This window comes from Microcaecilia unicolor, chromosome 4 (assembly GCF_901765095.1).
Source record: "Microcaecilia unicolor chromosome 4, aMicUni1.1, whole genome shotgun sequence".
Classification (NCBI taxonomy): Eukaryota; Metazoa; Chordata; class Amphibia; order Gymnophiona; family Siphonopidae; genus Microcaecilia; species Microcaecilia unicolor.
Window position 1 is genome coordinate 162,037,382 of NC_044034.1, and position 288,358 is coordinate 162,325,739.

Here is a 288,358-nt window from a genome sequence, read left to right on the forward strand (position 1 = left end):
AGCCTTGACAGGATAAATCTTGGATACCTGTGTTATGCTGTGGACTGAGATGGGAAGAGATGTGAATTCTTTTCAGAAGTCATAAAAAGGTGTTAGAAAGCTGATAAAATGACACCAAGTATTTAAGAAATTATTCCATCACACATATTGATAGATGAATCATAAAGGAAACAAATGAATTGGCTAGTCCTACCTCACAGCCGCCTTATTAACTTTCAATAATATGTCTACTTGAGGTTGGACTTTGTAAAACTATTTCTCAGAACTTAACAGCTTATGTTAGACAGTTATGGGAGAAAACAAAAGTTGGTTTAAAGGAATGGTTCACAAAAACATGAATTCTATAATAATCCTTAAGGGAGTTGACTGAATTAACAAATTGGAGGCTACCTACATCACCAAAAGGCATGATATAGTCTTTAAATGCAGTATTCCTCTGTGAATCTAGAATTTTTATTTTCATCAAATACTAAGAAGTGAGGATAAAGGATAAATGGGTGCAAAGGGGTTGGGATGAACATTTGAAGGGAAAGGGATTGCGATGGACATGGACCAAAACTCTAGGATGATACTTGGATCAGATGGGACCAGGTTTATGGTTCTGCAATTGACAAACTTCATGACTAGGATGAGACTTAGGCCAGAAGAGGCTGGGATTGCATCAGAAGGGATTGTTTGGGCTGAAAGGGTCATTTTCTACTTTTTTTTTTTGTTTGTTTGTTTGTTACATTTGTACCCCGCGCTTTCCCACTCATAGCAGGTTCAATGCGGCTTACATATATACAGGTACTTATTTGTACCTGGGGCAATAGAGGGTTAAGTGACTTGCCCAGAGTCACAAGGAGTTGCCTGTGCCTGCAGTGGGAATTGAACGCAGTTCCCCAGGACCAAAGTCCACCACGCTAACCACTAGGCCACTCATCCACTTGTAAGTACAGTATAACATTCACTTTCAGATTGAATGAGAATGCCCTGCTTGTTCTTTAAATATATTTCTGTACCTTTCCTCCTGATTTAGATGTAAAATTACATTTTAGCTGGGAAAATAATAGAAAGAAACAAACTGTTGCACAGCCTAGGGCATTATTATTTTACCATATAGAAATCAATGTAGCGATGCAACAGTTTGCTTTATTATGACAGTGCAAGAGTTCACCCAAAAGCACAGATTGACACAGTCAAACATGTTATAAAAACAGTTGGAACACAGTATATAATTTTATAAAAATTAATTATTTTTTTTCTTGTGTATTGAGGTCTGAAAAGTGAATGACTTTAGAAATACATATCCACTTATTATAAAACACCCCCTCACAAGCTGTAGCAGTCATGGGTAAAATGCACCTAAATACATTTACAACTACTCAGGAGTTGGTGTAAATGTAAATGCTGCTGTGTTGTAATATATGTGCATCCTTTGTGACTTCACCCATGCTGTCCAAACTGCTCCCTTAAACACGCCTTCACTTTAGACATGTACATTCTCCATGTCTACTTTATACTCACCTAACCCCTGGTGTAATTTTAGAAAAGCCCCTTTTCTGTGGGTAAACAGGGATAACCCATGAACAAAAGTTTTAAAATTACCCCCATACTTTGTTGTAGCTGTTGCCCAGCAACTATGAGGGACTGTAGACTTGTGTGATAGGTTGATGGAGCTGTACATTAACGATGTACTCCACAATAATGGGAAATGAGTGAATGACAGAATGCAGGAGCCCTCAACCTCTCAATTAGGATGGAGGTGATCTGACTCTGGGTCCCCACAAATAAGCACCTAATTCATTGGACTTTCCCATAGCTACAGAATAGAAGAAAAGCCTTAATGAGTCAGGTCCTAAGTATGATTTTATTCCCAAAGCATGCTGTTTTGAACATAGCATTGAATCTTAGCCTGAGACCTACTACTGAGAAAATATTGTTTTTAGATATAATCTTTTTAACCACTGGACTCAGGATCTAGGATGTTTAGGGAATAAAGAAACCGGGTCAGGAGTATCAGAGAAGCAGTTATAGTTAGATCTCCAATGGTCTCCATCAGATTTCCAGCTAAAATGTAGAGCCAGGACAAGTTCTCCTGAAAGGAAACAGCAAAAGGGGAATTTCATGTGGGCCTTGGTGCCTTCCATATACTGAAGGGGGACTCGTTCAACCTCAGTCTTTAGCATCTGAAAGCACAGGTTGTGCAATGGTATTTAATTGGTTAATGAGGTGGTTGACAAAGCTTAAATCGTATGTCTGCAAAAATGCCAGTCATCAGCAAACAGGACACGAGAGAAAACTCCAATTTTGAAAAAAAAAAAAGATATTTAAGAATACAAACAAAAATGAAAATGTACTGTCTATATGAAATATGTGAGATCTTTCTAATCCCTTTTGCCATTGCAAATTGATAATTGATCTCTAAATGCTGATAGCAGAGCACTCCAACTGGTATAAGTGAAGCATTTCACTTATGGTAATACGTAACCCTATATAGCTAGTCAATTTCATCCTAGTTTTTCTAAAAGTGCGGCACACGAATCCCGAGAATACAGTTGATAGTTTAAGTTCAACAGAATGGCTTGAATTGACTTGGGTCTTTTCCTTCATCAGTGTTTTGGTACTAACTATCTGTGCTCTGTCATGTGGCCCATGATATGGCTGCACTGTGCTCCTTGGCTTTCATTCTGAGGGCTGCAATGCTGGAGGTCTTGCGGTCTGGTTCAGCATTCAGGTCATAGCCATTGATGCCAGCGCTGATGCCAGCAGTGCCAAATAGGCTGCCCATGTGCGTCTGTGCCACGTGACTCCCAGGGCCTGGCACACTCAGAAATTCAGAAACGCCTCCAGTGGCGTGTGGATGGGCATGGGGGGACATGCAGGATGGCACGGTGTCACAGGGGACCACGCAGGCAGGCACTGGGGAGCCACCACCATTATTTCCAATCCAAGATGGATTCTGGATCTGGGAAAGAGAGAAGATCAAAGACAGTCAATGATATCCAGAGGAATATATTGCTCAAATGAAAGAGAACGAAAAACAATTATCCAAATCAAAACATCCCAGAAAAGAGCACATTATCATCCTAGACAGGGAAATTTTCATAGCTTTTTAACTGGGTAAACTGGCTAACTGAAAACAGCATTAATCAATGTAAAAGATACACAAGGATTTTCATAGTGTGCGCACTGGTAGCCAGAATGAAGGGAGGTGAACCTGGAGGAATGTTTTCAATGACTCATAAAATGCATGCACATTTTATTTTCAGACCTATTCATAATATTTTGCATCAAGTTTTTACCCTCAGCAAATGCTGGTGCAAAGTGCACAGATCTTTTGTACCTGTGGACAGATTTCAAAGGGAAAGTCTGTGAGCACGTTCCCCATTCATGGAGATGTCTTTAGCTCGGGGGGGGGGGGGGGGGGGGGGATGAGTAGACATGTTAATTATGGGTCCGATATCCAGCCAGTGGTGATCAGTGTTTTGCTGACCGCTGCCGGCATTAAACCTGGAAATTCAATGTCACGGAATGTCTGGCTCCGGCATTGAATTTCCGGCTCCGGCATTGAATTTCCAGGTACAGGGAGCTGGCTAAAACGTATCTGGTTAAGAGCGATATTCAGCACTTAAATGGCTAGGAAGAACTGCATAAAGATAGGACTGCATTGATGTGGTCCTATTCATGAAGTTAAGTGCTAAATATTGGTACTTAACCGGCTTTGGCTTGAGTGCTAGCTGGACATTTTCATTGGAACTATCCAGTTAAGTGCCACTGAAAATGCCTGGTTAGCCCTGGACTGGTAACTAGACTCAGTAGAGGGCTTTCTCATTGTGGTGCCTGTCTATAGAATTAAATCTTTGGAGGAGTGGCCTAGTGGTTAGAGCACCAGTCTTGACATCTAGAAGTGGCTGGTTCAAATCCCACTGCTGCTCCTTGTGATCTTAGGCAAGTCACTTAACCCTCCATTGCCTCAGGTACTAACTTGGGCTCTGCTTACTAAGCTGCACTATTGTTTTTAGCGCGTTCTAACACTAGAGACATCCATAGGTATATTGTGTGTCTCTAGCATTAGCACGCACTAAAAACGCTAGCGTGGCTTAGTAAACAGGACCCTTAGATTGTGAGCCTTCCAGGAACAGAGAAATACCCAGTGTACCTAAATGTAACTCACCTTGAGCTACTACTGAAAAGTGTGAGCAAAATCCAAAATTAAAAAAAAAAAAATAGCCTGTTTTCTGTTGTGCTGTGAAATCTTCATAGAATAAGCCCACCAGTAGTTATTCCAGATGATGTATGAAACAGAATAACAGTGGAGAATCTTTATCTGATTACTTTAGCACTTGGGAAAAAGGTCCATAAAGAGAATTCTATTACTAAAGCACCTTGTAGGAACCTATTCTCTAAAGGAATGTAGATGCCTGCTTCAGGGCCAAAGCAACAAGGGCCCCCCCCTCCTCTCCCCACCCTACCCTGCCCCACAAATTATATTGGTTGCTTAAAGCAACTAATATAATTTTGGTAAGGGGATGTCTGTGAATTTAAAGCAACTTGCTTAAAATTCAGAGATCTCCCCATCCAAATTGCAATTATTTGCTTGCTTTAAATTCAGAGATCTGCTTCTTACTGAATTGAGCAATAAAGATGAAATCTGTTAAGAAGGGCACAGCCCTCCCTCCCCTTGGTACAGTGATAATGGCAGCTGCTCTCTGCTGCACGAGGTTGTTCACTGCCAAATAACTCAGGCTAGATAGTGCTACCAACACAGAGCAGGAGCATGCAGAGTACTGTCTGTGTGCGTCTGCTCCCCTAGCCTCTGCAGCAGTCTGTCTTCTTTGTCTGTCCTGACTTCTGCTCATGTGTGCTGGCCGGGGCCTGAGTTAGTGACTCATTAACTCCTTAGCTCTTCTCTGCTCCCACAGGTCCGCCACAGGTCCTTCCTGCTGCATCACCTCCCTCTGCGGAAATAGGAAGTACGTCACATAGAAGGAGGCGGGATGAGGCAGGAAGAAGGATCTGCGGGCTGCAGCAATAGAGAACACTTAAGCGTTAACACGATTTGCATAACCCAGATCCCAGTTGACACAAATGAACAGGAGAGAAATGCAGCATTATGTGCACCTGCCCCGATGTGGTGCCACTACTGGGCCCAGGGAAACTTGTCCCCTTTCTCGGTGACCCTGGCCTGCTTTCCTTTATAGAATACCAGCATAACCACTTAAGTTCGAGTATGTGCTTAAAAGTTAGGTGCCAGCCATAGAACTGGTGTAGCATCTAAATGCCACAGATACATGCATGATATGTAGTGGTCTCTAAAGTTACACATGTGTGAGTCCCACCCATACTCCACACCTGTTTACTTCCCCTTGCAAATATACACTATGGCGCATAGGAGCCAACTTTTCAAAATGATTGGGGGTGCTAAACCTAATGGAAATTACCCTTCCCTGGACACAGTCAAGGAGTTTGTTCAATATCGGGGGTGCTCACGCACCCACAGAGCTGGCTCCTATGCTATGGTGCTCATTTTCAAAGCAGATGGACATCACAAAATCCCCCCCTCCCAAAAAAAAAAACCCCTTCTGCCCAAAACATCCAAATTGCAATTTTGGAACAGCAGAATTCAACTGTCCAAATACAAGGGGGCATGTTGTGGGTGTGGTTTGGACGGGACTAGGGAGGGCGCCAAATTAGGACATCCAACAGCGATAATCGAATGGAAAGAAATGTTCAACTCTAAAAAGAAGGACTTTTTTTTTAAAAAGACCTGTTTCATTCACATCCAGGGTACAAAAAAGTGCTCTGATTGAGCAGCTGACCACTGGAGGGATTAAGGCATGGCCTCTCATGACCCCCCCCCCCCCCCAGTGGTTACTGACCCCCTCCATCACCCCTGAATGTGACACCAGAAAGAGAAAACAAGGCTCCCTGACAAGATCAGGCATTATGGGCATTCTGAACAAAGCAGCAAGCAGGTCTGAAGTGTAGCCTAGAGGTCAGTCTGCAGTGGATGTTAAGCCAGGGGACCCAGGTTCAAATCTCACTTCAACTCTTTTTTATAACCTTTAACTTGTGAGCCCTCGGAACCAGAGATATACTTATTGTATCTAAATATTTATGACACCTGCAAGCCTGAAGGCTATTGAGGTGGTGCACACTCAGGTACAGTAGGCATTTCCTTGTTTCTGGAGGTTCAGTCTTTAAAATAACAGAGTTGGAGTGGAATATGAACCTGGATGCCCTGGATTAAAGTCCACTGCACTGACCATTAGACTGCTCGCTCCTCTGCTCTGCAGGGACGTCTGTGTGGCCATTTTTGTATAAATGCTGCAAGACAGATGTCCTTGTCACTGGTATTTTGGTGTTCATAATTTGGATGTTTTATTTTGGAAAATGGCTGTTCATTTTGGATGTTCTCACGTATGTTCAAACAGGAAAAACTTACGTTTTTTTGTTTGAAAATTGCTGTGAGATGGATGGGGTTTTTTGGAGTTTATAAGCAGGACGTTCCAATTCTGACTTGGACGTTCTTTTGAAAATGCTCCTCCACATAAGTTAAGCAGGTATTTACAGAAGCGCTTAGGAAGAATTTTGGCAGTTGTGTGTATATGTGAAGCTATATGTGTATATACACCACTATTCTAAACATTTATGGTTTATTTAAGTTTGATATTCTGCATTCAGTAAATATACAACAAAATGGTTTACAAAATAAAGGCTGAGCTCAATAAAAAAAGAAACACAAAGAGGCATATTTTCAAAGCACTTAGACTTATAAAGTTACATAGTAACCTGTGGAGTTTAATTCTTTAAAAATGAACCCCAAAGTAAAATAACATATAAACACATGACATAGGAACTTCATTATTTATATAGGATAGAATAGACAAGAGAGTAACAACCACACAAGACACAGGCGCCAACCGTGCTCCACCGGAAACTCATCTAGAAGGTGCCCTGCCTAAAAGATTAATCTGTAGAAGTCATATTTAAAAAAGTGAGATTTAAGAGCAGATTTAAATTTAATCCAGGATCGCCAAAGATATAGCGCAATCAGAAAAGGTTCAAAGATGAACAACCAAAATGATAAAGGTGATGGAACTCCTCTTGTATGAGGAAAGGCTAAAGAAGTTAGGGCTCTTCAGCTTGGAAAAGGATTGCTGAGGGGGGATAGAATTGAGGTCTACAGAATCCTGAGTGGTGTGGTAGAAATGAATCGATTTGTTTACTCTTTCAAAAAATACAAAGACCAGGGGACACTCAATGAAGTTACACTTTAAAAACAAATAGGAGGAAATATTTTTTCACTCAATGAATAGTTAAGCTCTGGAACTCTTTACCAGAGGATGTAGTAACAGCAGTTAGAATATCTAGGTTTTAAAAAGGTTTGGACAAGTTCCTGGAGGAAAAGGGGAAGCCACTGCTTGTCCTGGGATTGGTAGCATGGGTTTCTGCCAGGTATTGTGACCTAGCTTGGCCACTGTTGGAAATAGGATACAGGGCTAGATGGACCATTGGTTTGACCCAGTATAGCTATTCTTATGTTATTATCGTCCTGCTTGTAGTTTGCAAGGCACTGAATTCCAGAGTAGTAGTAGAAGAAAATGGATTAAGGAAGATGAAGAAGAGCAAACCTTATTAAAATAGCCCAGTGTGGCCACATTTTGACTATAGCAGGCTGCTTCAGGGGCACTGACTAAAGGGGGTTCTAAAAACATACATCCCCTTAATGGAGGTAAGGACTGCTGGCAATTACCACAGCACTCCTTCTCAGTAACAGCTTCTTCATCTTCATCTTCCATGATCCATTGTCTTCTTCTACTTCTGTGGTTTGTGGATCACCATCCTCTTTTGTGCCAATACCATTGAATTCCAGAGGAAAGGAGACAGATAAAAGAAGGCAGAGAATCAAGGTGTGCTTGTGATAATGATGAGAGAGAGAGAGAAGATGCTCATTAACACAGCAAAAATGGCCTGTCCGGGATCAGTAGGGATGATAGATAACACAGAGTATCCTGAAAAAGGGCATTATGAGCCAACAAAAGATCCTTAAATTGGATATGGTAGCTAACTGGTAACCCATGAAAATGGTGTAAGAGTGGGAAGACACAATCACGCAAGCAAATTCAACATAGGACATTTTGAGGACAATCAGTGCCCAAATGTTATTGCCTGTGTTAAAGGTTATTCATTTTCACTTTCACAATATTTTCTGTGGATTTTTCCCTTTTCCAAAGTCAGAGGAAATTTAATTCTTGGGCAAAAGAGGAATTATTTCAAAAACTGAGGAATTGAACTGATTTGATATGCAAGCATTTTTTTCTTTCTTTTTTTTTTTTGATCTGCTTTTGCCCAAGACATAAAGCTAGCCCTAACTTTTTAGTGAAAGAGTGAGGAAAAATATTTTGATTTTGTATCCGGCAGCCTGGAGCTCTTTCCATCTCTGGAAAACAAACCTACCATACATTATAAAACGTTCAATTCAGCAGCACATCCATCGCAAGCCTACATGTGGGCTCCCAGATAGAAAAAAAGAAAACAAGGCTGGTATACTGCAGAACAGGCTGGCGGCAGGAGGCCTTTCCATGGGGAATAGGTGTAAGAGAGTGTGAGATGAAAGAATGCAACAGGAGAGGATCCAGATGTGCAGACTGTGTGAAGCGCTCTGCATTCCACAGTCCCCCAGCACTACTCACCCATCTTCTAAATCCTGACCTCTTACCTCTTTCAAATTCATTTGTTTTTGCATTGGTGATGAAATGTAAGAAAATAGAAGCAAGAAAAAACTGTGTCAGGAACTGCAAGAACTTCATTTGCCATGAGTGGACCTTTGTCTTTCTTGACCATGTGCTTGTGCAGCAAACCATGTCCCCTCTCTTGTATGAGAGACCTAGACCCTCAGCTCTGGCACTCAGGACAGGAGTGTTCACTGCTCACTTGCCTTTCTCTCTGCCAAAGGTCAGGCATGTCCCTGACAGCTGAGTTTACAGGATTCAGAGCAGATCAAGAGACAGGCTTTGGAGACACTTAGATGAGAGGAAGGGGGTTATAGCAAACTTAGAGGTTCAAATAGTAAGCTCTAGGAAAAAAGAAAGAAAAACTTTGGAGGGAGGGAGCTTCAGGCCCAAAAAAGAAAGGGGTAGTAAAAGACAGAGGGACCACTCTTCCAATTCACATGCCAAGCTTAACACCTAGCTCTAAATATCCTAACAAAAAGGGGAGAATAAACTTAATAGATGATGCTATAGTTCATTTAACTAATATTTTTCTAAAATGTATTATAACAGAATGATCTTTAAAGTTATGGATGCCAGAAAACAAACAAAAAAATTATATTATATATTGCTTCCCTGTCCTATCTGATTTTACCTTTCTTACAAGAAACCTACTGGATCCCAGGTGATCATCTACTATATCATAGACACTTTCTCCATTTGTAAGTACCAGGTCAACTATCGCCCGCTTATGGGTTTTGTTACCAGTGCATGGACAATCTCCCCTGCAGAGAATTTATGATCACTCTTTTACTAGTTGATAACTGCAGCTGGAATATCCCAGTGAGCATCTAGTAGATTAAAATCACTGAGTAATGGCACATTCCATTTCCATGCAGTTATGTGAATATGATAACTATGATATTCAGAGTGCATGGTTTATCTCCAAAATGCTGTCATTTTATAACACATTTTGGTGGGTGCAGTGATTGGTATCAGTAGTGACACAATTGTGGCTTTGGGTGCATTTGACTCAGCATCTGACCAGGCTGAATTTGAATTGTGAACACCTATAAGCTACAGGGGGAAAGGTCCCCCCCCCCCCCCCCCCCCGCAATATCATTCCTGCCCAGATCCTACCTTCATTCAGTGTGCCCCACCATCTCAGTGGCGAGTACTATTTTTGGGATTTCCTGCCACACCAGCAATTCCAGTAATCAGCATGGGATCTACAAACTGTCCTGCACTGGTAGGCTCTACAGCATCATTTTGCCCTCCTCTATAAGACTTTATATTACCATGGAAACCCATACAAGAGACATGGCACCACAAGGCCTGTCAGTATGTGAGGGCTTGCAGGCCTGGTACTAAATTTTCTTATGTTCCTGTCAGACTTGCTGCTGCAAGGTGACACCCCTTTATAGGAGAAGTGATACTTTGACAGCATGCCCAGATGGAGATGGCAGTAGTAGCAGTGCTTTGGCACCTATCAAAATCTGGTGCTAGACCCAGTTGCCTATGTTAAGTATTCCTAAGTCCAGACTGTCATCGGATCATGGTTTAAGGCATTTATGAAACAGCTGCTGGTGCATCGACTGGGATCAGTGAATCTTGTTCTTAAGGCATTTCAGGCTCATGGCTGCAAAGATGATTAATCTGATGGTATAATCCATTACGCACATCTGTAGTATATATGATGGGTCCAGTTGCCTTGATGGTCATCCTTGCCTCTCGGCTGACCCAGTGGCTCAGATGGTAAATGCCATATATTACCATATGAAAGTCCTGGTTTGAGTCCCAGGCTGGGAAATATGCTCCAAGTTGACCAGTGCTCATATACACTGCAGTGGAAGAGTTGTGGTCATTGTATGGAAGTGGCATCTAAACAGTAAGAGTCAGAGCCCATTGTTGTGAGATTTCTAAAGGAGCCAGGATGGCTACTACAGTGATTTAACTCAGGTGGGTAGGGGTTAGGAGGAAACAAGGCTGGTATACTACAGAAGAGGCTTTCAGGGTAAAATCATTGGGTAGTGCAATCTCAAGGCACCAGAGCCCAGTCTGGTTCTGAATGAGCTAAAAGAAGCAGGAGACAACTGCTAGAACTAAAAGTGCATAAGCTTGCATCTCTTTAAGATCTGTAGTCCATTCTTCAATGTACAGTCTAAGCAACTTTTCAAAAGACAGTTCACAATATTTTTTGTTGGACTCTTGTCATGTTGCAATTTATTATATAACCAGTTGTGCCATAATAAATAAGCAAGTGTGATGGGATAATATCCTCCTTCTTCAACAAATCTTTGGACATTTGTACTGTTTGGTTAGCTTGACCATTTGATGAGGAGTAAAATACTGAAGTGTTTGTGTCATGAATCCGTTGTCTTTTCACAAAATCTTGAAGTCTTAATCATGAATATGGCTCCATTTTCTAAAATGAGTTATCCTGACCAGAGCTGCTTCTGATCACTTAAGAGTTGATAGTGATTAGATGCATTAAGGTAGTCTAGAGGGGAAGAAAAATCAATGCATATCTTCTTCACAAACTTCACAGAGCAGTTGATCTTGATCTTTAATTTCTAAATGCTTACAAAACTGAAGGATTCTACCAGACTGTGAAGTTCAGTAATGTGATACCCCTTGTTGAATTGAAATCTGTTGATGATTTCAGGCAACCCAAGGGCTTCTTTTAATAAGCCGTGCCAGGAATCACTAGCGTTGCTTAGTAAAAGAGGCCCTAAGTGAGAAAAGTGCTTTCAATACAAGACTAAATTTTCTCATAGGATATACATACAGTAAGCATGTTATTATGCATATGGCTGAGCCTACAACACACTGCAGAGCAACTTTCTGTCACATTTTATCCCTGATGCTACTCACTTGACCATATAGTTACATACTTGATTAGGCTTGAAAAAAGACTAGAAGTTCATCAAATCCAACCTTCCAATTGTTTAACTCCTTCTACATGGTAATCCAAAGAAAGTCAAAATACACTGTACATCTCTTTAAGCAAGTTAAGGTACTTCCCACGTAAAGCCCATTTGAATTCTGGAATTAATTCATCTAGTTGAATTTATTTGCTATTTTCAGTTCTTCTACCTCCTGCTGCTCACATGAAATTCAAAGGGACATATCCCTGGTTAAGTAAGGAAAGGCACAAGGTTAGCATGTAGAAAACCAGAGAGACTGTAGCCTTTCTACAGGAAGCAGCTGTGTTTGCTCATCTGATATGTACTTGGCTTCCACCTAGTGGCTGGTGCCAATATTTACATTTTAGACTGAAAACAGATTGCAAACTGAAAGGGGAAAAAAGGAAATGTTTAGGGAGGAACCACAGATGCCACAGGTCACTATAAGGGGCTTTTTTGGGGTTGTAATCCAAATTCTTAACTATATCTTCACAAGATACTCCACTGAATGTATGAGGCCAAAGATAAGAAGTATTACTAGATACTATAATTATATGATAAATCTGAGGTCTAGCCCAGATCTCTGGGTCACCCAGCTGTTTGCTCACCTGTGCATAGTTCTCTGCTCGAGTTAAGAGGGGCAGTTCGTAAGCAGTGGAGAAATGGGTGCGCACCTGCTGCATCTGTCCAAACCTCTCTCTCTTCCTCCACTTTGCCCTTCGGTTCTGGAACCAGACCTGAGGAGACAAGCAGATGGCAATGTCTGAGGGCTAGTGTTCAAAGTGATAGGCTTTGCAAAGGTCATTCTGTAGGATAACCAAGCATTACAGACCACAAGATAGTCAGAACAGCCACTATGGCTCTCATGTTTGTCTAAAAACTCTAGCCTTCCATTTCCTTTGTAATCTCTTCATTTGGGGGGGGGGGGGGGACAGATGGCTGCAACCTGACCCAATAAACAACCCAAGACATTTGCAGCAAAAAATGTTAAGAAAGCAAGAAAATTGAGGGAATGACTATTATTATTACTTCTTTCTTAGTGTATAGTTATCCAAACTCCTTCATTCACAATCAGTCTTGTCCAGGCCTCTCCACCTGCTAAGTAACTGGAAATCAAAATAAATCCAAGAGCAGGAGCAGTCATTTGCAAATCCTGCAATTTTCCAGCTTCTAAGAACATAAGTGTAGCCATACTGGGTCAGGCCAATGGTCTTGTGTACCTGACAGAATCCCAAAAAATGGCAACACTCCATACTACAAATCGCAGGGCAAGCAGTTGCTTCCGATGTCTGCCTCAATAGCAGACTATGGACTTTTCCTCCAGGAATTTGTCCAAACCTTTTTTAAACCCAGATACGCTAACCGCTGTTACCACCTCCTCCAGCAAAGAGTTCCAGAGCTTAACTATTCTTTGAGTGAAAAAATATTTCCTCCTATTTGGTTTAAATTATTTCCATGTAACTTCCTCGAGTGTCCCCTAGTCTTTATACTTTTGGAATGAGTAAAAAATTGATTTACTTCTACTCATTCTACACCATTCAGGATTTTGTAAATCTCAGTCATATCTCCCCTCATCTGTCTCTTTTCCAAGCTGAAGAGCCCTAACCTCTTTAACCTTTCCTCATACGACATGAGTTCCATCCCCTTTATCATTTTGGTTGCTCTTCTGTGAACCTTTTCTAATTCCGCTGTATCTTTTTTGAGATACGGCGACCAGAACTGAACCCAATACTAAAGGTGTGGACGCACCATGGAGCGATACAAAGGCATTATATAATTTTCAGTCAAGCTTATTGTATTTTTGCATTTCATTTTCCTTCAAATCTTTCTTTGTTAACCTTTACCTTACAGTTTTTAGAAGCTTCAGGCTATGGGGCAGATGTATCAAAATTTTGCTTAGTGCAATAATTGCTCCAGATTTAGCGGTGTAAATATTTTTAAAGGGGAAAAACACAGGAATTGAGGTAAGTGGAGCAATTTGTGCTGGAGCTTAACTTTGCTATATTTGTACTCTGTGCACTAGGCCTTTAGTCTTTGAAACTGAATCAACAACTGAAGTGACTTATACCTTCATCTAGCCCTGATGCAAATAAAGTCCAGAAAAATTCAGCTAGAAAGGATTTAAATAAACCCTGCAGTATTCCCCCATGATTATGATAACTGTCCACAGTTTGCTACCGGACCTGCCAGTGAGGGTCGGTTTGCAGCTTCTGATTATTATAGAAATACAGAATAGGTATCCTGGTGCTATCTTGCCTACAGGATCATGGATTTCATACACTATCATACAACCAAAGCATTTTTACATTTATTATATACAGGTACTTTCTCTGTCCTGAGTGGGCTCACAATCTTAAGTTTTTGTACCTGGGGCAATGGAGAGTTAGGTGATTTGTCCAGAGTCACAAGCAGCTACAGTGGGAATTGAATCCAGTTTCCCAGGTTCTCAACCCACTGTACTAACCATTAAGACAGTTCTCCAAGGGCAAGTGTAAATGCAGACAGGACCATTTCAGTTTCTCATTTCATCATCCAACAATTCCCCAACAGTAAAAATGACACCTATATACTCCAGTACTTTCCTTTCCTTTGTCTGATGATGTACAGCACACAAAGAGATTAAAAAACAACAAATAATTTTAAATAAATATATTAGCATTTAGTGATGCACTTCTGCCCATAGCTTTTCAAACACTTTTCAAGTCATATCTCCACTTGCTGCTGTTGTATATCTCAACAAACATATCTGTGAATGGGCATCAAATCTTGATGTTTGCTGAAATGAAACACAAACTCTTTGAATGAATTCCTTCAAAGAGGTGGTAAATAAAGCCAAATCTATCAATCAATCAGATTCAAGGATCAGGTGAAAAAGAGTAAAATATCAGCACACTAGTTTGCTTCTATTCTTTTCTACTTTCTGACATCTCTTTTGTAAAAGCTGAAAAACATCACTCAGAAGATCACCATGCTCAAATTGAAGAATCCTTGTAGTATTGGACATAATCCTGAATTTAGCTGTTTGGACATGGTCTGTGCAGAGATCTTTTATTTGAAACCAAATTTTATGTTGGATCCAGCTTGGAGCGGGAACCAGTTAGTAGTCAAAAAGAGACCATCTCTGTGTTTCACTCAAACTTAACAATTGATAATAACCCTGGAAGGGTTAAGTCTAAGGATTCCAGAAGCGGTAAAACCTGTGTTCCTACCGTGCTTACCTGGGATGGTGGAGAAAATCCTAGACTACTGAGGGTCTAGTTCAGCTATAACCATTTATTGCAATTGTATGACTGGATTGACTGAAAAGTCCTCCTTCAACCTGGATCAGAGATACATCTGATGTGGACATGGAGACAAATGTTATTTTTAAGTTTAAAGTTGTTACATCCTTTTGGCTTTTCAACTGAATGGAACCAAAGTTTTGCTCTCTTAGTTTATTACATTGAATTTGGAAACAAAGTTTCTACTACTACTACTACTATTTAGCATTTCTATAGCGCTACAAGGCATACGCAGTGCTGCACAAACATGGAAGAAAGATAGTCCCTGCTCAAAGAGCTTACAATCTAATAGACAAAAAATAAAGTAAGCAAATTAAATCAATTAATGTGTACGGGAAGGAAGAGAGGAGGGTAGGTGGAGGCGAGTGGTTACAAGTGGTTACGAGTCAAAAGCAATGTTAAAGAGGTGGGCTTTCAGTCTAGATTTAAAGGTGGCCAAGGATGGGGCAAGATGTAGGGGCTCAGGAAGTTAATTCCAGGCGTAGGGTGCAGCGAGACAGAAGGCTCGAAGTCTGGAGTTGGTAGTAGTGGAGAAGGGAACAGATAAGAAGGATTTATCCATGGAGCAGAGTGCATGGGAAGGGGTGTAGGGAAGGACGAGTGGGGAGAGTGTGGAGTTTCTGACCTATTATCACTGCTGTACTGCAGAAAATAGAATTGTGTTTTGTTTTCCTGTTTGTGCACTATCTACTTCAAAAAAAAGGAAACAAAAAAAATCAAGCACCTGGGAATCAACCAATCATCATGTGGAAATCAAATTACTTTAGTTAGTCTTCCCCACCAGAGGTCTTGTTTGTTAGTCTCTGGAAAGCGTATCATTTACATCAGCCTGGAAGAAACAGGGCTACACTTGTAGTTTTAATTAAAATAGTGCATCTTCTATATGAAACTTGTAGAAATCTATGCAGAGGGCTAAATTTAAGAACAAAATAAAGGCCTGAGAGTGGAACAGAAGCTTGCCATTTGGTTAAATGGTATTACAGTGAACACTTTCATTGAGGCATTGGTTACTGGGTCCCTCCATCTATTACAGTTTAGTGCATAAGTCTATTAAAATTACATGAGGAGACGCCGCTTTGATCCCCTCTCCTCCCACACCCCAGGATTCTCCTGCCCCTCTGACCCTGGGAGCAGGAGGAAGACGGCCAGACTCTGAAAGGCACTTCATAAAAACCAATGTTGTCATCACAGTCCCTCTTGCTGAAGTGGGGAGCTTTAGCATGTCAGAAAGCACACATGCACAAACTCACCGTGCCAAACTTAAACCAGAGAGATGGTACAGAGTAAGCCGGACCCCACATTGGGCTGGTGTTTGAGAGGAGCAGTCTGCTCATCCCATTAAATGCAGCTGGCAGCTGTGCAGCTGGCTGAGTGCTTTAATGTCATTCCTGATTTACGCAGCTAACACCTCCTCTCTGGCTGATGGGGAAGCTGTGGGCTGCTGCATTTCATGAATTAAAACAACTGAAATTCATTTAGGGCAGAGGGCAAGGACTGTCTCACTTCATATTCTGAAAAGACAGAGCAAGGGAGGACTGTCTCTTCAAAACATAATTTTGTTTCGAGTTCCTGCTGAACTAGCTGGATGTTGCATTGGGTAAACTTGGCACTGCCATTCTCTTATCACACATTTATTATTATTATTACTATGACTATAAATTATTATTAATTCTGTGGCATCCTTACATTGTTTTCTCTCTCTGCTGTCATTTACTATGTAACTATCTGACCAAGTCAGTGCTTCCAGTTATTGTGTCTACACTGCTTAAGATACATCCTAGCTGTCAGTCACAGTATGGACACTACAAGATTTCTCCTAATTGAGGACCGTCCTTATCTTCCTTAGGGCTTAATTTCTGGGGAATGGCCTGGAACATAGTTCCACCACCTCTTTTCAGACTCCAGAACAACAGGGATGTTCTGCTCCTGGCTTCCCTCCCCCCCCCCTCCCCCTTGGGCAGGGCAAAGGAGGGGAAGTAGTGAGTCTGCAGCAGCAAAGAATAGACAACCTCTCCAGTTCCTTTTTGCCCACAAATTCAGCCTTAGTCTTCTTGATTTATAAAGTACTGGTTCTAACCAAACTGGTTCCGATGATCAGACCATTTCTGACCAGTTCTGACTGGTGCAAACCGGTTCCGACTGGTGTTGACCAAACCGGTTCCAATCAGTTCTGACCAGTTCTGACAGGTTGAGACCAGTTTTGGCCAGTTCAAACTGGTTCCAATAGATTCCGACCAGTTGAAATCTTGTGGAATGCTGGAGGCCTCCTGTTCAACTTGATGGCATCCAGAGCCAATGAGATGGCAGAGCCCTTTTCAGTCGCCAGAGGGATCCAGCCTCTCACAGGATAGATGCCCTGGTACAGCCTTAGCTGGTAGTGGACACCCCCCCCCCCCCAATGTTTTCTTCCATGGCTTTTCATTGGTCATTTGTTGTGCAGGGTTGCATGTTATCCTCATTTGGTCTTGTTGGTGGTGTCAGATTGGCCTCACAGACTTTGGTATGCAGACCTCTGGTGTCTGCAACCCAGGGGCCAGTTTGGAAAGAGGATCCGAGCCTCATTTGACTTACAGTATAGCCATTGAGAGGTGACAGTTAGAGAAATGTGGGTTCCCATCGTATTGTTTTCTACCCTGCTTCACTCCAGGAAGTCCTCTATGTCCCTGGCTTATGTCAAGGTCTGGTGAGTTTTTGAATCCTGGTACAGGGTACGGTCCCTATTTCACTGGAGGGCTTACGTTCCCGATGTTTTGGGTTTTCTGCAGCAAGGCTTGGAACAGGGGCTGGCCTTGAGCTCCGTGAGGGGCCAGATGGCTGCATTGTCCAGCTTTATGGAGAAAGGGAAAAATATCTCTCTGGCTTTGCTCAGAGAGGTAACTCAGTTTTTGAAGGTGGTGGCATATCTGCACCCCTCCCCTCTTTGTCCTTCCTTTCCTTCTTGGGACCGCAATGTGGGTTCTGTCTGAGGCTCCATTTTAGCCCCTAAGCTTGGCTTCCAGAAAGGAACTAACCCTCAAGACAGTATTTTTGGTGGTCATCACTTCTGTTAAGAGGGTTTCTGAATTGCAGGCCCTGTCGTGTTGGGATCCCTATCTCTCCTCAGAGGATTCTGTGTCCTTGTGTATGGTACCATCCTTTCTTCCAAAGGTGGTGTCTCCATTCCATGGTGAATCAGGAAGTTTGCTTGCCCTCCACAGGGATCGTCTCCAGAGGGTCGAAGGTTTCACAAACTGTATGTCTGGAAGACACTGCAAGTACTTTGAGGAGATGAACGAGTTTCATCTCTCAGACCACCTCTTTGAAACCAGGTGTAATTCCTGGCACCTAATTTGGGCGCACATCCCCATAATTCTGTAACACTAAGCGCATATTTTGGGAATGCCCCTAACTCACCCATGCATATCTCATGGCCATGCCCCCTTTTGGGTTGCATGCTATGGGATTTGGTATAGAATAGCACAGAGCACCCAATTATTGGCACTAATTGTGGCTCATTAGCCAATTTAACTGGGCATGCCTCTTGGATTGGCGTGCAATTTGGGTTGCTGTACATAGGTTTTAGGGTTTAGTACACAAATAGAATTTGCATTTAGGTGCTAAAAGTTATAGAATGAGGGGGATCATGTCCATGTGAGGAAGACAGTTACTGTTTTAGAAGAGGGTGTTGCACTCATTCAAATTTGAAGGTCTAACATAAGATACTTCTTTCTAGCCTGACGACTGATTATTACACTCTCACCCTCAGCTGCATTCCAGCCTGCCACCTCCACTTCATAGAAAACAACCTTGGTCTTTGTATTGTCAGAGGCCCAGTTCTTTGTAGGAGGAATTATTTCACCATCACCTCTGGTGGCTCTGGCCTGTCCTTCATTTTATGGCCCACCAGGGTGAGAACAGAACTAGAATTCATCCCAAATGATGAAACTAGATCCTGCTGTATTGTGGGCTGGAATGGGGAACTGGCACATGGGATGAGAGAGCTGAATAGCTTGAGCTTGTTTTCATTTCATGTTTAATTTCCTGCAGGCTTAGCTCAGGCTTTCTGCTCCTTCCACCAGACTCTCAGAGTTTTATGAAGGGAAAGGGATCAAGATATATGACTACTTTCTGTTCAAAATGAGAGAAAGGAGGAGGGAGAAAGCCTGTTATTGATGTCAGGGGGCTGACATTTCCCTCGGCTTTCATACTCACATTGGATTACAGGGTTGCAATTTTAAAATATTTTCATTAACGTATCATGCATGGGAGGTGGAGGGCAGCAGGGGTCTGAGGCAGCCTGCACTGTTCTATGAATATTTAGTTTACATTCTCTGGTACTGAACTGGTGGGAACTCTGATGTGTTTCATAGCTTCCAAACACTATTTTGTAGACCATTTTGGAACATGTGTGTTGAGAATGAAGGACACATCAGAAAATGCCACTGGACACATTTCTTTTGCAGGACAGAGCAGAAAACTGGGCAGTGTCTATTTGGAATGAAGGTCTGGCCTATGGCTATGGTGGGAAGTTGAGAACCAGAGAAGCACTGCTTATATCTTTGGGAAAATCACTACCCTCTTACCCTAGATATCACTTTTGATTGTAAGACCTCCTTGAGACAGGACCCACCTAATGCACCTGATTATAACTCAGGCTTTGAAAAAGTCAAGTGGAGCTGTAGCCTAGTGGTTAGAGCACTGGGCTTGACATCTAGGGGTTCACAGTTCAAATGCCACTGCTGTTCCTTGTGATCCTTCAGGTACTTGTGATCTGGATTGGCCACTGTTGGAAACAGGATACTGGGCTAGATGGACATTGGTCTGACCCAGTATGACTATTCTTATGCTTTTATCCTGGGCAAGTCACTTAACCCTCCATTCTCATATACAAAAACTAGATTGTAAGTCCTTCAGGGACAGAAAAATACCCAGTGTACCTGAACATAACTCACCTTGGCCTACTACTGAAAAAGGTGTGACCACATCCAAATAAATAATTAAGTCCAACTGAGAATGTAGGACATGGCAGTACTGTCATGATATATTTTGGTTATGTCCTAACTGTTTAACATTTAGGATACTCCTGCTGCCTTACCTGCACTCGAGCCTCAGTGAGGTCTGTCCGCATTGCCAGCTGCTCTCTGGCATAGACATCAGGATAGTGTGTCTTCTGGAAGACCTTCTCCAGCTCTTCCAACTGGTAGCTGGTAAAGGTGGTTCTGTTTCTCCTCTTTTTGCCCTTGTTGCTTTCAGAGTCAGCCTTCTCCATAGGGCTGGGTAGGTTAGTGCTTGCCCTGTCCTGGGATCCTTTCACTCCTTCCTTCACTGTAAGGTAGCCACTATCCATCCCCACAGAGTCACTGTTTGGGGTTAACTCAGGATCTGCCAAGGATCTTTCTTTAACTGAAGAATCAAAATAAAAATGTTGGACATAATTAGGAGCAGGGAAATTATTGATGCAAGCAATTTTCACAGAAAACAATACTGAAGATCCTGGTTATTGGGGTTTTTTTTTCTCAGCTGTATATCTGTTGTACAGTTTTATTTTCCATATCTGTGAAATTTTCTTCATTTATGTCCATAGTAGGTGGTGCATAATGGGGCACGCAGAGATGCCAAGTTACCTAATGTCAGGCTGGAGATTTTGGAACAGTCCTGGGTTTCTGACCACCATCCTGGCGTATTATGGTACTTGCAGCACAAATTCAATGGGCAGGATCAGGCACTACAGATCCCACACTGCTTTGGGATGCAAGTTCAAAACCAGGACTGTCCCAAAATCATCAACATGGAACTGGGTAAATTGGCATCTCTGGGCATGGTACAGAGCATTGGCTAGCCAACTGATAATTCAGAATATAATAAGATATATTTACTTTAGTATAAATTTATATATGTGGTAGCAATAGGTAGTAGCATTGAGATAAAGAGCTTATTTAACCCCTGGGTACTACTGACATAAAACAGAGACCCCCCCCCCCCCTGAAATTCAGAACAATTTAACTGCCTAAACGGCACTTAACCAGCTATCTGGTGATATAGGGATAGCCGGCTATCCCTGGCTGAATATCGCCGGTTAGCGCCTAGAAGATAGCTGGTTATATTGTGTAATATAACCGGCTATCCGCCGTTTTTCAGTGTGAAGCCAGCTACGTTTGGCAGCCATTCTTGTTCGCATCAATAGGTGGAATAACTTTGACTGGTCCCAACTTAACCGGCCAGCGCTGAATATTGGCTTGGCCAGTTCAGTTGAAACTGGACAAATTTAAACCGGATATTCAATGCCGGCTACCTCCCATGGTCTGAGAGAACTCTTGTGGAAACCTCAGTGAACAATGGCAGGGCATAGAGACATAGTGAAATGTACCCAGGATATGATATTCAGTTATGTCACTGTCGGTAAACTTAAAGCATCCCAATAAGCTTAAAGCATTCCAATAAGGGCAGAGCAGAAGGTGGGAGATGGCACAGAGAGTTGCAAGATTTATAGAGCAGCATTGGCACATTGGTTTACCATTAGACCTGATCAGGACAGAGCCAGTGCAAGGGTTGTGGGCACCCTAGGCGAGCCTTACAGCCCCCCTCAATTAACAATCATGATCATCAATATCCTGTAAAAATGCAGGTTAAAGTATGTGATTATGGTTCTTTGAGATTAGTGGTATTAGGATCTCTGTTATACCTTGACTGAATCTGCTGTTTACCTCCCACATGATGCTGCCACCCGAGGGGACTGTCTAGTTTTGCCTAATGGTTGTGCCAGCCCTGGATCAGGTGTGCCACAGAAAAGTCACCACTACCTGATTGCCAGATCCAGATCAGCACACAGGCTCTGTTCTTAGCACCTTGTGGCAACAAGGGACACCAGCGGCGACTCTTGAATGTGCAGGAGCTCCGTTCTGAGCACATGTGTAATCTTGTAATCATACATTCCTTTCCTTCTTGGCTATAGCATGAACACTAGAGTATGGGAATTAATAGAGAGCATGTAGAGCACAGAAATCTGAGTCGTGCTTTGTGAAGCACACACATTGCCCACAGACTGCTTCCTTCTCCTTCAAACCCTTCCATTATCTCATTCCCAAGCCAGCTGAGATGGTGATGGTGTGCACCATGCATCAGATGCAATTTTAGTGTTGGGAGCAGCAACAATGGTGGAGCTCTGGTAGCCATACATGACATCTCAAACAATAGCCAGAGTAATTAATTGGGAAGGCTACCCAAATTGCATGCAAATGAGTCAAAATTTGCAGGAATCTTGTAAGGTAAAAATATGTTTCCATGGCACTGGAAGAGAATGGGCTCATTGCATGGTATGGAAAGTTTGTTCAGGGCTAGCCTGATGACTTAGTGCTGTATCCCAAGATGTTTAGTGCTCAGCTGTATATATAGTAACATAGTAGATGATGGCAGATAAGGCCTGTATGGTCTGTCCAGTCTGCCCAACAAGATAAACTCATTACATATGGTATGTCATACTTCATATGTGTACCTCCATATTGATTTGTCCTTGCCATTTTCAGGGCATAGACCATAGAAGTCTGCCCGACACTGTCCTAACATTTCTGACATTATCATCAAAGCCCTTGAAAAGCTCCACTCCAGCCCATCCAAGTCTATTCAGGCATGATTAGGGCACAGACAGTAGAAGTCTGCCCAGCACTGGCCTTGTTCTCCAACTTCTGAAGCTAAACATAAAGGAATCCTGTTCAGAAGGAATGGATCGGAGGTGGGGCTGGTGGTTGGAAGGCGGGGCTAGTGCTGGCCAGACTTCTACGGTCTGTGCCCTGAAAATGGCAGATACAAATCAAGGTAAGGTATACACAAAAAGTAGCACATATGAGTTTATCTTGTTGGGCAGACTGGATGGACCATGCAGGTCTTTTTCTGCAGTCATCTACTATGTTACTATGTATATATACAGGGCTTTTTTTGAGGGGGTACGTGGGGGTACTGAGTACCGGCACCTTTTCCATTGTCTGCTAAAATTGACCCATGGTGCCCAAGTTTTAATGAAAGAGCTTAGGCTCTACACACCAATTCTACCTTGTCATAGATTTTGTGACTGGTTGCAGGGGGGCCTAGCTATTATGGGGTGGGTCCCTCAGTGATCACCCCACCCCTGAAGGGTGGCCTGGCATTTGAGTACCGGCACCTTTTTCGCTAGAAAAACTGCACTGTATATACATATGATTAATATCTCAGGATCCTCCCTCAAACTGGGTCTCAGGAAGTTGCAGAGGTAGTGCTTACAGTGCCTGGGGGAGGGAGTCTCAGGAGGCAGAGCTGGTAATTAGTCATCATCATTTATCGTTTATTAATTTGATATACAGCCTCTTTCAAACACAAGTCAAAGTGGTTTACATAGGATTGTAGTCCATGTTAGATGGGTTCCAGGACAAGCCCCGGTTTATGGTCCCTGGCTGGTTGCTGGGCTGAGTGGGAAGAAGAAAATACCAGGCAGATGTGAATGAAGGCTGATCGAGGTTGACTGCAATTGAGCATGAAGCTTAACTTTTGGGCAAAAAAGGAAGCAAGTTTGTTCTAGTGGCAGCAGGTTCAGCTCATTTATTCAGAATCTTAGGCTGAATCTGTTTTATACGGTTTGGTCTGTACTGCAGCGTGACACTTGGGATCTCGGGGGAAACTGCACACATCCAACACTATGTACACAGTATCCAAAATACATAGAGATTTCCTTTTATGAGAAGACTCTTAGCACAAAATAAACATATTCTTTATAACAATTAACTGCCTCCAGAACATAGGAGAGATGAGAAAAGATCTCACGTAATCTAATCTAATCTCGAGCTTTCTAGACTGCCGACCTCTAATAAGGTCCGAAGAAGTTTACATATGTAAACAGTACATACCTCAATTTACAGAAATAATTGCTACATAGTCTTAATTCATATTGCATAAATATTTCTGGAATAAGTACATTATCAAGTTTTTTTTCTAAAAAAAAGAAAACATGTAACGAGATTTGTTTTACTGCAGAAGAGAGGATGTTCCAGACCAGTATTGATTGGTATAGGAAGGAGCTTTCTAAAATCTTTTTATACTGGACACCCTTAAATGAAAGGAAATGTGGAGGGGCATAATCGAACGCGAACGCCTATCTCCATGGGCGTCTATGTCCGAAAACGGGTACGTGAAGAGGAGGGACAGACTGTATTTTCAGAAAAAATGGACGTCTTTTTTTTGTTTCGAAAATACGGTTTGTACGGACCAAATGCCATGGATTTGTTCCTTTCTGAGCTGGGCGTTTTGTTTTTTTAGTGATAATGGAAACTAAAACCGGCCAGCTCAAAAACGTCCCAATCCGAGCCATTTGGTCATGGGAGGTGCCAGGATTCGTAGTACACTGGCCCCCCTGACATGCCAGGACACCAACTGGGCACCCTAGAGTTCAGTGCAGTGGACTTCAGAAACAGCTCCCACATGCATAGCTCCCTTACCACGGGTACTGAGCCCCCAACCTCCTCCCCCAAAACCCACTGCCCACAAATGTACAACACTACCATAGCTCTTAGGGGTGAAGGGGGCACCTACATGTGGGTACAGTGGGTTTTGGAGGCCTCCCATTTACCAACACAAGTGTTACAGGTAGGGGGGATGGGCCTGGATCCGCCTGCCTGAAGTGCACTGCGGTACCCACTAAAAGTGCTCCAGGGACCTGCATACACGCAGGCCTCTAGGACTTGTTGCTGCTGTAGAACCTTGGCACACCAGTTGACACCTGAAGACTAATGTCTCCGAAAACATCCTTTATTGGAATAAGCACGTTTACTCACAGTTAACTGCAAATCAGAGGTTGTGCCCCACTGGCAAAGAGTCTCCCTGGTACTGAGATTAGCAGTAGGTCAGAGCTGGCAGAATGCTGTACAATGCCATCTTTCAGCAACATTCAAGGTAAGAACTAAGTTCTGTAACGTGGCTAACACATGAAAGGGATCTAAAACTGGCTTACAAAAATGGCACTACCTCATGGACTACCGGAAAGAAAACAGGGCACACTCTGACCCAGTAAGCAGAGAGAAAAGCACCATGGGAGTAGAGCCTACCAACTACCAACATCGTGAGCATTTAACACAAGCTAGTGGAATCACGGAGCCAAATACCCTACACCCACCACAATGCATTGCTGATGTGACTCTGCAGTGCACATAACAGAAAAGGTGTCACACTCATCCGAGAGCCACATCAGAACCAGGGAAAGGCTGTCAGAGGATAGAACACATTCTGCTGTCATGGAGGTGGATACGGCATTTGAGACTGGCATACAGGCTTGGAAAAAAGTTTGTAAAGTGGGGTTTTGTTTGGTGGGAGGGGGTTAGTGACCACTGGGGGAGTCAGGGGAGGTAATCCCCGATTCCCTCCGGTGGTCATCTGGTCAGTTGGACCACGTTTTTGGGACTTGGACCTGAAAAAAAAGGGTCCAAAGAAAGCGGACCAAATTCTTGTCAAAAACGCCCTTCTTGTTTCGATTATCAGCTAAAGACGCCCATCTCTCCTTGGCCGATAACAACGCCCCAGTCCTGCCTTCACCACGCCTCCGACACGCCCCATCCACTTTGTTCATTCCTGCGACAGAGTGCAGTTGAAGACGACCAAAATCGGCTTTCGATTATACCGATTTGTTCTCCCACGGGAGAAAGACGCCCATCTCCCGATTTGGGTCGAAATATGGGCGTCTTTCTCGAAAATAAGCTGGATAGTGTTTCGCAATCAAATGTATGATTTCTACAAGAAGATAAAGAAATGGTGATTAAGCAAATCAGGAGATCAGCAATTTGGCCATGCAGAATCTTTAAAATGATGCAGCAGTATTTAAATTCGATACACCCTCGAGGTAAATAGTTTGTTTATTCTTTCCAAAAATATTAGGGCTAGGGGCTACATAATGAAGCTACTAAGTAGTAAATTTAAAACAAACTGGAGAAAATATTTCTTCACTCAACATGTAATTAAGCTCTGGAATTAATTGCCAGAGAGTTGCCAGAGAATGTAGTAAGAGCAGTTAGCTTAGTAGGGTTTAAAAAAGGTTTGGATAATTTCCTAAAAGAAAAGTCCATAAACCATTATTAGGAAGGACTTGGGAAAATCCACTGCTTATCTATATAATAATTGGTCAGTCTGCTTCCCTGGATGGCTGGCTGGCTGGGTTCATAACAGCATGCAAATGAGCTGACGTCAGTTCGCCTTCAGCGTTCCCTTCCCTCTCAGTGCCCTGCCCTCGTGAAAATACGAAATGATGTCATAGGAGGGCGGGACATTGAGAGGGAAGGCTGGAGGCAACGCGAGCCGAGCCTGCCGCTGCTGCGACCTGAGGTAACATGAACAGTTTATAGGCAGGGTGGCAGGAAAGAGAAGTGGGCAGGGGAGAGGAGGGGAGAATCGCTGGACATGGATGGGAGGAGAGGGGAGAGTCACTGGCTATGGAGGAGAGGGGAGGGGAGACTCGCTGGACATGGATGGGAGGGGAGGGCATGGCAGAGGAGAATTGCTGGACATGAATTGGATGGGATGGGAGCGGAGAATCACGGGACACAGATGGGAGGGCAGGGCAGAGGAGAATCGCTGGACATGAATTGGAGGGGAGGGCAGAGGAGAATCGCTGGACATGGAGGGGAGGGCAGGGGAGAGAGGAGAAATCTCTTACATGAGAGCCTTCCTAGGGCCCGTTTCATTTTTCACAAAATGGGCTTTGTTCCTTGTTTCTAGGATAAGCAGCATAAATCTGTTTTACTGTTCTGAGCTCTTGCCAGGTACTTATGACCTGGATTGGCCACTATTGGAAACAGGATTCTGGGCTTGATGGACCTTTGGTCCATCCAGTCTGCCCAATAAGGTGCCAAGAGTTGAATCTGACACTCTGCACAGGTTCCACTTCTTCATGAATAAACACTGGTATGCTTAATCTCTATCAATCCCAGCCAATTTTGGGGCACAGATTGTAGATGTCTGCCTGGCACTGGTCTTAAACTCCCAACTACTGGATTTGTTGATGAAGACCACTCCAGCCTTGATCCTGATCTGTCTTTCTTTACCTTTTACGGTACCCAGACCATAGAAGTCTGCTCAGCATTGTTCTTACTTCCCAACCTCTAAAGCTGCCGTCAAATTTCAATCCAGCTATGAGTTCATTTACTCAAGTTATGGTGTTACCGTGGACCTACACAGAGGTATAATGATATTCTCAGTTATGTTCTCAATCCCTTTTCAGATAACCTCTATTATTAGATATCCAGCTCCAAGATTCAAAATATCTTTATGCAAGTCCTCACAATCCTAAGCCATTTTAATGACTTTGAAAAATTTGTGTCATAAGCAAATTTGATCCCCATACCATTTTTGGATATATTAAAAAAACACAGGTCCAATTATTCATTTTTACAAGATTGTTTTGGGAGGGGTGGTGTTGGAGTGATCATGATTGTTGAGTTTATCAAAATCTCAGAGGGGAGGATCCAACAGTTATGCAGGTACCAGAGATATTCTGTGTTGTTGCCCACATAGCTAAGTAGGCAGGTAGGACAAAAGGCAGTCCTAACTTGGCCTGCTTAGCTATATGGGTGCCATTACTGAATATTGGCCTGCACCCACATACCATCTGGGTGCTGGCTGATATGTCATGTGCTGTCTTCTCCCTCCCCCCAAATATGAGCAACCCCCTTTTAAGAACTCTCTATGAGTAGTCCCCCTTCTGGATCCACCCCTTGAAATGTTTTCCTCCTCCTAAATGAAACCCACCCTCCACCTGTAGACTCCCCTGGGCCTACCTTTCTATTCCTGGTGGTCTAGGGAGGGTCATCAGGGCTGGAGTGATCCTCAGCAACTTCTGCTCATGCCAGCTTCACTCTCAATGTGGCTGCTGTGATCTCTTGTGGCAGTCTATTTCTAGAGGTCTCAGCAACCATACTGAGAGTAGAGCTGGCATGGGAGGAGTAAATGTGTAAATATCAGCTTTCTGAAATCAGCATTTACATATGTAGCCAAGTTACACACATAAATGCAACTATTTACACATGTAGAAGCCTCGCAAAGCTTCTAAAACAATCTGCTATGGCAACCCCCCTAGACCACCAGGGATAGGGAGGTAGGCCCAAAGGGCCCTACGGGTGGGTAGGCACGGTTTATTCAGGAGGGGGGAATTCGATCCAGGAGCGGGAGCTACTCATTTATTTATTTATTGCACTTGTATCCCACATTTCCCCACCTCTTTGCAGGCTCAATGTGGCTTACAATACATCATGAATAGTGGAAATATATTAGAAAATAGACATTTAGTGTTACAGAAGGATCATTGGGCAACATGATAATGAAGAAAACATGATAGTAATATAACAAGCAGATATTATAAGACAGTGCTGAATATATGTGTAGGAACTCATGTTTGGGGGAGTCCAGAAGGGAGGTACTCAAGTTTGGGAGGTTTGAGAGAGGAGTTGGCTATTGGTAGACGAAGCTGCATATCTTGGGGGGGGGGGGGCTGGAAAGGGCGGCCTGACATATAGAGACCTAGCATATCCCCTTATGTGGGTCCCAGCATAAGTGCTGGCGGCTAGGACATGTCTGATTATACCCGGATATTCAATGCCAGTGATTGGCCATGGCCAAGCATTGAATATCTGGATTTAATTTAGCCAGTCACGGTCAACATTTAAAATACTGCTGACCACTACTGACAGACTAATTTTTTTTTTTTTACCTGCCCTAACCATGCGCAGGACAGGCCCCTTTGAATCTGTGTATTTCAGCCCTCTAAAAGTGTAAATTTTACCAGCTTTCTGAAATCACCATGTACATATGTAGCCAATTTACACACATAAATGCAACTATTTACACATGTAGAAGCCTCACAAAGCTTTTAAAACAATCTGTTAAGTGTATTTAAGTTGTTGCTTATTTCTGTCTACACTGTGTCTAGAAAAAAATGAGCCCCCTAAACATTTTGCAATAACAACCACAAACCTGCACTGAATTAACTAAAAGTTTACATGGCACAAAGTGACATCTATTTCAAACAATGTTGTGTGGTTTCATAGAAATCCACCTTATCGTTACTGAGATGTCAAATTTTAAATAACACTACCCAAAAGTTTGAGTTTCTAACACAGTTGATGTCAACCTCAACAATCCGAATGTTTAAATCTGATCTTTTAGTGCCATATCCTTTTCAACTCTGAGTATTTTAATTAAAACTCGATCTTCTTTTGACATTTTGTTTATCAACATGCAATGACATCACAGATGATGTCAGTGAGTAAGTAAGTAAGTAAGGAACCCTTTTACAAAGGTGTGATAGGCTCTATGAGCATGCAGTGCACACCACACAGCAAAGAGAGGGTACAAATTACAGAACAAAGCCCAAATGGCAAAAGAAAGCACCAAGAGCCTTAAGTATTAAGGAACTTTTTCCCAATTCTTAAGGCTCTTGGTGCTTTCTTTTGCCATTTGGACATTGTTTTGTACTTTGTAACCCTCTCTTTGCTGTGCAGTGCCATGTTTCGGTGCACAGTGCATGCCAAAATGAAACTACTGCCAGACTAGCACACCCTCCTGGTGGTAATTTTGGATTTGGGGCACACCCATACCGCTGGGACAAATTATTTTTTTATTTCCTACCACGTGCGGCTTCTCTGGCCTTAATTGGCTGTTGGCACATGCCGGCTGGTCACCGCATGCATAATGTGTGAGCCCTTACTGCTAGATCAATGGGTGATGTTAAAGGCTCAGGCCGTAAATAGGCATGCACTGGTTTCAATTTTAACACAGGCCCTTTTCTCGGCCCACTGAAAAAAAAGCCCTATTTCCCAGATGCAGTAATAACTGGCCCAGCATATGTCAAAAACACACGCCCACACTTCCAAAGGCCACCTTTTGCTGTGGCTTACTAAAAGGACCCCTTAGTAATTAAGTCGTATTGGAAACTGAGATTTGTGACAGTAGTTTGTAAAAATTAAAAAATCTCTTAAATAGGATGAGGGATTCCTATGTAATTTGGTGTCAGTGACACAAATAGATGTCACTTTGTGCACATAAAATTTGAATTAATTTGTTGCAGGTTCGAGGTTGATATTGCAAAATGTTTAAGGGGGCTCACTTTTTTCCGGACACAGAGTAGGTGGATTAACACTATTTCATTAAGAAAACACTCTGAGACTAGCAGTCCCAAAATTCCACAAGAAAGTAGAGGTGCTTCTCAGTCATCACCCACATTCCATCATTGTCACTTCAGCTATTGCTCTCCTTCTCAGCTATTTCCTCTTGGATGCAGGCTTGGATTCTGAGGCTTAATCCAGCTAAGATGAATGTTCTCTTTTTCCTGCCTTGCTTCAGATCCACATTTACTTCCTAGTTTCTGTTGACTGATCCTCCCTCATTTTTGTTTTTTTGAATTTGCAAAAAAGAAAAAAACAATTAAGGGTCATTATTGACTTGCTCGTGCTGGGCAAACTGGATGGATCAGTTTCATCTTTATTTACTCTACTACTGTGTATTCTCCCTTTAGGTTGACTGCCTCAGAACTCTCTCTTTCCCATTTCAAACTGAATATTCTTCTGCTGGAGATGGCTGTTAGGAATATCACAGACAGCCAAGAAATCGAACAGATGGGTCCTTGTCCAAATAAAACCTGAATTCTCACCAGAAGCTCAGATGAATAGACTAAAACTATCATATTTCGGACATATTATTCGAAAGCCAGAGACCCTGGAAAAGGCAATTATGCTAGGAAAGGTTGAAGGAAAAACCATGCAAGACCATCAATAAGATGGATTAACACAATCACAACAACAAAGAATGCTCCATTAAAAAGCCTCCACCCATAAATAGAAGACAGGACGGTCTGGAGAAAATCAGTCTTTATGGTTGCCAGGAGTTGACTTTGACTTGATGGCAATTAATCAATTAATTCTCATGCACTCTGCTTCTGTCCTCTCCTCATAAGGTATCTGTCAAGGAATGTATTATATTCCAGTTCCTATACCTGTCAGTGTGCACACATTCTACCTCTCCGTTCTCTCTTTCTGTTCTTATTCTCCTCTGCTCCTGCTTTTCCCTTTTTTGATCTGTCTTCTGATTGCTGCCACACTCTCAACACTAAACAGACCCCCCTCTCACTACTGTACCTTCTCCTTTCTTTCAGAAACCTTCCTCCCCCCAACCAGAACAAATTCCTTCCTAATGTTCAAGACACTTCATCCATCATTATCTTTCTTCTGGTACAGCCTTAAAACCCACCTCTTCAAATTGCCTATCCTGAAACATAAATCCTTGGATTTCCATTTCTCATTCCATGTCTCACCTCTGCACTGTTAGAATCCTAATATACAGTATTTCTCTGTTCTTTCTATGATGTACTGAATAAAGTTTTATAGAAAATAAAAAAAGAAATAACCAAGTGTAACCAAAAAATAGCATTGTTTAAGATGTTCTGCTAGTGGCCTAGAGCAGCAGGCTGAAACCTAGGGAAGCTAGGGTTCAAATCCCACTGTGACTGCTTGTGACTCTGGGCAAGTAACTTATCCCTCAATTGCCTCAGGACAAACTTATGGGCCCCTTTACTAAAATGTATTAAAACATGGGCTTAGGCTTTCCCATTTGCTAAGTCCATAATTAATGCAGCAGTAAAATAAGTCTTTTTCTTTTTTTTTTTTTTAATTTGCAAGTCATGCGCTAATGTTATCATTAGCGTGCGGCAACTGCAAATAATGAACGCAGGAGTGGTTACTGACTCCAATTTAGGAGGTGCTAAGTGCTCCCACATTGAGTCTGCATTATCCAGTTACCATTCGCTAATCAGACTGCACTAACTGGATAATTCTGCAATGCCCATTCCCCACCCATGACATGCCTCCTCCAAATGGTAAACGTTTTTTCTCTCCTTAAGCCCTCATTAGGGCATAACATTCTTTAGAATGTAAGGAGCATGGTTATCTACATGGGCAACAATTAAGATGTGATATTTTTTCACTAACTCGTGCTATTTTATCACGTGTCCCATTTTATGCAGTGAGACCTATTAATGTTATCTCACCATTGCATAACACTACTTTATATAGTAATGATAATACTTCTATTGCAGGGTACCTGGCTGTTAGGTTTTTCATTTTCACTGTTATTGAAATGCTATACACAAAGGAAAGAGTGGAAGAGATAGTTCCAAGAACCACCAGAAGTCCAATATCTGCCTGTTGGACAGACGCATTGCATTACAGTTCACTGACTATGTTGTTTAATGCTGACATTGCAGTTATTCTCCATATTGCTTTTGTCTGTCAGTTGTGACTCCTGAAGAAGGCACATTGCCGAAACACAGCCCGTGTAGGGTCTGGATGGTGTCTGTTATTTTTATTGGAGATTAAACTTTTATTTGAAGATATTGGACTTCTGGCAGTTCTTGGAACTATCTCTTCCACTCTTTGCTTCACTTTGGATTATTGTGGAAGCATTTTCCTGCTTTGATTGAAATGCTATATTCATTTTTCATTGTTATTGTGCTATAAAATTTAATAAAATTTCAGGAAAAAAATAGCTGGGGTTAACAGTAAAATAACACAGGGGGATTGGAATGCAGAGGAGATTGGATAAGGGAGATTGTTTTGAGGAGCCAAGGGAAGGATTGGAACTGGGGAATGGGAATGGGAGAGCCAAATGAGAGAATCAGGGGAAAAATAACTGGGGTTAACAGTAAAATAACACATCCTAACAGTAGCCCATATTAATAACTTTCCCCCTTAATTAAAGAGAAAAGAAATGTCTCTAGAAATCAAAATCATTGCTATATGAATAAAAGTGAGCCAAATATAGGATAATCGAGCCATTGTGAGATCACTGATAACTTCACAACGTGGGTGTTATTTTACTACTAACCTGTGGCAGGACTTGAATGTGGGGGAGGGACTGATTGCAAGGATTTGAATCCAAGAGGGGGTTGGGGATTGGAAAGAGGATTAATAAAGGGATTGGGGAGGGATCAGATTAGGAGCAGAGGATTGGAATGCAGGGGTGGGGGGATCGGAAAGGGCATCAGAGAGATTGGAAAGGGAGAGATTGTTTTGAGGAGCCAAGGAAAGGATTGGAAATGGGGGGTAGGGATGGGGAAGTCGAATGAGAGGATCAATGAAATTGGGGGGGGGGGGGGGCTCAGATCAGCGACCCGGAATTTATGTGGGTGCTGGCCAATATTCAGTGCCAGCAACCACATAATTAAGTGGCAAAAGACAGGACAGCCTTACTTGGTTTAATTATGTACAACTACCAGGTGTGCACAGGACTTTAGAAACACCTAACAGACCACTGCTGCTTCTAGGGTTGCACTCTAATAAAGGCAAATAGACATCCTGTTGGAGTTGTGTTTTGAAGTAAAGCAGTGGAGACAGTTACAAGGGGTGAAACCTCTTGAGATCCTCAGAGTTAGAGTAGTGGGCAGAGCCAAATAGATGTCCCTCAGGATCTCAGACACTTTCTCACCTAACAGGTTAAGAGCCTGTCCAAGGTTTTAGCTACAAAATGCACATTTTGGCACTTATCCAGTTTACACGTGCTGCTAATCAGATAGGTGCCAATGAAAGGGCTATTTAGCAGAAGACTTTAAGTGCACTAAACAGATACCCTTGGATTCTATAAGAAAGCAAGTGCAAATTGTTGCTTAGTGCCCAAATTTGGGCGCTGTTATAGAATAAGGTCAATTATGAACACAAATTAATATAATAAGTGACGGTTAATTGGACTTCACAACCAATTAGTGGCTATAATTGGCGTTAACTGGTGCTAATTGGCTCCAATAAGCAGTTGTGCACTCAACTGCCCTTAGTCTCTATTCTATAACTTGAAAACTACATACGACCGAAAAACACTTAAGACCCACCGGCATACCCTACCGACCCAATGTAAATGCCTGATCTCTGCGACACAACAACACTAAAGTTCGTAATGGTCATCACACAACTCTCCCGTTGTACGATTCCTTTATGTGGTCCTACCACATGAACCTTATCCTACCACAACATCACCTTGTATTTGTTTACTCCGGAGACTACAAACAGCTCTCCGACACTATGTAAGCCACATTGAGCCTACAAATAGGTGGGAAAATGTGGGATACAAATGTAACAAAAGAGAGGGAACAAAGTGGTGCTGTTTTTTTGTTTGGATACAAATGTAACAAATAAATAAATAACCTGGGCGCGTAAATTCAAGGGCATTTGTCTTCAAAGGGAGCAATGACATGGGCAGGTCAAGGGGCGTGCCCAGAATATGCACACGTAGGTTACAGAATACCTGCATTTACACACACATTTGGTACATTTAGATGCCACATTTACACCAGCCTTTGAGCTGGCATAAGTGGGGGGAGAGGTGCCTCGATGGGCATGTGGGAATGCAGACTTAGTCGCTATTTTTATAATGGAAAGTAGCCGTGTACTTTTCATTATAGAATAGTCACTTAGGGCCAGATTCTGTATAAGGCACCTAAGAAATATGCGTGGTAAACATTTCCGCCTAAGCTTATTCTATAAGCAGCACCTAGATTTAGGCACAGTATATAGAATATGCTTAGTTGATATCCCTGCACACTGGGTCGTATTCTATAACTACGCGTATAAATTTGGGAATGCACCCTAGCCATGCCCTTTTTGAACTGCATGCATTAGAATTTAGGTGCAGTTCATTACAGACTATGCTTAGAGAGTTGTGCACATAAATTCTAACTATCACCAATTAGTGTTCATTATTGCTTGTTATTGTGGAGGAGCAGCCTAGTGGTTAGTGCAGTGGACTTTGATCCTGGGGAACTGAGTTCGATTCCCACTGCAGCTCCTTGTGACTCTGGGCAAGTCACTTAACCCTCCATTGCCCCTGGTACAAAATAAGTACTTGAATATATGTAAACCGCTTTGAATGTAGTTGCAAAAACCTCAGAAAGGCGGTATATCAAGCCCCCATTTCCCCTTAAGTGCTTTAAAAACACTGATTAGCTTGTTAAGCCAATTAAGTTACACATGTTGTTATAGAATACACCTGGATTTTGGCACGGATCTCTGTAAGTGTGCTATATAGAATCCGGCTGTTAGTGCTCACTTTCCCAGCACTTTAATGTAGGTGGCTTATACAGAATCTACTGGTGGTTCCCAAACCTGGTCCTGGAGGCGCCCTAGCCAGTCAGGTTTTCAGGAGGCAGTGCATGCAAATCTCTCTCATGAATATTCATTGTGGATATCCTGAAAACCTGACTGGCTGGGGTGCCTCCAGCACCAGGTTTAGGAACCATCTATTCCATAGTACTACTGAATATTTTTTCTGACTACTAGAGGCAGTACATTGGTGGAGCTTGGGTGGAGCCAGAGGTTATCCAGTTGGTGGTCATAGTCGCACCTGTAACCAGATAGGACATTGAAGGGGCTGGTTAGCAGTCTGGGCCAGAGAATCATTCAGTTACTAGTGGTATCATTGATGATAATTTTTCTACATAATAGAGAGGGAAAAAGCATTGAAAATATTTTGTTATTCTGAATATTTATGACTTCTTGTCTGGACATCTCTGTTAGAGATTTATGATTCATGGGAACCGACTTGACCCAGACATTTACTGGAAAGCTAAGGGGATAATTTACAAACTTGGCCTCAAAAATGACTGAATGCAAGGCTCTTTAGTACTTCTGCGTGCCTCAGAGCTAAATTTAGGACCAGGTCAATTTACTAAATAAGTGATCATTAATGATATTTAGTGCTATTTAACTACTCATTCCAATGTGCTGGTTCTGATGATGGCAGTGGTATGTGCTCAGGGAATAAGTACATAAACACATAAGCATCACCATACTGGGACAGATTGAAGGTCTGTCAAGCCCAGCAGTGGCCAATCCAGGCTGCAAATACCTGGTAGGATCCCAAAAGAAATTTCATGCTGCTTATCCCAGGAATAAGCAGTGGATTTTCCTAAGTCCACTGTTTTTTTTAAGAACTTGCCCAAACCTTTTTTAAACTCTGCTACACTAACTACTTTTACCACATTCTCTGGCAATTAATTCCAGCCCTTAATTATACATTGAGGACTAGATTATATAAATGGTGCTGCAAAACATAAATACTGAGCACTATTCTATAAAGGATCCACACCCTTTATAGAATAGCACTAAGCGCATAAATGGCACCTAATTTAAGGTACCAGCAATTACGCCTCCTGAAAGCAGGTGTAAATGCTGATGCCTAAATTAGGTGCCGATGGGGTCTATTCTGTAATAATGTGTGTAAACTCTGAGAATGCCCTGGAATGCCCTCTTGAATTTATGCACTATAGGATTTACAAATGGAGCATTATAGAATACGATCTGCATGTAAATCCTAGTTTAAGCCAATTAATACCAATACCTGGATGTTAGTCACCATATATAGAATCCCCCAGTTAGCGAAGAAATATTTTCTCCTGTTTATTTTAAATGTATTATTTGACCAACACAATTTATATATTGCAGAATCAAATTTTGACCCCTGAGGCAGGCATTTTTTAACGCCGAAAAACGGCCCGTGTCTGGTCCTTTTGTCAATAAAGAAATCCTGTTGTCCTAGTCTTGAAGGCCCAGTGTTGCTTTTTTGGTTTGGAGGAAGATTTTTTATTTTTATTATTATATTTGTACCCCACGCTTTCCCACTCATGGCAGGCTCAATGCAGCAGGCAATGGAGGGTTAAGTGACTTGCCCAGAGTCACAAGGAGCTGCCTGTGCCGGGAATCGAACTCAGTTCCTCAGGACCAAAGTCCACCACCCTAACCACTAGGCCACTCCTCCACTGCTTACAGGCAACATAATGTGCCTATCAGGCTTATTTTCGAAAGTGATCGCCGGCCATCTTCCGACATAAATCGGGAGATGGCCGGCGATCTCGCAAAAGTGGCAAAATTGGTATAATCGAAAGCGGCGTTTTTGACACCATTGTCGCTTTCCCGTCGCTGCACCGGCGAACGTTCAAGGGGACGTGTCGGTGTCGAAGCGAAGGCGGGACATGGGCGTGGCTACCAGATGGCCGGCTTTTGCGGATAATGGAAAAACAAAAAGCGGCGTTAATCAGTATTTCGCCGGGTTTACTTGGTCCTTTTATTTTCACGACCAAGCCTCAAAAAAGTGCCCCAATTGACCAGATGACCTCCCCATACTCCCCCAGTGGTCACCAACCCCCTTCCACACTAAAAAAATAAAAATAAAACACTTTTTTGCCAGCCTCTATGCCAGCCTGAATGTCATACCCAGCTCCCTGACAGCAGTATGCAAGTCCCTGGAGCAGTTTTTAATGGGTGCAGTGCACTTCAGGCAGGCAAACCCAGGTCCTTCCCCCTCCCCCTACCTGTTACACGTGTGGTGCTGAGTGTTTAGCCCTCTAACCCCCCCCAAAACCCACTGTACCCACATGTAGGTGCCCCCCTTCACCCATAAGGGCTATGGTAAGGGTGTAGAGTTGTGGGGAGTGGGTTTGGGGGGCTCAGCACCCAAGGTAAGGGAGCTATGCACGTGGGAGCTATTTATGTATTTTTAAAACATTTTTAGAAGTGCCCCCTAGGGTGCCCGGTTGGTGTCCTGGCATGTCAGGGGGATCAGTGCACTACAAATGCTGGCTCCTCCCATGACCAAATGCCTTGGATTTCGCCGGGTTTGAGATGGCTGGCATTTTTTTCCATTATCACTGAAAAACAAAACCGGCGATCTCAAACCCGGCGAACTCTGGCATTTGGCCAGGCTAAACCGTATTATCGAAAAAAAAGATGGCCAGCCATCTTTTTCGAAAATATGGTTTTGGCCAGCTGTTGCACCACCGCCTCCAAAATAGATCGCCGGCAACCTATTTCGCCAGCGACGTTCAATTATGCCCCTCCACGTGACTTTATGAAATTATTAGGGCTGCATTTTGATTAAAATTTTAATCATGATTAATTGAGCGATTAAAGGTATGTCATTTATTTATTTTTCCCACTGCAGCTCCTTGTGACTCTGGGCAAGTCACTAAACTCTCCATTAACTAGAGTCAAAAGCAGGTGCAGTGGGAACAAAAATAAATAAATAACATATCTTGAATTGCGCAATGTGATTGCCAAATTTTAATCAAAATGCAGTGCTAAATAAATTAAAGAATAAAAAGTAATGAAAAGATAACAAATACAAATTGACAAATTACATATTAAAGAATCTAATACAGCATGCAGTACAGTTTTTGTGGTCTACTTCAGAAATGCAGCCCTAGAAATTATCTCAGTGAAAGTGGGGGATAGAATTTGCTATACTGACTTTCTGTGGTAAGAAAGTGGGCAAGTCCTTCATTGTGATGTCATCAGTTGCTGCCTGGACATTGATTTGCTATGGTAATGCTACTATATAGCTTGTTCGATATCACAGTAGTGAATTTTATGTATCTATTTTTATTTGTTCCAAACTTTCTATATCGCTATGAGGGGCCCCATATGGGCTTACCGCTCACTAAAAAGGAAGTACTGCCGGGTTATCGCAGCAGCCTGGTGGTACTTCCCACCCCCAGCGTGCCATCATATCCGGTGCTACAAAAATATTTTTCTTTTTGTAGCACTGGTGTGTACCCGGCGGTAATTAGGCAGTGCCGTCTGCTGCTCGGTTACTGCCAGGTTAGCGCGGGAGCCCTTACTACCACCTCAATGGGTATCGGTAAGGGTTTCCCCCTGAAATGGCCACACGGTAAGCGCACTTGCCCCACGGCCATTTCTTTAAAAAATAAAAGACCTACCTAAATGGATGGAATTGCAATACTCCAGCCGGGTTGGGTCACAGACAATGACAAAATCAGAGTGTGGAATGTATCATGGTCAAAAAAAGGGTGTACCCTATGTAACTGTTGCAAAAGCAGAAAACCAGACTTACTCAAAGTAGAAATAGGGTCGAAAGTAATACATGAATCAAGGATAACACCTAAATATTGGAAGCTAGATACTGGCATGACTAGGGTCCCCAACAGAGAAGGGGGTTCAGATGGGGGCATTAAATAACCAGTCCGCCAAAAAGCTACAGTCTTCTTGCGGTTTAGCAGAAGTCAATGCTCTGTCAGCCATTGGGCTATAGCCTCTAAACAATGGTGAAGAGGGAATAAATCAAGAAGACAAGGTTTAGCCTTATAAAGTAACAAAAATCATCTGCATAAATATGAAAAGAAATATTGTGATTTTGAATAATGATAGCTAATGGACTAAGAAAAATGTTGAACAAAAGAGGAGAAAGTATGTAGTCTTGAGGTAATCCACAAGTTAAAGGCCTAATCGATGATTTATGATCAAGAGTAACATAAAAAGAACGATCAGCAAGGAAAGAACAGAACTAAGGAGCAGTACATGATCAACCAGGTCAAATACTGCTGATAAATCAAGCAATATTGCTAGAATAATATGGTGATTATCAAGATAAGAATGAAACTCACTAAGGACAGTTATCAGAATCATTTCAGCACTGCAAGCAGCATGAAAGCCTGACATCAACAAGGATATTTTTCAATACATTGATTGAGCTGAACATAAACCACCTTCTCAGCTACTTTTGATATGAAACACAGATTGGAGACAGGGCGATAATGGAGAGAAAGGGATGGATCAAAAGAGGGCTTCTTCATAATCAGATGCATCAACAAAGCAACCTTCCAAGAGGGAGGAACCTGCACCAAAGATAAACTAGAATTGACTAATATAAGCAAAAAAGGAATAAGCTGCTAATTCGATAACTTAATCCAAGATGAAGGTAGCGGATCTAAGGGACAAAATGTAGTATGCATCAAGAAAACAACTTTACCCAAAAAGAAACTAATGTCTGTAACTGAAAAGTAGACCATGTTGATAAACCAGAATTGGATAAAACAAGATCAGATGAATCCAAAATACTTAAAGAAGAAGGAGAAGAAGAGGATGAGCAAGAAATGCCTGACTCTTATCCACAAAATAATCTGCTAAAGAATCCACAGAAGGGATGACAGTAGAAACCTGAGACTTGGAACCATTATGGACCAAAGAACCAAAAAATAGAAAAAAGTTATTGTCCAGATTAAGAGATTTAAGAATTTTCACAGGAAAAAATTTATGCTTCACCATTTGAAGATGGTAATTAAACTGATGGTGTCTCACACAACAAAGATCCAAATCAGCAGCCGATTTAGTTTTTCTCTAACACCGTTCAGCCTGTCTGAACTGATGTTTGAGCAAACCATGGTTGCTTACAAGTATCAACTCTAGCTACACTAACCGGAGGAACTAATTCATCATAAGCAGCTCAGAGTGTCGAGGCCCAAATTGAGGTCTGATCAACAAAGGATGAGAAAAATCAGACGGAAACCAGGAGGTAAAGGATGGAAGCACTGAAGGATCACCCTGATAAAACCGCTTGCTTTAGCACATAGATAAGGCCTGCACACTATATACCTGTCTGATGCAAGGAAAATTGAATTAAATAATGATCAGACCAAGAGACTAGGGGGGGGGTCTTTTACTAAGGCATGCTCATGTTTTTAGAGCATGCTAAAATTGGGCGCACGCTAAATGTTAGAGACACCCATAGGAATGCATTGGCATCTCTAATGTTTAGCGTGTGCTAAAAACGTGAGTGCACCTTAGTAAAAAGGGGTCTAGCTGACTAGAAAAAGAATATAGAGCAAATGAAGGTGATAAAGGAGATATCATGAGATCTAGAATATGTCCTACAGAATGAGTCGGAAATGAAACCCATTGATGTAAAGCTAATTCTGAGAGAAAGGACCTAAAACAATGCACTTGAGAATCATGTACCACATCAATATGTAGATTGAAATCACCAGAAAACACACACAGTGGGGGTGACACAAAGGATGATGCAGAATAAAACGTCCAATGTACTGAAACAGTTCACATCAAAGACTTTATTCACCTTAAAATGGACTCGACACGAATCGTGTTTCGGCTGCCAAGGCCTACCTCAGGAGTCCCTGTGAGTTGTAAGATAGCGTCACCACAATTCAGTGGCTGTGTCAATAGAATCTAAAAAAGGAACCTATTTTGACAGCGTGACTGCGTTCAGATTACTTTAGGTTCCTTTTTTTTAGATTCTATTGACACAGCCACTGAGTTGTGGTGACGCTATGTTACAACTCACAGGGACTCCTGAGGCAGGCTTTGGCGGCCGAAACATGATTCGTGTCAAGTTCATTTTACAGTGAATAAAGTCTGATGTGAATTGTTTCAGTTCATTGGATGTTTTATTCTGCATCATCCTTTGTGTCACCCCCACTGCATGTGTTTTCTGGTGACTTTGCCATTGAGGATTTTTATTCTTCTGTGTTACCAAAACCTTTTTTCTAGGTGTTAAGGGCTTCTGTGCTAATCACACACTAATCGGTTGACGTGCACCAATGCAGCTGCACTACTCGATTAGTGCTGGGCATGCCTACTCTCTGCTCCTAAATATGTCCCTGGAACTAAAAAATAAAAAGTGCACACTGATCTGAAAACTACCATGAGATGCTTGAGCATAGTGCTTTTTATCCTGCTGTAAGCACGCTTTAATGCTTACTGCAGCTTAGTAAAAGGGTCCCTAACTGCATAATGGCTACAGAGATCAGCAAAAGGGAATTTCCTTGGTTCTTAAACCTTTAACAGTAAATAAAGCAAAGTTTAAAAAAAAAAAAAAAAAAAACGTATAAAAAGGGAAAGAAAAAGTTACACAACACATTGCCCTGAGGTGCCCTTTGCATCATTTGCATTTCCAGCTTCCTGAATCATTTCCTTTGTTTATATTCTTGTACTAATTAGTATCGTTCTTACTGTTGTATCTAGTATTTATTAGTACATTAAGCACTAATTCTTATTGCCCTCATTGTACATCTAGAATCATCCTTGTTCAATCAACCTCAAGAATGTTCTTTGAATTGTGTCTTAGGGTCTCTCAGCCAAGGCGTTAGACTTCTGGCTTGAGCTGATGTTATTGATAAACCTCAATAAAAAATGTAAAAAAAAAATCAGCTGGGAGATTTTGGGGTTTTAATTGGATGTGCATTTTAATTTATATGGAGTCGATATTCAAAGCGATTTAACTGACCAGAAATGGTACTGGCCGGTTAAATCACTTGTTCGGGTCTATCCACTGATATTCAGTGCCGCTTAACTGGCTAGTGCTGCTGAATATCACCACAGACTCATAAACTCAAAGCTGGCTATTTTGTAGGTGGTCTGGGGAGGAGTTGGCATTTATGCGGTTAAGTGCCGATATTCAATACTAAGGGTCCTTTTACCAAGCTGCAGTATAAGGGGACCTGTGGTACTGTTGGCACATGGATTTGCCATGCGCAGAGGCCTCCTTTTACCACAGCGGGTAAAAAGCTTTTTTTTAAAAAGGGAAATGGCCCTGCAGTAAGTGAACCACTTGCCTCATGGCCATTTCCCAGGGGAGCCCTTACCACCACCCATTGAGGAGGCAGTAAGGGCTCCTGTGCTACCCTGGCGCTAACTGGGCAGCATACGGTGCTGCCCAATTACCGCCAGGTAAGCCCCCAGTGCAAGAAAATTTTTTAAATGCATTTTCTAGTGCCAGAGTTGGCACACGGCAGAAGCCGTGACTACTACCAGGCTCCTGCGGTAGGCCAGATTTGCCAGTCGCCAAAGCAGCAGTAGCCTTACCGCACTTTACTAAAAGGGTCCCTTAACGGCCAAAGTTTAGCTGTTAAATTGTACAGCATAAAAGTCAGTCCTATCTTTATGCAGTGTGGCTTAGGTCAGTGGTTCCAAAACCTGGTCCTGGAGGCACCCCAGCCAGTCAGGTTTTCAAGATATCCACAATGAATATTCATGAGAGTGACTTGCATACCAAGTCCATAAGTACATAAGTAATGCCACACTGGGAAAAGACCAAGGGTCCATCGAGCCCAGCATCCTGTCCATGACAGCGGCCAATCCAGGCCAAGGGCACCTGGCAAGCTTCCCAAACGTACAAACATTCTATACATGTTATTCCTTGAATTGTGGATTTTTCCCAAGTCCATTTAGTAGTGGTTTATGGACTTGTCCTTTAGGAAACCGTCTAACCCCTTTTTAAACTCTGCTAAGCTAACCGCCTTCACCACGTTCTCCAGCAATGAATTCCAGAGTTTAATTATGCGTTGGGTGAAGAAACATTTTCTCCGATTTCTTTTAAATTTACTACACTGTAGTTTCATCGCATGCCCCTAGTCCTAGTATTTTTGGAAAGCGTGAGCAGATGCTTCACATCCACTTGTTCCACTCCACTCATTATTTTATATACCTCTATCATGTCTCCCCTCAGCCGTCTCTTCTCCAAGCTGAAAAGCCCTAGCCTCCTTAGTCTTTCTTCATAGGGAAGTCGTCCCAGCCCCGCTATCATTTAAGTTGCCCTTGGCTGCACCTTTTCCAGTTCTACTATATCTTTCTTGAGATGCGGCGACCAGAATTGAACACAATACTCAAGGTGTGGTCGCACCATGGAGCGATTCAATGGCATTATAACATCCTCACACCTGTTTTCCATACCTTTCCTAATAATACCCAACATTCTATTTGCTTTCCTAGCCGCAGCAGCACACTGAGCAGAAGGTTTCAGTGTATTATCGATGACGACACCCAGATCCCTTTCTTGGTCCATAACTCCTAACATGGAACCTTGCATGACATAGCTATAATTCGGGGGTTTTTTTCCCACATGCATCACCTTGCACTTGCTCACATTAAATGTCATCTGCCATTTAGATGCCCAGTCTCCCAGTCTCGTAAGGTCCTTCTGTAATTTTTCACAATCCTGTCGCAAGTTAACACTTTGAATAACTTTGTGTCATCAGCAAATTTAATTACCTCACTAGTTAGTCCCATCTCTAAATCATTTATAAATATATTAAAAAGCAGCGGTCCTAGCACAGACCCCTGAGGAACCCCACTAACTACCCTTCTCCATTGTGAATACTGCCCATTTAACCCCACTCTCTGTTTCCTATCCTTCAACCAGTTTTTAATCCACAATAGGACATTTCCTCCTATCCCATGACCCTCCAATTTCCTCTGTAGTCTTTCATGAGGTACCTTGTCAAACGCCTTTTGAAAATCCAGATAAACAATCCTGCTTATAATCGAAAGAGAAAAACGTCTATATTGCAACCCAAATTGGGAGATGGGCGTCTTTCTCCCGTGGACGCCCAAATCGGTATAATCGAAAGCCGATTTTGGGCGTTTCGAACTGCAATCCATCGCGGAAACGGGTAAAGTTGACGGGGGCGTGTCGGAGGCGTGGTGAAGGCGGAACTGGGGCGTGGTTATCGGCCGAGGAGAGATGGGCGTCTTTAGCTGAAAATCGAAAAAAAGGCGTTTTTACCGCGATTCTGGGTCACTTTTTGTGGACCCTTTTTTTCACGAACAAGTCCCAAAAAAGTGTCCCAACTGACCAGATGACCACTGGAGGGAATCGGGGATGACCTCCCCAGACTCCCCCAGTGGTCACTAACCCCCTCCCACCAAAAAACCCCCACTTTACAAACTTTTTTTCCAGCCTCTATGCCAGCCTCAAATGCGGTACCCACCTCCATGACAGCAGAATGTGTTCTATCCTGTGACAGCCTTTCCCTGGTTCTGATGTGGCTCTCGGGTGAGTGTGACACCTTTTCTGTTATGCGCACTGCAGAGTCACATCAGCAATGCATTGTGGTGGGTGTAGGGTATTGGGCTCCGTGATTCCATAGCTTGTGGCAAATGCTCATGATGTTGGTAGTTGGTAGGCTCTACTCCCATGGTGCTTTTCCCCCTGCTTACTGGGTCAGAGTGTGTCCTGTTTTGTTTCCGGTAGTCCATGAGGTAGTGGCCATTTTTGTAAGCCAGTTTTAGATCCCTTTCATGAGTTAGCCACGTTACAGAACTTAGTTCTTACCTTGATTGTGGCTGAAAGAGGGCATTGTACAGCATTCTGCCAGCTCTGACCTACTGCCCATCTCAGTACCAGGGAGACTCTTTGCCAGTGGGGCACAACCTCTGATCTACAGTTAACTGTAAGCGTGCTTATTCCAATAAAGGACGTTTTCGGAGAGATTAGTCTTCAGGTGTCAACTGGTGTGCCAATGTTATATAGCAGCATCAAGTCCTAGAGGCCTGCGTGTATGCAGGTCCCTGGAGCACTTTTAGTGGGTACCGCAGTGCACTTCAGCCAGGTGGACCCAGGCCCATCCCCCCCTACCTGTAACACTTGTGCTGGTAAATGGAAGGTCTCCAAAACCCACTGTACCCACATGTAGGTGCCCCCTTCACCCCTAAGAGCTATGGTAGTGTTGTACATTTGTGGGTAGTGGGTTTTGGGGGAGGGGGTTGGGTGTGCTCAACACCCGTGGTAAGGGAGCTATGCATGTGGGAGCTTTGTCTGAAGTCCACCGCATTGACCTCTAGGGTGCCCAGTTGGTGTCCTGGCATATCAGGGGGGCGAGTGTACTACGAATCCTGGCCCCGCCCACAACCAAATGGCTTGGATTAGGACGTTTTTGAGCTGGGCATTTTTAGTTTCCATTATCGCAAAAAAACAAACAAACGCCCAGCTGAAAAACGTCCATTTTTTTGAAAATACGGTCTGTCCTGCCTCTTCACATACCCGTTTTTGGACATAGACGCCCATGGAGATAGGCGTTTGCATTCAATTATGCCCCTCAATATCAACCGGCTCCCCTTTGTCCACTTGTTTGTTTTCTCCTTCAAAGAACTGAAGTAAATTGGTCAGGCAAGATTTCCCCACACAAAAGCCGTGCTGACTTGGTCTCAGTAATCCATGTCCTTGGACGTGCTCTGTAATTTTGTTTTTGATAATGGCCTCTACCATTTTCCCCGGCACCGACGTCAGACTCACCAGTCTATTATTTCCCGGCTCACCCCTGGAACCTTTTTAAAAAATCGGCATTACATTGGCGTTACATTGGCCACCCTCCAATCTTCCGGTACCACGCTCGATTTTAAGGATAAATTGCATATCACTAACAGTAGCTCTGCAAGCTCATTTTTCAGTTCTATCAGTACTCTAGGATGAATACCATCCGGTGCAGGAGATTTGCTACTCTTCAAGTAGGCAGTGCATGCAAATCTCTCTCATGAATATTTATTGTGGATATCCTGAAAACCTGACTGGCTGGTGTGCCTCCAGGATCAGGTTTGAGAACCACTGGCTTAGGTGATCAAGAGCTGAATTTTGCAGTTAACCCCATAAAAGATAGCCAACTGCATAAACTCGGATATTCAATGCTGGTACCCAGAAATGTTCCAGCATTGAATATCCAGGAATAATGCTGGTAGTGGATAAAGAAAAAATGCTCACCACCACAAGCTGAATATCTACTCCTATGTTTTTAATTTTTTATATTAGTATTTTTTGTTTTGCTTTGCTTTACATTGTACACCACTTAGATCCCATTATTAGGTATTATTCAGGCTATAAATTAAAATTAAATTAAAATACTGGCCCACCTCCAATATCCTGTGTAATTCATTTCTGTATTTAATGTATCTGATTCATGTTCTGCTCTTTCAGTACTGAGACCAATAATGTGTCTCATCATTCCCGACCTGCAGCTCCTTATACTGTTTCTCATTGTTGAAAGGTTAAATATATTTTTCACTTATGCTTATTTTTTCTGTGACATTAGGGATGTTCATCTGCATCACCTCTATCCCTGAGCTTTCTCTACCTATGCACATTTTTTCATCTGTTATTAAGGACAAATTACTGAATAGTGACTACTTATCAGTTGTAATATCTAAATCCCTCACAACTCCTTTTACAAAGGTGTGGGGAAAAAGTGGTCTTGGTGTTCCCATGTCCCGCATGCTAAGGCCGCTTTCTACCGCAGCAGTAAAATGGTGCATTTCCCTTTTTTTTTTTTTAATGAATGGCCATGTCCTAATGTTGCGAATAGCATGCAGCCATTAAAACAAACTAGTGCATGAGCATGTACCAACACCTATTTTGTAGGCAGTAAGAGCTCACGCGCTAATCACATGCTAATTAGTTAGCACGCTGTGTGCTAATGATGAGTGCGGTTTGCATGCACTAATTTCAAACTTACCACATGACCTCCCACTTGTAACAAGGTCTTTTACTATGCTGTGGTAGTGTTTTTAGCTTGCGGTAGAAATCAGCTGGTGGTAAACACCAAGATGCCTCAGGTGAGAATTTAAATCATAAGCCATTTAACATTTATTGAAAAAATTGTCACATTGCACATATTTTTTCATGGAACTTGGACTGTGTCATTTTGGTTGAATTTGTATATTTGATTATAATGACAATAAAAAGTATTTGACGTAAATCATAAGCCATTTAGGGCCCTGTTTACTAAGGTGCGTTAGTGTTTTTAGCGTGCCTACACTTAGCATGCGTATTAACCATGTAGGCGCCTAGGATATTGTAGCACGTACATGGTTAATGCGCGTTAAAAATGTTAACGCGCCTGTAACACTGCTTAATAAATAGGGCCCTTAGACGGGGAAATAACTTGTGAACCTGCTTGTAACTCTCCTTACGCTCAGATTTGGGACACAGTGAGTAATTAAATCCAACTCAGGAAAATTGCCTGCACCAATTAGTAGATGTGAATGTATATAGTTTTTTATTTTTTTCTGGAATAATTTTTGAACTGAAAGTTGTGTCCTTTCACTTTAAAAATCTGGTAAAGTCTGTGGTGTGAAAGTATACATTCACATTTCACTCCTGTGGGCAGTTATAAAACTACCTTCTTCATGGTACGAACTTCGACTTGCTCAATTGTTTTATGGTGATTTTATTCTCTCTTACTGATGCTGCAAGGAACGTGACCTTTGGGAAAATGAGATGCTATTTCTGAATTATGCACGCAGACAGACCTTGCTTTTTATTTGAAACTTCAATGTGGTCCTTAGCCTAGGGATAAATCAAAGGGCACCTTGGGACCCAGACAATTCCCCAGCCATGAGTCCCCTACTCCTGTTATTGTAATCCTGTATGGGCCTCTCATACATTTGTTCCCTGACACTTGCCCTATCTGCTACCCACAATCCCACCCACCCAATATTCCCTTAGTCATAACCTCAAAAGGAACTGTCATTGCATAGCAGGCAACGTAGGTAGAAAAGATTAAGAATGACATGATTACCTCTACCATGACCTTTGCCTTCAGGAAATTAGTTTTAGGGTAACGACCCAGGCATGGGTATTCTAGACCATGATCACTAAGGCAAATCTGAATCCTTGATTAGAAGCTCTTTTCATGGGTGTTTGGATAGCCATTGACACCATCGGGAGAGCAGTAATTTCTGATGAGAGAGGAGTGCAGCTCTGGGACAGTAAATGATGGATAATTTATGTAACAGATGAAAAGCCAGCACATTGCAAAAGACCTCGTGGGAAGAAGAACAGGAGAGTACTAAAAGTTGAAAAATTCCTTTCCTATCACCTTTAAGTGCCAAGATTGGTTATGTGTTTGAGGAAAGGATACCAGATGTCTCAGAACTGTACATAGAAAATAGGAGAGTCATCATTTCCCATCCGCCATTCTTTTAAACTTGACAAGATGAAAAAGCCAAATGAAACCTCTTTGCATCTGGCCCCTGTCACCTGTAAGGTCAGGGGTGATTAAAATGCCTAAAAAGCCTTTTGATCTTATCCTGCCTTCTCATCAACCTGCTCTCTTCCTACCTTCCTCCCACATCACAGTACTGACTTGAGTAGCAACAGGGGTGAAGGGGCCCAGTCAGGTTTATGTGAGGGAACAGTAAGCTAATCTTCAACAGAAAGCCTAGGATCAGGCTACCCTACCAAATCCTCTACCCACTCTTCCGTCAATCTTCTTCTTTTTTAACATATTGCTGTTGGAACGGGGATGATGTTCCACTGGGTCAACCTTTTGGTATGACGGAGAAGTCTAGTGTTTAGATTGGCAATGAGGGAAGTCATTTCACGCTTCATCGTCTCAGGTACAAATTTAGGGGCCTTTTTACTGAAACATGTTAAAAAATGGGCTTAATGCTTTTTAATATGAAATTTTTCCATGGGCTAAGCCCATTTTTAACACAGTGCTAAAATGGGGGGGGGGGGGGGGGGTTGTTTTGTTTTTTTTTTGCTTTTTTTTTTTTTTTTTGCAGATCCTGTGCTATTTTTTTTTTATAACTGTGAGGGACCTGCAAAAATATTAACATAGGAGCAGTTGCTACCTCCTGTTTAAACACCCTCCCCCCAGTCCGTCCAATCTCAACCAATACATTTAGGAATCTTCAGGCTATTGACCCTTCTACTCTGTCCTCCAGTGTGCCAAATCTCTTCTCAACAACTATGTTATCCAAATCTGTCAATGAGGCTGTCTCTTCCTATAATACTACTCATTCCTCTGCTCTGGATACTCTTGCTCCTCCCATTCCCTGTTCTGTAAGGCGTACCAAACCCCAGCTTTGGCTGACCTCTAGAATCCGATACCTATGTTCCTGTGCCCGCTCTGCTGAATGCCTTTGGCTGAAATCCTGTGCCCATGCTGACTTTATACATTTGAAATTCTTGCTGACCTCCTTCTAGTTTGCTCTTTCACTTGCCAAACAGTACTACTAGATCCAGTTGACACATTCTCTTGGCTGAAACCCTCGACGTCTCTTTGCCACACTGAACTCTCTCCTCAAAGAGCCTTCACCTCCAACTCCCCCTTCACTTTCTCCCCAGACTCTGGCTGAGTACTTTCATGATAAGGTTCAGAAAATAAACTTGAATTCTCAACCAAGTCACCTCCACCTCTCCTTCCCTTAGTCCATTCTCTCAACCCTCCTTCAACCCCTGCCTTCTTTTCTTCCTTTTCTGAAATCACTGAAGAAGAAACTGCACATTTTTCCCTCCTTGAAACTAACTACCTGTTCCTCTGATCCTATTCCAACCCATCTACTTAGCACTATCTCTCCTACTGTCATCCCTTTTATCTGTCATATCCTCATTTTCCACTGTGACTGTTCCTGATGCCTTCAAACATGCTGTAGTCACACCACTCCTCAAAAAACCTCCATTGGGCCCTACCTGTCCTTCCAACTATTGCCCCATCTCCCTTCTCCCTTTCCTAGCCAAGATACTTGAACATGCTGTTCACCGCCATTGTCTTGACTTTCTTTCATCTCAAGCTATTCTTGATCCACTTTAATCTGACTTTCGCCCTCTTCATTCAACTGAAACAGCACTTGCTAAAGTCTCCAACAACCAGTTCCTGGCCAGATCCAAAGGTCTCTATTCTATCCTCACCCTTCTTGATCTATCTGCTGCTTTTGACACTGTTGATCACTGCCTACTCCTTGATACACTGTCCTCACTTGGATTTCAAGGCTCTGTTCTTTCCAGATTTTCTTCTTATCTCTCCCATCGTACTTTTAGTGTATACTGTAGTGGATCCTCCTCCACTTCTATCCCACTATCAGTTGGTGTACCTCAGGGATCTGTCCTGGGACCTCTTCTTTTCTCCATCTATACTTCCTCCCTTGGTACTCTGATCTCTTCCCATGATTTTCAGTATCACCTTTATGCTGATGACTCCCAGATCTACCTCTCCACACCAGAAATTTCAACAGGAATCCAGGCCAAAATATCAGCCTGCCTGTCTGACATTGCTGCCTGGATGTCTCACTGCCATCTGAAACTAAACATGATCAAGACTGAGCTTCTTATCTTTTCCCCTAAACCAACCTCTCCTCTTCCCCCATTCTCTGTCTCTGTAGATAACACTCTCATCCTCCCTATCTCATCAACTCATAACCTTGGGGTCATCTTCGACTCCTCTCTCTCTCCTTCTCTGCACATATTCAACAGAGTGCTAAAACCTGTTTCTTTCTCTATAATATCCCCAAAATTCATCCTTTCCTTTCTGAGCACACTACCAGAACCCTTATCCACACTCTTATCACCTCTCGCTTAAACTATTGCAACTTGCTTCTCATAGGTCTCCCACTAAGCCATCTCTCCAATCTGTTCAAAATTCTGCTGCATGAATTATATTCCACCAATGTCGCTATGCTCATATTAGCCCTCTACTCAAGTAATTTCATTGGCTCCATATCCATTTCCGCATACAGTTCAAACTCCTCTTATTGACTTACAAGTGCATTCATTCTGCAGCTCCTCAGTACCTCTTCACTCTTATCTCTTCCTACACTCCTCCCCGGGAACTCCATTCACTGGGTAAATCTCTCTTATCTGCACCCTTCTCCTCTACTGCTAACTCCACACTCCCTTCCTTTTATCTTGCTGCACTATATGCCTGGAATAGACTTCCTGAGCCGGTGTGTCAAGCGCCATCTCTGGCAATCTTCAAATCTAGGCTAAAAGCCCACCTTTTTGATGCAGTTTTTAACTCCTTACCCTTACTCACTTGTTCCATACCCATGTTTTATCATTCCCACCTTAGTAATTCCCTTATCCCTTATTTATCCTGTTTGTCTGTCCTAATTAGATTGTAAGCTCTGTCGAGCAGGGACTGTTTCTTCATGTTCAAGTGTACAGCACTGTATACATCTAGTAGCACTATAGAAGTGATAGGTAGTAGTAGTAGTAAGCGGTAATAAGTTCCCCCATGTTATGTCTGTGTTATCTAGTTGGTACACACTAATGGGAACACGCTAGCTGGAAACACTTCCATACTCATACCCCACCCATGACACACTCTCTCCCCAAATAAAAAAAAAATACTATGCAATTAGCACTTACTGACAGGCAAATTACCTCAAAATGCTTGCAGTTAGCCTGTTTTCCTGTGTTAAGCATGTGTTAGCACTTAACCCATTTTAGTAAAAGGTCCCCTTAGATTGTAAACCCTTTGGGAACAGAGAAACACGTACTATACCTGAAAGTAACTTGCCTTGAGGTACAAATGAAAAGGTGTAAGTTAAAAACAAGTCAACAGGTAGCTGGCACACCAAAGACTTCTGCTGGTTTGGAGAGCTGGCTACCAAGCGGGTTGCATTGAAATCTGAGGGGCGGATATTCAGCAGTACATCCCCATATTTTCAGCATCATAAACCAGATAGTGCCACTGAAAATCTGGGGACTATGGCAGTATCTGGTTACCTTTGAGGAGGTCTGGGGACAGAGTCAGGGTGGAGCTAGGAGTTACCTGGGCACTGCAGAACTTGGATAAATATCCCCTTAACATAGGGCAGCAAAATGTTAACCGAGTAACAATCGGGATGAATATTGGTGATGCTCACCACTAACTACTCAGATATTATGTATATCATATATTATACATGTCATATATCTGCTTCTGGTCCCTCAGCTATATGGTAGGCCGTATTATAGAAAATCTTTAGTATCATATCTATGTTAGTTGAATGTTCTAATTCATGCTTTTTAGGTGTATCATTACTATTACGCTAACATTGTATTATATCTCTGGTATTTTAATTCCAGTGCTATTATATGTGTATGTTTTTGATACTGTTTCATGGTAGTCTTATTATTAGGTTTTAATTTGCTGTTTTCAAGTTTACCTCATTTATTGCATTTATGTTTATTCTTGGTTATTTTACTATAGTTATGCTGTTAACAAAATTGTAAGTTTTATGTTAAACTGTATCTGCTGTATACCACCTTAGGTAAATCTCTTCATAAAGGCGGTTAATAAATCCCAATAAATCCCAATAAATAAATAAATATTCAATTCCAGTACCTACATTAGTGCCAGCACTAATGTGCCAATGCACAAGGGCTCGCAATAGAACTGCGTGCGAATGTTTGAGTGCATGGTTTCTACCCCGAATGTAATATTGTATCATGCAGAAAGTTATATGTACAGTGGCCTAATGGTCACTGCAGTGGGTTGTGGACCTGGGAACTGGGTTTGATTCCTTGCTGTTGCCTGATGCAGGGGTGTAGCCAGACCTGGGCCCAAGATAGGTGGGCAAAAGAATCCCGCACCATCCCCTAAGGCAATTCAGTCTCTCCCTCTCTCACCCACATGCCATTCAGTCTCTCAAACACACCCCTCCCCTCGTACCTTTTAAAAAGCAGATTTTCACCACCAGTGGACAGCAGTTAGGACTGCTCATGCTGTCCCCTCATGATGGATGCAACTTGCTGTTTCCTTATAGGCGGGAATACATCAGAGGGAAGGCTCTGGGGCCAGCGCGAGCAGTATATATCCGTCGCTGCTTGTTGCTGGCGAAGATCTGCTATTTACAAGGTATGTGAAAGGGAGAGTGTTGGGAGTTTTCAGTTGATGGGGCTTAGGGATCCCTGCCAGCCACATCATAGGTGTGCTTCTACTGGGTGGGCCTGAGACCAAAGTGGATGGGTCTGGGCCCACCCTTGGCTATGCCACTGGCCTGATGGTCGGTAGTGGGTTGAGATCCTGCAGAACCAGGTTCAGTTCCTTCTGCAGCTCTTTGTGACCCTGGGCAAGTCACTTAGCCCTCCTTTACCCCAGGTACAATATGGGGCTCATTTTCAAAGCACTTAGACTTACAAATTTCCATATGTAGCTTTGTAAATCTAAGTACTTTGAAATACACCTCAATATAACTTAGATTGTGAACTCATTAGGGACAATGCAAAGTACCTGTAATAGAAATTGTAAACCTCAGGGATCACTTGCAATATCAAGTGCTGAAAATAAAAATAAATAACTATTCTAATTTCAAGCACAGGAAACTTGTAGCTAATGGAGGGGGAGGGGAGTGTGCCAGACATATGCAGAGAGGTCTTGCAATAAGTACAGGTTCTTGTTTGCTGGCACTTCTGAGTTTTTTTGGACATGGGTACATTAGTGCCTGTCCTTCAACACCTAAACATGAGCCTTGAAAACATTTATGTACAAGCAATTTTTGCGAGGATCATAGGCACAGAAGAACAGACGCTGGTGTGCGCTTTCACTTTTAGTGTTGTTCAGACATGCGCATGTGTTTGTAACCTCCTGTCTGCCTTTGAACCTTGCAGGGGCTTCCTTCAGGTTGCAAAAGGAGACAAAATTGGCAGTTAAATCTCAAAAACCACCTGATATCCTCTCCTCAAACCCTTGTCACATCCCAGGACCTGGTGAAAAACTTCTTATGGTAAAAACACAACAAAAGCTCCTGTTTACCTCTCTGCATTGCCACAAAATAATCAATGACCTCATTAGCATTCATTTTAATGCAAAGTGTGGCCATCTATTCCGCATGAGTTAACACCCACAGTCAATCCCTCTCTGTTCGGTGAATACAACCTGAATTCAACCTTAAGTAACCATGTGGTTAGGCCTGCAAAAGCTTTCTACGTTAATATCCAGGCACAATTTAGCTGGTGATGGCTTACATTTTTTTTAAAAACACTGACTGCTGCTGGCTGAATATTATCCATGAATTTCAAAGGCAAACTCAAGTTGCTGCCTCACTTAAACTGGACTTGTGTTTTATTTCATTTATGTGTGTATGTATGTATGTATTTATTTATTTGAATGTATTAGCTGTTTCTATGAAAAGATTCACCCAAAGCACACAGTGTAGGATCATGCAGGACAAGTCCTGCAAACATTGAGACTGCAAGATTGCCACTATTTTCAGCACTGCACAGGATAAATTTAATGAGAGCCATGATGGATGTAAGATATGTGTAACCTTTAATCTTCAGGAGCGCTGGCTGCATGAGTGCAGAGGAGGTAAAGGATGACTGACTAGCTGAAGGAGTACCTGGGAGAGGGTAACTGAATGAGGAGGTGCTTGGGAAGTGGAGGGTTATGGGGGTACCTGGGTGTGGAAAGTGCAGGGTGACTGGCTGATGGTGTATGTGGAAGGTGACTGGTTGAGGAGATGCTTGGGAAGTAGGGTGACTGGCTGAAGAGGGTGCCTAGGAGGTGGGGGTTACAGGGTGCCTGGTGGAACGGGTGCCTGAGAGGTCGGGAGGGGGTGCCTTGGAGGTAGAGTGTGGGTTAACTGGCTGAGGGGGTGCCTTGGAGATAGGGTGGCTGCACTGATAAGGTAGGGGTTGGGACATGTGAGGGGGAGAGAGAGAGAGATTGGGTAAGGATAGGGTGTGAGAGAAGAAGAAAGGGATAGGAGGTGAGGTAGTGTGCAGGGGTTATCAACATGCTGCTGATAGCATGGGGTGAAGGTGGGGAGTTGGGGGTGAGAGGGTGTAGAGAGGTCACTGGCTTCTGCTGGCACTGTGCAGTGTTACATTAAGCACCTGATTTATTAGGGTTTCTTGCCATAGAGACAGTGTGAAAACAATCTTAGTACATGGCGGGGGGGGGGGGGGGGGGGGGGGAATGGAAGAGGTATTGTGAGGGAAGTCTCAGTGGCTGGCTACCAAGTTTTTGGGATGGCTTCTAAATTCAAACAACCTTGTGGTTAAGATGTAAAATCAGAAACCCTAATTATAACACAACCTCAGTCATCATTTTACTGAAAGCCCTAGTGTTGGTTCCTGCTTTCTTTTTCCACATTTCACTAGCTTGCTGAGGAATATATGAAAGGATTTACACATATGCCCGTCTTTCTAATGAAGCAATGCAGAGGGGGAAAATAAGCACATTCATCCCCTAGAGAGGGATAAAGGAAGTGGAGAGGTTTCCTATTTGCCCAGCCTGGAAACCCTTAATGCTCCCTACAAGTTTAAAAAAATATTGATTTAAATTACTCAGAACACTCCAGCCTTTTAAATGTATCCCCATAGAGTCCCAGAAAACATATAGGAACATGATTCCATTAACCTACAGTGCCCCGACTGAGCGAGAGATTTTGAGAGGGACTCTGTTTCCACTGAGGTTTAAGGAGCTGTTCATTGACCTTTAATGTTCACATCTTTGGGGCTTTCATTACTGCCCTTGCATTATACGTGAACAGAGAGCATGAACCTTGATTCTTAATGCCTGTGATTCCTAGCTGCCTATGCAGTATATCAAATGGAATAAATAAATAAATAATGCAAATCAGGCTGACCAGAAGGTCCTGGTCTAAGCACAAATGCCTGGCCGGACAGCACTCTGCCCTCTACATTAACACACAGGAAGTGCTCAGAGGTGTCACCGTAACATGGCTCTTATGAACCATCCAAGAAAAAAAATGAGGAGAGAATATTATTGATCTTTATTTTTGAAGAGAAAAGGCAGGTAAAGAGAGAGAAAGAAAATATACTATAAACTTTTCTTTCTTTTTTTTTTTTTTTTTTTGAACAGTAAGGGACAGTGCACGCAGCTTTCTGATAAATAGATTGTCAACTCTGTTTCACTCCGTAAGAAACTCTCTCATGTAGACAGAATGCCTTAGGCTACAACTGAAAAAGGTGTGAGTTAAATCCAAATTCCTAGAAAACTAATAGGCTTTATTGGTCCTGAAGAAAATTGGATTCCAGGCAATTAAAAGGGCATAAGCACTAGCCAGAAATGACTGAACATGCATGGACTCTATGTGGTCTATGCCTTCCTAAAGTACTTTGACAAGGGGATTCTGTGGTACTTTCTCTGCCCCTAATGGGCTCACAATCTAAGTTTTATACCTGGGGCAATGAAGGGTTAAGTTACTTGACCAGGATCACAAGGAGCTGCAGTGGAAAGGCCTCCAACTACATTGATGCCAGCAATATTGTTTTTCCAATCACTAGGGAGAGGCAAGTTCTCTAGAGTCCTGCAGAGCTTGCCTGTCCCTCACTATTGAAAATGTAATAGTGAAACAGCACCACCTACTGGCAGGACTATAAGTGGAGGACTCCTGCTCAGCTTAAAGGGAACCAAACCCATTTCCTTAGGTTCTCTGCCCACTGCCCTAACCATTAGGCTACTTAACTCCTCCACTAAAGATGAAAATGAAAATGGGACTTCTGTGGTCTCAAAATGTCTGAAGAAGGGATCAGAATGCACGTAGTAGTGCTGTAGAAATTATATGTAGTAGTAATAGTTCTAGCACACGTGCTGTACCCTTGTCGAATTAGTCCTTTGTGAATCAAATAAAGTTTTGGGTTTTTTTTTAAGCCGACAGAGAATGTAGTTCTCTAGGATCAGTAAAGCTGCAAAAGTCCCCTTCATTCTCCTGAAACCTAATTTCAAAAGCTTTACACTGTTATCATTTATGCCTGATCTGTTTTGAAAATCATGTCTCAGAGCAAATTGATTAGATAAAGTGCCTTCCATTCACTGCAACATAGTATCCGTTAAAAAAAAAAAGGAACGAAAAAGCTGTGTATATGTTTAAATTATAGAGGTAAGTCATGTATTTCTGTGTTGCATCTTGGATTCTAGCCCAGGTTCTGCTCCACACCTGACAACCAGCTTTCTTGGCTAATTCACTCTACTTGAGTGTGACTTGTGCTGATGCTGCTCTTAGGCTTTATCCAGGCTGGACTCCTTTTACATACTCCTTCCTCTTTATCCTGGAACCAACAGGCTGTTCTATCCTTCACCAGTTTCACATAATCACATTAACTAACTCATGCAAGGATGTGGTATGAGAGCATCAAAACTCAAGAGGTTCTAACCCACAGGCAGATGTCAACAAGAGGAAATAATGATTACATCCCTGAAACAGGTGACTCTACTGACTGGATTCCAGTGCCCAAATCTACTGTGTTGAAGTGTGCCAACATGATACCTCTCTTTAAACTGCTAGTTATCATTTCTAAATTGCCACTAGATGTGCACAGCACTGTACAGACACATTTTATTATTTATGTATTTATTGGGATTTATTAACCGCCTTCATGAAGAGATTCACCCAATGTGGTGTCCAGCAGGTACAGTTTAACATAAAACTTACAATTTTGTTAACAGCATAACAATAGTAAAATAACCAAGAATAAACATAAATACAATAAATGAGGTGAACTTGAAAACAGTAAATTGAAACCTAATAATAGACCTACCATGCAACAGTATCAAAAATATACACATTTAACAGCACTGGAATTCAAATACCACAGATATAATACAACATTAGCATAATACTAATGATACACCTAATAAGCATGCATTAGAACATTCAACATAGATATGATACTAAAGATTTTCTGCAGAACGACTTACCTTATAGCTGAGGGACCAAGAGCAGATATATGATGGGAACAAGATGCGTGATACAGAGTCAGTTGGGATAATTTGATGGTTAGCTAAACTCAAGGCAAGTTCTTTGTATAGTTAAACAAGAGATAAGGAACTGATCTAAGTTACAGTGTGTGTAGCAAGCTAGTCCAGGCGCAGAGTGAGTGTATAGTCAGTCACCTTTAACTGTACTTTTTGAATTTGGGCTGGAGACTTGATGGTCACTGACTTTTAGAACCGGACCAGAGTTTTTTCCTGTGCAGGTATTGCAGTACATGCATTGAATCTGTGAATGTATTGCGGAAACCTATGTGACCCCTGACAAAGGTTTTTTCGAAACTTGGCCAGGTTCAGACTTACAATCTAATCAAGACAAACATACATGATGAACAAAAGATTCCAGAAGAATGTGAAATGTGTAAAAACAACTGATTTATAGGGTTGAACATGTAAACACTAAGGGGAAGATATACAGCCGGCAGCAGTGAGCATTATTTAGCTGTCTCCGGCCTTATTCCCAGATATTCAATGCCAGGCCATGTCCCAGCACCGGCATTGAATATACAGGTTTATGTAGCCGGCTATCTCTTCAGAACTTACTGTAAATGCTTAAGCAACACTGCATAAAGAGGTCCTTTTACTAAGCTGCGATACAATCAATGGTACTAAGCCATGCAGACTACTGTAATGGAATATATGCAGGATGCAAAGAACAAATCATAAAGAAACTATAGACCGCTCAGAACACGGCAGCCAGGCTCATATTTGGAAAAACGCGTTTCGAAAGCGCCAAACCCCTCTGAGAAAAACTGCATTGGCTCCCAGTTAAAGAACGTATAGCCTTCAAAATCTGCACCATGGTTCATAAAATTATCTACGGCAAGGCCCCGGGATACATGACGGAAGAGAGTGTGTATCAACAACCTGGAAAACTAAAGGTGGACAAAGCAATGGGACTGGATGGGATCCACCCCAGGATATTGAGGGAGCTCAGAGAGGTTCTGGCGGGTCCTCTTAAAGATTTGTTTAATAAATCCTTGGAGACGGGAGAGGTTCCGAGGGATTGGAGAATGGCGGATGTGGTCCCTCTTCACAAAAGTGGTGATAGGGAAGAAGCTGGAAACTACAGGCCGGTAAGCCTCACTTCGGTTATTGGAAAAGTAATGGAAGCGATGCTGAAGGAAAGAATAGTGAATTTCCTGGAAGCCAATAAGTTGCAAGATCCGAGACAACATGGTTTTACCAGAGGGAAATCGTGCCAAACGAATCTCATTGAATTCTTTGATTGGGTAACTGGAGAATTGAATCATCGACATGCTATAGACGTAATCTACTTAGATTTTAGCAAAGCTTTTGACATGGTTCCCCACAGGAGGCTCTTAAATAAACTAGATGGGCTGAAGATAGGTCCCAAAGTGGTGAACTGGATTAGGAACTGGTTGACGGACAGACGACAGAGGGTGGTGGTAAATGGAGTTCGCTCAGAGGAGGGAAAGGTGAGTATTGGAGTGCCTCAGGTATCGGTGCTGGGGCCGATTCTGTTCAATATATTTGTGAGTGACATTGCCAAAGGGTTAGAAGGTAAAGTTTGCCTATTTGCGGATGATACTAAGATTTGCAACAGAGTGGACACCCGGGAGGGAGTGGAAAGCATGAAAAAGGATCTGAGGAAGCTAGAAGAATGGTCTAAGGTTTGGCAATTAAAATTCAATGCGAAGAAATGCAAAGTGATGCACTTAGGGAGTAGAAACCCACGAGAGACGTATGTGTTAGGCGGTGAAAGTCTGCTAGGTACGGATGGGGAGAGGGATCTTGGGGTGATAGTATCCGAGGATCTGAAGGCGACGAAACAGTGTGACAAGGCGGTGGCCGTAGCAAGAAGGTTGCTAGGCTGTATAGAGAGAGGTGTGATCAGCAGAAGAAAGGAAGTGTTGATGCCCCTGTACAAGTCGTTGGTGAGGCCCCACCTGGAGTATTGTGTTCAGTTTTGGAGGCCCTACCTTGCGAAGAATGTTAAAAAAATTGAAGCGGTGCAAAGAAAAGCTACGAGAATGGTACGGGATTTGCGTTCCAAGACGTATGAAGTGAGACTTGCTGACCTGAACATGTATACCCTGGAGGAAAGGAGGAACAGGGGTGATATGATACAGACGTTCAAATATTTGAAAGGTATTAATCCGCAAACAAATCTTTTCCGGAGATGGGAAGGCGGTAGAACAAGAGGACATGAAATGAGATTGAAGGGGGGCAGACTCAGGAAAGATGTCAGGAAGTATTTTTTCACAGAGAGGGTGGTGGATGCTTGGAATGCCCTCCCGCGGGAGGTGGTGGAGATGAAAACGGTAACGGAATTCAAACATGCGTGGGATATGCATAAAGGAATCCTGTGCAGAAGGAATGGATCCTCAGAAGCTTAGCCGAAATTGGGTGCCAGAGCCGGTGATGGGAGGTGGAACTGGTGGTTGGGAGGCGGGAAATACTGCTGGGCAGACTTGTACGGTCAGTGCCCTGAATAAGGCAGGTACAAATCAAGGAAAGGTATACACATATGAGTTTGTCTTGTTGGGCAGACTGGATGGACCGTGCAGGTCTTTTTCTGCTGTCATCTACTATGTTACTATCCAGCTTATAATCGAAAGAGAAAAACGCCTATATTTCGACCCAAATCGGGAGATGGGCGTTTTTCTCGCAAAGGCGCCCAAATCGGTATAATCGAAAGGCGATTTTGGGCGTTTCCAACTGCACTCCATCGCGGAAACAAATAAAGTTGATGGGGGCGTGTCGGAGGCGTGGTGGAGGCGGGACTGGGGCGTGGTTATCAGCCAAGGAGAGATGGGCGTCTTTAGCTGATAATCGAAAAAAAAAAGGCGTTTTTACCGCGATTTTGGGTCACTTTTTTTGGACCCTTTTTTTTCACGAACAAGTCCCAAAAAAGTGCCCCAACTGGCCAGATGACCACTGGAGGGAATCAAAGATGACCTCCCCGGACTCCCCCAGTGGTCATTAACCCCTTCCCACCAAAAACCCCCACTTTAAAAACTTTTTTTCCAGCCTCTATGCCAGCCTCAAATGCCGTACCCACCTCCATGACAGCAGAATATGTTCGATCCTGTCACAGCCTTTCCCTGGGTCAGATGTGGCTCTCGGGTGCACTACAGGGTCACATCAGCATTGCATTGTGGTGGGTGTAGGGTATTGGGCTCCGTGATTTCATTAGCTTGTGTTACAGTCTCACGATGTTGGTAGTTGGTAGGCTTTTCTCCCATGGTGCTTTTCCCCCTGCCTACTGGGTCAGAGTGTGCCCTGTTTTGTTTCCGGTAGTCCATGAGGTAGTGGCCATTTTTGTAAGCCAGTTTTAGATCCCTTCCATGTGTTAGCCACGTTAGAGAACTTAGTTCTTACCTTGAATGTTGCTGAAAGAGGGCATTGTACAGCATTCTGCCAGCTCTGACCTACTGCTAATCTCACTACCAGGGAGACTCGTTGCCAGTGGGGCACAACCTCTGATCTGCAGTTAACTGTGAGTAAACGTGCTTATTCCAATAAAGGACGTTTTCGGAGAGATTAGTCTTCAGGTGTCAACTGGTGTGCCAATGTTATATAGCAGCATCAAGTCCTAGAGGCCTGCGTGTATGCAGGTCCCTGGAGCACTTTTAGTGGGTACTGCAGTGCACTTCAGCCAGGTGGACCCAGGCCCATCCCCCCCTACTTGTAACACTTGTGCTGGTAAATGGGAGGCCTCCAAAACCCACATATAGGTGCCCCCTTCACCCCTAAGAGCTATGGTAGTGTTGTACATTTGTGGGTAGTGGGTTTTGGGGGAGGGGGGTTGGGAGCTCAGCAACCGTGGTAAGGGAGCTATGCATGTGGGAGATTTTTCTGAAGTCCACCGCACTGACCTAGGGTGCCCAGTTGGTGTCCTGGCATATCAGGGGGGCCAGTGTACTACGAATCCTGGCCCCTCCCACGACCAAATGGCTCGGATTAGGATGTTTTTGAGCTGGGCGTTTTTAGTTTCCATTATCGCTAAAAAAAACAAATGCCCAGCTCAAAAACGTCCATTTTTTCGAAAATACGGTTCGGCCTGCCCCTTCACGGACCCGTTCTTGGAGATAAACGCCCATGGAGGTAGGCGTTTCCGTTCGATTATGCCCCTCCACGTATGTTACTATGTTACATGACAGATCTCATAGACCTAACAACCAGAAATACAATCAGATCAGCAAGAACATACTTAAACCTCCATTACCCGAGCTGTAAAGGACTTAAATACAAATTAACATATGCAGCCAACTTCTCCTACCTAAGTACACAACTGTGGAACGCACTACCAAAAGCCGTAAAAACAACTTATGACCACCTAGACTGCCGGAGATCACTAAAAACCAATCTATTCAAAAAGGCATACCCTATAGACCCAACTTAAATGCCAGGATCCTGTTACACAATGAAACCAAAGCTCGGAATGGACATAACATAACTCTTCATCTCAATGTTTCCAAATGTGTCTGTAACACATGAACCTTATCCTACCATACATCACACTGTATTTGTTCCTACCGGACGGGGTGAACACCTTTAAGGTACCATGTAAGCCACATTGAGCCTGCAAAGAGGTGGGAAAATGTGGGATACAAATGCAACAAATAAATAAATAAATAAAAAGTGTCCTGTGTTACTCTTGACGTATGCTGGGCCACTTTTTACCGCAGTGGGGAAAAGGCCTTTTTTAAAATGGGGCAGTAAATGGCCTTGCACTAATATTAAAATTAGTGTGTGGCTATTTATTGCCTGAGTCCTTACTGCCACCTATTTGGTAGGGGCTCACGCACTACTTGTGCGGTAATCGCGGAAATGTGGCCACACTGCCAATTACCACCAGGTAATTACCCAAAGTAGAAAATAGAAAATTATTTTCTACCATGGGAAACTGCATGAGCCAACTTCAGAACTGCTGCCGGGCTCCCACGCTTCACCAGTGGTAGTGCCAATTTGGCATGCACTACCCACATGGTAGCCCTACTGTGGCTTAGTGAAAAGGATAGGATTGACTTTTATGCAGTTTTATTTGGCTGCCTAACTTAGGTAGTTTAGAGCTGAATACTGGTCCTTAACTGCATATGTGACGACTCTGCACCCAAACCACCCAAAGAGCTGGCTTTCAGTTTTGTGGTTAGTGGTGATAGTGGCACTAACTGGTTAAGTGCCCTTGAATACCAGCCAATAGCCCTGCACAACCAATTTAAGTGGCCAGGAGCCTCTCCTGGCCGCTTTCAATATCGACTGATACCTCTCTATAGTGGTATAGCAAGACATTTGAACTTCCAAGACAAGAAATGAATTTGAGTGGATTCCCTTCTCATTCCACCCTTGATTTAGCATATGTGTTTCCATATGATATATAGGTGGTACAAATGCAAGATGATGCACATTAGAAAAAATAATCCGAATTATAGTTACCTGATGCTAGGGTCTACCTTGGAGGTCAGCACCCAAGAAAAAGACCTAGGTGTCATTGTAGATAATACGCTGAACTCCTCTGCTCAATATGTGGCAGCAGTCAAAAAAGCAAACAGGATGCTAGGAATTATTAGAAAAGGGATGGTGAAGAAGACCGAAAATACTATAATGCCTCTGTTTCGCTCCATGGTGCGACCTCACCTTGAGTATTGTGTTCAGTTCTGGTCACTGTATCTCAAAAAAGATATAGCAGAATTAGAAAAGGTTGAAACAAGAGCAAACAAAATGATAAAGGGGATGGAACTCCTCTCATTAGAGGAAAGGCTAAAGAGGTTAGGGCTCTTCAGCTTAGAAAAGAGATGAATGAAGAGAGATATGATTGAGGTCTACAAAATCCTGAGTGATGTAGAATGAGTAGTAAATTGATTTTATACTTGTTTCAAAAGTACAAAGACTAGGGGGACACTCAAGGACACTCAAGGAAGTTACATGGAAACATGGTACATGTGGCTAATGGACTAGATAGACCATTGGTCTGATCCAGTATGGCTACTCTTATGTTCTTATAGTATGGATTATCTCTCTGTCATTCAGTTTCCACATGATAATGCTATACTACTGTCTCCATGTTGTTTACAGTTAATACCCCTGAAAAACCTGTAGATTCCCATAGGCAATCAGTGAGCTCCCACTGGAACTTACAGGAGATTCCAAAATGTTACATGGATCCATCTGCAGATTGTCCACAACCACCTCTATGCTTCACACAGAAAGCTGGGAGTTTCAGTGGCTTCTGTTCTTTCTCTGTACTGGTCTAGCTGTACCTTTTTTTTTTTTTAAACAAGGCACTAATGAAATGGAAAAAGTCAAACTGCTCAGACTGTGGTCCTTTAAAAATTCTGGAATTCTCCTTGTGTAAGAAGCCCCCCCCCCCCCCCCAGCACAAAGCATTTCGTTGGTGACTGGCAATGATGCTGTGTGTCTGCAGACTCCTGGAAATTTTGGAGAGGGAATTGTGTTTTCCTGCCAACCTTCCTGCTGCTAAAAAGCCTCTTCAGCCTTCCATTCAATCAACATTAAACAGCATCCAGAAAGAGCACATGAGAGCCAGGAAAGAGGGTGCAAGGCAATACCTTGGCAAGACATGTACAATACGTCATGCCAATAAAGTTTCCTGAATCTGAGAGGCAATCAGGAGTGAGAAAGGAGACAGAGGGAAGAAAGTGGCAACAAGAGAGGGAAGGAGGGAAGAGTGCTAACAATGCAGCATTATTTTTTCTTATCTTATATACTGACTTTATTTGTTTAAACTAAGTCTTGCAAGTTGATGGATAAATGAAACTTGTCCCAACTAGGCAACTCCTCCTCCCATTTCAGTAATAATTTAGGTTTAGGGAATAAGTTGCCTGGGAAACTTTAAAATTCCAGATTGGAATGGGAATCCTGTAGGTGAAAGCTTCAAGGCTGTTGCACGCCTATTAGGTAACCTTAGTGCAACTTCAGCCTTGCACATTCACCCTCTTCTTGAATTAAACTTTCAGGTCCTGGCACTCCCCCCCCCCCCCCCCATGAAATTTTGATAATTAAATTCAGCCCAGTCAATATTCAGCTTGTTGCAGTGAGCATTTTCTAAACACGAACTGCTGCCAGTTACGTAAGACCTGGATATTCAATGCTAGGCTATGTTCAGGCACCTGCATACAATATCCAGGCCTGACCAGATAGGAGGAAGCGATTGGTACTTATGATGGTCCGGACTCCGGCCAATATTCAGCCAGGCACCCGTATAAGCTAGGTCCCCCTCCCCCAATTCCAATCCTCCTCCCTGCCTCGTCCCCAATGGAGCATTGAGCCCCCATTCCAATTCCTCCTCCCTCCCAACTAGGATCTCCTGCCTCCCATCCCCTGTAGCCCCCCCTCCCAAGGCTTGCTTTTAAAATTTCTGGTGGTCAAGGGGACAAAGAACAGAAGCACTTCTGCTTATCTTGGCTCCTGCATGAGCTCTATTTGTGGTCTTATAGTACTACTACTAGTAATACAAGAGTGGAGGAGTAGCCCAATGGTTAGTGCAGTGGGCTTTAATCCTGGTGACCTGGGTTCAATTCCAGCTGCAGCTCCTTGTGACCTTGGGCAAGTCAATTAACCCTCCATTGCTCCAGGTACAAAAAACTTAGATTGTGAGCCCCCTAGTGACAGAGAAAGTACCTGTATATAATATGTATAGCACTGCATACATTTAGTAGCATTATAGAAATGATGATTAGCGGTCACATCAGCCATTTTGATGCAGGAGCTGTGATGGGCAGGAGTGAGTGTGGTTGTTCTTTGTCCCCTAGACCACAAGGGATTTCAAAGGTAGGCCTGGGGAGGCTTACTAGAGATGGGGGTAGGGCAAGGAGTTTTTATGACAGGAGATGGTACGAGTCTATCTGGCCCATTCTGTGGGCTGAAGACAGTGGGTGGAGCTTGCCACCATTTTGTGTGACCCTAAACATTTGCAGATATAGTACTATTGAAAACAATAGTAAACATGATATTTAAGACTGCCTAGGTGTGTTTTTAAAAAAAATGTTGATAGCTTTTTTATTTATTTGAAAGTTTCCCATATATAACACAAGGTTTCTTTTAACCTTGGAGGGGGGGGGGGGCTGGGGGTGAGCCGTGGTAGATTTGTTTTTGGAGCCACAGGAGCCCCCACAACTCGGCCCCGGGGGCCTTTCTTAAAGCTGCCCCCTACAAAAATCAAGCCTCCAGTAGCTTCAGAAACAAGTCTGCTGCTCCTGAGCATCCATGGCAGGACCGCAACTCATACCCCAGGACCCCCCCAAAAGGTAAAAGAAAACATAGGTTACATAAGGGAAGCGTTCAAATAAAGCTGTCAAATTTTTTAAACAACACATAGGCAGGCATGAACCTCACATTTGTTATAGTTTTCAATAGTGTCTATGAATTTTGGGAGTCACACAATATGGTGGCTGCATGGGAGAGGCAACTTCAAGTTTTTGACATCATGCCATCTCCTGTCATAAAACCTATTTGGGGTAGGGGGAAGCTTTGTTCTTGGGGATGGGGAGGTGGATCAGAATCAGAGGGGCCCAATGCTCTTCTGATGGGGAGGTAAGGAGGGAGGGGGATGCCAATGCTCTTCAGGGGGTAGAGATTTGAATTAGGGGGGGTGGCAATGCTTTTTGAGGAAGTCAGGAGGGAGGGGATGACAATACTTCTCAGGTAGAAGAGGAGAACACAGGACTTCAGGCCACTACCCAGAAATTATCTGGGTACCAGCTGACATTCAACTATCTGGGCAAAGTCGGGACTGCTTTTTATGTGGTGTCATCTGCCCGGTTAACTATCCAGGCACTGGCACTGTATATTGCCACTGCCTGGATAAGTACTGAATATCAGCAGATAGACGGACACCAGCTATTTAACCAGGCACTTTGAATATCAACTCCAACAATTATGATCACCCCAATACCACTGCTCCCAGAACAATCCTGTAAAAACACACAATTGCACATCATGGGCTGAATTCTATATATGGCGACTTTACTACTTACTGCTACTTACTACTTATCATTTCTAAAGCGCTACTAGACGTACGCAGCGCTTTACACTTGAACATGTAGAGACAGTCCCTGCTCGACAGAGCTTACAATCTAATTAGGAGAGACAAACAGGACAAACAAGAGATAAGTACATAAGCACCGCCATACTGGGAAAAGACCAAGGGTCCATCAAGCCCAGCATCCTGTCCCCGACAGTGGCCAATCCAGGCTTCAAGAACCTGGCACTCCCCCCCCCCCCCCCCAAAAAAAAAAAAATTAATAATGTTCAATGGACTTTTCCCTCAGGAATCTGTCCAAACCCCCTTTAAATTCTGTAAGGCCAGCTGCTGTCACTACATTCTCCAGCAACGAGTTCTAGAGTCTAACTACATGCTGAGTAAAGAAAAACTTTCTCCTATTTGTTTTAAATCTACCATATTCTAGCTTCATCTTGTGTCCCCTGGTTTTGTTGTTGTTTGAAAGTGAAGGTGATAAAATAAGGGTTCTGAACAAGTGAACAAGGGTTAGGAGTTAAAAGCAGCATCAAAAAGGTGGGCTTTTAGCTTAGATTTGAAGATGGCCAGAGATGGAGCTTGACATACCGGCTCAGGAAGTCTATTCCAAGCATATGGTGCAGCAAGATAAAAGGAACGGAGTCTAGACTTTAATTTAGACTTTAATTTAGGTGTGTCTGATTTATGCACCTAGTGGTATTTTATAAGCTGCGTCTACATTCAGAAACAATTTATAAAATAGCGCATAGGCTGGGTGGACATGCCTAGATTTAGGCACAGCCATTTACATCAGTGAAAAACTGGTGTAAGTGTTTGTGCCTAAATCTAGGTGTGCTCCCCCGAATTCTGTAACCACGTGTGTAGATGTGATTGATGGCCCCAACATACCCACACTCGTCCCATAACATGTGCCTCTGTTTAGAATACTCCTAAAAAGAAGTGTGTATAAATTCCAATTATGCCCCAATTAGTATCAATACTAATTGACTCATTACTTTCAGTGGTCCATGTAAATTGGCCAGGTGCACAAATTTACGAATGCGACTCAGCACGCCATTTATAGAATCCAGGGATATACTTTTAACTGTTTTATTTATTGATTGATTGGGATATATTCTTAATGAGGGTAATTTCTAAAAGCCATTTATGTGGGTAAAAGCAGTTATTTAAAAATGTTCACCCTCCCTGATGGTAAAAGTAGGTGCTAATGGTTCCTGAGTTTATGTGGCTGCCAGGACTTACTGTTTTTCTTTGGCTGAAGCTACTCTTTGCCACTACCCCACCCCAGTCAACCCACTCAACAAGAGCAGTGGTAGGCAGTTGCCTAGTCTGCCTAATAGTTAAAGCTCATAGCCAGGACTTGCTCTGGGAGGTGATGATATGGTACAGTTGTTCTATGCTTTAAGGGAGCTGAATGTAAAACTGGATTCGAAGTGACAGGGAAAGCCTTTTCATCTCCAGACAGAGTTTCTGAAATAACTATGAGAGCTCTTGAGCCTTAAGGGAGGCATAGAGGTGGAGCTGGTGGAGAAATGGAATAGTACAGATTATAATTCAAGATGCAGCAGCAGGCATCGTGTTCTGTATGAAGTATGAGAAAATTTAACACACATAGAAGTTTAGCAAACATTGCAGAATACATCAAGGTCACTATTGCATGTTATCCTGGTTATATGATTGCCCTGATTGATCTTCCAGCCCGGAATAGTATCAGATCATCTCGTACCTATATGAATCTTCATTATCTTAATAGAATTGGTCTTAAATATAAATCGTCCTACACGTCCAATTTCACCTACTTAAGTACTCAAATGTGGAATTCATTACCAAAAGAGTGAAAACGATACATGACCATCTAGAATTCCGGTGAACTTTAAAGACCTATTTGTTTTGTAAGGCCTACCCTTCTGAATCTGCCTAGCTGCCTCAACCCTGCACTGATTTAAAAGACAATGTTATTTCTTATTTCCTTTGTCATTTAGTGTTCCCATTTACCTCTACCTTCCCTTACCCTATTTCTGATTGTATTTGTTTAACATCGACCCAATACGGTGTCTTGTAAGCCACATTGAGCCTGCTAGTGTGTGGGAAAATGGGGGATACGAATACTGCAAATAAATAAATTAAATTAAATTAAAAGTCCACCTTAATGGCATAACTGGTGCTTATATGAAACAACTAGGGAAAGAGCTAGCAGAATTGAAAACTGGGATACTAGAAACAACACTCTATGGAGCACCACTGAGGTCAAGAGGAAGCTGGTGAGATCTAGGATGAGGTTTTTTTTTAAGAGAGATATGAGAAAAAACTGCTGAGGGTTTAACAAACCTAATGAGGTCCTGAAGAAGGCTACTGAGACCTTTTGCGGCTGACTTATCATTTATAATATAGAGAGTTATGGGTATGTTGAGATTATTATTCATAATTTATAAATAGTGTGTCACAGCCAATGTTTTCTGGCTCCCTTTGTCATGATTTGAGCCCTACTCAAGGGCTTGGGAATCATGAATGTAGCAGCTGATAATGTATGAGGTTCCCAACAGTGCTGCTGTCTGTAGTTGAGCTGGTGTAATTTATTTCAATTTTAGACAGTTCACATTTCTTCTGAGTACTCGTGGTATTCAACCTAGTGTCACAATGACAATCATTACCACTGTTGATTTCTTTTTCCAGAGTTTCACAATTCCTATTTGCAAATCTCAGCAATGTGTGGCCTTGGAGTGGAGGAGTGACCTAGTGGTTAGTGCAGTGGACTTAGATTCTGAGGAACTGAGTTCTATTCCCACTGCAGCTCCTTGTGACTCTGGGCAAGTCACTTAACCCTCCATTGCCCCAGGTACAAAATAAGTACCTGAATATATGTAAATCACTTTGAATGTAGTTGCAGAAACCTCAGAAAGGCAGTGTATCAAGTCCCATTTCCCTTTCCATTTCCCCTTTTCAAATTCCTTATTTTCCACATTACTCTCTTGCACTCTCAGATTGGTTACATCAGTAAACCAAACATGGTTTTAATTAATGACAGTAGTGGCCAAGTTGTTATGTTCTAGGTGTCAGTCTAGATTTTGAAGTCCCATAAAATGTTTGCTTATTTTAAATACCTTTCTCCATAATTTCATGCTTCCAATAGTTCTTATTGACTGGAAATCCACATTTTTTACATAAACACTAATGTAATATTTTGCCCATTCATTCATGATTAGTTTTGTGGTCAGTCTCTGCAATTTTGCTACATCCAGTTATTATATGATCAACTGTTTTGTCGTTGTCTTTGCACATTTGACATTTACTATCATTGCTGGTCTTTTCTGCTTTTGCCTTGACATTTCTGCCTAGTGCTTGTTCTTGGTGCAACAAAAATCAGTCCTGCATTACCGCACCGGCCGCTGCTAGTGTGGCTTTGTAAACAGGGGCCTTAATATGTTGGGTCAAATTTTCAGAAAATACTGAGCTCTTAAGTTTATGCTCCTAAATTTGGGCCCTATTTTCAGCTAAACTAGGAACATAACTTTTCAGTTGAAAATTAATCTTAATTTAGGGGTCCTTTTATGAAGCTGCGGCAAAAGGGAGCCTGCGAGGGCATTGGTGCGTGTTTTTGATGCGCGCCAGGCCACGCTTTTACTGCAGTGGATAAAAGGCAGGTCTTTGTTTTTTTTTCAAGAGCACGTACTGCCACACATTGGGGTGGCGGTAAGGGCTCCTATGCTAACCCGATGGTAACCGCACTGCCCAATTACTGCTGGATATACACTGGCGCTACCAAAATTGAAATATTTTTGCAGTGCCAGAAATGATGCCCGCTAGGGGAGGGAACTACTATCGGGCTGCTGCAGTAGCCCGGCGGTACTTCCATTTTAGCGAGCGGTGAGCCCTCATTGGGCTTACTGCTGCTTCATAAAAGGGCTCCTTAGAATCTTAAAAGTTTTGCCTAGATTTATGAGCCTAGTGCTAAAAATCAGTGCTAAGCTCCTAACTTCTTTTCCCCATCCTAAATCAGCCCCTGTTGCCCACCATTTTTATGATCCTAAATTTAAAGAGTTTAGTGAAATTTTGATAAAGAATTTATGCATTCAGCCCTAGCAAATTTTTGAAGAGGCCAATTTATGAGCATAGGGCTAAATTCTATATATGGTGCCTAGGCGTATTCTCTAAAGCATGCCTATATTTTATAGAATAGGCTTAAATTTCCACGCGGTATATAGAATACACCAAGCGCCTCTCCATGTGATCAAATTTAGTCATGGCCATTTATGTCATATTTTTACTTGGCATAAATCCTGATGCCTAAATTAGGCACAGAGCAGGTGTATTCTATAACAAAGTGCATAGATTTTAGAATTGCCCACAGCCCGCCCATGGCCATGCCCCCTTTTCATGGAGGAAGCTGATTACTGGGTGAGAATACTGGGATATAAGTCTAAGCTATGGAGATCTGAAAATGGTAATGGAATTCAAATATGCGTGGGATAAGCACAAAGGAATCCTGTTTAGAAGGAATGGTTCTGCGGAATCTTAGCAGAGATTGGGTGGCGACACCGGTAATTGGGAAATAAAATGAGAGCTGGGCAGACTTCTACGGTCTATGCCCTGATCGTGACTGAATAGATAGGGATGAGCTGGAGTGTAAATTTTAAGGGGCTTCAACGTTAGCTTCAGAACTTAGTACAAGAACAGTGCTGGGCAGACTTCTACAGTCTGTGCCCTGAGAAAGGCAAGGACAAATCAAACTCGGGTATACATATAAAGTATCACATGCCATGTAAATGAGTTTATCTTGTTGGGCAGACTGGATGGGCCATACAAGTCTTTATCTGCCGTCATTTACTATGTTACTATGGCGAAACTGCCAAGGTCAAATAGGAGAATGCTCTTGTTTGGTTAAAACACGTTAAAGTCTGAAGGAGACTACTGAGGTCTGGGGAGAAATGCCTGTGGGGCAAGGCTGCTGATGGCTGGTGGGAGAATGCTGAGACCTTGAAGCATGCAGTGGAGATATGGAGAAGCTGCTGAGGATTGGAGAGTAGGCTAAAGTCTGGCCAGAGGCTGCTGAGATCTTAGAAGGAACCACAAAAGGAAATAAAATAGTTAAAATCTAAGCTATCCCCAGATGTTATTTTGAGAGCCTCAGTTTATGGAATCAGTCAGCATTCAGGGCCTTATTCTATAAAGGTTATGCTCCTAACGTTACGTTCCTAAGATTTATACTCCTAATTTATGAGCATAATTTGCGCTCCTAAATTTGTGCTCCTAAATTACGAGCATAATCTATTTTTGGAGCATAGAGTATGCTCATAATTTATCATAAATTTAGGAGCATAAATTATGCTCTTAATTTTAGGAGCGTAAATTTAGGAGCATTACCTTTATAAAATAAGGTCCTTAGACTATACAGGCCAGAGGACCATAGAAAGTCATGTCTGCAATAACAATGGCATTAATTAGCTTATTGCAACTCTCCAAAGGTCAAGACCTCTTGGCTCACTCAATTGGCCTAGTTGGCCTACTACTACTACTACTACTTATCATTTCTATAGCGCTACTAGATGTACGCAGCGCTGCACACTTGAACGTGAAGAGACAGTCCCTGCTCGACAGAGCTTACAATCTAATTAGGACAGACAAACAGGACAAATAAGAAGAACATTCCTATTGTGTTATATCCGTGCTTCTTATCTATTGCAGACCTTTCTCGATCTCTGGGCATCTCCTTCTTGTGCTTATCATTGCCCTCTATATTGCCTTAGACATGTTTGAAAATAAAATTCATCAGTTCACGCGTTTGTAATATCTTGCTTAGGGCCTCTTTTACAAAGTGGCAGTACCTGTACCACCACTTTGCCACGTGTCAATCCGGCACTACTGCCGGGCTACTGCCAGAGCCTGGCTTTAATGCCACACCCCAATGTGCGCCATTTCTGGCACTGAAAAAAATACTTTTTTTTTTACTGCTGGGTTAGTGCAGGATCCATTACTGCCTCCTAAATAGGTAGCGGTAAGAGCTTCCCCAAGAAATGATCACATGGCAAGTGGTTTACTTACCGCATGACCATTTCCTCAATGGGTGGCGGTAAGTGCTCCCACCTGAAATGGGAGTGTGGCAAGTGCTTCACTTGCTGCACATCCATTAAAAAAAAAACCTTGCCTTTTACTAGCTGCGGTAAAAGGGGGTCTCAGCACGTTTCAAAAACAAGCACTGACTCCAGAACAGGCCCCCTTTTGCCACATCTTAGTAAAAAATGTTTCATGCTTCAAAAATCAAAACAACAACAACAACAACAAAAGCAGCAGCTAAACACTTGGTAGCAGAGTAACGCAATATATTTCAGTTTGTTGGCACCTTTCTGCAGGCAGAGCCCCACCCTTGCAAGGCATTTAAATGTTGGTTTAAGGCATGTTTGTCTCCAAGGCTCTCAAATGCACAACAAAACAGGATCTGAAAGTCAGCAACCTCATTGTTTGCAAGACACACTGGCTCTGCTGAACCTTATGGTAGACAAACGTTGCTGCTGAACTGATGGTTGACTTGTGCTATGGCATGTCGTTCTTTGAGTTGCATGCTAAGCAATGGAAAAAAAAAAGCCTGTGTAATGTCAGAAGTAATCTGTTTTTTTTCCCTACATTCATTGCATTGTCAGATTATTTCAAGTGCTAGAAACTGAGCAACATCTGAGCCCTTGATTGATTGGCAGGGTTCTAAAAAGGTTTATTTGACTTATTTAAAAATATTTATAGCCTGCTGTATCAAGAATTTCATATAGATTGTAAAGTTACATATATAATCCATCATAACCAACTAACATCACAAATTCATAAAATAATACATAAAGCCTGGCTCAGAGAATGGACTCTGAAGCATATAACATTGACCTTGATGCAGGAACACAATTCCAATTAATTTGGAACTGAAGGGTGAGGGAGGGTAGTTTAATTTTGCTGGTTATAAATTAAGGTAGAATAGGAGGGGGTGCTACTGATGAATTTATTGGATTTAATGATAAATATGTAAGTTGTCAAAAGGGTTACAATTGTTAATGCATTGATTACATGAATATTACGTTTTATTAAGGGTTAATGGGGTAGAATTAAATTAAGAAAAAAAATGAATGGTTATATTGCTTTAAGGAGGTTAATTAATTGATTGAATACAGCTGATTTGTTGTCAGGTAGAATTTCATTGGTGGGGTTAACTTGGGTTGGGAGGGGGAGTGGAGCAATGGCAACGTTTGAAGTTTTGGCGGGGTTTTGTGAGGTCGAACAGGTGGAAACGGGGAATTTGAGAAGTGAATGAGCAAATTTTTTCTTGGCGTTAATTTAATACCACCCGTTCCCTCCCTAATGAAGAAAAGTTGTTTGTGCTGTGTATATTTATTATTAATTAAATTTTAATTGGTTTGTTTGTTTTAAGATTAGAAAGTCGCAGCGGTGGGAAGTTAATAGAGAATTGAGGCAGCCTTCAATTAATATAAAGTTAAGAAGAAATATTGTTTATTAGTGGAGATCTGCTTGTGTGAGAAACCGTCATAAGCAGAGGCACTGCAGGTCTCACTGCTTAATGGATCTGATTTAATATTCAGAATTAGCATGGGCAGCTAAGTCAGCACCAACTGGTTGTAATGAGGAAATTAAACTGAAGGCTGTATTCAATTAAATGCTATTGAATTCTGTTTTATAGTGTAAATTAGCATTTAATAAAGCTGGTGACAAGAAAATTTTTCACCTAATTCATTTGTCAGAATTTTATTTAAGGTTATGTGTGTGTGTAAGTGTGATTAATATGCGAGTGCCAATATTATAGACTAATGGGCCCTTTTACTACGTTGCGGTAAAAAGGGCCCTGCGCTAGCAGCAGGGGCCGTTTTTGCTGTGCGCAGAGGCTTTTTTTTTACCTCAGCATTTAGGTGGTAGTAAGGGCTTCTGTGCTAACCTAGCAATAACTAGGTAGTGCATGGTGCTGCTCAATTGCCACTGGGTAACCCCCTGCGGAAATATTTCTGCTAGCACTGAAAATGGCATGACTGGGGGTGGAGCTACCACCAGTGCCCATATTTGGCCGGTGGTAGCTCCAGTTTGGCATGCGGAAAAGGGCCCCTTAATTCAGTAAATGGCGCCAATAAAATTGGCGCTCAACACAATTCTATAAAGGGCACAGTTGCTTTTATGGAATTGCATCTAGCATCGGTTCTGTGTCCTTCTTTTAGGCATTGGACTTAGCCTGCTGAAACCAGGCATAAGTGCTGGCACCTGGCTTCGGTGCACAGAGGCCTTTATCTATAATTCTGAGCACAACTTTTGGGAATGCCCCTGGCTACATCCTCTTTTCAAGTACTTGCTAGAAAAGCTGAGTGCATATCTTTATAGACTAGCAGGCAGCAAGATGCACAAAGTCAATTAACTACAATAATTGGTTCTTAACAAGCAATTATCAGCACTAATTGGCATTTATTGAGACTTACACACACAGCTCGCTAAGTGTATTCTATAACGTAGTATGCTAAATTCTAATTCGCATAGTTGAAAAGGGGGCAAGGCCAGGGGTGGGGACATGGGCATTTCATCTAGGCACATTATTATAAAATACACCTGATCTGCACCTAATTTAGGCATCAGCATTTATGCCAAGTAAAATCTGGCATAAATGACAGCAGCTAAATTTGGTCGCATGGAGAGGCTCTTGGAATATCCTATATACTGTGCAGAAATTTAAGCCTATTCTATAAAATATAGGCATGCTTTAGAGAATATGCCTAGGCATATTTTTTTCTGGCAGAATTTTCAGGCACCATATACAGAATCTAGCCCAATATATAGAATTTGGGGGAATAAATTTTTAAAAAACATAAAAATGCTGTCATCATCCTAATTAAGGGATTCTTTTACTTAGCTGCGTAAGCATCTATGCATGCCCAACGCACACCAAATGGATTTACCACCTGACTACCGCGTGGCTCTTGCAGTAATTTCATTTTTGGCTTGTGTCCAATACGCGCATCTGAAAAATAATTTTTATATTCAGGCGCACGTCACGGACGCGTGCCAGGTGGCATTTGGCATGCATAGGTCATTACTGCCCGGTTACCGCATGAGTCTGTACCACAAGGTCAATGGCTGGTGGTAAGGTCTCAGACCCAAAATGGACGTGTGGCAATGTTCATTTTTCCTCACATCCATTTTCGGCAAAAATGTTAAAAGGGCCTTTTTTACAAGCATGTTAAAAAATGGATCGTGTGTGCCCAAAGCCATGCCTACACTACTGCATGCCATTTTTCAGCGCACCTTTGTAAAAGGACCCCTAAAGTACCTAATTGCTGTCTTACCCTATGTCTTGTGGATTCCCACAATGGTTTGCATCTCTATGACCTAGGAAGCTAGCTGTTCCGACCTTAGAGTTCCAGACAATTCAAGATTATTATTGCCCTTATTTGAATCTCTTTCACACTGGGAAGATGATCTTCCAGAGCATCAAAAAGTACAACAGAGCACACCATATATTCTGCTTCACATCATTACTATTAAGAAAGGATAAAAGTCTCAGCAGGTAAAGGAGGAATATTATGCAAGGCATTAACTTCCATGTGCTGCAGTGCTGAAGTTTGCTGTAGTTTAGAGAGACAGTTTTTTCAGTAAACCTGAAACTGAAAGAGTGGGAACATGAGAACTATCTACAGATTGTTAATGACTAACTTTTTAGCATTTTTCAAAAGGTGAAATCATTCCATCTGTCTACCTGTCCATTCAGAGGCAGGATAACTGTCCATAAAGTTCAGGACCAGGCTTCAGATTTGAGGTGAAGGTAGCCTATAATCTGGCTTGGAAAAGACATAAACCTTATTAGATCATGTTGAAACGTACTCTAAAGTCATACTAACACAAGGTTTGTTCTCCCTTGGTTTTTAAATTATATTGTTTTTATTATTATCTACCTATTAGCTAGAATCTCCAATTTACCTTCCTCACCTCCAAGAACAGGTTAGTCAGTATCTCTCTTTCTCTTATGGTGAAACTGAGGGATGGGGAGGTCCAATTTCTGGTTGCAAATCTTGTTAGCTCTCCTCAGGGAGAAGATTCCCAGTATTAAAGTAGGTGCTAATAGCTAAGGAGTTGATTAGACAGATTTCAGAGAGTAAGATTGCACTATGTGGAATTCTATGGAAGGGTCAACTGATCCCATCTGCTGAGGAACATGTAATGACTATGGGTGGGCTGAGTGTTCATGGAACATATCTGCTGTAAGTGACCTTGGAAAAATTTGAGTGCTTGCATCACAAACTTCAAGTAGAGCTATTGTCAACCTTTCCGGAAAATCTCATATCTCTTTCTGACACTGCTATGCCTAGGCTCCGAATGCGGACAAATTATTCTCATCACAAGCTACTGTCTTGCAGAACCTATTTCTACTACTAGAGATTTTGGGTTCTGAGGATAGTTATATACCAGGGGTAACATATAGGGCCTGCAAAAAGGTGGGATAATGTGGGGTACAAATGCAATAAATAAATAAATAAATAAATAAAGGTTATGCCCCTAAATTTATGCTCGTAATTTCTTCAGGTGGCACTGCCATAAGTAAACTTTATCAGTTGATCCCTCAAAGATCTTATTTAAGACCATGATTCAAACCTGTGTTTGCTGACCAATACGTCAGTTGAATCAGTGGATAACGTCATACCAGATACAATGCTCAGACTCCTGAGACAGGCCTTACGGCCGTGTGTCGAGTCCACTTTTTATCAATAAATTCTCTATTCATACATTTTGGACTTCTCATTTTTTGTCCCGTGGAAGCCAAAGTCCAACTCCCACTATTTTGATCCTTAAAGGATTGTTTTCACCTAATTAATGAGCATAATTTACACTCCTAAATTACGAGCATAATCTATTTTGGAGCATAGAGCATGCTCATAATTATGGAGCATAAATTTTAGGAGCTTAAATTTAGGAGCATAACCTTTATAGAATAAGGCCCATAATGACCAGCAGTTTTAAATATGTGTTCCATAATGATAGAGGGAGGGAGGGAGGGAGGGAGGAAAAGAGAGAGAGAGAGAGAGAGAGAGAGAGAGAGAGAGAAAATGTATCTAGTATTTGTACAAGGATTCTTTCATGCACACTTTTGTATTTGTTATTGAACTTTGCTATTTGACCTGAAACAAACTAAAAAACTTTTTTTTCCGTTAAAAGGAAAAAGTCAAGGTTTTATTCTCTAGGGGCTTAATATTCATAAAAAAGCTGAGCCCATAAATTATGCTCCTAAAGTACACTCCTAAATTTATGCTCCTAAATCATGCACCTAAATTTATGCTTCTAATTTATGCTCCTAAACTATTCTCCTAAATTATGCACCTAAAGTTATGTGCTTACATTTTTGCTCCTAATTTATGCATCTAAATTGTGCTCCTAAATTTATGATCCTAAATATGCTCTTAAGTTTATGCTCCTAAATTTGTGCCCAATTTTCAGCTATAATTTATGAGCCTAAATTTTCAGCTGAAAATTCATCTTCATTTATTTTGGCCAGACTTGAGACTTGAAAAAGAAGTATCCTGTCCTAAATATAAAGAGAAGGAATCCCACAAAACTGGGGCACTGTACAAAAATGCAGAGCACTCAGAACCGTCTGACAGAATTCTTGATCATAAGCAGGGATCTCTGTGAGGAAGGGAGTGTAGGAGAGGGACAGAACACTTAGCCTGTTCTGCTGGTTGGTGTGTCAGAAGGCATTAGCCAATGAAAAGGAAGCATTGATAGTACCTGGATCAGCCAAGCCAATAGTAACCACGAGGGCCCAATATTCATGTTTTCCTAACTTGGCTTCTTTGAGAATCTACTAGATGGTTTTATCAGTTAGCCTTTTAGTTTTAACTTCCTGGGTGGAAGAGGCATGATTGCTTTGATTTTATCTTTTTATTTTAATTGACCATTTTATTTTGGCGCATGATTGTCAGATGGATATATGTGTTTTTGTTTTTAATTCCAAGCCACCATGATGTCCTTTGGCCTCCAATGGTGATGAGAAAAGTTTTGTATTACAATAAAAATAATTATCTCTCTATTGCCCCTTCCCCCTGCTATCTAGCTCTAAGAATGTGCAAGAGGAAACTTGGCACTGACTTGTATATAGGAATTTTATAGGCACATCTACCAAGAGGATGAATCTGTACTGCATTGGTCTTTATTGGCCAAATGAGAACACTTCAGAGTCAGAGCTTGGGACAGTTGGCTTACAGTCGCTAAGGAGGAGATTCTACATATGGCACCTAAAAAAATCAGCACTGAAATCAGTGCTGACCAAATGCGTTCTATAATCGGCACCTAGATTTAGGCACCGATTTCAGAATACGCTTAGTTGATATTTCAGTGCTATGTGCGCGCATCCATTTACGCCAGTGAAAACCTGGTGTAAATCTCTGTGCATTGATTTAGGCACACTGGGCCATATTCTATAACTAGGTGCCTAAATTTTGGAACATGAAATGCCCATTTTGCACCGATAACCATGCCCCTTTTTACTAATAGCTGTTATCAGTGGTCATTAGCTTGTTAAGCCAATTAAGTTATGCGTGGCATTATAGAATACATGTTCAAACAGTCTAAACAGTTTGAAAAAAGAAAATACAAAAATGAGTTTGCGGGTGTCTTCAGATGTATCCTTAAAGATTCCAACTATGTTGAGCTTTGAGGTTCCAATTTGAATAATGTACTATTATAGATTCCTGAGTTGGAATCTTTAAGGATACATCTGAAGACACCCGCAAACTCATTTTTGTATTTTCTTTTTTCAAACTGTTTAGAGTGTTTGAATGTATATTCATTCAGTTTGATTTTCCCTGTTTAGTGATAGAGGTTCTCTATTATAGAATACATGCCAATTTCAGCACCTAAATATAAGTGCACTATATAGAATCCGTGGGTAATGGGGCAAGACATGGGCAGCAGAATATGGTGAACCACTGGGCCACGGCTGGACCAGTATTTTACACAACACAGCATCAGCAGCAAGAGAGCGTGGAGGCTGGAGATCAGTTTGCTTGGCTTCACCATTGCCAGTAAAAAAATATTTAGTTGCTTCTGGGGTGAGAGGAAAAACAGGGCCAGCTCAAGGATATCTGACAACCTAGGTGAAACTTCAGCTGTGCACCTCCCCCCTCCCAGTGCTGGTCTGTCCCTAGCCCCCACCCTACAGTCCAGCATCTTCCTGGAGTAGCCTAGTGGTTAGTGCAGTGGACTTTGATCCTGGAGAACTGAGTTCAATTCCCACTGCCGCTCCCTGTGACTCTGGGCAAGTCACTTAACCCTCCATTGTCCTTGGTACAAAATAAGTACCTGAATATATGTAAACCACTTTGAATGTAGTTGCAAAATACCACAGAAAGGCAGTATATCAAGTCCCATTTCCCCTTCCCTTTCCTAATCCCCACTAGTCCAGCAGCTCCCTCTCCCTTTCCCTCACTTCCAGCCCCAGGTGACCAACATTTCTTCTTCATCTCCCTATTCCCTTCTCCATGTCCAGCATCTCATCTCTCTTTGTCTACTACCCCAACCACATCTCTCCTTTTGCCCCCCCCCCCCATCCAACATCTCTTCCACATATTCCCTTTTTCTTATACTACCTGCTCCCTTCCTCATGACCTGCAGAGTGCCTCCCCCCCCCCCCCACCGAAAAACAAATCTGGTGCCCTAGGCAGATGTCCAGTCTAGTTGGTTCAGACCACATTTTAAAACTAGTGAGAGACTAACTATAATTCTAACCAGTCTTCTCTCACTGTAAAAGCACAACGCCTAACGGTTCCGTTTGACTCTGGGCTATGGCTTAGAAAGTGAAAGTGTCCTGGAAAGCAGGGAGAGGAAAAGCAGAAACACACCTCTTCTCTCAGCCACAATCCAGCCTTAAGAGAGATCAACCCCTTTGTCGGTTCCCCTAAAGCAGTTTTGTACGAAATAAAAGTCAACCATAAAAATACACAGACAGATATTTTAAAAGAAATGTACGGAGTTACTCCAATCAAAAGGTATAATTTTATAATTTATTAATCTTTATTTCTGGATGTTCAAATACTGACGAAGGCTGTTGTGATCATTAGCTGCGATCCAGAAGCAAAGACCAAAGAAAATGCACAGGAAATAGGGAGAATTTGTTATGAATGAGGTATATATTCCCTTTAGAATGCAGAAACAAATCGTTATTCTCCAAATCGTGTCTTTTTGCCTTATTATCTGATGCAACGTTTCATTTTTCCATTATTTCATTTAAAATTGTCATCCAGTGCTGTATCTCACTATTCATCTAACATCCGTCCCATTTCATAATGAATGTAGGTATCCCTTAACAAGCATGCGCTCTCTTTCAGAGATGCAAGTTTTAGGTATGCAGAATTTATCTTTATAAATGATCAACGTCTCCTCTAATACAGAATATATTTTCTGCTTGATTAGACTATCAAAACAGCTTACACAATTTAATACGTACTTTTCCGTCCATCTAAAAGCTGATTGCCACCGAGTAAAGTCTGTTTTTCTAGTTATTATTATCTAGCAATGGTCCAATCCATGCCAAAAGCATTACCAGAACAGATTAATAATCACAGCGAAGGCAGAGAGTGACGTGCGATGCCCCTAAAGGAGAAATCTTCAGCCTCTGGAAACCTGCAACAATAACCCCCAAAATGCTCCAGTTTCATCCCTCCTCTAATAGTTGGAGGAGGGCAGGCTTACGGCTAAATAAATCGATCGCCTCCTACAAATTACGGTAAACTGTGGACCATACCTCAGCGGTCTTCCGTAGACTAGCCGGGGCGAGCAGGGTTTAAAATCCTTCTCTGCGGGCTGGTTCCTGTCACTTTATACCGGAATGTGCAAGCGCTCAGAGGACTTGGCCGTACGGAGCATCGAGCACCCCTTGAATGGCAGATCTACTGGTCCTATTGTGGATAGGGAGGGCCAGTTGCCAGGCCAGTGATCCCACCCTTCTGGGAGCTCTGGACTGTAAATTGACAAATAAACTGAAGGGAAGTGAAAGTTGGGAAATTTAGGACCCGGGGCTTAGTTTTCTCTAACGCGCTCAGCAGGAGCAGGAAGCTCTGCTCCCGGCACTTAGCTGCTTCTTTTCTCAAACTTTTCCTGGGCTTTTTTGCTCCTCTCGTTTTCTTTCTCCTTTCCTTACTTTATTGAACCTCAACTACATCTTTAGCCAATCCCCCCCCCCCCCCCCACCAACTTTGACTTTATGCTCAGTATATTCATTCTTTCCTAGTCATGTTTCTATTTCTTTCGGGGGGGGGGGGGGTTGTACTTTGGCTTCCTTTTCCTTCCCATTCTTAGGATGCTATTTCACTTTTGTCCCTTTTTTCTTGCTTTGCTGCTTCTTTTCATTCTATTTTTTTTTTCGTTTTCTTGTTTCCCCTTTAGTTTAAATAAATCCCAGTAAACACTTAACGAGAGCAGTGGGTAAGAATCAGGAATGGCATTTAATTATTTCCTAACTCTCCTGAGCAAGATTTGCTAATGCACTTGAAAACATAGTCGGCAGTCTCTCTGTAACATTTCTGTTCTAGGGTTAGATGTCAGAGCATTTTCCCATATTCACAAAATGGGAAAACCCTGCACTACACCTGGCTCAAAGGGTGTGAAATACCTAAGACCCGTGATATTGGTTTTACAAGCCGCTGGCGGACTATTTTTGAAGAGACAATGGGAGAATTTATTATGTAGCATTTTCTCTCTCATTTCTTAAAAATCCCTATTTGTTCAGCTGTAGCAAGACATAGCTAACCAGCCGATGAAAATCCTCAGGTCTGGCCTGTTTCCAAATCTACGAACTAATGCAAATATTCCGAATACTAGTAGTGGTTTATTTTTCTTACCGATTTTTCTTTTTCTTTTCTCTTCCCAATCTCAAGTTGTTCCCCCTTATGGGCTGATGAATCGGCCTAGTCACATATTTAATCAACGAGTGCCCCAAAAATGTCATTAAAATTGTAAATGAGAACGCTGAATAAAATATTCTGTTATGTCACGCAAAGAAACGGAAATTTACTGCAATTTGTGCGACTGGGAAGATTGCAAAGCCCAGAATAATCGAGGCGTCGGTTTCCTGTTAGTATCAGCACTTCGTCTTCAGAAGCCTCTAAACTACTTTGTAAGAAAATTAAATAATTATCTTTTAATTGGGGGAACGCACACAAGGGCAAAAATAAAGCTGGGGAAAGAGAGTGAGATACAGTATTTATCAGACTACATATGCCGCTTATGTCCAGATAGTTATTCACGAACGTATCAAGTACAAAAAATAAGGCTGGTGAGGGATATTGCAGGCTGATAACATCTGATCGGGAGAAATGCCTGTTCTTTGGGCATCACTGACACATTCTTCCCAGCACCAGAAAGGGGTTATAAATCTCCTCCTCTCTCCACAAAAAAATTCGAAATCCAACATCTGACGGTCACTAAGAGCTATGTATCTAACTTCTGAACATCAATCATCCAGTTATACTGATCTGACCGCTGTTAAAGCTACATTCTTGCAAGAATGAGAGAAGGATTTATAACTTTCACATTCCACTAATCACCAGAAGCCATCCACATCCTCCCAACTCTCAGTCAGTCCTTTTCGCATCGGTAGAAGCGTTGTACCAAAAGTATTCAAAGTATCACAAAATATTAAGCAGTTATATTCACCTTATAATCATCATTAACAGCTCAGAGTGAGAGCAGTGGCGTTCAGGTTAGACGTATATATTGCTGTGCGTGGGCAGGGGGGAGGTCGGGACTGGGGTGGAGAGAGAGAGAGAGTATAGCAATAATGAAATGATTAAGAATCAGATATGGGAAATGAATAAATGCACCAAGTGGGACATTTACCAAAATGGGGGCAGGGTGCAGTACAATCTAACTTTATATTGCGTTTTAGGACTAAATTATGCATTTAGCTATTTGCAAGAGAAGGATACAAATTAATGATAAGCAGGCCACTGGTGGCCCTGGCATAAAAAGACCTGGATCCCATAACTGATTTATTTGTAGGATGGCTTTCTCCTCAGCCCTTCAGGTTACAGATCAATGGGAAAATAGGATTTTTACCTTTGGCAATTATTTAAAAAGCTAGTGAACTGTTTTGCAGGACAAACTTTAAACTTAAAAAAACCCTCTTTGCTAAAAGGAAAGAATTTGTTAAAGTGTGGTGACACATAAAAAAAAAAAAGACAATGGATTTGGAACACATATAAAGCCAGACGGGGTAATATTTTTGTGTCTGAGCATACGCTTTTGCAACCTTTCTGTGAGTTTTCATTTTAATATTATACCTTAGCTCTGGCTCTTTGAAGGTGATATATAATACTAAGATTTCAACTTCAAAGGTGATATTATATTAGATAATATTGTCAGGGTGCCCCCAATAAGAGGCTGTTGGTAGCATATGGAAACCTCTTGTAAATAGGACTATAGGACACAGGGAGGGAAGGCCAGAAGAGAGGAGATCTGCGACTGCCGCTTTGAATGCAGGGGGCCCGGAGCCGTGGAGGCAGGCAGGTGAGACCAGGGACTGCAGTGGCAGGGGGAGCGACAGAGGGCGGCAGTGGCAGGGGGAGTGACAGGGGGCGGCAGCAGCTGGGGCAGCAACGGGGGGCGGCAGCGGTGAGGGGGCGGAGGTGGGGTGCTCTTGCCCCGGGCCCAGCCTAGTCTCTCGGCAGTCTCACGTCTTAATTTCTGTACAGAAATCAAAGCATATTCTATAACAATGCGTGTAACTTAGGGCACTTTTACTAAGGTGAGCCCAAAAGTGGCCTGCACTGGTGTGGGCATGTGTTTTGGACGCACACTAATTAATCAAGATTAATGCACACAACTGACTATTCATCATTGAAGACACATCTCTTCAACAAGGCCTACAAAGAGAACCCATAACCTTACAAAACTACCTCACTAATCCACCCAGTTATTAAAGTCCACCTTCTATCCTGCCTAACACTCTCCTTCTCTCTTCCCTCACTTAATCTTTGTACAACACTAATTGTATCTGATAACATGGAATGATTATGTCATAACCAAACTCTGTAAGCCACATTGAGCCTGCAAAGAGGTGGGAAAATGTGGGATACAAATGCAATAAATAATAATAATAAGCGTATTCTGTAACATGGTATGCTTAAATTCCGTGAAAACAACGTATGACCACCTAAACTTCCGGAAATTACTAAAAACTAACCTGTTCAAAAAGGCATACCCTAACGATCCAACTTAAACGCTTGAACCCTGCAACATAATGAAACCAAAGCTCGTACTGGACATAACTTAACCTCCTCCTTATGATTCCCCAATGTGTCTGTCACACATGAACTTTTACACTACCTACTATATCACTTTGTATTTGTTCATACCGAAACTGGCGATCGCCATTAAGGTACTATGTAAGCCACATTGAGCCTGCAAATAGGTGGGAAAATGTGGGATACAAATGTAACAAACAAATAAATTCAAAGTAAATATTTAGAAGTGCACTGAGATCCCTCCAAACATACCCTTCTGTAAAAGTTAGATTATTTCTTGCCATGGGAATTGCAGAACAAACACACTTGGACACAGAACTCTGAAAAAAGAGAGGGTTATGGAATTAGTCAAAATTTCTCAACCCTGTCCAGGCCCTTTTTGGATCTGCATGTAAAATTTATGCACAGATCCTGCTGCCTAAAAATGTGCACGTATATTTTAATTAATTCCAATTTGTGCCGATAACAGATTATTAACACCCAATTCTCAGCACTGGCTTGTTATTCAATTACATTGTTTGTGGAATTGGGCACATGCTCAAATTTCTGTGTGCAATTCTTAGTGCCATATATAGAATTAGGCCGTTAATATATATAACACACTTTTGGATATGCTGCTTATCAATGTATGCAAATTTATCTTGTGGATATCCTGAAAACCTGACTGGGGTGTGGGGTCCCCAAGGTAGATCTGGGAAGCCTTAGGATAAGACCTATAGAAGAGTGATAAAAGGTTTTGGGGCCCTTTTACAACACCACAGTAGATCTACTGCGGTGTTGTCGCACGCCAATCCAGCAGAGCTGGCAGTAGTGCTGCCCCTAGTGCGTGCCATTTCCGGTGCAACAGGAAATCATTTTTTATTTTAGTGCTGGGGGCTTACTAGGTGGTCATCGGGCAGTGCTGTGCGTTGGCTGGTTATTGCCGGATTAGGTCGGGAACCCTTATCGCCTCCTAAATAGGAGACGGTAAGGGCTCCCCCCCCCCCCAGAAATGGCCACATGGCAAGTGTGCACTTACCGCACAGCCATTTCATTTTTTTTGTCTTTTACCTGCTGCGATAAAAGGGGCCTCAGTGTGCGGCAAATCCACGTGCTGACACTACTGCAGGGCGATGAAACTACAGTGTAGTAAATTTAAAACAAATCAGAGAAGCTTTTTCTTCACTGAACGCATAATTAAACTCTGGAATTCGTTGCCAGAGAACGTGGTGAAGGCAGTTAGCTTAGCAGAGTTTAAAAAGGGGTTAGACGGTTTCCTAAAGAACAAGTCCATAAACCACTACTAAATGGACTTGGGAAAAATCCACAATTCCAGGAATAACATGTATAGAATGTTTGTACGTTTGGGAAGCTTGCCAGGTGCCCTTGGCCTGGATTGGCCGCTGTCGTGGACAGGATGCTGGGCTCGATGGACCCTTGGTCTTTTCCCAGTGTGGCATTACTTATGTACTTTTACCACAGCTTGGTAAAAGTGGCCCTTAATTTCCCATGATGTGACTTTTGGATATATTTTATTTTGTGTAATACTTAAGAATGGCCACAGTATTTTCCCCCTTGTTCTTGGGTTTTTAAATAGTAGTTTGGAGTTAGGATGTATCAGGCACCAGAGCTGCCATCCAGGTGCTGTACTGCAGATGGCAAAGGTTATTAAAATCAGGTGTGGGTTGTAAGTCAGACTGAAAATGCCAAAAAGCAGTTGTCAGCTCTCTTTCACCTTGTTGGTCAGTAACATTTTCTCTCTCTTTCATATTTTGGTAGAGAACTGCAGAGTAAAATAAATGTTTTGGTTTGTTTAATTAAAAGCAAATTTTATAATTGATAGGGGTGGTTCTTGGTGCCTTTGGGCTCGACTGGTTTTAGGTATGAGATTTAAAAGTTTGCAATACTTACTCAAGAGGGATTTGTGTAAGGGTTTAGATTTTTGAAAAGAAGCTGTTGGTAGAGTTCTTTTTTCTGTTTTTGTTTTAAACTTCCTAGCAATGTTGTGCAAAGAATGATTTGCATAATGGGCTAGATTCTATATATGGGACTAGACTCTCTATATCATTTCTAAAAAATTGGCGCTGAAACAAAATATGCCTAGACGTATTCTATAAAGATGAAATTGGAGGGTCATGGGATACGAGGAATTGTCCTATTGTGGATTAAAAACTGGTTGAAGGATAGGAAACAGAGAGTGGGGTTAAGGAGTTCACGTTCAATGTTAAATACTCTGTACTACATATGTTATGTATAGTTTGGTAATGTACTTGGAAATCTAGTTGATGTACGCTCTACGTTGGCAGTGAGCCTTTGAGTGGAAAAATGGTTGTAAGATGGAAGTCTGTTACTCTTATTAATAAAAACATTTTAAAAAAATGGGCAGTATTCACAATGGAGAAGGGTAGTTAGTGGGGTTCATCAGGGGTCTGTGCTAGGACCGCTGCTTTTTAATATATTTATAAATGATTTAGAGATGGGACTAACTAGTGAGGTAATTAAATTTGCTGATGACACAAAGTTATTCAAAGTCGTTAATTTGCAAGAGGATTGTGAAAAATTACAGAAAGACCTTACGAGACTGGGAGACTGGGCATCTAAATGGCAGATGACGTTTAATGTGAGCAAGTGCAAGGTGATGCATGTGGGAAAAAAGAACCCGAATTATAGCTACGTCATGCAAGGTTCCACGTTAGGAGTTCCGGACCAAGAAAGGGATCTGGGTGTCGTCGTTGATAATACACTGAAACCTTCTGCTCAGTGTGCTGCTGCGGCTAGGAAAGCAAATAGAATGTTGGGTATTATTAGGAAAGGTATGGAAAACAGGTGTGAGGATGTTATAATGCCGTTGTATCGTTCCATGGTGTGACCGCACATTGAGTATTGTGTCCAATTCTGGTCGCCGCATCGCAAGAAAGATATAGTGGAATTGGAAAAGGTGCAGCAAAAGACGACAAAAATGATAGCGGGGATGGGACGACTTCCCTATGAAGAAAGACTAAGCAGTGGCGTAGCTAGGGTAGTTGACACCCGGGGCCGGTCATTTTTTAACACCCCCCCCCCCAAATCCAGTACTAGGCATACCGAGAATACAAAACACTCAGGACCTATAAATAGAGCAATTATACCATACCATAAGCAGTAATTTGTATGAGTCACACAAGGAAAAGGAAAGCATCTTAAACACTACAGTGAACACTAGAACATCAATTCACCTATTGTAAAACGAAAACAGACAGATTAGTACAGATCGTCGATCCTGCACAGTCAATGCCAACTGAAAGCCATGTCTTTTTCACAAACACAGATACACCCTAATCCACTATAGAATAAGTAATAATAAACTTTCTATTTAGACAAAAATTAAACTGAACCCCCGATGCCAGACTCTGCATACAATGCAACACCACAGAAACAGAAAATGTCCCCTAGTACTGTGCAAAATATAAAGACAGCAGATGTAAATTTGAAAAAACTAACAAATACCAATCACCACTTTACAAATTAACAAATAGAAATAAAACAAATACAGAAAATAAAATACCATTTTATTGGACTAATACATTTAGCTTCCAGAGGCCAAAATCTACTTCCTCAGGACAATACAGTATAGTGCTGTTACAGTATCCTATCCTGACCTGAGGAAGGGGGTTTTGTTCTCTGAAAGTTAAGTCAAAATGTATTAAAATTAGTCCAATAAAAAGATTACCTTATTTACATGTTAAAGCAAAAAAAATAAAAATATGTATTTTATTTACAGTTTGTTGTCTCTGGTTTCTGCTTTCACAGTCTTCCTTCCATCCAGCATCTGTCTTCGCTCTCTCTCTGCCATCCAGTGTCTGCCCTCTCTAATGTCCCTTCCATCCATTGTCTGCCCTCTCTCTCTCTGCCCCTTCCATCCACTGTCTGCCCTCTCTCTCCCTTCCATCCACATCTGCCCTCTATTTCTGCCCCTTCCATCCACCATCTGCCCCAGTCTGCCATCTCTCTCTCCCTCTTCCATCAACATCTGCCCTCTCTCTCCCTTCCATCCACATCTGCCCTGTATCTCTGCCCCTTCCATCCACCATTTGCCCCAGTCTGCCCTCTTTCTCTCTCCCCCTTCCACCCACCATCTGCCCTTTCTTTCTGCCCCTTCAATCCGTCTGCCCTCCCTCTCCCATCCTTCCAGGGTCTCCCATCCATCCAGGGTCTGCCCTCCCTCACACTCCCCCCTTCCATCCAGGGTCTGTCCCCTCTCTCTCTCTCTGCCCCCTCTTTTCAGCCCCCAGTTCCAGCCCCCTTATTCCACCTGCCCCTAGTTCCAGCCCCAGCCCACATCTCCCACATGCCCCCCTTTTCAGGCCCACTATCCCACCAGTCCCCAGCCCTTTTCTTCCATTAGTCCCGAGCTTCAGTCCCCAGCCACTTCTCCATGTCCCCTTTTCAGCCCCCAGTTCCAGCCCCCTTCATCCACCACATGCCTTGCATCCCCCCTTTTCAGCCTCAGACCCATTCTCCCACCTGCCCCAGGCATGGACCCATTTTCCCTCCTGCCCCTTGTCAGACTCCAGTTCCAGCTTCAGATCCCTTCTCCCCTCTAAGCACCCCCACCCCTCCCCAATCCCCTTCTTCCCTCTGAGCACCCCTCTGAGCTCCCCCACCCCTTCCCAGTCCCCTTCTCCCCTCCGAGCACCCATCTGGGCTCCCCCACCCTCCCCAATCCCCTTCTCCCCTCTGAGCACCCATCTGAGCACCCCTCTGGGCTCCCCCACCCTCCCTCCCCAATCCCCTTCTCCCCTCTGAACACCCCTCTGGGCTCCCCCATCCCTTCCCAGTCCCCTTCTCCCCTCTGAGCACCCATCTGGGCTCCCCCACCCTCCCCAATCCCCTTCTCCCCTCTGAACACCCCCATCCCTTCTCCCATCTGAGCACTCCCCTTCTCCCCTCTGAGCTCCCCCACCCCTTCTCCCCTCTGAGCTCCCCCTCTCCCATCTGACCCCCATCCGACCCGGTCCCGTCCCCCCCTCGTGGAGAGCCGACAGAGCCCTCGTCTCCTGCCATCACCCTTCATTTTTTTTAATCCATTGCAGCGATGCAGGCAGCTCTTCACGTCTGCCCTGCGTGTGCTGTGAAGAGAGAAAATCACCTCGCTGGCGTCGGGCCTTCCCTCGTTGTGTCCCGCCCTCTTCTGAGGTAACTTCCTATTTCCTTGAGGACGGGACACAACAAGGGAAGGCCTGACGCCAGTGAGGTGATTTTCTCTCTTCACAGCACACGCAGGGCAGACGCGAAGCGCTGCCTGCATCGCTGCAATGGATTTTTTTAAAAATGAAGGGTGAAGGCAGGAGATGAGGGCTGTCTGGAGCACCCCCCCCACCCGCTGACACCCGGGGCAGACCCCCCCCCACCCGCTGACACCCGGGGCAGACCGCCCCCACCGCCCCGCCCTTCCTACGCCACTGAGACTAAGGAGGCTAGGGCTTCTCAGCTTGGAAAAGAGATGGCTGAGGGGAGACATGATAGAGATATATAAAATAATGAGTGGAGTGGAACAGGTGGATGTGAAGCGTCTGTTCACGCTTTCCAAAAATACTAGGACTAGGGGGCATGCGATGAAACTTCAGTGTAGCAAATTTAAAACAAATCGGAGAAAATGTTTCTTCACCCAATGCATAATTAAACTCTGGAATTTGTTGCCTGAGAACATGGTGAAGGCGGTTAGCTTGGCAGAGTTTACAAAGGGGAAGCTTGCCAGGTGCCCTTGGCCTGGATTGGCCATTGTCGGCGACAGGATGCTGGACTCGATGGACCCTTGGTCTTTTCCCAGTGTGGCATTACTTATGTTGCCTAAATTTAGGCGTACTTTATAGAAAAAGCCTAAATTTCTCTGTGATTTATAGAATAAGCCGAGCACCTGTCCATGTGACTAAATTTAGTTGCAGGCAGCTATCCCAAGTAAAGTTTGGTATAAATACTGATGCCTACATTACACACAGACTGGGTATATTCTATAACAGTGTGCATAGATTTTACAAATGGCCATGACCCGCCCATTCCATGCCCATGGCCACATCCCCTTTTCATCTATCCACTTAAGGGGTCCTTTTACTAAGGTGCACCAAAAAATGGCTTGCGCTGTTGTAGACACATGTATTGGACGTGTGCAGACCCATTTTTCAGTGCTCCTGCAAAAAAGGCCTCTTTTTTTGGCTGAAAATGGTTGTGCGGCAAAATGAAAATTGGCGCATGTTCATGTTGGTCCTGAGACCTTACCGCCACCTTACCGCCACCACTTAGTGGTAAGGTCTCACGCGTTAATGGGTGGTAATCAGTGCACGTACAATGCTGATTACCGCCCAGTTAGCAGTGCGCACCAGAAAATAAAATATATTTTGCGGCGTGCATACTGGACACATGTAAAAAATGAAATTACCACCTGGGCCATGCAGTAGCCAGGTGGTAGTTCCGAATTGGTACATGTTGGGCATGCGTACGTGCCTTCATGGCTTAGTAAAAGGGCCCCTAAGTCACACTATATAGAATACAGGGGTTGGTGCCTAAAAAATTGGCCGAAAAATACCCGCGTAAAGTTCAGTGCGCTTTATATAATACATACTTAAGTGGAGAGTCGCACATAAATTTAGGCGTGGCCATTTGCACCAACAAAAAAATGGTGCAAATGCTCACACCTAAATTTACATTTGGATCATCATTATTCTGCAATTACATGCATAATTCGAAATCATGCCCCCGTTCCACCCATGACCCTCCCATGCATAATTCGAAACCATGCCCCCGTTCCACCCATGACCCTCCCATTTCTGTGCTTCCTTTTTTGGTCTGTGAGTAAATTTTAAGCTCATATCCTGCACTTAACTTTACATGCGTTGCTCCTAATTATTAGTGCCAATAATTGCTTGTTAAACAGGGGCGTAGCCAGATACCCAATTTTGGATGGGCCTGGGCCCAAGATGGGTGGGCAGAAGAACCCCACCCCATCCCACAGGTGATTTGGTCTCTCCTCTCACCTGCATGCCATATGGTCTCTCAAATATCCCCCCTCTCCTGCACACCTTTTAAATAGCAGATTTTCACCGGCAGTAAGCAGCAACTAATACACAGTACTCATGTTGGCCCCACATCCTTCCCACTGATGCAGCTTCCTGTTTCTGCATAGGTGGGAATACGTCAGAGGGGAAGGCTTTGGGGCCGGTGTGAGCAGTATGTATCAGTCACTGCTTCCTGCAGGCGAAGATCTGCTATTTATAAAGTATGCAGGAGGGACAGTTGTTGGGAGTTTTCAGCTTGGGAATCTCTGCCAGCCACATCATAGGTGTGTTGCTACTGGTGGGCCTGAGCTCAAAGTGGGTGGGCCTGGGCCCACCCAAGCCCACCCTTGGCTACGCCACTGTTGTTAAAGACAATTATTGGCACCATTTGGCTCATGATTCTATTACATTACATGTGCAAATTGGGAACATGCCTACATTTGTGCACGCAAATTTTGGTGACCTTTATAGAATCATGGAGAATATGTACAGGAGGCCAGATAGTATGTGATTTGATCAAAATACATTTAGCCTGTCATGTTTTATTTTAAAAATGTGAAGATTTACATTTGTTATATTGGTAACTTTTTAATATTTTTTAAAGCAAACTTTTGTAATTGGGGTACTGGAGACATCACATGTCAGATGTCACAAAGGACCAGCTATAAGTATTCCTGTATCTGTTGACTCATGATGAATCTTTTATGTAAACTCAATGATCTTTATTGCAGCAGACATTAAATAAACTTTAAGAACAAATGTTGCCCGGGAGGGAAAGGTTAGGACAGCTGTTGTACTTGGTGATTCGATCATTAGGCATATAGATAGCTGGGTGGCTGGTGGACGTGAGGATCGCCTGGTGACTTGCCTGCCTGGTGCGAAGGTGGCGGACCTCACGTGTCACCTAGATAGGATTCTAGATAGTGCTGGGGAGGAGTCCGCTGTCTTGGTACATGTGGGTACCAATGACATAGGAAAATGTGGGAGAGAGGTTCTGGAAGCAAAATTTAGGCTCTTAGGTAGAAAGCTGAAATCCAGATCCTCCAGGGTAGCATTTTCTGAAATGCTACCTGTGCCACGCGCAGGGCCCAAGAGACAGGCAGAGCTCCAGAGTCTCAATGCGTGGATGAGACGATGGTGCAGGGAGGAGGGCTTTAGATTTGTTAGGAACTGGGCAACATTCTGGGGAAGGGGGAGCCTATTCCGAAAGGATGGGCTCCATCTTAACCAGAGTGGGACCAGGCTGCTGGCATCGGCGTTTAAGAAGGAGATAGAGCAGCTTTTAAACTAGAAATGGGGGGAAGGCCGACAGTCGCTCAAAAGAGCATGGTTCGGGATAAGGTATCTTTCAAAGATATCACCATAACAGGGAAGATAGAGTATCCTGATAGTGAGGTTGCAAAAGAGATTGTAGTAGATCGGGTATCTTTAAATAACAATAAAAATCAGACAAAAGATTGCCAATTAATACTGTCAAGTACTAAGCATGATGTACTTAGGAACAACAAACATAGTTTGAAATGTCTATATGCGAATGCCAGGAGCCTAAGAAATAAGATGGGGGAGTTAGAATATATTGCACTAAATGAAAAATTAGATATAATAGGCATCTCTGAGACCTGGTGGAAGGAGGATAACCAGTGGGACACTGTCATACCGGGGTACAAATTATATCGTAGTGATAGGGTGAATCGGATTGGTGGAGGGGTAGCATTGTATATTAACGAGAGCCTTGAATCAAATAGATTGAAAATTCTGCAGGAAGCAAAACACTCCTTGGAATCACTGTGGATTGAAATTCCATGTGCAAAGGGGAAAAGGATAGTGATAGGAGTGTACTACCGTCCGCCTGGCCAGGACGAACAGACGGATGCGGAAATGTTAAAGGAAATCAGGGACGCAAACAAACTGGGCAACACAATAATAATGGGGGATTTCAATTACCCGCATATAGACTGGGGTAATGTAACATCTGTACACGCAAGGGACATAAGATTTCTTGATGAAATCAAGGACAGCTTCATGGAACAGCTAGTTCAGGAGCCGACAAGAGAAGGAAAAATACTAGACTTAGTCCTTAGTGGTGCTCATGATCTAGTGCAGGGGGTAACGATACGAGGGCCGCTTGATAACAGTGATCATAATATGATCGGTTTTGATATTGGCATTGAAGGAAGTGAAACTAGGAAATCAAGTACGCTAGCGTTTAACTATAGAAAAGGTGATTACGACAAAATGAGAAAAATGGTGAAAAAAAGACTGAAAGGAGCAGCTCGCAGAGTAAAAAACTTGCATCAGGCGTGGATGCTGTTTAAAAACACCATCCTGGAGGTTCAGGACAAATATATTCCACGTATTAGAAAAAAGGGAAAAAAGACTAAACGTCAGCCGGCGTGGCTAAACAGTAAGATAAAGGAAATCATTAGAGCCAAAAAACAATCCTTCAGAAAGTGGAGAAGAGAACCAACTGAAAGTAACAGGATAGATCATAAGGAATGCCAAGCCAAATGCAAAGCGGAGATAAGGAGGGCAAAAAAGGACTTTGAGAAGAAATTAGCGTTGGAAGCAAAAATACATAGTAAAAACTTTTTTAGATACATTAAAAGCAGGAAACCGGCCAAAGAGTCGGTTGGGCCGCTGGACGAAAATGGTGTTAAAGGGGCGATCAAGGAGGACAAAGCCGTAGCGGAGAAATTAAATGAATTCTTTGCTTCGGTCTTCACCGAGGAGGATTTGGGGGGGACACCGGTGCCGGAAAGAATATTTGAAGCGGGGGAGTCGGAGAAACTAAACAAATTCTCTGTAACCTTGGAGGATGTAATGGGTCAGTTCAGCAAGCTGAAGAGTAGTAAATCACCGGGACCTGATGGTATTCATCCCAGAGTATTAATAGAACTAAAAAATGAACTTGCGGAGCTACTGTTAGAAATATGCAATCTGTCCCTAAAATCGAGTGTAATACCGGAAGACTGGAGGGTAGCCAATGTTACTCCGATTTTTAAGAAAGGTTCCAGAGGAGATCCGGGAAATTATAGACCGGTGAGTCTGACGTCGGTGCCGGGCAAGATGGTGGAGGCTATTATTAAGAATAAAATTGCAGAGCATATACAAAAACATGGACTGATGAGACAAAGTCAGCACGGATTTAGTGAAGGGAAGTCTTGCCTCACCAATCTAATGCATTTTTTTGAGGGGGTAAGCAAACATGTGGACAATGGGGAGCCGGTTGATATTGTATATCTGGATTTTCAGAAGGCGTTTGACAAAGTGCCGCACGAAAGACTCCTGAAGAAATTGCAGAGTCATGGAATCGGAGGTAGGGTATTATTATGGATTAAGAACTGGTTGAAAGATAGGAAGCAGAGAGTAGGATTGCGTGGCCAGTATTCTCAGTGGAGGAGGGTAGTTAGTGGGGTCCCGCAGGGGTCTGTGCTGGGTCCGTTGCTTTTTAATGTATTTATAAATGACCTAGAGATGGGAATAACTAGTGAGGTAATTAAATTCGCCGATGACACAAAATTATTCAGGGTCGTCAAGTCGCAGGAGGAATGTGAACGATTACAGGAGGATCTTGCGAGACTGGGAGAATGGGCGTGCAAGTGGCAGATGAAGTTCAATGTTGACAAGTGCAAAGTGATGCATGTGGGTAAGAGGAACCCGAATTATAGCTACGTCTTGCAAGGTTCCGCGTTAGGAGTTACGGATCAAGAAAGGGATCTGGGTGTCGTCGTCGATGATACGCTGAAACCTTCTGCTCAGTGTGCTGCTGCGGCTAGGAAAGCGAATAGAATGTTGGGTGTTATTAAGAAGGGTATGGAGTCCAGGTGTGCGGATGTTATAATGCCGTTGTATCGCTCCATGGTGCGACCGCACCTGGAGTATTGTGTTCAGTACTGGTCTCCGTATCTCAAAAAAGATATAGTAGAATTGGAAAAGGTACAGCGAAGGGCGACGAAAATGATAGTGGGGATGGGACGACTTTCCTATGAAGAGAGGCTGAGAAGGCTAGGGCTTTTCAGCTTGGAGAAGAGACGGCTGAGGGGAGATATGATAGAAGTGTATAAAATAATGAGTGGAATGGATCGGGTGGATGTGAAGCGACTGTTCACGCTATCCAAAAATACTAGGACTAGAGGGCATGAGTTGAAGCTACAGTGTGGTAAATTTAAAACGAATCGGAGAAAATTTTTCTTCACCCAACGTGTAATTAGACTCTGGAATTCATTGCCGGAGAACGTGGTACGGGCGGTTAGCTTGACGGAGTTTAAAAAGGGGTTAGATAGATTCCTAAAGGACAAGTCCATAGACCGCTATTAAATGGACTGGAAAAATTCCTCATTTTTAGGTATAACTTGTCTGGAATGTTTTTACGTTTGGGGAGCGTGCCAGGTGCCCTTGACCTGGATTGGCCACTGTCGGTGACAGGATGCTGGGCTAGATGGACCTTTGGTCTTTCCCAGTATGGCACTACTTATGTACTTATGTACTTATGTACTTATTGTGTCTTGGCTCTTAGAACTTATGCTTTGCTCTGGAATTTGGAAAGCACTGATACAACAGGCCAACTCTGTCTAATCAGGTTTGAATACATTTACAAACAAATCAGGAGGATTGTAGGCGAGCCAGTGGTGTACTGAGGGCGGGAACAGGTTACTTCCTGTTCCGGGGCAAAGGGAGCAGGAAACCAGCGGAACTGACAGCCGCGCGGCTGCTCCCAGCAGGTAAGAATGGACCCTTGGGGGGGGGGGGGGGGCTTAGGTGATACGCCGGGGGGAGGTGTTGATGCACCGGGGATGGTGTTGTCCTGCCTCCAGGGGAGACGGACACCACTGCACCCAGTGGGGGCTGTGCAGCGGCGATCTGCCCCGAGTGGCAGCCGACCAAGGATCGCCACTGAGGAGAGCCATTTACTTAGGGGCCCTTTTACTAAGCTGCATAAGGGCCTACATGTGTACCACATGCGCCAAATCGGCGCTAGCACATGAGCCAGGTGGTAATTCCAAATTTGGTGCATGCCAAATTCCATGATAGAAAATAATTTTCTATTTTCTACCACGGGCCACTTACCCAGCGGTAAACAGCAGTTGGTGTGCGTTGCATGCTTGCCACGCGGGTAGCACATGAAACCTTACTGCTAGGTCAATTGATGCCAGCGCCGGCCCCCTTTTTCTGCAGCATGGTAAAAGGGGCCCCTAGAGAGGGAAGTTGGCCATTTTTAAAGGTTGTGATAACATTTCATAGCTTTAGCTATAAATATATATATATAATTTTTTTTCTAGGATACATTTAAACTTAGCCTCTATCAGCAATGTCAATGAATCTCATTCCTTTGTGGCATCCTGCTTTTTTCACAGATACTGTTTTAAATTATTGATGTCATTGGTCTCACAAAACCTTTTCCGCTGAATTTCTCAATAAATTGTATTTCTTCTAGTGAAGTCACCAGAGGGAAGAGTTTAAATGTGTGGGCAGCCTGGAACCCTGAAGTGCCAAACTGTATATTTAAGATGGAAGTAATGGTGACATGGGCAGTTCTACTGGTAGAGATTACTTCTGGCATATGTCACTGTCAACATCACAGTGCAATCCCCCAGCCCCAGAAGCAGTGAAAACTAAACTCAATGCTGAGTCAGGTTATGGCGATCGCTTGATGCATTGTTTAAGACAGTCTTCCCAAAGTCCAGTCCTGGAGTGCCCCTTTCCAGTCAGGGTTTCAGGATATACATAGTGAATATGCATGAAATTGATTTACATACACTGTTTCCATTATAAACAAACCTCTTTCATGCTTATTTATTGTGGATATCCTGAAAACCTGAGTGGCAAGGGGTACTCCAGGACCGGACTTAGGAAACACTGGTTTAAGACATTTGAGCAGCACCACATAAGTACCTATAAAGTTGAATTTTTGAAGTTTGTCACATTATAAAAAAAAAAAGACAATGTCGGTGAACATATGAATTTTTGTCACACTACCAAGCGACACATGTATTTCATATGAACACAATTATTTGGTTGAACTGTGGGCTTTACGTAAGCACTGATTCTGGGAGAGTACCTGTGATTAAAATTCAGATCTAGCCTTTACGGATGACTTCGACACAATTTACGATGGTCTCTCCTTTTCACATAACATTATTTTACATAATATTTCAGAAAGTATTTATGGAAAAAATGCCTGTGCTTTATACAGGATTGTTGGCATAGGATTTATTTTGTATTGTTTGTCTTATTTGTGAGACTTTTTTGGGTTAATATTAAAATAAGCAGACTACACAATTTACAAGGAAGAACTGTGATTGCTGTGCTTGTTTTGTGCTACAAATTTATTGACCCTGAAAGGAAGGGACAAATTTGGATTCAGAAGTTTAAAAAAATGTTGTTCACATTGAAAAAAAACATTTCTTATACCAGAGATTTGTTCCTCCTGATGAGGCTGTATAGGCATCCTATATTTTTAAAGATCAGTGAGATAAAGCCTACTTTTCCATGGGGTTATGACCAATATTGGTCTATAAATAGCACTGGCACTGATTCAGCTATGTGGAAATAATGTTTGTATGCAGTATGGGCAGAGTCTGTAAATGACGCCAATACAATTCGGTGCTCAGCACGCTTTTCTATAAAGGGTACTTTGGGATGAGCACTCTTTACAGAATAGCATTACGTGCCAAATTGAGGGGTTCTTTTACCAAGCTGCGTGGTCATGAGGTGTTGGTAAGGGCTCCTGTGCTACCCTGGCAGTAACCCCCTAAGGTATATATATTTTTTTAATCCAGCAGCACTGGAAATGGCACACACTGAAAGCTGCATTGGATCAGAGGTAGTTCCAGATTGCCGTGTACCGAGCCCGTTGCCATGTGGCAACCCTTTAGTAAAAGGGCCTCTCAGGGTTCAACTTTGGGCATAAGGACTTAGACTAGCTGAAACCTGATGTAAATCCTGGTGGGCAAATTGGGTGCAAATCCTCACTATTCTGTAACACTGCACACATCTTTTACAAATGCCCCTGACTCATCCATGCCCCTCCCATGGCCATGCCCCCTTTCAAGTTACACATAATCTAATTTAGGTACCTGTTGTTACACGGGGAGGCTGACCAAATTTCTGTTTTAGTTATGATACTGAAAGTGGACCAAAATCCTTTTTTCACCTGCTTTTGGTTTGGGCTGAAAATGACTAAAATGTGTGTTTTGTCCTGTTTATCTCCCTCCCCTTTCAACAGAAGTTCCTTTTCCCCTTACCTACCTACCTCCTTGAGCCTTTCTTACAATCCCTAGTGTTCTAGGGGTGTAGTCAGGGCAGGAGTGATACCCAATTACTCCTAACTATGCTGACTGTGCTCTCAAAATGGCTGCCATGACCTTTAGTGGCAATCTTGTGAGACTGCCACAAGAGGTCACAGCAATCATTTTGAGAGTAGAACTGACATGGGCAAGAGTGACTGGGGATGACTCCTGCCCTGACTATAACACTAGACCACAAGGGATTGTAAAATAGTTGGGTGGGGGTGAAGGGGGAGCTATGCTTTGCATTGTTTTTTTTGTGTGTGCATTTAATGCGATTGCAAGTAATGTAGTTATGCTCTTGCATAGTAGTTTGTATGGTAAATAGAGTGCTTTAAATAAATGCTTTTGATACAAATGTTTAGCAGGAATTAAATCCATAAATTTGGGATGACAAGCTCTTTAGGAATTAGCCTCTCTGTGGCAATATGACATCAGCTGTCACTCTAAATGTGGCGCAAAGTCAGCCATTGGAAAAGCACTGTTGCTTTTAGTCTCAGATTTCATTAGCTGAGGTCCATGTGTGCGGAGGCTGTTTTGCTTGGATGTTAAATATGGTCTTTCATTATTTATGTATATTCTGGCTTGGATACCATTTGGGATGATTCTAAAGAATTTCTAGACTCTGTTGAGTTTGATGAAGATGTAGCATTTTAATCAATCTTGTGGTGTGCAAAAGCTAGATTCTATGAGAAAGGCATCTGCAGTGATGGTTTTCAAGCACAAGCACTAGTCAGTTTATAGTGGGATCCTTTTACTAAGCTGCGGTAAAAGGAGGCCTGTGCTAGCATCAGCGCGTCTTTTTGACATGCGCTGAGGCCCCCTTTTACCGCAGTGGGTAAAAGGCTGGGCGGGAAGTGAACCACTTGCCACGTGGCCATTTGGGGGGGGGGGGCACACCGCCACCCATTGAGGCAGTACGGGCTTCTGCACTAACCTGGCAGTAACAGGGCAGCATATGGCGCTGCCTGATTACCACCGGGTAAGCACCAGCGCTACAAAAATAGGAATGGTGCACGCTGAGGGTGGGAAATACCGTTAAGCTCCTTTGATAGCCCGGTGATAGTTCCAGATTGGCACACGGCAAGCCTGATGCTGTGCACCAACCCTTTAGTAAAAGGGCCCCAGTGTTAGTAGGGAAATGATATTACAATGAAATGAAGCTTGTATATTAGAAAATAATTTGAGAACTGTATTGCTCTTGATTGTAATTTTTCAGACCATATAGTCCTCACATTCAGTAACATCAATGTGCTTTTTTATTCTGGATTGTGATAAGGCTGGTATAATGTCCGCAGTGTAGACCAGTGTCTGGACTCCTTTACCCTATTTTAGTAAGAATCTATGTCATGCTCACAGTGGGAGGAGGCCAGAGCCTGAGGTGGGGGGGCACATTTTGGTCTGCCGCCCCACCGCCGCCCCCCCACCTCGCCACCCCCACTGCACTGCCACACCCCACAGCAGCAAATACCTTTGCTGGCAGGGGTCCCCAACCCCGCCAGCTGAAGCCTTCTCCAGTGCTAGTTTCCGGCACTGCCACATTCCCTGCCCTGATCTCTCTTCCTCACGTCCTGCATGCTCCTTTAAGTACTTCAAGAAGCGTGCAGGACGTGAGGAGGAAGAGAAAGGAGGGCAGGCAATGCGGCAACACCGTAGACTGACGTTGAACAAGGCTTCAGCTGGTGGGGGTTGGGGACCCCCAACCAGGGGCCCGGATGAAATTGGGGGGGGGGGAAGGCCCTCGTGGCCCCACATAGCTTTGCACTGTCATGCTTGTCCTTAATCAGTTTTATTACTAAATACAAAATGGGAAACATCACATACTACTTTCTCTTGTTACTTGTGCACAGTTTGGGTAAACATAAAAAGCTAGTAATCATTATTTTTTTTTTTAAATATGTTCTCACAAAGTTCCTGTCTCAGAGAATATTTTACTACATCTGCATTGACTTGGGAACCTAAATGTGCCAGACTTTAAGAAGGCCAGTGAGCTGCATAGTGAGCAGATGCTCATAACATGGCGGCTGCCGCACGGTAGCTCCCCAGCCCGAGCTGCCTCCTCCGGCTTCCCCACTAAGGAAGGAGTGATGTCACAAGAAACTCCAGCAGGGATTGGTGGGGAGCATAGGCGCCCGGTATAAGAATCACAGCAGTCTGATTCTCCGACGCAACGCCGGCCCGACATGCCATCTTTCTTTATCTTTTCCGTTCTTCTAGACCCGCCCTCTCTGCCTCCAAATCTCCTGGCTCATCCGGATGAATCGGCCCGACGATTACCTGTGCTCCCGAGCCCCGAAAAACTCGATGCTGCCCCCTGCAGCGGCTCTCTTTCAACGCTCCTCCCTTCTGGCACCACCTCGTCCCGGTGGCAGCCCCGACATCACCACTTCCCCACAGAACTGGCCCGAACAGACGATGCACGGACGTTTCAAATGCTGGCCCTGGAAAAATTAGCGCTGCTCCCCGCAGCTCCTTTACCACCAACAGCCCAGCAACCTTGTCCCTACCCGAACCCCTCCAAAGCCCAAAACAACGATGCCGCTTCCTCCTGCGTTCCCTCTTGCAGCGCTCCTTCCTCCTGGTGCCATGCAGTACCCAGAGCGCTCCTCCCACGCTCCTCCCGCCCTCCGGTCCTCGGATCACCTTCCCGAAACGGCCTTAACAGGCCCAAAGATAACCTGGCACCCTGACCACATCGAGAGGGCCCCATTCAGCCAGCATCTCCAAAACCCAGCCTGCTCTGCCATGCCGTTCCGGTGCACCGCGTCCCTCCTCCTCCTCTTCTTGCATGACGCAGGGATCCCGGATGGGGACAGTCAGAGCATGGGAAAGGGGCGAGATGGATTGACGGATCCTCGGAGGGCTGACTGCACTGACGATGGGTGGGATATTCGTGATGTGCAGGTCTCAGCCAGTCTTCCCTATGCGAGAGCAATGCAACTTCCTGTTCCGCGCGGGAGGGGCTGTCACTGAATAGGGAAGGGAAGGCTGAGGTTAACAGTGGCTGTCTGAGGTGTTCCCACTTCCTTCCCAGACCCAGACCATAATAATTCAAGAGGAAATTGTGGCACGCAGAGCATGTTGGATTTCAAGAGAGGTAGGTGCTGATTCTGAAGGTTTAAGTCAAAATAAATATTTTGTTTCATGTAGATCTCTTTTGTTTAAACATAACTAAATGGGCTATAAGCCCCTAATGCTTTTGGTTTTCCTATATTTTGTTTGTGATCACTTATACTGTGCCAAAATTGAAATTTGAAAACTGTTATCTCTATCTGGTTGTTAATAAAAGGAGCTCATTGTCAATTTCCACCCTAAAAGGATGTTTTGTGGCTGTACATGACATGAGATTTGTGATATGATCACTTGTTTCATATTGTTGACAGTCTGTGATGTTGTCCGTTTGGGTGGTATATGGTATATTAGGGTCTGCCCAGTGTAATATTTATGGTACAGTAAGGTTCTGAGTGTGTTTTTGCACAAAGTTGTGCATAGTGTTTTGCAGTTGAGTGATTGTGGTTAGTATATGCCTTAAGCAACCACTTTATTTGACATATGATATATATCTAATATCTAAATTTAATAAAAGGTATTAATTGTGACTATTATATTTTTACTTATTTTTTTCTGTGTGTTGTCAGACAATTATGGATGTAAGCTCCGCCCCTGGCCCCATCCCTAACCCCGCCCCCTTTAGCCTCCCCAAACAGTTGGGCCACCGACCGCCTGAGGTGGGGAAGCCAGAAGGGGGTGGGATCATAGTCCACCAGCGTGAAGAATGAAATAAAGAGCTGCTGAGGAGGCAAGGGAGCCTCTTTGGCGGTGAGCAGCAGATTTTGAAGAAGCCCTTGTTAAAATAGATTTCCCAGTTTTCAGCCTGTGCTTGCAGTTCCTGCAGGGAGTGGAGGGTAATAATAATCTCCTGAGGGTTTAGCAGAGGGTCTGCCGCCTGCAAGCTCTGATAATCCCCAGTGGGCCTCACTGGTCCACATTCACATAACCAAACTTTAGGTTTCAGTTTCAGTCAAAGCCAGGTGATAAGTTTCAGCTGCAGTTTTGGTTTTGGCAAAAGTGTTTAGACAGTTTCGGTAGCAGTTTTGGTTTTGGTCGAAACTGAAAAAAAGTAGTTGCAGTTGGCCTCTAGTTACAGCAATACTGCATAGCCAGATTGGTGCCCAAATCATGATTAGTAGTAATTAAGTGCTTGTTAGGGCCAATAATTAAATCATTGGAGCCCATTAACTAATTATTTTGAGTGCCCAAATTTGGGTGACTTTTATATTTATTAATTTTTTACATTTGTATCCCATATGCACGTAAAGTCCAATTAAATTTAATTAGTGCCAATAATTGCATATGCCCCAACTTATGTGTGCGATTTTTGGTGACTTTGTAGAATTAGGGGGATATTGGGTTTCTTATAATTTACGGCATGATAATCATTAGAGCACACTAAATCCATTAACGCACCTTAGTACAAGGACCCCTAAGTAAGTGACCAAGGGGTCTTTGTACTAAGGTGTGCTAACAGATTTAGTGCACATTAATGCTTAGCATATGCTAAATACGTGATGAACAGGGAAGGAACCTTACGGAGAAAACGTTGTCCAACAAAGTAGGGAAGGGACGCAGGCCAACTAAAAACAAGTAGGATTTCAGTGGTAAATGGATAAAAAGTGTTTATTGCCAAAAAGTAGATTCAATGGACTCGACACGGTCCTGTGTTTCGGCAATAATATGCCTGCCTCAGGATTCTAAGTATCTACATATAAATAAATTAAAAACAAAAGAATAAATGCATCATAAAAAGTTAATACATCATATAAATAAATTTATACTAAATATATGATGTAAAGAATATAAACGTACATTAAAGAAAAAAAACATATAAGGACAAAATAAATTGTGCAATCAATAAAAGTGTCTCAGAAATAATGTAATATCATCAAGCAATACAAAAGAGATATTCCTAGCTTGTGTTGATAAAAGGATCCCCAAATGCCTATATAATTATATTTAAAAGAATCAAATAAATTTGGTATTGCAATTTGTTGATGCTAAAAGAAGAACTGAAGATGAGGGACACCAGCGCTGTGAACCACATGTCAAAAGCATTCCATTCCATTTTTTTTTTTCTTTTCTGGATAGAGCCAGATGTGGCAAAGACAAACTTTTCTTTAAAGTTCAGCCACACGTGGAGAGCAAATGGCAGAAGGAACAGGAGGAGGCTAAGCAATCCCTCCTCTTCCCCCCATCCCAGGTCAACCTCCCCTAATCTGAAGTGAAGAAGAAGGGTTCAAAGCTGAGAGGTGGAGGCGAAGACTGACTGCCCAAACCTATTACCAGTGACTTCTTAAAAAATTCATTTATGATGAGTCTTGGAAGATGAGCTACAGAGTTCCCATTCATGAAATTACGCAAGTTCATGTACACATTAATAAGTGATCCTGGTTACTTGTTTCAGCACAAAAAGCTCATGATTTATCGCAACAGGTTCACTTCACTTTGCTAACTTAAACACAGCACACAAGGCTTTCTTAAGCTATGCAGCCCAGATAATTCTCAGCACTCAGTGGTGCTATGAGCGCATTAGCATTTTTAACACGCGTAAATGGTGTATGCGTGTTAATAGAAATGTATAGGTGCGTTATTGTTTAACGCACCTTAAATTTACAGGCACGTTAAAAATGCTAACGCACCTTAGTAAACATACCCCAAAATTAGATTAGGTGAATCACGGTACTCATAATCAATCTAGTATACGTCAGAATATTCCAGTTAACTTGCACAGACACTACAAACACTTCAGCGGGATTACTTCATATACATTTCAAACTGCCCATCAGATTTACGGGGTCCCTCATCTAGGATCCACAGCACAGCTGACAACTGTAGGTTGTCATTTGTGATGACATGTCATTTTCCTATAACAGTGCAAAGTCCTCTTAAAAAGTAAGCACTACGTGAACGAGGACATACTCTCTAAAAGAGTGCACACTTTTTCCTGATACTGCACACATGATGGTTTGCACTATTCACTCTTTAAGAAAAGTGTGCTCTCTTTCCACATAGTGCTCACTCCTTTGCAAAGAATGTGAAATCTTGGCAACATCCATTCCTGAACAAAACAAACTCAGAAAAAAAATGACATGACATTTTTTTTGCTGCCAATCCCTACTCTCAAGTTGCTGGGAACAATATCTTGTTCCCAGCAACTTTCTTTTGAATCCCTGAGGGTCAGTCTAGATCCTTAAGGCAGGACAGGTGTTAAGGGGTGGTAACTAAGCTAATTGCTCAGGGTCCCCATGAAGCATAGCCTGAAGGTGGGCTTTGGGGTCCCCTCCCCATTTTCTGCATTGGGCCCTTGTATGTCTAACACTGGCCCTGTTCAGGGGCTTGGTTGCAAGTCTAGGGAAGAACAACACCCTAATGATCAACACTAATGAGATGCAAATATAGGCACACTCATACTGACACCGGAATTGGCGTTCGCCATCACAGTACTATGTAAGCCACATTGAGCCTGCAAATAGGTGGGAAAATGTTGGATAAATAAATACTGTTGAGCATTAGGGAGATTAGCAGAAGGATTGTGCTTTGGCGTGGGAGGATTGTGCTGGTACATGTGCAGAGCTCCTGTGTGCATGTGCCTGGTAAAACCCAAAAGTGACGCGTACATTGGTGTCTGTTTTCTGCAGCCTAAATTTATATAAGCGTTTTTGTTTTTTAGCTTGAATGCTTATATTTAGACGCAGAAAACAGATGCCAATGTGTGCTTTCACTTTGGGCATTTTAAATATTTTTTTTAGCATGGATGCTTTAACAGAAACCAATGTGTGCTTTTGCTTGGGTCTGCTGGTTCTCACGACCAGCGCTTAAGGGCTTGCACGGGCTTTCTTCTGCTTCTAAAAGCAATCAAAACTAGCAGATTTTGCAGAAAGAATCATGCGAAAAGCATGAGAATCATGGGAAATCCTCTCTTTCAGCACCCTAATGCCTGCTCGGACCTGGCATTATTTTTTTTACAGCAGTAAGGCAGTTTTGTTTCAGGCGCTCTTTTCTGAGCATTGGGGAGGAATGCAAAATGACCTCATTTACATGAGCTTGACTACATTTGCATGCTATCTATGCTAGTGCCTGGCATGCTAATTGTATCCCACGCTAGACCCCTCTGAACATTCTATGCAGGTAATACAGACGCTAGTATGACGCTTATGGCCTCTAGCGCCTGCATTTACTTTTAAGCATCGGGGCCTAGATAGATAAGCAAACCCTCTATCAACTTCAGATCAGCAGAGTCTTATAGTGGCTGAAGGACAAAATTCCAGCCTCTTATCTCACCAGTCCCCTGGTTTGAGGCCAATCCTTTTTTTCCCAACATGCATTAATTTCCAGCCCAATGCACTTTTGAACCATCCAGTTCCATTCTGGCCTAGTTCTGCTGAAGCTGGTTTTCTTTATCTATTTGATTAAAGTAACTGTAGCATCAGTAATATGTTTATTTCTGCACTGACTACAGCCTAAATTGCTGTAATAAGGTTTTTGGTTAGTTTGGTGCTGTATAGTTTTATGCTATTGACCAGGAAATATCTTTATGGTCTTAATTGATAACTAGAATAATCATTTATAATGCTATGCAATTATGCTCTGATTAGTGGATCCTATGCACTAAACATTTTTCACATAAATGCAAAAGGGGAGAATTGAGGGAACTCTTTAGCACAGAGGCCCCTAAAAATGAAAAAAAAAAAAAAAGAGAAGGTTTTAAAGCAAAAATATATGAACATATTTTAAGCTCATTTAAGAGAGGATCTGGTACCAGTGAGTAAATCTTTAAGGGTCCCTTTTACTAAGGTATGCTAAGCTCTATTGCAAATTTAGAATGTCTATAAAGGACCGCAGGACACACTAAAGCATCTTGCATTAATTTTTCTATTTGCATGCACTAAGGGCCCTGTTTACTAAGCTGTACTGTAGGTGCACTAGCGCTTTTAGTGTGCGCTAAAAATTAGTGCATAATAATGCTAGAGACACCCATATATTCCTATGGGTGTCTGTAGGATTAACATGTGCTAATTTTTAGCACATGCTAAAAACTGTAGTGCACCTTAGTAAACAGGGCCCTAAGTGCACTTTTTTTGAAGAGGGCATGTCATGGGTGGAGAATGGACATGTACATATTAACCAGCTCACGTAGATGTTAGCATGCAATAATCCCCAGATTCTATATAGTGAGCCTAGCATTTCACGCCAGGATCTAAGTATACTGTAATAACATGAGTAACTTAATTGTCTTAACAAGCCAATCAGTGTTGTTAACAGCACTTAACAAGCAATAAGCACTAATTGGCACTAATTAGAATTTATGTGCATAACTTGCTAAGCATATTCTGTAGTGCACTGTGCCTAAATTCTAATGCGTGCAGGCAAACAGGGGCATGTTATGGGTAAGGAAATTGGCATTTCATGGGCATTCCAAACTTTACATGCATTCTTATAGAATATGGCCCGATGTACTTAAATCTGCGTGCCAGGGTTTACGCCATGTTTTTATTGGTGTAAATGGAGACGCGTAGATTTAGGCGCTAGGATATCAATTAAACGTATTCTATATACTACTATTACTACTTATCATTTCTATAGCACTACTAGACGTACGCAGCACTGTACACTGAACATGAAGAGACAGTCTACGCTTAGGCGGAAATTTATTCTGCGTGGATTTTTCAGGTGCCATATGTAGAATCTGGTCCTAACTGGTTAACGCATCTATAATGGTGGGAGCCCTTAGCACATCCTAAATAGGAGGTGGTAAGTGCTCCTGCAGTAATTTTTTTTCAGTTGCTGTGTGCTGATGCTAATATTAGCACACAGCCTGAAAATCATTATTAATGAAAAGGGTTTTTATAGACACATTAGGTATAGGCTTAGTATGTGGGAAAGTCCTTCATTAGGACCTGCTAAGCCCATTTCTTAGCACACATTAATATTATAAAAGGGTGAGAAAGACAGCCTTAACTCCTCAGCAAATTCACCTTAGTCTTACATATGCTCTTTTAGGGATTTTTTTAAATAAATCTTTTTCATTAATAAGAGAGCTTGGATTTCAAAATACCTTCACAGAATGAATGCTTCACAGAAAGTATAAGGCAGCGGTTTCTACACCTGTCCTGGGGACCCCACTCAGTCTGAATTTCAGGATACCCACAGAGAGCATATATGAGATAAAATCTGCATATACTGGATCACCAGTGTATACAATATGTTATGCAGATTCATATCGGATATCCTAGAAACCCTATTGGTTGTAGGGTCACCAGGACAGGTGTGGAAAGCCGTTGTTAGTTTAGTGATGGTCATTCATTATGAGAAACAAAGGATATACATGTACATGTAGTTTTAATATTTAAATGATTGTGAGTTGTTAATTTATCCCACTGAGATACAAGAGTGCATGTCAGGACATATTTCATTTTTTCATACAGTAAGTTCTTACCCTCCAAATAAGAAACTAGTGTACTGTTGTTCTCCTCCGTGTCAAATGTAATCTGATGTTTTGTCACCCCAAGATATTTTCATGTAATAAGGGTCAAAACTGGTTGTTTTTCAGGGGCTGGCCTAGGGTTATAGAGCAAACTTTCCAGTACACTTTATTCTGCTGATTATTTGCAATTTCACGGAATGTTGAAAATGTATTTTTTTTAACAAATATTTTAAACTTTTGAATTACTGTGTACTGAGGCTGAAAGTTGGACTTTAAGGGTGGGTGAGAGTTGGAGAGGGCTGTTAATATAGTTTTATGTGGTACATTATGGCGTTCCTTTCTCTCTGTTGGTTTTTAGTAGATTTATATACCACTTACTTAGATCCACCAGTTTGGAATATGCAGTACAGAAGGTTTTAATAAATATAAACATGTTAAGATTGATTATTATCTGCATCGATTATGTTATACTCCACTGTGTACTTTCTGTGATTGAAAGAGCAGAATATAAACACCAATATAAAATAAATCTAATTGTGTACTATGAGTCACTCTGCATTTACTAATTAGTTTTGTATTATTAATTGTTTTTACAGTTTTGGATTTTTTTCTCTGTGTTTTATACCCCCCATGCAGGATTTGCCAAAACATGATCATGTTCTGATTTTGTTGTTTAAATTTGATTGTGTGATATTTTTATGACTATTAGTAAATATATTCCATTGATCTGTTATATATTTAATGCTGACTGTGATTTCACTGATCTTGCTGCACTACTTTTCATATTGGATATCCTGAACTGGTTGTGTGTGTGAGGGGGGGGGGTGGGGGGTTCACCACCAGAGATATAGGAAACACAGTGTAAAGTGACTACAGTTTTAGAGTGAGCTAAACATTGTAGAACCCTGGTATTTTAAATTATGAATTACAGGGAGGGAAACTATGTATTAATCTGATATAGTAGAAAAAGAATAATTAACTCTGTATGTAAACATATACATACACAAACACACACATATATAATTCAGCAGCTATGTTTTTACTTTAATCTATTATTTTAATATTGTATTTCTTTTCTCTGTTTTATATTTTGTTCGTGAATGGCAATGATACTGTTCCTATAGTGGTATATCAGATTTTAAATAAACTGTAAGCTGTACACTGAATAGCAAAGGACATTCTAAGAGATCTGTAAGAAATCCAGATATTTAAAATTCTCTGCTCAACTATGGCAGAAAACAGTATAGAAAATGTTATTAATCTCTTAGGGGGCCTTTTACTAAGGGCACTAAACCCCTAATGCGCAGTTAATGTACAATAACAGGCTACCACACAAACATATTAAAGCATTTCGCAGTAAACCGCTTGGTAAGAATGTTTTAAAAATAGTTTTGGAAGGGGGCAAGGCATGAGCGGAGAGTTGACTCGTGTGTGTCTAACCAGCCAGCATGAGCTAACTGGTTTCTTAAATAGGAGGCAGTAAGCGCTCCCACACTAAGTTTTTCAGGTCTGGCACAGAGAACTTGCAATAAATAACTAAATAAATAAAAACAAAAACAAAAAAGAAGATGCTCTAAAAACAGAAAGCGCCGAATTTACAATTAGTATACAGGAAATTCCCGACTACATTTGCTGCAAATTTTAGCGCATATTTAGTAAAAGGGCCCCTTAATATCTGGCATCGCACCAGGTGGAAGTTGAGAAAGATCAATTGATTGAGGATCTATTGATCAAAGGATGATATCTGAGTTACCTCGGCTCGATGCTTTTTGGGAGTTAGGAACCTGGCAAGAATAAGCTTTACATCAAAGAGCCAACTGTTGCAGCTCTTGCCTATCTTACAGGCGCAATTACTGTTGAAATGTGAAATTATTTCTCTCTAGCAAGTTCAGGTGGCTGCCAGAGAGCCTCTGGGATCACTCGCCAGAACCCCTGTGTGACGTCAGCCAATGAGTCATTGCTTACAGATAGAGACCTATGTGTATCCCAATCCCAGATACTTGCTAAAGATTCTACACATAAATGCAGAGCTGTATTTAGGTTTCCTGCAAGCTTATTTAATTGTTGCTGAAATATGAGTAGTTTTTATGTGTTTAGTTCCAAACCCGCATATCCCTCACTTTACTGCATATTATGAGACTCTTTGAAACCATGACATTAACGCTTTTCTCAAACCATGAAATAAATGTATTTTTACAGGCTTGCAGTGTACTACGGCTCTGATCCCAAAAAAAGACAGCTGATGGTGGAATTCTCAGTGCAGCTGGCACGTCTCAATTAGCAGAAGCATTGTAATCACTTTCAATGTAGAAAATAAACCGGTGTCATCATCCGAGTGTGCAATCTTTAACTTTACTAAAGAGGGGAGGGCTACGTCTGCACCCCATTATTCTGTCTCTGCCGTCTTTTAGTAGATAGAAATCCAGTTTATCACTTCAAAGCACTTTCTTTTTATTTTTTGAGTTAATAATAACCACTGCACTGATGGACATGAGAATCTTGACTCATATAGTTAGAATTTCGTAGCGAGAGAAAATAAAGGTATATGTCACATTTGTCAAGACTTTAGACATGGCATAATCGTGTTTCTCAGGTAACTGGTATATTTGTACCCGTTTTACTCTTCTTGGGGTTCCCACACCAAATAGATGATAAATATTAATTAAAACAGCCATCACTTCTTAAAACTGATACAGTATATAGTATCTGTGAATCGGTGTGCTGAATCGGGCAACTCTCATTGGTAAGTCCAACTTGTACACATCTTGTAAAACAAATGAATGCCTGCAATGCTTTCAAATTAGTAAGGCACATGGGGAAAGAGAAGCACAAACGTTTATGTGAAATAAGGATGTAAAAAAAAATGACAATTGTCTGTTTGAAAAAGGCCCATCTTTGAAAGGGTTGAATTTGTGCAGATCTATTGAGCTGCTAAGCCAGTTAGAAGTTTACGTCTGTAAGCGATTTCATATCTTTATCATTAGCATTCTTGGATATTAGATGACGAAAACATTCTTTGGGTAAGATAGTTATAATTTTAGCTGGCTGGGAATAATAAATCTTTGCCAGAAAAGCTCAAAGGAACAGTCCTGACTCCTGCAGGCAAAGAATTAACATGACTAGGAGAATACTGAGAAGGCGCAAAACGCCCGATTGTTTGAGTATAAAATGTTATTTCTGCAAGTCCCTTCGCTTCCTTTATTAACAGTAAAAGCAGTACGAAGATGACATTTTCCCTGGTTACCGACTCTGACGCCTTTGAACCTTTAATAATTAGACGTCCTAGTTAAATCCGCGAAAGAATATACTAGTCGCCAAGTACCTGTATGCCCCCACAATTAGTTTCCTTTTGTTTTGCTAGAACACTTCTACGATCAATGTAAACGTCTGAATAGACCAAAACGTTCGTTAGAGCGGGGAATCGTATTGGTAAGTCTCTAGAAAATACAGAACATTCGTGAATGCCATTATTTTCTAGGTTTGTTCGTGTACGTATGCATGTATGATCTCCCCCATGGGTTTGCAGAGATAAAAGGTCTAGAGCAAAGGAAATCGGTTAGCTCTTACACAGGGCTTCTCTTTTCCCCCAAAATAGCGACTTCCTGCTCTTCTGACTAAACATGGCGGCAGAATTTCATTCTGCATCACACCTAAACTCACGCACTGCAGAAATTATGTCTGTATGAATGTCAGAAATTATAGGATGAAAGCAGCTGGTAATATTTCCTATTTATTTCTGAATGTAGAAATTAGTGTCACTCTGCTTAATTTCAGGAAAGAAAAGCTACTGAATGTAATATAAGTTGGGTGTATTTAATTCTGTATGATATAATACCTTATAGTTATAAGATGTATAATGTATTTTGTATAATATACAGTCGAATATGAATATAAAACTTTTCCCTACTAAAATATTAAATTGTATAATATGCATTACAAAGCTTTAAAAAGTACATTAAATGTTTGTATATGTATACACACACACATACATACAAACATTTCATTTACTTTTTTATATATCTTGTAGACAGGGCATCTTCTTTAAATAGTGAATACAGGCGGTATGGACAAAACCATAAATTAGAATTTGGTGAAAGGGGTTTGAGAAAGGTCGGTTTTGGCATCAGAACAAGACTGGTTAACCAAAATTCTGATTATTTAAAGACCATTGTAATTAGGCTAATTGAAAATGTACACAAACCATTAAATTATGGTTAGGCCTGCACTTGTGAGGGTATGCAGATGCTGAAATATTAACAGCATTACCAAACTGCTATTTTGCAGAATTAGGGACAATGCTGAAATCTTTCGCTACCGGGCTTTAGCACGCACGCTGCCGAGAAAAGGGAAGGGATTGATCCTTTCTCGTTGTGATGTTCATTTGCTGGCCCTTCCTTGGATTTATATAAACCGAAAGTAGGTGTAGACATGATACGCGTGAGAATAACATAGGTGAGAACATCCTGAAAAATACAATTTAGTGAATTCTCTGTACATGAATTTGCTGGTACAATATCTGTCCATACACACCTGTGCCCACAGAACACTGAGGGAGAAACCAGATTATTATCAAATACAAGGAATACGGACTTGTCACAGTTGCTAATAACCAGAGTTGCTTCCCACCTTCCTCAGACTGAAACATTTGACGTCCCAGGACCATTTTACTTACTGTTTCAAATGGAGTCTTCCTGTTTAAAAAGAAAAAAAAAAGGACTGCATGTTTTTACTGAAGGGATCCCTCTATATGAACTTGTGATTACAAACGTTTGCAGTCTTTATTTGAAATGTATTTTATGATAGGGCGTTACGCGCTACTAGTTATCGTAATGTCACCTTTGTTTGGGTTACTGATGAGTTATGACGGCCTCACTTTACCCGGATAGGAAACATTTCTCTTATAAAATTGTTAGAGATGATTAAAGGCATTAGTTAAACAGGGCCGCAGCTTGGGATGGAATATTAAAAGGTCTGATAATTTAGTCTGTTCACTCTTATCTTTTGAAAGTTTTAAGTTTAATGGCATAAAAATGGTCTTAAGGACTCCGAAATATTTAGGAAGATATATATAACCCTATGAGGTGGTTTCTGTACTTAACATCTACTGCATCAGGCCACGCTGGTTCCTACTGAGCTCCAGTATGGAAGATGGAGGCTGAGGAGCACCCCATCCTATATCCTGGCTGCTTCTAGGAGAATTCAAACAGGCTATCCAAAAAAAAAAAAAAATCCACCCACACTCTTTGCATCACTTCATTTGTATTTACCTCTCGAGAAAGGAACAAGGATGTGTGTTCTTTTATGCTTTTCCCACTCCTGCTAAGCCCTTGCACACGGGCCCAGTAAATTCTCCCATCTAACCTGGTCCAGCTTTCTGTCCTCCTATAGCTGCGGACTTGAAGATTTCTTAGTCCCTTGCTACACAAGGCGATTTTTGACTGACGCTTTCTATGTTCCCCGTTTGGTTAAGGCAGCACTTTTATAAAGCTGAGGGAACTGGAAAAAGAGGTGGAAAGAAGCGGGGGTGGGGGAAGGGAGGGGGGCTCCATTTTGGCATATTTGACTGCCCTTTTCAATGCGCCGTCATACTCCTGGTTTGAAACATGCCCCTAAGCATGAGGCCATTTTGAATGACTTTTACCGGCGGTGTCTGTCTCTGCCAAACTGTTTAGGGGAAGTTTCCCCTGGAGTTTAAAGAAAGCGAAGCTTCTGCTAGTAAAGTGAAACTTGTCGAAGAAACAGTATGTTTTTCCTTTCGTTTTCCTTCAATATACCAAAAAAACTACTGTGAATGGATCTGATTGCCCGGTTGTCTCCCTGGAGCTTCCATGAATTGTTTTATATCGTTTAAGATTTAGATTAGCCTTCAGAACAACAAAGATGAAAGAATTAAATGACAGAAAAGAAAACAAAAAAATAAAGACAAAAATAGAAAATGAAAGAAGTGGGAGAGCAGCAAATTCGAAGGTAGGAGAAAAAAAAAAGAAAAAATAGAAAATGTCATTTAAATTTGGATTATAACTTATTTCATGGAGCTACTGTGTATTATACAGAAAAGTAGTTAGCAGATTTGGCACGTCTGTTTTTAAAGATTTCTCCCTTTTAATTAATCCACCACTTTAGGGATTTTTTCGTATCCTGTATGGCTGTGGAGAATATATATCTGGATCATTCATATATATAGGTTTGGATTTACTTGAATTCGATTTAAACAATTATGTGTAATATGGGATAGTTATTAAATTTTCCACTCTGTCTCTCATAAGATCACAAGTATTGAAGGAGTCTTTAAAGCAATGGGCTCCAGGGGTAATAAAGAAAACAGGTGTCATAGGTGTCGTATTTTTCTGACGGATTATCCGAGGCTATATAAGCGGGTGTTTGTCCCGCTACTGGCCGGCCCCTGCACTGATGGATGGGATGTTACCGTAACCTCAGCTTTTCCCTCCAGGAATTCCCTTTCCTCCTTTTCTGCCTCCAAAAAGCCTAACCTGAGGCTGTAGTAAAAATACCAAGTCACCTTTGTGCTATTGATATGAAAAATACTGAAACAAGAAGAACAAAATAGTGAAGAAGAAACGACACACCATATTGAGCAAACCTATAAACAAGTTTGAACATCATTAGCCGACAAAACAAGTGCGTTTGATCAAGAAGTTATAGAAAAATACATTGTCCCTTCATTTTTTTTCTTTTCTGGCCTACGTTGTACTTTGAAATTTGAAATACTCGGAAATATTTCTCAATATACTTAATGCAAGAGTATGACAATTAACGCATTATTTCACAAGGACTCTGTATGCATTTTTGTTAGGGCTGCCTAGACAGAGTTTCACTTCTATCTGTATCCACTCCAAATAGCGAATTTGGAAACGCGCTGGCCTGTGTTGACCGCGATCAATTTAGGTGTGCTCGTATATGTCTGGATTTTAACTGAAATCAATGGAATGGGAACGTTAACACTGTAGTGACTTCAGTGAAGAAATGAGAGAATTGGGTTTTCAGTCATAATTTGTGTTAATGAGCAATTAGGATAAGAATCCGTTAGGTTTCTTTGCTTCGAAAAGACAAGATCTCTGCACGCGCATTTACAAAGAATCAAGAGGTATTAATTAAACCGATGTCCAAGGTCGCCGTTTTTGTTAAAGGGTGCTTTAAATTAAGAAAGGATTTTAATGACTGCACTGTGCCTACAAGCCACAGTAATGCTTTGCTTTCATTTACTTTTGGTTGAAACGTGATATATAATATTAAGGCTAGTCCATAAAGAGGCAACATCCACCGGATCACTTTTTCAAGCTTATAAAAATTCGACCCCCCCCCCTCCCCCACGCAAATAAACCCCACAGAGAGACGGACCAAAGGGGGGGGGGGGGGGAAAGCTGCACTTTCTCTTTAAAAGTTAAACAAAATACATTTTCTTACGTTCTTCATCGTTTCAATCCGTGCATTGCCTGAGGCGATTTGTCTTTAGTGCGATCCAGGGAAATCGGGATCGCTTCTTTCATAATGCAGTAAAAAAAAAAAAAAATCCACTGTTTTCCTACAGGGAAAAGAGGAATGGAAGCCGCTTTCCGATACCCTAGACCCTTCCCGCACACCACACAGAGAAATGCACTTTTACCTAGATTTAAAATCCCCGAATGGCACGGCAACCAGATTATAAATTCACAGCCAGGGATTTTGCTCCATACAACCACCGGCAAAATAAAGTGAAAAGGAAAAAGAATCCGCTCCCACTACCAATTACATTAGGTTTTGCTAGTTTGAAAGCGAGAGATTAAAAAGAAGGAAGAAAAAGGAGATTGTCTTACCGTAGCAAGAGACGAGGGCTCCGTTATGGCTGTTTTCCTGTAGTTTGAGATTCTCCGGAGGAGTTTTGCAGTTCCTTTGCATGTAGAGATGCTGCTGCTGGTATTTGTTAAAGGAGCTTTGCTGTTCCCCTGTGCTGCTCTGGACGCTGCCATCCAGGGACTGGCATTCCTGCTGGTAGGAGTTTCTAGACTTGTCCCCAAAGCTTTGTCCTTTGCTGGCCAGGAAAGAGGGACCGAACTTGTCACTGAGCTGGAATGCCCTAAAAGGCGAACCTTGGTGTTCTCTGCCCTGCGTAGCTGAGCTGTAGTAAGAATCCATGCTGGTCATATCACAATAAGACACACAAGTATCAGCATTCATTCCTAAAATAAAAAGGGCCAAATGACCTTAATTCTTTTTTGGAGGGGCACCAGAAGGCAGTCACTCTCACAGCTGGGGGACTGAAATGTAAGAGGGTTCAGATGTTTGCAAGAACTCCTAGCTAACCAAATCTCAAAAGCCCCCTTAAGGTTTTGAAGAGAAAAAGGGTCCCCTTTTCGCTTAAAGAGATGCAACTGTTTAGGTCTCCCTCCCAGAGCTTTCCAAGATTACCCATCCCCCCACCAAAAAAAAGCCAAACTAAGACCTCTCCCCCAATTACAATGGAGATGATGACAACTGGAGAAGAGGGAAGTCCTCAGATCTTTTGGGTAAAAAAAAATCTTGTATAACAAAAATTTAGGAAACAAATACGGGTTGTAAATACAATTAGGAGCTGAAACTTTGTCCTTGGTGAGATGAAAGGGGGTCAGCACAGGGAACACAGCGAACTGTTTACTAATTTTGACATAGTTGATTTTCTGTGTTGCAAAGAACAGATTATTTTTCTACAAATATGTTTTGCCACCTTGATTATAAGCTCCTCTGTAGCTATCACTTTAAGAATCTGTTAACTCTTTCCTTCTTAACCATTCTCACAGCCAGAAAAGCAGGAGACATTTTCTTTAATGTCTCAACTTTCACCCGACTTCTCTCACTCGTAATATAAAATGAAGAAACGTGAAAAGCACCAGGTTATGAAGACAATTTCACCGCTCGGGTTATGCCTAAGGACAGACAGGCTTCGATTTTAAAATATGGGCACTTTTTGGCCAATTCATTTGATCCTGGCCCCTGTTCTCAGTGGTCAGCTCATCCCTTCGGCCTTTGGAGTGGAGAAGTAGCCTAGTGGTGCAGTGGATTTTGATCCTGGAGAACTGGATTTAATTCTCACTGCAGCTCCTTGTGACTCCGGGCAAGTCACTTAACCCTCCATTGCCCCAGGTACAAATAAGTACCTGTTTATAATATGGAAACCGCTTTGAATGTAGTTGCAAAAATCACAGAAAGGCGGTGGTGTATCAAGTCCCATTCCCTTCTCCCCACCCTCTTTACCTCACTCTCTGTCCTGTAAGGTTATTTTTGTACGGTTTCCTTGCATCCGCACATCTGGTTTCTATTGCTGTCTTACCTTGAAGTTTTCAGTAATAAAGATATTACGCAAACTACATCCACATCTCTGTAGGTTACACACTTTAACCCTTTCGATGGCACTGAGGAAGCACTTTTAGGGAGACTTTTGCTGACGAAATCAACCCAACAAGCCGAGTAGAGCGATGCCATTTGGTGAACTTTTCCCAACACTCCTTCAAATGTACACGTTGGATTTTTAGCGTTTCCTTCCTTTTGCTGCAAAAGTACTCTAGATAATAGTGCCGATATTCGTAGAAATTAAAGGTTTGTGTAACGTTTATTTTGTATAATTAAAAAATAAATTTGAAAATATGAAAGGCGATCATTTCAAGAGCTTGATCTTTTTGAAAACAAAGGTTTTCAGATTAATAAATTAATGTTAACGCTTTTTTAAAAATTTAATTTCAGGTTGGCAATAATTACAAAGATCTAGGTAAAAAGAAGGAATTCGCATGTGTACCTCCGCAGGTACATTTTTCAACTGTGCATTCACATATGTATGTCTACATATACGTGTATGAATGGATGTGTGGGTGCTATAATACTATAGGATAAACGAACGTGTACATATATTTGTCCATAACCATAATATAGATGTATAAAATGTATTGTTTTGTGATGATGACAGATTAAATTAATATATAACAGCTGACATACTTGAGCAGTACTGGAGAAATTAAATTAAAGCACTGGATAAATTGATTTCAGTTAAAACACATTGGTATTATGTTAATCTCAATAAATGTCTGCTTTTATTCTTTAAAACAATGCTTGCTCTCTTTTAGTCGCTTATTTTCTTTGAAGTTAATGGAAAAACAATCAATCCATGGGTCTCCGAGCCCTCTTATGGACAGCGAGTCAATGGAAATCCTTAGAGAACCCCCTTAGGTGACCCCCTCAGACATCTGACCGCGGCAGCTTTGTCTATGGAGTAGCTCTCCTGGTCTCGCTCTGTCTTCTCATGAAACTTCACTGGTGCCTGAAAAGGCAAAGACGAATCAAACATAGCGACTTGATTGCACAGAGCACAGAGCTTTTAAATACGCAAGCCATTTGATTTTCCTTTAATAAAGGAATCCCAATGTGTCTTTCAAAGTAACAAGCGATAATCGATTTACACTGCAAATGAAATCTCCAAACACGCCACTATAAAAAGAACGGCAAGATTTCAAACCTCTAGTCTGAAATAGCATTAACACTGGATTTGGTGGTATGTCCTACAAATAAATCTATTTAATTTTTGAGGAATCCAAAACGAATCTTTTATTTGGGTCATGTTACACTAAATTTTTAAAAATATGTAAAGAAGTTTCATTTTCTTTCACTTTTTGAGGCTGTTGATTGATTCCAATTTATTACAATATGAAGGGTAGCAATACAATTATTAGAAGATTTGTCAAGTTTGTACTGTGTAAGTGAAAGAAAAGGAAGGACACCAGCATTCAAGTAGTTAGAATTATAGATTGAGCAAGCAAGTCCATGAAAAGTGGTTGAGTTATAGTTTTTAGCTATTTAAGTTAATTATAGAGAAACCCTATATCATTACTGTCAATTGCTGACTGATCAGGTAAACAGTGGGGTAAATGCTTTCAGTTATGTATCCAATTTCGCTTTTGATAACGTGGATTTTTATTCAGTGAGGCAGATTAATTGCGATAAAACCCCCTTTGGTCCAACAGCTAAACTGAAAATGGATATTTAAAGGGATTTAATTACAAGAGAAGGCCCCTTAAATATTATTATTGAATGTATGCATTGTACACAATGAGAAGAGCGTTCAACCTTCAGTTTACTAATGCCAGTTTACTAATACTGCTCTCTGTGGATCATAATAGATCCCTCACTGCTCATTAATAGGTTCTGCTTTATCCAAACAAACGGGGTTCTCGTGCCAGGAATTTATTTTTCCCGATACAAAAAATCGCAGTCAAGGGTAGACCATCTTCATGTTTTTCTCATGGGGAAATATATATTCGATAAATATTTTTTTTCGGAATAAAGATCGAAATGCTAATTTGTACAATTCAGTTTGAAAGGAGAAAGACTGGACGCGAGATATTCACTAGAAAAAAAATTTGAGTTCTGATGGATTGTCCATCATTGACCTACATTATAAGGAGCTCGAGGAAACATTATAAGAAGAAATGTATTGTAATATGACATCACTGTAACTTCCAAAGAAAGTCACCCTTTCCCTAATTGCAGAAGAGACAAGGACTTTTCACTTATAATAATAATAATAGTAATAATTTCAATAGAATTCATTATTTCTATTCAGGTATATGAGCTATTTTTTCCAGGGGTTCAAATTTTGTTGATAATATGTTTTATAAACACCTCGTAAATCGAACGACCTGCTACTTACAGCCAGAAATAATAACATTTACAACGTAACTATAAAACTAATCAAAGCGCACCTAACAAAAAGTTTGCACACGCCCTATGAGTGTTTCCGTGAAATATTCTGCAGGGTAATAACTGGAAAAACGATTCTGTATATAGCTATCGCCTATTAGGTAGATATTCATTTGTATAACACCGTACATGGGTGCCATAAAAAAAGAACGAAACCGAGTCTTGTGTTAAACTGCAGGAAAAAAAAAAAGAAGCGAAGTTACTATAGTTCGTACAACTTATCTGAGAACCAGCTTTAAAAATCCCTTCCCCATTGGGGCCCACGAAAGACCTGCTGTCTACCATATGCAATGCAGGCTGATGCAGTCAAGCCTTTTATAGGGTGGATTCGAAACTGAGGAACTGATCCCCGACCTGTAGTGTGGTACAGGCTGCACAGAGCATTGCGAAACAGACTTGAATTTGTACGTAAGAAGCAATATGCCTGGGTGTGTATACTTCTTCATAGTACGTATAACAGGCACGTTTTTCTAAGAAATCGGCCTATCCTTCTATATAGTAGGACTTTGTATACTGATTTTATGGTGATGGAGAGAGGCTGTAATAATGTGCTGGGTGTGAAGGAGCAGGTGGAGAAGCAAGGAGGTTATCCCTGGTGATATTCAGTTTAATAATAGTTACTAACCCATATGTGCCAGAGCAGGGTCCGCCCAAAGGATACCCTTTTAACTTTTTCTATATGTCAACCTTTCACGGACGATTAAAAGCAGCCTACTTTGAGGGAAATACAATTTTTAATGGAGATGTATCAGGCAAATTAAAAAGGTTAATTTATATTTTATATGGTATAAAGTAATGTTATTCTTAGAACCTACAAAATACAATTACCGCACACACTCGCATTTTATCCTGCGTGTTGAAAATAACTCTGTCAAGTGTAACCTCTGCAGCCTTAAATAGTGGGCATAGTTTGCCAATTCATTTTCAACTTTTTAAACACAGATGCCTAATGACCTATACAAGAACATAATACAATCACAAAACAATACAATTCCACTATATGTAACGCTTTCCAGTATCTTCTTTCGTTTGGGCAGTTCTAATAAAAAGCTGGCGTATAATATAAATATTAGAATTAAAAACACCTAGGGGGTAATAACAATAAAAGCAGATTATTCCAGTCTATCAGAACATAAAGAACGAATTCCGTACAATATTTCTTGCTATGTTGATTAACTCATTTGTTAAAATCAATATTTAAAGTAAAAAAAATATTTAACTACGAACATCTAGAGATATGCGTTTAAATCTGAGTTAAACTAATGCCTGACGATTTAATCGGGAGGATAGGAGACGCCGAATAACCCGCAATAATCACCCTGCTGGCTCTTTTTCGGGCAGGTAGTGTTAGCACCTTTCGCTCAACATTATACTTTCCACAATGCGTGTTTCACCCTCTAGTAGTTTTCTGCAGAAGCTTCAGCCTTGCTGCGGTTTCCTTGGGAAGTTATGAACCTGTTTCCTCATTGTGGAACTTGACAAGAAACGGGTCTATGGTTCTCCTAAGATCCCGAAAGTGTCCTTTTCTGGATACACCGACTGCCTTGCAATCCTGCTTGTTCCCCCTATCATTTAAACAAAAGACATCTGCTAATTTTCAATCTCTATTCCTTTTACAATTTCAACTTATTGGTGACTTTTTTTTTTTTGTCCACTGAAACCCCAAAAGGACCTATCTATCCTTCACTCATTGCTTTTTAGTCCCCACAAGAAATACCGAGGAAACACTGCTTGTTTCTGAGGTTGGAGTTCCTGGTTGAAAGCTAACAACACACTGATATGTTAATTTAATTTCTTATTAGAATTGTGAACTTTGTTTCTGACCACAAATTTATATTTTAAAGAATTGCAATACCTTTAGATATTTGGACATTCTCGTTCTTCTGCCACAGTTCAAATTTCATTACTGCTGCTCCCTACCAACTTTTCTGCCCTATTGTGTTGGACAACAGGTCCCCAACATGCGCACCCCGCCGCAGTGTGTCACAATATACAGCCAAACTGCTGGCAGCTGTACGGATTCTCTGATGTACCATCTTCTAGGTGTCAACAATTACTAGTTAGTTTACTTTTAAAAAAAACCCAGGAAACAAGGTTTTGGAGAAACAAATAACTGAAAAAAAAACCTGCATAGGTATCGCAAAATTTCACCACTAAATCTCGCTCAATTTCCAGTACGCGAGGGAAAATTAATTTTAAAGGCTTGGATCAACTGATCACAGACCACCTCAAGGTCAGGGATTCAGGAGCAGCTCTATATCTGCGGCCCTTTGTCCCGTGCCATAAATCAAATTTACAAGGAATTAAAGGTAATTCTGGAAAAAAAAGAATTAAAAATAAAATACAGTACATCGTTCATATGTAGTCTTCCAGATATGGCCTGAAATTGCTCTGCGATTCTGGTACGTCTATAACCTTCAGGTGAACCAACCTTAAATCTTTGCGCAGCTTTTTGGATACCGCTCTCGTTATGCTAAATCCAACCTAAGATAAACTTGACAGTGGCCAGAGAACGACTCTAACTGGTCTTTATCCGTTCCTTTTCAGCTCAAGGGTAACCCAATCTGACCGATGTGTTTTCTAAAGTATTCCTTCAAACGGAACAGAAGTTCAGTTCGTTAACACGGATGTGCTTCTTATGTGCAAACAAAAATCCGCCTAAGAAAACACCATTTGAGTGTGCAAAATCCGCCTAGGAAAACACCATTCGAGTGTGCGAAGTCTCGTGGTTTAATTAGGACATGATGCATCATTCAGGCCACAAATGAACAGAAACACAGGGTCATTGATTCCGACAGATTACTGTGCAGGAAAAAACCTCTACACTGCACAATAGGTGAACTGCCGCCTGGTAAGTGCCGTGTACTTCTTTATTGAAGCAGCTGCTGTGTGTGTATTGGTGATTGCAGGTGTTGCACTGAATATTTCTGGCCTAGAAATATAGGTCTCTGGACCGAGAGAAACATTGTAGTGTTTTGAAAGACAATATAAAGGGCCGGATGCATTTTTAGCTACCCTAGCTCCACGCTTGCAAATAAGGTGCTTCTAAGAGCGCCTTGGAATTAACATTAGCCAACTGCTTTTCCTCCAAGTATCAACTCCCCCATCCCCTCTAAAAAAAAACAAAAAAAAAACCTTAAACATTTTTGCCTCCAACACTTAAGTTTCCACCGATTACCTAATGTTAACTTTAAGTACTAAACAGCATAGTGAAGAAACAAACATGCATACTTAAGTGGAGGTTAACTGGCCGAAGAATCGTTTATTGTCAGTAAAGTTCCATCAACACCAGAACTATTTTAGGGAATAAGTAATCGATTTAACAAAACTTGAACCAACCAAAAAATGTGCTACTCTGCCAGGTAGCTTGCCTGTTTGCCTCATGTCTGCTGTTTGCCACTCTGCCAAGTATCAGACCCAGGGCAAGCAGTGATTTCCCCCATGTCTATCTCAATAGCGGACTATGGACTTTTCCTCCAGGAAATTGTCCAAACCTTTTTAAAACCCAGATACTTAACCGTTACCACATCCTCCAGCAGCCAGCTCCAGATCTTAACTATTTTTCCCTATATTTCTTCCTATTTGTTTAAAAATATTTCCATGTAATTTCATTGAATGTCTTCTAGTCTTCAAAAAGTACAGACTAGGGGACACTTACATAGAAATACTTTAAAAACAAATAGGAGGAAATATTTGCTGCAGGAGGATGTGGTAATGGGGTTAAGTATCTGGATTTAAAAAAAAGGTTTGGACAATTTCCTGGAGGAAAAGTCCATAGTCCACAATTGAGATAGACATGGGGGAAGTTACTGCTTGCTCTGGGATTGGCAGCATGGAATGTTGTTTCTATTTGGGTTTCTGTCAGGTACTTGTGACCTGGATTGGCCACTGCTGGAAGCAGGAGACTGGGCTAGATGGACCACTGGTCTGACCCAGTATGCCTATTCTTATGTTCAAAGCTAAGGCTTAAGAAATCCAGCAAGGATCTCCTTGCTACAGTGTTGGGTCAGATGACCCCAGGATTATACCATAATTCTCACGGCCAGATGAAAATTAAGGAGTGCAACTTGTTAACACACAAATAGTCCAAATTAGCTTGGGAGACTGCCTGCTGCGATATTGGGTACATACAAGCTAATAAATACTTATAGAGTACTGCTTTCATGAACAAGAAATGGGGTAAACATGTTATACTCTGCCACCTGTCAGGCCAGAAAAAAGGAGAAAGAGAGAAGGAATGCCACCTCCAAGGAGTGCAGGAATAAGCCCAAGCCTCAGGGTGTAGCTATATTAATGGCTCCCCACTCTGCTCCCCACCAGTAAGCTTTCCATTCAGGGCCTGGGGAATTTGCGTCAAGTAGGATCTAAAAAATGTTAGTCCAATCATGGGGGGGGGGGGGGGGGGGGGGGAGGGGATAGGGTATGAGGGAGCCACCCCTTACTTCCAGCCCTCCATCTAATCCTGACTAAGCTGGATGTCTAGCACATTCAGGTAGAGTGTTGCCCCCCCCCCCCCCGTTAAGGAGGGGGCTTTGGATTAGGCCCTCACCTGTAATCCTTAGAGCACATATGTGTAATATTGGATATATTACTGTGATAATATAGGATGGGAAATATTATGATGTAGTGCTTACATTCAAATTATTGTTGAGCTAAATTAAGATACAATGGAATATAGGCATCAACTTTTTATAATAATAGGTGATGCCAAACATAATATAAATTACCCCTCACCAGACACAATGAAGGAGCTTGTTCAATATTGGGGGAGCTCAGCTCCCATTAGCATCCACAGAGCTGGGCTCCTATGTGATGGAATGGTAGGCATTTTCAGGCACATACCACAAGAATATATAAGGAACATTCAGATAAAAATAAATAAGGAACATTCAGATATATTTACAATCTACAGAACATAATGTAGAAAACAGAAAATAGACATTTCAACATTCAATTAAAAAAGAAAGAAAGAAAGAAAGAACCAGTATGTCATAGATAAGAGCCTTCACGAGTCAAAATAAATTAAATGCTACACATGGAGTATGTGTAGAAGAGAAACCTAGAGTCTGTCTGCCCATTGTACTGGTCCACTGAGCCGCTTCAGACCCTAATACATCAGTGCTTCTTTCCATCCCTCCAGTGCTTCAGCCCAGTTTACTTTGGAAATGAAGGAGCAGGATATTATAACAGCAAGAAAAGATATAGAGCCCAAAGCTACAACTCCTTAGGCAATTGAATAAGATTCATTCCCCCCCCCCCCCCAAAAAAAAAAAAAAATCCTTGCTTGGGCTCTAGTACTCTCCAAATTTTCATTGAAATTTCCTCAAATTTGAAAAGAAATCTTTTGGGTTAACCTATAAAGGGGAAAGGTATCTATACTAAGAACAGGTTCTCACCTGGTAGGTGTGAGATTAAAGTGTTTCACACTTCTGTCTAATTTGCATTACTGAACGTAAATACACAGCCTCATTTAACACAATAGTGTAATTGCAGTGCATTTGATTCCGCCTTATTGATGGATTGCAGTAAAAGAAATATTTTTTAAAATTGGCAGTTTATTTTGTGAAAAAAATAATTAATAAGCAGCACTTGGCTTTCAACCATCCTGAGTCTTAATTGTTGTTACAGGACTTCTGCAGTAACATGGTCCTGTTATCATTAGAATTTCAAAATGAGCCTCTTAAACATACACCACAATATAGTAGGAAGATATACTCTACAGCAGTTAACCTAAAGGCCAGTGTAATATATAATTAGAGTTTGCAAAATCCCAACAGATTTCAATGAGAAGAAAATTCTCACTCTGTCCAAATGCCCAAGAGGGACCCATTTGAAAAGATTTTATTGTTATATACCCTATATGAAGATTGGTGCCATGGAAATGTACATGTCTTACTTAGTTATGTACCTACCTGCTTTGTTAGATCCTTCTTAATCTTCTAAATCCATGCAGGTAGTTTCCTCATGCTCATTAGCCCTATATGCTATGCATATTCATTGCTCTCTGCCATTCTTTATTGCAAGACATCTGTGTCTTGTCTAGATGTCCACCGAATTTCAGTTTTGGTTTTGGATTTGGCACAGAAACCAACCTGACATCTAGGCCCAGATTTCAGCTGAAAATGCCTGTGCATTTTTGGTGGAAACCAAAATTGTTGTCCTGCCCCCTCTACTGTTGCAAGCTCTTCCTGCCTCCCTCTGACAGGAAACCCATTCCCTCTCTGGGTTGCCCACCAACTCTGTCCTCCTTCTCTCCATAGGGGAAAGGGAAATGGGACTTGATATACCACCTTTCTGTGGTATTTTGCAACTACATTCAAAGCAGTTTACATATATTCAGGTACTTATTTTGTACCTGGGGCAATGGAGAGTTAAGTGACTTGCCCACAGTCACAAGGAGCTGTAGTGGGAATCAAACCCAGTTCCCCAGGATCAAAGTCCGCTGCACTAACCACTAACCACTAGGCTACTCCCTGAGCCTACCTTTTCAAAACCCTGGTGGTCTAGTGGCCTCTTTGGGATGGGATCATCCTGAGTTACTCCTGTACCTGCTGATTCAGTTGTGAAAATGGTACTGTATAACTTTAGTGCATAAGTGCTGGGCACGCCCCTGACCCACCCATGCCCCTCCCATTTCCACACCTTCTTGTGCTAAAATAACAGAATGCTAAGTGCAACTATGCTTGTAACTACAAATTAGTTAATTCATCAATGAGGTTGTGAAAGGGGAATCCTATAATAAGCCACCTGCATTTACCAGAACCCTCATTCACACTCTTATCACCTCTTGCTTAGACTATTGCAACTTGCTTCTCACAGGTCTCCCACTTAGCCATTTCTCTCCTCTTCAATCTGTTCAAAATTCTGCTGCACGACTAATATTCCGCCAGTGTCGTTATGCTCATATTAGCCCTCTCCTCAAGTCACTTCACTGGCTTCCTATCCATTTCTGCATACAGTTCAAACTCCTCTTATTGACCTATAAGTGCATTCACTCTGCAGCTCCTCAGTACCTCTCCACTCTCATCTCTCCATACATTCCTCCCCGGGAACTCTGTTCGCTGGGTAAATCTCTCTTCTCTGCACCCTTCTCCTCCACTGCTAACTCCAGACTCCATTCCTTTTATCTTGCTGCACCATATGCCTGGAATAGACTTCCTGAGCCGGTCCGTCAAGCTCCATCTCTGGCCGTCTTCAAATCTAAGCTAAAAGCCCACCTTTTTGATGCTGCTTTTAACTCCTAACCCTTAATCACTTTGTTCAGAACCCTTATTTTATCATCCTCACTTTAATATTCCCTTATCTCTTGTTTGTCCTGTTTGTCTGTCCTAATTAGATTGTAAGCTCTGTTGAGCAGGGACTGTCTCTTCATGTTCAAGTGTACAGCGCTGCGTACGTCTAGTAGCGCTATAGAAATGATAAGTAGTAGTAGTAGTATTTAGAAATATAGAAAAATATAGGCAGATAAAGACCATATGGCCTATCCAGTCTGCCCATCCAGGCCATCTACTCTACCTATCACTTCCTTAGAGATCCTATATACTTGTCCCAAGCTCTCTTGAATTCAGATACTGTTTTCTTCTCCATCATTTTTATTGGGAGGCTGTTCCACGAATTCACTACACTTTTGCACTACTCTAGTGCATACATGTACAGGATACTGGCACTTTCATGGTTAGATGCACACTTACATGCATAAGTGGCAGCAAAACACCTACACACTATTCTGTAGGGGCACAGCAGGTAAATGCAAGGGGGACAATCACATGGGTTGAGTATGGGAGGGACACAGACAGGGCTGCCACAACTTACAAAATACTGTAAATTACTTGTGCCTTTGCCAGATTTGGGCATTGGCAGGTCTATGTCTGGTATAACTGCAGTCATGTAAATGTAAGGCAGTCTGATAACCTCTTAACCGAGATTGGGTTAACCGAGGCACTCTTTGCCGAGATTGGGTGGCAGAGCCGGTGGTGGGAGGCGGGGCTGGTGGTTGGGAGGCGGGGCTAGTGCTGGGCAGACTTCTACGGTCTGTGGCATGAAAATGGCAGATACAAATCAAGGTAAGGTATACACAAAAAGTAGCACATATGAGTTTATCTTGTTGGGCAGACTGGATGGACTGTGCAGGTCTTTTTCTGCCGTCATCTACTATGTTACTCACGTTACTATGATACCAGGCTACACTCATATTCTATAATGGACTCCAAGCACCCAGAACTGACCAAAACTCTTGCTGTTTGAACTGGGTCATTTGACAGATCTGAATGTAGTAACCCGCAAATCTTGCAACCTTAAGCAATAATCATCTATTGGATTTAGGAAGAAATTATCTTTATTTAACTACTATTCTGTTTCTTAAGAACTGATTTTGCTTTTGGTGTCTTGGATATCAGATTTGATTTGGGATTTGAGATTTAATGACTCACCTTATTTATTTAATGACATTTGATGTATCACTAATCTCAAAGAGAAATTGCAGCTAAGGTGTGAACAAGGAATAATGTTTAAAAAAAGGGGTTAAGAAGGGGAGAAGAAAGTATGTCTATGAGGCAATGAGTAGAAGACTAGTTTTGGAATCATAAATTTATTGAAAAGCCAGGTCTTACATAGTAACATAGTAGATGATGGCAGAAAAAGACCTGCACGGTCCATCCAGTCTGCCCAAGAAATGTGCCACTTTTTTGTGTATACCTTATCTTGATTTGTACCTGTCTTTTTCAGGGCACAGACCGTACAAGTCTGCCCAGCACTATCCCCGCCTCTCAACCACCAGCCCTGCCTCCCACTACCGGCTCTGTTATCCAATCTCGGCTAAGCTCCTGAGGATCCATTTCTTCTGAACAGGATTCCTTTATGTTTATCCCACGCATGTTTGAATTCCGTTACCGTTTTCATCTCCACCACCTCCCGCGGGAGGGCATTCCAAGCATCCACCACTCCCTCCGTGAAAAAATACTTCCTGACATTTTTCTTGAGTCTGCCCCCCTTCAATCTCATTTCATGTCCTCTCGTTCTACCGCCTTTGTATCTCCGGAAAAGGTTAGTTTGCGGATTAATACCTTTCAAATATTTGAACGTCTGTATCATATCACCCCTGTTTCTCCTTTCCTCCAGGGTATACATGTTCAGGTCAGCAAGTCTACTACTACTACTACTTAACATTTCTAGAGCGCTACTAGAGTTATGCAGCGCTGTACAAATTAACAATTAAGGACAGTCCCTGCTCAGATCTCCTCATACGTCTTGTAACGCAAATCCCATACCATTCTCGTAGCTTTTCTTTGCACCGCTTCAATTCTGTATGTCTTGATGAGCTTTTTTAAATTAGTGTAGGAGGTTTCAAGTCTGAAGACAATAGGTAAAGAATTTCACAGCCGGGGTCCGATATAACTGAAGGCACAGTCCTGAGGGCCTGTTGAAGGAACAAAATGAACAGGATGGGAGCTATGGAATCAGGAGCTTATTGAGGTAATCAGGATGTGTGGAACAAGACGTTGAAACATCTGCTCAGTGTGCTGCTGTGGCTAAGAAAGCAAATAGAATGTTAGGTATTATTAGGAAAGGAATGGAAAACAAAAATGAGGATGTTATAATGCCTTTGTATCGCTCCATGGTGCGACCGCACCTCGAATATTGTGTTCAATTCTGGTCGCCGCATCTCAAAAAAGATATAGTGGAATTAGAAAAGGTGCAGAGAAGGGTGACGAAAATGATAAAGGGGATGGGACGACTTCCCTATGAGGAAATGCCAAAGCGGCTAGGGCTCTTCAGCTTGGAGAAAAGGCGGCTGAGGGGAGATATGATAGAGGTCTATAAAATAATGAGTGGAGTAGATGCGAAGCATCTGTTTATGCTTTCCAAAAATACTAGGACTAGGGGGCAGGCGATGAAGCTACAATGTAGTAAATTTAAAATGAATCTGAGAAAATTTTTCTTCCCTCAACATGTAATTAAACTCTGGAATTCGTTGCCAGAGAATATGGTAAAGGCGGTTAGCTTAATGGAGTTTAAAAAAGGTTTGGCCAGCTTCCTAAAGGAAAAGTCCATAGACCATTATTAAATGGACTTGGGGAAAATCCACTATTTCTGGGATAAGCAGTATAAAATGTTTTGTACTTTTTTGGGATCTTGCCAGGTATTTGTGACCTGGATTGGCCACTGTTGGAAACAGGATGCTGGGCTTGATGGACCTTTGGTCTTTCCCAGTATGGCAATACTTATGTACTTATGTAAGACCTTTGTGGACCAAGATGAGAAGCTTAACTTTAATATGGGCAGAGAAAGGAAACCAGTGTTACTTTTCAAATCTGAGTTACAAATTCCCTCTCCCAGTGGACTTACAATCTACATTATACCCCTTTTCTACTGCCCACAATGAGATTTTTGAACCTAGTTTCCAAACCAAAGGTTTATTATATTTCCATATGTATGTGCCCTATAACTTTTGAATGTGGTGTCTTGTTCACACCAGATTTTCAAGATACATCTGGATCCTGACAATGTTATTTTTTTGAGGGGTGGGGGTGGGGGGGTGGGGGGGTTGGAATTCATTTATAATCATGGCATAAGCTCCGTTTGTTCTGCATGGAGCTTCTTGTTCCCCAAAGAAACATCCTTCCATTCCACTTAATGTGAATCTTCAAGATCTACAATTGTTTTCAATATAAATTACAGGTACTGTTGAATTTCCAATATATATTTATTCTCATGACATAGACAGTCTGAATGATAGACATAGCCTTAGCCCTAGATTTTGTTTTTAACTTAGGGGGTCTTTTACTAAAGCTTAGCTCAAGTTATCTGCAGTAGGGCCCATAGGAATAAAATTGGCCCTTCTGCAGATAACTCGAGCTAAGCTTTAGTAACAGACCCCCTTAGTGCTTGTTTTCCCAGATTTTGGTTTTGCCTGCCTTAATGCTACTCTACTGCAATACTGTTGCTTCTCCTCAGTTGGATGTCTCAATAAATCAGTTGGAATTTAGACAAGCTTCAATTAATGAATACAAATTTATATTTTATAGTCAACCAAGATGGATAGTGAAATGATGAGAAAGTAAGTTATCTCCAAATGCAGGGGATGGAGAAGCAGTGTATGACACTGAAAATGTTTTGGGGCTACAGAAAGCAGAACATTGAAGAGTGACAGTGTTACCAGGAATATGAGCTACCATTATAGGCTTATGTGTATACAGTATGAGGATAGGTTTACTGTTTATAATACCTAAAAGCTAATTTAACAAAATGGAGAAAAACAAGGAGGAGAGAGAGAGAGAGAGAGAGAGAGAGAGAGAGAGAGAGAGAGAGAGAGAGAGAGAGAGAGAGAGAGAGAGAGGTGGGGGTCGGGGAACAAAAAAAAAGACCTTGAAATGAGAATAAGAAGGATGGAATAAGAGAGATGGAAGAGAAGTGAGAAAGAGAATGGAAAAGAGGAGAAAATAGAGGACTTCTGAAGGGGAAAGGATGGGGAGAGGAGAGGAAAGGAAAGAATCAAACCTAAGAGAAGTTTAGTCCATTTATGAGACTCAGTGGCCACCATAAAACCATTTATTTGAGAACTCATTAAGGAAAGGTGAAGGAAACATTAGACCTCCAAGTGATGTTTATTTTCACTGTTCACCTACAAAGGATGAAGTTTCTAGAAATACCTTGCAGCTGGGCAGATAAAGTATAATGCCTTCCCTTACTTAGGTTAGAGCACTGATGATGAACATGTTCTCCCAAAGACATAGAGGCTGTAGTATTTAAATAGTCTGCACTGGCTTTGTGCCAGTGTTTCAAGCAAAGGAATGCATTTGCTTTGACTCTGAAAATTGCTCCAGGTGCAAACTATGCACAGTCACCAAACTTGCATTTTCTGTGGATAGAATTCTGCTTGAAAAGAAGATACATACAGTGGGGGAAATAAGTATTTGATCCCTTGCTGATTTTGTAAGTTTGCCCACTGACAAAGACATGAGCAGCCCATAATTGAAGGGTAGGTTATTGGTACAGTGAGAGATAGCACATCACAAATTAAATCCGGAAAATCACATTGTGGAAAGTATATGAATTTATTTGCATTCTGCAGAGGGAAATAAGTATTTGATCCCTCTGGCAAACAAGACCTAATACTTGGTGGCAAAACCCTTGTTGGCAAGCACAGCAGTCAGACGTCTTCTGTAGTTGATGATGAGGTTTGCACACATGTCAGGAGGAATTTTGGTCCACTCCTCTTTGCAGATCATCTCTAAATCATTAAGAGTTCTGGGCTGTCGCTAGGCATCTCGCAGCTTCAGCTCCCTCCATAAGTTTTCAATGGGATTAAGGTCTGGTGACTGGCTAGGCCACTCCATGACCCTAATGTGCTTCTTCCTGAGCCACTCCTTTGTTGCCTTGGCTGTATGTTTTGGGTCATTGTCGTGCTGGAAGACCCAGCCACGACCCATTTTTAAGGCCCTGGCGGAGGGAAGGAGGTTGTCACTCAGAATTGTACGGTACATGGCCCCATCCATTCTCCCATTGATGCGGTGAAGTAGTCCTGTGCCCTTAGCAGAGAAACACCCCCAAAACATAACATTTCCACCTCCATGCTTGACAGTGGGGACGGTGTTCTTTGGGTCATAGGCAGCATTTCTCTTCCTCCAAACACGGCGAGTTGAGTTCATGCCAAAGAGCTCAATTTTTGTCTCATCTGACCACAGCACCTTCTCCCAATCACTCTCGGCATCATCCAGGTGTTCACTGGCAAACTTCAGACGGGCCGTCACATGTGCCTTCCGGAGCAGGGGGACCTTGCGGGCACTGCAGGATTGCAATCCGTTATGTCGTAATGTGTTACCAATGGTTTTCGTGGTGACAGTGGTCCCAGCTGCCTTGAGATCATTGACAAGTTCCCCCCTTGTAGTTGTAGGCTGATTTCTAACCTTCCTCATGATCAAGGATACCCCACGAGGTGAGATTTTGCGTGGAGCCCCAGATCTTTGTCGATTGACAGTCATTTTGTACTTCTTCCATTTTCTTACTATGGCACCAACAGTTGTCTCCTTCTCGCCCAGCGTCTTACTGATGGTTTTGTAGCCCATTCCAGCCTTGTGCAGGTGTATGATCTTGTCCCTGACATCCTTAGACAGCTCCTTGCTCTTGGCCATTTTGTAGAGGTTAGAGTCTGACTGATTCACTGAGTCTGTGGACAGGTGTCTTTCATACAGGTGACCATTGCCGACAGCTGTCTGTCATGCAGATAACGAGTTGATTTGGAGCATCTACCTGGTCTGTAGGGGCCAGATCTCTTACTGGTTGGTGGGGGATCAAATACTTATTTCCCTCTGCAGAATGCAAATAAATTCATATACTTTCCACAATGTGATTTTCCGGATTTAATTTGTGATGTGCTATCTCTCACTGTTACCAATAACCTACCCTTCAATTATGGGCTGCTCATGTCTTTGTCAGTGGGCACACTTACAAAATCAGCAAGGGATCAAATACTTATTTCCCCCACTGTAGATCTGAAAATACAATCTATAAGCTAGATTTACTAAAAGACTCTATAACATTACTGCACCCTAACACATATTTAATGTGTGCTAACATACCTTAATGTGCGTTTTGCACTACCAGTCCTGTTTAATGCAGGGGACCTTCTTTACTAATAAGACATGTTAACTGCATTGCATACACCTTTTACATAAGAATGGTAAAAATGTGCAGATATCGTGCATTAGTTGTAAAAATTAACACAAGGTAACTGCAAAGACACCACATTTTTATTTGCTTACATTTGTACCCTGCACTTTCCCACTCATGGCAGGCTCAATGCAGCTTACATGGGGCAATGGAGGATTAAGTGACTTGCCCAGAGTCACAAGGAGCTGCCTGTGCCGGGAAGTGAACTCAGCTCCCCAGGACCAAAGTCCACCACCCTAACCACTACAACACTCCTCCACCCAACATTAGCTGTTGGGGCCACACCCAATATCACCCATACAATCCACGCAAAATACACTAACTTCCTAATTCTTTAAGTGTTCATGCATAATTTTACACTTAGCAAGCAACGCTGTGTGCATAAGTTGTAAATAGAGCCAATTCTGTGCATAACTTAATTTAATATTAGCAGCTAATTGGCATTATCAATCAATTATTGTCTATACGCAGTGTTAATTGGTGTATGTGGCATTAATTAACAGTTATGTGTCAGGATGCTATCATTAAGGAGGGATTCTATATATGGTGCCCCCCAAAAAATTGACGTTGAAATCAGGGTTGACTAAGTGTATTTTTTCATTGGTGCCTAGATTTAGGCACCAACTATAGAATATGCTTAGTTCATATGTCAGTGCCTAAATCAATGTGCATCCATTTACATCAACTAAAACTTGGCGTAAATCCCTGCATATAGATTTAGGCGTACTGGGCAATATTCTATAACTAGGTGCGTAAATTTCAGAACACCCATGAAACACCCATAATCATTCCCCATTTTGCCTGTGCACCAGTGGCGTAGCTACGTGGGTCCAGGGGGGCCTGGGCCCCCGTAGATTTGGCCCTGGACCCCCTGCCGCCAACCCTCTCGACCCCCCTCCCGCCACCAACCTGCCTTTGCTGGCGGGGGACCCCAACCCCCGCCAGCTGAGGTCCTCTTCTTCTCGCAAAAGGCTTCCTTCTGTTTCTGATGTCCTGCACTTACAAACTTGCAGGACGTCAGAAACAGAAGGAAGCCTTTTGCGAGAAGAAGAGGACCTCAGCTGGCGGGGGTTGGGGTCCCCCATCAGCAAAGGTAGGCGATGGTGGGTTGGCAGTGGGAGGGGGGTCGAGAGGGTTGGCGCGGGGGGGCAAAGTTGTTGGTGGCAGCGGGGTCGGCAATGGCGGGGCGGGGGTTGGCGGCACCGGGGGGGGGGGGGGCTAAAATGTGCCTCCTCACCTCGGGCTCTGGACCCCCTCCCGCCGAAGTCTGGCTGCGCCCCTGCTGTGCACATTAGAAGTTCAGCACACATTGTTACAGAATATGCTTAACAAGTTGTGCGCCTAAATTCTAATCAGTGCCAAGTAGTGCTCATTATTGCTTGTTAAGTGCTGTTATCAGGGCCCATTAGCTTATTAAGCCAATTGATTTGTGTGCATTGTTATAGAATTCATGTTAATTTTGGCACAGATCTCTAGGTGCGCTACATAGAATCCAGGGTTAAGTGTGCAAAATCCATGCTACTTTTCATTTAAGCACATGGCCATTTACTGCCCTATTTAAAAAAAGGTCTTTTTACTAAGTCGCAGTAAAAAAGTGGCCTGTGCTAGTGTGAGCACGTGAAATTGGCACTCACTGGGCCATTTTTTACCGCAGCTTTGAAGAAGACCTTTTTTAAATGGGGCAGTAAATGGCTGTGTGCTTAAATAAAAAGTAGCATGCAGCTATTTACCGCCTGAGGTCTTAATGCCACCTATTTACTTGGTGGTAAGGGCTCATGTGCTCCTCCTGCAGTAATTGGGCAGTGCGCATTATTGTGGGCATGCTGCCAATTACCACCGGGAATGCCTCCCACTGTAGAAAATAGAAAATTATTTTCTACCGTGAGAAAGACCGTGCACCAACTTTGAAACTACCGCAGGGCACCCATGCTACCCTACAGTAGGGTCAACTTGGTGCACGGTATCTGCATGTTAGCCCTACTTTGGCTCAGTAAAAGGACCCCATAGTGCACAACAGGGGCGTAGCTATGTGGGGCCACGGGGGCATGGGCCCCCGTAGATTTGGCCATGGCCCCCCTGCCGCCAACCCCTTTGACCCCCCTCCTGCCGCCAACCCTCCCCTGCCGCAGTCAGGTACCTTTACTGGCGGGGGTCCCCAACCCCTGCCAGCCGAAGTCCTCTTCTCGGCACGGCCGCGTTGCTGATCTGCAAGGGTAGGCTTCTGTTTCTGTGAGTCTGACATCATGCAGGACATCAGACTCACAGAAACAGAAGCCTGCCCTTGCAGATCAGCAACGCGGCCACGCCGGAACGTGCAGGACGTCAGACTCACAGAAACAGAAGCCTGCCCTTGCAGATCAGCAACACGGCCACGCCGGAACATGCAGGTTGTCAGACTCACAGAAACAGAAGCCTGCCCTTGCAGATCAGCAACGCGGCCATGCCGGAACGTGCAGGACGTCAGACTCACAGAAACAGAAGCCTGCCCTTGCAGATCAGCAACACTGCCACGCCGGAACGTGCAGGATGTCAGACTCACAGAAACAGAAGCCTGCCCTTGCAGATCAGCAACGCGGCCATGCCGGAATGTGCAGGACGTCAGACTCACAGAAACAGAAGCCTGCCCTTGCAGATCAGCAACACGGCCACGCCAGAACATGCAGGACGTCAGACTCACAGAAACAGAAGCCTGCCCTTGCAGATAAGCAACGCGGCCACGCTGGAGAAGAGGACTTCAGCTGGCGTGGCGGGGGAGGGTTGGTGGCGGCAGTAAGAGGGGGTTGAAAGGGTTGGCGCTGGGTGGTACTGGCGGCGGGGAGGTAAAAAATGGCGGGGGGGGGGGATCGGCGGTGCCCGGGGGGGGGGGGCTAAAATGTGCCCCCTCACCTCGGGCTCTGGACCCCCCCACTCCTGCCGAAGTCTGCCTATGCCTCTGGTGCACAACTGCAAGGGGGGCATGGACCTGGTCGGGGCATGGGTGGGTCAGGAACATGGGTGGGTCGGGGGCTTGCTCAGCACTTACACAAACATTTTATGGAATTCTAACAGTTATGCGCCTGTCAGCAGTTAGGCACAAGCTTTTACACCAATCATTGAGCTAGCATTAATGCTCACACCTAAATTTAGGCACATAACCGCTGACTTATGCTTTTATTCTATAATGGCAGTTACCTGTGCAATTGCCGATATAGAATTCATGTTTAGTGCTCAGCATCCCAGTGCCGAAATTTAGGTGATCTATAGAGAATTACCCCTTATGTGTACATAGGGCTAAATTCTATATATGGCACCAAAAAAATCGATGCTGAAAACAATGCTATTTTACAAGCTGTGCTTAAAGTTAGATGTGGTTTATAGAACAGCACTTATGCCCTGGAATCGCACCTAACTTTACATGTGGCCATTTGTTCTAACTGAAATGTGGACCTACATTAGGCGCATATCCCCATTATTATATAACAATGCACATTCATTTTAGGAACACCCTCATTATGCCCATCGCCCCTCCCATTTCTGCACCTCCTTTTCCGATCACACCTAAATTTCTACGCATAAATCACAATTAAATCTAATCAGTGCCAATATTTGCTTTACTGAGTTTAAGGATCATCTGGTCTCCCTCGTGTTCTTTGGAAGTGCCACCCCCTTGTCTTTGGTTTCTCCTGCTACATCCATAGGGATTGGTGTTCCTCTACTTCACATGGTTGTTTCCCTTACAGCAACTGTAAATTCCAGTGTACAAGTTGGGCACAGATTCCCTGAATTCTATAACACTTACATAACAATAAATAAAGTGTGTACATTTAAACAATGTGCATGAAAACATTGAGTGAACACTAAATGGTATTTTAACCTTGTGGGGTTTTTTAAAAAATAAACCCATATTTGATGTGTCAAGAAACAGAAAAAGTGGCTCAATATATAAGTGCTATTTTGTGTTGATAGCCACTCCTGTGACTGCTTTGCTTGTATTGTTTTGTTAAAGTTTTGGTTTTCTATTTTTGTTTTGGATTACAGCAAGACAAGTCAGGAATGGAATAGACCCTGCTTAAAAATAGATTGCTCTCTATCAGATTATGATTGAGATGTACACTTTGTAAAAGTAATCTGAACAAAATATTAAGCAAGAATAATCTTCTTTCCATTTTCCAGTTTTATCTGGCTTTGACTGCATGAACAGCAGGGGTGATGTATGGCAGGACTGGGGTACATTGGCCGAGCTATGTGTGGGTTGAATGCAAAGAGTACTTAGGTCATGTTTGAGGTTATCTGGCAGAGCTGCATATGTGGGTCTAGGGACTGGAATAGCAGGAGATGCTGTGGGTCAGGACTGAGGAGCAAAGGCAGAATCATGCACTGGTCCCAGTAATGAAATAGCAGGAGGTGCATCATGTCACAACTAAGGTTTATTTATTGACACAGGCTTGAAATATCCCTAGGACCTGCAACATAGGCATAAAAGCGGTTTACAAAAGGGGAAAAGGAAGAGGTAGAGGCCTGAGGGGATTACAGGAGAGATTCTAAGTAGAGCCAGAGAAGGAAGCAGAAAAGAGATGAAGTTTGAGGGCCTGTTTGAATTTAGGGAGGAAAGTTTGGTTTCTGATGTCCAAAGGCAGGTCATTCCACAATCTGGGGCCTAGATAGCAGAAGGCAGAGTCACGGGTGAAGATAGTTATATACAGGAAGGGCTGTATGGGGATTTGAGTACCGAAATGGCAGGGTCAACAATGACAATACAAGAGGAAACGTTTAACAATTCATGGAATACTAATCCCATCCAAAACCATACTTCATAACATCCACTGTTTTCTAGTAAACATTTTTATTAAAAATTATTTTATATGTGCTCATAGACTCTCATAAGGACTAGCACAGACCAGTATTGGTCTAATATAGTCCATTGGCTGCTAATCATCGCACATTTGATCTTTTTTGATGTATGTGCCAAACTGTGCAATCTCAAACTCAGTTTCAAACTTGAACTGTTAGGGGTCCTGTGGCATTTTACACAGCTAAGTGGCATTTTACACAGTTCAAGTTGTGCCAGGAACTGTGACTACTTTTAGGCGTGACCATTTACATCAATGAAACCCTGGAGTAAATCCCTGCACCTAAATTTGGCACAGATCCCCTTTATTCTATAACAATGTGCATAGATTGTGGGAACACCCCTGATCCGTCCATGACTCTCCCATAGCCATATGCCTTTTTGGATCAGCGCATAAATTTTATGCTCAGACCTGGCCACCTAAATTTATGCATGTAAATTTTAATTAATGCCAATTAGCACTGATAATTGATAGTTAAGGCCCAATTAGTGGCGCTAATTGGGTCATTATTTAGTTAAATTGCACATGCAAAATGGGCACATGCCCAAATTTGTATGCACAATTTTTAGCACCATTTATAGAATTCAATAGTAAGCGTCAATTTGCATGCACTTTAAAAAAAAATAGAATCCGGGGTAAACTAATAAAGATAATGAATAAAGAAACAGTACTTGCAATAAGGAAAGGTCTATTATGGTTAGGAATTTGCGAAACTGGAGTTCAGAGTGTTCTCAGCAATCTGGTTTGAGTTTGGAGGGAAGGCATGAACACTGGGAAATGAACAAGGCCTGGAGGGATCCCTGGTGGCTAACTTTCAAGGCACTGAATCCCACATGGGGTTAATACTGACCTTCACAATGGTCACTTGAGAGTTCAAGCCCTGGAATGTCTCCCTCATGCCTTTTGCATTTACCAGCCTGCTTGGATGGGTGCTAGATTCTTGCCACTTCCTCTTTGCCCTTGGTCAGGATGTAAAGGAGAGAGAAGGAGGGGTGGAGGGGGGCGCGAAGGAGAATGGAAGTCTCAGATCTAGGGACATCTCTTGGTATTTTGTGCACCTGCCAATCTTCAGCCTGAGGACAATGTGACCTTTAAAATATGGAACATGTGACTATCAATGAGGAACATACCACTATGCAGAGAGAATGAAGGGAGAGGGAGAGGGCAAAGGAGATGGGCATGAGAAATGTGGTGGTTTTAATATGACATACTATGTACAAGCATTTAACACACTGACTGGAGCAACTGTTCAGTTAGATATATTTCTTTTTCTAAATAGAAATGAAAGTGTCCTTTGCTGGTAGACAAATTTATTGGAAGTAGTGTCGTGAGACACAGTTGGAGGGATCAGGCGAAATGTTTTCTATGCTTCACATTTCCATGATCCATTCTGTTCCTATATTGCATAATTTCATACAGAGGAAAAAAGCAAATAGATGTTCTTGATGCAGTTACATAATTAAAATAAAAATAATAATTTCAGTATCATTCTAATTCCTTGAGCCTGAGTTCTAATCCCAACTCAGTCATTGATGCTGTGAGGTCATAAGTAGGTCATTCTTAACTCACTTCTATAAAAGGTAGTCAGTGATCATAGGCCAGACACTTCACATCTTTATGAATTGTATTTAGAAGGTAAAAATTATTAGGCGAGAAATTTTCTGTAGCCTTTTAGATGCCGTTTTCCCATCTTTGGCGCTGTTAGGTAATTTCAAAAATAGCTAGGTGTGTAGTCTTTTCTTTTGAAAATGTGCTTGGGTGGGTATCCGGTCATAAAAGTACCTGCTAGTGCCAATTTGGCATCTCCTGTTTTTGTAAGCAGAAGGAAGAAAAGGGGAAACTATGTTAATAGATTTGACCCAGAAATGTCATTTTTTAGTGTGGTTAAAAGTGCACAGGTTTGGAGAGCAGGGCAGGCAACGCAGCAGCACTGGAGACAGGCGCTGGACAAGGCTTCACCTGGAGGTGGTTGGGGACCCCCGCCAGCCAAGGTATTTGCTGCGGCAGTGGATGAGGAATAGAAGGGTGTTGTGGCAGTGGAGTGACAGACCAAAATGTGCCCTCCCACCTTGGGCTCTAGCCCCCTCCCACAGCTACGCCCCTGAATGCATTTGGACAGCCAAAGGATGGACACACAGCATGCTGGGGGGAAAGGGGGAGGGATAATTTGTGTTACATGCCTGAGTTGTGTGATTGTTTTTGTATAAACTATATTATATCATAAATACAATTTTTAAAAAGATGCACATGTTATGAGCCCTTATCTACTTTCTAGCTATTCTAAGAAGGGCAACTTACTTGGGCAAATGGCTTTGAAAATGTTCCTCTATATCATTTTTGCGGGGCCACTGCAATGTTTGCACATTTGGGTCCATGGTGACTAGATCCAGACATTTTCATAATCATTTTCAAAGTGACTGCATGACCTTTACAATAATTCTGGATCCCTTTGGCAAGAAAAGAGCAATATAACGTCAATTGATTACTTTTTTCACTTAGGCGCTTTGTTTAGGCTAAGTTTACTGTAGCGAAACGAAGCACTTCTAGTGAGACCAGCTTCACTCACACCACCATAAGCAAAGCATCAAACCAAGGGACAATGCTCATGAGATTCCTCTAAAGAGGCAGGAAAGCCTCAGGTCCTGTTTGTGGCAGTGCTATCAGTGTAAAACATCAACCCTCTGTGCATTCATGGGATGGAGAATCACATTCAGAATTATACACTCAGAAGACATGGAGATGCCAAACAGATTTTTAGCATGGAAAGGCCGGGAGTTAATATTTACCATCTGCCTGATTTGAAAATGATTTACGTGTTGGTGGGTGGAGTGTAGCTTGGGAAAAAGTTTTCTGGCCATTTGCTGCATGGATCCCTTGGGTTTGCTGCTGCTCACACAGGGAAGGTGCTCCTCTCCTTGCAGGGACACTGTGGCCCCGGTTGCTCATACATGCAAGGCATAGCTTTGCAGTGAGGGGATCTTCCAATTACAAGGAACTCATTGAAAAGTTTGTAAAGCATGAGAAGGAGGGGATTAGGACTTAATATACTGCCTTTCTGTGATTTTTGCAACTCCATCCAAGGTGGTTTACATGGTATATACAGGCACATATTGGTGCCTGGGGCAATGGAGAGTTAAGTGACTTGTCCAGAGTCCCAGGGAGCAGTGAGAATTGAACCCAGTTCCCCAGGATCAAAGTCCACTGCACTAACCACTAGGCTACTCCTCCACTCACTGCTGTTAAGCTAGTTAGCTCAATCATTGTCTGCAATCTTGTTTACTGACAGTCTGATCTAGCCAGATACCTCTTGTCTTTCTGGGTATGGACATTTCATCACTGACCAGGGGTGAACTGACAGTGATCTGGGCCCCTGGGCACTAAGGGTCATGGGTACCTAACCACCTATCAAAAGTGATTAAACTGCATAGATGCTAAGGGAGCTTGGGCCCCCTACCCCAATGGTTAGTTTCCCTCTGTCACTGGCACCTCATCACTGCAACACTTCAACATGTGACACTTCATCACCAACACTTGCTCACTGGAACTTGTCGTCATTGTGACACTTCATCATCACATCTGTTCTTCACTCTGACACTTCATCATGTGGCAAAAATATTGCAGAAAGGGACCAATAATTGCTGAGCAATATTTGTGGTCAGATAATGTGTCGCATTTGTTCTCAAACCAGTTTATTCATCTTTGGAGCTGTTAGGCAGTTTCAAGGATAATTAGGTGTGTAATTTTATCTTTTGAAAATATGCTTGGGTGGGTATCCAGTCGTAAAAGTACTCACTAGTGCCAACTTGGCATCTCCTGTTTACATGAATTTACTGACTTCAACAATGATCTCAGCCACTTCTGTACAAAACCACAGGTATGGCAGGATACTGAGTAATGGTGACTTATGTTATGTACATTAACAGGCCTTACTTTGCCTGTTTATTCACCGAAAAAGCCTGAGCTGATCTAGTTTAAATTTTGTTCCCGTGCCTCATTTTTACTCAATGACAGTAATAACTTAAGGGATGTATTACTAAAGAGCACTTAGCATTAATGTGACAGACATGCTAATTCACACACATGAAGGATGATTCTAGAACTGGGGGCCTGCATTTATATAAATGACTGTCTTTGTTCCTATGGGTCCTGTGGTGGATAGCAAGTGTGAACAGTTAGCACTTAATCCCTTACCCCTGGATTCTATATAGTGTGCTTAGATTTAGGTGCCGAAATTGGTGCGGATTCTATAGCACCGCGCTTAACTTGGTTGGATCCGGAGACGGGAAGGTGGTAGAACTAGAGAACATGAAATGAGGTTAAAGGGGGGGCAGATTCAAGAAAAATGTCAGGAAGTATTTTTTCACGGAGAGAGTGGTGGATACTTGGAATGCCCTCCCGAGGGAGGTGGTGGAGATGAAAACGGTAAAGGAATTCAAAAAAGCGTCGGGTATACATATAAAGTAGCACATATGACTTTATCTTGTTGGGCAGACTGGATGGACCGTACAGGTCTTTTTCTGCCGTCACTATGTTACTATGTAAGTTAATAAGTGCTAACCAAGCAGAGAGGGTAAACAGTATACATAAAAAGTGCACAAACAAACAAAAAAAAAAACAAAAAAAAGCAACACTGGGCCTTCAAGACTCAGACAATAAGAGTATTTTATTGATAAGTGACCCAACACGGGCCATGTTTCGCCATAAAACGCCTGCCTCAGGAGTCAGCGTTTGGATGTGAATTGTTTAAAATGTATGTGTCCAAAGCCTCCGAAATCAGACGTAGTTAAATGTGTAAAGCCAAACTTGCCTGTTGGAATGGACAGCCTCGATATAGAAAAACAAATCTCCTGTATTAGCAAATAGTAAAATAGTGAAATGAGCACTTAAAAAGCAATAATGAGCACTAATTGGCACTGATTAGAATTTACGCGCACAACTCGTTAAGTGTATTTCTGTACTGATGTGCACAAAACTTCTAACATGCGCAGGCAAAAAGGGGTGTGGTTATAGGCAGGGAAATGGGCATTTTGTGGGCTTTCCAAACTTTAGGCGCCTAGTTATAGAATATGGCCCAGTGCGCCTAAATATATGTGCCGTGATTTTTGCCATTAAATGAAATATCATCTAAGCATATTCTATAATCGGTGCCAATTATAGAATACACGTAGTCGGCACTAATTTCAGCGCCAATTTTAGGCGTCATATATAGAATCTCCTTCCTAATATGCTCATTTCAAGGATATTAAATGTCCAAACCTCAACCCTGCAGGTCAATCATTGCTAGGGCTGTAGAGTTTTTGTGAGGTGCAGTGTCATGGCTCAGATAACTTTGAGAATTTATTTCTAATAAAAAGTTAAAATAAACAAAATTCTAGAGTATTGAAATTTAAAGTAGTAAAAGTAATGTTTTTTTTTAAGCCAGTGAGGTTTGTAAGCCGCATTGAACCTGCTTTGAGTGGGAAAGCGTGGGATACAAATGTAATAATAAAAAACCTACAATTTCAAGTCTTGTAGTGATGTTAATGCTCAAGACGGTTCTGAGGTTTTTCCCCTTATTTTTATACAACAGTTTTTGCTTTAAGTTGTTCTGATGTTTGAAAAATGAAAAAGTTGATATGTTTAACTGCTTGTTTTGTGAAGTAATTTTTTTGTGGATCGTTGGCTGTGTTCTTTTTGTTTTTGATCAATGTAGAATTTTTCCCCGTTGATGTTTTAAATGATCAAAAGCCTCTAGAGCTGCTTCAAGAGGCCAGTTGAGTAGGGACAAACTCTACAGTTTTAAAAACCTTCAAGGTCGATATTCAAAAAGATGGAAGTAGTTAACTTCAGAGCTAAGCGTCTTTTACTAAGGCGCGCTCACGTTTTTAGTGTGCGCTAAAATTATGGGTGTGCTAAATGTTAGAGACGGCAATGCATTTCTATGGGCGTCTCTAATGTTCAGCACGCCCACAATTTTAGCGTGTGCTAAAAACGTGAGCGCGCATTAGTAAAAGACGCCCTGTATTAGGGCCCTGCTGTCTAAGGTGCACTAGCATTTTTAGTGCATGCTAAAAATTAGCATGCACTAACAGTGTAGATACCCAAAGGAATACAGTTAGCATGCATTAATGCTTAGTGCATGTTAAAAACGCTAACGTACCTCTAACGCGGCTTAGTAAACAGGGCCCCTAATCCTTTTCTTTTCAAAATTTAGGACCAGCCAACTCTTAACTTTTGGCCAGGCATCTTAATGTCCTTAGATTTATTTGGCTATCTTCCCACTGAATACTTACCTCTTTGTGTCCAAACTTAGCGGTTTCTCGGGTGTGGTAAATCTGAAGAGCAGAGAAGGTGTTTCTTTTTGTAAATTGCATTATAGATCCCGCCTGCTTGATCTGCTTTGATTGTGATACTTAATATTAAAATCAAGGAGGTATAACAGTAGCTTCCCCATGCTGGGATGATGTTAACTGCACCTTTTGCTGTAGTCTTGTCCTTTTCAACTGGTGCCAAACCTGTTGTAAATGAAATCAAGTGGCCTTGCCAAATGCCTCTTTCTTGGTCCTTAAATCATTTTTAAATAAACCTTTAATTAGAAATAGTGCATTGGAAACAGAAAGGTGGCTGTTCACCCATTTCTATGCCCTGATCTTTAGGCTGTGTCCCTGTGTTCTCCGTAACTTTCACTCTCTAATATAATCATAGGGGTGAGCAGAGGTATATGAGTCTTCATTGCTCGCCAAACACATGCTACATAGGCAAACTGAATAGTCTTACAAAATGTTACAGTTTAGGAAACCAACCAAATTGTGTGTTCCCATTCCTGCAGTCCATCTGCATCCCTTATGCAAGAGGCTTCCTTCCTCATTTGTCCAAGAACTGATAGTCAGGGAATGGCAGGACAGAGTGGAAATGACAGGCTGGTGGCTGCTTCCCAGGGCCACCTATCTATATAATGCCACAGATTTATAGAGTGTAATATTTTAATAAGAAACATACACCTCCCAACTTTGGTGCATTGAGAGATTTCTAGCAAAACACGGTAATGTTTCTATAAATCTCTAGCTCAGCACCATCATGACTAATCACTCAGATCCAGCATTTTGCATTTAATGTTTATTTAAATGGCTGCATTCCAAATGCTGGGAGAAAAAAAAAAAGAAAAAAAAAGTCTCCCTCTTTCTTTCTCAATCCCAATCTCATTTTCTCTCTCTCTCTCTCTCTCTCTCTCTCTCTCTCTCTCTCTCTCTCTCTTATTCCCTTTTCTCATGTTTCTAATAAAATCAGAACATATTATGAAAAGATTTATCTATCATCTATCTATCACATGCAGGGAATCGATCTTTGTTATTTATATGTCTTAGACAGAATGCAGACCACTGGGATCAGTGCCCAGTACACTGGCTCTCCACATACCAACTGAATTAGTTACTGAGAAATAATGGATGTAATAAATTCTTTCCCACTAGATACTATAGATAGAAAAGCCTTTCTGAAGAGGTCTTAAAGATAGAAATATATAACTTAATATGGTGGGCTGAAGGAAATGACAGGCCTCACGCAATAACAATATTGCATAAGTTTAGATGCAAAGGTAGAAATGGTGGGACTCAATTTATGATCTCCCCCTTCTCCTCATCTTCATCTGTTTATACTTAAATCAGATCTCCAAAGGAGCCATGAATGAGATTCTCAACCAGTCTTTGCTTTTGAGAGACTGGTTATTATTCAAAGAGGAATTTTCTCTGTTCTATGTTTGTGACAAAATCTCTCAGCAAGGTCCACTTTCTCAGTACATAGGGGGGACAAGGCTACCCAAGGCTGTATTCTCCTCTCCAGCCTTTCCACTTCTGATCCATTGTCTTCTGAGATGACTGCTCCTGAATTGCATGGATGGAGCGGATAACTTGGAAGAAGGGACTAGGGCAGGGGTGGGCAACCTCAGTCTTTGAGGGCCACAATCCAGTCAGGTTTTCAGGATTTCTGCAATGAATATGCATGAGATGTATTTGCGTACAATAGAAACTGAGGCATATTTTTAAAGCACTTAGACTTTCAAAGTTATGTGGAGGGGCATAATCGAAAGGGACGTCAAGTTTTGTTGAGGACGTCCTCGCAAAACATCCCGATGGAGGGGTGGGGAAACAAGATGGACATCCATCTTTTGTTTCGATAATACGGTCAGGGACACCCAAATCTTGAAATTTAGGCCTTCCTTAGAGATGGTCATCCCTAGACTTGGTCGTTTCTGATTTTCGGCAATAATGGAAACCAAGGACGTTCATCTCAGAAACGACCAAATGCAAGCCCTTTGTTCGTGGGAGGAGCTAGCATTTGTAGTGCACTGGTCCCCCTGACATGCTAGGACACCAACTGGGCACCCTAGGGGGCACTGCAATGGACTTCATAAATTGCTCCCAGGTACATAGCTCCCTTACCTTGTGTGCTGAGCTCCCCAAAACCCAGTACCCACAACTGTACACAACTACCATAGCCCTTACGGGTGAGGGGGGCACCTAGATGTGGGTACAGTGGGTTTGTGGTGGGTTTTAGAGGGCTCACTGTTTCCTCCACAAACGTAACAGGTAAGGGGGGGATGGCACTGAGTCCGCCTGACTGGAGTGCACTGCACCCACTAAAACTGCTCCAGGGATCTGCATACTGCTGTGATGGAGCTGAGTATGACATCTGAGGCTGGCAAAAAATATTTTGAAAGATATTTTTTGAGGATGGGAGGGGGTTAGTGACCACTGGGGGAGTAAGGGGAGGTCATCCCTGATTCTCTCCGGTGGTCATCTGGTCATTTTTGGCACCTTTTCGTACCTTGGTGTAAGAAAAACACGACTAGGTACAGTCGTCCAAGTGCTCGTTAGGGACGCCCTTTTTTTTTCCATTATGGGTCGAGGATGTCCATGTGTTAGGCACGCCCAAGTCCCGCCTTTGCTATGCCTCTGACACGCCCCCTTGAACTTTGGCTGTCCCTGCGACAGAAAGCAGTTGGGGACGTCCAAAACCGGCTTTTGATTATACCGATTTGGACGACCCTTTGAGAAGGATGCCCATCTTGCAATTTATGTCGAAAGGTGGGCGTCCTTCTCTTTCGAAAATGAGCCCAATAGGGAACTTCGTATGTCTTGGTGCTTTGAAAATGAGCCCCAGTGTATGGAAATAGATCTCATGCATATTCATTGGGGAAATCATGAAAGCCCAACTGGGTTACGGCCAGTGGTGTGCTTGAGCAGGCTCTCACAGGCTCTTGAGAGCCGTTTGTTAAGTTTTTAAGAATTTTGTGAGCCGGTTTTCCATGGCTACTTTAACAAATAGATCCCAAAATGTGGGCTTGGGCTCCTCCTGAATTCTCTTTTACTTTGCTGGCGAGAGAGAGCCCCCTGTTAACAATTTACCAGCACACCCCTGGTTGTGGCCCTCGAGGACTGAAGTTGCCCACTCTTAGACTAGGGAGTCAGGGAGTAGCTCCAAGGGTCAGGGAACACAGTGCTATTGTCAGTTGTCTGAACTTGCTTTTATGCCATATGGTGATGGTCATTCTGATACTTGTGCAGTTAGTTTGTCTATAATCCCAGATCAGCACACATTAACCCCTGAAACAAGTACTTAAGTACATTAGTAATGCCACACTGGGAAAAGACCAAGGGTCCATTGAGCCCAGCATCCTGTCCACAACAGCGGCCAATCCAGGCCAAGGGCACCTGGCAAGCTTCCCAAACGTACAAACATTCTATACATGTTATTCCTGGAATTGTGGATTTTTCCCAAGTCCATTTAGTAGTGGTTTATGGACTTGTCCTTTAGGAAACCGTCTAACCCCTTTTAAAACTCTGCCAAGCTAACCGCCTTCACCACGTTCTCCAGCAATGAATTCCAGAGTTTAATTATGCGTTGGGTGAACAAAGATTTTCTCCGATTTGTTTTAAATTTACTATACTGTAGTTTCATCGTATGCCCCCTAGTCCTAGTATTTTTGGAAAGCTTGAACAGACGCTTCACATCCACCTGTTCCACTCCACTCATTATTTTATATACCTCTATCATGTCTCCCCTCAGCCATCTCTTCTCCAAGCTGAAAAGCCCTAGCCTCCTTAGTCTTTCTTCTTAGGGAAGTCGTCCCATCCCTGCTATCATTTAAGTTGCCCTTCGCTGCACCTTTTCCAGTTCTACTATATCTTTCTTGAGATGCAGCAACAAGAATTGAACACAATTCTCAAGGTGCGTTCGCACCATGGAGCGATACAACGGCATTATAACATCCTCACACCTGTTTTCCATACCTTTCCTAATAATACCCAACATTCTATTCACTTTCCTAGCCGCAGCAGCACACTGAGCAGAAGGTTTCAGTGTATTATTGACGACTACACCCAGATCCCTTTCTTCATCTGTAACTCCTAACGTGGAACCTTGCATGACATAGCTATAATTCGGATTCTTTTTTCCCACATGCATCACCTTGCACTTGCTCACATTAAACGTCATCTGCCATTAAGCCGCCCAGTCTTCCAGTCTCCCATTCTGCATCATGCAGGCAGGAAACAGCAGATTATGCATTAAAAGAAAAGAAGCCATTTTGTGATGACCAAGGGTTCTAATCATTATCAGCCATCAAAAATAAAATACATCCCCAACTTTAATCCAATCCCAGCCAAAGCACCAAAGGATAAACCAATTCTTCTCTAAAGCAGCCCCATTCAACATTTAAGAAATTAAAGAAATGAAAACAGCCTGACTTTTCCTACTACATAAATCCGCTGTACAAGTTCTCTATTAATGAGAAGAAAATTCTCCTTCCCCTCTTGCTTTAAGGCCCATCTACTTGATGGAAAGGGTGCATCTTCAGCTTCGTACTGAAGAGCAGACACTCCCTGGTGAAGCAGACTTTCAGTGGGAGCTTATTCCAAAGCAGAGAAAGACAACATGAAATACTCTGTTATGGGACAACTCTAACCTAACCTAACCTAACCTAACCTAACCTAACCTCGTTTACAGATAGTATCACTAGTGAAATAGCATCTGCAACAAGATGTCTGTATTTATGTGAAATTTCAGACTAAAACACCTAACGGCATGTACCAGTAGTCTAAGAAAAAGATTTGACCCCACATAGTAAAGAACAGAGGCCAATTTGTAATCCCACAGGATTACAAACTGCGCACAGTTTTGAAGGAAAGGAATGAACCAACCTCCTTACCAGCAGCTGATGATCTGCATATGTTGTCTAGCATATTTGTGCTATTTATCTCAAACTCTACTCCAGTGTATCCTCCGGCAACGTACACCTGTCATTTTTAAGCATATACTTTATGAAGTCATTTATGCATGAATGTAGCCATATCTGTGCATAACTGACTAAAACACACCAAAGTGGGTGTGTACTTTGTACTATGTACTTGTCATACCGGAACTAGTGATCGCCAGCACGGTGCTATGTAAGCCACATTGAGCCTGCAAATAGGTGGGAAAATGTGGGATACAAATGCAATAAATAAATAAATAAATAAATAAATAAATAAATAAATAAATACTTTAGCATTTAAAGTACGCACTTCCTTATAAAATGACCCTCAAAAGCCTTGAGTATGAATCCTATGCTAAAAAGCTATTGGAGTGGATGAGTAGCCTAACGGTTAGTGCAGGGGAACAGGCTTCAATTCCTACCATAGCTCCTTGTGACCTTGGGCCAATCACCTCACCCTCCATTGTGTCAAGTACAAAATCTTAGATTATGAGCCTACTAGGGTTAAAGAAAGTACCTGCATATAATAAGTAAATTACTTTGGTTGTACCACAGAAAGGCAGTATATCAAATGCATTACTCCCTATTATACTCTGCTGTTATATTGGTGAACAAAGCTTGATATGTCTGTGACAGTCTTCTGCTTGTGATCTGCTCTTGTACACTCCCAGATCACCAGACTGAGGCTCAGATGCACAAAGGTCCCCGTTAAAAATCCCTCTGTATTTCCAAATCAGTAAAAATTACCGATTTAGAAATACATAGGGATTGCCAAAGAGAATCACTTGTAAATGACCTGCTCTTTGCTTTTGCGAACAGGCTCATTTGCATGCAATATGGGGGAAGCCAGTTGGCCAGCTGAGCATGCACAGAGTAGCCCATCACTAAGCGTGGCTGCTCTGCACATACCACAGATGACTGTCATAAGCATGTATGCAAGCAGAGGTAGCCTTTTTTTTGGGGGGGGGGGGGGGGAGATCACACAGCTTCTGGCCTTCCTCTGCACAGCTTTGACAGCTCCTGGCACCAGAGTAGCAAGTGGGCTCTGAGCTGGTGGGTGTCTGGGAGAGAGTGAAGGATCCTGTCTCTCCTCTTCGGGGCAGTGCGATCTGCTCGGGCAGGTGCTCGAGCTCCTCCCTCACCTGCGATGTGGTAGCTCAGGATGTTCCTATACAAACGGCTGATGAAGTCACTATGCCCTGGGTAACCACAGTCTCTGCGCTCACTAGCTCATTGTTTCTCCGCTCTCTAACACCCATGAGCAGCCTAGACCTTCCCGCTGCAACCGGTGATCAGTAAAGGAGCTGCTGCCTATCCTTACACACCAACACTAAGGAGGGCACGTGGAGTATTATTTTTCCAAATACTACCCACCATTATTATGGCAGTGGGCAATCGCTGGCCCACCCCGGTTGCCAGCTAGAAGGGAGCAGGCATATGTGCAAAAGAGGAAGCTCATGGCTCTCTCCTCACATGGAGGGAGCTCCTCCCACACTGTCCCAATTGTTCTGCCTCTTGTAAGAGCCTGGAGCAATTCAATCCACAGGGAGAGAAAACAGAGAAGAAGAGGGGAGAGAGAAGCAAAGTGGCAGCTTTTTTTCTGAACCATGTCTCTCCTTTCTCTTGTGTGTTGGTATTTTTCAGGGGCACCAGTATGGATCTGTGGCAGTACTTGCAAGAACTGTCAGGACCGACAGCTCCAGACCTCTTGTAAATTTTCAATAGTAAAGGTAGGGGATACTTCGGTGCATCAAGTTGGAAAATGACTGTGCATCGCTTTGCATGCACATTTGTATAGTAATTAGCTCATTATAATAGCTTTGCATACAACTTTTGTTAGCTGCTATCATGACAGAAAAATAGCTCGGAGAACCCTTTTGTACATGTCTCGTTTTACTCCTTGCTCGCTAAACTGGCTAGAACTGGTATAAAAACCACATTGCTGGCTCATTAGGTTTAGTGCATCTGGGCCTTAAAAAGGTTTCTAGAAATCTGCTTCAGTGGTGAAATCATTCCCTGGTTACTGACACCCATTGCCAGAGAAAAATGAGATTCACTGCCTTTAACTATAACCAACTAGTGTAGTCTTTCAGCCATTTGAGGGCACTCATGGCCCCCCCACTCCCTCTACAAACACAAATACTTTGTTTTGTCAAAACTTCTCATTGTCTTTCTTTTTTTATATACTTAGGATCCCTCCCACACATGGTTTACTCTGTTGTCTATCCCTCATTCCCCCTATGTTCTTTTACTGCTACTAGCTTCTAAAGCACTGCTAGGTGCATGCAGCAGTGTACACTTACATGTAAGAGACAGTTCGTGCTCCACAGAATTTACAGTCTCATCAAGAGAAATATACTTGACAAACAAAAAAGTCTACAAAAATATAGAAAAGTGCATAAGGTTGAAATGTAACCTCAAAAAGGTGGGTTTTCAGACTGGATTTGAATATGGTCCAAAAGGCATCATTTTTAACATCCTTTCATTTGTGGAATAAAGTGTATATGATATTCTCCATCTCTCTGGCATCATTGGAAGAGTTTTGTTGATCACGCTACTCTTCTGTATGTTCTGATACGTTTGTAGTGGATCTTGTTCTTCCACCTTGGTGGTTGACCAAAAGCAAACATGACACACTGACTCAATTACTCAGTTCCAGGCAAGTGGCGTAGTGAGCAGGACCAATATTAGACATACAGAGGCACTGGGCAGAAACTGGGGATGGTTTCCCAAAGCCCCCCTTCAAGCTATGCTTCCTTCTGCTTGAGGTTGACGTGGAGGCCCAGAGAAATTGTCCTGGTTTCCATCCTGGAAGCAAGGTGGAAAGAATAGAATCTGAAGTTGACAACAGAGAAAGAAAGCACCAAAGTGTGACACTGATGAATAGAATCCATGAAGATGGGTATATGGAAAGAGAAGATAGGCAATGATTTGCTGCAGAACGAATACGTACGCAGCTGAGAAGCCAATAAAATGACTCGAGTAGAGGGGTTACATGGTCATAGCAATCCTGAGGGAAGATAAGTTATACAGCTGAATTTTGAATATATTGTAGTGGAAACAGGTTGCCATAGTCTAAGTGGGATATGATAAGAAAGTAGATGAGCATTTTGGTAGCATGCTCAGAAAGAAAGGGACAGATTTTAGCAGGATTAAAGAGGAAAGAAATGACATTACATAGCAGTGTTTTAGAAGTTCACAGAGAAGGAGATACTTGGGGTGTTGGTGTCTGAGGATTTGAAGGTGAAGAAACAATGCGACAAGGCGACGGCCGTGGCCAGAAGGATGCTAGGCTGCGAAGAGAGGGGCATAACCAGCAGAAGAAAGGAGGTGTTGATGCTCCTCTACAAGTCATTGGTGAGGCCCCACTTGGAGTATTGTGTTCAGTGTTGGGGGCCGTATCTTGCTAAAGATGTAAAAAGACTGGAAGCGGTGCAAAGAAAAGCTAAAAAAAAATGGTATGGGATTTGCGTTGCAAACCGTATGAGGAGAGACTTGCCAACCTGAACATGTATACCTTGGAGGAAAGGAGAAACAGGGGTGACGTGATACAGACGTTCAAATATTTGAAAGGTATTAATCTGCAAATGAACCTTTTTCGGAGATGGGAAGGCGGTAGAACTAGAGGACATGAATTGAGGTTGAAGGGGGGGCAGACTCAGGACTTATGTCAGGAAGCATTTTTTCACGGAGAGGGTGGTGGATATGTGGAATGCCGTCCCGCGGGAGGTGGTGGAGATGAAAACGGTAATGGAATTCAAACCAGCATGGGATAAACACAAAGGAATCCTGTTTAGAAGGAATGGTTCCGTGGAATCTTAGCGGAGATTAGGTGGCAACACCAGTAATTGGGAAACAAAACTTGAGCTGGGCAGACTGCTACGGTCTATGCCCTGATCGTGACTGAATAGATAGGGATGGGCTGGAGTGTAAATTTTAAGGGGCTTCGACGTTAGCTTCAGAACTTAGTACAAGAACAGTGCTGGGCAGACTTCTACGGTCTGTGCCCTGAGAAAGGCAAGGACAAATCAAACTCGGGTATACATATATTGTTGGGCAGACTGGATGGAATCGTACAGGTCTTTGTCTGCCGTCATTTACTATGTTACTGTGTTACTATGAGATAATTATAGCTTAATTATGTTGTTTAGAAGACCTCAGTTTTACGGAGTCATGGGGCACTCAATAGTTTTTAGCCCCACTCTCCTATCGTCACCGGTCTTCATACAATTTTTAAATTTTTAGTTTTATAAATTTTTTTTATTATATTTTTATTGTTCATTCATCAGCAATTGTCTTAAAAATTTCTACCCTGTAAAGGCAGTCTATTCATTTAAGTATTTAGTGGCACACTTAACTTGTACAGATCACTTCCAAGGGGAATCAAATGTCTGACATGACATCATGTTTTGCCGGACGGCTGTTTCGAGGATACTTCCCCATATCGGCACTATGTAATTCTCATCTGAGGCCTTCTAAACAACATAATTAAGCTATAATTACCACAAGCCTAAACTTATGTTTTGGAGTGTGAGAGTGTTTTTGGACTTGTGCTAGCTATTTGAGCTTCAAGATAGTAGTGAAGCAGAGAGAGGCATCAAAGATAATACCGAGGTTCCAAAGCAAGGGAACCGAGGGGGGGGGGGGGGCTGAGAATATCACCCACAGACAGAAAAAGAGGGAAGGAAAGATGAAAAGTTCTGTCCCGGCCAGTTATACTCGGTTTTTGTGTGGTATTTCTCTAATGTTCTCATTTCCCATCTTTACCCCATTTCTTCCTCTATCTCTCTATCTCTCTATCTCTCTGTCTCTCTCTCAAACTCACTGCAATAAGGAAATGCAATAGAAGCACTGTGCTCCATGTTTCACCCCTGGATCCTTACCACATCACATTTGAGCTGCTGCCAGAGCCTGAGAACTCTATGAACTCATGATAGACGACTGTGTTAATGTCATGGCCTTCAGAGCCCCTATGACTTGCATCTCAATCAGAATGCAGGGCTCAGCCAGGGGACTATTAACTGTTCTTTTCCACTGTTATAGACTTTTCAATGCTGAGACTGGAACACTGATAAAGCAACATCCCATAACTTTATCACTATGTAAAGCAGGGCTTTTGAAACCTGTCCTGGTTCCCCACAGTCAGTCAGGTTTTCAGGATACCTGCAGAGAATATGCATGAGATCAATTTGCATGTACTAGGGTCTCCAATGTATACGGATTTATCTCATGCATATTCAATTAGCATCTTGAAAACCCAACTGGCTACGGGATCACCAGGATAGGTTTGGGAAGCCTTGATATAAAGGATGTCATAGCACTGAACCTTTGAATACAGAAAAAGTTCCCATGCTTTTCTCCTGCACTAAAACATGCTCCTTCTATAAACTTGTGTGTACATTTTTACACTTAGCACACAAAGTTATATAATAGTGTCAGTTATACACGTACATTAATTTAATAATTAGATTGTAATTGGCATTAGCAACCAATTATTGGCTATAATTGGTGTAAAATGGTACTAATTGTTACTGAGCACGTATGCACGTAACTGCCCTTAGTTGGGATTCTACAAATGAGTGCACAAAATTCATTGTGTGCAATTGCAAGGAGGGCATGTACCTGGGAGCGGCATGGGCAGGTCAAGAGCATGCCTAGCACTTCCATGCATGTGTTATAGAATACTATTAGTTAGGTATCAGCATTTCCACCAGCCTTTGAGCTACATATGTGCTTGTGCCTAAAGTTAGGCATGTAACTTTGGACTTATACTTGTATTCTAAAAGAAGAAAGTCCAGATTCCCCTGGGGCAGCAAAGCATGGGCATGAATGCCCTTGTTTCCAACATGACATATCAGATGCCGACTGCTCTTGAATAGGGCTGTGATTGGTTAATTGGCAAGCCAATTGCTGACATTTATGTTTTGGTTGCATTCTGTTGGGTTCAGGTTGCAGTGGGGGAGGGAGGTTTTGTCTCACCCTCCCTTGGAGTATGCTAGAACAAGAGGTGCGCTCCAGCTTCATGGGTAATGTCTTGCTTAGCCCACCAGGGCCAGCTGATCCTCTGGAGATTTATTTATTTATTTATTTTATTAATTGATATTCCGCCTAAATACTAGGCAGATCACCATAAAACATTCATAAAAACTTTACACATACACAACAGTAAAATTTGACATAAACTATATGTCATCCCTGCAAAAGAGCAAAGCCTCAAGGCTGGTATCACTGTGGTTCCGTGTTATGAGTTACAGACCTAGAAAGGGATCTGGGAGTCATTGTGGATAAGACGTTAAAAACTTCTGCTCAGTGTGCTGCGGCAGCTAAGAAACTGCACAGAATGTGGGGTATTATTAGGAAAGGGATGGAAAACAAACACAAGGATGTTATAATGCCATTGTATCGCTCCATGGTACAACAGCACCTCGAATATTGTGTCCAATTCTGGTTGCCGCATCTCAAAAAAGATATAAAGGAATTGGAGAAGGTGCAGAGAAGGGCGACGAAAATGATAAAAGTGATGGAACGACTTCCCTATGAGGAAAGGCTGAGAAGGTTAGGGCTCTTCAGCTTGGAGAAAAGGCAGCTGAGGGGTGATATGATAGAAGTCTACAAGATAATAAGCGGAGTAGAGCGGACAGATGTGAAGCGTTTGTTTACACTTTCAAACAACAATAGAACCAGGGGACACAAGATGAAGCTGGAATATGGTAGAGTTAAAACAAACAGGAGAAAGTTTTTCTTTACTCAACGTGTAGTTGGACTCTGGAACTCATTGCCAGAGAATGTAGTGACAGCAGCTGGCCTTACAGAGTTTAAAGGAGGTTTGGACAGATTCCTGAGGGAAACATCCATTGAACATTATTAAAAAAATTTTGGGGGGGGGAGGGGTGCCGGGTTCTTGAAGCCTGGATTGGCTGCTGTCGGAGACAGGATGCTGGGCTTGATGGACCACTGGTCTTTTCCCAGTATGGCAGTGCTTATGTTCTTATGTTCTTATGACCTGGGAGCAGGAGTCCCTATGATTATTTCACCAGCTGAGTGGTTCTTGCACAGCATGGTATAGAGGAAGAGACACCAAAGCTAGTTTGGGGAAGTGGCTGGAAGGTGTTTGGAGAGATCAGTATGGGAACATTCTGAAGGAGGTGGATTGCCTTAGGAGGGTTCTGATGTATTGCTATTCTGCATGGACTTCCAGCCACACTGCCCGTTCTAGATCACATTGGACACAATTTACATCACTTCATCAGGTTTGCTCTTCTTTCAATAATGTTTCATTTTCTCAGTTCCAAAGGATCCAGGCAGTGGAAAGTCAGCTGGCTGATTATTCCCAGAAGCTAGAAGATCTTCAGCAACAGAAGACACTGCAAGTGTCTTTGAGGAAGGGCAAAGCAGTGCACACAGAAAATGAGAGAACTTTGAGAATCACACAGGGAGTTTAAATTGAAGAATACTTAATTTACTTCAGACTTTGGCATCTTTAACAAGAAACTTATTTCATAAATATCTTAGGGAAATTTGGGGAATGTATGAGTCTACAATGCCCATATAAAAAAAAAAAAGATGTATTATCTGCTGATGGTGTGCTAATGGAAATGACTGTGCAGTGGTAGGGACTGGGGAGATCTGTCCAGAGACTCTTTGGACCTGTCTTGAGAGGATGGGGGAGGAAAAGACTAATAGGAATATTTTAATTGTTTCCATTGTATTTCTTTAAGATAAAATTTCTATATTGAGATTGTATTTTGGAGATCTGTCAGCTACCTTTATGGGTGTAAGGATATTTCCTGACATGTGTAAGAAGATTCAAGGGGGAAGGAAGCAATTCTTGGCCATAGGTTAGAGCATCCTCTGTCTTGGGGCCACATTTGTTCTGCTTTTTCCCTAATTATCAGGACAATTCTTATGTATGCCATGAGCTCTTCCAGTTATGTGTTTTCTTAGATGGAAGAGGGGTTAAACCCAGGGCTTTTTTTGAGGGGGTACTTGGGGGTACTGAGTACCGGCACCTTTTCCATTGTCTGCTAAAATTGACCCATGGACCCCAAGTTTTAATGAAAGAGCTCAGGCTCTACACAACAATTCTGATTTGTCTTAGATCCTGTGACTGGTTGCAGAGGGCCTGGCTATTGTGGGGTGGGCGTATCAGTGATCACCTCACCCCTGAAGGGTGGCCTATCATTTGAGTACCGGCACCTTTTTTGCTAGTAAAAACACACTGGTTAAACCTCAAGAAGACCCTAACAGTTGAGTTGTGCTGGCTGAGTTGCTCTTTTTTATTGGTATATTTTGCTTTGTTTATCCATCTCCCAATAGATTTGTTCCTTGGCTTCTCTCTTTTTTGGGGTAAAGAATTTGGGCGGTAATGACCCACGCGCATCAGATGCCACTTGGCGCGCATTCGCTATGAGCGCCAGAAAATAAAAAATATTTTCCAGATGCATGTAGCGGACGCGCGCCAAAATTGAAATTACAAGGGCCACGCGGTAACCAGGTGGTAACTCCAATTTGGCGCACATTGGGCGCCTACGCAGCTGAATAAAAGGGGCCCTAAGTGTCTAAACAGGAGTTGGCGTCAATGCAGGCACTATTTTTTAGCAGTGGAATTGGCTGAGATTATTTTACCATATTTTACCACACTCCATCAGACAAAAAGAAGCAGTGACCAACCTGATGGAGTTCTCCAAGCCCCATCAGCAGGCTTTTAATCTCTGTGTCTGGATCCATTCTGCAATGATCAGTTGGGGTTGGCTTTTAGCAATATGAATTGCTGATTATGTGTGGCCTCGGATATGAGTGTTGTTCCATTATGTTCTTGAATGACTGAGCTAGGGTTGACTGGTTTAGATAGTTTAGATAGTTAATTCTTTCCTGTCCAAAATTGGCATTCTTTTCAGTTTCTTATTTTTTTTTCAGTTTTCTTTAATGTAAGCTGCTTTAATTTGTTCACAATGAAAGCAGTATAGCAAGTTAAATAATTGAGAAACGATCAGCTGAAGACAACTGCTGCTTCTTCTAGAACTCTGTCTACTAAGAGGGAGGAGAGGGTGGAGGTGGTGGACTGCACCGGGATGTAGAGAAGAAGGAAAGAAGAGAGAGAGAGAGCGCCGAATGGGAATGGGATGGGACTGTGAAGTGGATGAAGGGAAAGGAAGAGAAATGGGACTTGATATACTGCCTTTCTGTGGTATTTTGCAACTACATTCAAAGCGGTTTACATATATACAGCTACTTATTTTGTACCTGGGGCAGTGGAGGGTTAAGTGACTTGCCCAGAGTCACAAGGAGCTGCAGTGGGAATTGAACGCAGTTCCACACACAATGGCTATATACTGGAGCTAAAGAATGCATTTGGACATTTTCCCCTGGATTCTATATAGTGTGCCTAAAGATTGGTGCCAAAATCGGTGTGAATTCTATAACAATGCGCATAATTTAACAAGCTTAACAAACTAATGAGCAGTAATAACAGCACTTAACAAGCAATAATGAGCACTAATTGGCACTGATTAAAATTTACACACATAACTCGCTAAGCATATTCTGTAATGAAGTGCACCGAATTTCTAACACACGCAAGTAAAAGGGGCATGGTTATGTGTGGGGAAATGGGCATTTTGTGGGCATTCCAAAATTTACACACCTAGTTATAGAATATGGCTTAGTACCAATTTTCATTGGTGTAAATGGATGCACGTAGATTTAGGCGCTGAAATATGAACTAAGCGTATTCTATAATTGATGCCGAAATCTAGGCACCGATTATAGAATACACTAATCAGTGCCGATTTTCTGGGGTCCTTTTACAAAGGTGTGCTGAAAAATGGCTTGCGGTAATGTAGGCATGAGTTTTGGGTGCATGCCGATCCATTTTTTGGTGCACCTGTAAAAAAGGCCTTTTTAAAATTTTTGGCGAAAATGGACGTGTGGAAAAATGAAAATTGCTGCGTGTCCATTTTGGGTCTGAGACCTTACCGCCAGCCATTGACCTAGTGGTAGAGACTCACACGGTAACCCGAGTGATAATGACCTACGCGCGCCAAATGCCTCTTGGCGTGTGTCTGTTACGCTTGCCCGAAAAAGTTTTTTTCAGATGCACGTATCGGATGGGTGTCAAAAATAAAATTACCGCAAGAGCCACATGGTAATCGGGCGGTAATTCCATTTTCGCGCACATTGGGTGCGTGTAGATGCTTATCAGGCTTATTTTCTAAAGTGATCGCCGGTGATCTCTGAAAAGCGGCGAAATCCGTATAATCGAAAGCGGCTTTTTTGACACTATCGCCGCTTTCCCGTTGCTGTGCTATCGAAAGTTCAAGGGGGCATGTCGGTGGCGTAGCGAAGGCGGGACATGGGTGGGCATGGGCTTGGCTACCAGATGGCTGGCGTTCACAGATAATGGAAAAAAAAGCGGCGTTAAGCAGTATTTTGCCGGGTTTACTTGGTCCTTTTATTTTCACGACAAAGCCTCAAAAAGGTGCCTGAACTGACCAGATGACCACCGGAGGGAATGGGGGATGTCCTCCCCATATTCCCCCAGTGGTCACCAACCCCCTCCCACACTAAAAACATAAAAATAAAAACATTTTTTTACCAGCCTGTATGCCAGCCTCAAATGTCATACCCAGCTCCCTGACAGCAGTATGCAAGTCCCTGGAGCAGTTTTTAATGGGTGCAGTGCACTTCAGGCAGGCAGACCCAGGTCCGTCCCCCCCTACCTGTTACACATGTGGTGCTAAGGGTTGAGCCCTCCAAACCCCCCAAAACCCACTGTACCCACATGTAGGTGCCCCCCTTCACCCATAAGGGCTATGGTAATGGTGTAGAGTTGTGGGGAGTGGGTTTGGGGGGGGATTTGGGGGGCTCAGCATCCAAGGTAAGGGAGCTATGCACCTGGGAGCTATTTGTGTATTTTTTAAACATTTTTAGAAGTGCCCCCTAGGCTGCCCAGTTGGTGTCCTGGCATGTCAGGGGGACCAGTGCACTACAAATGCTGGCTCCTCCCATGACCAAATGCCTTGGATTTCGCCAGGTTTGAGATGGCCGGCATTTTTTTCCATTATCACTGAAAAACAAAACTGGCGATCTGAAACCTGGCGAACTCTGGCATTTGGCCGGGTTAAACCGTATTATCGAAAAAAAAGATGGCCAGCCATCGTTTTCGAAAATACGGTTCCGGCCAGCTGTTGCGCCACCGCCAAAATACATCACTGGTGACTTTCGATTATACCCCTCTATGTGGCTTAGTAAAAGGGCCCCTATATGTAGAATCTCCTCCTTAGGGGGTAATTGTAGAACAGAGCTCAGAGGGTGCCTATTTCATATAGGCACCTACTTTCCTTTATAGCATATTAGTACAACAGCTCAGATAAGAGAAAATATTTATGTTTATGTTTATTTGAGGTTAATATACCACCTTACAAAATGTGAGTCAAAACAGTTTACAAAAGTTTAAAATCAAAGAAAATGTGAAAGGAAATACAACTCGCTGATCGGAAAGAAGAGAGTAAGAGAAACGAGGAGAAGAAGGAAGGGCAGAGGGAGGAAGAAGGGAAGAGGGTAGAGGAAGAGTCATTCTGGTGATCACTAGTCAAGAGGGGATGCTGGCTAGCAGAGTGGGAAAGAGAGAAAGACAGGACAGGATATGCTGGTTGGCAGGGGGAGAGACAAGAGATGAGATGCTGGATGGTTGTAGAGGGAGGGAGAGACAAAGATGCTGGACTGCAGGAGTAGAGAGAGAAGATGCTGGATTGAAGGGGGAAGAGAGGAAAGAGTTAGTGAAAGACTGGGAAGAAAGAGGAAGGAGAATGGGATGGCCAGAGTGGGGAATAGAAATGGAAAACTGTAGGTAGACAAAGTAAAAAGAGGGAGGTTAAAGTCTGGATAACATGAATGAAATCAGAATGGACAGGCAGAAGAAAATGGAAGAAAGCTGAAAAGAACAGATCAGTGCTGGAGTTGGATGTAGTGGAGGAGGTGAAGAAGACGGAAGAGAAAAAAGGAGACCCTTGGAAAGAGTTAAAAGAAGACAGGAAAGCAGTAACCAGACACTGGGGCCAACACAATTAAAATAAAAAAATTTAAATGGCTAGACAGCAAAGGTTAAAAAAAGATTTTTACTTTTAATTTAGGATGAAGTAATGTAGTGGTTGTGTTAGTCCACTTTAAAAAGATAATAAACGTAAATAAAAGACAAAAAGGAAAATAAAGTGATACTTTTTATTGGACTAAATAAATTTTTTAACTAGCTTTCGGAGACCAAAACCTTCTCTCTCAGGAAAGTATACTGCTGTTAAACGTATGCTTGTCCTAAATTAAGGAAGGATGCTTTGGCTTCTGAAAACTAGTTTAAAAACTGTAGTAAGTTAGTCCAAAAATAAAGGTATTACCTTATTTCCTGTTTTTGTTTTGTTATTTATATGTAGCATTTGGACTGTGTCAGTTCTTGAAATTGATATCTGCTTTTTTTTTTATATTTGCATAGTACAGAAGGACATGCGTCACTGTTTGTATTTCTCTAGTGTTGCACCATATGCGGAGTATAGCTTCTTGGGGGTTCAATTTAATTTTTGTCTACATATTTCTATTTTTAGTTTGTGGTTACTTTTTTTTATACTTGAGGGTCTACCTATGTTTGAAAAAGGCCAGGTATGCTGTTAGCATTGATTCTGTGTAGGATTGAGCTATACTAATCCAGTTTGTTTAGTTTTCCATTAGGTGTATTAATGTTCTACTGTAATGCTTATGGTGCTGCCTTTTCCTAGGAAAGCCTTTGTTGTGTGACCCCTGGAAGTTAGTACTGTTATGGTATGGTACAATTGCTTTATAGGTCCTGAGTGATTTTGTAGGGTTTTTTAAAATTACTTCCCGTATGCCTAGTACTGGATTGTGGATTTGGATTTAGCTCATGCCTCTTTCAGTTGTAGCTCAATGCAAGTTACATTCAGGTACAGTAGATATTTTCCTGTCTCTGGGGGGCTTACACTTTTTATACCCAAGGCCATGGAAGGTTACGTGACTTGTCCATGATCTCAAGGAGTGACAGTGGGATTTGAACCTTGGCTTCCCTGGTTCTCAGACTAATACTGATAAAGGGAAAGGGAAATGGGACTTGATATATTGCCTTTCTGAGGTTGTTGCAACTACATTCAAAGCGGTTTACATTGTGATAAGGTGGGAGAATTCAAGCCAGGCAGGATCAGGTGCAGGGCCAAACTACACATCCCAGAAGGTAGTGGGAAAGGGAAGCAGGAAGGTGAATTCAAAAACCTGTCAGGGACTTCACATTGGGGAGGTGGAGAGAAACACTGGAGGGAGCAGCAGCTATGGCACTCAGTGACCAGGAGGGGGAGCAGTAATGGAAAGACTCAATTCCCCTGGGTCAAAATCAATACAAGATGCCTTCCACCTGGGAGGCAGAGGGAGGAGCTAACCGACAGGCTGGGAAGGAGCCAGAGTTAATGGAGTGTGTGGAAGCAGGAGAAGGAGAGAGTGCAGGACTGCCAGGTTTGGATGAACAAATGGATGTGGACTGTGATTGTACTCTGGTGGAGGGTTGCAAGGGTTTGAAGGCAGTTGGGTGGTCACAGGAGTCCAGTTGCTGTGTAGAGGGAGGTGTGCTGCCATCCTACAACCACTCAGGAGAAAAGACTTTAGCACTGAAAAACTAGGAGGTTTGAACTTTGGAACTGGAATTCACACAGGGGGAGTTTTGCTGAGACTTTGAACCCTTTTTGAATGACTGTGTTGGGGGAACAGTGCTTGACCTCAACTGTTTATACGAACTGTGTTGGGGGAAGGAGACATGGGTGCAGAGGAATAAACAGACTTTCACTAACTGCCCGGTTGCCTTGAGAGACTTTGTGATTGGACCACTGAAGGGGGAAAGCTGGATTGCTGATTACCCGGGTTCCTGCAGTCCTGCAGGGAGAAGCACTAGCGAGCTGACCACCATTCCAGTGAGATTACTACCAGGCTATTACAACATATATTCAGGTACTTATTTTGTACCAGGGGCAATGGAGGGTTAAGTGACTTGCCCAGAGTCACAAGGAGCTGCAGTGGGAATTGAACTCAGTTCCCCAGGATCAAAGTCTACTGCACTAACCACTAGGCTACTCCTCAACAATAAACTAAAGGCCAGCAGATCCGAATCCTGGTGGCCATTTGGCAACCTGCCAAAAAACTGATTGGCGAATCATTTTATGGTTGCCATTAACCACAAAATTTCTATTGCTGAACATCAGTGCTCACATGGTGAACAGGATGATGCTGGACTAGAGAGCTAGGTCTGTCTGTGAGCTAAGTGTTAAAGTACTTTTATATATTTCCAGAACACTGCAAATATTGTTCTGTTTCATATGTTGTAATAATTTGGTGCATTATTTTTATTTTTTTGGCATATAATTTCTGGAGTACATTCAATGTGCACATTATCATCAGTAACAGAGGTACTGGGGAGACAGCTGATACAGCTGCACCAGAGCCACATAATGAAGGACTTGTTCCATGCTGTGTTCAAAAGTGTCCCACTGTCCTTTTACTGTTGACATAGGTGTTGTCCCCCACTCCAAGGATTTTAACTTGCTCCATTCCATTCTACTCCGCCCCATACACCACCATAGCCCTGCCCATACTCTGACCCTAGCCCCACCCACTTTACCCTCCTCAAATAGCTGAGTCACCGACCGACCGATCGTCTATGAGACCAGGAAGAAACTGCTGGGCCAAAACATATAATTAAAAAAAATTCATGGTGCCCCACTGAGCAGGCATTTCCCAGAAGCCAATGATCAGATAGGAAGAGTCAATACTGCTGAAGCCTTTGACACTCTACTTGGCATTCTAAAAAGTTCCTTTGTGTTGTTTTGGGCTTTTTTTTGGCTGATCTGAGTATGAGGACTTTGATCTGCTGTAATGTTGATTGCTGTTAATGATTGCTAGAGTAACCAACCCAAAGGCCTCTTCCATTATTAAACTGGCCAACAGAGAGTTATAACATTTACAGAACCCTAATCCTAACCTCAACCCCCAATGACATTGGTGTGGTTGAGGCACTAGGACCATAGAATGTTATTGAATGGACGAGGGAATACAGTATTTCTAGGATGGGCGGGACAAATTGCTTGTTCTTTTGGCTGCTGTCGGTGACAGGGTGCTGGGCTCAATGGACCCTTGGTCTGTCCCAGCATGGCGATGCTTATGTACTTATGTACTGTACCATCTGCCAAAAAGGTCACAGCACTTCAATAGGTCTTTAGCTTCCCAGACTGCAACAATTTATGCAGATACTTTAGGTTAGAAGGCATCCTTCAAACGGTACTTGGATTGTGGTAGGGTACTGATCACAAGGGGTTAAACAAGACCAGGCTCTCATCATGTGGTCTGTATCATACCATAATGAAACTGCTGTATAAACAGCACTGTTTTAGCCTTAATATAGAAGTAACCTTAATAACAAACACTGGGGATGAAATTCAACTCCTAATTAAAGTGCAGTGGAATTGCTGGATTTTTACATCTGTTGCTATCACCCAGTAATTCATGTTATTAGTGCATGCAAAGGGGATATTAGGTTGTTATAAGTTTTGTTTCTTAATGAGGTGCCATAGTATTGGAAATATGGAAGCGCTTGCCAGCATGCTACAACTGCTGAAAACATTACCATTTCAGTCTGCATCAACATTTCAGCTTCCCTACTTCAGTAGGGTTAAGGTAGTTTGTTAACAGTGGTGAGAAGGCACTACAGACAGAAGCATCTGTCTGTATACAGAAAAACCTCATTCACAGGTCCAGACCTCACTGTGGTCACTCGAACCATTCACCCATTCGCATAGCCCCAATTATAAACAGTTTGGACAAAGATATTATATACACTATGATTACACCCCAGCTCTTGATGTCTTCATAAGATCATAAGAATAGCCATACTGGGTCAGACCAATGGTCCATCTAGCCCAGTATCCTGCTTCCAGCAATGGCTAATCCAGATCACAAGTACCTGGCAGGATCCCAATTAGTATGCTGGGATTATCTTTATCTGCTCCTGGAAGCCACAACCCATTTCTGCATCAGCACCTGGTAAGGATTCACTCTTCCAACCTAAATGCATTTGATCAGTTGTAGAGAATAGAGATGGAATAAAATAAAAATACAGGGAAAGTGGTTGATGCTCAAAATGTTAAGCTTACTTCAAAACCTTTGTGCACATGTGCCAGGCATGTTCTTCCCCCTATTTTCAGTTTACTAGTGTGAATTAAGCGCAGGTATCATTTGCATACTGATTCCTTTGAGCATCCCTTAGCTATTTTTTCCACGGTGTTTTTGTGTTATGGGCTGGGCTTTAGCACCCAGCTTTGAGAATCAGCCTATTTGTGCAATGTGCAACATGCAGCATTCCCCGACCTGAACCAAAGTCTGTTTACATGAGAAGGGAAGTGATCCTTCGGAAAGGAAGAAGACTGCATTCCTCTGTAAGTACCCTGCACTCTGCTGACCACTGTATGGTTGGAAAATCATAGCTCAGCTTTAAAACTAATAAGAAAAGCAAACCACCAATCCCTAATCCCCCCACATGGGAACAAACTGTCCCAGGGCCAATTACAGCATGGTTAAATCATATAAAAACCAAGGCAGAAATGCAAATGATCTCAGCAATAAGAAATTACTGGAGGTTAAGGTAAGTGGTATATATAGCAGATTACAGTATATGGTAAATCTAGATATTTCAGTAGAGATGTAGCAGTAACAAATCCTTTTTGTAAGATGAGGTAGAGAGATATGGTGGCCGTGTTAGTCCACTTTTAAAGGTAATCAATAGAAATAAAATAAAACATAGAAAAGAAATTAAGATGATACCTTTTATTGGACTAACTTAATACATTTTTAGATTAGCTTTCGAAGGTAGCCCTTCTTCATCAGATCAGAAATAAGCAAATTTTGATAAGTAACAGCTTATATAAGTGAAACATCAAAGTATTTCAGTGAAAGGATGAGGGGTGGGGGGTGGGCTAGGAGAGAAACAGAGAGGATGATGGACAGGGAGATATTCACTCTCTGATCACCATGCATATCTCCCTGTCCCTCATCAACCCTCTGTTTCTCACCTAGCCCACTCCTCCCTCATCCCGTCACTGAAATACTTTGATATTTCACTTATGTATGCTGTTACTTATCAAAATTTGCATATTTCTGATCTCACAAAGAAGGGCTACCTTCGAAAGCTAATCTAAAAATGTATTAAGTTAGTCCAATAAAAAAGGTATCATCTTATTTTCTTTAAGATGAGGTAAAAATTCCTTTCTGTTGTTGCATCCAGGTTATACACTTAACAATGTCCCACCTACACCAAGGTCCTTGCAGAAATTCTTTCTGATCACGGGGCTCATTCAAATATGGAGCTCCAGGAAAACTCTATAAGGCACTGAAAAGTACTGGTCAGGGGCGTAGCTACGGGGGGCCACGGGGGCTTGGGCACCCGCAAATTTCATCCAGGCTTCTGGTTTGGCTGGCAGGGGTCCCCAACCCCATCAGCCGAAGCCTTCACTGCCCTGCTCTTCTTTCTTCTCGCTCTTTACGTGAAACTGAAAAGGAGCATCAGCGTGCACAGGAGGAGCAAGAAGAAAGAAGAGCAGGGCAGCGAACGCGGCTGCGCTGGAGACCGGCACTGAAGAAGGCTTCGGCTGGCGGGGGTTGGGGACCCCCACCAGCAAAGGTATTTGTTTTTTGTGGGGGAAGCGGCAAGGAAGTGAGCGGAAGTGGCAAGGAGGCGAGGCGGTGGGGGGACAAGGAGGCAAGGCATGGCGGTGGGGGGAGGCAGGGCGGTGGGGGGGACAAGGAGGCAAGGCAAGGCATGGCGGTGGGAGGGGGGCGGCAGGGCAGCACTCAAAATGTGCCCCCAACCTCGGGCTCTGGCCCCCTCCCACCGTGACATCTGGCTACGCCCCTGGTACTGGTACATGGCCGGGATGCACAGAATTAGACAGCTATCTGGGGCACTCTTTATAAATGAACAGCTGGAAACAGCACCTGCAGCACAGATCGGTAGGTTAATAGCTATTTCCCACCTGTCTCTAAGCAGATCGGAAACCTACATTCTGGTCTCAATGTGGAAACTTTGCGGAGTAACCTCAAACTTTAAAAACACGTTTCTTTGCCATGGTTGAGGATATTTTGAAAGGCCCAATAAAGTAACAGAAGCCTGCCCGGCAGCATTATCTGTTAGTACATATGCCAAGTGGGCGCCTGTTACCCTGTTTGGGTCTGTATTGTCACTCATTTAGGGGCCTATTTGCTAAACTGCCTGAAATGTTTAAGGTGATATGGAGAGGCATTTTTGATATGTCCTGCAGAAAATGTCCAAAAATCCAATAGCAACGACAGTCATTTTCAAACCAGACAAATGTTCAACTTTTTGTTTTGAAAATGGCCATTTGCTGGATTTTTTTTTTGTGCTCAGTGTGGCTATCTTTTTGGACCATTTTTGGAAACAAAAGTCCAAGGGAAAAACATAAAAAAAAACAAGCCACTGGGATGTGTGTGTGTGTGTGGGGGGGCAGCATTCTTAGTAGACTGACCACACAGAATCCCAGCAGAGCAGTGCAGCACCATAGGGGGCACTGCAGTGGACTACAAATAAAATATCCCAGGTAAACATCTCACTGTTACCCCCTGATATTGTATGGGGAGCCTTCCAAACCCAACAAAACCTACTGTACCTGACTATACACTACTACAATAGCCTTTATGTCTGTAGGTGTCACATATATGTGGGTACTGTAGGTTTTTGGTGGATTTTGGAGGCCTCACACCTTTCACCACAACTGTAACAGTTAGTGGGATATGGGCCTGGGTTCCCTTCTCTACAGCATTGAAGCTGAATCTGTGGGTGCTTGAGCACCCCCAATATTGAGAAAATTCCTTGTGTGTCCAGGGAGGGGTTAGTTCCATTGGGCTTAGCACTCCCAATAATTTTGAAAAGTTGGCTCCTATGCTCTACAGTGCACTGCACTGACCACTAGGCTTCTCCAGGGACCTGCTTCCTGCATCTGAAGGAGGCTGATATGTACTGTTTTTTTTCACATCTTTGGGAGGTGGGAGGGGATCAGTGACCACTGGGGGAGTAAGGGAGGTCATGCTTTAATCCTGCCAGTGGTCATTTGATTGTTTAGGGCACCTTTTTTGACTTAGTCGTGATTGAAACAGGTCTGGACCAAACCATCTGACTTTTAGCCCTGGACGTTTTTGCTTTGTTCCATTATGGCAGAAAAACGTCCTAGTTGTGGGAACACCCAAATCCATCCCCAACACTCTGCCTTGTGATTTGGACGCATTGCACATGAACTGCACAGAAAACCATCTTAAAAATGGGTTTCAAGAATAGTGATTCAGACGCTTTGCCAAAAGAACTTCCACCCATCCACTGCTTTGTGCTGCTTTTTGAACATTTTTCTGTTTTGAAAATGAGCCCCTTAATCCACATAAAGCAATTAACTTACATTTTGAAAGTATCCCTTAGTACATGCCTGTTAAATCGCACAGTACCCGCATAAGGCAGAATTTAATTTAAATGCAGTGAAGTGGGGAGGGGGAGTAGGTGGGAAAGGACCAGGAAGGGTGGTACAAAGGTCAATATATGTTAACTGTACAACAGGCTGTGACCATGTACATTTTTAAACACACTGAGGTCCTTTTACTAAGCTGCGGGAAAAAATGGCCTTACCTGGGGTCAGTGGCGTTCCTAGGGGGGGCTGACACCTGGGGCAGATCGCCGATGCACCCTGCCCCCGGGTGCAGCGCCCCCCTGGAACAACATGACGCGCCCCCCCCGGCGAAAGAACCCCCGATCCCCAGGCGAAAGAACCCCCCCCGGGTGCACGCCGCTGGGGGGGGGGTGCCGCGCGCCTGCTGGCTCTTCGTTTTTATGCTCCCTCTGCCCCGGAACAGGAAGTAACCTGTTCAGGGGTAGAGGGAGCATGAAAACGAAGAGCCGACAGGCGCGCGGCACCCCCCCAGCGGCATGCACCCGGGGCAAACTGCCCCTGCCCGTCCCCTTGGTATGCCATTGCCTGGGGTTTTCCCGCATTCTAAGGTCATTTTTACTGCAGTGGTAACATGGTCGATTTTGACCATGTGCTAATGTTGCTATTAAAAAATTACTGCATTAACACTTACCACTACCTATTTTGTAGGTGGTAAAGGCTAATGTAGTAATCCTGCATCTATCAGTCACCTTTAATGTGACTGTGCTGACTAGCACAGGACATGCCCACTCTCTGCCCTTACACGCCCCTCCAAGAACAAATAAAAATATTTTTTAGTGTGCAGCGGGCACGTACACATTTTAGAGTTTATTGCAGGTACTGTTCCCTCTTAGCTGAGCGAGAGTCATCCAACTGCACTGCTGTCAGTAGGGGGCGGTGCTTCAATACTGTATTCTCAATCCCTAGTGTCAGGCAAGTTCCCTGGCATCCTGCAGAGCTTGCCTGTCCCTCATTATTGAAAATGTGATAGTGAAACAGCATCCCCTACTGGGAGGACTGTAGGCGGAGGACTTCCATATTCAAAAAGGCATACCCTGCCGATCCAACCTAAATGCCTGATCTCTGCGACACAACAAAACTAAAGTACGTAATGGACATAACTCAACTCTTCCGTTGTACTATTCCCTAATTGTGGCTGTGCCACATGAATTTTATCCTACCACAACATCGCTTTGTATTTGTTCTCACCGGAGCCGGCAAACGCCTCTCCGGTAATATGTAAGCCACATTGAGCCTACAAATATATGGGAAAATGTGGGATACAAATGTAACAAATAAATAGAGGGAACAGTGATTTCAGGATGCCTGAACATGTGTCATGGTATGCCATTTTCAGCTGTCCTAGGTGTGCACTAACTTCTAACTCAGCATAGTAAAGGACTTCTAAATAAGGGGCTGATACAGAAAGCTACCACAAGCCAAAGCACACAGTTACCGTGCAGTGGCGTAGCCACAGGTGGGCCTGGGTGGGCGGGGCCCACCCACTTAGGGCTCAGGCCCACCCAACAGTAGCACACGTTTACTGGTAGCTGGTGAGATCCCAAGCTCAGCCAGCTGAAGACTTCCTCCTGATGGTAACGAAAATGCTACTCTCCATGATACCGGCACCTACATATGTTCAGTTTTCAGAGCATGCCTGCTGCAGACTGCCAAGGTGGAAAGAAGCGTTTTCCCACCAGCTGAGATATTTTTTGGGTGGTGGTTGGGGGAGGGGGAAGAACAATTGGTGCCCACCCAGTTCTTCCCTAGGCCCACCCAAAATATGTTGTCTGGCTACGCCCTTGTTACCCTGGGGGCAGCACAGTACAGAAAGGGGTTAACTCACACACACATTGGCAGGCACACATGCCTTAAAAGATTTGGTAATGAGGCCTTTAAATATATTGCTCTGCAATGCACAGAAGGAAACTGTGGTTTTTAACATATGCACAACCGGAGGAATTTTTCAGCAGCTTAGAAGGGTTGGTCAAGAGAATTTAGTGACAGTTTTTTGGGTTTAAATAACAGCTTTGTTTGTTTTTCAGTGACCAGAACAAGCGCCTGCAACTTTAAAACACAAACCGGAGGTAACAGCTCATGTGCACATGTCCGAACAAAAATGAAAGTACCAGCACACATCTGTGCCTGTTGTTCTGCTCATAAATATCAACCTCACAGCAATTTTATGTACAAGAAATTTTTGTGAGGCTAATATTTATGTTCTGTACAACAGGCGCAGATGTGTGCTGACACTTTCGTTTTGCTTGACATGTACACCATGAGCCACCCTCACTGCAGATTTTTGTGCGCAGGTGTCTGGCAGGTTCCTGCAATTAGCATGCATGTGCTTGCACGAAATTAGCATATCATTAGCTTACTGCATCTGGTGGTTTTAAATTTGTGGTAGAAGCCACGCCCTCAGCCATCTGCATACAACTCTATCACGTGGCTTTCTGCATTGACCAGTAAGAGGGGAAGTTAACCGCTTCTGTGGTTAGTGTACACCAGGGGCGTACCCAGACTTCAATGGTAGGGGGGTCCAGACCCGAGGTGAGGGGGCACATTTTAGCCCCCCCCAGCGCCGCCGACCCCCCATTGCCGACACCTCCCCCGCCCGCCTGCCATTGCCGACACCTCCAACAACTTTGACCCCCCCTTGCTGATGACCCTCTCGACCCACCACCCGCTGTCACCTACCTTTGCTGGCGGGGGACCCCAACCCCCGCCAGCCGAAGTCTTCTTCCTTCGTTTGGTTTCTGACTGATTATGACGTCCTGCACGTACAACGTGCAGGACGTCAGACTCACAGAAACAGAACGAAGCCTTGCGATCTGCACTAGGGCTTCGTTCTGTTTCTGTGAATCTGATGGACGTCAGACTCAGTCAGAAGAAACCAAACGAAAGAGGAAGACTTCGGCTAGCGGGGATTGGGGTCCCCCGCCAGCAAAGGTAGCAGGTAGCGGGAGGGGGGTTGAGAGGGTCGCCGGCAGGGGGGTCCAGAACCAAATCTACGGGGGCCCAGGCCCCCTGTGGCCCCATAGCAGCTACGCCCCTGGTGTACACTAAAATGGTGGCTGTTTCTTCCCATTTGCTAGCCTCACTCCTTTTACCTAAAAACATTAGCATGGATGTTTTACTACTAATATTGTAAAATTTTGCCTTTAACAGGCATTAATGACAAAACATTCAGGTGGGTTAGTAAGTTGGCTCTTTGGGGAACTATTTGCATCCCTGCGCCTTGATCTGAGTATACAAATGATGACTCACTGTGACTAGGTCTCAGTTAATGACTTCCGATAAATATTTCCATGTTTCCTATGCCATCAGCGTTGCCATCAGGTTCTCAATACTCTTACACTCTGCACTGATGCTATTGACCAAATAATTTCTAAGTGACTCCGTGTGCACTGTAAGAATGCAATCAAACTGAACCTATTCTCTGTTGGTTTAACTACCATGTGTATAATTCAATTAAAATGGGAAATCCATTTTCTTTTCTAGTAGATTGACGTTCATCTTAGGAATAGCCCAACTCATTGTGTTCATTTTTGTTCATTTCATAACAAAAAGGGGGGGGGGGGGGGGGGTACTTCCAGGCCTTTCCTCATCCTACCCTTTTGCCTTATTAATGCCCCAAACCGTGAGATCTATCCATAACCATCTTAACTTCAGGAAACTACTGAAAACCAACTTGTTTAAGAAGGCCTACCCCCATGACCCAAATTAACTTTCTATTTCCTGCGACACAGCAAAATATGGACTGTACTAGATTTCTATCACCACACCCTCTTATTTTTTTGTTGCTTTATACTTATGTATCTTACATGCTTACTACTATACTATGTATTTGCATTATTGAACCGGAGCCTACCTCTACGGTATTGTGTAAGCCACATTGAGCCTGCAACTAAGTGGGAAAATGTGGGATATAAATGTGTCAAATAAATAAATGGCTGTGCTAAGTGGTATGTACAAACAAATCAAAAACTAGGAATGGCATTAGCAGCAGTCTGCCAAAGCATTATTATGGCAAGAGGGTCCAGGGACTGGAGGAGTCAGAGGAGGACCTGGGAGGGTTTTGGTTTTGGATTTTTTTTTTTTATAACAGGAGGAGGGGGTCCAATAATCTTTTGTTTGTCACTTTTGTATCATTTTTTTTATATTACTTAAAATAAAAACAACAAAATCCAAAACCAGAACAAAAAATGTGTGTGCACATCCTACTCAACAGGGTTCTTATATATTTATCCACCCAAAATGGTGGCTTACAAAACAGCATTGGACAAGGACTGACATCCCATAGGCACTACTTACATTGTATGGCTAGCAGTTGTGACATATTCTTAGAAGTCTGGGCAGAAAGGACAGCAGACTGATAAATGGTTCTATTGGTCTTTTCTGCCATCACCTACTATTTTACTCTGTTGCTATGAAAATGGGGAATAATTTTTATCTGATTACAATACTGTCTTATTGCTTCAACTCACAATGAAAGCCTATGTGGAAGGTAGTTCTCTTGTACCATGGAATCTGCCAATCAGCTGCTTTGTCACTGCTTGTGATGTCACAATTGTGCCTCTTTTCAAGGCTGACATGAAAGACGTGAGAAAAAGAATGGTCTTTATTGCTGTTTTGGGGATCTGCCAGAAACAGATCTTAGGCTGGGTGGACTCTGGTCTGACTTAGCAAGGATTTTCTTAGGGTCTAATGTGTGATTTTACCTTCCTATTTCTATCAGGTCCTCAGAATAGGTGACTTAAAGATAAAAGGAGGCTTATATCCTGCTGTATAATAAGAACATCTCTTTACTTGGATGTTAAATAGCCTTTTATCCTCTTATAGAATTTATAATGAAACAAATCATGCCATGTTAATAACTCAAATAACTCTGGTGTGGCTATTGTTTTCTAGGAAAATAATGAAAAGAACAGTCCTGGAAAGAGCCTGTATCTCTGGATTTAAATAGCAGTTCAGGTCTCAGAATAAGAGCCTGTCTGAGAGTGCTGGGAATATGCAAACTGTAGCTTGTTGGTTTTATATGAAGACAGTATGATCAAAAGCAAATTAAATTAACAGCCTCCAAAGAAACATTTCTTTTTAAAAAGAGTCAAACTTGTAAATAAATATATTTTGCCAAATCATCATTAATCATTAAACATTTTAATTTTGTGGCTTATGTACTAGCAGCTTTCCCCACAGATGCAGATTGGAAAGAACATTCCATTATATTTATCAACCCCTTTGCAAACAGCCCTTCACTGCTGCAGAAGGCAGAGAGAATCCACCTTGAATTATCTTCTATTTGCTGTTAATGACACAGTGCAAAATCCTTCCATTGTAGAATGAGGTTTAACATATTTCTTATAATATGCAGAAAATAGGAATGAATTGTTATGTCTGCTAGGAATAAGACATATCCAGTATAACTGCAGTGATCAGTTGCTTTCCGCTATGGATAACTGTTTTCTCAAAATGTATTTGTCAAAAAAAAAATCTGAAAAATTCACAACAATAGGTCATGTTTATATCAACTTGAAAATGCCTGGTTATAAATTAAAATATGTATAAGAAACAATATTTGATTTTAAAGGATTATTATGACTAAAGGTTTTCTAATAAAGAAATACATTATTTAATCAGTGTAATCTGAGTGCTAAAATCTGTTTATTGATAAAACAGGAATGCATTGGCCAGGGGCATCTGGATTTTAAAACTCTAATAATGAATATTTCTAGGGTATAAAAATATAGAGTTGAAAAAGAGGACGTGCATATATTTAATAAGGAGATCCAAGAGTTTATTGAAAGAAAACGCCTTCTCAACTTGAGCTTTTATTAATAAGATTTCTAGATTTCACGGCAATGCAATTTTAAGCAGGTTAATTACAGGGAATATAAAAACAGAGCACAACTCAAAAGATATTGGAAATGGATCTTTGGCAGTTTTCAGAGCTGTTCCCTGCTATAATTTGGAATAAACAAATGAAAAAAAGAAAATCCCGGCCCGTGGCTGCACAAAACTAGTACAAACCAGAAAAGAAAAGGAAAGTGAGCTTTTTCTTTAAAAAGGGCATTAGAGTAATCTGTGGATTCTTTGTAAAACAACAAACCCTATATCAAAAGGGTTTTCCGACGGTGGCAGAATGGGGATGAAGCGAGTAGTAACCACATTTCACCCATCAAAGATGTTAAAAACAAAGGTTAGGAAACCAGTTGCAGGTGAGTCCCATTTTACTGTACTCATCCAGGATTTTTAAATAGCTTTTGAGATTCGCGTTCCTTTCATCAGTGGAGTATAAACCTTAAAAAGTTACAGTTGAAAATATTTTAACTTCAGTTTGCAGAGTGGTACCAGCTGTCGCTGATTTGCTGCCTTCTCTTTTTACCCAAGGTGGGGGGAAAGAGCCGGTGGCCCATTTTGCGCATCACTGGCATGCTTTCCCATCCTGCTGTACACTCTGGAGTATCATGGTTATGCTCTGTTTTGGTTTTTTAATTCCATAGGATGGATTAAAGAAAGTCTGCAAGCTTTCACTTACCAATTCCAAACAACAAAGTTAAAAAGACTCAACAATTTGTGTATAAAAGGAGAAAAAATTATGGCAAACCAAAGAGCCCCTGTCTTTCAAATGTACGCAGTCTGTATCTGTGAAGTGGTATCTTGTTGCCCCAGTATAGCAGCAAAAGGGGGAAAGGGAATGGGACTTGATATACCTCCTTTCTGTGTGTGTGTTTTTTGCAACTACATTCAAAGCGGTTTCCATATTATAAACAGGTACTTATTAGTACCTGGGACAATGGAGGGTTAAGTGACTTGCCCAGAATCATAGGGAGCTGTAGTGGGAATCGAGCCCACGTCCCCAGGATCAAATAATAAAGGTATATGAGAGTTCTGTAGGAGTCTGATTTGCTAAGCTGGTTCTTCCCCCCTCCCCCTCTCGACACAGAATAGGAGAAATGTCTTCATGAATTAGGCCCTCCAGTTTGTGAAGGAGACCTCTTGCCTACCCCTGGGGTCTTCAAGTTATATTAAATGAGTATTCTTTTTTTAAATTGGAGGGGGGGGGGAGAAATCTTCATTATTGTACACAGTAATAGAGTACCATTATTACAGGTTTCAAAAAATACAAAATTGCAAAGTTAGTCACTTGGCCAAGAATCTACGGTATGTGTTTGCCAGTTATATTATGGGCCTACAGTTGATATTGCTACCAAACATTACAGATATTTGGCCCGTTGCATGGGTTCCTCACTCAGCAAAATACAATGTAGGGCTGTGTCCCTTGGAGATTTACTTTTAGAATAGTTGTGAATTTGCGGGACTCACGGGATGAGTGGGTTATTTCCGTCACCCCACGGCAGGTCACAAAATCGTTGCATTTAGTCTACGGTTGGAATATACAGTACCTGAAAGTAGCACTGATTTCACAATCTGCTTTTGACAAAATGACGCAGGAGGGGGGTTTAATCCTACGTGAATTATAGATTTTTATTCTCAGTAGTATGCATTTTCTGTGCTTCTGCGGTATTTCTGGCCAAAATCCGAGGTACCTGAAATTTCTTTATTTGCCTTTGAAGACTGACTCTCTCAGAAGAGCGTTTCCAAAGACCTCACTTGAAACCTGAGCGGTTTTCTTAATTTTTAACATTACTGATGCAAATAATACCTCCCTAGTAACTGCTGGGACAGAGACTTCACAGATCCTTATACAGACAACATTAATATAAGGCAGCAATTTTAATAAATGTTCCAAGAGCTGAAGTTTAAAAAAGAGGAACTCCAAAACCATGCAACATAAAAGACAGTGCAGGCTGCTTTTTAGAGTTGAATGACCTTCTTTAAAAGACCAGTGTGCTAATTAATGCCTTTGCAAATGCTAATGTGTGACGGAACGCATTAGTTAATTGTCTAATTCATGTATCTTACCTCATAAGCGTTTTAGTGCAAAAATCTATATTAATGAGATTATGAAATGTATGATTATGCAAATCTGGTTTATTACTTATTTGCGCATAGAAACAGGATCTATGTAAAAAAAAAAACCCCCAACCTCAAAAGCAAAAACCCCGAAGTGAACACAGACTCATTAACACAAAACAAATTATACCCGCAGGAGGTGTATTTAAGCTTTAGTGATGAATGTCCTTTCTAACAAACTTTAAATTTAACGCTACTAAATGAACAGAGAATATTTATATGCCATTTAGCATGGACCATTAACGTAATTAACACGTGTTAATGTTCGATGTTAGCATTTCACTAAATTGACCTCATAATAAAACATTCCCTAGCACTGCAGGGTTTGGACTGAATTTATATTTTACAGCATCAATAGTCAAGGACTGAAATATTTTCAAATCCTTTAAACTACAATAGCAAAATATGTAATTTCCCCTACTTGAAATATATATTTTAATATAATCTGAAACAAAACTGTATGAAAAGACAGCAAGATCCAGATACAGTTGGGGGAGGGGTTCCATAATGGGGAAAATATTTAGCACATGTACTCAGCAAATAGTGCTGTGTTCTAGCTTCAAAATTTCTTTTGATCTAAAATCTTCCAGTATTTGCTGCAGTTCTATTGCACCTTTCACCTCCTCCCCCCCCCCCCCCCCCCCAACATACTTGTCCGGAAAATGTCAACAAGTATTTCAATGATTTACTTTCTTCTAAGTGTATTAAGCTTTAAATACTGTGCAAAGTCTCTGGGAAATGAATGGAGATGTCTTGCCTGCTAGTCCATTAAAACTGTGAGATGTCTCCAGAAGATGCTGTGCTGTCCAGTAAGGTAATTAAGTGCATTTTAATCTTTCTACTATGATCGGCTTTATTTGGAATTCGAGTCTTTGAAATAATTCCTGGGTCCAGAAACTAGGATAAGATTTTACGTGGAAGATAGTTTACTGATAAACTAAGAATAGAAGGAAGGAAAACTTGAACGGACAGTCTTACGATGTGGGAAGTAAGAAAAAAAAAACCCCCCACTCGACCTATGAAGCTCGAAAATTAGAATGAGAAATAGTACAAAGCACGGCAGGAAAATCTAAAGCTCATACACTGAAATTTTTCAAAAGGGAATATGGTGAGAAGAGAAATTGTGATAAAGTGGAACGAAACAATAGGGACAGTTATTAAAAATGAAAGCAAAGAAGCTTAGAAACGTGTAAAGAAAAGGAAGGAAGGAAGGAAGGTTGTTAAGAGAGAGAGAGCATCTCTGCAGTGTGAGTTTGGCAAAGATTTGAGGAAAAATGAAAACGTAAACAGAAAAACCCATACTGCTCACAAGCCCAAAGTGCTGAAAAGGGCCTGGGAGCCAGGAACCAGAGACGGGGCTTTCTGCTTGTCCAGCGGAGGCCCGAAGTCTCCTAAAATTTCCCTAAGTCAAGGAAGAAAAAAAATATAGGGACCCTACCTTAGCCATCTGCAAAGCAGGGGAGCAAGAAATTCCGAAGGCAGGGCTGACCTGCCTGCACTGCCTCTACGCTGCTTTTTTATTTTTTTTACCTTAAATTTCTGCATTTCTAACTGAAACAGCTTGGAGCAATTCATACAAAACAGACCCAAATGTTACCCATTCCAGGCCAAGCGATCAGGTTTCCCTCTCTAATAAGTCCATGATATCAGATAAAGAAATATATCTTCTAAAGTTTCCTAACCTCAAACAATACACTTTTTTTTGGAGGGGCGGGGGAAAAAGATGGATCGGTAGGTTATCTATTGAAATTTTTTTGTTGGGGTTGGGAAGTTATAGCAGATGGCGTGTCCTCTTGCTGGCTAAGGGTAAGTGAAACTTTCGCTTGCTAATTTTGGTTTGCTGGTTTTACTGACCTACTGACACTTGTCTTTTGCAACACTTATAGCAAGCTCATAGCATTACTACAGAAAGGGTTTTTTTTTTTTTTTTTTAATCTTCCGGCGACAAACTCTGGTTTCTGTTCAGATCACGTAACTGGATTGTCACTCTTGGCCTTTCTTGACTGAAATCCGGATATAAGGAGCGGAGGATGGTCATGTTTTTATGTAATACGCCTCGGATGCTGCAGTGAGGGGTTCATTAACATTGGAAAATAAATGAATACATAAAGGATTCCTTCTTGGTCTTTCTGCAGAGATTGAGAACCTGTATAAAATAGGTTAACACCCTGTTATCAACCCTATTGGCGACACAATGACGGATAAACAGTCATTTGCAAAGAAGGACAAGGAGCCTCCTGAAAACTAAAACAAAACAAAACCAAGAAACAAAATGTTTCAGATGACTCCAACCCAGGACATCGTTCACTTAATGCCCTACACAGTTTCTCTCATTAGGGAAATCAAGTGCATTTCAATGTGTTTGCAACTCTACTAAATTTAGCACCTCTGTATTAAAAATATGATTACCACTGCCCAGTAACTGCAGATGCATCAATTCATATTAAGTCTGAAAAAGCTGCTTCGTTTAAGTTTTGCTCACAATGCATGGACGCGGTTTTGATGTCTAAAGAAACAGGAACAGGGGGGAGAAGGAAATGAATGGAAACACGGGCTGGTCCAGTCTTTCCCTACTGATATGCAAGCTTCTTAAATCTTGTGCTTGTAACCCCCACAGGCGGTCAGGTTTGAAGATATTCACAATGAATATGTATGAGCTAAATTTGAGTATTCTGGACCGTCTGACTGACACAGCTCCACTTTTTAAAGTTAAATTGGAGAATTTCCCAGCAGCTAAGTGTGTTACTGGGCAAGATCCTAATTACTCCAAGCTGATCCAGGAATATTTCCTAAAGCCTTTAAGGGCATGGGGTGGGGGTGGGGGTGGGGAGTACTTATTTACCTGGAGAACATAACTAGATGAAATAGTGCAGGATTTTGAGTCGATCTCCACTAATTCTAAAATATGAAACGTCTACAGATAATTTAAAAAGCCTTTTCCCTTTGGTAAACAGTTATGAAGGTGCAAGCATCCCCATTCACCAAGTTCCACTGTTAGTGTGTTACTAGTCACTCCTTTTTACCTTCTGTTTTTCTGCATAATATAGAACATGTAGAACAGTAGAAATAAATCGATTTTTTACTCGTTCCAAAAGTTCAAAGACTAGGGGACACTAGAGGAAGTCACATGGAAATACTTTTAAAACAAATAGGAGGAAATATTTTTTCACTCAAAGAATAGTTAAGCTCTGGAACTCTTTGCTGGAGGAGGTGGTAACAGTGGTTAGCATATCTGGGTTTAAAAAAAGGTTTAGACAAATTCCTGGAGGAAAAGTCCATAGTTTGCTATTGAGACAATTTGGCTTTCTGCCAGGTACTTGGGACCTGGCTTGGCCACTGTTTAGAAAACAGGATACTGGGCTAGATGGACCATTGGTCTGACCCAGTATAGCTACTCTTCTGTTCTTATTCATCCCACAATGCAATTCTCATGAAGAGGGTCTCTATCCAGCATGCCCTGTTGAATTCCCAGGTTGTGTCAGGGATCTTAATCTGTCAGGTACTACTCATATGGGGAATGGGGGTAATAAAACATGTTCTTTGCCATTTTTGCACAACAGAGATGTTTAATAGATACAACAGAATTTGTTTTCTACACTCTCTACCCCAGTTCTATTAATTGTTTTTCAGGTTCTGTGAATGATTAGTAGACCTCACAACTAGAAGCACCTTATGAGAGGGGTTTGATTAGCTCAGCAGAGATATCATCTCACAGCCATCAATTTATTTTCCTGCTACTCTGCCTGCCTTCACTATAATGGAGGGATACGAGACCTATCACCCACCTTTTCCTCAGATATAATTATAGCATACAATTAACTGTAATACCAGTACATCAATGATTGAGACCAACAACTTTCTTTGGCATAAAAACAGGCCGAAGCTTTATTTATTGGTGGCATATAGAACCCGAGCTAATAGGTACAGATCCCATTTATTCAAAAGCAACACTTGACTACCTGCTATTTAACAGCAAGGAGTCATAGCCAAAACATTAAAACCCCAAATCCTTAACCACCATATCAGCAAGGCTTAACCCTCAAGACGTGGACCTCCAGGTCTGTATTGAGTTGGGGCCCAATGTACACCGCCGGGTGAACCTTGAAGCTCCTGCCTTAAGCGAATGTCTTAACCCGCCATGCCAGCAAGGTTAACCATGAAGACATAGACCTCCACATCTGTAATTATGCTGTGGCCCAATGAACACCGCCGGGTGAACATTAAGGCCCTCCTGTCCAAAAGGACCTCCTTCTGCACAAACTCTAGCTTGGGTACCCTCCCCCCCCCCCCCCCCCGAAGCTGTGACTAAGCAAAGCAACATGCATCTTGCGATCCCCTCGAAAGCAAAAGGGGTGGGATGGGCAGGAGATCAAACCACCTCCGGGGAGCAGGAAGGATCCTGGCCCCCAGAGGAGCCGGTCTTATGTTAGTGCTGCCAAGCCCCACCCTCCCCATAACAAGATTAGATCCCATTGGCAGGTGCCCCACCCTCCCCATAACAAGATTAGATCCCACTGGCAGGTGCTTCCTGCCATGAAGATTTTAAATATATCTGGCCAATCAGGATTAACCATGTCCCTGCACACTGAACACAGGTCGAGTTAAGACTAACCTTTCATTTCTGGCCCTGGAAGATCCGGCCTGAGCACAGAGCACTGGAAAAGGCAGGTTGGCTCATCCTTTCATTAAGGGCAAGCTGTGGACAAGCCGTTCGCCCTACTTACTTCTCCTCCACAGTTCCCCAATCTCTCTTATTCAAGTATTTACTGATGTTCTGCTTTTCTCTAGGTTATTCCCACTGTCCACCTAAGGCTCTTGCTTTCTTCCACTGATTGTTTGACTTACTGTGTTCAGATATATTGGAGGAAAGGGATCATTCAACAGTTTTGCTATAAGGATCATTGCTGCAGACATTGACCTATGAGAATGGGTCATACAACACTAAGGCCCTGTTTACTAAGGCACGCTAGTGGTTTTAGCACATGTATTCCTATGGGTGTCTCTAGTGCTAGGGTGCACTAAAAACACTAGCGCACCTATAGCGCAGCTTAGTAAACAGGGCCCTACGTTGATCCCATGTCTGTGAGACTAACATTCATTTAAGCTTATGAACAGTGGAGAAGAGAACCAACTGAAAGTAACAGGATAGATCATAAGGAATGCCAAGCCAAATGCAAAGCGGAGATAAGGAGGGCAAAAAAGGACTTTGAGAAGAAATTAGCGTTGGAAGCAAAAATACATAGTAAAATTTTTTTTAGATACATTAAAAGCAGGAAACCGGCCAAAGAGTCGGTTGGGCTGCTGGACGAAAATGGTGTTAAAGGGGCGATCAAGGAGGACAAAGCCGTAGCGGAGAAATTAAATGAATTCTTTGCTTCGGTCTTCACCGAGGAGGATTTGGGGGGGACACCGGTGCCGGAAAGAATATTTGAAGCGGGGGAGTCGGAGAAACTAAACAAATTCTCTGTAACCTTGGAGGATGTAATGGGTCAGTTCAGCAAGCTGAAGAGTAGTAAATCACCGGGACCTGATGGTATTCATCCCAGAGTATTAATAGAACTAAAAAATGAACTTGCGGAGCTACTGTTAGAAATATGCAATCTGTCCCTAAAATCGAGTGTAGTACCGGAAGACTGGAGGGTAGCCAATGTTACTCCGATTTTTAAGAAGGGTTCCAGAGGAGATCCGGGAAATTATAGACCGGTGAGTCTGACGTCGGTGCCGGGCAAGATGGTGGAGGCTATTATTAAGAATAAAATTGCAGAGCATATACAAAAACATGGACTGATGAGACAAAGTCAGCACGGATTTAGTGAAGGGAAGTCTTGCCTCACCAATCTAATGCATTTTTTTGAGGGGGTAAGCAAACATGTGGACAATGGGGAGCCGGTTGATATTGTATATCTGGATTTTCAGAAGGCGTTTGACAAAGTGCCGCACGAAAGACTCCTGAAGAAATTGCAGAGTCATGGAATCGGAGGTAGGGTATTATTATGGATTAAGAACTGGTTGAAAGATAGGAAGCAGAGAGTAGGATTGCGTGGCCAGTATTCTCAGTGGAGGAGGGTAGTTAGTGGGGTCCCGCAGGGGTCTGTGCTGGGTCCGTTGCTTTTTAATGTATTTATAAATGACCTAGAGATGGGAATAACTAGTGAGGTAATTAAATTCGCCGATGACACAAAATTATTCAGGGTCGTCAAGTCGCAGGAGGAATGTGAACGATTACAGGAGGACCTTGCGAGACTGGGAGAATGGGCGTGCAAGTGGCAGATGAAGTTCAATGTTGACAAGTGCAAAGTGATGCATGTGGGTAAGAGGAACCCGAATTATAGCTACGTCTTGCAAGGTTCCGCGTTAGGAGTTACGGATCAAGAAAGGGATCTGGGTGTCGTCGTCGATGATACGCTGAAACCTTCTGCTCAGTGTGCTGCTGCGGCTAGGAAAGCGAATAGAATGTTGGGTGTTATTAGGAAGGGTATGGAGTCCAGGTGTGCGGATGTTATAATGCCGTTGTATCGCTCCATGGTGCGACCGCAGCTGGAGTATTGTGTTCAGTACTGGTCTCCGTATCTCAAAAAAGATATAGTAGAATTGGAAAAGGTACAGCGAAGGGCGACGAAAATGATAGTGGGGATGGGACGACTTTCCTATGAAGAGAGGCTGAGAAGGCTAGGGCTTTTCAGCTTGGAGAAGAGACGGCTGAGGGGAGATATGATAGAAGTGTATAAAATAATGAGTGGAATGGATCGGGTGGATGTGAAGCAACTGTTCACGCTATCCAAAAATACTAGGACTAGAGGGCATGAGTTGAAGCTACAGTGTGGTAAATTTAAAACGAATCGGAGAAAACTTTTCTTCACCCAACGTGTAATTAGACTCTGGAATTCGTTGCTGGAGAACGTGGTACGGCCGGTTAGCTTGACGGAGTTTAAAAAGGGGTTAGATAGATTCCTAAAGGACAAGTCCATAGACCGCTATTAAATGGACTTGGAAAAATTCCGCATTTTTAGGTATAACTTGTCTGGAATGTTTTTACGTTTGGGGAGCGTGCCAGGTGCCCTTGACCTGGATTGGCCACTGTCGGTGACAGGATGCTGGGCTAGATGGACCTTTGGTCTTTCCCAGTATGGCACTACTTATGTACTTATGTAAATGGGCTTTATTTGAAGATTACATCTCAATGCATAGAAATAAGAGATAAGAATATTTTTCTTCCTATTTAGTTATTGTGTGGCTCAAATAAAGAGGGTGGTTTTATTTGACTGATGACCAGAGATGCCAGTTTTCCAGTTCCAGGCTGGAGATTTTAGGATAGCCTTGGTTTTGAACTTACATCCCAAAGCATTGTTGGATTTATAGTTCCTGAGCCTGCCTATTAAAAGCTGCACTGCAGATGGGCTGGTCAGAAATCCAGGACTGTCCCATAATCTTTAGCCTGAAACTGGTTAATTTGACATCTCTGCTGATGACTGTATCTTAACCCAGTAGAGTAAACTAACAAGCTGTGGGCTTGAATTTCTGAGGTTGCTTTTTCTCAGGGGCAATTTCTCCAAATGGGTTAGTTTTGTGCATTACACACTGCAAAAGCATGGGATACTGGCAACATTTAAATAGGTAAAACATAACAAAAATTAATGTTGCCAAATCTCTAAAGATCAAGTCAGAGTCTAGAGAAGATCAATCTATCAAAAAGATGGAGAAAAAAAGCCTCAACCATAAAAAATTACTGCTTTATAATTTCTTGCTAGGCTGTCATCAGTACTATCACAGGCATAAAAATTCCATCTCCATAGCTAACAATATATGCTCATTCAAAAAAACACTGCAGATCCAGCACTAGGAAATAAACAGATTGCACTTCTACCTATATAAACAAACAATAAGGGACTGACAAATATTCCTTATCAACAATGCTTCACACACTCTAAACCCCAAAATAGAAAGATAAAGGGTGGGCTACAACCCACATGAACTGGGACATGTATTTCAAAAAATACTAGGACTAGGGGGGGCATGCGATAAAGCTACAAAGTAGTAAATTGAATACGAATTGGAGAAAATGTTTCTTCACTCAACGTGTAATTAAACTCTGGAATTCGTTGCCAGAGAATGTGTTAAACTTGGTTAGCTTAGCGGGATTTAAAAAAGGTTTGGATGGCTTCCTAAAGGAAAAGTCCATAGATCATTATTAAATTGACTTGGGGGAAAATACACTGTTTATTTCTGGGATAAGCAGCATAAAATGTAATGAACTTTTTTGGGATCTTGCCAGGTATTTGTGACCTGGATTGGCCACTGTTGGAAACAGAATGTTGGGCTTGATGGACCTTTGGTCTGTCCCAGTGTGGCAATACTTATGTACCGAATAAAGTTTGTTAACAAAGCCCAGTCACTTCCAGTTTCTATGAATACACACTTAAACAAGGGAATTCCCCTACTTGGAGGTTTTAGGTTTCCATTGTATAAGTGTGCATTCACAGAAACCGGTAGTGGCTGGGCTTTATTAACAAACTTTGGGGTCCTTTTACTAAGGTGCGCCGTGGCCTGTGCTGTTGTAGAAGCGTGTATTGGACACGCACAGGTCCATCTTTCAGCGCACCTGCAAAAAAGGCCATTTTTGGGGGGCTGAAAATGGGCATGCGGCAAAATGAAAATTGGTGCGCGTCCATTTTGGGCCTGAGACCTTACTGCCACCCATTGACTTAGCGGTAAGGCCTCACGTGTTAACCGGGTGGTAATTGTCAGCGTACGTACAATGTCAATTACCATCTGGTTAGTGCCATGTGCTGCAAATTTTCCGAGGCACGTAAAAAATGAAATTACCGCTTGGGACACGCTGTAGCCGGGCGGTAGTTCTGAATTGGCACATGTTGGGCGCGCATAGGCACCTACGCAGCTTAGTAAAAGGGCCCCTTTATTCAGTGGAGACTTATCTTCGCTGCTCCATTCCTTGAATCCATTGCACATGACAAGTTACATTGATGTAACCAACATGGAGGTAGGCGCTTCCAGTCAACATTTCACAAATCCCAAAACATTATGAAATGCCAAAGTCCTGACAAAAGATCTTTGCTTCGCCAGCAAATCTGGCTTCTTCAGGGGATAATTCCAAATTTTCATCTAGTGAGCTTTGCACTTGAAAATGGCGCCTGGCTTTAAAGGTGCCAACACTTCATTCACCACCCTGAAATGCTCAACTTCCAGGAACTGACATCACTCATCAAAAAAAATACCTAGAAAGGTTAGACCTTGTTTGTGGAACCTTATTTGTTTCGAGAGCTGTTAAGATTCTCAGGGCCTTATTTGTTTGGAGGGCTTGTAAAAGAGATGTGCTACTATCACTAAAATAATGAAATAACAATAGTGCAATACTTTATATTCCTCTTGAGACATTCCACTCATGCCAAATTATGCTTTATAAGTATTTGCAGAATGACATCTGATCACTTTTTCTAGAGGTCATAATATCAGGGATTGAGTATTTATTTATTTATTGGGATTTATTAACCAGTTTTATGAAGAGATTCACCCAAGGCAGTGTACAGTTTAACATAAAACATTTGTTAAGAGCATAACAATAGTAAAACGACCAAATATGAGCATAAATACAATCAGTGAGGTAAGCTTGGAAATGGTAAATTGAAACCAAGTAATAGGACTAACATGAAACAGTATCAGAAATATACACATTTAACAGCAGTGTAAAACATCATATAATAGAAATATGATAAATGTCGTACAATACAAATGATACCATAATAGACAGCATAGAAGAATATTCAAATAACATAGATATAATTCATGTCAGTATAATACCAATGAAATTCCTAATAAGTACATTTAAATATTGTAGACATAAAGGGCATTATTTTATAAAGGTTATGCTCCTAAAATTTATGTTCCTAAATTATGAGCATAACCTTTATAGAATAAGGTCCAATATTTATTTAGATTTGCTCACACCTTTTTCAGTAGTAGCTCTGGATGAGTTATATGCAGGTACACTGGGTATTTCCCTGTCAAGCTCACAGTCTAACTTTGTACCTGGGACAATAGAAAGTTGTGCAAGATCACAAGGAGCAGCAGTGGGATTTGAACCTCTAGATATCAAGACCAGTACTTTAACCACTAGGCTACTCCTCCACTTCCTGCTATGTAATCATTGGAAAGGGACCCTAGACAAGTAAGCTTAAAAATGTTTACATCACACTAAAGAGCTTGTTTAGATCATTTAAAAAAACTAATTAGTGCTACATGATTTATGTGGCAATTTGTCCTTGCAGCTTACTAAGAGGGAAAGTTATCAATGTGGGTGTGATACCCCGAGCAGGCCTGCATAGGGTTACTATATTTGCTCCTCCCAAAAAAGAGGACACATGCCACGCCACACCCCCACTCACGCCCTGCCCTGTCATATACCGCCCCGCCCCTTTCACTCACACCCCTAAGGGTGTCCTATCCTCCCCTCCCCTTACTGTACTGCCCTGGTGGTCTAGTGACCTCTTTGGGGCAGGAAAGAGCCCCCTCTTTCCTGTCTGGAGTGCCTGCATACTGTTCCTTGCTGACTCCGGTCCTGGCACAGATTCAAAATGGCTGCTGAGAGTAGAAGTGGCCTCGCGAGACTTCAACTCTTGGTGGCCATTTTGAATTGGCGCCGGGACGGTCAGCAACAAACAGTATGCAGGTGCTCCGGGCAGGAAAGGTGGGGCTCTTTCCTGCCCCGAAGAGGTCACTAGACTACCAGGGCAGTATAGTAAGGTAAGAGGAGTGGAGGATAGGACACCACTAAGCCCACCAGCCTGCCCATTTTCCCGGAAATCCAGACAAATGGGCAGGCTAGCAAAACCCGCCCGGTTGCCTGGCCATATCCTCAAAAAGAGGACATGTCCGGGTAAAACCGGACATATGGTAACCCTAGGCCTGCAAAATAACACAGCCGGACAAAGGTATAAAAACAAAAATAAGTGGTTTATTAACTGAATCCTGAGGCCTGTTATGTCACAGGGCCAGGAACACAAGGTGAAACACCTCTGTAGTTCAGTAAATACATTCTCAAGCAGGCATCTGGCTGGTAGGCCCAAAACACAGTCTGTGGCTGGAGGGGCTGCCACGTCCCAAACACAACCTGTAAGTTCTTCTTGGTTCTTCTCTGAGTTCCAGGTCTGGCTCTAGCCAGACCTCAGAGCAAGTTTTGCTAGTCTCAAATCAAGAAGCAAAAGTGGCATACCTCAGCCAAGTCACGATCATTAGACATAAGTTGTAGCAGGATATGCTGGGACTCCCGTTCTTCCTTCCCCGGGCCTCCTTAACCTCAATCTGGCCCTGCCTTTTATACTTCCTGGTTCTGACTCCACCCCTCCTGGCTTATTTCTTCATGGGGCAGGATCAGTGATCTTAAGGTGGCTCAGGCTATTTGAGGGACTATTCATAAGGGTGGGGGGGGGGAGGGGGCAGTGTTCTATAAACCCCTTCACTGTGGGCTACCATTAAAGTGAGCTATTTTTCTATTAACCTCAGTTATGAATAACTAGGTTTCAATGTGTAAAATGGAAGTAGCACAAGTTAGTGGTAAGATAACACACCTTAATAGTAGCCTACATCAATAACTTCCCTGATTAGTATGAAGAGTTTTAGTCTCTGGTAACTAGAGCTGATACTGTGATGTCATAATGCCTCATTCCACTAATAGTAACATAGTAGATGAAGGCAGAAAAAGACCTGCATGGTCCATCCAGTCTGCCCAACAAGATAAACTCATATGTGCTACTTTTTGTGTATACCTTACCTTGATTTGTACCTGTCCTTTTCAGGGCACAGACCGTGTAAGTCTGCCCAGCACTATCCCCGCCTCCCAACCACCGGCTCTGGGACAGACCGTATAAGTCTGCCCAGCACTATCCCCACCTCCCAACCACCAGTCCCGCCTCCCACTACTCCAACCTCATCAGTGATGTCACTCGAATTATCCAGCTAAATCCCCCATAGCAATCCTTGTTTCCTGTGTGTACATTCACATTTTAGGTTGGGGGAGTAAACTACATATGTATAATGATATTTTCAAGTGTATGCACTGATCGTTAGGCCCTACTTCTGTGCCAAACGTTTGGCACAAAAAAGCATTCTAATGGATGGAAGGCTCCAAAATGGGGCAGAAACAGCAGATCCATATGAAAACACACTTATGTGCCCATTTATAGAATAGCGCCTAAGTGTTTCATGTGGATCTGCAAAGGGGGTGTGTCCATGGGAGGGGCATGGGCAGGCCAGGGGTGTTCCCTTAAAATATGTGCAGTGTTATAGAATTTGGGGGATCTGTGCCCAGCTTATGCACTAGGATTTATACCTGGTTTCAGTTGTTCTAATTCCTTATGCCCAAAGTTGAGCACGAATCCCAGTGCTATGCTCAGTTCTATAAAGTGCAGAAATAAATCTCTTCACAGTCAAGTTTTCTTCTGCTCTTTGAAAATTTGTACTTGTTAATTCCCTTGATGATCTGCTGTTTTTATATAAAACTTTATATATAAAAATGTAAACAAATAAAAATATGAGACAAAAGGTTCTGTTTACTAAGGTGCGCTAGCGTTTTTAGCGCGTGCATGAAATTAGCACACACTAACTGTGTAGGCACCCTTAGGAATATTGTGGGTACCTATACAGTTAGCGCGGTTAGCGCATGCTAAAAATGCTAATGCGCCTCTAGCGCGGCTTAGTAAACAGGGCCCAAAGATATTAAATAAATAAAAAATAAACAATTTTGAGGGGAATGTTAAGGAGTACTGATGATATATAGAGGTTTTCAAGTGAGTCGAAAGTGTTGACATTCTCACTGATCTTGAGCTTGGCTGTTGGTTGCAGCCTATACTGAATTCTTCTATTTCCCTCCACATATATTTTGTTTCATATTATATATTTGAATTTTGCTCACACCTTTTTCAGTAGTAGCTTAAGGTGAGTTACATTCAGGTACACTGAATATTTCTCTGTCCCAGGAGGGCTCACAATCTAAGCTTGTACCTGAGGCAATGGAGGATTAAGTGACTTGCCCAAGATCACAAGGCACAGCAGTGGCATTGTCAGCAGACCTCCAGGTTCTATGTAGTTATTGTAATTTGTTTTCATGGGATTGATTTCTTTATTAGATTTCTATTCTGTAAAGGGCACCAATCCCAGAATGCCTGTTATAGAATACTGTTTAGCTCCGATTTCATTGGTACCAAATTTTGAGACTTGGTGGTTACTGACCTTTGGAATTGGACCAGAGCTTTTTCTATGCAGATGCTGCTGGCTGCATTCTTTTACTTTTGACATTGGACCTTATTTTTACTACTACTGCTACTACTACTTAACATTTCTAGAGCGCTACTAGGGTTACGCAGCACTGTACAAAATAAAACAAAGAAGGACGGTCCCTGCTCAAAGTTGGGCAGTCTAGATTTCCTGGGTAGAGGTGTAGAGGTTAGGTGCCGAAGGCGACGTTGAAGAGGTGGGCTTTAAGCAGAGATTTGAAGATGGGCAGGGAGGGGGCCTGGCGTATGGCCTCGGGGAGTTTGTTCCACGCGTTGGGTGAGGCGAGACAGAAAGGGCGGAGTCTGGAGTTGGCGGTGGTGGAGAAGGGTACTGAAAGGAGGGATTTGTCTTGAGAGCGGAGGTTACGGGTAGGAACGTAAGGGGAGATGAGGGTTGAGAGTTAAGGAGGGGCTGCAGATCGAGTACATTTGTAGGTTAGTAGCAGAAGCTTGAATTGAATGCGGTACCTGATCGGAAGCCAATGAAGTGACTTGAGGAGAGGGGTGATGTGAGTGTATCGGTTCAGGTGGAAGATAAGACGTGCAGCAGAGTTCTGAACGGACTGAAGGGGGGATAGGTGGCTAAGTGGGAGACCAGTGAGGAGTAGGTTGCAGTAGTCAAGGCGAGAGGTAACGAGAGCGTGGATGAGAGTTCGGGTGGTGTGCTCAGAGAGGAAAGGGCGGATTTTGCTAATGTTATAGAGGAAGAAGCGACAGGTCTTGGCTATCTGTTGGATATGCGCAGAGAAGGAGAGGGAGGAGTCGAAGATGACACCGAGGTTGCGGGCAGATGAGACGGGGATGATGAGGGTGTTATCAACCGAAATAGAGAATGGAGGTAGAGGGGAAGTGGGTTTGGGTGGGAAGACAAGAGGTTCGGTCTTGGCCATGTTCAATTTCAGGTGGCGGTTGGACATCCATGCAGCAATGTCGGATAAGCAGGCCGATACTTTGGCCTGGGTTTCCGCAGTGATGTCAGGTGTGGAGGGATAAAGCTGGGTGTCGTCAGCATAGAGATGATACTGGAAGCCATGAGACGAGATCAGGGAGCCCAGGGAAGAGGTGTAGATAGAGAAAAGAAGGGGTCCAAGGACAGAACCCTGAGGGACTCCAACAGAGAGCGGGATAGGGGTGGAGGAAGAACCATGAGAGTGAAGGTACGATGGGAGAGATAAGAGGAGAACCAGGAGAGGACAGAGCCCTGGAACCCAAAAGAAGACAGTGTGTCAAGAAGTAAGTTGTGATTGACAGTGTCAAAAGTGGCGGATAGGTCGAGGAGAATGAGGATGGAGTAATGACCTTTGGATTTGGCGAGGAACAGGTCATTACAGACTTTGGATAATGCCATTTCTGTCGAGTGAAGTGGGCGAAAGCCAGATTGAAGCGGATCGAGGATGGTATGAGAGGCGAGAAAATCAATGCAACGGCTGTGAACGGCGCGTTCAAGTATTTTGGAGAGGAAGGGTAGGAGGGAGATGGGGTGGTAGTTGGAGGGACAAGTAGGGTCAAGTGAAGGTTTTTTGAGGAGAGGTGTGACAACAGCATGCTTGAAGGTGGCAGGGACAGTTGCGGTGGAGAGAGAGAGGTTGAGGATATGACAGATGGGAGGGGTGATAGTGGGAGAGATGGTGGTAAGTAAGTTGGTGGGGATGGGGTCTGAGGAACAGGTGCATTTTGAGGAGGAGAGAAGATGGGCGGTTTCCTCTTTGATGATATCAGGAAAAGAGGAGAAGGAGGCCTGGGTTGATTGGTTGAGGGAGTGGGAGATAGGATGAAGGGGAGGAGAAGGTTGAGTGGTGAATTCGAGGTTGATCTTCTGGACCTTGTCGTGGAAGTAGTCAGCCAGTGATTGAGGAGAGAGTGAAGGGGGGGGGGGTGGGAGCGGAGGGCACTTTGAGGAGGGAGCTGAGGGTGGCGAAGAGACGACGAGGGTTAGAGCTGAGGGAATTAGTCAAGTGAGTGTAGTAGTCCTGTTTGGCGAGGAATAGGGAGGACTGGAAGGAGGATAGCATGAATTTGTAGTGAATGAAGTCAGTATGGGTGCGAGATTTCCTCCATAGGCGTTCAGCCGATCGGGAGCAGGAGCGAAGGTATCGGGTGCAAGGGTTAAGCCAGGGCTGGGGATTAGTGCGCCTAGTGGGACGGGAAACAGACGGTGCAAGGGTGTCAAGGGCGGAGGAGAGAGTGGCATTGTAGTAGGAGACAGCCTTGTCAACGGACTCGGAGGACGAGAGGAGGTCAGAGATACTAGCGGATAAGGTGGGGGGTCAACTGCCTGGAGATTCCTGGAGGTAGTAGTTAGGGTTGGGCAGGACTGAGGGGGAGGGTGATGAAGTGTGAATGTGATCAGGTGATGGTCAGAAATGGGAAGAGCGGAGACGCAGAGATTAGAGGGCGTGCAGGTAGAAGAGAGGACGAGATCAAGACAGTGACCAGATTTGTGAGTAGGGGTGGTGGAGCTCAGTTGGAGGTTGAAGGAGGAGGTTAGGGTGAGGAATTGAGAAGCGTATGAGTCAGATGGGTTATCAGTGTGTATGTTGAAGTCACCAAGAATGAAGGATGGGGATGAGGGCTCGAGGAAAACGGAGAGCCAGGCATCGAAGTCAGTAAGGAAGGGAGGGAGGGACTTATCAGGGGGACGGTAGATGACTGCAACACGGAGTGGCAGCTGGTAGAATAGACGAAAGGAAAGGACTTCAAAGGATGAGAAGCAGTGAGACTGTGGTAGGAGGAGGGGTTGAAAACTGCAGGAGGGCGAAAGTAGTATGCCAATGCCGCCGCCGCGGCTAGCTGTGCGGGGCGAATGGAAGAAAAGGTAGCCTCCGTGGCAAAGGGCTGCGACTGAGGCAGAGTTGTCAGGGGTGAGGTAAATGCAGGTATTGCGGTATATGCTTTGTATCTATGAATGTACTGTGGAAACCTGTGTGACCCCTGATGAAGGTTTTTCCGAAACCTGGTCAGGTTGAGTCCCGTTTCCATTGAAGTTGACATTTTCTGTGTTTGTTCTTCCTTGGATCGCTGCTGCTTGCTCTACTTCTGCAGTAGACTGTCTGCTGTTTGTTTCTGCCAAATTTTCAGTGCCATTTATAGAATTTCCCCCAAAGTATAAGTGGATTATTAAATAAATAAAGTATAAATAAAGTACTTAATTACTTTTGTACTGGCAAAATTGTTAATTAGATTTTCTAAGTGAAACTGTCAGGTTGAAAATTCACTGAAAATTACACAGGTAGAATTGCATGAATTACTTAAAAATTGCCCCTTAACGTTTTTCACTATCTATCAGACTTGTATATCAAGGTAAGGAGGTGATTATGACTCCTCACATTCCACTTTTGAACAACAGTGAATATTTTGATTAGATACCATAAACCCTAAAGGACTCAACAGTGAGATCAACTGGAATGGTTTCTGTTGAAGCCGTTGTGGTCACATTTTTTCTTTCAAATGGTATTATGTTCCAGGAATGAACTGGCATGTTTTATAATCATACACTTACTCATTAGAAGTTGTTTGAAACTTTTATTCCAATAACCTATTACTTCATGGGCTAAATATATATATACATTTTTTTTTGTTTTTTTTTTACTGCGGGTCAATCTTCAAATAACCACTGAGCACGTTAGATAACCAACTAATTTTACCAGGTTATCTCTGAGTAGATTTTTAGCTGAACCTCATCAGTAAATTTCTGTCAGGTTCGGAGTTTCTGCAATGATGAGTCCCACACAGAAACAGCATCTCAATAGTGGTTTATTTACAGAGAGGGAAAACATAAGCGGTACCTGATTTACATGCTTTAGGCATGTAGAAATACAACTCAGGTTTCAGTTACCAACATTTACTGATTGAGGCAAAGTTTAATCCATTCCATACGTCCAGTTCAAGGTCAAGGTACACAGTAATTTTTCCTTCTTCACAACAGACCTAGCATACATTTGCACAGTACTTAGCATATCACTTAGTAAGACTTTGACACTTCAATATTACTCAAAACCTAACGCACAGGCTCCTAGAACTCATGGTTTTCTCCGAGTCTGTAACAATTGAGCCACTGAATTGCAGACAATACTGGGAAATCCTTAGGATTCTTAAAGTTCAGATTGGACTCCAGAAGAGCTGAACCATATCAGTAGCTCCAGGCTTTTAAGAAAGGCTGCCTGAACCTACCTTCACATGAGTCATTGCCTAGCTCAGTACACAAAGGTGCTCATGTTTAAAGCAGAAGGATGTCCTAAAATACCTATAAAAATAACCAAATCCTGATTTTGGCAAGTCAGAATTTTTGATGTTTATTTATTTGTTACATTTGTACCCCACACTTTCCCACCTATTTGCAGGCTCAATGTGGCTTACATAGTACCGTCAAAGGCGTTCGCCAAGTCGGTTGATAACAAATACAAGGTTATATAACGATTGAATGAGGTAGTTGTAAGGGTCGAAAGAATGAAGATTGTATATTGTCCAGTACGATCATTGGTCATGCTGTGTTGCTGGATGAAGGGGTTTACGTTGGATCATTGGGGTAGGCCGTTTTGAAGAGGTTGGTTTTTAGTGATTTCCTGAAGTTCAGGTGGTCATGGATTGTTTTCACAGCTTTAGGGAGTCCATTCCATAGTTGTGCCGACCACTGGAGAGATTAAAGAATGACCCCTCCTTCCCTCTCCCCTGAAAGTAAAACTGGAAAGGAAAACCAGATTCTATGTCGGCTGTAGGTATATAGCCATTCTGAACAAAACACTAAGCAAGTCAAAGGAGTAGCCTAGTGGTTAGTGCAGTGGACTGTGAACCAAGGGATTCAGGATAGAATATTGTCAATTCTGGAGATCGCATTTTCAAAAAGATATAAACATGATGAAGTTGATCCAGAGGGTGGCTACTGAAATGGTCAGTGGTGTTTGTCATAAAGCATATGGGGACAGACTTAAAGATCTCAATATGTATACTTTGGAAGAAAGGCAAGAGAGAGGATATAAGATAGAAACATTTAAATACTTATGCAGCATAAATGCACAGGAGGCGAGTCTCTTTCATTTGAAAGGAAGCTCTGGAACAAGGAGGCATAGGATGAAGATGAGAGCGGATAGACTCAGAAGTAATTTGAGGAAATACTAATTTATGGAATGGCCTTGTGGTGATGAAAACAGTATCTGAATTCAAGAGCGCTTGGGACAAGTACATAGGATCTCTAAGGGAGTGATAAGGAGAGTAGATGGCATGGGTGGGCAGACTGGATAGGTCGTATGGTCTTTATCTGCCTACATTTTTCTCTGTTTCTATGTTAGGTTCAAGTCCAACTTTTTAAAAAAGAAATTTTAATTCTGAGCCTTCCAGAATCAGAAAAATATATACTGTAACTAAATATATGACACCTACAAGCCCAAAGGTGTTTGAAGTGGTGTACATACACATTTACAAAAAAAAAAAAAAGATATAGTGGAGTTTGAGTCCCCTGTTTATAGTCCACTGGACTAACTACTAGGCTACTCCTCTGTTCTGCAGGTGTAAGGCTGCTATTTAGGGGGACATTTTAGAATCAACTTTTTTGTGTGAAAAAGGGCTTTTATATATTTATTTATATTTTTGCTCACACCTTTTTCAGTAGTAGTTCAAGGTGAGTTACATTCAGGTACACTGGATATTTCTCTGTCCCAGGAGGGCTCACAATCTAAGTGTACCTAAGGCAATGGAGGGTTAAGTGACTTGCCTTAGATCGCAAGGAGCACCAGTGGGATTTGAACTGGCCACTGCTGGATTGCAAGACCAGTGCTCTAACCACTAGGCCACTAGAATATGCTTAGTGAATAGTGCACATAAATTCTAATGATTGCCAATTGGTGCTGATAATTGCTTGTTAGCATCCAATTATCAGCACTGATAGGTTCATTATCAAATTAAGTTAGGTGCGCAAATCAGAATACACCCAGATTTGCACGCATAACTCAAGACACCATATAGAGATTCCGGGGATATGTGTGCAAGAGTGCATAAAGTACCAAGAAGGCATGTACTTTTACCTGATCTATGTGTATGCATGTTCAGCAGTTGAGTTTGGATAGAACGTGAGTGGAGTCATCATTTATGAGCATTCGAGGAAATTCTATAAATGGTGCACAAATTTCCATGTGCAAACTTGCATGCTGTTCTGAGATGTGTGTGCAAATAAGTTGGCTAACAAGGCAATTAGTACTAATAATTGAGTGCTAACAATAAGTTATTGCTGCTTATTTTCAACAATTTAATTTTCGCATGCATCTTGCTAAGCGCTATTCTATAAAGATCCATTTGCAAATCATATAGTGTGCAACTCAGAAGGAATTGTGGTCATGGGAAGAGCATGTGCAGGTCAGGGGCATTCACTAAAAATGTACACAGTATTACTGAATTTTGGAATATCAACATATTTTTGATTTGCTTTTGAAGGTAACCCCTCTTCTTCAGATCAGAAATGAGCAAATGTTGACATATATTAGAATATATAAGTGAAACACAAAAGCATTCCAACGACAGTCTCACAGGAAGAGAGTGGGCTGAGTTAGGCGAGAAACAGGGAGAGATGAATCGGTGATAAGAAGTTGATAAAGTAGTAGAATTTTATGGTTTATAGTGGGATAGAAAACCCAGATCTTTGTTAGGTCCTGTCTGTGATGGGTGTCAAAATATGTTCATGGATTGTCTTAAAATGTACTTTTAGTATTCTCACCATAAAATCATTGAGGCAATATTCTGGTTTTGTAAAGTGTTGCCCCACAGGGGTGACATCCTTGTTGACATTGTGATGTTTAATATGTTGTCTATGAAATTGATTCTCATCTTTAGCATCCAATATATCACCCTTCTTCACACTTTTTGCATTGAATACTATATACCACATTTGAAGATGAGCATGTGAAGGATCCCCTTATGCTGAATGTTTTTCCCATGTGAGTTACTGTGGGATTCTGTGAAATGTGTTGGCACCGTTTGCAGCTTGGTAGATTGCAGGGACATGTGGCATTCTCTTCTTTTTGAGCTTGTATTTGAAGCTTGATTTTCACTAATTTGTATTTCAAATTAGGTGGAAGGCCAACAATGCTGGAGCTGGGATTATCTCTTTCAGTAAGTCATCCTCCTGGAGTAGTGGCTGTAGGTCTTTTATTTTATTTTTTTTAAATTTTATTTGTATTAATTTCCATTATTAAACAAGCAAAAATACTTGTACAGAAAAGTTCAGTTGGAGCAAAATATTAATACAAAGGTAATAAAAAAAGATAAAGAATTTTTTTTTCTTTTTAACTTCACTTAAGTCCACAATTTGAGTCCAAGATTCCTAGTAAATGGAGTTAAGAAAATAACAAACAAAGCTTTACAGCGGTGCAAAGAATCTACTTATTAACAAGAGTAAATGCTAGATAGTTCAACTTCCAGCATCTCGTCTAGATGTTATAAAAGCGGCTGTAAGTCTTTTATAATTCTCAATTTTTCCAGCTCTGGATTGTATGTACTACAAGGGGGATCCTCTTCGTGGTTTTCTTTTCTTTGTACTGCAGTAGGTTTTCTTTTCCCCTTAATGTACCCTGAGAAAACCTACAGGCCTGCCCGGGCGTTGCAATCTGCCTTCAGTTATCAGCTTTTCATCTCACTTCTATCATATTCCCCGCTTAGAGTCTACCTGACGCTCTTCGTTTTTCTTGGCAGGACTGCCTCTAAGGAACTCTCTTCCCCCACTGGCAGCTTTATCGCTGGATATTCAATGCCAGGTCATGTCTGGGCAACAGCAATGAATATCAGGCATACATAGCCAGTTAAAAATTATGCAGTTAAGTGCAACATTCAGCACTTAACTGTATAAGGCAGGGGAGTAACCAGACCTCAACGTTTAGGGGGTCCGGAACCCAAAGTGGGGGGGGCACAGTTTAGCCTGCCCCCGCCTCAACCCCACATACTAAAACCAAGCATGCACGCAACCTGAGGGGAAGCAGGTCAGGCAATGCGCAGTGAACAGCGTTGTAGAAAGGCTTCAGCTGGCGGGGGGTTGGGGACCCCGCCAGCCAAACTAGGGGCCCCGCATCCAACTTGGGGGGCCAAGGCCCCTAAGGCCCCCCATAGCTACGCTACTGGTATAAGGTAAACTTTATAAAGATAGGGCTATGCTTTATGCAGTCCTATTTATGTGGTTATCTTATGCGGTTAAACACTGAAGATCATCATTTAACCACATACAGTAAGTGCCAACTCTACACCTGGACTACCCACAAATAGCTAGTTTCAGCTTAGGCACAAAAGGGGAGATTCTATATATGGTGCCTGGAAAATCCAAACAGAAATCATTCTCACGTAAGCGTATTCTATAAGATTTAGGTGTGGTATATAGAATAGGCTTAGTTGATATCCTAGTGCCTAAAACTACGTGCATCCATTTACACCAATGAAAATGTGGCATAGATCCCTGTGCATAGATTTATGTGGACTGGGCCATATTCTGTAACAGCATGCGTAAATTTGGGAATGCCCATTTCCACGCCCATAGCCATGCCCCTTTTGTATTGCATGCTTTTGAATTTAGGCGCAGTTCATTACAGAATATGCTTAGCAAGTTTTGTGCATAAATTCTAGTTATTGGAAAACAAACCAGCAGATCAGTATAATATCCAAAAAGACTTTATTGAGGATACCGTGTATGAAACAAATGCCCGACACAGGCCGTGTTTCACCCAACAGTAGGGCTGCGTCAGGGGCTAGTCTGTATCTTTCTTAAATAAGATCGGTATCAAATTATATGTCAAAACAAGGATATGGAGTGGAGGAGTGGCCTAGTGGTTAGGGTGGTGGGCTTTGGTCCTGAGGAACTGAGTTCAATTCCCACTTCAGGCACAGGCAGCTCCTTGTGACTCTGGGCAAGTCACTTAATCCTCCATTGCCCTATGTAAGCCGCATTGAGCCTGCCATAAGTGGGAAAGCACAGGGTACAAATGTAACAAAAAAAATATATAAGGAACCTTCTTCATAAAAAACCAGCATGAACAGCATAAAATAGAATATCCTGGATGACACCAGATAGACAATGAATAGCCTGCTAATGAAGGCTGGAAAAAAAGCAGTATCCTCAATAAAGTCTTTTTGGATATTATACTGATCTGCTGGTTTGTTTTCCACGTTGGATTTTGCAGATCGTTTGCCTTGTTGCTTTCTGGGACCCTAAATTCTAGTTATTGCCAATTAGTGCTCATTATTGCTTGTTTGTGCTGTTAACAACACTGATTGGCTTGTTAAGTCAATTAAGTTATGTGCGTTTGTTATAGAATATGCTTAGATTTTGGCGTGGATCTCTAGGCATGCTATACAGAATCTGGGGGTAACTGGGCATGTTCAGTCTGGTTAAATGCCACTAAATATGCCCAGTTAGCATTGGACAAGCAATTTAAATGGCCAGGAGCCGTTTCTGGCCATGTAAATCACTTTGAATATTGACCCATCTGTATCACTCATTTCCTTTCACACATCTGTCTGCTCTGCTCGGATCTCAGGAAGATGACAATAATCACAAGCATCTTTTGTTTCCTATAGGCCACATGGTGCTATGAGATGTTGCAGTTCAATCAGCAGTTGAAAAACACTGTACCACTCAACATGGCTTCCTGCATTGGATAGCTTCATTTACTGCATCTGTGTACTAGAGTCCCCACAGATATGAACACCTCATACTACTGCCAGGATATGGGCATAAGACCGGCATCTCAGATTTAATGTGAATTTGAAAAAGTCATTCATCATCCATAAACACATGCACAGGAACATGGGAAGAGGGAAAGTCCAGTGTTTCCCAGGACTGCAGTCACAACAGAGGCAAATCATTGTGGAATTAAAAAAATATATATATCATTTTTAATATTACTGTGAAATGTGTTCAGTTGAAATCATACCTTGAAAAGGATATTCTAGAATTATCGGAGGGCCATCATGTGTGAATAGTTAATAATCTCTTTTATGTTGATTGTAGCTCTCGTTTCTTATTTCTTAGTCTTCGTTCTTGATCTCAGGATTAATTAATTACTTAGTTTGAGGGCCTTTTCCAGGACATCTTAGATTACCGTGTAAATTACATGACAGCGAACAGCGGTGGAACAAAATAACACGGAACTACAAAATAGAAAAGGCACGAATGCAATTAAAAGCAAGGCTTTAGAATTGACATTTTAACTCCTGCTTAAAGGAGAATAGAGAGAAGGAATTTGGGATGTCACTAGGAAAATGAAACCTGCATTAGACTGGACACACTTAGGCTTTCAAATTGGGGGGGGGGGGGGGGGGACTTCTCAACTTTTTTCAACATATAACCATTATAAGTGCTATTTTTAACTAACTGGGGTTGAATGTGGTCCTTTCACTATCTATTTGGATGGCTTTCACAATTTAAGCTCTTTCCCACCCTTAGACCTCGTCCTTATGAACAAGAAGTGCCTTGTTGCCTGCAGGTCCATTGCCTACATCTTCCTTCTTGGCTCTAATCTCTGTAACCTGGGTGTAACCTTTCATGCACAATGGTCTTTATTTCACTTATAGAATATTAATGGCAATTAAAAATGTCAGTGGTGGCCTCCACCTGCCAGTGCAGCTGCAGTGGGGAAAAGGAAGCAAGTTCAAAAAGGTTTCAGATCAGAGACTAAAAAGTTCAATGTTGGTAACTTGTCATGCTGTCGTAGAACATCTTCACTGTGTCTTTCATCCTCTAAGCTTTATTGCTAACAGTTACTTTTTAAACCCTCTTCTTCTGGGTTCCTTATTCATGCTTTAAGGGGGCCTTTTACTAAGCTGTGTAGGTGTACACGCGCATCCTTTGTGTGTCAATTTGGAGTTACCGTCTGGCTACCGCGTGGCCCAGGCAGTAATTTCGTTTTTTTACATGCGTCCGCTATGCACACTGGAAAATAATTTTTATTTTCCTGTGTGTAGCGGAAACCGGGCGGTAATCCTTTTATCTCACCGCACCTTATGCCTGGAACAAACTTCCTGAGCCATTACGTCAAGCTCCATCCCTGGCCGCCTTCAAATCCGGGCTAAAGGCCTACCTGTTTGATGCTGCTTTTAATTCCTAACTTGTCACCTGCTCGTAACCTTTATCTTGTCTTCTTCTCTTCAATAGTCCCTTTTCCCTATGTGTCCTATCTGTCTGTCCTACCCTTATCCCTTATTTGTCCTGTCTGTCTGTCCTGATTTAGATTGTAAGCTCTTTTGAGCAGGGACTGTCTTTTCTTCATGTTCAATTGTGAAGCGCTGCGTACGACTGGTAGCGCGCTATAGAAATGATTTGTAGTAGTAGTAATCATCATTTTAGGTGCATAGACAATTACTGCATGGTTACCGCATGAGACCTTACCACTAAGTCAATGGTGGCGGTAAGGTCTCAGACCCAAAATAGATGTGCAATAATTTTTATTTTGCTGCATGACTGTTTTCAGCAAAAATTTTAAAAGGCCTTCTTTATAGGCGCACTGAAAAATGGATCTGCGTGTGCCCAAAACACACACCTACACTAGCACAGCCCATTTTTCAGTGCACCTTAGTAAAAGGACCCCTTAATTCTTTATAAATTCATTGACTGAGCACTCATACCTTGTCCAAGTTCCTTACACTGTCTCTTTAATATATTCAGAGTTCTGTTTCCTCACTTATTCCAAAAATTAGGGTCATGTTAAATCAGTCTTCAGAGGATTCACTTTCAGACATTAATTCTGAAGATGTTTAATATGCATTGTGTTGATACTGTTTCAAATTTCTGTTATAATTTAATTTGTCTATTTCCAAATTTGCCTCACTATTCTAACTGTGCATTATGGTAATACTAGTAAATGAGGCCTGTTTCTGACACAAATGAAATGGACGTTAGCAAGGTTTTTGTCGGATTGTGTATGTTTGAGAGTGTGTGTGACAGTGACTGTGTGTGAAAGAGAGAGAGTGAATGTGTTTGTAACAGAGTGAGACTGCTGGGTGCGAGTGTGTCTGCTCTGTCCCCTGCCCCTCACTGCAGCCACCCAGCGATTCTCCTCTCTCCCCTGCTCCCCCTGCAGCTTCCCAGCGATTATCCTTTTTTCTTGCCCCCCTCCTGTATCCACCCAGGGATGCTCTTCTGTCCCCTGCCCCCCTCTCACCACCCAGTGATTCACCTCTCTCCCCGGCTCCCCCCTCAAGCCACCCAGCGATTGTCCTCTGTCCCCTGTCCCCCCTCCAGCCACCCAGCGATTGTCCTCTATCCCCTGCCCCCCCTCCAGACACCCAGTGATTCTAGTTTTTCCTGTGGCCCCCCTCCAGCCACCCAGTGATTCTCCTTTTTCCCTTGCCCCCACCGATGCTCTTCTCTCCCTGGGCCGTGCCCCCCCCTTCCAGGCACCCAGCGAATCTCCTGTCTCCCCTGCCCCATCGATTCGCTGCTGTGCACCCGCCCTCCCACCTGTGGTTGGTCAGCTGTTGCGTGTGACATGCGTAGGGTGAGCAATGCAATTCAGTGAGTGTCATTGCTCTGCCCTCGGCGTTATCACGTTGTGATGCGAGGGCGGGGCAGACACTCATGGGCAAACAGCGATCTACACAACTACACACTACTTCCGGCTTCTGGCTTCCGGCTTCATTAGAACGTTGGAGGTGCGTTTTATATAGAGAGATTGATTTGTTGCACTATAATGTAAGTTATGTCAAGCTATACCTGGTATACACTGCCTCGGGTTAATCTCTTCATAAATACAGGGGTCCTTTTATTAAGACACGTTGGTGCCTACGCACATGCAATGCATATCAAATTAGAACTACCGCCTAGCTACTGTGTGCCCCAGGCGGTAATTCTAATTTCTACGTGTGTCCAAAAAGCGCAGCAGAAAATAATTTCTATTTTCTACCACGTGGCGCTAACCGGGCGGTAATCGGCAGTGTACGCAAGCTGACGATTACCACCCGGTTAATGCATGAGACCTTACAGCAAAGTCAACGGGTGGTGGTAAGGTCTGAAGCCCAAACTGGATGTGCACTGATTTTTATTTTGACACACCTCCATTCTCGGCAAAAAAGGCCTTTTTTGGAGGTGCGCTGAAAAATGGACCTGCATGCGTCCAATACACACGTCTATACCAGTGCAGGCCATTTTTCAGCGCACCTTAGTAAAAGGGCCCCACAGTTCATTAATTGTAATAGCTGATTAAATAAATACAAAGCAGTCCTAATTGTTTTTACAGGACCCACTGAATATTGGCCCTTAACTGGATAAGTGTTGTCAATCTGCACAAGCCCAGATATTCAATGCCTGGCTTTAAATTTCTAGGCATAAAGCTGCCAGTGCCTAACAAATTTAACCCACATTGTATTTATCTATCTATACAACATGTTGGGGGCTTGAAATCAATACTTGATTTCAAAGTAAAATGTAGGATTTTCTATACAGAAGAGTGGTGTATGATCAAACACAAATCCCTTAGACAAGCATAGTATCTACCACACTTAGTTTTCCCTAGCATTTTTTTTTTGCATTCAAAGCCCCCAACATGTTGTATTAGTTAAGAGCAAAATGCATCATAGTTAAACTATGCTGTGAACTTTTCTTTCTTTTCCATGAAGAATGGAGGGTTCAGACCACAAGAAAAAGAATGATGTGAGGCACAGCAACCTGGGCCCGGCTCCTTTTAAGTCCACCTTGGCAGAACTTGCCATTGATCTTCTCCTTCCGGAGCTACCATCAAGTTCTAAAGGTCAGTTGGAAGTGGCAAGAAGAAGTCAAAACATCTTCAGATGAGTGAGAAACAAACAGAGAAAGACACACAGAGAAAAAATGAATAATAGCATAGAAGGTGTGATAGGAGAGAGAGGAAAAGAAACCGCTTTTACAAGGGATACGGCAGAGAGGTTGGAAATACTTGATTTTTGTTTGTTTTTTTGCAGACGATACAAAGAAATCCAAAAGGGTGGATGCTCTGTCCAGTGTATTAAAAATTAGAAATGCTAAAGTCTGAGAAGTCATTGAGGAGCCCTTTTACTTAGCCACGTAAGCGCCAAACGTGCGCCAATTCCGAGTTACTGCCCGGCTACCACGTGACTCTTGTAGTAATTTCATTTTTGGCACATGTCCGTTACACACGCCTGAAAAATATTTTTTATTTTTTTGGCGCACGTCAACTACGCTGCGCCAAGTGGCATTTGATGTACGTAGGTCATTACCGTCCGGTTATCGTGTGAGTCTTTACCGCTAGGTCAATGACTGGTGCTGTCTCAGACCCAAAATGGATGCTTGGCAATTTCCATTTTGCCGCATGTCCATTTTCAGCAAAAATTTGAAAAAGGCCTTTTTTTACAGGTGCGCTGAAAATGATTCTGCGTGCACCCAAAACCCACGCCTACACTACTGCAGGCCATTTTTCAGTGCACCTTAGTAAAAGGACCCCTGAGAGTTTGGCAACTAATGGAATGGCGCCGGCCATCTATATGGCCACAAAGAGCGGTCCCGAACCATATTATCGAAAAGGATGGCCGGCCATCTTTCATTTCGATAATACAGTTGGGGCCGGCCAATGTCAGAGATGGCCGGGTTTGAGATGGCTGGCATCGGTTTTCGCTGATAATGGAAACCGATGCCGGCCATCTCAAACCCGGCCAAATCCAAGGCATTTGGTCGTGGGAATACGGTTGGGGCCGACCAAATGTCAGAGATGGCCGGGTTTGAGATGGCCGGCATCCAAGGCAATCCAAGGTAATTTGGTCGTGGTAGGAGCCAGCATTGTAGTGCACTGTCCATACCTCGGAGTTCAACTTTCTTGAAAGTGAGAGTCCTGTCAGGTGGTTTGTGTGCTTCCCGCCACCGTGGTCTTCTGTTCTCTGGTCGTGGCGTTACTATGCAGCCTTCCCTTCCCTCTGAGGGCGGGGCAGTGAGAGCAAGTGTGATTGCCTGTGGTTGGTCCCTTCTCCTTCTGACGTCGCGTTACCATGCAGCCTTCCCTGCCCTCGGAGAGTGGGGCACTGACAGCAATTGCCTGTGGTTGGTCCCTTCTCCTTCTGACGTCGCGTTTATTTCCCTGGCAACTATACAGAGTTCCCTCGAGGGCGGGGAGATTACAAACCCTACGAACACTACACGGCTTCACTGCCACACTGCCATGGAGTCAGCTTCAGAACGTTGGAGGTGGGAATTATTATATTAGATGTTTAGAATACTTGTTCCTGTGTAAATGCCAGCAGGGTACCTAGGCAGTATTCTGCAAATATCCACTTAACTTGCATAGCGTGCATTTGCAAGTGGGGGGGAGGATGTACACAGCAGCAGAGCATGGATGAAACATAGGTAGGGCTCCCCCTTATGGGCCAGATTCTATAAATGATGTACAAATTTCCATGTGCAAAATTGTGCACTATCTTGAGATGTGCACACAACTAAATTGGCAAATGAGTCAATTAGCGCTAGCAATCAAATATTGACATTAATTGGCAACATTTTTTATTTGCATGCACATCTTACTAAGCGCAATTTTATAAATTTCCCCATGCAAATCTTTTAGTGAGCAACTCAAAAAGGAGCATGGGCATCCACTAAAAATGAATGCAGTATTATGAAAATACCAGGGATCCGCACTTAATTTACGTTCAGGATTTACACCAGGTTTCAGTTGGTGTTAGGCGTGGATCCCGGCTCTATGTACTGTTCTGTACAGAGCACTGATCCCGGAATGCCCAACATAGAAAACCATTCAGCGTCAAATAATTTGATACTGAATTTTGAGTGCCATTTACGGAATCCCCTGGATTCTATATAGCGCGCCTAGCATTCCATGCCAAAATCCAAGCGAATTCTATAACAACGTGCATAACTTAATTGGCTTAACAAGCCAATCAGCATTATTAACAGCATTTAACAAGCAACAATGAACACTAATTGGCAATAATTAGAATGTATACACACAACTCCCTAAGCATATTCTGTAATTCACTGCATCTAAATTTTAATGTGCGCAGGCAAAAAGGGGTGTGGTTATCGAAGGAAAAATGTGCGTTTCGTGGGTATTCCAAAATTTATTCATGTTGTTCTAGAATATGGCCCTCTGTGCCTAAATCTATATATTGGGATTTATGCCACATTTTCATTGGTGTAAATGGATGTGCATAGCTTTAGGTGCTAGGATACTGACTAAGCATATTCTATACACCGCGCCTAAATCTAGGCGCAGCTTATAGAATACGCTTAGATGGAAACGTTTTCCATGCAGATTTTGTAAGCGCTCTATATAGAATCTGGCCCTATGTGTGTAACTTATAGAATACTGTAAGTTATGGTATACCTGCCACATTTAGGTGCCTGCACTTATGCCAGCTCTAATTACAGGCACCTAAATGTTAGACATGCTGATACCAAGTCATGCTCATATTCTATAACAGAATCTCAGGTTCTGTGGTAGAATAGGTTCCTAGTGCACCTATATGGAGACGTCCAGTTTTAGAATTGCCTCCTTAGTGTATCATAGACTATGCTATAAAGTCATGTCTATATCTAGGCACTTAGAAGATACCTTTAGGCGTCTAAAGGAAAGCGGATGCCTACTTTCCTTTATAGAATACTAGTGAAACTGGGTATATGCGTGCGTTCCTGTTTAAGTGCCAGTCATAGAGCTGGTGTAAATATACCTAGATTTGGACGGTATATGAGTAGCATATAGTATTCTATAGGCTACACATGTAAATGTGCATCTGCCAATATTTTATTTTTTATTATCTTAATTTTAATTTTATTTGGATATTGCTGACACCTTTTTCAGTAGTAGCTCAAGGTGAGTTACATTCAGGTACACTGGATATATAAATGCTCACCGGCAATGCATGCTGGAGTGGCTTAGTGATTAGAGCACCAGTCTTGCAATCCAGAGGTGGCCAATTCAAGTCCCACTGCTGCTCCTTGTGATCTTGGGCAAGCCACTTAACCCTCCATTGCCTCAGGTACAAACTTAGATTGTGAGCCCTCCTGGGACAGAGAAATATCCAGAGTTCCTGAATGTAACACACCTTGAACTACTACTGAAAGAGGTGTGAGCAAAATCTAAATAAATAAATATTGAAGATAGGTTCATACCTACAGACTAGTACATAGCCAGATTGTTGTCATTTACATGCATATGAATTCACTTATGCATGTAAATGACTAGAATACCAGCATTTTACACACCTACTTGCTGCCTAACTTTAAGTGGCTCTTTATAGAACTACCTCCCAAATAGGAGAGATCTCAGGTGATCATATCTACTGGTCTCAAAGTAGCCAAACAGTACAATGAGGCAGTGATCAGAGCTGAAGAATGCTAGAGTGCACAGAGAAATGTATTACCAGTACAAAGAATGGAGATGGTAATGCCTCTATAGGGATCACTGCCCAGTTCTAGAAGCTGTATATCCAAATGGATATAGAAAGACTATTTTGAATTTGGTTCCTGCTTTTTTCAGTGGTAACTCAAGGAAAATTATATGCCTGGAGTGCTCACAATCTAACCCCTCCTTTTACAAAGCTGCGCTAGTGGCTGCTGGTGCAATAATGCTGACACAGCCTATTCAAAGTGAATGGGCTGTGTCGGCATTATCAGGTGGCAGCCGCTAGCATGGCTTTGTAAAAAAAAAAAAAGGGGGGGGGGAGTAAGTTTGTACCTGAAGCAATGGAGAGTAAAGTGACTTGCCTAAGGTCACAAGAAGCACTCCAAAGAAGAACTATCTAAAAGATGCAGAGACTATAATTAAACCCCATCAGATGAGTCTTAAGAACCTAAACGTGTACAGCCTAGAGAAAAGGGATGTTTGAATACTTCAAGGGAATCATTAATGCACAAGCAGCACATGTTCAATAGACAGGAAGTTCTAGAACCAAAGGTCATGACGTACAGTGGTGGAAATAAGTATTTGATCCCTTGCTGATTTTGTAAGTTTGCCCACTGACAAAGACATGAGCAGCCCATAATTGAAGGGTAGGTTATTGGTAACAGTGAGAGATAGCACATCACAAATTAAATCCGGAAAATCACATTGTGGAAAGTATATGAATTTATTTGCATTCTGCAGAGGGAAATAAGTATTTAATCCCTCTGGCAAACAAGACCTAATACTTGGTGGCAAAACCCTTGTTGGCAAGCACAGCGGTCAGACGTCTTCTGTAGTTGATGATGAGGTTTGCACACATGTCAGGAGGAATTTTGGTCCACTCCTCTTTGCAGATCATCTCTAAATCATTAAGAGTTCTGGGCTGTCGCTTGGCAACTCGCAGCTTCAGCTCCCTCCATAAGTTTTCAATGGGATTAAGGTCTGGTGACTGGCTAGGCCACTCCATGACCCTAATGTGCTTCTTCCTGAGCCACTCCTTTGTTGCCTTGGCTGTATGTTTTGGGTCATTGTCGTGCTGGAAGACCCAGCCACGACCCATTTTTAAGGCCCTGGCGGAGGGAAGGAGGTTGTCACTCAGAATTGTACGGTACATGGCCCCATCCATTCTCACATTGATGCGGTGAAGTAGTCCTGTGCCCTTAGCAGAGAAACACCCCCAAAACATAACATTTCCACCTCCATGCTTGACAGTGGGGACGGTGTTCTTTGGGTCATAGGCAGCATTTCTCTTCCTCCAAACACGGCGAGTTGAGTTCATGCCAAAGAGCTCAATTTTTGTCTCATCTGACCACAGCACCTTCTCCCAATCACTCTCGGCATCATCCAGGTGTTCACTGGCAAACTTCAGACGGGCCGTCACATGTGCCTTCCGGAGCAGGGGGACCTTGCGGGCACTGCAGGATTGCAATCCGTTATGTCGTAATGTGTTACCAATGGTTTTCGTGGTGACAGTGGTCCCAGCTGCCTTGAGATCATTGACAAGTTCCCCCCTTGTAGTTGTAGGCTGATTTCTAACCTTCCTCATGATCAAGGATACCCCACGAGGTGAGATTTTGCGTGGAGCCCCAGATCTTTGTCGATTGACAGTCATTTGTACTTCTTCCATTTTCTTACTATGGCACCAACAGTTGTCTCCTTCTCGCCCAGCGTCTTACTGATGGTTTTGTAGCCCATTCCAGCCTTGTGCAGGTGTATGATCTTGTCCCTGACATCCTTAGACAGCTCCTTGCTCTTGGCCATTTTGTAGAGGTTAGAGTCTGACTGATTCACTGAGTCTGTGGACAGGTGTCTTTCATACAGGTGACCATTGCCGACAGCTGTCTGTCATGCAGGTAACGAGTTGATTTGGAGCATCTACCTGGTCTGTAGGGGCCAGATCTCTTACTGGTTGGTGGGGGATCAAATACTTATTTCCCTCTGCAGAATGCAAATAAATTCATATACTTTCCACAATGTGATTTTCCGGATTTAATTTGTGATGTGCTATCTCTCACTGTTACCAATAACCTACACTTCAATTATGGGCTGCTCATGTCTTTGTCAGTGGGCAAACTTACAAAATCAGCAAGGGATCAAATACTTATTTCCACCACTGTACAAATCAGTGGAGTTAGAATTAGGAGTAACATAAGAAAATATTTCTTCACCCCAAAACTGGTGAATAGAAAGAAAAACCTCTGGGGGGCAAAACCAGTATTAAAATTCAAGAAAGCCTGAGATACAGAAAAGGATGTGAAGGCAAAACCTGAGATTGGGTAGATTCTGTAGTAATATGACAGAACTCGATAGATGGCTTAGCCCTCTATTTTAGATCTTTCTATGGAAGAAAAGAAAATCTGTAACAAATAAAGAGAGAGAGAGAGAGAGAGAGAGAGAGAGAGAGAGAGAGAAAGATAATGGTATACCCAAAGAAAACCAAAATAATCAAGCCAAGATATTCAATGAAATAAATAAGTATTGCCATTTATTCTGACAAGTAATCAAAATAAACTCTCCTATGATTAAAAATATTTTGTCATTCAAAGAAATGTTTTATATCCTATGCCAAGTTCTTGATGGGTCAGCCACTGAGGGATTATGTGTTCTAGCTATTAGATAGTGGTATAAGTATGGACATGTAAAATGGAAAGAAAAAAGAGTAGTGAGATACAGGCTAAATAATCCCTTGTCTGCACAATTTAAGGCTTTGATAGCTGCCTTGTTCTGTAAGTCATGTGGCCAGGAGAGGTGAAGGGAGAAAGGAGGATAGGGAGGGAAACAAAAGGCTTCATCTTGAGGCCACTGGTTAAATCAGAACAAACATGTTAATGACCCAGGCTATAGTTTCTTCCCAGGCTATAGTTCCTTAACCAGGTGAAAGTAGCCCCAGGCATGACTACCTTACAACATTTCAGTTTTCTTGGCCAATTGTGTATCCTGAGAGTCAACTTTTGAAAAGGGATCCAAGAAAACCCTTAGTGATTCATCAGTCGTCCGTCCCCCCCCCAAAAAAAAAAAAAAACTTGAAAAAGATTGAGACAATTCATATGGATCCAGATTCCATAGTGCTGAGGTCGGAGCCCTGTCAACATACTTGGTGTAGCCCAAGCTTCTCCATATGGATGTGAAGTTTAATGGAAACTTGCTTTGCCTTTCTCCAAGGCGAGTTCTTTACCTGTTTGCCAATCTACATCTGAACAATTTCTTCTCCCCATTCCTCCTTTCCATGCACATCCTCACATTATTATTACTACTGCCAGATCATAATCAGGGTGATAACAAGCTATATTTAGCTTTCATCGCTAAAAAAAATACTGTAAAATTAGAGTATTGAGCTGCATATGTATCCTCCAGCCCCAAACAAAACATTGAAATTACAGTAAAACTACATCTGGCAAATCAGTGTCCTTTTTAGATTGAATAATGCTAGGTCCAATCAGCCAATAACAGTCTTTACATTCACCCATGCAGTTCAGTTTTCTGAAATCACTTTGCACTATAGTACAGGAGGTCAGAAGACACAAAGAGAAGGTGAAGGGCAGAAAGAGAAAATAAAGGGGGTGGGGTAGGTGAGACAAAGCGTGAATCAAGAAATCAAGAGAAAACAGGGGGAGCAAGAATAGAAGGAGATGGAATGATAGGAGAGAGAAATCTGCTCATTAGAGATTTTCCATTTCCATGCAGGAAGAAATTTTTCATGTAGTGACAGAACGTCAACAATCTTAACTAGAAAATATTACACATGAATAACTGGATGTTTAGGACCAGATATTTTAACTTGGGTTCAACTTGTAAATTGTTCAAGGCTTTGCAGAATGAAAGTGGAATATACTGTCCAACTTTTTAACTAATGCACTTGTAAATGTTCGATACCCTACAGCTCTTTTGTTTACAATGTGCCATCAACAAGGTGATGACTTGGTCATAAACCACATGAGCTGAGAAATGTCAGAGGTGTGCTTAGCTTGGGGCCATTTGTGTAAACCAATCATTTTGCAAATATTCCTTGTTTTTAATACCTCAACCATGTGAATTCTGGACCTCAAAGCTGATAACTCCCTTCATCTCAAGGGTGGCACCCTGGCTAGGAGGTACAAATCTTTTTCATTCACCATTCACCGCAAAACTCTCAAGCACATTAATCTCACTAAGTCTTATTATGATAAAGGAAAAATTGTTAGTGAAGGGATGGTTTCCCTACCAAGATAGCAATTAGATGTTTTTCTGAGGCTTTAAAGGGAATGTTTATGACATGTTTACAATTGTTTTCTAAATGCTTCAAGGACCCTTTCCTCCCTGTCTTAAGCTTACCCAGTTGCCTCATCTAGGGGCCCTTTTACTAAGCCGCATATGTGAATCCTACACACATCAATTTTGAACTACCACCCGTCTACCGCAGGGCCCCGGCAGTAATTTCAAATTTTATGCGCATTCACTAAGCGTGCCAGAAATTTTCCAGCGTGCGGCGCTAACCAGGTGGTAATCGGCATTGTATGCGCATAGACCATTACCGCCCGGTTAATGCATGAGAATTTATCGCTAGGTCAATGGGTGGTGGGTAAGGTCTGAGGCCCAAAATGGACGTGCACCAATTTTTATTTTGCCGCACATCCATTTTTGGCCAAAAATGGACAATCACCATTGTACACATTGAAAAATAGGCCTGTGTGTGTCCAATACACATGTCTACACCGCACAGGCCATTCTTGGCGCAACTTATTAAAAGAACCTCCTACTTTTCCAGTTCTTTACTACTTTCCACTCCATCAGACAATATAGACACATCCAGCTGCAGGTAACCTAGAGTATCCCCTACAGCCAAGATTTGGAATAGCAATGACATTCTGCTTCTGAGGACAGCCCCCTCCCATCAGTTGCACAATTGCAACTGGGAAATGGTATTTTAAGAAGCAACTGAAAATATCTGGTTAAAAAGTATATATGAGAAACGTAGATGGAAATAAAACTTGTGTCCTTTCTAGACAATGAGTTGGGAGATCCTTAGATGCCCACCTTCTTTCATTTCCATGGCTGTAGATCACACATTATGCAGGAGATTCTATATATGTAACCTAAACAATTGGCGTGGAGATCAATGCTGACTAAGCTTATTCTATAAGTGGTGCCTAGATTTAGACACAGTATATAGAACAGGGGTGTAGCCCGACTTCAGTGGGACAGGGGTCCAGAGCCCGAGGTGAGGGGGCACATTTTAGCCCCCCTGGCACCGCCGACCCCCCACCATTGTTGACCTCCCCCGCTGCCATTGCTGACCCTCCCCGCTGCCGCCGCCGCCACCACCACCACCAATTTGACCCCCCCCCCCGACGACGACCCTCTCGACCCCCCTCCCGCCGCCAACCCTCCCCCGCCGTCGCCTACCTTTGCTGGCGGGGGACCCCAATCCCCCGCCAGCTGAGGTCCTCTTCTTCCTTCATTCTGTTTCTGAGTCTGACGTCCTGCACGTACAACGTGCAAGACGTCAGACTCAGAAACAGAACGAAGGAAGAAGAGGACCTCGGCTGGCGGGGGTTGGGGTCCCCCGCCAGCAAAAGTAGGCGAGGGCGGGTTGGCAATGGCGGGTTGGCGGCAGAAGGGGGGTCAAAAGGGTCATCGGCAGGGGGGTCCAGGGCCAAATCTACAGGGGCCCAGGCCCCCATGGCCCCACATAGCTACGCCACTGATATAGAATACACTTAGTTGATATACCAGAGCCTAAAACTACGCACCTCAATTTACACCAACAAAAATGTGGTGTAAATCCTGGCATGTAGATTTAGGCGCACTACGCCATATTCTATAACTATGCATGAAAATTTCAGAATGCCTACGAAACGCCCATTTCTCTGCCCATAACCATGCCCCTTTTTGCCTGCACACATTAGAACTTAGGCGCCGTGCATTACAGATTGCCAATTAGTGCTCATTATTGCTTGTTAAGGCTGTTATCAATGCTGATTAGCTTGCTAAGCCAATTAAGTTATATGCATTGTTATAGAATACATTTTGATTTTGGCGTGGAACCCTAGGTGTGCTATGTAGAATCCGGGGATATATACCGTACCTATTCTGTATAAATAAATCAAGCTCAAACTGATCATTGTGTTTTTCCTTCTCCAAGTTTTGAGAATTCTTAGGAAAGATCAGTGAGGAAAGTAACAAAATGTGATACCTGATTAATTTCTTTCAACTCTTTCATCATGGAAAAAATGGGAGGGAGACCCCCTATTGCTGTGATCATAATTCTACCCAATTGAGAATGTCACAGCAGAAAAATTGTTTACCTAACCAAGTAATCCTACTGTGTATAAACACTAAGGGCTCCATTCAACCAAACTCATTTTGGTCCCTGGCTTGCCAAATAGCAACTGTCAGAAAAGGAAATATTCAAAAGAAGAAGAAAACATTTATCATAGCCTGAAAAAAAGATGTTCAAGTCATCCAGAGGGGGAAGCCACCACAGACATTTCATTGACACCTTCTAGATTTGCACAGACACCTGTTCACTCAAATGCATAAGTCTCCTTTATGTGCTTCTAGGAAGTCTGAGATACAATTATAATTAAGGATCATATTTTTTTTTACATTTTGAGCAAAACAGTCAAAATGAAAATAAAAAAAAGTGGGAGTTCTTTTACTAAAGCTTAATGTGCACTAAGGGACCTTACTGTGCACTAGGTGCCAAGTAGCCCATAAGTATAAAAGGGATGCTGAGCATTTACCGCCTGATTCTATAAAAGTCATCAAATATTGTGCATGCAAATTTAGGTGCATGCTTGATTTGCATGCACAATTTAATAGAATGGTGAGTCAATTAGTGCCAATAATTGGCTTTTTAACAAGCAATTATTTGCACTAATTTGATTGATTTGGGTCTTGTGTGTGTAAATATAGGCATGGGATCTGCGCCTACTTTTTATGTGTGGCCCAAAAAAGGGGGCACGGAAATGGAAGGGTCATGGGTATTTTGGGGCAGATCAGTGGCATTGAGTTACATCCGTAATTGTAGAATACGGGGGCTCTGAACATAAGTTTAGGTGCAGGCATTTACTACTACTACTACTACTATTTAGCATTTCTATAGCGCTACAAGGCATACGCAGCGCTGCACAAACATAGAAGAAAGACAGTCCCTGCTCAAACAGCTTACAATCTAATAGACAAAAAATAAAGTAAGCAAATCAAATCAATTAATGTGTACAGGAAGGAGGAGAGGAGGGTAGGTGGAGGCAAGTGGTTACAAGTGGTTATGAGTCAATAAATTAATTAATAAATTATTAATTATTAATAAAACCTTAAGCACTGTTCTATAAACTGCGCTGAACTTTAGGCGTGACTTATACAATATCGCTTAAGCAGTTTTTTCAGTGCCATTTATAGAATTTCCCCCCTAGTGCATGCTAAGCTGGTATCCGGCGAGTTCCTACCTGGACCGTTCCCATCAGACTGTTCCCACCCACCAATTCCTCCCCCAGACTGTTCCCACCTACAGCTATTCCCACCAGGACAATTCTCACCTAAGGGCGACAATTCCCACCCAGGACTTTTCCCATCCAGTCATTTCCCACCAACAATATCCTTTTTTTTTTTTTTACCTTATCTTCTTTTTTTCCCATGAGCCATGGCGGTGTGTCACATTGTGTCATCACGCTCTGTGAGGCACTGCTTTTTTTTAGACGGTGACAGGAAGAATCGTCCACCTGGAAGGTGCTATGTTGCATTGAGAAAGTGGAAAGATCCTGGGTTGTGGCACTGTGAGGATTGTTTGTGCAGCACCAGCATACAGATGTACACAGAGGAAGTATAATAACGGTGTGTCATTTTAAGGGGCTGATTATTATAGGGACACCTAGCATGTGTTGTGGGCAACATACAGAGTTTCTATCTATCTATCTATCTATCTATCTATCTATCTATCTATCTATCTATCTATTTATTTATTTACTTATTTAGGAGCATCTAAAATCTTTTTTTTAGTTTACTTGTAGGCAGGGTGCAGTAAGAGGGGTGTGGGAGACATTGCCCCCCCAAATGAACTGCATGTCTAGAAGGGGAAAGAGATGTGTAAAGGATGATGTTTGGGGGGAGGGTTGGGGGGCTTTGCTCCTTTCCATAATGCTCTGGAAGGGGAAGGGGAAGGAGATTAATTGTCCTAGTGTGTTTTGTTTTGTTTTGTTTTTCTTTCCAGTTATGGGTAGGAATTGTCCTCCCTAGTGTGGCGGGAATTGGCTCAAAGGTAATTGTCCTAGGTGGGAATTGTCCGTTGGAAACTGACCTAGAACCTAATGCCCAAGTTTTCCTGAGGGTGTCCTTGCAGGACGTCCCCGCGAAGGGGCGGGGAAACCCGTATTATCGAAACTAGATGGGCGTCCATCTTTTGTTTCGATAATATGGTCAGGGATGCCCAAATCTCAACATTTAGGCCAACCTTAGAGATGGTCATCCTTAGAGATGGTCATCCCCGGTTTTCGGCGATAATGGAAACCGAGGACGCCCATCTCAGAAACGACCAAATGCAAGCCCTTTGGATGTGGGAGGAGCCAGCATTCGTAGTGCACTGGTCCCCCTGACATGCCAGGACACCAACCGAGCACCCTAGGGGGCATGGCAGTGGACTTCAGAAAAAGCTCCCAGGTGCATAGCTCCCTTACCTTGTGTGCTGAGCCCCCTAACCCCCCCCCCCAGAACCCACTCCCCACAACTGTACAACACTACCATAGCCCTTACGGGTGAAGGGGGGCATCTACATGTAGGTACAGTGGGTTTGCGGTGGGTTTTGGGGGGGCTCACATTTACCACCACAAGTGTATCAGGTAGTGGGGGGTGGACCTAGGTCCACCTGCCTGAAGTGCACTGCACCCACTAAAACTGCTCCAGGCACCTGCATACTGCTGTCAGGGAGCTGGGTATGACATTTGAGGCTGGCATAGAGGCTGTCAAAAAATATTTTTAAAGTTTTTTTTAGGGTGGGAGGGGGTTTGTGACCACTGGGGGAGTAAGGTGAGGTCATTCCTGATTCCCTCCGGTAGTCATCTGGTCAGTTCGGGCACCTTTTTGAGGCTTGGTTGCAAGAAAAAATGGACCAAGTAAAGTCAGCCAAGTGCTCATCAGGGACGCCCTTCTTTTTTCCATTTCGGCCGAGGATGCCCATATGTTAAGCATGCCCCAGTCCCACCTTCGCTATGCTTCTGATGCCCCTGGGAACTTTGGTCGTCCCTGCGATGGAAAGCAGTTGAGGATGCCCAAAATCGGCTTTCGATTATGCCAATTTGGGAGACCCTGGGAGAAGGACGCCCATCTCACGATTTGTGTCAAAAGATGGGCGCCCTTCTCTTTCGAAAATAAGCCTGAAAGGGCCATACCTTGAAAAAGCTTTCTTAGCGAAACATGTGTCGGTATGCAGCCCCAATTCTCAGTCTGACTAGACATCGAGACTCTAAAGTTAAGTAAAAGGATTTCTATCTTTTTAAGAATAACATAGAAGGAACTAATGTAATTATAAAATTCTAAAATATATATATATATGAACATCAAAGACCGATGACGAGAAAGGTACAAATTAAGTCACCATATGTAAAATGCTATATGGTGTACTGTCAGTGAATGAAGTTCTACCTCTGATGGTCTGAAGAAATATATACATATAACAGTGATCACACATACAGTTCTATATAACATACGAAATCTTGATTACTGATTTTACTTTACAGTATGTGGGCACTTATTGATACCATCAGCACACGGTCATTAAAAAAAATTACCATGTTAGCACTTACCGACACTATTTTGTAAGCAATAAGGGCTCACGCGGTAATCCTGTGCTAATCACTTAGCATATGGTAATGTAGCTGTACTTAGGGGTCCTTTTATGAAGCTATAGCAAAAGGGGGCCTGCGTTGACATTGGTGTGCGTTTTTGATGCGCACTGAGGTCCCTTTTTACTGCAGAACGTAAAAGGCAGGTGTTTGTTTTTTTGCAAGAAATGGCTGAGCAGCAAGTGAAGGACTTGCCGCACGACCGTTTCATGGAGTGCACTTACTGCCACCCATTCATGTGGCGGTAAGGGCTCCCATGCTAACCTGGTGGTAACCGGGCAGCGCATGGCACTGCCCGATTACCACCGGGTACAGACTGGCACTACAGAAATTGAAATATTTTTGCCGCCAGAAATGGCATGCGCTGGGCTGCTACGGTAGCCTGGTGATACTTCCCTTTTAGCGAGCGGTAAGCCCACCGCAGCTTTGTAAAAGGGCCCCTAACTGATCAGCAATTAAACACCCATTTTCCTCCCAAGTCATACTCCCTCCACACAAACAAAAAATATTTTTTAGCACTGATTTGGCATCCCACGATACAACATTTTAAGTTGTGGGAAGCGTGCACTAGCTTTGGACTTCTCATACAGGCCTTCTGTTATAAATCCATAATTGGGGTTTCTTGATTTTTCCTGAGTTATTCAAGACCTCTGATTTGCATATTTTTAAATGCAAGATTTATGGGCCAAATATCTGAATCAAGGAAAATTTTCTAAGGTTAGAGCTTAAGTCAATGAACCATAAGATAGACAATACGCACTGTGTTTGCAGGAGGTTTGAGGACCTTGCATTAGCAAAAAAGCAATCTTTGATCTTCCATTCCTGGCATGCTGTTAGTGCTTGGATGGCCAGCAACAGAAGGTCTGGCTAAAGTAAATATGTTTTTCATTATATATGACTAATTTCAGAGGCTGGATTGGGTACGGGCACACAGCTCTCTTTTTTCCTTGTATTTTCTCTCTCTCCTCAAATCTATCAAATACTTTTAAATCAAACTAGAGGCAAACTTTAATAATAATAATCATTAATAATAATACTACTATAGCATTAGTCAATAAAATAGCATTTTGAACTATAATCCCCCGCCAATGTGAAATGACAAACACAAGATTCTGAATGTGTTAAATCATACCACATATTTCTTGTCTTAATTTTAACTTGTGTCACTCCCACCAGCCATATATTTGCTGTTGTCAGCTGCGGTATTGCAGAAGATAGATTGCATGCTGGGAGTTGTAGTTGGCTGTGTTGGGAGAAGCTTAGAGGAGGGGGAAGTGAAATGGTGGAAGTGCTGTGTGGAGAGCGAACTAATGAGCTGCTGTTTGTTTTGTGCTCTTGTCCTGAACAGTTTCTGAAATAAACCCCTTTTGTATTTTTAATTGGTGGTTTGGAAGGTTTTACAATGTCACATCAGCAAATATTTCAGCTGGACTGTGACAAAAGGTAGGCATAGAAAACTTGGTTGATGGGATATCGCCATGTTGTGCTTCATTAAGTAGAACACAGAGAATATTTTTGCCTGAATGTCTTTGACTTGAGTGACTTCAACCCCCCCCCCCCCCCCCCCATTTTTTTCCTAATAGTAATTATAGCTATAAGGAGGAAGTGTGGTCAGGGTTTAATGTGAAGGGCAGGTTGATGTATTACTGAAAAAGATTGCCAAAATGGAAAACTGAGAAAAACCTTTTAGCAGTAAGTCAGCTGTTGAGCCACACCTAAAAATTGTCAAATTCCCACAAAAAAATCTGTGATGGTCCTACCCCTAGCCCCCAAAGGTCACCATGTTACTTTATGTGGACCACCCATGGGTCACCCACAAATTCCCACAGAAATCTGGAACGCTTTAGTTGGCTACTTTGTATCTATTGATGAATTCAACTCTTGTGGAAATTTGGGATTGCAAACCACCCAGCAAATGTTGCTGTGAAACAACAACAATTAATTGACCACAGTAAAATGCTTCAACTATTTAACTACAACCTTTTGGTAAACATGTTTGTATCGCTGCTCCACTGGGACAGAAAACGATAGCGTTGTATGTGAGACTGGGAGAGCACCTAAGTTCCATCTTCAGATGCCTCAGGATGTTGTGCACTCTCCAAAACTCATGGACAACAATATCTTTGGATAATTATCTTGCTGTTCTAATAAATGAAATTGCAAAACAAGGATTCTAGTTTTCTCTGGTATTAAATGGGAAAGTTATCTATGTGGGAGTACATGCAGGACCTGATCGAATTATCGCCAAGAAACGCAAACCCGGAAACCATAAGCTGCCTAATCCTCCACCTACCCAACTGCAGAAACACAACTTACAAAACCATTTACACAGCAGGATTCACCTACCTGGGTTCCAAATGATGAAACTCAATACCAAAAGCCATTAGAAGTATCACTGACTATCTTCTGTTCAGAAAAGCTATGAAAGCCTACCTATTCAAAACAATCTACAACTAACCACATAAATTATGGACAACCTCACTACGTCACAAATGTAATACAATAATGTAACCTCACCCAAATGTAAATTGTAAGCCACTTTCAACCGAAACTTGTTGTTGGATAACAGTGGGATACAAGAATGCATAAATAAATAAATAAATGTGTTACTTTACTGTTAATCTCAGGTATTAGTAACTACACTAGTAGGTCTCATTGCATAAAATAGCACGCTAGTGGTAAACTATCATGTCTTAACCATAGCGCATATTGATAACTTCTCAGTGTGAAGAGTTTCAGTCTCTGGTAACCAGAGCTGATATTGTGATGTCATAATGCCTCATTCCACCAATGTCTAAGAGCCAGTCTCATCAGTGATGTCACAATGGCTTGATTGCCCTATACGTGGCTCATTTCCTATATAATAATTCTCACCTCCAACGTTCTATGCTTGGGACCGTGGCTCCCTGGCTGCAAGTGGTCTGCGAGGCAGACACGCACGGACGTCACTGACGTCAACACAGCTGATTCCAAGGCAAGGGGAGGAGTAGGGAAACACGTGCAGCGTGTTTCCCTACTCCTCCTACTGCCTCGGAATCAGCTGTCACCCCCCCGTGCTATGGCCCCCTCGAAACCCACCCCCTCCCGCGAACCTGCCGATCCCCCCCCGGAACGCCGAAAACCGCACCCCCCTCCCGCCGTTGTTGTGCACTACCTTCGGGTGGGTTCCTCAATCATCTTCTTAAAAAGTTTAACTCCGTGCGAGACGCACGGAGTTAAACTTTCTAAGAAGATGATTGAGGAATCTACGGGAAGGGAAGGTAGCACAACAACGGCGGCGGCGGTGGCGGCAGTTTTCGCTGGCACGGGGGGGGAATGACAGGTTCACGAAAGGGGGGGATTCGAGGGGGCCGTAGCACGGGCCTTTTTTACTAGTTTATTATATGTAGCAGTGATTTTAGTTTCTAGACACTTTTTTTTCTTTAATTAAAGGAAGAATTTATCAATGTGGACTACCATTAAGATGGGTTATTTTACGGTTAACCCTAGCTATTAGTAACTACAGTAGTTCTCATTGCATAAAGTTAGTGGTAAAATAACATGTCTTAACAGTACCTCACATTGATCATTTCTGTAACTATGTCCCTAATATCGCTGATAAAGAGTGGACAACAAACTAATGGTTGAACATTCTGTGTGTTTGACTTGTTAATAATAGTTGAGACATGTTCTAGGTATATGTGTATACTGATAAGCTGAGTTTGAAGCCAGCTCTATGTAATCTGTCTAGTGAGAAGGAATAGAAATGATTCTGGATTAAGATGCATTTTATCTCCCCAATATTTAAACACAGCGGTCAGTGTTTACTTCAAATGCTGACCATGTTGTTTACAATTACACCTGGATGTTCAAGTGGCAGCCAGTACCCAGATAGGGGGTACTTCTCTACCTGTCACCTAAAGATAGGTCACCATATCTACAAAAGAAACCGTTATGTACTGACAAATACTCCACTCTTTTTTAAATTATTTTTAAATCTGCAGTGACTCATATATCAGTGAAAAAAATATATCAGTAGAAAAATCTCTCTCTATATAAAACGCACCTCCAACGTTCTAATGAAGCCTCACTTTCCCAACGTTCTAAAGTGAAGTGGCTGAGATAAGTTTTTGTCCATGAGTGTCTGCCCTGCCCACGCGTCAAACGTGATGACGTCGAGGGTGGAGCAATGACACTCAATGAATCACATCACCCACCCACCCCCCAACATCAAACACCCCCCTCTTACCACCCAAAGCACATCCACACACCCGCCCCCCCCACACACACATGTCACTCCCTCCCTCCCTCCCTCCCAGTTCAAGGCCCATCACGCACCTCCCACCGAGTTGCAGACTCCCCCCTCTCTTTTAAACACCCCCCTCCGCATAAATTACCCTGCTCAGCGCATCAACAACTCCCCCCAACATCAAACACCCCCCTCCCACCACCTGAAGCACATCCACACACCCGCACCCACACACATGTCACTCCCTCCCAGTTCAAGGCCTATCACGCTCCTCCCACCCAGTTGCAGACTCCCCCCTCCCTCAGATTTAAACACCCCCCCCCCTCTGCGTTAATGACACCTGCACCCCCCTACCGCGGCACTCTGGACACCACCCTTTCCTCCAAAATACCTCTCCTCTGCTGACGGATCCGAACTTCTGTCCTGTGCTGCGGGGCGTGGCTTGATGAATAAGCATCTGTTGAAGTCTGACATCAGACGCACGCACAGAAACTTCAACAGATGCTCATTCAACAAGGAAAGCCACGCAGCCCAGAACAGCATTTCGGATCCGTCAGCAGAGGTACGCGATGGCTTCAAGGGAGGTATTTCGGAGGAAAGGGTGGTGTCCAGAGGGTCGCAGCAGGGGGGTCCAGGGGTCAATGACGCGGAGGGGGTGTTTAAATCTGAGGATAGGGGACTCTGCAACTCGGTGGGAGGAGCGTGAAGGGGGCCTTGAACTGGGAGGGAGGGGGGTCTGTAACTCTGGAGGGACTGAAGGGGGGGCAAGGGACTGAGCAGGTTGGTGTCCAGAGGGTCACGCCACAGGGGGGCCAGGCAGTAACACGAAGGGGGGGTTACAATCAGAGGGAAGGGGGATTGCAACTCAGTGGGAGGGTGTGAAGGGGGCCTTGAACTGGGAGGGAGGGACAGAGGGAGGGGGGTCTGCAACTTGGGAGGGAGGGAGACACGAAGGGACAGAGGGGGCCCTGGAGGGAAGGAGGGGGTCTGTAATTCAGAAGGAAGGGAGGGAGAGAGGGAGGGGGTATGGAACTCGGCAGGGAGGGAGGATGGGTGGGAGTTTACCTTGCTAGCGTCCGTTTCATTGCGTTTCGAAACGGGCCTTTTTTTACTAGTATATAATAAATACAAAGTGTAGTGAAAGCCTATGACTAATGTTTATAAAGAGTGCTCAGTATAACATGCTGCTACGGCTGGACTCTTCAAATGCAGACATGAGTAAAACCCAACATCATCGCACTCCTGCCCACCAACCTCCAGTGTGGCATATGATCTCTATATTGATAATTCTCCCTATTAATCTACTAAATAAATGTCACTTATCTTGTAGCTGGAGGATAAGGAGTATAAAGTCAGTCTCATCAGGATCACAGCCTTCACAGATGTATTATGTGTTAAAAAAGTGCTCAAGTGAAGATAAAAATATTGTTCCTTTATAATTCAATTCAGTTCAATTCAGTTCAATTCCATCGATTTAGTTTCATGCATTCTGTTGTTGTTTGTTCCCAACACAACGTGTGTTTCACTCAACAGCGCGTCCTCAGGGGAACATAGAAGATAGTCCAGAACACAATCATATGGACCTAGAACATCGCAATATATGACAAACATCAGCCTGCTAAACTACTTATCAGATCTCAATTATATTGCACACTAACAGACTCAATATAAGTGTTTCCCCCTTTTTTTATATCCTTAAAGAATTATACATAATGCAAAGCCTACCTGGAGAGTACGCCACCCCACTCCCTTGCGGCAACCAGAAAAACACCAACGTTATTGGGAACAAACAATAACAGAATGCATGAAACTAAATCGATGGAATTGAACTGAATTGAACTGAATTGAATTATAAAAGAACAATATTTTTATCTTCACTTGAGCACTTTTTTAACACATAATACATCTGTGACGGCTGTGATCCTGATGAGACTGACTTTATACTCCTTATCCTCCAGCTACAAGATAAGAATCTTGCTGTAAGCACCACAAGAATTGCCAAGCTTCCGAGGTGTCACAGATTCAGGGGCCTTTGCAGACTGTCATGGTCATGACCTTGGGGGCCTTTGCAAACTGTCACAGTCACAACCTCGGGGGCCTTTGCAAACTGTCATGGACTCAAAGAAAACATGAGCTCTTGGGCTGCTGCCGATGAACGGCAGCAGCAGGCGAACCTTCCAACCAGGATTGGACTAAACAGGCAGGACAGGAACATACTGGAAGTGCAATAAACACACAGGCAATACCAAGAAACAGCACTTGGCTAGGCAGGAACAGGGTACACCGGAACAGAGATTGACTAGGCAGGAACAGGATACACCAGAGCAGAGCTTGTCTAGGCAGGAACAGGGTACACAGGAGCAGAGCTTGGCTAGGCAGGAACAGGGTACATAGGAGCAGAACTTGGCTAGGCTAGAAGAAAGGCACTCAAATGGGCCACCAAGCACAACGGCAGAGGGCAAAAGAGAAGGCACGTACACATGGGCAGAAACAGACTAGGCAGAACTTAAGGCAAGGCAGACTAGGCAGAACACTAGGCTGGGCCACATGGCCACTCAAAGGGAAAAGGGAGGCCACACAGAAACGCAACTCAAGGCTGGGCCACACAGGACACACAGAAGTGCCAACCAGGCACACAGGCAACAAGCAAAAATCAAGACAGAAGTGCTAACCCTAGCACACAGGCAAACTAATAAGAACCAATGCAGAAGTGCCACACAGGCATATTAGCAAACAAAAGAAACAAGGCATAAGTGCCCACACAGGCACACAGGCTAGGAAACAAGGCAGAAGTGCTACACAAGCACACCGACAAGAAACAAGGCAGAAGTCCTACAAGCACACAGGAAAGCCTGGAGACTTTTGGCATAGCAAAGGCCCTGAATGAATGTCCTCAACTTCCTTATGAAGGCCTTCACTGATGATGTCATGACTACAGGAAAGAAGAGGCTTGAAACACACAGAATACCAGAGTGGTGCTTGAAACACACAGAATACCAGAGTGAGGCTTGAAACAAAGAAGTGGTAGCAGAGGCAACAATGCAAGAAAAAAACAGAGTGGAGCCACCTCTGAAGCTGACCACCGGAAGACAAGGTGAGTCCGAAACTGGAGTCATGACCACAGTCGTGACAAGAGGGCCAGAAAAAAGCACTTGATGGGCCGTATTTTGGACCATGGGCCATAGGTTGGACAAGCCTGATATAGCCCAGCTATTCTGCCTATCTGCATGAACTATTGTGTTCTATAATGTCTTTCGTTCTCTTGGAGATCCTCTGTACTTGTCACATGCTTCCTTGAATTCAGATACGACCCTATTCTTCACCAGCTCCACTGGGAAGCTATTCTCCATATCCACCACCCTTTCTAAGAAATTCTGGTCTTGAGAGTACCCCAGGATCCAGGACCAGGTGCTTGGGAAGACCCATCTCTCAGAGTGGGTGTAAAAATCTAAAGTAAGTGATTTCTGGGAATAGGTCTTGGATCTTATGTCTTGTTGGTTCTTGAGGAGCTCAGGGGCCTGAAAGCAGGACAGTATGGGAACTTAAGGTAAATGAAGGGATTTAGGGAGGAGTTTAGGAAAGCGTTGAAAACACATCTCTTCAACAGAGCCTACAAAAGTCACCCTCAATGAAACAAATCATTCCTTAAACCACCCAAGTACACCAAAACACCTCTCACACGACCTTACCTAACACCTTCTACCTAAATTTCTCTTTCACCTCAGCTTATGATCGACTGTTCTCTTAAATCATGTAATGACGTTCTCATTTCCATACTCTGTAAGCCACATAGAGCCTGCAAAAAGGTGGGAAAATGTAGGGTACAAATACAATAAATAAATTATATGCAAACATCTGGAACTATTCCAAGTGTGGAATGTAGAGGGTTTATGGATTTGCTTGTGTAGCCCTTATTTTTAAATCTGCTTTTGTGCAAGATAGCTAGGCAGAGAGATCCTAGAGTTAGTCATAGGACACAGTAAACCAGACATTAGTAGACAAGTAGCCTGGTGATTATTAGACTGAGATGCTGACAAGTTGAGTTTCAATTACCAATACTTCCACTGATGTTCCTTGTGATGTTGGGTGAGTCACTTCATCCACCATTGCCTCATTTATAAACTGGGAGCATAACTTAATTCCTTGCTTACTGTTTTTGCATAAACAGATTACCATATACTTAATTCTAGATAAAACCATATTAATTTTACACTTCTCTCAAAATGTGAGCAATTAATTAATTATTAGGATTTATTTGCCACCTTTTTGAAATAATTCACTCAAGGCGGTGTACAGTAAGATTAAATCAAAATAAGCAATAGATAATTACAGCAGTAAAAATATTCAAATAATACAAAGTATGGCGTGGAGGGGCATAATCGAACGCGAACGCCTATCTCCATGGCATCTATGTCCGAAAACAGGTACGTGAAGAGGCGGGACAGACCGTATTTTCGAAAAAATGGACGTTTTTCAGTTGGGCGTTTGTTTTTTTTAGTGATAATGGAAACTAAAAATGCTCAGCTCAAAAATGTCCTAATCCGAGCCATTTGGTCATGGGAGGGGCCAGGATTTGTAGTACACTGCCCCTCCTGATATGCCAGGACACCAACTGGGCACCCTAGAGGTCAGTGCGGTGGACTTCAGAAACAGCTCCTACATGCATAGCTCCCTTACCATGGGTGCTGAGCACCCAACCCCCTCCACCAAAACCCACTACCCACAATTGTACACCACTACCATAGCTCTTAGGGGTGAAGGGGGCACCTACATGTGGGTACAGTGAGTTTTGGAGACCTCCCATTTACCAGCACAAGTGTTACAGGTGGGGGGGGGGGGTGGGCCTGGGTCCACTTGGCTGAAGTGCACTGCTTTACCCACTAAAAGTGCTCCAGGGACCTGCATACACGCAGGCCTCTAGGACTTGTTGCTGCTATATAACATTGGCACACTAGTTGACACCTGAAGACTAATCTCTCCGAAAACGTCCTTTATTGGAATAAGCACGTTTACTCACAGTTAACTGCAGATCAGAGGTTGTGCCCCACTGGCAAAGAGTCTCCCTGGTACTGAGATGAGCAGTAGGTCAGAGCTGGCAGAATGCTGTACAATGCCCACTTTCAGCCACATTCAAGGTAAGAACTAAGTGCTGTAACGTGGCTAACACGTGAAAGGGAGCTAAACCTGGCTTACAAAAATGCCCACTACCTCATGGACTACCGGAAACAAAACAGGGCACACTCTGACCCAGTAAGCAGGGGGAAAAGCACCATGGGAGTAGAGCCTACCAACTACCAATATCGTGAGCATTTGTCACAAGCTAGTGGAATCACGGAGCCCAATACCCTACACCCACCACAATGCATTGCTGATGTGACTCTGCAGTGCGCATAACAGAAAAGGTGTCACACTCACCCGAGAGCCACATCAGAACCAGGAAAAGGCTGTCACAGGATAGAACACATTCTGCTGTCATGGAGGTGGGTACGGCATTTGAGGCTGGCATAGAGGCTGGAAAAAAGTTTTTAAAGTGGGGTTTTCTTGGTGGGAGGGGGTTAGTGACCACTGGGGGAGTCCGGTGAGGTCATCCCCGATTCCCTCCAGTGGTCATCTGGGCAGTTGGGGCACTTTTTTGGGACTTGTTCGTGAAAAAAAAGGGTCCAAAAAAAGTGACCCAAAATCGCGGTAAAAACGCCTTTTTTTTCGATTATCAGCTGAAGACGCCCATCTCTCGGCCAATAACCACGCCCCAGTTCCGCCTTCACCACGCCTCTGACACGCCCCCGTCAACTTTACCCGTTTCCGCGACGGATTGCAGTTGGAAACGCCCAAAATCGGCTTTCGATTATACCGATTTGGGCGCCCACGGGAGAAAGACGCCCATCCCCCGATTTGGGTCGCAATATAGGCGTTTTTCTCTTTCGATTATAAGCAGGATAGTATACTACTTACAATGTCAACACAATAAGTAATAGAACATTTTAATAGCCAGCGTAGGGATTCAGCAAAGAAGGAGCATATAGATATGTAAGAGAGTAAGAGGAGCTAGAAAATAAGGGGGTCCTTTTACTAAGGTGTGCTGAAAAATGGCCTGCGGTAGTGTAGACGCGTGTTTTGAGCGCACGCAGAATTATTTTTTAGCACACCTACAAAAAATACCATTTAAAATTTTTTGCTGAAAATGGACATACAGCAAAATGAAAATTGTCGCGTGTCCATTTTGGGTCTGAGACTTTACTGCAAGCCATTGACCTAGCGGTAAGGCCTCACATGGTAACCGGGCGGTAATGATCTAGGTGGATCAAATTCCACTTGATGCGCGTAGCTGCCGCGTGTCAGAAAATAAAAAATATTTTTCAGACACGCATGGTGGATGTGCACCAAAATTGAATCTACCACAAGGGCTATGCGGTAACTGGGCACTAAGTCCAATTTGGCACATGTTGGGCATGCGTAGGCACCTACGCGACTTAGTAAAAGGGTCCCAAGGTGACTAATTTAAAGAAAGTTGCACATGAGGTCAGAGAGATGATAAAATGTTCTCAGCTAGGGTAGAAGTGGATAAACATGTCCTGCTGCAGTATGTGTAGCCCGTGTCACTCCTCGTGTATGTGAGTGAGATTAACAAGTTAGTTACTTCTTCCCTTAAAGACCTGGTTGAAGAGCCAAGCTTTCACCTGCTTCCTGAAGTAGAGATAGGCTTGTGTTAAGCAAAACCTTTCAGGCAGTGCATTTCAGAGTGTGGGGGCTACTCCGGAGAAGGCTCACTTGCGGGTTTCACATTATGTAATGTCTTTTGGAAAGGGTATGGTTAGGGATACCCCTTGGGAGGACCCTAGGGTCCTTGGAGGCATGTAATGTTTTTTTGTGAGTGCAAGTAAACCCAGTTTGAGGTGCACACACTACTACAATTACTGGGTATCACTCAATCACAACTCAGACCAAGGAAATTTCGGCCTAGGAGTGGTAAATGGGTAGAGAACCACCTGGCCAAACCTAGTTGTGTCCTGCTAATATCTGAGAAATTCTGAGGCAATAAAACAGTGAATGTTTTGTTATTAATTTTTCTTGATCCAAGTTTCCAGATATGCCTTTTCCACTGTGGGAAATGCATTTGAAATGGGATATTCTTATGAAACCATTTTAGTTATGGAGCAGGCGCATGGCATCCACAATCCCCCTGCGTGTTAAGACAGCAGAAGAACAAAGCAGCCAGTCTTGCAAGAAAACAAAACAAGAAAAGTAATTAGCTTGAGGTTTTGTTTTAAGTGGTGTCCCAGAGCAAAATTTCTGAAGGGAAAAAAGCAATCACCCCACCACAACTATGCTACACTGCAGCCTTTGGGAGAGCCTTCCAGGGCTAGCAAAGTGCACAAGTGAAATGCAGCAAAGCTGCCTAGTACTAAGGTTAGATCACTGTCCTCCAATCAGTCACTAAATCACCATATTTCAATAGTGATTTATATCACAAATAGAGACACTGACAACATGCAATGCAAACCTGAGAGAGTACTAGAAGTAATGAGTAACACAATTCAACATATCTAATAACATAATATTTTTGTGCTTATGGGAAAAAAATCAGGTCAATAGCGGTTAATTTTATCAAGCTTTTCCCATATGTAAAGTCTATTTTGCATGCAGAAAATGGCTTTTATAACATTGTGCAATGGCGTACATCTGTAAAAAATAGATGCACTGTAAGATTAACCAGCTTATTTTCAAAAGAGAAAGACGCCCATATTTCGACCCAAATCGGGAGATGGGCGTCTTTCTCCCGTGGGCGACCAAATCGGTATAATCGAAAGCCGATTTTGGTCGTCTTCAACTGCACTCCGTCGCAGGAACGACCAAAGTTGACAGGGGCATGTCGGAGGCGTGGTAAAGGCGGGACTGGGGCATGGTTATCGGCCAGGTGTACTTCCTGTGTAGTGAGCGGTAAGCCTGTATTGGGCTTACCGCCGCTTAGTATAAGGATCCCATGATGCCTAACTCTATTAGGGACCCTCTTACAAAGTGGCAGTAGGGCTACTGTGTGTATAGTGTGCACCAAATTAACACCTACCACCCAGAAACAGTTCCAGTTTTTCCCGATCCTACCTAAATCTACACTACCCAGATTGCAACGGCCTTAAATACAAGTCTACCTACGCATCCAGCTTCTCCTTCATAGGAACACAGCTGTGGAATACACTACCTAAAATCCTAAAATCAAATCAGAACCATCTAAATTTCAGGAAATTATTGAAGACCACCCTGTTTAAGAAGGCTTACCTTCCTGACCCTACCTAATGTACCTCTACTTTGATACAGCAAAATTCATGGACCTTATCATCTTTTTCACTTTTACTATTTTTGTTGTCCAATTTAATACCTATATGTTTACTATTTTACTATTACATTGTTTAATTGTATTTTTCTGAACTGTAGCCTACCTATGGTCTTGTGTAAGCCACATTGAGCCTACAACTAGTGGGAACATGTGGGGTATAAATGTGTCAAATAAATAAATAAATAAATAAAACACTAATGCCCAGTAAGCATTCCCACCCAGCGGTAATGTTGAAGTTGGCACATGCTGCTTCCTGCTGTAGAAAATATTTTTCTATTTTCTACCACAGGGGCGTTCCTGGCAGCATCGGCAGCACAGCCACATTGGTGCACACTTCATGAGTACCACGTGTGTAGCACATGAGTCCTTACTGCTAGGTCAATGGGTGGCGGTAAGGGCTGAGGCAGTAGATAGCCGCGTGCTACTTTTAATTCTAGCATATGGCCATTTATTTCCCCCCAATGAAAAAAGCCTTTTGCCCTGCTGGGGTAAAAAAATTGCCCAGTGTGCGCCAAAAACATGCGCCCACAATACCGCAGGTCACTTTATACTTTGCTAAAAGGACCCTTTAATGTGTAACTCAACAGGGGGTGTGACCCAGGAGCTTAGCTACATGGGGCCACGGGGGCCTGGGCCCCCCGTAGATTTGGCCCTGGACCCCCCTGCCGATGACCCTCTCGACCCCCCCTCCCGCCACCAACCCACCATCGCCTACCTTTGCTGGTGGGGGACCCCAACCCCCGCCAGCCAAGATGCTCTTCTTCCTTCGTTTTGTTTCTGAGTCTGATGTCCGACGTCAGAAACAGAACGAAGGAAGAAGAGGACCTCGGGTGGTGGGGGTTGGGGTCCCCCGCCAGCAAAAGTAGGCGATGGCGAAGGAGGGTTGGCAGCAGGAGGAGGGTCGAGATGGTCGTCGGCGGGGGGGGGGGGGGGGGGGTCGGCAATGGCAGGAGGGGTTGGCGGTGCTGGGGGGCTAAAATGTGCCCCCTCACCTCGGGCACTGGACCCCCCTCCCGCCGAAGTCTGGCTACGCCCCTGGTGTGACCATAAGTGTGTCAAGGGCGTTCCAAAATGTTACACATGTAGTTATAGAATATGGCCTCAGCGTGCCTAACTTGCATGCCGGCATTTAATTTAGACATGGGAGTCAGCACTAAGCATAATTGTATAAAGGCTGCGCATCTTTTAGAGACTTGTGCTCTGCACCAATATTTTCCAGTACCAAATGTTGAGCATCATTTATAGAATTCCTTCTGTTAACTGCTATTCTGTCAATGGTGCTTGGTACCAGGCGCCCTTTATAGAATGTGATTTCAGTGTGGATCTTTCCGGTGCCATTTGCTGAATCTGGCCCTTAGCGCCCAGCATTTTAGCAGCTAACTTTACGTGAACTTTATAGAATTATCCCCTGAATATTACTACCAGAAGTTATCCAGATTCTGCCAATATTCAGAACCAGTTCCTGGATGACTATTAAGCGGTTCTTATTTATCCTTATAGTTAGTCAGGTATCAGCTCTGAATATTGGCAGAACCTGGATACCTTCTGGCTCTGCCTTGGCTCTCCCTGCCATTATCCTGCTGAGGTGGTCAATGCCACTGAAAATTATGGCTAGTTCCGGTAACTAGGAGCTGCTTCTACCTGCATAAGAGATCCTTTTACTAAGTGGCGGTAAGCCCAACGCGGGCTTACTGCTCGCTATACAGGAAGTACCACCGGGCTACCGCAGCAGCCCAGCGGTACTTCCCACCCCTAGTGTGCCATCATTTCTGGTGCTACAAAAATGTACTTATTTGTGTAGCGCCAGAGTGTACCCAGCAGTAATTGGGCAGTGCGCTTCCCGGTTACCGCCAGGTTAACGCGGGAACCCTTACCGCCACCTCAAGGGGTGGTGGTAAGGGCTCCCCCTCGAAATGGCTGCATGGCAAGTGCTTTACTTGCCACCCAGCCATTTCCTGTAGGAAAGTGAGCCTTCCCTTTTACCAGCTGTGGTAAAAGGGGGCCTCAGCATGTATGTAAAACACGTGCAGACTCCAGCACCGGCCCCATTTTGCTGCAGCTTAAAGGGGCCCTAAGTGTCCTGAATATTGACCTGTTATTATTATATTTTCTTAAAGGTTGGTATAAAAGAATTTGAGGATCTTAGAAGAGAGAAAATTCAAGGAGAAAAGAGAGCTGTGTGGTAGTGCCTCAAAATGTGGTTGCCAGATACCAAGAACTCAACCAAATTTATAGGATGTACTACTGCTACTACTACTACTTATCATTTCTAAAGCGCTACTAGACGTACACAGCGCTGTACACTTGAACATGAAGAGACAGTCCCTGCTCGATAGAGCTTACAATCTAATTATGACAAACAGGACAAACAAGAGATAAGGGATTATTAAAGTGAGGATGATAAAATAAGGGTTCTGAACAAGTGAATAAGGGTTAGGAGTTAAAAGCTGCATCAAAAAGGTGGGCTTTTAGCTTAGATTTGAAGACGGCCAGAGATGGAGCTTGACCTACCGGCTCAGGAAGTCTATTCCAGGCTTATGGTGCAGCAAGATAAAAGGAACGGAGTCTGGAGTTAGCAGTGAAGGAGAAGGGTGCAGACATAGGCGCCCGTTATTGAAGGCTTGGGGAGGCTAAGCTAAGCCAGCGAGCTGGCTCCTCCCCCTCCCTCCGGATCCGGCCCCGGTCTCTCACATTACCTAACTGACTCTTCTTCTTCGGAGCTGTCAGCGCTAACTCTCCCCCGCTACGCTGGCGCTGCCGGCGTTCGCGCTTTAAAAATGGCCGCCGAGACTTCCAGAGGTGGCCTCGTGAGACTTCTGCTGAAGTCTTGGAGGCAGCCCTGTACGTCTTGGCGGCCATTTTGAAGCGCGAACACTGGCAGCGCCAGCGCAGCGGAGGAGAGTTAGTGCTGACAGCTCAGAAGAGTCAGGTTGGTGACGTGAGTGGAACGGATCCGGAGGGAGGGAGAGGAATTCGCCGAACAACTCGGGAAGGGGTGGCAGGGGAGAGAAGGGAGTCGCTGGGCATTTGTGGAAGGAGGGGAGAGAAGGGTCGCTGGGTATAATGGGTGCATGCAGGGCAGGGGAGAGGGAGGATCACTACTGGACATGGGTGGATGGAGGGCAGGGGAAAGGAGGGGAGAGAGAAAAAATGCTGGACATGGATGGAGGGAAGGGAAGAGTGAGGAAGGAGATGAGATGAGGGAAAAGAAAGAGAGGAGAAAAACTGCACATGGATGAAGAAAATAGGCAGAAGCTGAGGACCAGAAATGAAGAAGAAAGGAGGAAAGGAAAGAAAGAAATGGAAAGGAAGCCCTGGAAACGGAGGTAAGAGGACAGATAGCAGCAGAATCGGATACTGGGCCAGCATGATCAGAAAAACAGTCACCAGACAACAAAGGTAGAAAAAAAATCATTTTATTTTCATTTTAGTGTTTGGAATATGTCCACTTTGAGAATCAGGTGCTCAACATTAAAAGTTTATATTTATTTACTTATTTATGGCATTTTATCCCACTTTAAACATGAATTAGGGTGTTCTGTGGCTCTTCATGAGAATTGTGATGATATGATCCCTTGTTTCATATTGTTGACGGTATGCATTTTCCGTATGGGTGGTATATTGGTGTATTAGGTTCTGCCCAGTGTAATATTTATGGTACAGTAAGGTTCTGAGTGTGTTTTTGCACAAAATTGTGCATAGTGTTTTGCAGTTGAGCGATTGTGGTTAGTATATGCTTTCAGCAACCACTTTATTCTTTGACATATGATACATATCTAATATCTAAATTTAATAAAAAGGTATTAATTGTGACTTTTATTTTTATTTATTTTTTCTGTGCGTTATCAGACAATTATGGATTTAAGCTCCACCCCTGGCTCCACCCCTAACCCCGCCCCCTTTAGCCTCCCCAAACAGTTGGGCCACCGACCACCTATGGGTGCAGAGAAGAGAGATTTATAGGATGTGGCCTTTTATGTGTATAATTAAGCTAGGAATATCGGTGAGCCAGCTTGTCTAGATTGTTTTTTTAACCATTGGCAAAGATTTCCATGGCAACGTCATTTGCATCCTCTTTACTGGTACAGTTCTATCAGAAGCATCAAAGAGACAAAGCTTAACCAAGAATAGCAGTGGGCATTAGAATAGTCTTACCAAAATATCAAAACCCCATACATGGAGCTGCTAAATATTGACATATACCCAAAAGCTATGCCCCCATGGATGGTTTATTTTGAATAGATCTCAAACTACTTTATCACTACACAATATCAGACTGTGGCATCCAACAGTACTTGCATAATCTTTGAACCTGGTCATCCTTGTGTGATAGCCTCTTTAGAAAGACCTTGTCCACTTGAAATAAAGTCCTCTTGAGCAGGCTCGATGGCATGAGAGTAGTATTTGGCACTGCTATACAGGAAACTGGTATGATTCCTAGGAATGGCTTGCGGCTGGTGCGATTTAGGTATCAGGAATGCCAGATTCCGGTGGACCTGTGGTCTATGCCTCCTGTTTAAGGACTGTCACAACAGTGGCCGGGTTTGGTAGGGGAGGAGGGGGCTATTAAATAGGGTAAAAATATGATGCCATTTCTATTTTGAAATGGGTTTTAACTTTAGATATCGTTTATGTTTGAAGCAATGATATTTATGTCAATGTTATTCTACACCAGTATAGCTATTTACAATATTTTATTTTTGATGTAGGTTTTTGCTGAAATGTGTGGTCACGTTGGGTTTCCAGGTATTTAATTATTTATTTACACATACATTTGTTGTACCAGCTAATCCTCAAAGATACCAAGGCAGTTTACAAAAAAATATCTGAGGGAAAGCAGAATATATATTGTAACAAACAAAAAGGAAACCTAAGGGAGGGAGTGAATGGCACAAAATAGTAAAACCTAAAAATAACAATCAGGAAAATCTGTATGAGAAATCATTCTGAAAAAAAGTTCATGAGATAATGGATTCAAACACTTGTGTAAAAAGCCAGGTTTTTAACACAGTCCTAATCTTAGATTGAGATATGATAAATTGTATTTTGTTTACTCTGGCTTTTTGCCATTGTTATTTTATGTTGTATGTTTATTAGTTAACTTTTGTTATTGCCTCAATAAAATGACCTTTATAAATTAAAAAGAAGAAATCAAAACCGTGACAAATTAAGACTTGTGGTATCATAGTCCAGAACAGGCCCATTCTGATTGAGCTGGAAGCCTAAGGCAGCAGGAGGAAACAAACAGGACAAAACCCCTAACATCTTTAAAACTCCTTGGATGTTGTTTTGACTCTTAATGACCCGGTGTACTAATTCATTGTAATCATACAAGCAAACTTCTTTTTTTCGATTTTTCTTAATGAACATAGGCTTGAAGACTGAATCAATAAACTGAATAGGGCTGTCAGGGTTAAAGGTGAAACTAGTCTGATATTGACCCAGCAGGCTTAGGGAAATTAATTAATTAGAACCTTTCAGCTATGACGTCAAAAGAAACTCAGGAGTATCCATCTGGCTCAATACCAGCAAAGTTTCTTATCGCATTAAGGAGGTTCCAAAGGTCAGCCTTTCACTGAGAGCCAGTCTGTTGTCCATCATTGTCCTCCAAATACCAACAGCAGTTCAAGAAAAGTTGATTTATTTTTGCTCTTTAGAGCAGAGCAGTCTCACAAGAGATGCTTCTAGCACATGCAATTGTCAATTTGTAGAAGGGAAAAATGTGACAATAATCAAAACCATCAAAGCCATTTTGTGAAAGTAAAATTGATGATGCTATGCTGAATTAATGGGTTAATTGACTTCATGTGAGCACTCAAAGAAAAGAGAAGATTCTATCTGCATACTTAATTGAAAGTTCAGTGATAACATACTGTTCTGACAAGAAGTTTGGTGATCCAGAACAGTATGTGAATGTCCCCAGTGCATATCTACCATATTCACCTTCAGCTGTGAATACTGGAGGTGAATATTGTGGATATGACTCAGTCCTCTTGAATGTAGGTTCATTAGCTGTTTCCAAATGTGATTTGATGACCCTGGATCTTTGTTGCATCAACCCAACACAGATCTTCAGGTGAAGAGGTCCTGAGTCTGACCGTCTTCCTGATCCCTTGTTCTAGAACAGTAGTTCTCTGCCCAGTCACTGGGACCCACCTAGCCTGTCAGGTTTCCAGGATGCCTGCAATGAATATGCATGAGATAGATTTGCATACATGGAGATTGTGCATTGAAAATTATCTCATGCAAATTTATTGTGGGTTGTGCCCTGAGGACTGGGTTGAGAACCCCCATTTTAGAATATCCTCCATTTTCATTGAAACAGGTTTGCTTCTTGTAAATACTGTACGGGGACAATTCTATCACTGGGCATCTCCATTTAGGCACCTTGAGGCAGTGTGGTAGGAGCATAGTTTCTAATGGTACCTAACCCTCTGATATTCAGAATGACTGACTGACTAAATGGCACTTAGCTGGCTATCCATTGATTTTCAGCGGTGGATAGCTGGCTTTCTCCTGCTAAATATTGCCGGTTAGCGGCTAAAAGATAGCCGGATATATTGGGCGATATAACTAGTTATCCAGCAATTTTCAACATGGAGCCAGCTAGGTTTGGTGGCCATATTTGGCTGCCACAAAAGGTGGAATAACTTTGGCCGGCTTCAACTTAACCAGCCAAATTTAAACCATGCAGACTTACACCAAGTGAAGCCTGGTGTAAATCCTGGAGTGCAAGTTGAGTGTGCAATTCCAGAATTCAATAACATTGTGCCTAAATTATGGGAGTTCCCCGACCCACCCATGCCATGTCTCTTTTTAGCTTCCATGCAAGACAGTTTCAGTATGCTGTTTTACAGAATCCAAATAATTGTCAGTTAACACTAATAATTGGTGTTAATTGGCTCGTTAAATGATTATTTTGAGCACATCTCTGGATTGCACCCAAAATTTGGGGTGCAAATTTCAGCAACTTTTATAGAATCCAGGGCTAAGTGCTAATTCTATATTGACAAATAGGCACATAATTGCTGTTATGGTACACTAGTGTAAGCCCACATTTTAACACCTAACTTTAGTTGTGAGCACTTACGCCATGTCGAAGACTGATGTAAATGCTCACGCCAAACTGTTGTCAGTTACACATGTAACTGACAATATTCTATAACCTTAACCTATAAGTGCTGGGCATACCCCTGACCCACCCATGCCCCTCCCATAGCCATACCCCTGACCTGCCCATGCCCTTCTCTTAGCCACACCCTCTAGCAGTTGCACTTAAGAATTATGCACTAAGGGTGTAGAGTTACGACTAAAGACAATTACATGTGTACTTTAAAATTAGTGCCATTTAGCACCTAATTTAACAATCAAGTTACACACATAACTGCCTTTATTCTATAATCTGCACATAAAATGTATGCATAAGGTTATAGAATTAGGGGCACTGTTCCCTCTGAGCTGAATGGGAGTCCTCCAACTGCATTGCTGCCAGTGGGGGGCGGTGCTTCAGTATTGTGTTTTCAATTTCTAGAGACAGGCAGGTTCCCTGGAGTCCTGCAGAGCTTGACTGTCCCTCACTATTGAATATGTGATAATGAAACAGCACCACCCACTGGCAGGACTGTAGGTGGAGGACTCCCACTCAACTTAGAGGGAGCAGTGATTAGGGGTTCAGTACCAGTATCCAGGTCTGGCCTGGAACAGAATATCCAGGTATATGTTTAAACATTAAATATCAGGATGAAGAATCTTAATAATAGGGCTAGATAATAATATATCACTAACCAATAAAACTGCCTTTCATACTATAATCCCTGCCAATGCAGAAGGGTGAACTATACACTGCCTCTGGTGAATTTCTTCAAAATATAAAAAAAAAACATAGCTATTCACCATAATTTCATTTTATTCTAACATTTATATTCCACTTTTTTGGTACAAGTCAAGGGAAGGTGGGTCAAACATTTAATTAGTTTCAGTAAACAAGTTTGAAGTAAATAAACTGTTTTAAATATAAATAATCCTAATTATTATGGGGGCAGTTTACTAACAGTTAATGTATGCTAATGCCATTAATGCCCATTATTTACTGCAAGATCCATTTTATGCAGTGGTCCCTGCTGTAAATATAGTAACATAGTAAATGACGGCAGATAAAGACCTGTACGGTCCATCCAGTCTGCCCAATGAGATTAACTCATTTTACATGGTATGCGATAATTTATATGTATAGCCGAGTTTGATTTGTCCTTGCCATTCTTAGTGCACAGACCGTAAAAGTCTGGCCAGCACTGTTCTTGTACTAAGTTCTGAAGCTAACGTCGAAACCCCTTAAAATTTGAGTGTAAATTTTAAGGGGTTTCGATGTTACACTCCAGCCCATCCCTATCCCTATCTATTCAGTCACGATCACGGTGTAGACTGTAGAAGTCTGCCTAGCACCGGTTTTGTTTCCCAATTACCAGCATCGCCACCTAATCTCTGTTAAGATTCAGCAGATCCATTCCTTCAAAACAGGATTCCTTTGTGTTTATCCCACGCATGTTTGAATACCATTACCGTTTTCATCTCCACCACTTCCAGTAGGAGGGCATTCCACATATCCACCACCCTCTCCGTGAAAAAATACTTCCTGACATTACTCCTGAGTCTGTCCCCCTTCAACCTCAATTCATGTCCTCTAGTTCTACCGCCTTCCAGTCTCTGGAAAAGGTTCATTTGTGGATTAATACCTTTCAAATATATGAATGTCTGTATCAAATAATATATATTAATGATATTAGCATGTACTCTTAGTAAATGACCCCCTATCTGAGTTATAAGAGCAGAAATAACAATAAAGGTACTGTTTACAAAGCACATATTTCTGAATTCTTTCATGTGCCGAGAATATACAAACCAATTTCATCAGTCTAGAGGTAGATCTTGTCATACAAAGCTGACCAATGATTTGACTAGCTTTACCAGAGAGCTGGATTGAGGAAGAGTGCTGGCTGTGGTGTGTTAGATTTTAGTAAGGCCTTTGACATGGTTTCTTATAAATGACTTATAAATACACTATGTGGCCTTGCTATGGGCTATAAAATGACTGCCTGGGTTAGGAACTGGTTGAGTTTGAGGTGACAAAGGGTATTGGTATATGGAGTTTAGTCTGAGGAAAGGTGTGTTATAGGGATTAGTCTTGGTCTGTTTCTTTTGAACATTTTTATAAGCAATATTGCAGAAGGAACGTTAGGAAGCATCTGTTTACGCTTTCCAAAAATACTAGGACTAGGGGGCATGCGATGAAGCTACAATGTAGTAAATTTAAAATGAATCAGAGAAAATGTTTCTTCACTCAACATGTAATTAAACTCTGGAATTTGTTGCCAGAGAATGTAGTAAAGGTGGTTAGCTTAGCGGAGTTTAAAGAAGGTTTGGTCGGCTTCCTAATGGAAAAGTCCATAGACTGTTATTAAATGGACTTGGGGAAAATCCACTATTTCTGGGATAAGCAGTATAACATGTTTTGTACATTTTTGGGATCTTGCCAGGTATTTGTGACCTGGATTGGCCACTGTTGGAAACAGGATGCTGGGCTTGATGGACCTTTGGTCTTTCCCAGTATGGCAATACTTATGTATCTGCAACATGGTAGATATCTTAGAAGATGTGGATAACACAGAGAGGGATCTAGTGAAGCCTGAGGAATAATCTAGAGAGTGGCAGCTAAAATTTAATACGTAGGGTGGCCTGACAAGTGGAAAAGATGGTGGCAAAAGCTTGGGTGCATTGGGAAAGGAATAGCTAGCAGGAAAAGGGAGGCAATGTTTGTGGTAAGACCTTATTTGTAGTACTATGTAGAGTTCTGGAAACAGCACCTTCAAAAAGATATGACAGGATGGAGTTGGTCGAGAGGGTGGCTACTAATATGTTCAGTGGCTTTTGTCATAAAGCATATGGTGACGAACTTAAATATGTATGCTTTGAAAGAAAGATAGAATAGGGGAGATATAATAGACGTTTAAATAAATACCTGCAAGATAAAAATGTACATAAAACAGGTCTCTTTTAATTAAAAGGAAGCTATGGAACAAGGGGGTTACAGGATGAGGGTGAAAGTAAGGAAAGATTTTTTTACGGAAAGAATGGTGAATATGTGGACAACTAGAAAGGGAATCCAAAGAGCAAGAAAAGAGAGAGCCAGAAAAAAGCACCAGGGGCTTCCAAGGATGGGTAAACATCAAATCTTCAATGTAAGATCCGACATGAGCCGTGTTTCAGCATAACGCCTGAGTCAGGAGTCAGCCTTGATAATGCAACTTGGGTGAGATACTATCAAGAGCCCTTAATAAGGTAATCACCACAAATGCAGATTAGATATTCTCTTGTGTCACACCACCTTTGGAGGCCCCTGGTGCTTTTTTCTGGCACTTAGTCAATATGTGAAACAGCCTCTGAGTGAATTGTTACTATAGCCTAGGAAAGATAAAAGTTGGAGACGAGAATAGCACGTGAATTCAAGAAAGCATGAGACAAACACAGAGGATCTTTGAGGGAGAGGTAGGGACTATAAAGCAGTGGCGTAGCTATGGGTGGGCACAGGCCCACCCATTCTTGGCTCAGGCCCACCCAGCGGCAGCACCCCACATCAACATCTCTCTTCCTCTGCAGCGTTCTGACACCTGCCTGCCCGTTGTTGAACCCTATCTCTCCCTGGTGTACCTTACAGGCACCCCGGTGCCTGCAGTGATTCATTATTGCTAACTGCACTGGCCCTGCAGGCTTCCATCGACCTGGTCCCGCCCTCGATTTCATAATTTCCTGTCTGGCAGGACCTGGCCGATGGAAGCTTGTGGAGCCAGCACATGCAGCAATAATTGAATCACTGCAGGCACTGGGACACCTGTAAGGTGCACCAGGAAGGGACGGTGTTCAGCGATGGGCAATCAGATGGGGGGGGGGGGGGCTATGGAGTGCCATGCCGTGCCATGGAAGGGCCCATCTAAGTTAGCTTTGGTCCCATCCAAAATACTGCCTATGCCACTGCTGTAGAGCCGAATTGTTACAAAGGGAACAGCAGAAACCTTGGACTCCCATTTAAAATGTAATTTTTCTTTCTCCAACAGGGATCATTGGCTTGGTGATATGATGAAGACACACTAGTTCATTTTATAATTTCATGATGTGTTCTAGGACACAGCATTCATAGTTTTTACTCAGAAAGGGAATTTGAGTAATTTCTTGTGTAAGCCTCTCGTAAAAATCCTACACACATTTTGAATCCATTGGGAATGCCTGTTCTGGGCCATTAAAAATGTGGCCACCGCGCGGTTTTCCCTTTAGCTATGGAGATGGAAATTTTCTTTAAAAATGCAGTGGTAAATACTGAACATTTACCTTTTATTCTAATGTAATTCATTTATAGTCATACACATGTATCCCTTGGGTACCTCCTGATCAGTAGCCAGGATTTCTATGTGGGGTAGAGGCAGGCTTTCCTTATTTTTACCTCTGACTCTATTTTAGGCTAGAATGGAGGGGGACAACTAGCTTTTAACACTCTATCTGTGTAGCTTTACTCTTCTTACTCTTGTCGCCAGTCTAGTCACTCTCAAAGAAAGCAAATGTCCAGAATGACAAGCTTTTTGAAAGAAAGACTTCTTTATTGATGAATGTCTCCAAAACAAGTACTGATGCAAGTAGATTTTTGTCACAATCCAGTCTCTAACAAGTGAAGTACAGAAAACACGAAGCTAATCTTTTTTTCCCTTTACTGTAGACTATACACTTTTTCAGGCACCTAGAGCACCTTCTAATGACCAGCTTCCAGCTAGCAGACTCACTCTCCACATACTTCTATTATCCTTAGGTGTTATTAATTTATAATATTTAATCCTAATAAAAAAATAAACCAAAAATACACAATAAGATAAAATTGCATCATAAAACATAAATAATCATACACATACCAAACAGCAAAGTAAAAAACAATAAAGCAAAAGACAAAATGTCAACATAAAGCAGGAGACAGCTGCATTTGGGCTGATGGTTTATGGTTTGCTTTAAGTGATATACCGCCTTTTCTTCAGACAATAACCAAGGCAATTTAATTGAAATAGGAAAAGGAATGTAGGAAGTAGGAAGGATGAGGGAGGGAGGATATGGGGGGAGGGGCTAACAGATGAGAGAATTAAGGAATTTATTTCAAAATTAGTCATAAGGAAGATGAGGGGAAGATTGCAAATTCTAGTAAACTCTCATGGAAGCGCTATTGCCTGACCATATGTCAAAAGGTTTTTTCAAATAAATGGGTTTTTAATAATGATCTGAATCTTGGGTAGAAAAGTTCAAGACTAAGTGATTGGGGAAGACTGTTCCAGAGCAAAGGTGCCATACAAATGAAAGCTTTATTCCTTGTAGACTCTTAGTGTACCTTACGGATGGTAAGAATTTGGAGACGTCGGTCATTTAAAGAATGAAGGGCTTGGGAAGGGTGGTAGGGATGAATGAGAGAGGAAGGTAAGCAGGTGTACTTGAATGCAACACTTTATGAGTAAGAATGAGGATTTTGAACTGAATTTGAGCTGAGATGGGTAGCCAGTGATGGGGAATAAACAGAGGTGAGATTCGGTCAATCTGGCAAGCATGAGAAAGAATATAAAGGCCCTTTTACAAAGGCGAACTGAAAAATGGCCTGCGGTAGTGTAGACGCATGTTTTGGGCACGTACAGAATCATTTTTCAGCGCACCTGTAAAAAATGCCCTTTTTACATTTTTGCCAAAAATGGACGTGTGGCAAATTGAAAATTGCCATGCGTTCATTTTGGGTCTGAGACCTTATGGCCAGCCATTGACTTAGCGGTAAAGTCTCACGCGGTAACCAGGCGGTAATGACCTGCGCGCATCCAGTACGAGCGTTCGAAAATAAAAATTATTTTTCAGATGCGCATATCGGACACACTCCAAAAATGAAATTACCACAAGAGCCACGCGGTAACCGGGCGGTAACTCCATTTTGGTGGCTTAGTAAAAGGGCCCTTCAGATAGCAGAGTTCTGAATTGTTTGGAGATGGCGAAGTTGAGATTGAGGAAGACCAGAGTAAACAATGTTGCAGTAGTCCAGGCAGAACATCGGGAGGGCATGAAGCAAAGTTTTCTGGGAGGCTTCATCTAAGAAGGAGTGAATTATTCTAAGTGAGAAAAAACAAGTTTTAGCCAAAGCAGAGATGATTTAGCAAAACAGTCTGATCTTCAACTGCTCCAGATCAATACATGGCTCTTTTAACACATTCCACAGGCACTTTGACTAGACCTCTGCTGATGGCTGGGCTCATACCAATCCAATCTAGCCTTTATATGCTAAGGTCTAGAATCCCTAAGCGCCCATAACGTGAGCATCAAAATATTACATTTAGGGGTCCTTTTACAAAGGCGCGCTGAAAAATGGCTTACGGTAGTGTAGGTATGGGCTTTGGGTGTGCCAATCCATTTTTTAGCATGCCTGTAAAAAAGGCCTTTTAAAAATTTCTGCCGAAAATGGACGTGTGGCAAAATGAAAATTGCCGCACGTCCATTTTGGGTCTGAGATCTTACTGCCAGTCATTGACCTAGCGGTAAAGACTCACACGGTAACAGGGCGGTAATGACCTATGCACGCCAAATGCTACTTGGTGTGCGTCCATTATGCGCGCCCAAAAATAAAAAATATTTTCCATACACGCATATCGGACGCATGCTAAAAATGATATTACCGCTAGATCCACATGGTAGTCGAGTGGTAACTCCATTTTGATGCGCGTTGGGCATGTGTAGACGCTTAAGCTTAGTAAAAGGACCCCTTAGTCTTTTGGTAGTCAATGTAAGTGACAGAGGAAATGAGAGGCAGGAGCTTATTTCGGTTGTGGCAGAGCAGATTGCTGCAGCATTCTGGATAAGTTAAAGCCTGCACAGACTATTCTGATAGTCCAGGAAAGATAAAACCAACATCAGCACCAGAGTTCTAGAACAGTTATGTGAAACGTCTTCACTTGCCACAGTTTACGGAATATTATGCCCTTCCAAATTTAAAGCAGAATTAAACAGTACACCACAATTTTTTGCACTTGGCACCAAATCAAAATCAGTCAATAGAAGACTGGACAGCAAACCCCTATGACACAGGTGCAAAATCTGTGAGTATTCAAAACCAGGTTGTTCGTAAGAAACCAATCAGAGAAAATGTGCAACCTATGAATAATCTAGTTACCGGATTGCTTGCAAAATCAGGCTAACATCATCAGGATAAAGAAACTGCTTAAACTCCACAGATCAAACCAATGCCCCCTCCCCAGGTTTTAAAAAGATGTTAAATTAAATACAGAGAGAGAGAGAGAGAGAGAGAGAGAGAGACCCTGTGGAACCCCACACAAAAGTTTTAAAAGAGAAGCGAATAGTTGACAGAACCTGCAGCTGTTTAATTTGACATCAGTACTAAGCTCCCTTCTTTTCCCTGCCCTTGTCACCCACTTTTTACGCTTCTAAATCTAAAAGTTCAGTAAAATCTTGAGTAAAAATGTATGTACTCGGGCCCTAGTAAGTTTTCATCAAGGCTAATTTTTGAGCATAGCTCTCAAAGTTAGAAGCCTAAATCCTTTGAATATTGGGTCCTGTGTAAATTATTTTGAGTTTCTCTTTAACCTATATGTTATTAGGATGTAGGTGCTACTCTAGCAGAGCTTTGGATCAGCAAACTCAGGTGTCATCTGTTGAAGGCAACATGTCAGAAACTCCAGAAAAGAGGAATGAATATAATACATATGTTGCTATATTGTTGTTGATATCAATGCTTAGCAAACTTTCTGTGGCCAAGACCCCATTATCACAGCCACAGAAAGTACGTGACCCCTGGCAGCCTACCTGACCCCAGACCCCCTACAGCATCACGCCCCACCTTCCACGGCGCCCATGCAGACCTAATTATAGTGTGAGCTTGTCAGGAGGCGTGGGCTGATGATATTTGTTTCTTGAATTTGCCCAGGTCATAACGCCAAATGCAGATTTTGTGACCCACAAGAAATGCCAATTTTACTCAAATAAAATATGTTCAGTCTCAGGGATTTCTCTTGCATTGCACCTTGTTGACTATGGAGCCACAGTCCTTGCACTGCCATGATGTTGTCAGCCAGTATTTCAAGGAGTATTTGCTGGGGAGGAGGAAACTATCCTGCTCAACCCCAAGAAGAAATATCTGTTGGAATGAGCTATATACAAAGTTCTTTGTTATTTTTCCTGACATTTACTTGTCATGGAATCTCTTCCTTATTTGCAGGAGACAATAGCAGCTTTGTTACTCATTAAAGAACCTTAATTGGCTGCAAAAAGTAACTGAACCCATGCCCTAAGAAGTTCATAATTTAATAGGTGAAAATGTCAGGCAAAAATCAATGCATGCTTGTTTCCTTCATTAGGTCAACCATTAAACAGCTTTTATGTTTTGTTTCAAATTCTTTTTAGAACCCATTTTTTCTTTTGGGTTATAAAAGGCAGAAAAAGAGAGAGCAACCAAACTAGAGATGGGAACTAGCATAATGATGCATTAATTTCCTTTTTCCAGCATAACTCGGTTACATGAGATCTACAGGAACAAGACGTCAATAAATAGCTAACCTCTATGGGCATGATTGCCAAAGGGATCATTCAGTACATACTATGTAATTTACTGATTCCTGACCTTCTGAGGTATAAAATGTTCCTTCAATTGCTGGGAAATCCAAGAATTGTTAAATATGTTGTTCATCACGCAGAATCTGGAATGCTCTAAAATCACAGCTTTGCCCTTTTCTTGCATATAAATTACAGGCCGTTTTTTTTTGTATGTATAAGGCTTTCTTTCTTATTTTTTAAAAGATACTCTTCCAAGACCAGTCAGTTTGACTTGTGTGATATTAACCTATAGATCACATAAAAATGCCATTCTTCTAAACCTGCTTGGAACCATTTTTCACCACCCTCTTTGCAGGCAGATAAAATGCCAGTTGGAAGGCATGGTGATAGGTGGCAGGTTTGGCCAAGTTTGTAAGTATGCAACTATTAATTTACAGATTTGTAAAGATTGAGAAATTGTTAAATGAGTATGAGGGGCATTGATGACTAATACAGTGTGATGACAGGGTAGCATCCCAAAAATCTAATCTACAAATGCAGTTTTCATAGCATGAAGCTCCATTTGTAGTAGCTTTTTTATATTCGTGCATCATATTCTTTATTTGTTATGGTATGTTGGTATTTTTTTAACCCATAGACTAACTTTACTCATACTACCCCTCTCCTCAAGACCCTTCACTGGCTCCCTATCCGTTTTCGCATCCTGTTCAAACTTCTTCTACTAACCTATAAATGTATTCACTCTGCTGCTCCCCAGTATCTCTCCACACTCGTCCTTCCCTACACCCCTTCCCGTGCACTCCGCTCCATGGATAAATCCTTCTTATCTGTTCCCTTCTCCACTACTGCCAACTCCAGACTTCGCGCCTTCTGTCTCGCTGCACCCTACGCCTGGAATAAACTTCCTGAGCCCCTACGTCTTGCCCCATCCTTGGCCACCTTTAAATCTAGACTGAAAGCCCACCTCTTTAACATTGCTTTTGACTTGTAACCACTTGTAACCACTCGCCTCCAACTACCCTCCTCTCTTCCTTTCCATTCACATTAATTGATTTGATTTGCTTACTTTATTTATTTTTTGTCTATTAGATTGTAAGCTCTTTGAGCAGGGACTGTCTTTCTTCTATGTTTGTGCAGTGCTGCATATGCCTTGTAGCGCTATAGAAATGCTAAATAGTAGTAGTAGTAGTAGTAACTCATAAATATTCTGTATCACCAAGATTTTAAAATTCTCTGTTGCAGTCTATGTTGATAGAATATGTGCCACACTAGTTGAAATCCAGGGAAATTCACTAGAAAATGCTCCCTCCCCACCCCACCACTGCCCATCACCAAAACAGCACACACTGTCTTCAATAATTCTCCTGTCTCTCCACTCCTTAGAACCACATGGGACAATGTAACCTCTCAAATACATGCTCTTTCCACCAGCCCACACATCCTATTCTCATGTGACAAAAGACTGCAGCAACCCCAAAACCACTAGAATCTCATACCAGGGTGTGTGTGTATGCTGTATTTCATGCCTGCACATTCTGCTGGTCAATACATCTCTCAACAAACATACAACATAATACATAAAGTGCATACTTCAATGAAAAATGAATCAGAAGCAACAAAGTTAAATACAAAAGGCAATGCATTATGATGATTTCATAATAACCCCAACTACTTACACAGGACTGGTGGAGGGTGGCAAGTTTTCATTCTTCTACCCATGCAAATTCTCCAGGTTTGCCCATTCCCTTAAAAAATAATCAATTCCCTTTGTAGCATGGTGATTTTCAGCTTGGAAAAAGGATCACTATAAGATCACCAAGTCCTAGTTCTAAAAAGAAATTGGCTATAGCCTCAGCTCTGAAATGAATCATGATGAACCTAGCAGTCTTAGTTCAGAAAAGAAAATGGACAAAGTTAACCACTGATATCTGGCTCAGGAGAAGACTGTGGTTGCCTAATTTTACCCAGACATTAGTTTTGACTATAATCATTGCTTGCACACTAATAAACAATGTATTAATAAGAATCAATTAACAAAAATTGGAGAAATGATTCCAAGCTGCCAGCTTTGTATCGCTCCATGTTGCCACTGCACCTTGAGTACTGTGTGCAATTCTGCTCACCACATCTCAAAAAAGATATAGCGGAATTAGAAAAGGTACAGAGAAGGGCAACAAAAATGATCAAGGGGACAGGATAACTTCTCTATGAGTAAAGGTTAAAGCGGCTTGAGTTCTCCGGCTTGGAGAAGAGACAGCTGAGGGGAGATATGCTAGAGGTCTATAAAATAATGAGTGAAGTGGACTGGGTAGAGATGAATCACTTGTTTATTCTTTCCAAAAATACTTGGACTAGGGGGCACTCAGTGAAGCTACAAAGTAGTACATTTAAAACAAACCAGAGAAAATATTTCTTCACTCAACGTAACTAAACTCTGGAATTCATTGCCAGAGAATGTGGTAAAAAGCAGTTAGCAGGGTTCAAAAAAGGTTTGGATAATTTCCTTAAAGAAAAGTCCATAAGCCATTATTAAGATGGACTTAGGAAAATCCAGTGTTTATTTCTAGGATAAGCAGCATAACATCTGTTTTACCTTTCTGGGATCTTGCCAGGTACTTGTGATCTGGATTGGCCACTGTTGGAAACAGGATACTGGATTTAATGGATCTTTGGTTTGTCCCAGTATGGAAATACTTATATGTTCTTATCTGAATGGACAGAACCACTGTAACTCCAGGATCAACTGACAAATATAGGGGCCCTTTCACTAAGCCATGATAAAATTTACAGGTGCCGTGACTTAATGTGAGACTGTACCATCCTGTGGCTGCAAATTTAACACTGTAACAATAGGAGTGTTCCCAGCATTTGTCCTTATAGGTACCACATTAACACCCCTCTTTACAAAGCCACACTAGCGGCTGCCATGTGCAGCAAGCCTACCATGCAGAATTTCAACTCTCCTGCTGGGATCCCGGAAGTTCCTGCCCCCACCATATGCCATTTCCAGCTCGACAAAACTGCAGTTTTTTTCTGAGCAGCGGGGGCGTGCCCTAAACTGTACCATTCCCTCAGGGGGTCTTTTACTTAGGCTCACTGGCATTTTTAGCGCGCATTAAAAATAGGTGCCAATGTGTTCCTATGGGCATCTTTAGCATTTAGCATGCACCTATTTTTGACATGCACTAAAAACGCCAGCGCACCTAAGTAAAAGACCCCCTCAGGTTTTTTTTTTTAGCCCAAATGCATGAGCCTGAATTTTTTAGCATTAAATCTAAGCTGCCATATTCCAGACCATTCCTCCAGATTCACTAAGTCCTTCTTCATGTTATCCACACCATTAGGGGTGTCTACCCTATGATTTTGACATCATCTGCAAAGAGGCAAACCTTACAGACAGCCCTTCATCAATATCACTTACAAAAATGTTAAAAAGAACCAAATCTAACAATTATATCTGTTCTCAAGCAGGTGTAGGATCTGCATTTTCAATCTAGGTACGATTTCTGTTGGATTTTGACTAGCATTTTAAAAAGACACATATAACATAGGCAGTGACGATCCTAGGTCAGCTGGCACCCGGGGCGGATCGCCGATGTGCACCCCCCTGGTGCAATAACACCCCTGGCGCATCAACCTCCCCCCCCCCCCAGGTGCATTCTTAGCTGCTGGGAGCAGCCTTGTGGCTTTCGGCTCCGCTGGCTCCCTTTGCCCCGGAACAGGAAGTAACCTGTTCCTGGGCAGAGGGAGCAGGGAACCAGCGAAGCCGACAGGCGCACGGCTGCTCTCTGCACCCCTCCAGCAGCGTGCACCTGGGGCAGACCGCCCCCACCGCCCCTCTCTTGGTACGCCGCTGAACATAGGCTAAAAATAGGCACCTTGTTTCCTGCAAGCCTAGGCACCCTGTCATAAAATTAACCCAGTATGCCCCACCATATCGAGAGCTGGCTGAACTGTAATTCACAGATGGGTCCTTTTATGAAGCTGTGACAAAAGGGTGTGTGTGCTGGCATCAGTGTGTGTTTTTGATGTGCGCCAAGGCCCCCTTTTACTGCAGCGGGTAAAAGACAGGGTTGTTTTTAAAAAAGAAATGGACATGCACAAGCGAAGCGCTTGCTGTGTGCTCATTTCAGGTGGGAGCACTTATCGCCACCCATTGAAGTGGGGAAAGGGCTCCCGCGCTAACCCAGCGGTAACCGGGCAGTGCATAGCACTGGAAATGGTCCACACTGGAGTGGGAACTACCACCAGGCTGCTGTGATAGCCCGGCAGTACTTCCCTTTTAGTGAGCAGTAAGCTCGCGTTGAGCTTACCGCTGCTTTGTAAAAGGACCCCAGAAAGTGCTAAGACGTGAGCACAGAGTTCCCCCAGCCATTAACTCTTTGAATGATCCTAGGCAAAACACTTTGGGCCCCTTTTAAAAAAATGCACTAAAATTTGCAGTTAGCACTGCTTAACATGGGATTTTATGCAAAGTAGTTTCAAATTTTACGCAGCATCTTTTGGGGGCATTCCCATTATTTTTATTGCAGGTCATGCGCTAATGTTCCCATTAGCATGTGATACCTGCTAAGAGTTAATGCAGGATCACTTACTGCCTGCTATTTAAAGGCAGTAAGACAAGTGGTCCCCCATTAACTCTGTCTTACCCAGTTAGAATGTGGTAAGTGTAAAATGCTCTCTGGTTAATGCTCCAGGTCTACTCTCCACCCCTGCCATGCCCTCAAGAGACAAAATCTGAAAAATACATTAACTAAGTACCACAAAATCCTTTAACGCGGTTACATGATGGCTTATATGCACACATTAACAAGGTGTTATGGGTTAACACTCTTCAGTAAAGGGGCCCCTATGTTTTTAGGACCCAACAAAAAACAAGACTTTTGGAATTTTTGCTCAACAAATTAAATTATTTTTATACATACACACAATAAAAACACACAGATGTGATCTGTGAAGGGTGCAATAGTTGCCAGTTAACTTGTTAGGAAAGATAAATGTTTGAAACACTCACAAATGTATGACAGATCAGAAAATAGATTTTTCTTTTGCTAGATTACACTCCATTACTTTTAAACCTCTACAGCCACACCATATTAAAGCAGCATGTTTTGGCAGTACCAGGCCTCCAATGGAGCTGATTTTCAATAACACCAAACCACTAATGAGAAAACAGAGATGCTTTGAAATATCATCCAGAAAGTTTGTTGGCTACAAAACCAGGGAAGAAAAGAGCTGTGTGGAAACAGAGGCTGGGGCTTCTGGCAAGCTTCTGTTAGCTCTCAGTAAAGGAAAGAAGCAGAATTTATACTGTAGTCTTACACTAGAAACAAGAAAAATAAAGAAATAATATGAACCTTAAATATCAGCATACACTGGGTTCAGATTAGAGGAGTGCATGGGGATGGAGAAATGGGAAATCTGCAGGGATGGTGAGGGGACAGTAGCAATAAGATGGGGATGGAAAAGTATTGACTGGGAATGAGGTGGGAATAGGAACCGATTATGTTCCCATGTCCACCTCTACTGGAACTCCTGTCACCAGCACTTCAACAAAACTTTTTTTCACTTGCAGGATGAACAGTCAAGGAATGTAGAACGGAACTGAGCACTAGCTCTGCAGATGGTTCATTATTTTCACATAGTTTTACGTGATGGACTGTGAAAATATTATGGATTTTGATATTTAAGAAAACAATGTTAATAATAGTGTTTTCTTTCATATGTAACAAAGTAACGCCTATTGTTTTGTATTAAATTTTAACAAATTATAGGACACAGTTTTTACTTGGTTTGAATTTACAAGATCTTTTAAATGCAGGTTGAGTACAGGGATGGGAAAGAAAACTGGGGGGAACTGTGGGGATGGTGAAGGGACAGTACCAATATGATGGAGTTGGGGTGGGGATGGAAAAGAATTGACTGGGGAGGGGCACCAGATTATGCCCCTGTGCACACCTCTAATTCACACCCCACTGTTGCACCTTGTGACCTAGAGCAAGTCATTTAACTCACCATTGCTTACCAATATTACCAATATTAACCCCTTGCCAACACTTGTATCGCTAGCCAGGCTAGGTGCTATCTACCTAGTTAGCTATGAGGGCACCAGCACGGAATGTCACTGGCCACCACCCCAGATTCTATATACTGCAACTTGAGTTGCTTGCGCAAATCTGAGCATATTCTGATTTATGCACGCAACTCAATTGGTTAACAATCCAATCAATGCTGATAATTGGATATTAACAAGCAATTATCAGCACTAATTAGAATTTATGTGCACTACTCACTAAGCATATTCTATAATATAGTCCACGTAAATTATACCGTGCAGATCCCAAAAGGGGTTGTGGCTATAGGAGGAGCAAAGGCGGGTTGTAGGCGTTCCTAAAATTAACATGGTGTTATAGAATAACCCACTCCACGCCTAAAGTTAGGCATGGGCATTTACACCAAGTTTTCATTGATGTAATTTGTTGTGCCTAAATTCTAGTCACGTGGATGGGCTTAGGTGTGTTCTGTAAACCACACCTAACTTTAGGCCTGGTTTATAGAATATACCTAAGTGTGTTTTCAATCAGTGCCGATTTTTTAGGTGCCATAAATAGAATCTAGCCCCTACTGCCTGATCCCACCAATGGACTGCCCCGGTACTAACCTTGAACTGCCATGGAGGTCAGAGGGTATACTCAACGGCACTGAGTGGTTAAGTGCCGCTGGGTATCTGAGGACAGCTCACTGAGCAGGGTTTAAGTAGGCAGGAGCCTCTCTTGCCAGCTTAACCCCTTTCAATATCTACCTCTTAGCTTGTAAGACCTAAAAGGACAGGAAAATACTTACAACTCACCTGAAATTATTACTGAAAGGGGTGTAAGCTAAATTCACAAATAGAAATAAATATAATAAATAAATATGAAGTAGAATTCATGACAAATAATCAGCAACATATTTTTTATTATAATTTCTAATCAACAGATCTTGCTATCATCTTTGGAACATCTTTTCATCCATAGATAAGGATTCTGAGTTTTCTTCAAATCAGCTTGATTCTTTTATTAAATGTTGAAATAGTGGCTCTTGATGTAGGCTCTTTCCTGTTGAAACTCATGCAGGTCAGAATCATCTTGAAAATTATTGCTAAAATATTTTGGCTGGCAACAAGAAATAGCATATAAATATTCTGACTTGTGTGAAATGTAACACTTAAAACATTTGGAAGTGCTTTTCTTTTCCTGGGGGAGACGATTTTGAATAAATGCCATCACTAGCAGGGCTGGCCACTTGTCAGGCAGAGCTATATTAAGATCTCACCATTTTTCACTTATTTTGCTACTTTGGCTCCTTTTAAAATTTAATTATTTTTATGAATTTTGAAAGTATTCCATGTGTGGCTACGTGGTTATTTTTCGGTCTAGTACCAAAGAAATACATGCAGTTAACCGGAGCGTGCACTTAACCATTGTGACCCAAAGAAGCTTGACATCTGATAAACATATGTACAGTACTGTTTATTATATGTACAGTATACAGTCTCCGTTAACTGACATTACACAGTCTCCGATAACAGACGTTAGGCTTACTTGAAGTAATCAGTCATAGGCCTCCGTACACTCTTGTGTCTGTGAGTTCCATAGACTATGTCTGCCAGACGGTAAAAACTGTCATAGCACTGACATCCAGTGACCTCCAGTTAGGCCCGCACAGTATTGAGACTCTCCAGCGCTGTTGCAAAAGTGACAGGAGGTTGTTGAATTTCGTCAGCATGTGCCTCGCTGCTCATTTCATCATCTGTTTCATCATCCGATTTTGCCTCCGTGTAGGCGCATATCTCGACATCAGTGCTGTCGTCAGCTGTTTGTAGATAGTAATCAACAGCTACGTAGTAATGAAACTCTTCAGTAACACCGGCTGGGATGTCAATAGCCTGTTCATCTGATGCATTTGCAACAGCTGCATCTGTTTCATCCCTTTCCACATCCCTAACAAAGCTTGCCCACTTGTAGCAGTTCACAATGGTTGCCTGTGAAACATGATTCCAGGCTTCTTTCTGCATATGTAGGGAAGCCAACAGTGATAGATTATGAGCCAGTTCAGCAGCATGTTTATCCTTGCCAGTCTGGTCATCCATAACACTCATCAGACAACGTAGCACAAGAGCCCGATAATGTTGTTTGAAATTGGCTATTATGCCCTGATCCATAGGTTGGATCAGAGAGGTAGTGTTTGGTGGCAGGAAGACCACCTTGATGTTAGACAGCCTGACATCATCACTGTGTGCAGCACAATTATCACAAAGCAACAAAATCTGATGCTTTTGTGCCCGCATTCTAGTGTCTAACTTCTTTAGCCCCTGCTTCCAAATTTCCCCAGTCATCCATGAATTTGCATTAGCCTCGTATGACACAGGAAGTCACTTAACATTCTTGAAGCAACGGGGTTGTTTGCTCTTTCCAATGATGAGGGGTTCCAACTTTTCACTCCCATCCATATCGCAGCAAAGGAGGATTGTCAGTCAGTCCTTCAACATTTTACTTCCTGTAGTTTCGGCTTGTTTGAATGCAAGTGTTCCATCAGGAATCGCTCGCCAGTAGAGACCGTTTTCGTTAGCACTGAAAATGTCACGAAGTGCAAACTCGTTCAAGATGACAGGAAGAACGGAAACAACCCAATTTTTAGCACCAATGTCATCAGCGTCATGTTTTTTACCATGCTGTTTCTTGAATTTTATGTTGTTCCTCTCCTTCCATCTTTCCAACCATGCAACAGTGGCTTTGAATTCAGTTAGTCTAAGACTTTCAGCTAGCTGATTAGCTTTCTCAATAAGCAGTGGACCACTGACAGGAAACTATCTGCTCCTGACTTCTACATCCTCAGCTTTTCCCGCCCGTTTATGTTTCCTGTGTGGATTTGTATTGTTTTGCTAGTCTTCCAGAAGATAGTCTTTCTGCTTCAAGATACGTGAAGTTTGACATCATATTCTTTAGCAATAGATGCTTGACTTTGTTTGTTTTCTAATTTTTTAAAGAACTTCTATTCATTCAGCCAGTGTTAAAGTCTTACAGTTGCGTGACAACGACGACTCCAGTGTACACTCTAACAACATTCTTTCGCTTATTCTGCCTGTGGCAATTAACCAACGAGATTTCAAATTTACCGTCCCTTTGTCATGCGCCAATCGGCTTCCATATTCCATGCGTGCGCTTATGTGGAGTCTTTCCTGCAGAGGAGCGGTCTTAAACCATGCATATAAGAGAACCTTGCACTTATCAGTGGTGCGCTTAACCGAAGTTTGTCCCCATAGAAATTGATGGCGCCAAAAATGGGACCGAAGTATGGCATGCAGTTAAACAGAGCATGCGGTTATCTGACATGCACTTAAATGGAGTGCACTGTATATATATATATATATATATATATATATATATATATATATATATATATATATATATATATATATATATATATATATATATATACACATACACACACACACACACAGAGATACCACTAAGACGCCTCCCACATTATCCAGTTACTTCAGGTTCTTGGCTGGTAAAAAGACATTCTAGGCAGCTGGGTTTTTGTTCTTTACCATGGGATCACATTCTCTGGGAGAACATCTTGCCAGCTGATACTAAATTTTCTTACCACATGCATACCGTCCAAAAAGAAAGCAAACCAGCTAGAGTGTTTTCTTGAGCAGATGTTATGAGCTTCATGCTGTGCGATATTGGAGCTTTTGACAAAAAAAGTTGGAAGGAGTGACAGTAAGAGAAACAATAATAGAACTCAGGAAGGCCTGGGATAAGCACATAAGATCCTTGGATGTGAGGATCTAACTCTGATATTGCCTATCTGTAGTATGCCTTAAAGACTGGCCTTAAGGTTTCTATCTGCCATCATTTGCCTCATTTCTAAAAGTAAACAAACTAAATAAATGCTCACAAGTAGATATTCAAAGGGTTTATGCTCCTAGCTTCACTATTGTCCCTATATGGGAGGATGACCCCTAGTAGCAGTACCATGATACTACGACTTGGGATCTCTGGCGCTATTTTGATACCCAAGGTCAGGTGGTGCAGGGGTGGATGTGACTGCTCCTATCCTGTGCTACTAGACTACCAGGGACCCCCCCCCTAGGTTTAATCTTGGAGGATTGGGGGAGGGTCATCCCCCAACAACCAAATACCAAAATTCTAGGTGTTATTCTAGATGAATCACTTTCCTTCTGGCATCAGATTGCTACCATTGTTAAGAATTGTTTCTATAGGTTTTAGACAAATCCATTCAATCTGTTCTCTTATTGATCCACCAGCATCAAATATTCTTTTTTTTTTTACTTTATTTTTATTACATTTCAATTACAATATACAAGGAAAAAAATTCCGTACAGAAAAAAATGTTGAAATAACCCAAACATAAATAAGGAAATCAAAATATTGGGTGAATCTTTATTCCAACAAATATACCAGTCCTCAATAAGGGAGATCTCAAAAGATCAAACAGTATAAAAATAAACCTATATGGGAAAAAAAACTAGAGAATACCCTGAGAGAACTAACTAATGAATAAAGGAGGTTACCCTAAAAGAAGGAGTCTATGTAGGAACCACAGATTGAGGCTGCGGCTGGCGACCTGCTTCGACAGTTTTGTTACTCAAGAACATAACTAACTGAGATGGATCAAAGAATATATAAGTATCAGAAAGATGCTTTACCATATACTTACAGGGAAATGTTAGCAGAAAAGCAGTTTCAATTTCTATTACCCTCAGGTGAAGCAGCAAAAACTGTTTATGTCTGCTATGGGTAGCCTTAGATACATCAGGAAACTGAAGTGAGAAAGCTTCCTGATGTAGCTCTGAAGAGGCAAAAATGAAGAGTTTTTGTACTTAAAATACAATCTCACAAGTCAGTCCCTATCAGGGTACAGTGTAAGTGTAACCAAAAGTGTAGATGGGGTAACCAACTCTTCCTTTAAAGATTCCAAAAATGCAGTCAGATCTAGGCTACCCTGAGAAATTGGAGATAATACATCCTGACCATTCTCAACCGTCTTTTCCTTAAATGGAGGCAAATAGTAAACTCAAGCAAGAGGAGGAAGTGATGGAGAAGATACTTGCAGATGTTCCAGCATAAACTTCCTAAACATATCTTGAGGAGAAACTCCTGGTTTATTGGGGAAGATAATCAGGCACAAATTCCTGTGTCTGACAGTGTTCTCCAAGTTTTTGCATTTAACTTTAAAGATGAACTGTCCTTTACCACACTATTACACAGTGTATCCACTTTAGTGATATGTCATCCAGCTTTTGAAGATGAGATTCACAAAGAGATAAACGAGATTCATGGTCTTTCACTTTAGACTCCAACCGAGAGAGTTGATTCCCACTACATGCAAATTGCCTTGATACGTTTTGTCCCAAGGAAACCATCAATGTCCATAAATCTTCTAATGACAATGAAGAAGGTCTTACCGAGTTAAACTCAAAAGCTGCTGTTGGCTGGCCAGCTGCTTTGCCCTGGTCCGTGGAACCAAGCAGAACTGCTTCATTTAGTCCTCCTGGGTGAGAGATCTGCTCCCGGGTCACTCCTTGAAGAAACAGTGCCAATATGCCCATTGAGGCAGCAGTAGTCACGGCATCCCTGCCAGGCACAGACGAAGAGGAAGCGAAAGTGTCTTCCCGCGCCTGCACATCCTCAGGTGCCACTTCCTTTGCGGCTGCAGGATTAACCAGTGGATTCCTCCCTTTGGAGGTCAGTGATCCACTGTGTTCAAGAGGGAGTATGGCAGACACATTGCCCCTACCATACCTCAGCAAACCATCCTTGGATGGTAAGCTTCATATCTCAAAGGCATCCATTGTAGCTGAAGTCAGGAGAGGGAGCACTTGGGGCACCAACAAAAGAAAACCAGAATTCCCTTCCATTTCTTGTGCTTAGGCATCAGGTAAGGAGCACAGTGTGAATACGTCCTTTCTCTAGGAAGCCATCTTGAATCTTATCTCAGCATTAAACATTCTTATCCACTCTTTCATCATTAGCAAGCTTGACTACTGTAACTCACTCTACATGGGCCTTAAAACAACTGGCATCCGACAAATAGTCTAAAATATTGCCATCAAATTAATCACTGGAAAAAATAAATTTGACCATGTCACTCCTATTCTGAAAGTAGCCATTGGTTTCCACTGCCCCACCGTATGATTTACAAGATTATAATATTGATCTATAAGACCCACCTTTCTGGCGAGCCTCCATATCTCTCCCGCATATTGATTCCCTATACCAGTCAAAAACTTTGCGATCATCATTCAACATTGAATGGTAGAACCATCATTTCAAGAAATCTTTCATGAGAACATCAGGAAAGCGATCTCAGTTCAAGGTCACGAACACTGGAATAAACTACCATAGTCCTTCCATCATCAGACATCTCTTCAAAATTTCAAATCGGAACTCAAAACCTTCCTTTTTCCCATGCATACTCCTAGCTCCCCCTTTGCTGTCCATGAGGGATGAGCCTGATGGACTTGACAGACTAGATAGACCCCTCCTCTCCCATCACCTCCTTTTCTATCCTGTCAAGATTGTAGTTCTACCTTCCCTTCTCTCAGTCATGTCTTGTTATTTCCTTTCCTCTCCTTAAGAAATGTTTAGATTGTAAGCCGCCTAGACATTCAATATGATGGGCAGGATAGTAAATTCTGAATAAAACTTGGAAAACTTGGAAAATTGGTCAGGTTCTAATGTTGATTGGGGGGAGATTCAAGAGGTAAAGGGTAAGGGGCCATGGATTTGATATACCATCCTTCTGTGAGAAAAGATGGAGAAAGGGTTAGGGTCTGCTTGAGGTGGATTTCTACTGTAGGGGAGATTGGATGTTGGGAGGTTGTACTGCTGTGTGGGGACTGGAGATTCAGGGGGGTATTGATGTTGGGGGTGGATAGGAGGTCTGGAGGAGTAGTGATGTTATAGAGGGATAAGATGTGAGTATTGGAGGTGGGGATTATGGGACAGGAGGGGAACAGTGCTGGGGTCCATATGACATGCCTTGGCAGGTACTACAGGTGCATCTACACTATCTGCTTAGGCCCCCAGTCTACCATTGAGCCATCGACTGCAGCGATTCTTGTAGGCAATCTGCACTGGTTCTGCAGTCTTCCCTCTACCATGTCCCCTCTTTAACGATATCACTTCCTGTTTCTTCACTAGTGGGAATGTGGTAGAGGGAAGCCTACAATGCCAGCGCAGGTTGCCTAGGGAATTGCTGCCGATGATGGCTTAGAGGTAGACCGTTGGGAAGTGTTCAGAGAGAGAGAGAGAGAGACAGGCAGATGCTGGAAAAGGGGGAGGGGCACATGCTGGGCTTTGGGGGAGAAAGATGATGATATGTGAGTAGGAGCAGAGGTGATGGATGAAAAAAAAGAGGGAGAGATGGGCCACGGGGGCAGAGGGAAAGGTTTAAAAAATGTATATATAAGGGGGGGGGGGGGAAGGGCCCACCCAGTTTAACTCAGGGCCCATCCGAAATGGCAGGTCTGGCTATGCTCCTGAGTAGGTGTCTACCCTGTGTGCTAAGTGCAGGGTAGATGCTAGGATACATCCTGCATTTAGCACACAGGATTTGCACGTATCACACCTTAACATTTACAGGTAAGGTGTGGTAAGTGCAGAACTTGCTACTCTTTTGAAAAATTGCTTGTAAGTGTTTAGCAGTAATAGTGATAGCTGAAAAAAATTTCTCTTTGTATGTCTTAGCGTTTTGTAGTAGTAATACTATAAAACGCTGATGTCTGACAGTACTTTATCTTTGCATTTCTCAGTGTTTTGTAGTAATAGTGATGTCTGACAGTATTTTATCTTTGTAATAAAACATATGTCTGATAGTATTTTATCTTTGCATTTCTCAGTGTTTTGTAGTAATACTAATGTTTGGCAATATTTTTATGTTGTATTTCCCAGTGATTAGCAATAGCAGCCTTGATTTGCTTTTATATGTTTCTGGTTTGATTCTCGCATATGACATTACACGTGAAGGAAGACTCAGTACTCATCTGGTTAAAATAATATCTGAGACACTTTAATTAGAAACTGCAATTAGCACAACATTCTTCACTGCTTAACTTGTATCTAAGAGGCTGCTACGACAGGGCAGTATCAGTTTACCAGGTCTAGACAAGAACTGGTCTTAAAGTACTAGGGTGATATAGAATTGTTTTCCTTCTGTTTAGGGTTTATAAGCATTTTTGTTCTTTAAGCAAGCTCAAATTGGTACCAGATGTAGCACAATAATTAAAAATGTAGCTGAAAATATGTCTGTTATGAACATTGTCCTCCCTAAAACTCTCTGACCTGTCCTGTTTTACTGTGACTGCAATGCTATGGCCCATGTCATAATCAAGGGTGCCACAGGAGAATACAGAGGAAGTGAGGTCAGCTGGTCTCTCCAATCAGTAGGATTAAAGGTGACCCCAGAGTTGGGTACACACAATGGGGGTTAATCTATAACTTCCCATCTCAATACATGTGCCACAATGGCAGGCACTGAGTGCCAATTCTGGAAAGCATCTGGGCACAACTAATCTTAGAATGCTGACATATAGCTGCTTTGGCGTGTCAACATTTTGGCATGCCCACTTACAGCAGGTCAATGGCTAGCATAAATTGATGTACCTAAGTGCACCGTGCAACACATATGATAGTAGCAGGAGCATAGGCAGACCTCACTTTTTGAGTGGGTCTAGGGGTGAACTGGGTGGATGACCCACACATTTCCTCTCTGTGTGCTACTCCTGCCCCCACCCCCAAAGCAGTAAAAATGAATACCTTGGCTGGCAGGGATCCCCAGACCCCACCAGCTGAAGAATCATCTCTGGAGTCCTCCCCAAGTAGTCTCATCTTTGCAGCAGTCAACGGCATATTTCCAGATGCTGACATCAGAACTGCCCCCCCCCCATGCGCATGATCAGTTCAACCAGCATCCTCCCATGCATGCATGTGCAGGGGTGCCAATTGAACAGAGCATGCGCAGAAGGGGGGACTGCCAGCATCGGCAGCTGGAAAATGTTCCGGGTTAAGACTGCCTGGGGGGGGGGGGGACTCCAGAGAGGACTCTTCACTAATGATGTGCGCCACCACTGGGTGGGCACCTGCCCACCTGGGCCCACCCATGGCTAAACCACTGGATAATAGTCTATAAATTGCATGCATTGCTTGGTGCCATGCCCATGGCCAACCCATGCACCACATGTATGCCTCCTCTACAGTTATGTACTATGTACTATGTACTGTAGTACTAAGATGCTACCTTATACACTAATGCCTAGAGAAAATATGTGCATAACTGCAACTCCAGCAATGGAGACTTGAGGTCAATGCTTTCTGGACTTCTACGATCTGTGTTCCATATATGGCAAAACAGATCAGGATGGGCTGGAGTGGGCATTTTCCTTAATCCCATGCAGGGCCACTGAGAGACTGAGCCGGGCCCGGGGCAGAGCCGGGCCTGAGGGCACCGCCGCTGCCCCCCCCCCCCCCAATTGCCTTCCTCTCCTGCTCTCAGGCCGCTGGCGCCACAGGAGTCACTTTGCATCAGTTTGTATTTGTGCGTGCATCTGCCCTAGTCAGTATTCTATAATATCTATACCTAATTTTTATAGCTATGGGAAGAGTATAGACTGATGAAGGGGCGATTGCAGGTGCCTAAATTGGGTGCCAGCTTTACACTAGGTTTCAGAAGGGAATCCAGTGCCCAACATTAACTGTGAGATCTGCACTAAGCTAGTATTTTGCAAAGGGCTTTTTGCAGGATACTAGTTTAGCATAGATCTTTTTGGTGCCTAACTTTGAATCTGGCCCTTAATGCATAATAAGTGCAAATCTTTACTGACTTTCCTAAACAGTCCCCAAAATGTGTCTAGATAACTTTGAAAGCTAGCGCTGGCTGAAGTGGTACAAAGGTAGAGCGTGGGCAGAAGCAAAAGTTATTCAGATAGTATTGCTGCAAATCAACAGATGGTCCCAGTCAGTGATTCTTCTATCTGGCTAGCAGGCCCTGAATATTAGGCCATAAATTTAGGGGAAGGGAGTTACACAATTTGCCATTGCTATTCTCTGTGGATGAGGTGAAGCTAAGCATTCTATAACAGTGGCGTACCTAGCTTGGTTGCCACCTAGGCGGAGCACCTTCCTCCTCCAGGAGCATCACCCTCCCTCCCGCCCTCCCTCCTTCAAGCAAGGGAGTGCACTGAGCAGTCATGTGGCTGTCGGGCCTGCCGGTCCCCTGGCCCCTCTGATGTCAACTTCCTGTTCCAGAGTAGGAGACTGGCAGAGCCGACAGCCACACCACTGCCCAGTGCACCCCTTGCTGCCTGCACCCAGGGTGGACTGCACCCACTGCCCTGCCCTTGGTACACCACTCTTCTATAATACTCCAAAAAGCAATGAATAGCAGCCATTAAGATAAAAATGTGCTCAGAATGATGCTAATTGGCAGATATCTTTATTTATTATGACATTTGTATCTTGCATTATCCCAAACACAGTTCAAGTTCAATGTGACTTATAATCCAATTATAAGCAGGTACTATTTCTGTCCTTAGAGGGCTCACAGTCTTGTTTTTTGTATCTGAGGAAATGGAGGGTTAAATGACTTACCCATGGTCACAAGGAGCTGCAATGGGAATTGAACACAGGATGCTGGGAGGAAAGTCCACTGCACTAACCATTAGGCCATTTCTCCACTGGAAGGGGACACAAGAATGGGTTCAGATGTGCAGAGGTACACCATGTCTGGAATCTTTTCTGCTTGAGGGTGTAAGATTTCCTGGTGACTGGTCACCTGGCAGCTAGCAGGACGTCAGCGACTTTCGGTGTCATGTACAATGAGACCAGGGTCAGCCTCTCAACATCCATGCTGATAGGGCCAGAGTCCCTAGGCTGGGATGTACCATGTCTCTTGGTCTTGTGTGATGAGGTCTGGACGATCCGGCAGGCGTACTGATGGCTGCATTGCCAGACCTTAAAGGAAGGGGAACCATGTCTGCCTTGGCCAGTGGGGTGCTATGAGGATTAAAGCAAATATGAAGCTTGTTCATTTTAAATTTGTTCATATGTATTATACACCAGAAAGGTTTTTCAAAATAGAGTGGAAGGAGTCTTTGAATTGCATGAGATGCGGAGAAACAGTAGGTGCTTTTTTTTATATGGCGTGAAAATGTGGGCCTATATGTATAGATATTGAAATAATACTGTATTAACCATTAATAAGATTTACAAAATAGTAATTCCTGTTAACCCTTTAACTCTTATTTTAGGTTGCCTGGAAGAAGCTGAAGATGTGTGTGTGTGTGTGTGTGTGTGTGGGGGGGGGGGGGGGGGGGGGGTTCTCATATTAGTCTAGTGGTGGATATTTTTCTGGCATAAACAAGGAAAGCAATTCACTGGAATGGTCAAAGAGCACTATCTATGGAGAACTGGGCAGCAGACATTTTATTCACTGTACTGAAAAGCAGTTTATCTGCATAGGAATTTGCCTGTATGTATTTAAGAAAATATAGACATATTGACTTAATTTTTGTAAAATTGATGAGAAGTTATATGGGGACAATTGAGGGTTGTTGGGCCTGTGATCTGGAGGTTGGAACTGTATCTTTACTGTAAACAAAAAAACTGCTGACTCCTTGTTTACTCAGTTTTATTGACATGTTGTTAGCTATAACATGGTTAAATCAATAAAGAAATGTCTTTTTAAAAATCTGGAAGAAAAGAATGTCTACAAAGGCAAGACACTAATCTTCCGTCTTAATCAACAGTGATCAGAATGGAAAAAAATATTGAGGATGACAGTCAAGTGGGAGTTTGTTGAAACACATTTTCCTAAATGATGGTCATGGCTCTTCAAGAATTTGTAAAAAGATTATGTTAAATAATGTGCATGATTACAAAGAAACAGAAGACTTTTTTTTAGTTCCAGAAAAGAAAAGAAAAAAAAAGAGGGAAAATGGTATCCATACACTATCCAGAACAGAGAATAATTATAGTCAGAGAGTTCAGTATTTAGAGAAACAAAAGGCTTCCATTTGAGGATTAATAGTTTAGCTTATTAAAGGAAAATTGGCTCTAAAAGAGATTAAATATTTATGGGAAAGAAACTGGGATGAAAGTCATTAATAGAAGGAAAAATCCTTTTCTGATCTCTATTCTTTTGTCTTCTCAGACAGCAGCACGTTCTACACTATTTCATTATGTCTGCCTTTAATGTTTCCTTGCTCTAGATTTTGATGACCCGGGTAGAATAATATATTGTTATTGTGGTATAAGGACAAAGGGAACTTTATCTAGTCTTGAACTGAGGGTGAAGCTCTGGTCTTGACCCACAGAATGGCTCCTTTGATTCTACATTGGACCTTGCTCCAGCTCCTGGCTCCATGTTGAACTTTGTTCTCTCATGCTCCTTGTGGATACACACTATGGTCACTCCTGGAGGGGAGCACCATCAAATATGTGGCAGCCCTAGCCTTACTGTTACTGCTCCACAGTAGGATCTGCAAAGCATTTCCAAGTGATTACAATTTGCCACTGCCAGAAATAAGATGTGGAGCTTGATAGAACCACTGACCTGAACCAGAAATGCTACTTCTTATTTTCTTGTGTCCTGAGCAAAATGCCCCAAGAACCAAATGTCCAGCACACAGAAGAGGCAAATCCAACTATAGCCAAAAAGGAACAGAACTAGCACGAGTCTGCAAAATCAGTTTATTGTACAAAATAAATTTAAAATACAATGCATACTAAGGCGTCCTTGTACTAAGCAACAGTAAAAAGTGGCCCGCGGTAGTGTGGATGCGTGAAATTAGCATGTGCTGGGCCATTTTTTACCACAGCTGGGAAAAAGGCCTTTTTTAAAATGGGGGTAAGTACATGGCTGTGCGCTCAAATTAAAAGTAGCATGCGGCTATTTACTGCCTGAGCCCTTACCGCCATCATTGACCTAGCGGTAAGGGCTCACACACTACTCATGCGGTAATCAGGCAGCGTGCGCCAATGTGGCCGCACTGCCGATTACTGCTGGGAACGCCCCCACAGTAGAAAATAGAAAATGAATTTAAAGAAAGTTGCACATGAGGTCAGAGAGATGGTTAAATATTATCTCAGTTAGGCTAGGAGTGGATAAACATATCCTGCTGCAGTATGTGCAGCCTGTGTCATTCCTTGGGTGTGTGAGTGAGTCTAACAAGTTAGTTACTTCTTCCATTAAAGGCCTGGTTGAAAAGTCAAGCTTTCACCTGCTTCCTGAAATAGAGATACTAAAAATCAAAAGAGCAAAAAAGAGAAAGGGAAAGAATTAAAGCAACTTACTCCCCTGAGATATCAATTATTCCAAAACAAGCCCAAAAAGGGCCATCAACATCTACAACGAAAAGGAAAAACCACTAATAAAATCCAGCACCATAATAAGTGCCTACCTATGACACTCCAGGGGCTAGTTATTAAACTGCAATACAATATCACATTTAAGCACTGGTCAGTTTATGGCCAGAGTCACCAACTCAGTAGTGCAGGTCAGTAATGACTAATGTAATTGTGATCATACAGGTTGTTTTATTCTGCTTCCTAGGAGTCTTCTTAAAGGTTCCGGTGCAATAGCAATAGAAGTGCAGATCCTCCTCCCCTTCCCCCTTCTTCCCAGCATAGCTCCCATTTGTCAGCTTGGCCCCTACAAGTAGTACTGTGAGATTACTGCCAGAGCCATTGGGGTGAGAGCAACTGGGGATCATACCTACCCCATGTCACTAGACCACAAGGGATTGCTGACATAGGCCTTGAAAGCCATGAGGGGTGGTAGCATTGAGTGGTGGTCTGGGAAGGATCTTGGTGGGCAGGGGAGTGTAGGAGAGGTAGGAGGATTAAACAGAAAGTGTCTTTAGGGTGGACTATCTATTCAGGTGGCTAGAGGGTGTCTTCAGGGGGCTCCTTGCTTCTATTGCTTCTGTACCAGTCCCTTTAGGATGGCACCTGAGAACACAGGACTTGCATGTTAGCAGCTGGATTCTCCTGAGAAGGAAAACTAACACAAAGTGGCATTACATTTCTACAAATAACACAACTTGTGAACAACAAGCTGCATTATTTGATTTACATAATAATGAGGTTCTTTGCATGCATTTGCATATTTTGTATCTCATTATTAGGCAATGCATGTTGACAAGCTAACATGTGTTATAGTGAAATAGTGCATGATTTTGCCATCTTCCCCCAGATTCTATATATGGTGCCTAATGTTAAGCGTTACTTCTGTACTGGGTTTTCGGCACCAAAAAGCTTTCTAAATTATGCAAGGCACTGAAACAGCACAGAAATGCAGATCCATACGAAAACATATTTATGCACCCATTAATAGAATAGCACCTAGATGTTTCCGCATGGATCTACAAAGAAACCATAAAGATGGGAGGGACATGGGCAGGTCAGGGGTGTTCCCTCAAGATGCATACAGTCTTATAGAATAGTGTGGATCCATTCCACAAGCAACTTGTGTGCTGGGATATACACCTGGTTTCAGCTGGTGTATATCCTTGCACCCAAAGTTGATTGCGGATCCTGACGCTATGCGTTGTTCTAGGAAGGATGCCCATCCTGGAGCTCCATATATAGAATACCATTCAGCGTCGATTTTTTTTTGACACTGAATTTTGAATGCCATTTTAATCTGCATTAACAGGTAAATGTCACGCACTGAAACCTTAAAGCACATTAGTAACTATCCCCTCCATGTTCAAAATACCCAAAAGAAAGTTTCAAAAAACTTTGCTACTCCTTAAGGTGTCTCCCCTTGATGTACATTCCTTATCCGGACTTCAGACAAATGACGTAGGAGGATCAATTCAAGCTGACTCCATGCAGACTACATAGGAAATTGGAGCCATTGAAGGCATAAGTCATTGAGCTCACCAGAAGGATGGATTCCAGAGCCCCGTAAGTGTCATCTCCCATCAAGGCTCTCCAGGTCATAAAATCATCAAAAAATCAATATATCCTTTCCACCAAATTTGTAAGGTAATTTAGTACCAACCTCAGTTCAGGGGACCACATAAATTATAACAAGGAGCTAAATAAAAACTACCAGTGCACATTTAAAATCCATTATAAAATGAGGATCCATTTACACAGTTAAACGAAGTTTTGACTGTCAAATATCCATAGAAATAGCCAAAAAGGAAAATCCTACCTGTCAGCAACTATTTGAAGAAAAGAAAAGCTTATTTTCAGCTATTCTGCATGAGTCTACTGCTGGACTGCTTAAGAACACCACTCTTCCTGCTGATACTCACGATGACAGCTGAGCCTGATCAGGGCAGTTTAAGAACCTAGAAAAACAAAACTGAAATTATACTTAAAAAATAACAAAGATTTTAATAAAGGGCCATTTTTGTATAAAAATGGGGAAATGCGGAAAGATATTTTATAGAACAAAAAATAATTCATAAACATAAGAACATACAGTAAGTGTTGCCATACTGTGACAAACCGAAGGTCAATCAAGCCCAGCATCCTGTTTCCAACAGTGGCCAATCCAGGTTACAAGTACCTGACAAGATTCCAAAACAGTACAATACATCTTATGCTGCTTATCTAAGCAGTGGATTTTCCCCAAGTCCATCTTAATAATGGCTTATGGACTTTTCTTTTAGGAAGCTATCCAAATGTTTTTTTAAACCCCGCTAAGCTAACTGTTTTTACTACATTCTCTGTCAAAGAATTCAAAAGCTTAAAAAGCTAATACTAAAAACAAAAAAAATTATAAAAATCAAAATTGTTCAAATATCATGAAACATACCTGAACAAGATAAGGATGAGTGGAATCAAAGATTAGTTAAACAGGAATGAGAACTAAACTGAGAACATCTTTATCTCATTATACCACAATATCACTTTGTATTCATTCATACTATGTATTTGTTCAAACCGTAATCGACTATCACCGCTAACAGTTATATGTAAGCCACATTGAGCCTGCAAAAGGTGGGAAAATGTGGGATATAAATGTAATAAATAAATAAATGAAATCTATGTACAGGTTCGAGATGTGCCTACACCTTGAGTCTTGAGTATCACTCCATATCGGAAAGGATAGGAAAGGAAAAGATCAGAGAAGGGATGTAACTTGCACTTTGAGTGTCAGATGCAACCCTAAACAAAGGCATAGAGGGGTGTAGCCTTCATGGACTAACAGGTACAATCCTAAACAAAGGTACAGATGGATGGAGCAACAGGTACAAATATAAACAAAGGCATAGAGAGATTTAACCTGCATTGAGTGTCAAGTACACCCTAAACAAAGGCAGGGAGGGGTGTAGCCTGCATTGAGCAGCAGGTACAACCCTAAAAAATGGCATAAAGAGATGCAACCTGCATTGAGTGTCAAGTACACCCTAAACAAAGGCAGGGAGGGGTGTAGCCTGCATTGAGCAGCAGGTACAACCCTAAAAAATGGCATAAAGAGATGCAACCTGCATTGAGTGTCAAGTACACCCTAAACAAAGGCAGAGAGTGGTGTTACCTACACAGAATGGCAGGTAGAACTCTAAAATCGCCATTATGGAATAATGTTAAGCCACATTGAGCCTGCAAATAGATGGGAAAATGTGGGATACAAATGCAACAAATACATAAATAAATAAAATTCATAGAGGAGTGTAGCCCTAGATAGACTGTTCTGGTCTTTATCTGTCATCATTTATATATTACAATGCTACTATGAATCAAACCATTGTAAAAAAAAAAAAAAAGATTCTCAAGGATTTTAATGTTCTCGACAAAAGGTCATGCTGTACAGTAAATACTTAGCGGAAAAGTTCAAAAAGACTATTAACACTGCTTCAGCATCATCCAGCTTATATCTCACCACGGCAGCCACTGACACCAATAAGTTTCAGTGCTGTGATTGGCAGGGACAGTCTTAGCAAGTGCGGGGCCTGTGCAGACCAATTTGGTGGGGCCCCATCCTAGCCCCGCCCCACCCTAGCCCCGCCCCACCCTAACTCCACCCCATTGATAAGATTATTCAATTTTTAGAAAAATGTTTATTTATGAAATTTCGAATACAGACAAATGAAGCAAAACTTGTCCAACCTCCAGCGATTCTCCTCTGCCCTGCCCTCCTCTCCGTGTCCCGCAATTCTGCCCTCACCTCCATGTCCAGCGATTCTCCCCTCCCATCCATGTCCAGCGATTCTCCTCTCTCCCTGCCCTCCCATCCGTGTTCCGTGATTCTCCCCTCCCATCCATGAATAGCGATTTTCCTCTGCCTTGCCCTGCCCTCCCATCCCATCCATGTCCAGCCTCCAGCAATTCTCCTCTGCCCTGCCCTCCCCTCCCATCCATGTCCAGCGATTCTCCTCTCTGCCCTGCCCTCCCATCCATGTTCCGCGATTCTCCCCTCTCCTCCCATCCCATCCATGAACAGCAATTCTCCTCTGCCTTGCCCTGCCTTCCCATCCCATCCATGTCCAGCCTCCAGCGATTCTCCTCTGTCCTGCCCTCCCCTCCCATCCATGTCCCGCGATTCTGCCCTCCCCTCCATGTCCAGCGATTCTCCCCTCCCATCCATGTCCAACGATTCTCCTCTGCCAGTGCCCTGCCCTCCCATCCATGTTCTGCGATTCTCCCCTCCCATCCCATCCACCATGAACAGCGATTCTCCTCTGCCTTGCCCTGCCCTCCCATCCCATCCATGTCCAGCCTCCAGTGATTCTCCTCTGCCCTGCCCTCCCATCCACCCATCTATGTCCAGCAATTGTCCTCTCCCATGCCCTCTTCTCCTTCCTGCTGCCGCAGCTGCCCTGCCTACTGGTAGAGTTACAGGTTATGCACATAAAATGGTGGGAACTGGGAATGGAGAGAGGAAAGGGGTAGAGGGGGAAATAAGGGGAAAGGAGAAGAGGGAAAAAAGGAAATGTGGGAAAAGAGGATGAGGGAAAAGGGGGGGAGGGTAAGTGAACAAGTGTAATAATAATAAACATAAAAAACCAGCATCTGAGTAAAAACATACATTACCACCAACCAACTCTTTACTCTCCGTCTCTGACCCAAATGACCATCTCCAAGACTCCAACTCAGGCTGGAACTCTCTGTGTCACGTGGCCCGCCCTTGAGGAAGGAAGCTATCGTGGGGGTGGGCGGGCCACGCGCTGCATCACACAGAAGTGGTGGCAGAGGAGAGACACAGCAGACCAGGTCACGGTGGGCAGGCCAGGCATCAGGAGGACGGAGCAACTACTGCAGTCTGCGACGCAACCATTCACGGCCGGGGTCAGTGGTCAGGTGAGGTGATGTGGCTAGGGGCCAGGCCATCCAGGAGACAAGGTCCAGGTGTGCGTCGTGGCGCTGGAGTGGGGAGCTCTGCAGAAGTCTGGCTCACACTCACTCACTACTGGCTGGGTCTGGGACTCGGAGCAGACTCGGAGAGCACACGGAGCGGGATGGGAGGAAGCGGAGTTGAGGCGCACCGGGGGGCCCCTTTGAGTGCGAGGCCCTGTGCAGTTGCACCGGTCACCCCTGCCTAAGACTGGCCCTGGTGATTGGGTCTAAATCCACTCTAAAGTGGAGGAGTAGCCTAATAGAGCAGTGGGCTTTAATCCTGGCATCCTGGGTTTAATTCCCACTGCAGCTCCTTGTGACCTTGGGTAAGTCACCTAACCCTCCATTGTCCCAGGTACAAAAAACAGATTGTGAGCCCTCTAGGGACAGAGAAAGTACCTGAATTTTGGGGCCCTTTTACAAAGGCACACCAAAAGATGGCCTGCGGTAGTGTGGGCGCATGTATTGGACGCACACTAGACCATTTCTCCACTGTGTCTGGAAAAAAGGGGTTTTTTGGGGGGGGGGGCTGGGAAATGGACCTGTGGCAAAATGAAAACCAGCGCGCGTCTATTTATGGCCTGAAACCTTAATGCCATCCATTGACTTAGCAGTAAGGGCTCACACATTACCCGCACAGTAATTGTCCAGCACGTGCCAACTGCCGATTACCGCCGGGATCACCCCTGAGGTAGAAAATGGACAATTATTTTCTACCACAGGTTTTTGGCACATGCCCATACTCTGAATTACCACCAGGCGCAGGCACTAGTCGGGCGGTAATGCCGATTTGACGCACGCTGCACTCACCTAGGCCCTTTCACACCTTTTTAAAAGGGCCGCATAATGTGTATAGCGCTGCATATATCTAGTAGTGCTATAGAAATGATTTGTAGTAGTTAAAATCCAGACACTCTTGAAACTGAACCAAAGCAACCAGAAATAGGGATTCTAGAAATAGGGCAATAATTCACCAAACTTCTAGGATCTACGAAATGCTTCTTTAATATAAGGTAGATAACTGCTTTGTTCAACACATCTGGCAAGAGGGACTCAGCAAAGATACATTTATAACACTAATAATTTTCTCTGCAACTGTTCAATTGAAAGACCTTATCAACTTACAAAGTAGGGATTTAAATAACAATAGGAGGAATTTAACTGTGACAAAGCCTCTGTGTCTCCTCTGGGGAAATATAATGAAAATGATTCCATCTAGAGGGCATTTAAGGCATATTCAAATCCTGATCTGTTTTCTTATATTGTTGGATAACTCATACTTTCTCTCCCGTTAAGAAATTAGCCAGCGCTTCACATTTATGTCTGCACCAACCTTTTTTGCACGGGGGATTCCCACAATCTCTTTGTAATAACAAACAGACGCTCACTAAAATATACCTTTTTGGCCTGTAGCAACAATGCTCTACGTGTGATTTCAGGGTTTGCTGGTAAAATTTCCTTAGTCAATGAGGAAACCATTTTTTTTCTCTACTTTTTCTCAGCAGAGACATTTGACAAATTACATCAGTTAAATCCTTGCTCCACCCTGCAGCTTCAAACATATTGATCCATTCCTTCAGGATTAGTCAAACAGATTACTGTAACACACTTTATTCAGGTCTTAGGATAAAAGACATTCATCGACTCCAGTTGATCCAAAGCATGGCTATAAAACTAATTACGGAGGAGAAGAGGTTTGACCACATCACACTTCTCTTAAAGGCAGCCCATTGGCTTCCACTCCCACACCATATCATTTATAAGACTAATCTTCTGGTATATTAGATTCATCACAATGGTGAACCCTCCTACTTTTCATGATTATTAATACTGTACTCCTCTTCGAGAACCTTAAGATCCTCTTTCCAAAATGAGTTGGTGGTACCATCATTTCGAGAGATCTTTCATGAACACACTAGGAGCACAACCTTTTCAATACAAGGTCCACTCCTTTAGAATAAATTACCATCATCTCTCTGTCATCAGACATCAATAGAACTAAAAATCTTTTTATTTACAGATGCCTATGGCTCTGCTACCTGATGCGCTTTCAGTTCTTGGGACACGCTTGAGTGACTTTTATCCCTTTGCCTCATGTACTTACCCTTTCTATTCTATCCTTTTGGAATTGTAGCTTTTCCCCTTTCATTCCTACATATCATGTCTGATTACTACACATGGCTCTCTTATTACTTACAGTTTTTTCCTGCCGTCATGCTGAAGGTTTTTTCTCCACTGAGCTAGTACGTGGAAGAAACCTGGTTTGCATTTTATAGAGTTCACATTTGGTTGCATTTCTGTTTAACGTGCACATTCTGTGAATACAATTTGTGACCCCTGAAGCAGACGCCTTGGTGCGTCGAAACACAGGCCATTTCGGGTCCCTTGAGCAACTAATAAAGAGTTTTCATCATTATCATCTCCCGAGTTGGTTTAGTTTGTGGTCAGCCTCTACTCCTTGCGTACTGTATGATTTACCCAGCTCCAGAAACCTGAAAATTCAATGTAGAGGCCTGGACATGGCCCAGCACTGACAGCAAAACGCTGAGAGCTGCTGGTTGAATATTAATATCACATTCATGTTTGGCATCAGGACCATGAAAGGAAGAAAGGGAAGCACTGTCTTGTGAGCCAGACAAGGAAACAGTGGGGCCAATATTCAGACCCCTAGAGGCAGCCCAGTTAACTCCAGTGCTCAGCAGTGAGACTGGATTTTCAATGCTGGGCCATTTCCAGTGACCAGCATTGACTATCCAGTGTATTTTTGACTAGTTTAAACGCAACCTGTCAAGCCAATATTCAGCACTGGCCGATTAAGTTTAAACCAGCCAAATATAGGCCTGCTATTTCGGCAGCCTAATTTGGCCATCAGATATAGACAGCGACATGCTGAATATTAGTGTATAGCCAGTTAAGCGCTATTTAACCAGCCAGGAGCTGTTCCTGGCTGGTTAAATAGCGCTGAATAATGGGGGGAGTGAACTTCAGATTGTAGTTTAAATGTCTTTGTATCGCTCCATGGTGCGACCGCACCTCGAATATTGTGTTCAATTCTGGTCGCTGCATCTCCAAAAAGATATAGTGGAATTAGAAAAGGTACAGAGAAGGGCAACGAAAATGATAAAGGGGATGGGACGACTTCCCTATGAGGAAAGGCTAAAGCAGCTAGGGCTCTTCAGCTTGGAGAAAAGGCGGCTGAGGGGAGATATGATAGAGGTCTATCAAATAATGAATGGAGTTGAACGGGTAGAAGTGAAGCGTCTGTTTACGCTTTCCAAAAATACTAGGACTAGGGGGCATGCGATGAAGCTACAATGTAGTAAATTTAAAACAAATCAGAGAAACTTTTTCTTCCCTCAACGTGTAATTAAACTCTGGAATTCGTTGCCAGAGAATGTAGTAAAGGCAGTTAGCTTAGCAGAGTTTAAAACAGGTTTGGACGGCTTCCTAAAGGAAAAGTCCATAGATCGTTATTAAATGGACTTGGGGAAAATCCACTATTTCTGGGATAAGCAGTATAAAATGTTTTGTACTTTTTTGGGATCTTGCCAGGTATTTGTGACCTGGATTGGCCACTGTTGGAAACAGGATGCTGGGCTTGATTGAACTTTGGTCTTTCCCAGTATGGCAATACTTATGTACTGAGAAAAAATAAATATAATTTTACTGCTATGAATTCAGGGAACAGATATAATGATATTTACTAAACAGCAATAGATATCCATAGTTCCAGGCAGGCTGCTGATACCACGGGAAATCTCTTGACCAGCCTACAGACACAATTTATATCATCTATAAACATATGCACTGTATGGTAAATATTCAGAAACTTAGGACATGATATGCTGTTTTTTTTCCCATTCTGCCCTTGCGAAAAAAATCTTAGCAAACTGGCTTCTTATGTGAGAAATTACAGACATAGAGCCCTATTTTGCAGAGATCAGAACTGAGATGTGCAGGTGGGGACATGCTCAATTCTCTGTGTACCTGTACTGCAGGAGCAGCTATTTTGGAAATATTCACAGGGTTAAAATGAGGAGCAAAAAACCAGCAGCTTCCACATGGAAGTGTTGGTACTTAAACATGGATGTGGCAATTTCACAAACTCCATGTTCAAGGGATGACATTTCATGAGTAGCTGCCCCATTTCACAAACCTACAGAAGTAATTACTGTCAATTAATATTGAGGCCACAATTTTAACTGGGTTTCATTATGGAGGTGGAAATAAACAATGGAGAATTAAGGAGAATGACTTATTTAATCCCTCGTGTAAAGCCCTGGCTCAAATGAGCACTTTTTAAAAATCTGTGCATGGTTCTGAGCTGGTGCAAAGCTTGCCATGGATATTTTTCTCCATACATGTATATTCCTTTTGTAAAATGGGGAATTCATGAGTAAACTTTAGTCCCACTCAAGCCACAATCAGACCATTCTCCTTAATTCTCTGTGTAAAGTGGATCTCCACATGTACATACTGGTTTTGTAAAATTAGTATTTACATGTGTATTTGAGATACTATTTACACATGGATATGTTTCTACAATAATGGCCTACTTGCTAAGATGGACAGACAAGTTCAGAAAAATGTGTAAGGATGTCCACAAAAAATATTTTTTGTTTTTGTTGTATTTTTGGACTTTTATTTCTCTATTTTTGGGGCATTTTTTCAATTTCTTTTTCAAAATTTGTAGTTAATTAAAACATTTTTAACACACATTAGAATTTTTCCACATGCACATTCATTCATAGGATAACACAGGTTAAATTGATTTTTCATACATTATACTTTTAAAGGCATGCTAATGAACCAAGGGTCCCTTTTACAAAGACGTGCTGAAAAACGGCCTGCGGCAGTGTAGATGCGTGTTTTGGGTGCATGCAAAATCATTTTCAGCACACCTGTAAAAATGCCTTTTAAATATTTTTGCCGAAAATGGAAGTGCAGCAAAATGAAAATTGCCATGCATCCATTTTGGGTCTGAGACCTTACCGCCAGCCATTGACCTAGCGGTAAGGTCTCATGCAGTAAGCGGGTGGTAATGGTCTACATGCGTAAAATGCCGATTACCACCCGATTACTGCCCACACGCTAGAAAAAAATAGTTTCTGGCACATATAGCAGACGCACGTCAAAATGAAATTACTTCAAGGGCCACGCGGTAGCCAGATGGTAACTCAAAATTGCTGCACATTGGGTGCACATTTGGCAATTAAAATTCAATGCGAAGAAATGCAAAGTGATGCATTTAGGGAGTAGAAATCCAAGGGAGACGTATGTGTTAGGCGGGGAGAGTCTGATAGGTACGGACGGGGAGAGGGATCTTGGGGTGATAGTATCTGAGGACCTGAAGGCGATGAAACAGTGTGACAAAGCGGTGGCCGTAGCTAGAAGATTGCTAGGCTGTATAGAGAGAGGTGTGACCAGCAGAAGAAAAGAGGTTTTACTATCCCTGTATAAGACGTTGGTGAGGCCCCACTTGGAGTATTATGTTCAATTTTGGAGGCCGTATCTTGCGAAGGATGTTAAAAAAATGGAAGCGGTGCAAAGAAAAGTCGTTTTTTTCTTTACAACATCCGTAAAATCCGCCCCTTTCTTTCCGAGCACTCTACCAAAACCCTCATCCACACCCTTGTCACCTCTCGTTTAGACTACTGCAATCTGCTTCTTGCTGGCCTCCCACTTAGTCACCTCTCCCCTATCCAATCGGTTCAAAACTCTGCTGCCCATCTCGTCTTCCGCCAGGGTCACTTTACTCATACTACCCCTCTCCTCAAGTCGCTTCACTGGCTCCCTATCCGTTTTCGCATCCTGTTCAAAATTCTTCTACTAACCTATAAATGTACTCACTCTGCTGCTCCCCAGTATCTCTCCACACTCGTCCTTCCCTACACCCCTTCCCGTGCACTCCGCTCCATGGATAAATCCTTCTTATCTGTTCCCTTCTCCACTACTGCCAACTCCAGACTTCGCGCCTTCTGTCTCGCTGCACCCTACGCCTGGAATAAACTTCCTGAGCCCCTACGTCTTGCCCCATCCTTGGCCACCTTTAAATCTAAACTGAAAGCCCACCTCTTTAACATTGCTTTTGACTCGTAACCACTTGTAACCTCCTCTCCTCCTTCCTGTACACATTAATTGATTTGATTTTCTTACTTTATTTTTTGTCTATTAGATTGTAAGCTCTTTGAGCAGGGACTGTCTTTCTTCTATGTTTGTGCAGTGCTGTGTACGCCTTGTAGCGCTATAGAAATGCTAAATAGTAGTAGTAGTAGTAGTAGTAGAGAATGGTATGGGATTTGCGTTACAAGACGTATGAGGAGAGACATGTTGACCTGAACATGTATACCCTGGAGGAAAGGAGAAACAGGGGCGATATGATATTTGAAAGGTATTAATCCGCAAACAAATCTTTTCCGGAGAGGGGAAGGCGGTAGAACTAGAGGACATGAAATGAGATTGAAGGGGGGCATACTCAAGAAAAATGTCAGGAAGTATTTCTTCACGGAGAGAGTGGTGGATGCTTGGGGAGGTGGTGGAAATGAAAACGGTAACGGAATTCAAACATGCGTGGGATAAACATAAAGGAATCCTGTTCAGAAGGAATGGATCCTCAGGAGCTTAGCTAAGATTGGGTGGCAGAGCCAGTGGTGGGAGGTGGGGCTGGTGGTAGGGAGGCGAGGATAGTGCTGGACAGACTTATGCGGTCTGTGCCCTGAAGAGGACAGGTACAAATCAAGGTAGGGTATACACAAAAAGTAGCACATATGAGTTTATCTTGTTGGGCAGACTGGATGGACCGTGCAGGTCTTTTTCTGCCGTCATCTACTATGTTACCATGTTACCTGGCTTAGTAAAAGGGCCCCCAAATGCATACTCATAAATGCACCTCCCTTAAAAAAGGTGCTCTGGGGTGGGGGCATGGGGTCATTCTAGGGCAAGGGTTCTCAACCCAGTCCTAGGGACACCTAACTAGTCATGTTTTCAGGATACCCACAATGAATATGCATGAGATAAATTTGCAAACAGAATCTATCTCATGTATATTCATTGTGGGTATCCTGAAAACCTGACTGGCTAGGTGTGTCCTGAGGACTGAGTTGAGAACCGCTGTCCTAGGTGGATATATAATACATACCTCTGTGTCTACATTTTCAAAGGTCAACGTTGCTTGCACAGCTAACTTGACACTCACATTTTATCTATGCATAAATTACCTGCATAACATTCTGATTTTCAAACTCAATGTTTGCAGGTCTCATGACTGTGTTTGAAAATTGGTTTGATCTGTGTGGATTTTCAAGTGTGTGCATTCCTTCACAGTTAGGCACCCTACTGAAAAAGTATCCCTGTTTAAGTGTAGAGCTAAAAATATGCTTTGATCGGATAGCTCTCCTCTCAACTTTAGAATCCCTATATATTAAGATATGAACTTGCATTTTGGTAAGACAAGAGTGACCTCCAATTTGATTTGATTATAGATGAGGTTCCTTCATGTCTGGCTTAAAGTCTGAGCTCAGACTTTGTGTATACATGTAGATGAGCCCTCAGTAAGGGTTATCTAGGATCTCGCATTGTGTGACTGTGACTCCATTGTTTATAAAACTTGTTAAATTACTTCATATGTATCTGGTCCAGAGAAACTGATGTTATGAAAATATAACACCAAAGTCTTTGGATCCCCATAGCACTACAACTTTTCCCAAAAGTAAGAAGAAGTGAGGTCCCCTTTGAATGAACTCCAGGGATCAAAGAGCAGTGTGATAGCATCATTTGAACTTTGACCTTTCCTATGTTTCTTTTTTCAGTCCAGAGCCTGAATTCCTGTTTTCTTTCTTTCATGTAGCCCCCAGATTTAATGAATCTATTTTATGGGGCAGGTAGAACAGAAGAGACTCCCCCCACCCATGTCCAGTTTTCATTCACTTCCTGGTCAGAGGTGTATTGTCATAGCTGTGATCTTTCGGCCTCTGAATCAAGTTTCTTTTTTGAAAGTTCATGAAGAATAGAAACTGTTTTAGCTAAGTTAAACACACCCTGTGCCTCAGATTGTAGGAATCTCAAAACAAATTTTCTGCAGTATTTTATTTAGCTATTCATTAATGATTCTGTGTGTCCAGTTTCAAGGCAAATTTTAACTGCAAGCAGAGGAAAGTTTAAGCTCCAGTATAACATGTATAGAATGTTTGTACGTTTGGGAAGCTTGCCAGGTGCCCTTGGCCTGGATTGGCTGCTGTCGTGGACAGGATGCTGGGCTCGATGGACCCTTGGTCTTTCTCAGTGTGGCATTACTTATGTACTTATGTACTATAACCAAATCATAAAAACTGCTCAAACCAGGGGCATAGCTAGGAGGGGTCACAGGGGCATTGGCCCCCACAGATTTAGCCCTGACCCCTTCTACTTTCGACCCCCCTCGCCACTTTTGACCCCCCCCCCCCGCCGCCAGGTACCTTTGCTGGCGGAGGTCCCCAACCCCCACTAGCCTTAGTCTTCTTCAGCGCCGGTCTCCGGCGTGTTCGCTGATCTCTGCTGTGAGTCCTGACTGATGTCCTGCATGTAAGTTTATATATATATATATATATATATATATATATATATATATATATATATACTTACACGCTCATTTTATAAGCACTAAAGAGTATAATTTATAATTCATTGGAGGTTGTTTTTTCAAATTATTGTTCTAGGGGTTTCCTTTTGTTATCTGTTATATTATAATTTCCCTAGCAGGACTATAGTTCCTTGCATAGAATGGGTTTAAAACCAGGACTGGCTGAACTTGTCCTCCATGGCATGAAGTCTTGTGGTTATCCAGCCATTAAGGGGGGAAGTTATTAATGGAGGCTACGATTAAGACAGGTTATTTTACCTCAAGTTGTGTTATATTAGCATAGGGCTCCCTTTTATACAATGAGACCCTGTCTTAATGGTAGTCCATGTTGATAATGTCCCCCCCTAAATGACACAGAGCCCAATCTGTTGTTAATGAAGTGGCAGACAAGGAATCTTCTCTGAAACCTTGACTTGTATATGACTTTTTCACTCTGGAATGAAGAAATGTGCTTCCATTGAGTCAGAAACTCAGCACGCCCTTCTTTTCAGTTCAGTACAGAAGCTTCAGGTAAGTAAATATGAAATATGCTCTCTACTCTTGAGATAAAGTTTTTAAAGATGATTGAATTCAGAATGTATATGAGAGATGTGCGAATGGACAAATTTGAAGCTTTGATGATGGAAGCTACAGCTCACAAGTTCCAAACTTGTGCTAATCCAGCCCTTTTGTGTGTGAGTTTGCTGGAGTAACTACATCTAAAAATAGAAAATAACATTGAAAATTTAAAACACACCAAGCCTGACTGACAAAAACAGCAGCTATTTTTTTTCTCCTTTCTCTCTCTGTGCTGACTTCCAATATTTGGATAGCTGAGAAAAGCTGAAAGGACTTAACAGAAGTACTGCAAGTGGCTTTGTGCACAAGTCAGACTGCTGAATCCTGTCGTTTGCAGCATAAGCAGGAAAAGTCAGACCTAAGTTTCAGTTTGCAGAGACACCAGTACTGTAAAAACGACCGCAATGTAAGTGAAATATTAAGTATGGCTGGCTGTGGGGCGAAAAGAGGGGTGGATTAACCTCTGAGTTTGTGCTGGGGAGGAGAGATTCTTTGAAGCAATGGAAAATGATGGGAACAGTCCTCTGGTTTCCAGACAAACATGTTAGTAATAGCAGTTATTAGGTGGAAACGACATAGTAACACTTGGTGCTGTCTAGGACTTATTTTTTTGTATGTCTTGTTAAAACTTAATCAGTATTAGTTCACATCCTTATAGTCTGTGAGTTGAAATAGCAATGTCTTATAGTGGCCTGGATGGAGGTTGTTCTGGACTGATATCTCTACAGTCCAATACTACGCAGCTCATAATTAAGAATGCGCCATTCTTCAACAACTGGAGCAGATGTAAAATGTAACATCTGTCAATTGATATCTCAGTGAACATGCTGAGGGCATGAGGAAGCAGAAGGCTCTTTATCTACCAGGGCAATATAAGGTTCTCTGCTTAGTTCATAGAGCATATTACGCTGGTTTTCCTGCTTTTCTCTTTTTCTTTGTATTCACTATACCCCTTCCAGGTCTTTCTGTTCTCTTTGTTCTTTAGACTCCACCATTTGGTTCTCCCTCCTTCTAAACAGGCCCACCTTGAATCTACCAGGCATGCTGCTTTTTATTATTTGAGACTTAAACTCTGCAATGGCCTTCCGCCATCCATTCATGCCAAATCTTCCATTAAGACCTTTAAAATCCTATTAAAAATTAATTTTTTCTCAAGCTTTTGGGACTCAGTGTATTGAATATGTGGCAAAAATGCACAGCAGGTGAGTCTCTTTCAATTGAAAGGAAACTCTGGAACGAGGGGGCAAAGGATGAAGGTGAAAGGGGATAGACTAAGAAGTAACCTAAGGAAATTCTTCTTCATGGCAAGGGTGATGAATTTGAGGAATGGCCTCCTAGTGGAAATGGTGGAGACAAAAACAGTATCTGAATTCAAGACAGCTTGGGTCAAGTACATAGGATCTCTAAGGGAGTGAAAGGAAGAATAGATGGCATGGGTGGGCAGACTGGATAGGCCATATGGTCTTTGCCTACATTTTTCTATGTTTCTATGTTTTTTGATACTGAACATCTACTATAATAAAACTCACCCTCAACGTTCTGAGGACACTGACGTCACTGCAGGCACTCACACACCGGTTCGTAAGTTCATGGTGGTGAAGCCACAACACTGACCATGTCTCTGTGCCCCACCCTCACGTCACATGTGAGGACGTCGAGGGCGGAACAATTACAAAAAAATGAAAAAGAACGAACGGGGAGGAGTAGGGAAACACACGGAGTGTGTTTCCCTACTTCTACCCTTCGAACGAATCGCTGCAGACTGCCAAACAAAGAAAACCGCCCGAGGACATGCCCAAATGAAGCCATCTCTCTCTGCCCATGTCTCCTAGCCCCGCCCTCACGTCTAACGTTATGACGTCGAGAGCGGAGACATGGCCAGAGAGAGATGGCTTCAAACGACGAACCCTACAGTGACCACAAAGGCCCAGCTACCCTCCAACCACCCCTCCACAAATGGCACCACCACAATCGCCGTCGTCATCGCCGTCAACGCCGCTCCCACCCTCACTCACCCCTCTCCATCTGCCACCGGAACCCCGGACAAAGTGGTGAGTTACAGGGGAGTGGGAGAGGAGAGGGAGAACAGCCTGGAGGACAGGAAAGGAGCGCGTGGGACTCGGGAGAGAGGGAGACAGCAGCGGAGGGAGGGGGGAGCCCTTGCTAGTGCCCGTTTCATTTCAGGCAGAAACGGGCCTTTTTTACTAGTAAGAACATAAAAAGCCACACTGAATCAGACCAAAGATCTATCTAGCCCAGTATCCTGCTTCTGCAATCCAGATCACAAGTACCTGGCAGAAACCCAATTAGTAACAACATTCTATGCTACCAATCCCAGGGCAAGTAGTGGCTTCCCCCATGTCCACCTCAATAACAGATTATGGACTTTTCCTCCAGGAACTTGTGCAAACCTTTTTTAAACCCAGATAAGTTATCTGCTGTTATCACATCGTCCAGCAACGAGTTCTAGAACTTAACTATTCTTTGAGTGCAAAATATTTCCTCCTGTTTCTTTTAAAAGTATTTTCACATAATTTCATTGAGTGGCCTGTGGTCTTTGTACTTTTTGAAAGAGTGAAAAATTGATTCACTCTTACCCGTTCTACACCACTCAGGATTTTATAGACCTCAATCATACCACCCCTCAGCCATCAGTTTTTCATGCTGAAGATCCCTAACCTCTTTAGCTTTTCCTCATATAGGAGCAGTTCCATTCCCTCTACCATTTTGGTCACTCTTCTTTGAACCTTTTCTAATTCCGCTACATCTTTTTTGAGATACGGCGACCAGAACTGAACTCAATACTCAAGGTGAGGTTGAACCATTGAGCAATACAGAGGCATTATAATATTCTTGGTCTTATTTTGCATCCCTTTCCTAATAATTCCTAGCATCCTGTTTGCTGCACACTGGGTAGAATATTTCAGCGTATTGTTTACAATGACATCTAGATCTATTTTTTGAGTGCTGACTGTTCAAGGAATATTTTCCATTTATGAAAATACAGTCAGTCTTGACTTCTTATTCACACGTTGTCTTCTATTATATTGCTAAAAAGATACTCAGGGGTCAATATTCAAACGCCACCAGTCTTCAAAGGCATCAAGAATGCACTTATCTAAAGCAGTTAGGCCAGGTCTGTGACTGATGTAACTGCAGGCACTCCAATGCTGGGTTACGCTAGTATTCAATAACAGAATCTTGGTGCCCAGATGCCTTATAGAACATGCTTTCACTACATGGGATTGGGGTACTTAAAATGGGACATCCAGTTATAGAATTGCCCAGGGCTGGCTCAAGGCAAGATGCCGCCTGAGGCGAAGCTTGCATTCCGCCCCCCTGCCGAGATGCCGCCCTCCCTCCCTGGCCGAGATGCCGCCCTCCCTCCCTGGCCAAGATGCCGCCCCCCCCCCCCCCCCCGGCATTTTACCTGGTCACGGTGACTTTCCAAACCCGGCAGCAGCAGCGATTCTCATTCGCTGCCCTGCCGCTGCCGGCACCCGCCTCTTCCCTTTACTGCGGCTGCATGAGCAAAACAGGAAGTTACTTCAGGCAGTCACAGTAAAGGGAATAGGTGGGTGCCGGCAGCGGCAGGGCAGCGTATGGAAATTGCTGCTGCCAGGCTTGGAAAGTCGCCGTGACCACGTAAAATGACGCAAAGCCGCCCCCTCAAGATGCTGCTCCTAAAGCGTGCTGCCTGAGGCCCCCGCCTCAGGTAGCCTAATAGTCAGGCCACCCCTGGAATTGCCCCTTTAGTGTTACCACAGACTTGATTATCCAATGCAGTCAATTTTCAGCACTCTTAGCTGTGGTAACATGAGATACATTTGCATGCACTACATCCATTATATGCAAATCTATCTAATGAATATTCATTGTGGGTATCCTGACAACCTGACTGGCTAGGTGTGTCCTGAGAACTGGGTTGAGAGCTGCTACCTTAGAAGGAGATTTGCAAATAAGTGTCTCCTTTCTAAAATGAGAGCATCAGAATCTCTGCTACCAATATTGGTTAAGGTTCACCCTATGAAGAAACATTTTAGCCAAGATTAGAACAAGTAACCTTCTGTTCTAGAGTAAGCAGAGCTACTAATCAACCAAGAGCAAATGTTATGGGTGGTTATGCTGCAACAGCTGTTTTCTTCCTCCCACTATAGTAACTATCTCTCACCTGTAAAGAGGATGGATCACCTATACCCTCTTCTATTCACATTTGATTACTGGATTACAACAGGAATTCATATTCACAGTCAATCACCACTGTAAGAAAAGGTCTTGGGAGGTCTAGAACCAGTACCTTTTGGCGATAAAAAGGGGAGGCCTAGAACCAGTAACCTTTGGTGATCAGTGAAAGGAGAGGTCTAGAACCAGCAACCTGTGGAAATCAGTGAAAGGGGAGGTCCAGAATGAGCAACATTTGAAGATCAATGAAAGGAAAGATCTAGAACCAGTAAACTGTGGAGATGAGTGAAAGGGAAAGTCTAGAGTCAGTTATCTTTGTAGATCATTGAAAAGGAAGATATATAACCAGTAACCTTTGGAGACCAGTGAAAAGGAGACTCTGTTACCATTCTCCAGCTGTAGCTGTCATCTCTAATCTCTGGAAGGGGTCCATCAAAGCAGTCTTTCTTCAAAAGTTTGGTCTATCTCTATATCCAGGTAATGAGCAGTACAGACTTCCTCATCTAGAGAGGTTTCTGTCTGATTAACCTGGTATGATCTATAGTTCCTGCTAGTGAGCTGTACAAATGAAAGGTGTCGGTGGAATACAGACCCAATGTTTTAAGAGATCTCTTTACTGCAACCTTCAAATTGCAGAAAACATAAGGTGCTATTAGTCCATGCATAAATTAATTCCAGTTCCCATATCATTGCATCTTTTCACATGCTGAAGCCTTGGGAATATGCAATAGAGATATTCAACTTCAAAACTATGAAATATCTACCAAACAGCCCTCTCCTTTGATGGTTGTTACTCAATGGATTTAGAAACCATTTCCCAACTACAAAACAAGCCGCCTTTACTAATATGAAATGCATTTAAAACTGGCTTGAACTTATTTTTGCATATAATAAAGGGTCTATAGTATATTTGTTTCTGTAAGTATGAAAAGTGGAAGAGGACTTCATGCTGAACAAATGTTTTCTCTTCTGTCCTTTCCACAATGTTTTGCAGAAATTGGAAATATGGTTTCAATAGAAAAGATACAAAGAAATCTAAATCTGATTTTACAGACTGTAAAAGGAAGTTGTAAAAATGTTTCTCATGGCTTTGCTTGGCTGCTAGCGTGAACTGTGAATTCTTCCTTTCTTACTAACGCTTAATATAGTGACACTTTCTGGTGCTAGTCTCAACTTCCCATTTCTTAAATACTGGGTCCTTTCAACAGATTGCTCCTGTACCTTAGTAATGCTTCCCTTTTAATGCCATGATGGTTTTGAACACAGATCCTTCTTCCTCTACTTAAGGAAGTGTAGAGCTCTGTGTAATAGACCAAGGAGACAGCTGGAATCTTTCTAGAGAAGACCTATGTGATATCAAAAGCTCATGTATTATATAATTACATCTTTTAATGGCACAATGAAAATGATCACAACCTACAAAAAGCCCTGTTTTCAAGAAAGAAAATAATTATTACAAGATCTTTAGGGCATGCGAAGTCATCCTATGTTGCCCCTGTATTTATTTATTTGTAGCATTTGTATCCCACATTTTCCCACCTATTTGCAGGCTCAATGTGGCTTACATTGTTCCGTATTGGTGATCACCAATTCCGGAAAAGAGAGATACATAGTTAAGGTGGAGGTGACAGAGTGGATTAGATAATTCAGGTGAAGAAAGTACATTTTTGTAATAAGAAATAAAAGGTATGAGATTCAACTTCAATCGTGATAAATTGGCTTGAACAATCAGGAATATTACACTTCAATCGTGGTAGATTAGTTTGAACAATCAGAAAATAAAGGGTTACGTTTGGTGTAGTTCTGGTGTAAATTTTATTACTGATATTTAGGATGGATCTTTGTGGTATGCCTTTTTGAATAGGTTGGTTTTCAGAAGTTTTCGGAAATTATTTGTGTCGTGTGTATGACCTACGTTATTCACTTCAAGTTTCAAGTTTATTGCAAACTTAGGGGCCCTTTTACTAAGGTGCGTAGGCGCCTACGCAAATCCAACGTAGATCAATTTGGAGTTACCGCCCGGCTACCATGAGCCCTGGTCGGTAATCCCATTTTGTATGTGTGTCCGATACGCACATCTGAAAATATTTTTTATTTTCTACCGCGTGGTGCTAATCGGGCGGTAATTGGCAGTGTACGCACGCTGATGCTTACCGTCCGGTTAATGCATGAGACCTTACTACTAAGTCAATGGATGGCGGTAAGGTCTCAGGCCCAAAATGGATGTGCACCAATTTTTATTTTGCCTCACGTCCATTTTTGGCCAAAAAAAGCCTTTTTTGCAGGTGTGCTTAAAAGCGGACCTACGTGTGTCGAATACACACACCTAGAACAGCACAGGCCATTTTTCAGTGCACCTTAGTAAAAGGATCCCTTTGGCCCCTATTTACAAAGCCACTCTAGTGGCTGCCAATGTGGTAATGCCGACACAGCCCATTCACTTTGAATGGGCTAAGTTGGTAGTGCTGCACTGCAGCGGCTTTGTAAAAAGGGGGTTAATACATGATTTGCAGGGTCAAATTACAAATAATAAGGAAAAGAATTACAATGGTATTAGAGGAAAGAAAAGATTAAGGAACAGAACTGTCACACATCAAACCATATCCTCCATCAAGCAACAACCCAGCACCTAGGCCTCAAAGATGTTGAAAAAAAGTGCAGTTCAAGTTTAATTTTAATTTTAAAAAGTCATCAAAAGATTGTATCAAATGCAATTCCAAAGGGAGGGAATTCCACAGAGTCGATATTCATCCCCCCTGCAGTTAATGTTTTTAAAAATGATGACCACCATGGGCAGATTTAGGACCTGATATTGAACACCAGGCAATATCCAGCTACTGGCACAGAATAACTGGTCTTCAGTGGTGCCTGGACGTTATCTGGATACAGCCAATACTCAGTAGTGGTACCCAGAGAGCTATACAGGCAAATTAGAACCATCTAATGAGTTCTTGAAAAGATCTGATAGGCAAGTTAATGATTTTAATGTATCCAGGCCAAAATAATCTAGGGCAGGGCTTCTTTAACCTGTCCTAGGGATCTACAGTTGAGATTTCAGGACATCCACAATGATATACTGGCTGTGGGTCTCCAGGATATGTTTAGGAAGCCATGGTCTAGGGAGTTCTTTAATCAGAGTCCTGAAGGAGACCCAGAGTGGCATCCACACACTTCTCTAGAATAGCTTACTGGAGCAAGTTATCATAGTAACATAGTAACATAGTAGATGACGGCAGAAAAAGACCTGCATGGTCCATCCAGTCTGCCCATGACAAACTCATATGTGTATACCTTACCTTGAATTTGTACCTGTCCTTTTCAGGGCACAGACCATATAAGTCTGCCCAGCAGTATTTCCCGCCTCCCAACCACCAGTCCCGCCTCCCATCACCGGCTCTGTTACAGACCGTATAAGTCTGCCCTCCCCTATCCTCGCCTCCCAACCACCACCCCCTCTTCCCCCCAACTGCTCCGCCACCCAATTTCAGCTAAGCTTCTGAGGATCCATTCCTTCTGCACAGGATTCCTCTATGCATATTCCACGCATGTTTGAACTCCGTTACCATTTTCATCTCCACCACCTCCCGCGGGAGGGCATTCCAAGCGTCCACCACCCTCTCCGTGAAAAAATACTTCCTGACATCTTTCCTGAGTCTGCCCCCTTTCAATCTCATTTCATGTCATCTCGTTCTACCGCCTTCCCATCTCCGGAAATTCAGGAAGCTATGGAGGAACTGTTGACTTTGTCTCTTTGGGTATTCTTGCTTTAGCTCTCTGCATACAATCAGTGGCGTAGCTAGGTGGGACACCAGGGGAGCGGCCGCTCCCCCAAATGGAGTTCTGCCGGCACTTATTTTTTTCTCGTTGTGTTGCATTGAAAATGTGCGCCAGCGTCGGCGGAAGTCTGCTCTCGCACCACTTTCGCTCCCCCCGCGCCGTCAACCTAGCTCCGCTTCTGCATACAATCATACCACTTTGAGAGACTTTCAGTTGTGAGTATAGATGGCCTGCTTATTTTTAGGAGGAGTTTGGAAATGAGTAAGGAAGTCATACTGGCAGTAGGGGAAGGGGACAAATTGAGCATTAACACCCAGAGGATTTAGGGTACAGTACAGACCTTCCCCTCACTCCCCACAA

General features: G+C 42.6%; 1 protein-coding gene and 1 long non-coding RNA gene across 2 annotated transcripts; both read right to left on the bottom strand.

Annotated features, from left to right (window-relative positions):
• Positions 1 to 1,119: 1,119 nt before the first annotated feature.
• On the bottom strand, positions 1,120 to 117,218 carry ALX4 (ALX homeobox 4). The gene is made up of 4 exons (XM_030199478.1): positions 116,742 to 117,218; positions 19,958 to 20,265; positions 12,211 to 12,339; positions 1,120 to 2,947 (listed from the first exon to the last, which is right to left on the bottom strand). Exons 1-4 carry the CDS (start codon positions 117,100 to 117,102, stop codon positions 2,624 to 2,626), a joined length of 1,122 nt encoding a protein of 373 aa, XP_030055338.1. The 5' UTR covers positions 117,103 to 117,218; the 3' UTR covers positions 1,120 to 2,623.
• A 61,525-nt stretch (positions 117,219 to 178,743) lies between these two features.
• LOC115468101 lies at positions 178,744 to 196,544 on the bottom strand. The gene is made up of 3 exons (XR_003941826.1): positions 196,457 to 196,544; positions 189,804 to 189,812; positions 178,744 to 178,756 (listed from the first exon to the last, which is right to left on the bottom strand). It is a non-coding gene; the product is annotated as an uncharacterized LOC115468101 (long non-coding RNA).
• Between the last annotated feature and the right edge of the window lie 91,814 nt (positions 196,545 to 288,358).

Coding starts and splice junctions, on each gene's coding strand:
- ALX4 (XM_030199478.1), bottom strand. CDS start 117,102: ATGAATGCTGATACTTGTGTGTCTTATTGTGATATGACCAGCATGGAT. Junction 20,266..116,741: donor AGCCCTCGTCTCTTGCTACG/GTAAGACAATCT, acceptor TTGATTCTTCAG/TTAAAGAAAGATCCTTGGCA. Junction 12,340..19,957: donor TCACTGAGGCTCGAGTGCAG/GTAAGGCAGCAG, acceptor TTGTCTCCTCAG/GTCTGGTTCCAGAACCGAAG.